At 41.1% G+C, this 288,358-nt stretch overlaps 1 protein-coding gene and 1 long non-coding RNA gene across 6 annotated transcripts; one reads left to right on the top strand and one right to left on the bottom strand.

Annotated features, from left to right (window-relative positions):
• Nucleotides 1-157,414: 157,414 nt before the first annotated feature.
• Nucleotides 157,415-272,362, bottom strand: ZSWIM6 (zinc finger SWIM-type containing 6). Of its 3 annotated transcripts, XM_065045263.1 has the most exons (15): nt 271,816-272,361; nt 270,847-270,928; nt 209,787-210,143; nt 199,581-199,729; nt 198,896-199,046; nt 184,229-184,408; nt 182,507-182,683; nt 182,071-182,217; nt 178,911-179,057; nt 176,474-176,734; nt 173,141-173,276; nt 168,127-168,284; nt 167,435-167,598; nt 162,171-162,252; nt 157,415-160,042 (listed from the first exon to the last, which is right to left on the bottom strand). In XM_065045263.1, exons 1-15 carry the CDS (start codon nt 272,266-272,268, stop codon nt 159,180-159,182), a joined length of 3,507 nt encoding a protein of 1,168 aa, XP_064901335.1. In that variant the 5' UTR covers nt 272,269-272,361; the 3' UTR covers nt 157,415-159,179. The 3 variants fall into 3 exon arrangements, with proteins under 3 accessions (XP_064901335.1, XP_064901337.1, XP_064901336.1); XM_065045265.1 differs by lacking the exon at nt 184,229-184,408 and having other exon boundaries at nt 271,816-272,362; XM_065045264.1 differs by lacking the exon at nt 270,847-270,928.
• A 243-nt stretch (nt 272,363-272,605) lies between these two features.
• LOC110357394 (uncharacterized) lies at nt 272,606-288,042 on the top strand. 3 transcript variants are annotated; one of them, XR_010468808.1, is made up of 3 exons: nt 272,606-272,993; nt 281,789-281,876; nt 284,193-288,042. It is a non-coding gene; the product is annotated as an uncharacterized LOC110357394 (long non-coding RNA). The 3 variants fall into 3 exon arrangements; XR_010468806.1 differs by having other exon boundaries at nt 272,609-272,873; XR_010468807.1 differs by lacking the exon at nt 272,606-272,993 and adding an exon at nt 273,008-273,231.
• Nucleotides 288,043-288,358: the final 316 nt, after the last annotated feature.

Genomic DNA, 288,358 nt, shown 5'->3' with positions numbered 1-288,358 from the left:
GTAAGTTGAAATAGATTATAAACTAAACCCAGAGATGTTTAGGACCGAAGGTCAGTGATGCAGGAGGAAATGGCAAGAGGGAAAGAGGGTATTTCTTGTGCAGCAGAAATATCCTGTTGATGATCTTACAGTTACATTATGAAAGTGTGGGTTTTTTAGGAACTCACTTTATGATTTGAAAGGCAGGCTTAAGAATCTTATGCACCAAGGAAGACTCCAAAAAGGGTATTAGCATCTCCTGTACCAACTCTCACCATTGTAAGTCTTGGCAAGGGAAAGAGGAAAGAGATGAAAAGTGATGGATCATTTATCAACCCAGAGTAGTAATTTCTGTAGAAAAGGTCTTTCTATCCTTTTTCTTTTCCTCAACTATCCCCCCATTCTATATTTTTTTTAACTCATTCCAGCTTCTCTGTGGGGTATGTAGACATAACTCGGTCTTTCACTGTCTGCATTGAGTGCCTCTGACATTCCCAACACCACTTGCTATTTGCCAAGCCCTGTGATGTTCCATCAGGTCAGTTCCGCAGCTCTCCTTCTCCTCTGCTACAGGACCTCGGTGAGTTGACTGCCTTCTATCGGCAGCAGCTGACAGGGCTCAGAGTCTGTGGGAGCCTGCCCACAGTGGCACAGCACTGCAAAAAGTACATCATTGTTGGGTCTTTCTGAACATGGCCTAAAAACCCATAAAAGTCTGTATTTTCTGAGAGGTTCCTTTGGGAGTGCTGACTAAATGGAAGCTCTAATATCCACATCCATCATGGCATGAGACTGTCACAGTGATATTTACCTGTTAGCTGTCATTTAAGAAGATAGAAGTGCTATCTTGCAAGATGGGATTTGCAGAAACACATTATTTAATAATTTATTTGTAGTGTGTTATTTACTGGAGTTTGATTCTCTCCCACTTTGCTCACAAACTTTAATTTACACCATCGATCTTAGCTTACTTATTTCACAGCATCAGTAAAGCTCTGAGTTTTCAAATTTGGAAATTAATGTACTAGAAATCATGATACCCGTGTAAAGCAGAAATCTGGGGTGCACAACTGCGCCCCAGCCTGAAGCTGGAATACACAGCTACACTGCCTTCAATCAGAGAGAACAGAAACCATAGTATCTCACACTAAATTACAAAGGACAGGACCATTACCAGTGAAGATAATAGGTCGGATTCGAGGCACTGTACAGAGGCATCAGTATGCTAATTTTCTAATTATCTCTGCCCTGCTGTAATGATCGTTTTATGCTACTTTTGGAGGTAGCTCAGACTTTCCTGGCTTAAGGCTTTCACCTGCACCTCCCTTGTGGACAACAGGTCCTCTGCCCTTCGAAATGGCACAGCATGGCCTGAGGGCCTGGGATGACTGTAAAAATGTTCTTTATACAATAATCAGATAACCACATCACTGTATGTAATGTTTGTGTGCATACATGTGTAACAGAGTGAACATTTCTCTAGGCCTCCAGCACCTTGTGCTCTCAGCCCCAGGGGTATATTTAAAGGGACTTCATCTTCAAGAATTTTTTAAAAAAAGATTGTCTTTGAAGTGTTTTTTTGGGAGCAAGCTGAAGTTCTGCTTCCTAGGACCCAAGAGCTGCCTCTGCATATAAGGGTTGCCTCTGCAAACCTCTCAGTACAAAGTCACTGCAGCTGTTAACCTAGCTGTTATTCCAAATGTAAGCCAATCTCATAGAATAATTTGGGTTTGAAGGGACCTTCAAAGCTCATCCAGCCCAAATCCCCTGCAATGAACAGGAACATCTTCAACTACATCAGGTTGCTCAGAGCCTGGTCCAGCCTGGCCTTAAATGTCTCCAGGGATGGGGCATCTACCACCTCCCTGTACAACCTGTGCCAGTGTCCCACCACCTTCATTGTAAAAGATTTCTTCCTCATCTCTAGCTTGAATTTCCCCTCCTTTAGATTAAAACCATTGCCCCTTGTCCTGTTGTATCAGGCCCTGCTGAAAAGTCTGTCCCCATCTTTCTTATAGGCTCCATTTAAGTTCTGAAAGGCCACAATAAGGTCTCACTGGAGCCTTCTCTTCTCCAGGCTGAACAACCCTAATTCTCTCAGCCTGTCCTCACAGCAGAGGTGTTCATGCCCTCTGGTCATCTTAGTGACCTCCTCTGGACCCTCCCCAACAGGTCCATGTCTTTTCTATACTGAGAGCTACAGAGCTGGATCCAGGTGGGGTCTCACCAGATTGGAGCAGAGCGGCAGAATCACCTCCCTCAGCCTGCTGGTCAAGGTCTGCATCAAAATCTCCTTTGGCTGATGATTTTTGAATTCAAGGCCATAGCAGGACAGAGAGTAAAGGTGGTTGAAAAGGTGGATTGGAATCGCCCTAAGTTGTTTGTCTCTGGTGTTCTAGATCATTTTAATCACTAGTTGATAGTCAGATCCCTTCGCTGCAGCAACCATATTTTTTGTGGTCCCTTGGCATTCCTGTAGTGTTCAAGGTATGGGATTCCAAAAAAAGACAAATGTCTGCTTTACCCTTATTAACAAGCTACCAGCCATCTGTTGGAATGGTTAGTTCCTGGAACATCATAATTTAATTAAATTTCAGTTGTTCTGAGGCTTAGATGTAAATTGTTTCCAGATCTTTTTTCACCATTGCAACTCCAAGCAGTGGACGATAGTGTTGGTGGGGTTTTGAGAATATCAATCCCATAAATACTGTTCATAAGTTTATAAAAGCGATAAAGTGCCTAAAACTGCATCTGCAGAAGCCCTTGACATTTAAGTAGTAACATTTTTTTGTTCTCTGGTGGTTAATATTGATTTTTGTCCAAACAATTCATTAGATTGACTTCATAGAATATTTAACTTAATATTCACTATTAATTGTTTGTTTTCTAGAGATTTACTGATGTTCCATATGATTAAATGATTATTTCAGAGCACAGTCATCTAAAAAATCAGTAGATGGTTTAAAAAAAATCCCAAACCAGCAGTTCAATCTCAGTTAGCTGCTGCTATTCATAAAGTTCCAAGACTGTTCTCATGGGCTACAATAACATGGAAACTGTTTGCTGGAAATGTCTCTTGTGATACAACATGGAAAAGCATGTTCTTCTGTACTTAGTAAGAGAAAATAGCAGGTACAGAGGATTTACAAAGTCATAAAAATCACTGAGGTGGAAACTCTGTGTGGACTTTTTGTATTAATACAAAGTATATGAGTCAAAATGCACAAGGGGAACAAAGATTTTAATTTTCATCCCAGTCATTTGGATTTTGACTTAATAAAATAGTCTGGAGTGTGTCAAGTGGTGTTAGATGTGCTGCTAAAGCTTTAGGATCACTGAGCACAAGATCCTAGGTTTTCTTCTTGTGCATGAGTGGAGAGAATCAGGTTACAAGAGACTGACCTAGTTGATTTTGGATTATGCAAACTAAAGAACGGATAATTGATCTAATTTTGTATGAATCAGCCTTGGCAGGATCTGTACAGCACTCTTTGATTTTGGCTCATCTCTAATTTGGAGAACTGTCTCTTGTTTAGAGTAGATAGCTTCTCAGTTTTGTTTCTAGATGATCATTGGAGCCTTAAATGGGAACTCCACACATTTTAAAATTATAATAACTGCATCTTTGAATCATTCTCATGTTCTGTTGGTGTATCCAAGGGAGAAGAGCTCAGCACTTTTGTCTCTACGTCTCCTCCTCAGGAAGCTGCACAGAGCAATGAGGTTGCCCCTCAGCCTCCTTTTCTCCAACCTAAACAAGCCCAGAATCCTCAGCCACTCCTCACAGGACATGAGTTCCAGCCCTTTCACCAGCTTTGTCACCCTTTTCTGGATGCATTCATATCATCACAGTGTCCCTGAACTGCAAGTGAACACAGGGCTATACACTGGCATAACATCAATTTAGCGCAAAGCAAGGCAGGGAGGCAGGAGGAGGAACTTGTCTTGCAGGGGTCAGTCTTCCATTTTCATCCCTTGTGGATGTAGACTGATGAAGTGAGAAAGTGAGGTCTATGTTGATGCCTATCCATGTTGATGCCATGATAAATGTTGAGGGTTAAATTCTGCCAACAGCTGCCAACATAATTTTTCCTCTGGGTGTGAAAAGAGCAACTGCCAGAGCAGGGGCTTAATGTTTCTGAACACCACCATATTTACAAGAAAGACCATGCAGAACTGATACACAACTCAAGCAGATGCTGGTGGACAGAAGTGAGTTTCAGTGACTGATGTCATTTGTGACAGGTAGCAGACATACGGGACAGGAACAAACCAGTGTGCTGCTGTGGTAAGGGCAATTGTGCAGCCACTGTCTGGAAGGAGCTTGCGGGAACCTGATTCTGTCACACATTCGAGGAAAATCTGGGGTGATTTCCATGCCTCTGATGGATTACCTCTTCACACTGCCTGCTAGAGGTGGCTTACTCCTACCTTTGCTTCAGAGGATGTCTGAAGTAATGTAGTATCTGTATAAAGGAAAACAAAATTATGAACTGGTGGCGGGGTTTCTTTAAGCTAAACCTCATATTAAGAACCTAATTGAGACTAAGCCCTTTCTGTAGCACCAGTGTGCCTAGACTTTTACGCAAGGACAACATCAAGTACTTTTGGCACTTCCTGCATTGACAAGGTCTATGGTCTGCTAGCATGACTCTGAGAAAATACCGGTACTTAGAAAGAAATGCACGTGAGTCGGTACCTTGGCTTTTCCCACTCCAGTGATGTCACAGCTAAGGGGCAGGACCTGAAGACTGCCCCTGTCATCTTGCTCCTGTATCTGAAGAGCCACTCTAGACCTCATGCTGACGTCCTACACAGAGTACTGGCTCACACTCCATTTGCTGCTTAAACAAGGTACTTAGGGTTAGGGTTAGGGTTTTTAGGGTTATTAGAGTTAGAGTTAGGGTTAGGCTTAGGATTATTAGGGTTAGGGTTAGGGTTGTTAGGTAGAGGGTTAGGGTTAGTGTTAGGGTTAGGGTTGTTAGGGTTATTGTTAGGGTTCTTGTTAGGGTTCTTAGGGTTAGGGTTAAAGTTAGGGTTAGGGTTAGGATTAAGGTAGGGTTAGGGTAAGGGTTATTAGGGTTAGGGTTAGAGTTAGGGTTATTAGGGTTAAGGGTTAGGGTTAGGTTTATTAGGGTTAGGGTTAGGTTTATTAGGGTTTGGGTTATTAGGGTCAGGGTTAGGGATAGGGATAGGGTTAGGGTTGTTAGGGTTAGGGTTAGGGTTAGGGTTAGGGTCATTAGGGTTAAGGTTAGGGTTAGGGCTATTAGGGTTAGGGTTATGGTTAGGGTTAGGGTTAGAGTTATTATGGTTCGGGTTAGGGTTAGGGCTTTTAGGGTTAGGGTTAGGTTCAGGGTTAAGGTTCTTTGGGTTAGGGTTAGGGTTATTTGGTTAAGGGTTAGGGTTATTTCAGTTAGGGTTATGGTTAAGGTTAGGGTTATTAGGGGTACAGTTAGGGTTATCAGGGTTAGGGCTAGGGTTAGGGTTAGGGTGAGGTTTATGGTAGGATTAGCGTTAGGGTTAGTGTTAGGTTTAGTGTTAGGTTTAGGGGTTAGGGTTAGGGTTATTAGGGTTAGGGTTTGGGTTAGGGTGTAGGGCTATTAGGGTTACGGTTAGGGTTCTTAGGGTTAGGGTTTGGTTTAGGGTGTAGGACTATTAGGGTTACGGTTAGGGTTCTTAGTGTTAGGGTTAGGGTTCTTAGGGTTAGGGTTAGGGTTTAGGGTTAGTGTTAGGGTTATTAGTGTTAGGTTTAGGGTTAGGGTTAGGTTTATGGTTAGGGTTACGGTTAGGGTTAGGGTTAGGGTCAGGTTTAGGGTTAGAGATAGGGTTAGGGTTAGGGGTAGGGTTAAGGATACGGTTGTTAGGGTTAGGGCTATTAGTGTTAGGGTTAGGGTTAGGATTTAGGTTTAGGGCTAGGGTTAGGTTTAGGGTTAGGTTTACAGTTAGGGTTAGGGTTAGGTTTAGGGTTAGGGATAAGGTTAGGGATAGGGTTAAGATTAGGGGTAGGGTTAGGGTTACGGTTGTTAGGATCAGGGTTATTAGTGTTAAGGTTAGAGTTATTAGTGTTAAGGTTAGGGTTAGGATTATGGTTAGGGTTAGGGATAGATTTAGGATTAGGGGTAGGGTTCGGGTTAGTGCTAGGTTTGGGGTGTAGGGCTATTAGGGTTACGGATAGGGTTTTTAGGGTTAGGGTTCTTAGTGTTAGGGTTAGGGTTTAGGGACAGGGTTAGGGTTAGGGTTATTAGTGTTAGGGTTAGGGTTAGGGTTACGGTTGTTAGGGTTAGGGTTAGGATTAGGGTTAGGGTTGTGAGAGTTAAGGTGAGGATTAGGGCTATCAGGGTTAGGGTTAGGGTTAGGGTTAGGCTTAGGCTTAGGTTTAGGCTTAGGGTTAGTTTTAGTGTTAGGTTTAGGGTTAGGGTTAGGGTACCTAACAAGGTACTTAGGATGAGGAGTGCTGCTAGTAGAGGCAGTGAAGAGACATCTGGGTGTGAAACTTATGCTTTCAGTCAGTGCATTGAGCAGACACAATCTGTGCAGCAGACTGTCAATGAAACTTCAGGAAACTCTTGTCCGGGCACCAAAAGTACTGAAGCCACGGGGATACACAGGTGTCTTTCCTTTGGGATATTCCCCATGTGAAGTGAACATAGCAGAACATTGTGTAACAGCTGAAATGATGTATGGTCCTGTGTCTGGAATACAGGGCAGTGAGTTTGTGGGCCAGCCCAGCAAATCTTAAGCCAAAAGACTGCTCTGAAGTGTAACAGGAAGATTCTCTTCTGATGGGGAGCCAGAGCAATGGGTCCTTCATCATGTCCCTATGGTCATCTATCTCCCTAGTGGTATGACAAGAAGAAATTTTTATACCCATCTCAGGCAGAGAAAGAAATGCAGAAGAGCTCCCTGTTCACACTGATCTTGGTGTTAGGAAGACATACAAGAGACTTATGCCTCAGGGAGTCCTGTCTTGCCATATCTGCTCACAACGGATTGATACTGCCATGTTTTTCCAATCCAGCCCAGCCCTGGTCAGTCACAGATCTTCCCAGAGGGTACTCCAGCTCTCAGCAACCCCAGATGGGTGCTTATGTTGGTTATCAGAGACGTTACCTGCTCAAACCGGACATGGTGCATGGCAGGAAACTGCACCTGGGGACAACTGAGTAGCTGGGAAGAAAGAGAGGTTCTGACAGTAAGTGCTGAGCCTGTGCAATGTTTGCAAGATCAGACCCTCAATTAGGGCAGCAAGGCCATGACCAGACTGGAAAAAACAGATGTAGTGCAGTAACTATTATAGTTAATAAGAAAACTTAGCTGTACAGGGACTACAATTATTAATTCCTCTTTTTGCTTTAGGGGCTGTGTTTCTTCACCTCCTGACCCTTGCTGTTTAGTACGCAGAGACACTTTGAAACTCACCTCTTTCCAGAGTCCCCTTGGGAGTCATCATTCTGTGGGGAGCAGCAGGGGAAACCGTTTCTCATAGCCCTTTGCCATAGTCCGTATCCCGTTAAGCTCCTCCAGTTCTTTTTTTAAGACTTGCTGACATCACGTATTACCTGTTGTCAGCCTAGAGCAGGGTTGTAACTGTGAATTTGCTCAGCAAGGTCAGGAACTTGTCACGCTTCCTTACCTTCAGCAGAATGCACATGGTATGTGAAACTAGTGTTTTAATTCCTGTTCTCGCACTCATGCGGTCTCCACATTTATATAATTTCCCTGCAGACTAACGTGCTTGTTCTGATCACTCCTCTGAGCAAAGCTTTGCAAAGACAAGATAGAAGAGTAGGAGTTCTGCTTAATGGGACTTCCACAAAGGTAGTCCTAATGAGAGCCCTTTGGCTGTGCAAGAGCATGGAAGAGACAACTTGTAGGAGAAACATCCTCTTTAAAGTCACAAACTCTTTGAAAAAGTCTTCTTCAATGGTTTAATTTTAACACCCATGTTTACCAAATCCTGGTTGCAGTTCAGGAATCAAGGGATACTGTTTGATGACTTCTCTGTTTTAAAAAGAAAAGTTCAGGGATAGGGATGCAATTAACTGTGACTTACAGAAGTCTGTATAGCAAAAGCAAATCTTTTGTGGAAGAAATTTAATTTCTCCCCAAAGGAGAGTGATTACATAGATGACTTACTCAAATGTGTAGATAAATTGCTTTGACATGTTTTGCAGGAAGGAACAGAGGCACATCAGTATCGAAATTGCTCAGGGTACCACAAATCTATTCACAGGTAATTGGATTACCTCATGTGTCTGCTACCAAAAAACGAGCTGAAAAAATGATCTCCAGATGACAGAATAGATTTATACTGAATTTGGTCTTTCCACGTTCGACAGCACTGTGCTGCATGAAAGAAACACTGTGTTCCCACAGGGAGGGGGCCAAGAGCAACAGGCATTGATGGGAGCTGCCTTTCTAGCCATGCCACAGCTTTCCTGCACTGTCCAGGCAATCCCACCATGCAGAAGCAAAGGAGACCATTCTCACTGAGGCTAGACTGAGAACAAACCTCCTAAAAGCTGCCCTGCTCTGCAGCAAGATGGCTTTAGTGTCCAAGTTTTGTACAGCTGACAGCTCTCATCCACCACCACAGCAGCTGTGGGATCCTGCAGTGAGTTCAGGTGTTATTTCCTATGGTGCAGGCTTGTGGAGATCCTGATGGATGCCAGGAGGCTGGAAACACACTGTGTGCATTCTCACTGTAGTCAGAACACTCATGGCTACCATTTCTAGTCACCAGTGTTTATCCCCACCTTGCTGCCTAAAGTCTGCCCTGGTATTTTCATCTACACTTTTCTATTTCATCTGGTCTACATCCACAGATTTGGGAGATCTGTCACTGCTGGGTGAGGAGCTGCCATGTCCAATCAGACTCAAGGCCCATCTAGGCTCAGATTCCATCTTTAATTATGGCTCATATGAGGTTTTTGGGGGAGACAGTAGGAATCTTTTACCTATGGGATCTGCATGTAAGGCAAGAGATGCTGCTCGCTAGCAGTCAGGCCTGGAAAGCGATGGAAAGTGTTGGTGGTTGTGGCCATTCTGGATAGCTAATATCTATATGCTACTCAGTTTCACTTTGAACAGTTTTTACTTCCTGATTCTGCTTTTCCTCTCTGTCACTGACACTGAAGTGTGCAAATAGTGGCCTTACTGTTTTCTTCATGTGCATTTTCCAGGACTGGTAGGGGCTGAAAATGTTCCCTGTGTTTCAGGACAGAGTCAGAAACAGCAAGTTTGTGTGTGTGAGTGTAAGAAGTTCAGCTCAAATTTTTAAGAATAATGAATGCCGTTCACATCAACAGGGACAGCTGATGGCTCACTCCACTGCTTGATGCAAGAGAAACAGAAGAGCAGCCCATGTTCCCTTCTGCTGCCAGCCCTGCACCTTCACCTGCTGACAGCAGCCAGCTCTTAGGTGAGGGAAACCTCTATGAACTCTCTACTAGTGGTGTGGAAAACCCCATTCAGACACTTTGTTGTTTGCTTTTATTGGCACAACTGGGGGAAGGCCTTGTGCTTCCAACCACCTCAGCCTTGCTTCTGAGCTGGGAAGAGCGAGGGAAGAAGAGGATGAAGATGGAGGGAGAAGGGAGCATGGGAAACAATTACATGTGTTCAGATGAAGCATAATATTTAGTCATCTTCCATTTGAGTGCTACAGTCCTGTTGTGCTGTTTCCTCCCCCTTTTCATTAATTGAGAGCTAAAGTCGAAACTATTCAAGCACCGTTCTTGCTGTTTCAGTGACAAAATCACCACCTTCCCTCACACATGACATGTGCCTGCTTTCTGTTGCTGCTCATTTTTCCCTGCCAGAGCTCCCTCTGCAGCAGATACTCTTGGGTCACAGGGAGGGAGAAGGCCTTGTTGGTGCTGCACCTGCTCATGTACCTGGGTATCACGCTGCACCTATTATTATTTAATAACTTTCAGTGGAAATCATCACTTATTCTGCTGCAAGTGCATGGCATGCCACACAGAAAATCAAATTGCTGAATGAGTGCCAGCTACAGGTGGCACTGTGATCCTTCCGCACCTAGGTATTCCCAGCCTGGGGGGGGGGGAAAAAAGGGAAAGAAACGTGCCATTCTCTGCAGACACAGTTTGGGCCAAGGGCAGCCATCTTATCTTGGTCTGTGTGTCTCAAGGCACTTTGAGCCTTATGTTCTGCTTGCAAAGTGAATTCACTCAGGCCTTGACTGACCTACTAGCCTCAACAATGAGTTATGGTTAAGACCTCCCACAGAGAGGTCCTTCCTGCTTCTTCTCATACCTTCTTGTACAAAGCCGAAACAGTTGCACTACTGCGTGTCACAGACCAGAAAAACAAACCTTTTGTGATTCAGAGTTCAAGGCAACTGTTCTGCAAAGTCCCTCACACCTTCACCTTCATCCTCACCGCACCCCTCTCAGCTGCCCTACAGCTCCCTCCTGAAGGTAGGGTGGGTGCACAAGGAAAGTACTGCCATCACTTTAGTCACAGAGTGCATTTAGATAGCTTGGTAAATGTTACAAGACTGGAAAGACAAAGTATTTTGGTACAGAGAAAGAGTGGGTGCAAGAAGTGGTTTAGTGGGCTGCCAAGTGCTGAAACACTGGACATATCTGCTAAAAGCAATGAGAGATCCCCTGCAGCCTGCGAGTGTCCTCCCACGTGCGCAAACACACACATCCACACACACAGATAAGCCCTGACACAGCCACCCCATGCCTGCTCACTGTGCCTCTCAGCCCACCACCAGCAGAGCTGGCAGTGTGAGAAGAGAGTGAAAAGCCAGGGATGTGATGGCTGTGTCTTTAGACCAAAGTCCAGAGTGGATTTCCTCTCTAAGACCAGAGTGGATTTCCTCTCTAAGACCATCCCAGAATATCATCTCTCAAAGCAAGTAAGCTCCATGCCACACACTGTGACAGCACCTTTAGGAAGAGACCTTTCTGCACTCTGCAATCTTCCCAGTGCACATGCCAGATGTTTGTCTTAGGGGAATTTATCCCTGTGTCCTTGTTCAAATGTCATTCCTCCACCAGCCATGTAGCACTCAGTGCAGTGTCAGCCGCTCTTCAAAGCCGAAGAGGTGGCATTTCAGCACTCTTTGACTGGCTTGCTTTTGTTTGACAGATGCCATGAAAAGGGATGCTGCTGTGATGATGGTGATGATAATAGATGTTAGCTTTGCATGGCAGGTATTTTAAAGTCATCGACACTCTGGGGCAGTTAGCAATTGCTAACTGCAATTTTTCAACAGAAGATGTGAGAAGGCATCAGACTGAAAGCTGCTAGATGGCTCGGTGCCTGTGGCAAAAGTCACAAAGATGCGTCTCCCCCAAGTACAAGACAAGACAGGATAGATGCTGGTCAGGTTCCTTCATGAATGACCAAAAGGTGCTCAGTGACTTTGCTGATGGCTGAGGCAGAAGAGACACTGCAGACCAGAGTCCTGATTGGTGCAGTCACAGGGGTGGATTAAATGGATGTTATATATAAATACATATAAAAATATATGTATGTATAAATAAATAAATAAGGGACTTTAATGTATTTAAAATAATCCTCCCAGATAAGTGAAAAGTCGATGAATGAGCTCAGACTTCACTCTGCTTTCCAATAACTGAGCTGTGCATAATTACAAGATTACCCTGGGGGGCTGCTCCTTTACTCAGGTGTGTTTGAAAAGCCAAAGCTTCATGACATGACATGATGACTCTTTCAGAGATGGAAGGTTTGGATCAACCCTGACTTGCTATTACCGCTACAGTCTGATCAAATGAGAATGTATGTGTTAGCAGGAGAAAGAGAGGACAGCAAGGACACTGTCAAGTCCTACTGGCTGCAATCAGGTTTGGAACTGTTCAGTTTCTGATAGTTCAGGTTTTGAAATATCTTCTATAAAGATGGCTATATGTAAAATACTGATATATTCATACTGAAAGAATGCATGGTAAGATAATTAAGGTCTCCAGAGAGCCCGAGATCATGATAAAAAGGCAGGGGAAGTCAGGAAAAATCCAAGAACGAGGTCTCAAACAGCAGAGGAAAGAATTTTATCAGTCGTCACCAGCTGTTAAGATAAAACACCTCCCCCTTCTTTCCTCCAGAAAGTTTATTCCACTCCCAGATGCTGAGATCTGCTGAGATAGCTATTCTTCTGGTCTTGATATGTCCTTGGTGTCCCTCCCACCGCGCTGTCCCGCCCGAGCAGTGGCCGCGCATTGCAGGCACCGCTCCCGCTGCGGCTTCTCTGCTGCTCGCTGGCTGGTGGTGCTGCAGGGGGCTGGAGGCAAAGGCCGCTCCCCCCGCCGTGGTTCGCCGGCCTCGCCAGCAGCACCTGCGCTTTCTGACGCTGATTTATTTCTGTAGCTGGAACCGTAAGTGAAGCCCGGATGTTCTGCCTGGTGTCGATAGACTCTGCTCTACCGAAAGCGCAGAGCGCTGCTCACGGAGGGACCTCCCGGGTCTGCCCGGAGCGGCACCGCCGGGGATCGCTGCCGGCGGCCTCGGGACGGGCCGGGGGGCGGGCGTGGGGCCCCGGTAGCAGCCTGGGTCCACCGGAGGGCACTCTTGTTCCACCGAAACGGTGCAGCGGGAGCATTCATCTTTCTTTTAAAAAGACAGTTTAGCTACGACAGGTAATTTGGCACATTTCTAGTTGAGATGTGCCAAATGATTTGGCGGATATTTCGCATACATCTGAAAATAGGAGCCCCTGCTGCTGGCCTACAGGGAGGCTGCGTGGGGGGGAGATTTTATTAGCTGCTAATTACAGGCCCTGTAACAAAACTTGCGTTGGATGTGCCCGCCCGCCCTGCGCGGGGCGGCCCAGAAGACGTGCAGAGCCACTCACATTAAAATCGGTTTCTCCAAGGCGCTGGCACCTTTTCAGGCATCATGGGCGACTCTGTCACCTTGTAGTAATGAGGAGCATGACTGATCCAGGTTGGCTGTCATAATGTGTGCATTTGCACAACTGAATCGTGATGTGGCTGATCCAATGCACTAGGGATAGAGGAAGTTAATGAGAACTTTACCTTGTGCTCTGGAACATCTCTTCCATTTCTATGGACCATGGAAGGTTCTGCTGAAGACAGAAGGATCCTAGGATCCTTTCACTAACAAAAGCTCCATTAAAATATGTATAAACAGAATATAAAGGAATTTAGGACAGGACTTAATTGTGAGCTTACCAGGCTTCTGTAATTAAAACACCTGATTTCCCAGGATTCATCTGAGGCAAAATTTTCACATTAGGAAAAGAACTAAACATGTTTTGGAGAGGTTGAAATAAGGAGTCATAACATGGCACATATGTAAAATATAAGTGAAAATTATGCATCAAAATCTCTTTCCAGTGCCCATTTTCCTGATCAAATAGTGTTTTTCATTTGAAAAATCAAGTAAAAGTAAGACAACTCAGACAGCAACCTAGCCTACATGTGAATAATCACTTTGACAACCGTAATTACATATATTGGCAGAAAACCGTACCAGTGTCAGGCCAAACCCAGAGTGGAATATGAGTGCAATAACAGTTGATGGAGCAAGGTAGGGTTTGCTTTTTTCTTCATGTCTACGAATCTACAGGACAGGCAAATGGCCAAAGCTCTATTATGTTTTTAAGCTAACTTAACTTTCACATTCCTTGCTCTGAGTCACAGCTTTAGTTCTGTCTTAGGATCCTACTAAATTCAAGAATGGTCTGGAGGTACATTTGTTTTTTTCATAGCACCTATCAATGTCACTTCCAACAAAGTCTAATATATATTTTTAATTATAAATACTTATTTAAAAACAAACAAACAAACAAACAAACAAGAGTCAGCTGAACAGAACACAGGGGAAAAGACAAGCAGCAAGACCAAGTGGTGAGGTTGTGACTATTTGTGACAAACTTTCAGTGCTCATGTATGGGGTCAGACGATGGACAGAGTTCCTGGGTGCAGCACACTGTGCAAGAGTCAAGATCCTGCAGTACCAAGCAGGAATGCTATTTGTGCCTGAAGATCAGATGGGATCACTTCCAATAGCATTCCTTGTATTTTCATGTCTCATCTGTTCTTTATAAATTACATGCTGACCCAAAATACCTCCATGAATGTCCACAGAAGAAATCTAAGAAAAATGAAGATTTCCATCAAAGCAAGCAAGCATGCAAAATAAAATGAACATGTTTGCTCATTTTAGACATTTTCCCATCCTTTGGCAATGACAAAGTCCTGTTTTGTCAAAGCATCTGGCACACATTAAGCTCTTGGCCCAGTATAGAGAGCATATTCAATTCTGGGGGCAGTAGGACTGCACTGGACACTTCTGGATGCTGTTGGTGTCCCTTGCAGTGCAGGAGCTAGCCCTGAGGGTGTCCTGCCATCCATAGGCATCAGTGACCTCCTTGGGGATGGGGCTGCACCAGGGATGGGATAAGCAGGCACAATAAAAGCTGTCACTGTACTGCTCATCCTGACAATGCCTGGTTGTTTTCTCTGGTAGTTCTCCCCCTCCACTCTGTCTTATACCCAGAAAGAACTGAAAATCTGGGCCTATAAATCATTCAAACTCTGTAGCAGGAAATCAGGTGCAATTTCAAGCTGTAACAATTTAAAATGGTTAATGCTGCTCATTAGAAACACTTTTTAGTAGTTTAGTAACTCTCTTTAAAAGTTCAAAAGGTTTAAAGTAAGGGACTCAATCATATCTGCATGGAAAGAGACATTTCTTTCATTACTTTGACAAGTGGATTTGGCATTCATTAAGTGTCAGGCCAGGTAAAGGACTTGAGCCAGACATAGAAGAGTTGAAGAGAAGTCCTGGCCATGGGGAGTGCTTCTCCAGTCTGTCCAAATGAAAGTCCCTCTTTTGCTGCGAAGGGGATGGTTGGAGGAGTACATTAAAATAAGTTCATTTTTAGTTCAATAATAGGCTGCTAAATAGTTGCCAACCATGTATATCCAGTTAGAGTCAGAATCACAGGCTTATTTCATACAGCAGATCAAAAGAAGCAGTCTGCAAGCAGCAAAAATTTCCCCTTTGTCTTTTGGTCGTCCACATCTGAGTTGGAGTTTTGAAGGGACAATACTCACTTCTGAAGCCCAAAGCATCAAAACCTGGATTTCTTGTTCAGTTTCATCTGGGGAGCAACCATGCAACAATTCTTCACAATATTCTTCTCCTCTAGGTAAGGTAGAAACTAACCTGCACTTACAATAGACAACATGTGGCAAGAAAATACAGAGATGAAGGCTGTACTGTAGCATGTAATAAGTGATGATTTGAATAACTATGTACTATGAGAATATAGTCCCAGTTTAAAAAAGATTGAGAGAGTGGGATGCAGAGCATAGGTCTACAGACAGAGGAGGAGCACCAGGTACCTGCCACCAACATAGCAGTTGCTGTCATACAGTATAATGCAATTCCTATTTCTCTCTTTATATTATGTGGGAGGAAATTATTGTTTTTACAGTCGTGGACCTGGAATAAACATGAACTGAATTATTGTTGATCTGACTTACTAGGAAAGGGATTTCAAGCCCTATTTTACAATGTTTTCAGTCTCTTCAACTAATTAATGTAAAAGAATGTTTCTTAATTTGATACCTCACCTAGCACTGAGGAGCTGGTGTTAGTGATCACACTACTGAGAAAGGAGGGGATGGCAGAGGTGCAATACGCTCACTCAGCTCTTTAATGATCATAGAATCACAGAATCATGGAATCATTTTGGTTGGAAAAGACCCTCAGGACCATTGTGTCCAACCATTAACCTAACACTGGCACTAAACCATGTCCCTAAGAACTACATGTATTTTAAAAACCTTCAGGGATCATGACTCAGCCACTTCCCTGGCCAGCCTGCTCTGGTGCTTCACAAGCTGTTCCATGAATAAATTTTTCCTAATATCCAGTCTGAACCTTCCCTGGTGCAACCTGAGGCCATTTCCTCTTGTCCTACCGATTATAATAATGTGGGTCTTCTCTGAAGTCTTCCAACCTGTTAACATATCCAGAGTGCCTACATCACCCACTAGGAAGCATTCAAAATTAATTCTCCTGTTAAACTTCAGCCATACCAATACAATTATTCCAAAACCCAGCAAATTTCCATCAGGACGTGAGGCAGTGCTACTCTATGAGTCTGAAAGAAAGTGGTACCCAGGGATTGGTGCCTGGCAGAGATCCCTCAGTGAGTGTGGGAAAATCCTCTGAGTTGCTTTGAACTTGCTTTCCACATGATGAACTTAGATTTGATCAAACACCCATAAAAATTCATAGAGGTTTTATTTAACAGGAATATGATTGAATTCCAGGACAACTCCACTGGTTTTGTCTTCCTTGTTATTTATGATAAAGTACACATCAGTTACTAGTACAATCTACTGCTCTTTGAATATATTTTATTTCTTTTGTTTTATTTTTATTTAAGCTTTCATATTGTACATAAGGTGTCAAACATTCCCGGGGAAGATGCAAGGCAGAACTCTAAATATTCCTACTGTTAATTTTTGAACAGTTGTTTTCACTGCACTTGGGAAACAGTAAATTAATTACAATTATATCTCTATAATTATAGCATCTAAACAGGATTTGAATTTAGGGTCTTGAGACAGTCACAAGGACTGTGTCATCTGCACCATTTTATTCTTTCCATCTGCATTCTCTCTCTAGAAAAATTATATATTTTTATTATTATTTTTGTTCTTGATAAAATCTCTAGACCAATAACGAAACAGCCAGAGAATATTGCCTGCTGGAGTTTCGTAACAATTTCAGTTTTCCTTCTTAGGATGCAGAGTGAAATGTAGCATTGAATTAATCTGTTCTTGAGAACATCTTAAAATTATAACGAGGACAAAGTGGTACAAAATATATTCATTCTCACGACTTCTTCATGATTGTAACCAGAATAGCAAATGCCAAAATGTATTATTTCTTATAATAAAAATATAATGAAGACAGAGCATGTTACAAGATGAATTAATTGTAATGGCAAACTTATAACTGCGAGGCATGGTCTTATTTGAATAACATACTGCAATTCTGTACAAAACAAGTACACAACAAAAACTGCTGCAGTGGTACTAGAAGGATACTGATCTGATCATGTTATTATAGTATAGTAACTCCTTTTTTAGAAATGAAGTGGATATCTGGTCCAATATTTAGTAATCCTAATACTTTGCAATCTCGCTAAAGCTGGAACTAGGAGAAGTCTGAAGAGGAAAGAAAGTCACAGTATCACAGTATCACAGTATGTTTGGGATTGGAAGGGACCTCAGAAGATCATCTAGTCCAATCCCCCTGCTGGAGCAGGAACGCCTAGGTGAGGTCGCACAGGAACATGTCCATGTGGGTTTTGAATGTCTCCAGAGAAGGAGACTCCACAACCTCCCTGGGCAGCCTGTTCCAGTGTTCTGTCACCCTCACTGAGAAGAAGTTTTTTCTCAAATTTAAGTGGAACCTCTTGTGTTCCAGCTTGATCCTATAAGTCCATAGTAATGAATGCCAATAAAGAAAACACAACCTGGGGAAGAGGCAGTAGGATGGGAAGGAGGGCCAGACTGACGCTGTGGGTACTGCTGGTTCCAGGAGCTACTCCAAATCAAGGCCAAAAATTCACCGTGGCTTGTGGCAGAGTGGAATAAGTCATCCATAACCCCCCTTTAACTGGGATAGGCTGCTAGGTGGATTTTGTACCCCACTGAAAGGTAGGGTTGTCCCAGGGGAAATGGTCAGCTTGGTCATGGGTTCACCAACTATTTTCCTAGTTGTCCAGTGGAAGAAACAGTTGCAGTCTCCAGTATCTTCTTTGCACCCTCACGGCATCCCCACTCACAGCAGCTCCAGGCAACAGTCTTCAAGGTCTTTCACAGCAAATACCCACCTCTGCTGTGTCACAGTCTGTCTGAAGGCAGCCACCTTCACACACAGTGCAGTGCCATGCCAGAGACCCCTGCCTTGTCCCTGCACATGCTGGGGTGTCTGTGTGGAAGGTGCAGAACCATGCAGGGCTGCTGTTGCTGCAGACCACAGAGCTACCTGGGAGACCACAGCATGGGGCTGTACAACCACTAATGAAAACTCATTCTTACTCCTTAACCCATGGTCAGTGTCATGCTGGGGAGCTTGTTCCAGTGCTCCACCACCCCCTGGGTGAATCTTTTCCTAATGTTCAACCTAAACCTTCCCTGGCACATCTTCCTGCCATTCCCTGGGGTTCTGTCCTTAGTCACTAACGAGAAGAGTTCAGCACCTGCCCCTCATTCTTCACTTGTGATGAAGCTGTAGCTGCGATGAGGTCTGCTCTCAGTCTCCATCTTTCTGGGCTGAACAAACCAAGTGACTTAAGCCACTCCTCAGATGACTTCCTCTCCAAACCCTTCACCAACTTTATACCCCTCTTCTGGACACTATCCAGTAGTTCTATATCTTTTTTTTCTCCTGTGACACCCAGAACTGCACACAGTGCTCCAGGTGAGGCCGCACCAGTGCAGAGCAGAGCGGGACAATCACCTCCCTCTCCTGGCTGCCAATGCTGTGCTTGATGCACCCCAGGATATGGTTGCCCTCTTGGCTGCCAGGCCACACTTTTGGCTCATGTTCAACCTGCCGTCATCCAGAACCCCCAGATCCCTCTCCACATGGCTGCTTTCCAGCCTCTCATTCCCCTGTCTGTATGTACAGCCAGGGTTGCTGTGTCCCAGCTGCAAAATCTGACACTTGCCCTTGTTAAACTTCATGTGGTTGGTGATTGCCCAGGTCTCCAGTTTGTCCTGATCCCTCTGCAGGGCCTCTCTGCCCTCCAGAGTGTCAACAGCTCCCCCCAATTTTGTGTCATCAGCAAACTTACTAAATAATCCCTCAAGTCCTGAATCTAAATCATTTATGAAGACATTGAAGAGTGTTGGCCATGTGGAACCCCACTGGTCACTGGTCGCCAGCCTGACATAACCTGATTTACTAGAACCCTTTGAGCCTGGCCTGTTAGCCAATTGCTCACCCACTGCACCGTGTGTTTATCCAGCTGTGTGATGGACATCTTGTCCAGGAGGATACTGTGAGAGACAGTATCAAAGGCTTTAGTGAAATCCAAAAAGATTGCATTGACAGGCTTCCCTTGGACAACTAGATGTGTAGTCTTGTTGTAGAATGAAATTAAGCTTGTTAAGCAGAGCTTTCTCCTCATGAACCCCTGCTGGCTGGGACTGATGACTGTGTTGTCTTTCAGGTATTTTTCAATAACTCTCAGAATAAGCTTCTCCATGATTTTACTGGGCACAGAAGTGAGGCTGATAGGCCTGTAGTTGCCAGGGTCATCCCTGTTGCCCTTCTTGCAGACTGGGACAACGTTTGCTGGCTTCCAGTCTTGCAGAACCTCACATGTACATGTACTCCCGGCCACAAGACATGGGAATGGCCAGGGCTGCGTGGCTTCACACCCTGCTGTGCAGTGACAGCTCTCAGCCAGAATAGTAATTCATAGATCTTCATTTCATCTGTCCATCATATTTGACAGAAGTGCAAGGGAAACATCACCATGGTAAGGAAAGTGGCAATGTGGAGACTAAGGCTTCTGCCATTTTCCTGGTGGAGCTGGGAGAAAGATCCTAGAACTGTAATGAGGACAGGGATGAATCCCACCAGGACCTATTTCCATGACAATTTATGAATCCATCACAGTCTTAAACACTGCACTGGTTGTACACAGCTATTATTCCATGAAGGGAAAGGGGTTAAAATTGTTGTTGGTGTCTCATTCTAAGAGTTTAGAAGACAAGAAGCACTTTTGACCCTGAACAGACCAAGCTGAGTTTATATGTGTGCTTATGCGTATCTATGCCATTTATAGTTGTTATTGGACAGTAATAACCATCTTATGGGAAAGGTAATGGTGTTCTTATAATCACTAAGTGGAAGACCAATTAAGTTGACTGTAAAAAACAAAATATTCCTGCTTTTAGTGCTGTTTTGAAGGAAATCCTTAGTATTCAGCCACTTAAAATGAAGCAGGTAACTTAGCTTTTAAAGACGGCTGTCACCATTTAATGCAGGGCGACAATAAACTGCGGCAGATGGCCTCTGTTAAGCCCCTCCTCCTCCCTCCAAGCCCTCTCCAATAGGGAAAGACAATAGAAGGAAAAGAGAGAGAGAGAGGGACTTAGAAGTTGGAAAAAGTTAAAAATGCTTTACTAATGCTACTAATAAAATAGAGAAAATAATACAAAATATACAAAACAAATCTTGAATATCCCAGTGTAGCTCAGTGATGGAGCTGGCACCAGTGTCTGTAGGGCAGGCACCCAGAACTCCTGGGTGAAACTACCCAGCAAACTGGAACTGGATTCAGGGATTCAGGGTCTGGAACCAGGTCTCAGATTGCAGGCACGACAGGCAGGGTCCTCTTCAGATGCCGGCCATGGTCAAAGAGACCGAGACCCTTGTGATCTCCCACTTTTAAACGGTGTATGATGCGTATGGGATGGAATAATCTGTTGGTCAGTTTCAGTCACCTATTCTGCTCGCTCCTCCTTACAAATACACCCCTCTCACTTACGGGATGTGCTTTTTTATCAGTAACCTTGCATTTCATTTACATTATCAGCTCTTGTCTGCAAAAACATGCAGCCAAATTCGGAAAAGTGCATTACTTAGAAGAACTCGGATGAAAGAAAAAATCACTAAAAGAAAAACTGGTCTTGTATTTAACAAAACCAGGACAATACCTTAAAGATAAAAGAGAGCTGGAAACTGGCTTACAGGCTCCCACTCTGCTGGTATTGTTATGATCACTTTTCAGAGAACTCGTCACCTCTACCATTCAGCTGTGCTGAAGGAATTCCAATTGTAATTAAACATCTTAAAAATACTTTTCATAGCTTAACTAGGGTGACAAATACTTCCTGTTCTGTGAACCTGTGAAAATAAAGGCAGCTCTTCTCCCAGATATTTTTTTCCAAACTACTGGTTTCGTTTTAATCAGTTAGAAGAACACTTGATTTTTGCAGAATTTTTTCAACCCCTTCCCATACATTTCCATCAAAAAGGGAAACCTCAGTGTAGGCACACATGCAGTGAAGGAAACCCTCACTCTACCTTCAGCCACGAATGAGAAGCATGCGTGGGTTCTTCATAGTGCGTGTTGAGGTGCACTATGGACTACATCAGACAGCGTCAAGGTGCTCCCCAAGATGCTGACCTGACCTGCTTTGCCAGAAAGACCAGGGTGTGTGGATTGACCATCTAACCTCACTACTTCACAGGACTGATTTTCTCAAAGCAGTTTTCCCAGGACAGTGCTTGTTGTTTGCCTCTGAAACATACTTTTATGGTGGTGATGAGTAAATAGTTGAGAGATTGGCATATCGTTCCTGCTAGACCTGCTGGACTTACATGTTGTATGACAAGCCCATGACCATAAAGACTGCTTTGCTTCTGCTCCACTATACACATGAAAGTTCCTGTGACAGTAGGTTTAAGCCCTCAGTCTTCATGCTTCAGAAAGAGATCTTTACTTCTTTAAGCTGAAGAAGTTTTTTAAGTTGTTAGAAGCTCTGTGTCTGTGACATATGCCCAGTTTGCCTGTCATCAACCAAGAGGTGAGCAGACCTGACCATTTTTTATAATGTTACTTGTTAATGAATTATTATTTTGGCCTTATTTCTCCATCGACCACCATCCAGTAAGTTTTCCCAGTCCGTGAAGTTCTTGTATTCTATGAACTGCGAGTTAATGAAATGGATCTGATGATATGGCTGTCTGTGATAGCATCAGGCTGTCCATGATGTCTGCATTGGTCTCTCCCATCTAGTGTTCTGAGGTTAGGGGAAAAAATTCAGCTGTTCTAATACAGGCCATTGAGAAATTTAATTTTGGAATCACCCAGGGCAATACCTTTTTTTAATTTTTTTTTTTTTTTTTTTTTTTTTCCAGAAAATGTCAGAATTGACATAAAGACTGTTAGGTGTGGACAAAAGTCAAAGTTTCAGAAATGAGGTTCCATACCTGTTAACACCATTGCCCTCAGAAACAACAAACATTAACTGGTACAATGCAACACCACATTTTTGAAGGCTCTTAAAAGCTAACAGAAAGTCATGAGGGATGTATAAAAATGAATACCGATGCAATCTTCTCACACAGTGGTTCTAGGATTGCCTGATGATTCTCCAAGTGATCACAGATTAAACTGTGAAGCAAGGTCTCAGGCACTCCACACCTGGGGTGCAGATCTGTGCTTGTTAGCATGTTTACAGAGTTCTCACATTTTTCTGAGATGGTTTAGCTCATCACAGTTGGTTTATAATCACCTGTGATACTTCATTTACAGTACCAGTGTTGCTATGAGAGAATTAATTTTCTCTCTGCAATAGTTGCTAGTGTAATTCATACCTTGCTTTTAATTGCTGGATCAAATTACTTAATGTATTATTTCATGTATCATCACATGACAGAGAAGTCCAGAAAGCTAGCTGTATGTCTAGCTTCTTCAAAAAAAATGATGACTTAAGTTAATTTACTAAATGAAATTTTCTTCTGTCCTCAAATGGTATTTTCACAGAATCACAGGGGCAGAGGAAAAAATAAATACAGTGTGTAGGTGAATGCAAATCTGGTAAAATGGAGATTATTGTACTTATTTATTGACAGGATGACTGGACATTTTGCCTCAGACAAATCTAGTGGTCCTGTCTTTTTTTAATCAACACTGTTGCTAACATCAAAAGGGAAAATGCTGAAGCATAATTAAGAGTTGGGATTTAGCTATCTTGCAGGACAGACAACAAAGGACAGGATCTGCCATCTCTTCTTGCCAGTATCTCCATGTTCTGCCAGTCCAGGTTCTCCCCCTCAGCCAGCAAGCACAAAGGTGAGCTCCAAGCTGCCTCCAAGCAAAGTTACATCCTACAAATGTCCTTGCGCTGCTGCCATCTCCCATCCAGGCTGAAAAGATCTGTCTTGCCCCGTACACTTGAGTGTCAGCCAGCCTCACTGCTGTTATCAGAGCTGCTGTGACACGTGAAAGTGGGAAGTCACTGGGTGAGAGGGAGATGAGTTTACAAAGGGAAAAGGAGTGTGGTGGAGGCAGAGAATAGCTGGATTCAGACTTTGCCATGGGAGACTCCTGGATATTCCTGTGCATTGCACATACTCTGGGGCTGAAGAACAGGACTACAAGAATTCACATGCAAGCAGAAGGTGAGAAGATGCCAGACAGCTGCTGGGCCTGTAGGAACAGCAGAGAGAGGGTGGGTGGAGCGTGGACAAAATATGTGCATGAAGCCTGTGTCTGTTTTCAGTCTATGAACAGTCTATGCAGGACCCAAACAGCAGAAAGGCTACGCTGCTTTCAGCTGGTCTAGCCAGGAGTTTGAATTTGAATGATGCTTAAAAATTGCTGTTAGTCTGCATAGTCTTTTGCAGCAGTAGCTCCACTGTTTGTAGAAGCCAGAGCAAAAAGGCAGGTTCCTCTCCTTACTACCAAACCCCTGAGCCCCTGCCCCAAAGAGCTGTGGCTGCTGCAGCTGCATCAGCCCCAACTCCAGACTCATCGCTTCCAGTTCCAGTTCCACAGCATGATTGTGTTTGTGGTGGTGAAGTGGGGTTCGTGGGCCGTATCCTGGGGTAGAGGTAACTCTCACGGAGCAGAACTCAGGCTGTGAATAGGTCTGTCCCTCTTTACACCTCTGCACCCCTGTCGTGGTCCCTACCTGGCCCCTGCACTGACCAGACCCCTCAGCCTGGGACTACAGCATGTTCTCCTGCCTGGGAGGATGCTTGCTGGGGTGGGTGGTCCAGGCAGCTCATAGCATGCTGCTGCCCAGGCTCCAAAGCACACATAGCCAAAAGCTGACGGTGCATGCCTGCATAACATTGCTCCTGCAGTGGCAATCTCTGTCCTTGGCCACTGAGGGCTGCACTTTCCTGCCATGTGGAGAGTTGTCCTGACCTGGCTCTTATACTGTTGAGATGAAGCAGACATGCTGCAGCAAGAGCAGTAAGAACCTGATCCTTCGTGACTGCCCCTTAGATAAATGCCTTATACCTAAGCAGTTAATTAATTTTAGAATAACCTATAAAGAACTATATAATGTGTTTCCATCACAGGTAAATGTCATCTCCTGTAAAAACAAAGGTATTGCAGCAAATAAAAATAGAGCTTGGGAAAGTGTATTTTTAAACTTCCATTGATGTTTATTTTTGAAGTCCTGAAACTGAAATTGAATTCAAGTGTTGAATAAATATCCTTCAGATATCTTTCACATCACAGAGAGTAATATGTTCTCTCTGTTCTTTTGCAACATCAAAAGTAATCATGGCCATTCCTTCAGATGCTGATGGCTGCATGTTTCCTTGTAGGACAAGGGGAGAGTGAAAACAGAAGAGGGAAAATGCATGTCACATCACAACTTCCAAGATGCATGTGTCTCCTGTCTGTTTCAACGTTGTAACCCATGGTGTTCAAAGCATGGGTTCATAAGGAAGAGGTGTTTGTCATTAATTGTTGCCATAATGTGATACCATAAGGTTTGCCAGGATTGGTGTTCTGTCAGTGGTAGTCGTAAAATACACCCCAATTCTGGCAAGTATAGGAACTCTACTTCTACAAGCAGTTAAGTGGTAGCTGCGTGAATATATAAAGATACTGTCTCTGATGCATTTGGGTAGCAATAAATAAAATGGTTCCCTTAATCATTCTGCTTTCTAGGTGAAAAATATGAAAACCCAGTACTCATAAGCAATGTTAAAAATGTCTGTGGCACCAAGAAGAAATGTAGCTTCACAGCAGGGATGTTTGCAAGAAGGGATAAAAAACCGAACTTACCAGCCACATCTTCAATGAGTCCAGTGAGGTCAATAGTGATGGCTGTTCATATTCCCCCCCCACCAGCCCAAGTTGTCTTATGGCCACCTCTACAGAACGCACTCCCAGACAAAAATGGAAGCTGAATTACAATGTGTGGACACCATATCATTCACCTTTAGAAGCAGGAGGCACCTTCAGTCTTTGCAGCCACAGCGCCACCAGCTAGTTTTGCTCAAAGCACTGCTGACAGGGTAGCTGGGGTAATGGAGGAGCCAGTATGGCTTGTGAGACCCATGCAGGAGATGAGGGAATAGCCATGGGATTAACCTGCATTGAGCTGCACCCATCCACAGCTGCCATGTTTGCAAAAATCAAGCTGTCTATTCTAAAGCCAGTTCAGGCCTGTCTGTACAAACCGCAAAACAGAAAAAGCCTGCAGGCAGCTTTACTTTAAGGTGCTTATCTGTTAGTGTTGTCCAGCTCATAATCATGTTGCAGAGTGAACAGCAAATCAGCTGGGTTGGCTAAATGGTCCTCCGCGTCACTCTTCCCCATTTCAGTGTATGTGCACTACTACTTAGTACTACTTCTTGTGGACCAACTTTGACATAGAAGACCACACAGGGGCACAAGCCTTTAATAGTTTCATTTAAAAGAGATAATGTATGTCTCTTGAATGGACAGGCAAAGCAGCCTAGTAACTTTTAATGTCTAAGGGAAAATAGTGTCAGTCTTCTTCTCAAGGCTCAAGTCGACCTCACAGAAGAGGGTAGGAGCAGAAGAGGAATAGGGAAATAGAGGTCTGCATTTGGTAAAACTAGCCACTTGTGGGGATGGTGAGGCTGTGCTGCTGATCTGCCATCTCAGCTATGGGTAAAGGGGTGAAATGTGGCCTCTTGAAGCCCAGGCATGAGAATGACCTAGTTTCTGTGATATTCAGTGTGTTCATCAATGGCCTAAGGAGACCTAGAAAGCACCTCCCCACCCCAGGAAATTTGCAGATGGCACCAAATAAGGAAGATTGACCTACACAGGGAACAGGAACACTTCAGTACAGAGGCACCTTGGGGTTCAGACAACTGAGGGTGTCGAAGTAGAAGACACTAGAGCGGGGGTGTCAAACTCATTATCACCGGTGGCACATCAGCCTCGTGGTTGCCTTCAAAGGGTCAAATATAATTTTTAGTACTGAAGGCAACCACGAGGCTGATGTGGCCCCCAGTGAAAAAGAGTTTGACACCCCAGCACTAGAGGATCAAACTAGCAGCTGCCCCATGAGGCTTAGCCAGGAGAAGTGCAGGGTTTGGCCACTGGGCAGGACAACCTGAAGCATGGCACAACCAGAGAGTGACAGGCTGGGTCACCACGCTGCTGAAGAGGTCCTAGAGACTTGCAGATTGAGCTGGTCAGGTACACTCATTGTGAACCAGGCCAGCTGCATGCTGAGCTGGATTAGGAGTGAAACCTTTGATCTAGGGGTGGGTTTGTTACTCTCTTCTGAGTGCTGCAGAGGTCTCAACCAAGACAGAGCCCAGCTCAGGAAGGATTTGGAAGTGTGGTCCATGGAAAGACTACCAGGATGGACATGACCACCAAGAAGAGGCTTTGTAGCTGGTGTTTAATTATATGAAAAGGAGGCAAAATAAAGATCTAATAAGCACCTACAACTACCCAAAGAGGACTTAAAAAGATAAAAATGCAGAACTCTTCTTAGAAGATGACACAGATAGTGGCAATTCCTACAAACCGCACCTTGGGAAGGTTAGAATGGACATTCAGAAAATTGCTTTACTGGGCAAAGAGGGCAACATGGGAGCAGGTTATCCAGGGAGACTGGAAATTCTCCTTGGAGGTTCTCTGACTGGAGTGGTTCAGATATAATGAGTAGTTAAAATCCCATAAAAGGCATGTCTACTGACCAAAAAAAAAAAAAAAAAAGCATAACATATTAGTGTTACTTCTTGCATTTAGATATGGAAAACAGCTGTATTGGAAACAATTTTGCATGGCTCTGGAAGCGCATAGCAGGGGTGCTATGATGCTATACTCTAAGAAAAGCATGTGTATGGTAAAGAGTGCCATGCTGAGCAAGGTGAGGCTCTGTCACAGGTCCTTGTGTTGAGCAAAAGTGAATTGCCAGCTCCTGCTGTCTCTTCTGCTTGTGCTCATGAGGAAGGGTAAACCTTCTCCCAGGGTTTGAGGAGCATCACTGAGAGATGTCTCAGCAAACCACAGAGGGCATTTCCTACTCCTAATTTCTGAAACCTCTTCTTGCATCCTGCTGTACAGTTTAAGATCTAAAGAGTAATCTTTGGGTGCAAGCTCATATCTTTAAGGGGGTCTCAATGCACAAGTACAGCATCCTACTGAAGCAAGGGGTGGAAGAAAGCACTGCATCCTACCTGGGCTGTGAACAAATCGAGGAGCTCAGTTTCCATTTGACAAATACACCCATTCACTGTTTTGTTTTTTTTTTTCTAACTGGGGGAGCAAATCACACATTATACTGTATTGTCCATGTCCCCAGACTCACATATATTTTCCAGCAGCCATCTTCAGCATTCCACATTATAAAATCAATCTCTGTTTAAGTAAGAGGGGGATAATTATTTCTTAATTTTTTAATAATGTATTTTGTGATTTGTTACACCTCTCAGTGTTGTATTATTTATTTATTGTGCCCATAGGGTGCCCTGCCACATGGTAATAGAGGAGCTACAGGAATTAGAGACCTAAGAAAAAGCAAGTTCAATAATTTTGCTACACTGTCGGACTCAGTCCAAAATTAACAAAGGAGTAAAACTGCAATGCAAGGACAATGATGTAATGGTTTTCCTATCAAGTTTTTACAAACACGATGGAAGTGAGCTAAAAGACCCAGAAAGATCAATCATCACTGAAAGCAAAAATTAGAACTGCATCTTAATATACTTCCCAAGGTGTTTCACAACTGGAGTATTTACTATGGAGTTCTTAAAAGATAACAGTAAATTTACACAGAGGCCTGGGTGAAAAATGTATTAGTGTTTTCTTTTCTTTCCTTCCTTTCTTGACTTCTCCCTGTGAAAATTATTCCCTTTCAAAATACACTCAGAAGTCTTTAGCTGAGAAAAAAGAATATTGATTTAGCTTGCAAAACATCTGCATGCATTAGGTGACATCTCAGCCCAGTTCAATAAATGGCAAAACTCTCACCATCTTCAGTAGGCTAAGGTTTACCTTAAGCAGCTAAGCTAATTTATCGCAGAAATCTGAAAGCCTGAAAAGCAGGAGTTGTGGGCCTTGCCTGTGCTGAGTGCTAACCCTCGGGAAGTCACAGTTGTACCTGCCGAGGCAGGATGGCTGCAGCACACCTGCATCCTCGGTTTTCTGCTGCAACAAACCCTGCTGGCAGCCCAGGGCCACAACCTCTGCTTTTCATGGGGATGGTGTCAGTGATCATGCTTTTGGGTGGTAGTGGGTGGAAGAAAGCCAGATGCAGTGTGTGTTTACTCACGACAACCATACAAATCCCCATCTGATCTCCTTCATGGTGCACAGGATCTAATATAGAGAGGAGCTGGAGCTGCCAGGAATCAGCAGCTTACTTGACTGTTTCCCATGAGAAATATTTGCCAAACTTAGCAAAGCTGATTCAGATGGAGCTGGTTCAAATTTCTCAATCTTTGATCACTCAGTTTACAAACTTCAATTCTTCTGGCATCTTTTTTGCAAAATATGTCCCTCATTCCTTCCTTTCAAGATCACAGCAGAGAAATTTTTTACTTAAGTGTTCTCTCCCAGTTGCTTCTTCCCCAATTCCACAAACACTCCTGGCTCCAGAGGTCCATCCTTTTTCAGGGCTGTTAGCATATTACTGTGACTTCTGTCACTCTCTGAGCAGTGTCCCAGCTGACAGGCCAGCTTTTGATAAGGGTCATACCATGGCACTTACCCCTTCAGCCTAACACTACGTTTCTGCCTGTTGGACTTGTCTAAAGGAGATTTCCCAGGAGATAACTTATCTTCTGACTATCAGGATATTTGGGGTTGTGGTGAGAAGGCTGGTATCTGCTGAAACAGCAGCAGAAGGGATCATGCTCAGCCTTTCCCTGCTTGCTGTAGCCCTCTGAGATGCTGTGCTGCTTCCCATACTAGAAAGAGATGACAAAACATTTGGTTTTGTTTCTGCTCATTGAAATTGATGAAATGGTAAATGACTAGGCAGGAATTACAGAATCTAGCTGTGAGAGACCCAGCAATCTCAAATCCTACTTGGAATAGCTACAGAGGGAAAAAATGTCATTTTATTGCCCAGCAGGAGAGGCTGCCCAAATCATACCTAAGAGGAGGTTCCAAGAAAGCAATCTGCAGATCACAGGTTTCACCATCCTTGACACACTAGGTAATTGTCATTGGCATTAGGACATGTTTTTATCTCACATGGAAAAAAACCTCACCAGTTTTAACTGAGTATGGCCCATAGACAAAGCAAAGAAATCGGAGTAATGCTCTTCATTTGGTTAACTCACTGGCTGATGTCAGGCTGCCAAGGGTGATTAGATCCAACCACAGCTGGTTCTGTTCTAGACAACCAAAAGCTTTTCAGCTCACAAAATTTGGAGCTGAATCTTTGATGGGTAAAGTTTGATCCTGGCTCCCTTCAGAGGGAACCGTGACTGTGTCTGGACCAGCCAAGCTCATTGTAAGGTGAAATGCATTCTCTGCCGGAACAGATTAGCACTGCCCTTTCTGCTCAGAGGCAGAAATCTGGGCTGGGAGCAAACATGCTTTGTGGTGGAGGTGTGGTGGGGGCTTCCCAGTAGAGCTGTGGGCTGGTGAGCTGCTCTGGACAAGGGCTCTGCCTATCCGTGGCAGGGCTCGCACTCCCTCCTCAGCCAGTGGGGCTTGCTTTCTAACACTGCTGTCCTCTCTGGTACTGCTACATTCCTCATCCAGATTTTGGTATCAAATGCTGTTGGTCTGACTGACTGAGGGGCTGTATCACACGTACCCAGCCGTAGCTGCTTCCTTCTTGCAAGTGGCTATTCTGCTGCTTCCTCACCTAACCTCCCTTGCAACACAATGCAAGGACATAAAGTCCTCCTGGCTCCAAGAGACAATTCGCTCCTCGCTATATTCTCTCTTTTGCAGAGCAAACATAGATGCTATGTTGGGGAAGTGTGTCAGCCTGGCTGTGACCTGCCCAGCCAACAGCTGTATCTGTGTGCACATTTCTATATCACCTCAGCAGCCAGAGCTATGGTGGTAGGTGCACCAGAGAGCATCTCCCTGCACATCTCCTTTAGCTCCTCTTTAAGGATCTGTTGTCCACTGATCTGACCAGTTTCGCATGGGGCCCACGTGCACTGTCCTCCTCTGTCACCTCTTGTAGCAACAAATTCTGCTGCTGACTGTGTAGAGGAATATTTTCTTTCCTCTGCTTTAAATGAATCTCTTTCTAGTGCTTCCTGCTTCTAGTGTTGTGGGATTTCATGAATAACAGTTCTGAAGTCACCTTATTACTGCCTGCACAGTTTTGCTTCTTTTCATGGCTGAAAAGTAAACATCCCGAAGCAATATTGGAGATTTCCATTCCCTTTGTTGCTTAGGGGAGCTAGAAGTCACAAACTGCACTGCTCTTTTAAGAGAGTAGCACCCAGCTTTTGATGACGAGTGGTATTTTCAGAAGGTTAGCTGCTACGCCTCTCACAGGTACTTTCCACAATTAACAGCTGTGCCTGAGGGATAGGAGTTAGCTACTTCCCCAGCTTATGTGCTTGTGACTATGCTGCCAGGTACAAACCTGTAATTTTTAGAGCCCAAGTGCCTTTGAAAAATCATAGGTCAGTTTTGAAATTTAACTATGGTTGCTTCAAGCTATGTAAATACTTCCTTCTAGTAACCAATGCTGTGGTTTTGAGTGAATCATTCAGAGGCTGTTCTCATTAGCTCACCCCTGTCATTTAGTCCTGAAATGTGTGGCACAATGTGCAGAAAATTACAAAGTGTTTTGATTATGATCTTCAGAAAGTCTGGCCTTGGATACAATGGCATCATCACTAACCAGTCTATACTAACACGCTCTAAAGCAGAGTGGAATCTCTAGCAATGTGCCCAAAAATCTGTGTACCAGTTTCTCCCTCTGGAGACCAGAGCCAATAAAGCAGGCTGACCTCAAAGGGACTGTATGCATATTAATTGGCCTGAGTTCATAAGGTGCTTGGAGTAACAAATGTTATGAGAACTCTGGGAATGAAACCAAAACATGATTCCCTGCTGGATTCTGGAGTATTTCTGTGTTGCTCTACCACAGGAATGATCTTTATATTCTCTTAAATCTGCTGGCTGCTTGTGTTGCTTTATTTCATCTTAGTTGTTGGAAAACAACTTGCTCAAGGCCTTGAGTCAGCAATAAATTACTTTTTTAAACAAAAAAGCATGGCACACCCAGTAGATCAACTAACATTTGACCCTGAATATAAAATAGAGAAGTGCATTATTATTATTTGCTTAGTTAGGCAACAAGCAGCTCTCTGGTCCTTCGCATCCTCATGTGATGCTGCTGGTGTTACTCTTGACTAAGCTGTGTTGCAGTGATCCAAACTCTAAATAACTTCTAGGTTTCTTCTCCTGAAACATGTTAATAGGTGAAGTTCATTTCACAATTGTTAATACTATATTATCTCAAAGGATGATTACATATTTATGTATTATTTATTATACAAATTTAGCATGATACATTATTTACAGCAGTATTAACAGTATTTATTATTTATCATGTTACCTTATTAATATACATTATTTCAAGCAAGACTGCTTCCAGCGGTGTTTGTTGATTCCAGTTATTGAACTTAGTATTCTGAAGGTTAGACAGTACTGTCCAGTGGGCTGAGGCTGATGAAATCTGATTACAGTGGCCAAGAAACACCACTCACTTTTGCCTTGGCAATACTGTAAGATTGTGACTAGCTCTATCAGGGTATAAACAAACAGAAAGAGGAATGTGTACTATCTGTTCTTTCCATCTACATGGGGTACTAGTGCAGAGTCCCATAGACCCAACTTTCTCGGCCTCTAAGGCTGAACAGATGCACAGACTACAATTGCTACACACACCAGGGTGATGTGAACATGGACATTACCTGCATTTTGCTCCCTCTGAGAGAAGCCAGAATCACGGCAAATGTATCGCACAAGCCTCAGTTGACATTAGACGCTGGCTGGTATCACCAAGTGGGCTAGGGAGGCGGTTTCTTGAAGTGACTTTGCTGTGGCAGCAAAAGCTCTTGCTTAGAGGTGGTTAGACCTTCTCAAAAAGGCCTTGCTGGAGTAAAGTATTTTGCTGGAGAACAGAACTACAGCAACAAAGGCACTTCCAGTTGTCTGTGGCTTAACTTCACTAATATACTTCTTCTCTTGGAGGAACAGAGTCTGAACAGTCTTTCTCTGAGAAGATCTGCTCTTGCATAGATGAGAAATTAACCCTTAGTGATTATGAAGGGCTGGAAGGAAACTTGCTGCAGAAATAGGCCTGTCTTCTGTTTGCATCATGCCAAATGCACTGCTAACCTATTTCTTCATAACTAAGACCATGCTCAGGGGGCTGGTTTGCTTACATCTATGTGGACTTCTTCAAGATATGAAGGACCCCCTACCCTCTCACCACCAGGCTGTAAGGGGCAACTCAGAAGATGGTGGAGAATGGGTACAGGTTACAGGTCAGGGCAGCAGGTGAACACATCCTCAGCCTGCCCCACCTTCCCAGGTGAATGTATACAACAGGTATGAGGCCTTGGAATTGGATGGGCAAGCAGCTGATGCTGTAGATGAAGACCCTTCTGGGAAGGAGGCATCCTCTAAGCAACCCATGCCCCACATGAAACCCAGCAAACACATTCAAACCTCACATGTAAAGAGAAAAAGAAGGGTAACAGTCATAGGTGACTCCCTTCTGAAGGGAACAGGGGCCCCGATATCCCGACTTGACCCAAATGACAGGGAAGTCTGCTGCCCCTCTGGGGCCAGGGTAAGAGATGTGGCTCAACAACTCCCCAGGCTGGTAAAGTCCTCTGACTATTACCCTCTATTGTTTTTTAATGTTGACAGGGAAGAGATAGGAAAAAGTAGTATTAAGCAAATCAGAAGGGATTTCAGAGCTTCGGGGCAGTTGGTCAATGACTCAGGTGCTCAAGTGATTTTTTCCTCCATCCTTTCAGTAGCAGGCAGGAATACAGAATGGAACAGGCAGGCCCAGCAAATCAATACATGGCTGTTACTTGTGTCATCGATGGAACTTCAGGTTTTTCAACCATGGGATAGTCAGTCCTTCACCAGGTCTCTTAACACCTGATGGAATACATCTCTCACAGAAGGAGAAAAAGGGTTTTTGCTCAGGAGCTACCAAGGCTGATTGATAGGGCTTTAAACTAGATTGGAAGAGGGAGGCAGGCGGTAACAGGCAGGTCAGTGACACCTCCTCAAAGGTGCTTGGCAGCTAGATTCCTCAGACTACACCACAAGGTGAAGGGCACAATCAACAACACTTGAAGTGCTTCTACACTAATACGTGCAGCATGAGGAACAAACAAGATGAACTAGAAGCCTTGGCGTTGTCCCAGGGATATGATATCATTGGCATTAGTGAAACCTGGTGGGATGAATTCTGTGACTGGTGAACCATGATGGACAGCTACAGGCTCTTCAGAAAGGATAGACAGGGCAGGAGATGCAGGGGGTGGCACTGCAGGTAGCAGAGGGGCTGGAGTGCATGGAGCTGGCAGTTGGCAATGGCAAAGCTGAGAGCCTCTGGGTAAGGATTAAGGGTCAGGCAAATAGAGCAGATGTCGTTGTGGGTGTCTATTACAGGCCACCCAGCCAGAATGATGACACTGATCAGTTATTCTTTAAGGAGCTAAGTGAAACCTCCAAATCATCTGCCCTGTCCTTATGGGGGACTTCAATTTGCCAGACGTCAACTGGGAATATCACACAGCTGGCACCTAGAGGTCCACTAGATTCCTGAAGCATCTGGACAATAACTTCTCGGTGAAGGTACTAAGGGAACTGACAAAAAAAGGTGCCTTCCTAGATTTGATTCTCACTAACAGAGAGTGTCTTGTGGGAGATGTGGTAACCGGGGGTTCCTTTGGCCACAACGACCACAAAGAAGTCAGGTTTAAAATCTTTGCTAATGGGAGGAAAACTTCCTAGTAACACTTTAACACTAGATGTAAGGAGACCAGACTTCAGACAACTCAGAGAAGTACTTAGTAAGATTCCCTGGTAAGAAGCGTTTGAAGGTGTTGGGGTCCATCAGTGTTGTTCATTTTTAAAGTACCACCTACTAAGAGCACAGAACCAGGCCATTCCAAAATGCTGAAGATCTAGCAGGCAAGACAAAAAGCCAGCTTGGTTGAGCAGGGATCTTCTTCTTGAAATACAATGAAAACATAAATTACATGGTCAGTGGAAGCAAGGTAAGGCAATATGGGAGGACTACAGACATGCTGCTCACCATCATAGGGAGGAAATTCATGTCAATAAGAATTGAAGCTGGCTAATACCATGAAGGACAACAAAAAAGACTTTTAAAATATATCATTGGCCCATTACTTGATAAGCGTGGTCACCTTGTTAAGAGGGACATAGACAAAGCTGAGACGTTTAATGCTTTCTTCACCTCAGTCTTCAACACCAATGGTGGACTTGGGGCACCCATAACCCTGGGCTGGAAAACCATGGCTGCAAGAATGATAAACTCCCAACCAATCTGCAAGTTGTACAGGATTTGCTACTCCAGCTAGATCCCTACAAGTCAATGGGGTCTGATAGGATTCACCCAAGGGTGTTTAAAGAGCTGGCTAATGTCATAGTGAGACATCTGTCTGTGATTTTTCAACACTCTTGGGAATCTGGAGAGGTCCTGGAAGACTGGAAGCCAGCAAACGTTGTCCCAGTCTACAAGAAGAGCAACAGGGATGACCCTGGCAAACACAGGCCTGTCAGCCTCACTTCTGTGCCCAGCAAAAGCATGGAGAAGTTTATTCTGAGAGTTATTGAAAAACACCTGAAAGACAACACAGTCATTGGTCCCAGCCAGCAGGGACTTGTGAGGGGAAAGTTTTGCTTAACAAACTTAATTTCTTTCTAAGACAAGATTACCCACCTAGTTGCCCAAGGGAAGCCTGTCAATGCGATCTTTTTGGATTTCACTAAAGCCTTTGATACTGTCTCTCACAGTATCCTCCTGGACAAGATGTCCAGCACACAGCTGGATAAACACACGGTGCAGTGGGTGAGCAATTGACTGATGGGCTGGGCTCAAAGGGATCTAGTAAATGGGGTTATGTCGGGCTGGCGACCAGTGGGGTTCTGCAGAGATCCATCTTAGGGCCAGTGCTCTTCAGTGTCTTCATAAATGACTTAGACTCAGGACTTGAGGGATTGCTTAGTAAGTTTGCTGACAACACAAAATTGGAGGGAGCTGTCAACACTCTGGAGGGCAGAGAAGCCCTGCAAAGGGATCTGGACAAACTGGAGACCTGGGCAATCACCAACTGCATGAAGTTCAACAAGAGCAAGTATCAGATTTTGCACCTGGGACATGGCAACCCTGGCTGTACAAACAGACTGGGGGATGAGCGGCTGGAAAGCAGCTCTGTGAAGAGGGATCTGGGGGTTCTGGTTGATGGCAAGTTGAACATGAGCCAACAGTGTGCCCTGGCAGCCAAGAGAGCAACCATGTCCTGGGTGCATCCAGCACAGCACTGGCAGCTGGGAGAGGGAGGTGATTGTCCGGCTCTGCTCTGCACTGGTGCAGCCTCACCTGGAGTACCATGTGCAGTTCTGGGCAACACAAGATAAAAAAGATATTAAGCCACTAGAAGGTATCCAGCAGAGGGCTGTAAAATTGATGAAGGGTTTAGGGGGGAAGCAGCACAAGGAGCGGCTGAAGACACTTGGTTTGTTCAGCCTGGAGAAGAGAAGACTGAGGAGAGACCTCATGGTGGCTACAGCTTCCTCACAAGGGGAGGAGGAGGGGCAGTCCCCAAACTCTTCTCTTTAGTGACCAATGACATAACTGGAGGAAATGTCAGGAAGATGTGCCAGTGGAGGTTTTGGTTTGACGTTAGGAAAAGGTTCTTCACCCAGAGGGTGGTGAAGCACTGGAACAGGCTCCCTAGGGATGTAGTAGTGGTTCCAAGCCTGTCAATATTCAAGAAGAGACTGGACATTGACCTCAGACACATGGCGTGAACTGTGTGGTTGTCACATGCAGGGACAGGAGTTGGACTCCAAGATCCTTGTGGGTCCTTTCCAACACAGGACATTCTATGATTCTAAGAATTATCTGACCTGCTGTATGCCTCTCTCTTTTCAGCTTCTCCACCCTGATGCCTGTATGTCCAGTCTTGCATGCTTGACTTGCACCTTCTTCATGGCTTCTCATTGAAAGAGGCTCTGGAGCTCACTCTGAGACCTACTTCACTCAGTGCTCACTACTCACTGTGCATTTCCCTCTTCTGATAAGTGCTGAGGGCGCATAAATCTTAAAGAGAGTAGGTTATGGGCTCCTCACACTAACTAATCTTTAATGGAAGCAGTGTCCATGGGAGGTTTCAGATATCATCTGAGGCTTTAGTGGCCTAAGCCAGTTTGCTATTGCTGTGTCAAACTTTTCTCTACTGCCCAGCTCCCTTCAGGTCTGTAAGGTGTTGTTCTTGTGTCCTACTCTCTCCAGCTACTCTTTCTTTTTGTCTTTGGTGCCCCATATTCTCCACAGTTGACTCTCTGTACCCAGACCTCTTTAACGTGCCAGATTGCCTCCCTTCTTCTGGTCTTCCCAGCGTTCCTGACTGTTTACTGTCTTTTGTTTTTGCTGCCTGTACCCAGTCCATTAGTGTTGCCTCACTTTACCTCTGTTGGAAAAGCCATTGTGCATCCTGGTTGATCTTCATATTTTCCTGACCCATTCCTAGTCACTGTGGTGGAAAAAAACAGCTGTTTATCTCAATTAAAATTTCATTTGTAATTAGGATCTACCTGTCACTATTATTCAGTTTCCTCCAGTATTCCCTCCAGCTATATTCTATGTTACTTTTTTTTCACCTGGTTTCCATGAGAACCATCTCACTATATCTCCATCCAGCCAGACCTGCCATATATTTGGTTTCTGTCAGGAAAGGGCAAATAAAGAGCTGTTTACTGTGAAGTAACATTTGAATTTGGGCCTTCAACTCTTCCAACTATGTTCAGAATATGGTGAGAGTCACCTCCTCCAAATATATCTGAGATCCTCTACAGGTCCATATCTTTCTGTGCCAAAATAAATGGAATTTTATCCCATAGAACACTGTCAGTCTGCATCCAGCCTCCCTAGCTGAACAAAAGCTTTACAGACATATCTCAAATCTCTGACTACAGTAGAGACCAAGGACAAAGAGAACGCTCCAGTATCCTTTTCCTTGGGACAACAGCTAGCTCCCTTGCAAATCCCACCAAACAGCATGTGTAGTGGACAGCTGGACTTCAGATGTGACTCCTTACTTATATTTTACAGACTGGGCTTGTGAGAGCTCCTACTGCAGGTTCACTTAGTCATTCATGTGTGGTTTTCCTGAAACAATGAGATGGAAGGGAAGGGGCTGCTCATCTCTGAGGGTGTATGTAGCTCTGTGGCATGGAGAAACAATGGGCCAGGCTTTGAAGAGGTCCCAGCTGGGGCAGTGGGGTGACTAGCAGCCCCTTAGGAGACAGGGCAGAAGCATGAATTGTCAAGGTTTTGAGTGGCAATAAAGCACAACACAGGGATCTCCCAGTACCCACAGGATTAAGAAGAAGGAACAGATGAAAGATGATGTAATTTTTGTGAAAGACAGTACAGAATAATGCCATTGTGCATACAGCCTCTGAGAAAAACAATACTAAAGGACTGTTCAATTCACAAAGCTGTCCCTCACGACCCAGCAAGAATACATTTAAATACCATTAACTAGGCTTGACGTACGTAGAAAGCTTCTAAACATTAATAGTTAAGATTTTGCCAATGCATGCATGAAGTCTTGTGCATGTACAACCTTACAACAATATCAGTAATAATGTCTTTAAAACAGGGTGGTTCAGCTGGTGGATTATCCCTATCTATGGAGGTGCTTGTTTCACTTCAGCACCTACTTCAGCTTAGGGATGTCGTCCTTACATTGTAGAGAAGTAACAAAAAGCTGGAGGGCAGTATTTAAAACTGAACCATTGCAGGTTTGTGAGAGTATATCCTAACTTCATCTTATGTTTAGCCTAAACAAGAGCACGTAATATGAGACACAGTGCCTGTGCAGAGGTTTGTGCCAGTCAGGTCAGTTCAGTGTAACCTCAGTAAACTTTGTTTAAGAAAAGTCTGAGATACAGTCATAAAGACTTTGACATGCTTAGTCAGACGTTTGTGTAGTGCTTCTTATTATTAGCAATCACATATACAAGAGCAGCGAAAAAAAGGAAGAGACAGACTCCAGTTCTTCAGTCATATAGTGGACAATAATTACCATGAATGCTAGACAAGATGAATATGAAGTACTTGAAAAGAAAAACAAAACAAAACAACAAACCATGAAGTATTGCTTATTTATAGCAAACTTTCCTAAGGAATTGAGTCTTCTGTCATCTGGGGGCCTGCTCTGAGTGTGTATGTTTCTCTCCTCCTTCTCAGTAACTTCCCAACCCATTGTCCATTTTTCACCTCATCTCACTGGAGGGAAAAGGCCTCAGAGATGAAGTCTCTAGACACTTCATGAAAATAAGCTACAGAATGGTCAGTGCTGTCTTCTCTTACCCTTTTTTTTTTTTCATCCAGGAATCACTTGTATGTGAGTATTCTGGGCATGAGCAGAGGTGGAGGAGTGGGTGAAATAGGAGAAGGTACTGAGAGGAGAAGGTCGTTATTAGCCAGGGCAGAGAGACATGGCCATTCTTAACAGCAAAGAGAGAAATATATTTTTTGCATAGTTAGAGCAGAGGAGGTTTAGGAGAGAATGGGTAATGAGGATGATTTAATGAACCTTAGAGCACTGACTCTTTCACACTGAATCACTGTCTCTTCAACCTGTTTTGGCTTGGATTTTGTTAACGCTTGGTGAGACTAGGTGAAGAAATGACAAGCCCCACAACCTACCCACTTTATCCAACTCCACCAGCTTGCTTAAGAAAAGATACTACTTCTCCCTTCAAAAGTGTTCATATTCCATCTTTGGACTGACCAAAGCACTGCTGTTAAATTGTTGGCATCTTCTGTTTCATATGCCATTTGCTACCTTGTGGTTTCATTGTGTTTTCAAATCCCATCAGCTAGTTGACCTGGGTTGAATTCAGCCTGTAATCTGAAGATAAGAAGGTCTGCCTCTCACATGTAGCCCATTAAACTGTCTAGAAAGGGTTCAGATACAAGTATTCAGTGGAGCAGGCTTAAATACCTGGGTACTCTGGACAGAGAACCATGACTCATAACTCAAATGGAGGGGATAATGCTTTTTACAAAATTTGGTGGTTTATTTCCAGATTGATACATTGCTGGATCTTCTTTAAAACTTCATTTCTTTGCTGTCTGCTCTTCCTTCATGAGACGTATTTGGCCCAGACACTCCTGGAGAGATGTAAATGCACATGCAGAGACTGGGCAGCTCTTAGAGGGACAAATTAGGGCTGTGAAGAAGACACTGCCACTCCAGGGAGCTCTTGCCTGGCACTAAGATGATCTTGTCAAATATATTCTGCTCCCAAACAAAGTTTGTTGATGCTCATGCTTGCTGTTGTGTTCATGAGGTCTGTAATTTTGAAGCTTAGATGTACACACTCACATCCATCACTGACTTTATTGTTATAATAGCTCTTGTCCAGATTGTTTGCAGATTAGGGGCAAGCTCCTGCCCAGGAAGGACATTGCCATCACCTTCAGTGAAACTTCACCTCAGATAAGTGACCATCAAAAATACATTGAAAGCCCTGAGAACCTTGTTAAAAATCCTAAATTACCATTATGTTTGTCAAGCGCAGTCAGGCCTGGTTAATCACACCTTGTTTGCAAACATCCAATTTTATCAGTTTAAAAATAAATATGTCAAATCTTGTTCACAAGTCCCGTTAAACTAGTTTCTGCTTTAATCTGTGGGATGCTGCGACAATGCCAATAAACCAAGCATGATTTAATCAGCTCTGACTGTTCTGATCTGACAAGCACCTTCATTTCCAGGCTGATTACTTGGCTATCCGTAGAATATTCATGGAACCTACAAGATATTCAGCTCTCCCTCTATACTTGCCAGAGATTTCTACCAGAATTGTAGGACTTGTTGCCTGACACATGTAGAAGAATAATGTTAGCCTTTCCAAATGCTTCTAGGAGTAATAAAGCAGAATAAATTATGTTCTATATTTAAAAATATTTTCAAAACTTACGATGACTGCTAGTTTTTTCTTCAAGAATGGCAGAGATTCCCTTTCTCCAAGGGATGGTTGCTAAAGAGCTGTATGTGTGACACAGCTCTAAATTTTCCTCTTGTATAGGATGCTCACTCACTGCTCAAAGGCATTTGTGGTTAACAAATTTAAATTTTGCACCTCTCTTTAATGTAAAGTCGAAGAGCCACTTGAATGCCAGTGGTGCCGATCAGTATTTTTCTGCTACTGCTTGTTGCTTGCTTGTGTATTTGATGACCTTACCTATCTCAGGTTTGCCCGGCTTGCGTATATTATTCAAATAACCTTTGAGTCTGCTTATGCAAGGAATGACAATTGAAGGGAAAAAATAATCACTTCAGTTTACAGAAGTATTAGCAAATGTGGGTCCCCACTTTAGCCTGGACCCGAGTTGCAAAATTTGATCATTTTGTGTTTGTTTGATATAGTGTAATTATAATCTTATCTATGTTGACTTTTCCTGATTCTTTCTAATCGTAGAGATTTTCACTACCAGCTGTACCAGCTGCTGCAATGCCTGCTGTAGCACTGACGGTTTTTAAATGTAACTGGGCCAACTTCTTTTATTGTCAGGTGTTAACTATGCATCAAAGCTGGTTCACTCAGTAGCCTCTAACTAGTTTGCATTAAAACCCCAGCACGAGGTGTGTGTGGTTGATGCTTTTGCAGAGATCCACAGCCCAGCTGGTGAGGCTCTGGACAGGCAGAGCAGGGGGCTGTGCTGGGTAGTCCTCACCAAAACTGTGCCCCTGCGAGCAGCTCTGCTGGCAAAAGCTGTGACACAGTCGCATCCAGCTGAGTTTCAGGCATAAGAGTGAACCCCTCTAAGTCACTGGGACCACTCATATATTTAAAGATACATGTGGCAGCAGAGTTACCTGGGGGTTGGGACTTCATGGTTTTAGTCTGATACTTGCTATAAGGGTCAACAGTGTCAATTAAAAGATCTTTGCTGCCTCCCACTTCACAAATATATTCAGGTGTGTGCTTTTCAGCCACTAGCAATTTTGATTAAAAATGGAGGAGTAACTTACTTTGTTTGTTTTTTCTTGAGAACTAGATCCTTAAAGGGTTAGCATTAGCAATTAAGTTTTTTCAGTGCAAATAATCAAAATGTTTATACACAGGATCTTTCTAATTCGTAAAACACACTTTTTTTTTTTTTTTTTTTTTTAAATTTCCTTACTCATGTCACTCCAGAGATCTTGAATTCAGGAAAATTAGGTTTTGCCCAGAACTTACTCTGTCAATTCTCTTTGACCAGGCTATACCATTACAGACAGAAGGGGAAATGACCACAAGATTACTTTCTACTGTTTTGAAATACTCTTTTTAAAATAGAGAAAATTCATTACATGAATATGGATATATCAGCAAGCAGCCTCCCATCTGTAAACTGTATGTCCTGCTTAGTTTTCTCAATATCTACAGAAGGTAAAATTACTAGGTTTTGTGTTCCAATGTTTTTCTTCCATTGAAAACAATAGAACAATCTTCCATTAATTTTGTGGGAGCATGACTTGGCCCCTACTGACTTTATTTATCTCTTTTCTCACCTCTTTCTTTTGCACAGCAGGCAGCATTATATCTTCCACACAAAGGATAAGGCCTGAAAAATAACACCTTTACTAAGTAAGGAGAACAATTTAAAAATTAATGGAGAAAACTGTTACTTTTCTGTACATACTGCATTGTACAACGCTCTGAAAATTATAGTTCCCATTATTTTAACACACCAAATCCTTACTTTTTTAAAAAGGTGTTACTTTCCAATTTCTGTTCTTGTTAATAATTTAACAGTTAAGAAAGATACTGTAAAAGTAGTTTATTTCACTGTGTCTGTTTCTTCACAATGAAACTCTTTCCAGGTTTGTCTTTTTGTTGTTGTGATTTTGGTTTTTTGGCTTGTTGGTTTGTTCGTTTGTTTCCCTAACTTCAAAGAGTGGAAAAATGAATGTGTCCTCTGGTCATGCAGATTTCCCATAGCATCTGTCTTAAGAATTTGTAGCTGAAAATACCAAAACACATCACTTATATGATGTAAGAAAAGGAAGGATCAGAGAACATCCCCCAGAAACCTGCTGCCTGAATTTCTTTGGCATTCCTGTGTGTCAACCTGGAGAGCCTGTAAGATGGGGAAAGGTTGTCCTGATCAACCAACACTCTGTTAAACTATCTCTGCATTTGCTGCTAATGCTCATTTCAAATGTGGTTATTTGACCTGAGGAGGAATCTGCTTGTAAAAAAGACCTTTTTTACCATAGTGCGGACATATACCCAAGTAGCCAACTGTGGTTGATCCTGCACTCTCCCCTGGGGCTGACTTTGACAAGTTTAGACAATCATCAGGTCCCTGCTTGGTCTCCATAGAGTTTTACATAGCGGTTTCTCTGTAAAATTTTACCATTTCTTGGAAAACTACATGATCTCTGTCTCTTTCAGCCACTACCCCATGTTTTTAAGGGACAGGTTCCTTTTTTCCTGCTGCCAAATCTCTCTTTTGCTGTCTTCTCTCTACTCTTCCCCTCTTTCTTCAGAGGTTTCTCCTCCTCCCATGTTGCACCCCATAACCTTCTATCTGCTTCCGAAGGTGCCACCCACTATTTTAATTCAGAAGTTAATAGCTTTGCAGATGCTTGCAATGTCGTAGCCTAACTCTACCTCACGTCCTCCCAGAGAGCTGGCCATGGGGTGCTGGAGCATTACGTCTCTCCATGTCACCGGTCCCCCTTGCAAAACTCAGAAATTAGGCTCCCATTTACACCGAACTTGCAGTTGCTTTCACTGCATCACTCAGTGTGAGGCTGCAAGTTTTCTTGCGTCGTGCCACCGCTGTTAATGCATTGGTTGAAAATGTGAAAACAGTGTATTCAGCCCAGATAGTATTGCAATGGCACAGGAAAAACCTCGTTCCAACAGACTGGCTAGCTCAGGTTGCATCTGAAATCAGGTCTTGTTCATCTGCACATTTTCTTTGCGTCTTCTTTCACTGTTCAATCTGAAAACACCTCTCTGCCTGTTCTTCTAGCTTTTCTTTCCCTCTGAGCATCATCCAGCCATGCATGCTGCCCAAAGAGGGCAACAGCCTCCTCCAGCAACATCACTGCCAGCTACTGTGTGGTTTTGGCACAGCTGCTCTGCAGGAAGGACCTTCACCTTTGTTGCTTGGCTGCAGTTGCAGTCCTGTCTGTGGCTATGGGAAAGCAAAAGCTTGGATGACAATGCCGACTTTTGGGATCATGGATAATACCGCCCCATGTCTGCAGCCCCATGGCGTGTAGCACTTGTCCCACATCGCAACCACACAGTTCCCTCCTGACGAGACACTCAGTGAGGGCAGAGACAAATTGCAGCAGCAAAGAACTATATGTGAAGTACTACCCACCCAGAGTTCAGTCCTGCACTCAGCAGAGCCAGCAATAAAACTACTGGTAATTGGGGCAGGCTGGCACTGGATTGTAAGAGATGGAAAGTGCATAACTATTATGCTACACTTTGGAAAACAAAATAAAAACAGTTTCTGACAATGACAGTTATTTTATGTCCTGGCTGGTAAAAAAAAAAAAAAAAAAAAAAAAAGTATTAAAAGTGCACAGAAAGAAATGAGGCTGTTGCTCCAAAAGTCTGACTCTCATAAAAGAAATGTGGATGAAGACTAACATTTTTTATGTAGAACAACATTTTTCATGTCATACCAGATAGATAGAAAATGTTATTTTGAAAGGTTGAGTCAACAGAGTTGTCAAAGGCCATTCTAGTACATACCGTGCTTCAGTCAAGAGGCCACCTAAAAACTTCCTGAATAAGTACAGCAAAAACTTCAAAATGTCTAATGAAATTTTGAAAACCATTTAAATATTAAGTTACTGGGTCCCATTTTCCTTTCAGCTCTGAAGGTTTGCATCAATGGCATTGCAAAGCTATAGTAGAGAAAGAATTTGAGTGGGTTTTTTTAAAATTACCTTACAATGGAATAGAAGCAGAATTAGTTAAACCACAGAGTTATAGGAAGACAAGATAAATTTGAGTCAGTTGGGTCAGTGCCAGTTAAAGTTAATGGGAATTTTTTGATCCGCCCAAAAGGTGTCTCATGTAAATGACTGCTGTCCTTCTCCACATCAGAAGAACTTGTGACTTATATCCATTTCCATTCTTAATCTCACACATATGTTTTAATAATTGGCTTCATAGTTTATAAATTGTTCCTAATATGAACCTATTTCATATGTTTTAAAACTGTTTCAACTCATACAAACTTTATACAAATCCCTTCACATGCTGCACAGAGTAAATAGAAGCTCAATTACTGTAATCCTCTATAGAAATCTGTGACTATAAAAAGTTCCTACATTTTATTCTTGGATGGGGTACTCCAAAATATCTGAGTTGTCAGGGAACACATGTTCCATTGATTCTGAAATAAAAATAGCAAACACATGGTAGAAAATTCCATTTCTTGCTGAGGAAACTTTGAAATGTCTGCCTAAAAGCGATCTCCATACCTGAACAAATACAACTCCAAATTTTTCTACTCTGACATCTGTAATTTAGCAGTGAAATTATATAAATTTCTTTCTTGCAGTAATGCTTTTAGAGTAAATATAGAAAATAAACATATTTGTTGCAGAGTAAACCCAGTAATTTGAAAAATAATGGTAAGAGGTTTTTTTGGGCTACAGGAAAAAAATGTTCATTTTATTAGCAAACATTTCAGTTCTGACAAAATGTTGATTTTTCATTTGTTTAAAATAGTAATTCTTCCTCTGTGTTTAAAATGTGGGGAGAGATGGACTGTTGGGGTTTTTTTGTTCTTTTACTTACCGGCACATGTTTATAACTAATATAAATACAAATGAGTAATATACCTATACCTATACCTATACCTATACCTATACCTATACCTATACCTATACCTATACCTATACCTATACCTATACCTATACATACTGGCTGATACCAGGTGGGCCAGAAAAAGAGATTGATATCTCAGCATTGACAAAGAACAGGAAAAAGGTGGTTCCAAGAAATACAGAAAAAAACATATAAGAAATGAGAACAAAATCTTGTCTACTGTTTTTCCTGCTGTGATTTCCATAGTGCCTGGGAAGCTGTGAGAGCCTACAGGGACCATTACAGTTCCCTGAGCATTATTTGCAATAATGCAGTAGAAAAAGGGACATGTTTTGATTAACATCTGTATGATATGCCAGTTCGTGCAGCAGACACTCAATGCTATTAATGTGCAAACAACTGGTGCAAGGTTTCATTTCCTTTCCAGTCTTTCCCACTGTAAGAGGCTGTTTGCAATAGGCACACACTAGCTTGTGCATCATAATTATGTATATGCAGAACGTGTTGATTGTAATACTGCTTGGTCAGGTGTGCAGGGTCACATCAGAACAAGTGAGTGCTGAGGAGCTAAAGGGAGCACATGGGAAGGTCTAGGGCCCGGGCTCTTCCTTCACATCTTCATGTTTGTCATGTAAGACACTGTTTCGGTATATCTGCATCTCTTCCCAGAAGTGACCGGGCATGATTCAGGAAGGATCCCACTGAAATTAACTTCCAAATCGTACTGACTTTGGTGGGACTCAAATTAGACCTGAAGTCAAATAGGTAGAAAAGCATGCAGCATTGATCTCTGATGTTTCTGCGAAGTGTTGAACCCAAAGCTTGGGGATCCCGGTACTTTGTGATGAGATGAAGACTCCCAGTTCCTGCTTCTAGTTTGCAGCTGGGAGGAGTGTCTCCAGAGCAGGTGCTCTCACACTAGTCAGTTACACCGGATCAAAATTTCAGTGTAGGCCCTGAAAAAAGATGTTCCAGGTCTTTTAGAACAATAGATGTATACAGAAATGCGAGATGGAAATGAAATCAGTTTGCGTGAAATCAGCCCCTGAAGAACCATACTGACAAGGCATTACTGGTTCCTGTGGATGGAACCAAAACAAATGGGGAAAGCCAGGGTCTGTTAGTGGAGATGGCTTTTTCCACAGGGTCCTTGTAACCCCGTTACAGGAGTAGTACCAGTTCATTTCCAGGGCTTTCTTTTTTCATTCTTGGAACTCCTTCACAGCACCTTTTGCATTCATGCACCAACATTGGTAAAAAAGAAGCATTGCAGTCTGTTGAGTGCATTGTATATTCTTAAGAATTATCTACTGTGTGTACACACTTGACCTGTGTGAATATAAAATAATAACTTTGGCTATGCTCTGGTGGATAAATAAACATCAACATTTCAATGTTTTTGAAAGCGACTTATTTTGGCCCTTTGCTAAATTTTATATTAGTTAAGAGGAATATTCCACCACAAGAAAAATCTTCAATATCTTTAAAGTATGAGCATGGATGACTTTTAAAAAGCTGTTACTGCCATTAAGCTAGGAAACTTTAAAATTATGTTGAAACTTGACTGTCTGAGCAAAATTCCAGGAGTTGGACTGCTCTAAAGTTTCTGGTTTTGGATGTGGACAGGATGATTTTGTGGTCCTTGGTCTTACCTGCCCCTAGTGCAATTGTACAGCAGCTGTGTAAGGTTGACCACTTTTTACCCAGGATAGCACATTTGGAGGAAAACTTTGGTAACTGGCTTTCCACTCAGTCAGCAGACTGATCTGACTCACTTATCAGCAATTTGATTGTGAAATCCTATGCAGGAAAGGCAGTGTAACACATGGTAACACATGTCAAAGGCAGGGAAGGCAAGAGGGACTGCCTTCTTCACTCACTACATGCATTTAGAACACCAGAGCACTTTTAAGGTGTCCTAATCTCTTGCTTTTAGATTTATCGCATTTGTTGGCAGGAGGAATAACTTTATTTTAATCAGCCGTGTAAAAGTCATGATAGCTCAAATCAATTCATATGAAATTCAAATAAAAGATTTTATTTCCTATTTCCAAAACCATGAACATGAGTTTAAAAAAGGTGTAGCTAGAGAAATAAAATAAAACTACTCCAAAGTTTGCATACCCCCAAGATCGAAGCTCAGAGGTCTCTCTAACTATTTGGGAGACAGTTAATACTCCTCCTGATGACAGTACTTAAAGCACCTTAGAACAAGGGGCAAATGTCACCTCAACACCGGTGATTCAACATCTGCATTTCACTATCATCTCTATTTATGTATTGAAACTTTAATTCAATATCAGTTTGTACACTACCAGCCTGACACAAACCTCTGTTTTTTCCACTCATTACTGGCTTTTGATCAAAGCCAGACATGAGGGTGACCAGTGGTTCTGTGCAATAATAGGTTTGTGGTGACTGAGATACAGCAGAAGGGAAATGGCAGATCTGGGTCTGAAACAGCCTGGGGTCAGCCAGACTGTGAGGGCTGCACAGAGACTCAAACAAGTGTGCTTTAGCAAGGCAAGCTCCTCTCTCCAGCTTGCCCTGCACACTGATGTTGGGGCGCATGATGAAGCTGAGAGGTGGTGTGTTTTGGGAAGCTGGCTCAGGGGACCTGTACTGGTTGGGCACCAGATTTTGCCTGTCTGTCCATCTAGATGCTGACAATTAACTAGTGCTGCTGCAAAAGGTCTCTGTGTGATGTCTGCAAGAGCCCTTTCCCTAGGTTTGCTTCCCACCAGCTTTCTCGTTGGAACTACACCTATTTCCAGCAGTTGTCACTTCACCTTTCTACATCTGACTAGAAATATGGGACCTCACAGCGAACCTTCTCAGCCCTGTTTTGTAGAAACCACTGAGGCAGTCAGTCAACCCCTCTAAAACCTCCTGAGTGTGGGCTTTGCTGCTTCAACACAGGCACTGCACCATGCAAAATGTTGGTCTGATTGATGTGAATGCTTCAAGCATCTAAAATGCATAAAATTACAATCTCACCTCGAGACAGTGGGCTATGTTTTGTCTGTCATCTCCTGCAGTTCAAGTCCTTAACTTCATGGATAGCCAAACGTCACACTTCCTTCTGTGCTTGTTGCAGATAAGGCATCATGCAAGAATAAAGCTTACATGTTTAAGGCACTGTGTAACCTCAGCAAAATTGTATTGGGTTGAAAGACAGAATTTCTAATAGTATCTCTTCCAAAGATGGTGCTAATATTTCCACAAGGCATCACTGTCATTATAGAGCTGAGTTTTACATTCTTCTGCCAGGAAAGAGAACTTCGGTCTCCAAAGTGATATACCAAGTCAATTCCCTCTGCATGCCGAATTGAAATTACCAGTTACGCAATCTGCAACCCCAACTATAATCCTTAGACTGAGAAAGTAACCAAGGTATCCTGACACCCAACATTACACACAGCTTCTTCACAGATGGTTTACCTCTAGGATGCACCATATGTTCTCTGGGTTTCTAAAGACTGATCTGTGTGCTGCATAACCATATAGGTGCTCCCCCGTGTGGTGTCTACAGTGTTTCTGAAGGTCTGAAGGTCTGAAGGTCCATAACTCCCAACAGATAGAGCAGAACGTCGTGGGCCTTGGAAATTAAGCTATTGCTTTTTTTACCCTGAGAATAGTCTTTAACTTGGAGTAAAACCTCTTCATTTCTGTAGTTAGACTGAGAACTTCATTCATTGGGATGTTACACCCAAATTCAGTGGGGATGTCTTTCACCCAAATCTAATTTTCCTGATGCATCTCCATGGCCAGTCTGCAGTCACTGGATGCTCACCAGTTTCTCCTGCAGCTTCTCAAGCTGAGGAGTGCTCAGCAGGGTTCATGTCTTTTAGCTATTCTGCAGCTGGCACCAGCTGTCTCCTAAAGCTGAACATTACCAAAAAAAAAAAAAAAAGTAAAAGCTGAGATAACTGTAGTGCAAATTTTCTGCAAATACATGACTCGGCTTCTTGAGTCACTTGCACCAGATAACACACACAGAGCAGCAGGAAGGCTGGCAGACCTCCCTTTGGATTTGTGGGGGAAGCAGGCAGCTGCTTGTTAAGGCCCCCACACCATAAGGCACTGATGGAAGGGCCTAAAGTTACATGTCCCCAGATCCTCAGTGATGTAGCAGTCTGATGTAAGTTAAATAGTGAGTGTTAGCTGAGAGACTCAGCTTTGGCAATAAATTTTCTTGCTTTCATGGATCTAAAGTAAATCAGACTTTACAATGTACCCCTTAATGTAACTTTAATGCAGTTTTTGCGCATTAGTTCCCTTCAGGTCTAGTCCTTGTCATTAATATTGTCTGTTGGCAAACAAAGAAGGATTTCCTAGAAGAGAACCTTGCCAGCTGAGGAAAATGTTCGATTTGCCTTGGTGTTGCCAAGCATTTTTGTTTGTATTTTTCAAGGACACTCGAACAAATGAAACAGTACCTCTGCAAATTTAATTTTATAGCCCGTGTCCCTGCTTGCACTCTTGCATTGTACCTGTTAATTTTGGTGTCTATAATTAAAAATTGCAGGGAATGTGTGCAGGATTAACAGCTCCCAGTTTTCATTGATGAGTTCTAAACACTAATCAGTAAAGGGTTCACAGAACTGGCTGTCTCTGTCCTTTGTTTTGTCTAGTGCCAGATATTGTCTAAGGACCTTGTTCAGCTTATCACATACATTGGTGTTTATAACAGATATATTGGCACAGACAAGATACAGGCAGAATTTCAGAGTCCTGTGTCTGTGCTGGTTCAGCGTAAAATACTTGTGCCTCTCACAAATTCACAGTCTGTGCTCCTGGGAGCTGATTACAGGAGGTTAAAAAAACTTGTCTTCCACACACTTGTTCAGAAACCATGGATGGCATCTGTAAGACTGAACCAGCACACATCAGCTCAGAAATGAGAAAAACATCACCCAAATAGAAGAGCACCATCATTGGTTACAAGGAAAAAACTTCGGAAATGCTACGTATGGCCACATTCACATATATGTATGTACATATGCACACACTCGTGCTTATACGTATGTATGCATGTGTGTTTATATATTTAGAGACACCTTTAAATATATGAAGTTGTATGTTTGAGAAAGACTTCATTGATACAGAAAAGTGAGGCACCTTCTTCGTTTTAGGCATCCAGGAGTGGGAAGAGGCACCTGACCCATGTATATCAGGTCATGGGGCAAGCAGGTTTTCCCAAAGAAGCTCAGCACCCTGGCAGCGTAAGAGGAGACAACAGTCATGAAGGTCTACGGGCAGAATGGGTGACACAGGTAGGAGGTGGGAAGGGAGGGAGAAAGCTAATGCCAAATCCTTCTCTGAAGGTTATGTGTTTTGTCCACTGGCTACATGAAATAAGTGAAGAGTAACAGAAGGAGGATGAGAATGAAGGGTGTTATTACAGACCTGGCCTTCCCTGTAAGTGCTCATTATGGTAATTTCTTCTCCTTAATCATTTTTACCAACAGGAACCTAAGCCGTGGTAGGTAAGACTCCTTCTCAAAAGAAAATGAATCCTCTGAGGCAGAAGTGGAAATTATATCTGGGCCTTGGGGAAAGAACTAATCACTCTGCTAAGACAGAGAAGATAACAGAGCAACTCCTTCCTCCAGCTGTTTTATGAAGTAGAAGCTGCCCTTGTGGGAAACCACTTCTATAGCTTTGGGTCAGCAGTTTGAGAACATCTACTGGATATTGTCCCTGGAGGTCACAGGGGCTGCTCAACTGCAAGGATCCTCTGGAAAACACCATGGCCTTGCTCAGAGCAGGGTCAACATCAAACTTAAATCCAACTAGCTAAGCCCTGTCACAGTAGAGATAGTTTTCTGCGGATGCAGAACTTGTAGCAGGATTTTAAGGTTAAAAAAATAAAAAGATAGGTTGGGACAATAATCACTGAGGTGAACCTGTAAGCATCTCCTCTTGAGCGAAAATATCTTTGTATTAGAAATGCATTATCATCATTCTTAAATTCAATCCACTTTAGAAACACTGGTCCAAATGCTGCTTATCTTGCTCAGGCATGTGAACTCTCACACATACACTTCATGACTTAAATGGTAATGTAGCCAGTAAAGCAGTTCCCACAGAGTTGCTGCTCTCTACCAAAGGGTTCAGTGTTGCTTTGGAGTTAGCTTTGTTCTGTCCAGCGAGTACAGGGTAGTGACCAGAGTCCAGAGGGGACATATGTGAAAGAGGCAAAGCTGAGTGCTCAGAGTGGGGGACATGGAGGCTGAAGGTAAGTAGTGGAGGAAGCAGACAAGACAACAAGGCTAAAAGTAGAAACTCCTCAGCACAGGTTGGCCAATTAGTAATTAACAGACACATGCTGGGGTATGTCACTTTTGTCTCTTGGTTCAAATAACTCCTGTTTCTCCATGACAAACAACTTCTGTAACTCTCCTCACAGTGAGGTGTCCCAGACGGATGGGATGACAGATGTGGGTGTGATGGAGGTTGAGCTGCAGTGGCCAGACATTTACTGGTTCTGGCACAAGGCACAGGAGTAGGTGCATGGGACAACATTTAGCTCTCCTCTCCTTGAATAACTCAACTGTCATGCTCCTGGGAAAGGATTCTGCTGCTGCAGGTCACACTTGGGACACCTATGTCCTCAGGTGTAGCCAGATGTCTGGAGGAGTGGTAAAAGAAGTCACCAAGTATCTGACTCTGATGATGAACAAGCTGAGCACCTATGACAAACAGCAACCAAGAAGCGAAAGACGACAGGATACTGGACCTGGAAGAAGGGAGCTTGGTTTGCAGATTTAATCAATTATTTCCCTATGTCACTTCACTGGCAGCAAGCTGGGCAAGAGAAATCCTGTCAGGGTCAGCAGATGGGCTGCTGGGGCAAAGAGTTCACAGGTTACAAGCTTCAGCAGCTGAAACAAATGTTAATCTGCATTATGTGTGTGCATGCAGGTAAACTGCACAGAGGGCAGTAAGGTCGGCTGGTCCCAGCACAAAGCACACATTGCCCAGTTCCGTGTGTGGCTGCAGACCCAGCACACACATCCACCCACATGCATACACATATCAAACACAGTTAACAGTGGATAATAGCAAAACTTAATGAGCTTTCCACCTCCTGAAAGAATTTGCTTTTATTTTTTTCAAGTCAACTTTCCATTTCTTTATGCAAAATTTTCAAAAGCTGTGTTCTTGTGTCAACCTCTAGGTTCCATGTAAGTACAAAGCAATGATTGAACTTAGTATGTCTACTAGCTGTGTTGTTGCAGTATCTACAGAGGAACATCGAAGGTCTGTGTTAGTTTGGGACTCACAAAAAGTAATTCATTATGCATAATGGTGATGTTGGCAGTGCATGCCAAATGGTTAAATCTAATGTAGCATACAGTTTCATCAAGGCACAACAAAATTAATCTATCCCTTCCCACCAGGAGGTTTAAACAAAAGCAATGGGGAAGGAGATGCATGTAAAAAGCAGCAATTCATTAATTAAATGAAGACATGTAAAATAATTAGGCTTATAACAATAGATTAGAGAACTAAATTAACCCTTTTATTTACTATGGAATATGTGCAAGCCAGAAACCTAGTGTTGAGTATTATTACATAAATGTAATCTTAAGTGTTTTCTGATTTCCTTCCTGGGAAGAGATGCATAAACAGATAAAAATGAAGCCACTAGTTCCTTTTAATAACTTTATTCTGGTTTGCAGAAACTGCCTATTGTGACTATCTGCATTCAAAGTCAGTGACTTGACTTCAGATCTCCAGTGGAAAATTACAAATGAACGAGTTAACTCAAAGAATCAGGGAAAAAGAGCTCCCACTAAGCTGGTGTAAAATAACTTGTGTAATTAATAATACTGAAACTAAGGGACCAATATAAATCAATGGAGGGATGGAGCTTTCTTGTGCCTGATTAGTAGTGATAGTTGAAAGGGACAATTGTCTTTCCTTAATAACTCCTGTGTCCCCAGTAACACAGCAGAATTTTTTAAACAACAGTGTGTCTAAGCAGTATAGATGTTGCTTGTTTAAATGTGCAAAGGAAAAAGCAGTGTTTAAAAACAGGCTATTTATTCAGGATAAGGAAACACCCAAATTCACAGATCTTTGAATTAACCAAGTAATCAAGAATTCCTTAGCCTTCTGTACTTTAATTTTCTAATTCAGCTGAACACAGCAGGAGCTTTCCCTACACTTTCTCTTTATGACTCTCAGCTCTGTCTCAGAAGCAAGAAATCTTCCTAAGCACCCAGCGGTGCTTAGGGGGTGAGGTGAAGTCAGGGCACAGAGAAGCCTTTGGAGAACTCTGCAATGACTTCAACTCCAGGCAGCACGGGACTCCCACCCTGAGGGCTTTCCCATGGACCACACCATACTACGGAGATGGAGTCTTCTCTGTGTGTCGCGTCGCCTGAATGTGAGTGATGAAGCATGGATGTCAGGTGCTAATGTTTTGTCCCACTGAGCACCCAAAGCTGGAATACTAGCATGCCTTGAAACTCACGTTAGAGTCCATAGGAACTAGCAAGTATACAAAGCAACATTGAAAGCTCCAACATGTATGTTGAGAACATAACATTTCTCTCCACTTTCCAAAATGTCTCTGCCAGCATCCAGCATAGGAAACAAGTTTTGCAGACAGCAGTAGTATCACAAGAGGAAGCCTTATAGGCAACATGAATTTATAGCCCAAGGAAAATATATTACCCCAAACTCAGCAGCAAATCCATAACCCAAAAAAGATGGGGGATTCAGAAGGCCTTGGGCAAGCAGCTGCAATGGTAGAGCAGGTGGCTGCACTCAGCACCCCATCATTGCAGACTAAAGCAACAGCATGGGACACGCTACAAATCAGGTGGGCATGGCTGATAAGCAATTGAAATGAGGCATTGCTCAAGAGGTTTTTCTATGAATTATTTCTGTTAGTCATGGCTGAAGAAAGAAGATGTGAGGAGCTGTACATTTAAGAGGCTTGGGCCTGAGACAGCTGGAGCTAATGATCTTGTTCAGGAGCCGCTTGTCCTGCACGCTAATCACTTCTAACTCTAATGCTCAGGCTGTGGCTCCAAGGGAATTTTGGGCATGGGAATAGCACAAATATGAGTAAAAGTAATGGACTTGGTCCAGACTGAGGTAAGCTGAAATCTTCATTTTGAATTGTTCTTTTTACACCAGGATTTCCCTTATGTTTACTACAACCTTAACCATTTTAAGGGGCTGATTCTCCTCAGTCCAGTGTCCTTGTGCCTTCATTGATTTCAAGGGAGACACATAACTTAAAGTGCCTAGACACTGATGCTTGATGTAGGGGGCAAGGACATATTGATTTTATTGGGACAGTGTTATCTTGGAAGGCAGTGACATACCTCCGCTGAAATCTCCAAGAGGAAAAGGGCAGTATAGCAGGTATCTTCATTATTTAATGGGTCTTACTTAGTGAAATTGGTGCATCTCTTTTTTTTCCTAGCCGTTCTTTTACCAAGTTGCCTGAGAGAAGTATACCCCTATACTTGATGAATTGGCTTTGGTAATATTGTTTCAGAGTTAGCTGACAAACATTAAAATGAATAGACTCCAGTGTAACTCCTTAGGTAGCCACTATGTTCATTGTTATTGATTAAGAGAGTATTTTAAAGATAAATGTGAAGAAAATATTTTTATTGTATTTTTTTCTTTTATTTAATGAGAGGTGGTGTCCTGTCACTGAATTGGCTCTGTGCCCTCTATATAACTCATTAAACTAAGTGGGCACTCCATAATTGGTGCCTTGAAAACTCCTGAACCAGGAGGTAGATGTTGCTAGTTCATGGCTGGCAGCCAGAAGTCCTCTTTGTCTGGAAAACTGAGATATATCTAAGCCATTCTTAATTTTTAAGGGTGCAACTCATCTTAAGCTCTTAACTGCAAATATTTGTCAAGATGTATCTGATATATCTTAGATAATGGTGACACTGGGATAAAGATACTCTATTTTAGAATAATACAGTCTTACAGAGATGAGCCACGGCCTTCTAAGGTAATAGGAGCCAAAAGAGGAACACTGGTGAAATAACTCAAAGGAATTAAGGTGTGTTCCTCTAAAAAGGTGATATGGTAAACAGCTCAGCTGAAGTACTTCTACACCAATGAACACAGCATGAACAACAAACAGGAGTCAGAATCTACGATGTTGCTAGAAAATTACAATCTAGTTGCCATTACTGAAACTTGGTAGGATGAATCCTGTGACTGGAATGCAGTGACCAATAGCCACAGACTGTTCACTGTACAAAGTTAAGAAACGGTCCCATATGAACTGCATGTGGTTCAACAAGGACGAGTGCAAGATCCTGCAACTGGGTTGAGGCAAACCCTGGTATCAGTAAGGGCTGGGGATCAAGGGATTAAGAGAAGCCCTGTGGAGAAGGACTTGTGGGTACTGGTTGCTGAAAGCTGGACATGAGCCAGCAATGTGTGCTCACAGCCCAGAAAGCCAACCATAGCCTGGGCTGCATCAAAAGAATTGTAGCCAGCAGGCTGAGGGAGGTGATTCTGCCCCTCTCTTTTGCTCTGGCAACGCCCACCTGGAGTCCTGTATCCAGCTCTGGAGCCCTCAATACAGGAAATACATGGACCTGTTGGAGACGGTAAAGAGGAAGCCACAAAAATGATCAGAGGGATGGAACACCTCTCCTGTGAGGACAGGTTGAGAGAGTTGGGGTGGTCTTTCAGTATTTAAGGGGGGCTTATAAGAAAGATGGGACAGACTTTTTAGTAGGGCCTGTTGCGATAGGACAAGGGGTGATGATTTTAAACAGAAAGAGAGAAGATTCAGACTAGACATAAGGTAGAAATTTTCCACAAGAGTGGTGAAACACTGGCCCAGGTTGCCCAGAGAGGTGGTAGAAGCCCCATCCCTGGAAACATTCAAGACAAGGCTGGGTGGGGCTCTGAGCAGCCTGATCTACTTGAAGATGTCCCTGCTCATTGCAGGGGGGGTGAACTGGATGGCCTTTGAAGGTTCCTTCCACCCCAAACTGTTCTATAATTCTAAGGTCCCACACAGTTGCAGTACTCCTGTTCCCCCCGTACAATCATGAACAGACCCTGTCCTTTTCTGCTACTACCATTTGTTGCTGCATGTCTCATATCCTACCACCAATGTCAGTTCATCTCAGCTGCCCATCCCAGCTGTCCCACTTTCCTCCCACTACTGCTCCTAGGACTGCAGTGGTTTGGCTGTTGGTTTCATCAGGAGTAGGACCAGGAGCAGCATCAGCCACAGCTCTGTCTTTCCGTGTTCATGTATCTACAAAGTCCTGATCCCTGATGCTAGTGAAGCCCAGTGAACAGTCAGCTTCTCAGTAAACTCCTGTGCTGGACTATGTCTCTTAATGAAGGAGAAATGTAAAATAAATAAGACAACATTTCTGGGGAAACTTTTGAATTTGCACTTTCACATGTCATTACAAAAACAAAGCAAAAAAGACCCCAGACTGGCTGTCAGATTCACTCAAGTCTTCAAGACCAGGACTGAGGAAAGACAGGTTTTATTTGTACATCATGCAAATCACATCTGGGAGCCAGTGGGACATGACAAACCTGTCAGCCAGGAACACTGTTCTCGGGGTGCCACTTTGGAATAAATCCTTGTGGGATTAGATCCCCAGCTAAACGAAGGTGATGCTTTGGGCAGACACAGAAGAACTCATTTTACTCTTTCCCCATGAATGGCCTTTCCTGGGGTGAAAGCAACATGATACAGTTTACAGCAGACTATGCACTTCCCTAAAAGATGTGTTTTGCCATGCTGACTGGGAGAACCGGTGTTGCCTTTCCATTGAAAGGTGAGGACAGGAGTAGGGACAATGATGGAGAACATCCAAGCCAGTATATGTGGGGGTCTTTGGAGGCTACTTTAGACTCTCTGGTTGCTCAGTAAAGCAGAGGAAGTAGAGCCTGAGACTGTGTCCCTAGATCTACTTCAAAATCATGAGTCACCAGCTGGCAGATGGTTATTGTATATGGCCTTTCTTCCATCAAACTAATGAAACTTTTGAAATTAATTAAAGGATCCTGAAAAATTCCCATAGCCTTGTTTTATTTTTAAATTAACACATTTTTCAGTGAGATCGGAGATACAGGCCTAAATGCTGCCCTCGGTTATACCCACATATCCTCTTTGAAGACAGCTGATTTCCCTACTAATTGATGGCAGAATATGACATGCAAAGATCTGCATGTTCCCTCTCAGCAAGATGGAAAACGTCTCCAAAAGTGGACATTTTTATCTCTTCATATAAGAGATGTGTGTGACTCATTTGTTTTCTCTTTAAACTATTTTATGTTTACTGTTCTATATAGTTATTCTGGGCATCAGTGTCCTCAAGAGTTACTTAAAAGCTGCACTAGAGAAGATCTGTCAATTATTGCTTCAGTCACAACTTGCACAGTCACCAAAACAGCATAGAAAGAAGACATTTTAAATTCATTTGGATGTCAGAATTTAGCAGTGGAAACCTACCTCTGGTGATATCAGTATCACATTTTTAAGCAATACTGTGTAAAAGTGGTTTGAAAGAAATCCTGAGTGAGCAGCATATTGGGCAAGGGAGGGTTGTGGCAGCTGTCGTCAAGGGAGTCCAGCTGATGGCGAGGAAAGGACATTGCAGACAAGTAGTCTTGGCACTAAGAAAAATGAGCTAGAAAAGCACATCACAAGTGGGTGTCTTGGCATGTGGGTGGCTAGACGGTGCAACTCAAAAAAGAACAACACATTGCTTATTTTGCAGTGCCTGATATAAGATATCTGTGTTGTTGGCAAACACCCAGAACCAATCACACAAGAAGAGGGGCACCTGGTCTTTGAGCACTTCAAGGAGTGATAAATCTGGCAAAGCCATCAGTCCAGACAGCAACAAGCAGCCAGCACCAAGGGTTGAAGGCTGATATGCACAGGTCCTTTTTTGTTCCAGCTGTGAACCTCAGGACCAGAAGCAGCCATTGTTGCCATCAAGGGATGTCATGACCAGCTGTTCAGCCCATGTGTGGAAGACTGTGCACTCCTGGAAATGGTACATATCCTAGAAAGCTGGCATCGGTGATGGATGGAGTCCAGCGGGGAGCTACAAAGATGACGAGGGGTCTGGAGCATCTTATTAAGAGAGACTGAGAGAGCTGGGTCTGTTCAGCCTGGAGAAAGAGGGCTGAGAGGGGATCACATTGGTGTTGATAAATATGTCAAGGGTGGGTGTCAGGAAGATGAGACCAGATTCCTTTTAGTGCTCCATGATAGAATGATGGGAAACAGGCACAGAGTGAAGCACAGGATGTTCCATCCGAATGTGAGGGAAAAATTCTTTACCCTGAGGGTGTCAGAGCACTGGAACAGGGGTTGTGGAGTCTCCTTCTCCGGAGACATTCAAAACCCCCCTGGACACATTCCTGTGTGATCTGCTCTAGGTGAACCTGCTTTAGTAGGTGGTTTGGACGAGATGACCTCCAGAGATCCCTTCCGACCCCAACCATTCTGTGATTCTGTGATGGGCTGCTGGTGGTGTAAATGAGGTCATAAACTGATCTCAAGGTGATGCCTCTTTTCTACATCAATATTTTTAAGTTTCTCAGTTAGCTTCTTATCCTGAAATTATAGGAAACTGCTTTTATACCATTGTGATTAGTTCCTCTCTCCTTACTTTTCTGTCATTTCAACCTCATGCACTTTTTGGTCTGTAGTACCTGCAGCTATTAGATTAGATAGGAGATAAATATAGATCACCTTACACAGATATGTGCCTCTGTGCTTACTAAGATGTTTACACATTTAAAAGTAGAAAAAATAGTCTAACTTTTAAAATGTCTATTTAAGGAAAAAAAAAAAAAAGCACCTTTCTAGAAGGACCCCTAACTGGTAACCAGGTGCAAAACAACATGTATGAAGAGACTGGCAGCCACCCACTATTTGGGTAGCAGCATGAAGTAATAAAACTCAACCTAGCAAAATAATCTGCAATCCTTTGTCTTTAAGGAAACAGTGCTATGGATGTGGACCAGGGAAATATTATAACATTTACCACTTTGAATTAATAAAATTCACAAATCTTACACCTGTAAGGCTCTTCACTCGTTTTCACTTTACATTGTAACACATCTTCTTTTATTATTTTCCTATTTTTATTGGCTGAAATGTTTCCAGAGAGAGGACATGAATGTTGATCAGAACAAGACAGGTAGCATTAACATTTTTTCTAGTGTAATATAAGGAATATGTCAATCTCCTCAATATATTCTTTTTTCTTAAATGGAAAACATATGGTTATTTTTTTCAAGTTAGAAAATAATCAAGACTTTTTCATTTTTCAAGGTTTATTTTTTTTTCCTGAGTCCAAGTGAACAGTTTCAGTAAACCCAAACATTTATTTTCTTGAATAACAACCTGTCCAGAAAAATTAAAAAGTCTTCCTGGAAAGATCTCGTTATGCTCAAACAAGTATATGATTCTATTAAATATTTTCCTGGATCAGCTCAAATAGTTCAATAACATTCAGGATTAAGGATCATGTCTTCTGATCAGCTCTGGGTTAGTACAGATGTTCAAGTATGTGAGGCATCTGGAAACAGAGATCAGCATTGCAGCTTTTTTAAAAAACAAACAAACAATAACAACAAAACAACACCTGCACGACAAGAGATAGTGTTGAAAACAATATTTCTAATTACCTTTGTAGGTCTGGCAAGCAGCAGGTAGTAAATGGGCAGTAGGCACACCTCATGCCCTCCAAGGCATTTGTGACCACCAAAATGATATTGAAGATACTTTTATCTACGAATAAGGCATCTCAGAAATTAACTTAATTTGAACTCCCTATTTGGAGTTTGGTCACTGCATAATTGCAGATAGAGATTACGGTTACTGCTGCTGGAAGGTATGTAGATGAATGCAGATTTGCTCAAAACCTTTTCTGCAAACCAAAATGGACAGGTCTGCTCAGAAGAGACTTCCCACTCCTGTCCCACCATATGCATTGCTGTGCAGGGACCCTGCAAGAGATGGTATCCAGGGTCAGATAAGTCCCTTGGCACCACTGGGCTATCTCACAGGCAGCAAGAGAAGACGAATCAACATAGACATCTTCTCATTATACCAGATCTCCTTGATTTAGTGGCAGATAATGCTTCCTGATTTCAGTGGAAAAAGGTCTTTACTAGAACTCATCTCAGAGAGGAGAGTGTTTTTTTAAATTATTTCAAAGACTTCTGTTTCATTTACTCTTAGCTAGCCCATCTCCTTAACTCTATAAGCTGTTGTTAAAATCACTGCAATTTTCCTACAAATTCAGTAGGGAGACCTGGGAGGGACAGCTGCAAATAGCAAGCTGACCCAGAGGTCATCTGACATGGGGCCAGACACTGAGCTTCACTTATGAAACTGTCAAAGGCTGCTGGTGCATCACCCAACAGGGCTCTGCTGCCTCACTTTGCCTCCTGGAGCTTGCTGACCATGCATGGCAGGAGCCTTTTGGGACCCCAAACACATGAGCTGGGAGGCAGAGGATCATTTTATTACCGATTCAGACATGTTGCCCCCCAAAACACAAAATGAACAAAAGCAGCTATGCAAAGCAACCTCAGCTGTAACCGCCTTGCTTTAGTCAAATCCTCCACTGAAGCCTCAAGTAGGAAGGGGAAGATGTATGCCCATTACCACTCTGTGGTAGTGTGACTCTACTGTGCTCTGCTATGGCTGCCCATGGAGCAGAACCATGGTGCAGAGCAGGGATGGAGTTACTCTTGCATTCAGCTGCAAGTCTGTGCAGGGATGTGCTCCACAGACTGCGGTTCTCTCCATCAGTTTCCTCTGGAATTATTAAAGCACAAAATGAAATCATTCATGTTATGTCAAATAATCCACCATGCTGTTGGATGGATGCAGTTCCAAAGATAGCATCCTCCAGTAATTAGAAAAATGACATGGCCACCCCATATTCTGGGGTATTTTTCCTTCTTCCAAAAGGCACAATATGTGATGTTACAGGCTGCTGCACAGAGATTTACTCCGGGTTGCACCCTAACATTGTTGTGGCTGAAATGTTTGTAAGACCATGGGAATACCTGTTTGTCTCTAGTAGAGAGTGTAGCAACAATCCAGCAGTAGACAGGATGCAAGAGGACTGAAACAGTAACAAATTCAAAATCCTAGGGTTTTGAGCCTAGGATTTTTTACCTGTTATAGTAAAATAACAATAGAAATAAGAATGAGATCATGTGGAACTCAAATCCGAGCAATTTACTAGAGACTGCTCCAGGGGGAGCATAAAGGACAAAGGCATCAGGGAGCTGGGCTTGCCTAATGTTAACACAAAGTTGCAGCTCTCAGTTGATTTTAAAATTTAGCTGGAAAGGGTTGATTGCTTTTTTCCCTTGTTCTCCCACCACCACCTTTTTGTCTCCCTTCCTTTATATTTGGACATACCTTCTACAGTTTCAGGCTCTACAAAGGTATACAGAAGTGACCCCCACTGCTTTCCTTGCAGTGCATCCTAAACAGATCTGTGACTCTGAGCTTTAAACCTGGAGGCATGCTTCACGAAATGTTAATGCCATTGTCAGGACACACATTTCGTGAGATCTTTTTCAGTTAGGATGAGTGTCCTGGTACAGCACGTGCTGCATTCCCCTGAGTCCTGTCCAAAAAGCAGCACAGTCCACGTGTAGCAGCATTTCCACCTCCATTCTCTTACTGTCTTGAGCTAAATTTTGGTACATACTGCACTAACTGCACAGTTGTTCTCTAATTCACTGGTGGTCTGCAGCCTTTCCAGATGAGCACAGGTGGATCTGCCATTCTCTGAAAAAAACAGGCAAAATTCTCAGCTTCTTTTGCAAAATCAGCTGGCCTCAATAATGTAGGTTCAGCCTTTAGCTTGTCCACTTTTTTTAAAAAAACTGCAATTTAAAGTGAAGCACAGCCTTCTGAGTGCGTGACACATAGACTGAAAATAGGTGGTACAAACCGTGAGCAGCTTAGAGAAATACATACACCTTTTCAACACTGAGAACGGATCTGGATCTTCCCAAAATTAAAGAAGTGCTGAGATTCAAAGGTTTGTTTCTTCATAATAACTAAAACCACATGCAAAGTAGGTATCTAGCCTTGGATTACCTTTCCACTCTGGTAGACTTCTGATTTGGCAGGGTTTTTCACTCCTAACATAAAACATTGAGAACTGACTTCTGTTTTTACTCAAGTATTTGTTAAATTTATGGTCTAGAAGAATAGTAATTACTAGCAGGATTGCCATATATGTATGTATGTATTTCAAAACACATCTAAGAAGCAGAATGGAAAAGACGAGTGAAGAATTCTGTCGTTTTTCCAAACAAGAGCTAGTTAGGAAGACCTAACTCAATATCTAGAAGTCTGGATGTAATGCATCAGAGACTGCAATGTTACTGAGAGAACTGAGAAAACAGGTAAAAGATTCATGGCAAAGATAACTTGTATAGAGCGAGGAATGCAAAATTTGATGTTGATGCTTGACAAAGTACCTTTAATTTTATCAAAAAGACAATTAAAAACTACGCATCGAACATGATGTAGAGATTTAGAGCAAATAACATCCCATTGCTGCTATTTGTGGAGTTGCAAAACAAGTGACTCTATGAGTTCGACTTTTGAATGCTGAATGAAAGGCTCATAGGTGAAGCCATTTCAGCATCCATTCAAACAACTGGGAAAAGTCATCAGCTGCTACAGATGTTCTTTAACTAACTATCAACAAAGTATTACTGGACAGAGACACAAATACTTGGCAATGTTTAAGAGAGGAGTTGACTTATTAGAACTGCAGTGTGTTCACACACAGGCGCCACTGGAAATGCTAAAATTGCACCCAACCTGGTGACAAGATCATGAACCTCAAGTCTACCTTTCCATGGAACACAAAGTGAGCACCAACACCCATTTTCAAGTGGCAGGAATCTTCCCTGCACACTCACCAGAAACCTCAGACATGGGCACCGTGGCAGTGCCTGAAATGGCTTGGTGCAAGTGGAAGTTGTAGAATCTTTTTCTGAAGATAAGGAAAAAGACAAAGAGAATTTTGTTTGCACCTTATTACAGAGATAACATGGAGGGCTGAAATTTGAAATCCCCTTCTCCCTCATGTAGGTTGCCCTCTGCACTCAGGGATGTGCAGCTGCCTGGCACTTCCAGCGAGATGCCTACCCTCCACAAGAAATATACCTATGATGGGAGTTTTTCCTCAGGATTTTCAGTGCTCCAGGTGCGTGGACAGTCACCAGTGCCAGGGTCAGAGCTGATCCGAACAGTAACTGTTTTTGTAGTCCTGGTTTGCCTTGTATTTTTAACTCAGTGGAAACACTGTTGACATGAGCTGTTAAATCTACTAGCCACAGCATGTCAAAAAAGTTGGGATACTTCCCCAGGACATCTGGAACAAGACCCCTTCCATCAATATCCCTTCTAACCAAAGGAGACAGACAGTTATTCTGAGTTCACTCCTACAGAGGATATATTTTAAAATCATTCACTTACAAATTATTTTTTTCTGACTGCAGCATTTGTCTCCCATGTTTGCAAGCAGAAGATCTGACAGCTAGAAACACATGTTAAAAATTATGTCTGGTTTTCACTCTTGAATGGTAGATGTCTGCTCTGTCACCCTCATGCAGAAGCAGTTGACTGACAACCAAAATGGAGGAAAATTAATACATGATGTGATCATGCACATCTTTGTGCTTTGAGCTTAGATGTCTAACTTCTAGAAAATTAGTTGAAACCTGTCTAGTTCTTAAGAAACTCTCTCTCAGACAAATATAGAATACTGGTTTATAAACAAACAAACCAAAAACCACAAACACCACAAGACTGTTACAGGCTTTAACATTCAAGCCACTTCATCTGGAGATGGATGGAGCTCTATGGAAGTATTTTCAAACCAAATGGCATATTCTTTCACAAGTACTTGTATCCCCCTTTTTTTTGCAAGTGTTTGTTGTAATGTCTGGCTAATCTCATATGAAGATGCTGGAGATTTATGAGTTGCTATTGTTGGTGTTGTCTGTGCTTTCCTAAGGCCATAACCTTTAGATCTCACTTGTCTAACATTCTTGCAGTATGCATTTCTGATATCCGTTTTGTTAAGGAATACTACATCATAACAAAAGCTTTGAAATAGTACCAAGAGACATTGCTCTTGCCTAACCTCACAGAATCCACATACTCTAATTCTGCTTAAGGAAAACTAATAATTTTGAGCATGTGAAAAAAAGAGTTGCATGCAGTTGGAGATGAAATGATCATTTGCATTGGAGATAAAAATGAAGGGCCATTAATTTTATAGCATTAAATGAGGAGAATTGTTAGACCTCCATAATTAGCTGCAATGAATACATTTGAAAGACATTTTCACAAATGAATGTAGGAACTGTGTATCTATATATACCGTCAAGAGAAAAATATTATATTCAATCCAACCCTATATACTGTATCTGCAAATGTAAATATATATACCTTTATAGATTTCTCATTCTTTAAAACTGTTTTAATTGCTCTGGCCTACTAATAGACTTCATTTCAAAATGGCAATTTAAAGATTTCATTGAGATTGTGAATCTCCAGTCATCTACAGTTTTCTGACAATAAGTTGCCATTTAAAACCCATGTGAATTCTTCGGTACTGGTCATATAATCCAGCTCTATAACAACTTATCAGCAACTTTGAAAGTACTTAAACCATTTTGTGTTAAAATTATATGCTTGTTTTTAGTTTCACAATTTGGGGTTTGTTCGGTAGTAGCAGTAGTAGTAGCAGTATTTCAGGTTTCTTTTATATTGGGAAAAATTTACCGCACTTGGGATCAGTCACTGCAGAGACTAGTTTGGTGGAGAGGTGCTCTAGGAAAACCGACTAAGGAAATCAAATACAAAAGAAATATGAAATAGTCTCCACCTTAAAAATAATTAACGGAATGTGACACTTTACCAGTTCTAACACTGGGAAAGGATGACAAAAATTCTCCATGGACTACGAGGAGTCAATGAAATATGGAAAACAACAAGGCCAAGAGCTCAAAATAAAGCCGAGTCACCCTGGGAACCCGTGGCTGCCATGGAGTGTCAAGCACAACTTCATTTCTCCTGTTACCTTTCCCCTGATGTAATAATGTCTATTTAGGTATAGTTACAATTCATATTGGATTGTGTCCCTTCCAAGCTATTTGCTGTTATTATTTTAAATGACTCTATTAACCAAGGAAATTCTTGATATCTCAGAAATACTGGTCCTTTTACTGTACTCAGAGGTTTCCTTAATCCCTTTTCCACCTTTACGCTAGTTGACTATGTCTTTTGTCTCCCTTTCCCCTGGTGGTTACAGAAAGCATGGCTGCTCTTATTTTCCCTCAGCAAACCAGTCACTGACCCCTGCACAGTGATCATGCCCCTTCTGAGTCTCCTTTCTCAGTTAAGAAAACCCAGGCTTTTTGGGTATCCCCACCACTAGAGATCTGCAGTCATCTTGAATGTACGCTACCAAAGCTGTCTGTTGTTTTCCAGTCTGTATTACCCAGTCAAGCCTCCCCCAAAATCCAGTTTGTTTGGGTCCCACTGAAATCCAAGACTCAGTGTGGATAGCAGAGATGTTACTGAGGATTCTTCTAACATGTATCGAACAGTAGTCAGGCAATAGATAAGGCAATACCTTGCAGGGACACTTTGTGTGTGTCCATTGCCTGATCTTTCTCTGTCATATTAGAACTTCCTCTCTTTCCTTGTCTCGGCTACAAAGACAGAGGTGTTTGACCTCTCCTCTGCCAGACCTGCCTGCTGCAATCATCTCTCTTTTTATTTTGATGCAAACAGCCAGGTATTGCTAGTCATTCTGTCCTTGCTGTTGTTGGGAAGAAACTGCACTTAAATATCCATTTTTCTCCTTGGTGTCTTGCCTCTCCCTTGTCATGACTTGCACTTGCTGAAGGTCACGATGTGAATGTCTGTTAAGACCCACTCCTGCTGGCCAGGTGTAAAGGTGTGGGGTGATGCTGGAGCTGAAACCTTCCTGCTGATGCCACACTTGGTTTGCACGTGTCCATCTCCTGTGAGGCACTGCGGTTGTGATGGCCCATAGTCCTCCTCCAGTCCAAGTCAGGGCTTGATCTGCCCTCAGTAGTGGTTCCTTTACATTTTCTTGCCTGACTGTCATCATCCACCATTTGTAGGGGGTTATATGTTTGGATTCAACGAGCATGAGGGGTACCTTTTCATTCTGTGCCAGTACAGAGCTAAGAACAAGTGGGCTCAACACCTGAGGTACGCTCTAAGCCTGACTGGGCTAATGTTGCCACAGCTAGAAACAGAAAAAAGGCATGATCCAAACAAAATCTTATGACAAATAAAACCAGGCAAGTTCCTCGTCGAAGATACATTTAGACCAGTGCAATCATACGAGGGACAAACATGATCTAGAGTGTGGCTGGCATGGGAAGGGAGGTCTCAGTAGCTCCCGGGGTCTGAGTCAGGCAGTACTGTCCAAATGCAAGAGACTTAGTGTGAGTGGCAATATGGAGACTGAGCAGCAGGAAATCTGGGCTGTATCTTAGGTCAGTGTCACCATTTATCTTTTATCACAGGGTGACAACAAACCGTGGCAGCTGGTCTCTCTTAACCCCTGTCCTCTCCACTAAGGAAAGGGAATAGGAGGAGAAGGGAGAGACTTACAAGTTGGAAAGTTAAAAATGCTTTACTAATAATACTACTACTAAGAGATAATAATGCAAAATACACAAACCAAATACTTGATTTCCTAGCCTGGTGAAGCTGCAACCTGTGGGGTGCTGAAATCACACCACACAGTGTATGATGTGGATGGCATGGAAGACCTTGCAGCTGAATTTTGGTCCTCTGTTCTGTCTGCCCTCCCTGTGAGTACGCTCCGCTCACTTATGCGACATACAAAATTTGTCAAGAACCTTGGCTGCCATAGCAATAAAAATAAACCTGGGCCTCTTCTGCATACCATTCCTACCATTATCAGCTACAGAGAGAGCACTGTCTGAAAAACAAGCAGCCAACTTCAGAAAAATGCGGTTACTTAGAAGAATTTAGCTGAAAGGAAAATTCACTAAAAGAGAATTGGCCTTGTTTTAAATAAAACCAGGACGGTGAGCCACTAACAAAACATGTCACCTTAAATGACACCTCTCATTTCTTACACCTTTATCTGACCTCCATGTAAACTCCTCCAGGCAAGGATTCACTCTTCAAACAACCCGTACAGCAATACACAAAACAGATGTTGGCTGCCCATGTTACCAAAGAACCCCCAAAGCTGTAGGTCACTCAGTTCTGTGCTATCTGATGGTCCTTTTGATGGACCTTTTCATGATTATTTCGATTTGTGATTTGAAATGTTGGTATGACACGAGAGTATAATAGGTAGTAATGCCTACCAAGGAGTTAATCAGGGACCAAACAAGTTTCAGATCCTGGGCAGCTGGGCAGGGTGGCAGGTGGATTAGGGGTCCATCAGCAGGACACATCACCCAGGGTGTCCCTCCCAGGGTGCACCACCACTCTAAAGGAAACAGGACCTGCTGATGGAGCCACAAATGCTCCCCAGTGCACTGGCACAAGAAGGCCCCAGGTGAGGGGCTATCAACCTTTCCTTTTGTTTTGAGGGAAACAAAACTCAGGAAGATCTCAGTTTGAAACTGAAAGACTGAAAACATTAAACAGAAATTACCCACACTGATCTACCAGCCACAATATGAAAAGCAACTAATACAGGACTAGGAATGGGTGACATTACAACATTTTTATACAAACTGTCTATATATCAGAAGTCTATTAAAAAAAAAAAGTGGTTGGGGGGGGTGGGGTGGGGCAGAACACTGTAACAAAGCCCTGAGTTCAGCAATCTGAGAAGACACTCCTGGGCATAGTTAACTAGTTTTGAATTAGTCATCCATATTTCTCTAGCTAGATGTAAATCAAGGGTCTCCAAACCGCCTGGCCTCATAAAAACACGGTGGAGGAAAACAGTAGAGAAATAATCCTTTCAACATGGTCTCAACACAGCATAACATAATCACACCTGGTGTGAATAATGGTCCTTCCTGCCAGCCCTGTCCCCTCACAACGCAGCGCTGCCTTGCTGCTTCACTCCATGTGAGGCAATTTCTAGAGGTTTTACTTTGCTCTAACTCGTCTCTGCTGAAAATCTAGAAAAAAAAAGAACTGCAGTTTTGTCTCCTTTTATATAATACTCCAGTTCACGAAGACTTTTCAGTTCCACAGAATTCTTTTTACTGTCTACTCAGAGATAAGTAACTATATATATATTTTCTCTTCCCAAAACTTTATATAGACTGCTGGCCACAGCAAGGTGAGGATTTTAAGGAAGTAATAGAGCTATGAGAGCAGAGTTACCAAGACACAGAGATCCTTTGCTATTTGAAGACAGTTTTGTCAGAAAAACCTTACTGCTAGGGTGACTTTTCAGTTTTCATTTCACTGCAGAGATGCCAGGTATGTCTACGTGGATATGATGTATAGCTCTTGAGCATATTTTTTTGCTTGCAGATATGCTAAATTTGTGTCCAGACCATATGGCTCTTTCCATGTTAAGCCCAAACACATAGCAAAAGAATTCTCTAGTGCCAAAAGCAATGTTGTAGGTTGTTGATGTGTGCAGTGCTGTACTAAAGCCTAATCAAGAGTCCCCACCAAGACAAAGAAAAGTGACTTTCTGTTATGTTCAATCAGTTTTCCTATCTGCTTCACGCAATTAATTTGGTCTAAACATGAAGGAATCCTTCCACATGACTTTTTATGATATGTTTCTGCTATTACAGCTCAGGGATACTGGAAAACATATATGCCTTGGCAGGCTCCCCGAGAAGAAAGGTTTCCCCGTTCCTCTTCACATGCCAATGCACTGAGACTGCACAAGAAGATGCTGTTTACTGTCAAGGTTTTCGTGCATCCCTTTGCATTTTTACATTATATTTTAAATGTGTAGCTGAGAAGAAAACACTTTTCAGTAGAGGTGAAGCTAGAGGTACACAGAACAAAGACAGCTCTGGAAGTCTGATTCATTTTTACAATGAGGGTGGTGAAACACTGGTACAGGTTGCTCAGAGAGGTGGTAGATGCCCCATCCCTGGAGGTATTCAATACCCTGATGGGGCTCTGAGCAACCTGATCTAGTTGAAAATGTCCCTGCACATTGCAAGGGTGTTGGACTAGATGACCTTTGAAGGGCCCTTACAACCCAAACAGTTCTATGATTCTATAACTCTATGGCTAGGAGAATGGCTCAGCTGTGGTCGGTAGTTTTTACTCATTTTAGGAGACACCCTCACACAACAGCAGCTCTTCCTTTTCTGGTTCTGGTACTGTTTGCAACCAGACTTCCAAATAACATTCTTTTTTCTCAAAAGAACATAGTTTCTTGGATGCCAAGTCATCTTTTTGGTTTGGTTTAGTTTCCCTTCCATTTTTCTTTTTCCTTTTTCTTTTTTTTTTTTTTTTTTTTTTTTAAATTTTTATTTCTTTTTGCACACTCACAGTTCTCCTGTGGAACTAAGATTACCTTTTAGCAATACAAACATTCTGTTTTTTTCAAGTTTTGTTGACTACAATATTAGTATAGGACAAGTTGTACTTCCTGGGTAACTTTCTATAATAGCAGCAGTAAATAGTAATGACAAAGAAATATAACTTGAATATTTTGGTACCTTTTTCCACCAAACCAAATGAAAGATAACAGGGACTAGTGATCATCTTGTCTAAACAAGGCTTCCTTGCTGGAAAGTCCTGCTCTACAAACATTAACAGCCTTTGTCAGACATTACAAAGTCAAGATTTCTATGCCTAGCAAAAATAGCTGTAATATGCATACTCACATCTCAGTTATATTGCCCTTTATGGTGGAAACAATCACCTGTGACATGCTTATGTTATATTTTTCCAAGACACATCTACAGTGACTCCACTTTTTACATCTCACCAACAGTCTGGTCTCATTTCCAGTTGTATCTCTGGGAGTCAGAATCCATAATTCATTTTAGATTTTTTTAAGCTGATTGATACCTGTATGAAATATTTTCTTGGATTTCATTCTGTTGCACTTGTCAAATGCTCTGCCAAGTGCTTTTACAATAGATCTATCTCTCCCAGGATTAAATTCAAACAGCGAATCATAAATCTTCAGAGAAAGTGAAATCCCCATAGTCTGGGATAGCATTCGTGAAGCTCATTTTGGTCATCATGATGAATGTTGTATGATCACTGTCCACTGACACTGGACTCTCAGAAATGAAGTTCTGAAGCCTTTTGCGTATTAGGGCTAAGCATCCTTGCACTTGTAAGCATACTGACTTCCAGTTTTTACTGATACCTACAGAATACACATTCAAACTCTTCAGATATGACCTTAAAGAAGAATGAGCACAGCACCAGCAGGGTTTTTAGAGGCACCTGTGAATAAGACAGACTTTAGCTCAGAGTGAGACCTCAACAATTATTAGTGTTGCAAAACACTTGCCTTCAAGACATTTTGATATCCTTGACCCAAAACCCCTTGTTCAGTAAAAAACCTCATCTGTAAGTTTTCAGTTATATTAGTCACCTTCGCTGTCTGTGCTTTCCTTGCTGTGCTCACATCACAGTTCCTATGTGGACACATGTTCCCATCCTATTATCATTGAATGAGCCATCTGAGATCAGCTTGACAAAGGCAGACAGTGCAGCCCTGGGCCAGGTTACTGGAAGATACTGGTGGTTCTCCATCCTTCTAGGTTTTCAAGGCTGCAGCAGAAAAACCCTTGGCAGACCTGATTTGGTTCTGGTAAAAGTCCTGCTTTGAGCAGAAGGCTGGACTAGCTGTCTCAACCAGCACTTCTGTATATGCACTATAAGTTAATGTTCCATTCACCTTGAACCATGATACTGGAGAATGCTTTGCAGATGATTTTTCTGTAATGATGCTGTTGTTCTTGTCTCTAAGTGGAGCACTATGCAAATTCCTGGAAATTTTTTTAAGCCATATAATTCATTGTACCATGCACTGGGGGGCACTGTCTTGACTGACTTATTTGTCATAGTGTGTTCAGCTCATACTAGTTACAGATTTGGTCCTCGAACCTTCGCTCTGTGAAGAGTTGTCAGGCCTTGCCTGAAAGTTTGCCTCCAGAGTTCTAAAACAAACTCTGGAGTGAACATTTAGCAGGAGAGAAAACATCTGAAAGTTTGCTCCATGAGCAGGTAGCACAACCCTGGAGAGAAGGTCAGCAGCATTCAGCTTGGCATATTTCCCCCATGCAGTAAATAATAGAGTGAACCTGCCACCGGACTCTTCTAAGTTGTACTTTTCTTTGATAAATCTAAACTTTATTCTGCAGTAAGCAGAACCCTAAATCACGCCCCCATTGACAGGATCCCCTGGTGCCCACAGTGTACAGTACTCTACTTTCCCCCAGCTTTAGGCAGAAGCAGCCGACTACATTTGCCTGGCAATTCTGACTGTCTTGTAAGGGGTGATTTCTTTGCTTGTTCCCTGGAATGATAGAATCGTAGAATAGTGTGGGTTGAAAGGGACCTTCAAAGGTCATCTAGTCCAATGTCCCTCAGTGAGCAGGGACACCTGCAACTAGATCAGGTTGCTCAGAGCCCCGTCCAGCCTGGCACTGAATGTCTCCAGGGATGGAGCATCTACCAACTCTCTGGGCAACCTGGGCCAGTGTTTCACCACCCTCATAATAAAAAATATCTTCCTTATATCTAGCCTGAATCTCTCTTCTTTTACTTTAAAATTAATTGCCCCTGTCCCATTGTAACATGCCCTGCTAAAACTCTGTCCCTATCTTTCTTATAGGTTCTTTTTAAGTACTGAAAGGCCACAGTAAGGTGTCCCTGGGGCTTTCTCAAGGCTGAACAACTGCAGGTCTCTCAACCTGTCCTTATAGGAGAGGTGTTCTATCCCTCTGATCATTTTTGTGGCCTCCTCTGAACCGTCTTCAACAGGTCCATGTCTTTCCTGTACCGAGGTCTCCAGAGCTGGACTCAGGACTCCAGGTGGGGTCTCACCAGAGCAGAGTAGAGGGGCAGAATCACCTCTCTCCACCTGCTGGCCACACTTCTTCTGATGCAGCCCAAGATACAATTGGCCTTCTAGGCTGCAAGTGCACATTGCTGGCTCATGTCCAGTCTTTCATCCAGGTGTACTCCAAGTCTTTCTCTGCAGGGCTGCTCTCAATCCTTTCATCCCCCAGCCTGTATGGATACCAGAGGTTGCCCCAACCCAGGTGCAGGACCTTGCACTTGGCCTTGTTGAACCTCATGAGGTTCACATGGGCCCACTTCACAAGCTTGTCCAGGTCTCTCTGGATGGCATCCTGTTCCTCAGGTGTGTCAACTGCACCACTGAGCTTGGTGTAATCTGTGAACTTGCTGAGGGTGCACTCGATCCCAGTGTCTGGTACAATGACTTCAACACTGCTCAGGAGTAGGGTTCAATCATTCATAAGACTTCTATTTTCCTCTTTCTTCCTCTTGTCTCTATTTAAAAACATATAAACCATATGCGGATGAATATTATGAAAGCAAATACATTTTTACAGGGTGCAGGATTCCTCAAATTTAGGTATGACGTAGTTAGCCCTCTTTGCGTTAATTAGCTGAAAGCTATCAAGAACATCAAAAGTCTCAGAAGCACTCATTCCCAGAAATAAAGCTGCTTTCTGATGATCTGCGCCCTTGTTGGTGGTTACAGCTTGCAGAGGCAGGGAGAAATCCTGTTAAAGCCATTTCCAGTTGTCCTTGCCACATCCAGCATTTTCATGTTCTTTACTGCTTCCTTCTGAGACTCAGGAATTTTTCTGAGGTTCATTTTATACATAGTGGCAGGTATTGTTCATCGTCTGTGGTGATTTAATCTTTGATTGTTGTTGTTAGAGGGTTTGGGATTTTTTTCCTATTTAGATGTTGGATGATGTTGTCATAATTAGGTCTGAAAATAACCTTGTGACCTTGTTTGACTTTTCTGGTAGAAATACCTTTTTGTAATGAAGTTTTAAGTACTTAATGCTATCCTTAATTCAATCAAGTATTTTTTAAATCCTTTTGGTCCTGGACTTTACTCTACAGATCTGATCTTGGTGTATCTCAGTTTCTCATTTTTTCCTTACTCGCATCACCATCTTTGCTAACAGTAGCATTTGTGCACGCTGCCCGGCAACCTCTGATGGCAGCGAGACTTTATAAAAACAGCATTATGACTTAGTGAAATGTGTCACCAAGAAAAGAAAATGAGCCCACAAGCAGTGAGACTGTAAAGTCCAGGGTTCCTCTGTTCTTTTTTGCTTGCACAAGAAAATAATTAATTTTGCCTAGTGGTGTATTTAAGTCCAGATCAATCTGCTACAGTTTTGAGCAAGCACACTTTCATTATTCCATCATCCATTTTTCTTCCAAAAATATTTTTTAAAGACTTAAAAGCATAAAATATCAAGCTGTTGAGATTCTATCTAGCAATAAAACAGATAGGCCTGATTCATTGCTGATGTCACAGAAATGATCTATGGAATTACATCAGAGATCATCTCGGGTCCTTATGTCATTATGGTGATTACATACTAATTTTAACAGAACTATAATAAAACTGGAAGCATAAACTATATTTTTATAAAACATAACTTCTTTACACATTTTTTATTAGACATGTTCTCTAGCTTGCAGTATACTGTAGAATAGTCATTTTATAGATGAGCAAGATGTTCTGCCCATGCTTGGCCATGTGCTATGTTAACATCCTTTTCTTAATGCTTGCCAACATACTTGCAGCTGTACCTAAGGCTCTTCATTAGAATAGGAAAAGGTTGTATATATATCAATGAATAATATAACTACTTCAAGGGTCATTTTATGTCTGAAGGCATACTTTAACTAGGAATGTGATAACAAGCACAATATGCGAAAACATATTGAGCTAGTACTTTACCACATGTATTTTAAGGAATGCAAGTAGTACTGGAATAGACAAAATGGCATATATGCATATTATGCATACATCATAGTGTCTGTGTATGTGTATATAACTACAATTAATTATTTAAATAAATTGTGGAAATAATTTCACTTTATGATATCATTAATTGGTTATTTTAGTTGATAGAGGTTTAAAACAGAACAATGCCCTCAAATAGTTCAACTTTAATCATGGAAGAAGTATTCCAAAATAATTTTCTTTTTTCAGTTGGTAAGGATTAAATAAAAAAGTCTGTATTCTTTATTGCTGATTTCTACTATTAAACCAACTACATATAAGCAGTGCTGATTGCAATATAAAGAATTATTCTCCTGGGTCCTACTTGTATTCATTCTCATTCTACACTTTAAAAACCCATTCATCAATTACTCTGCAGTGGCACCAGAGCTTATCATGTGCATATTATTTTTCACTCATATTACAGTGCAGTCTGCTGGAGAGGAAGAGAGAGACTGTGAGTATACGTAGCATGTCTGACTCCCTTGCCATACACACAGCACACGCAGATCTGTGTACACATTCACAGCACATCACACGTAATTGTCGAGAAGGCTTTCACAGGGGGTGGATGTAATAGCCTTCATTCCCCAGTCCCCAAAATCTCTTGTTATGTTTGGAGTCTTAAACCAAACCAATCTTGTAAATGGCTAGGTGAGCATCAGTGCCAGGAGTTTTTTGATATGCAGCATAAGTGAAATGCTGCATAATATAAAATGATGGCACTATTAATCCTATAGCACTGATGATTCCCAGCCCCCTCCACTATTGATACCAACACCATTGTCTCTGGCTTTAAACTTCATCAGTATGCAAACGGAGTGTCACTATGATGGGTGGTAACTTGGTTGGATGCACTTTCTACATTTCTGGCAAATGAGTATAATTATTTTCAGAGCTGCGGGCAACTCATGCATGTTTTATCCTCCATCTGGACCTGCATGGTACACAATAGTGATAAAAGATGATTTCCCCCCTTGGATGTTCATAGGCCATCATAGACACCGTCCTGATGAAATGGTCATGTATCCCCTAGCACTTCTATATCTGCCACAGCTTGACAACAAAATTATTTCCCTATAGTACTAAACCACTTCAAATATTCAAGCCCTCTGTGCATATATTTGTGTTTTGAAGCATTCAGCGTTAACGTAATGTGGCAATTTATAAACTGACAAATTAACTATGCAGAAATCTGAGCAGGGCCTTATGAGGTCTGCAAAGCAGCAGAAAAGAAAGCAAAAGCTTTTTGCGTTCTATAGTAATAATCTTATCAAGCTTTGGAGGCAGGCTTTAGTCTCCCATTGTTAGTGCTTTTCACTCCTGGGCTTAGTTACTGTATGCTGAAGCTGAGATGCTTTGAATCAAACTATTGTCATGATTGCAGCTCATGACAAACTGTATCGTCATCGCTTGAGCAAAAAGGGGAAATATGAACTTCCATCACTGGCCATTCAAAAGGGAAAAAGATGAAGGCAAAAAGGATAAAATAGGATTTACCAAAACTAAACATTTGTGTCCATGATAGAAAATAAAGTTCATCCAAGGAAGAAGAATCAATGTCTATGAAGCTGTGATTGCTCACGAAAAGTAAAAGATCAACTTCGTTTGTTTCTTTGTTATGAAATCATTTTAATGATTAAAATCCATCACTGTGATTGCACTCCTTAGTAAGCGCAGGTTGTCTTTTCAGGCTTGCCATTGATCCCTAAATAGCAGGACACTAGGATTTGCACCGCCTCTACCAACCGAGGCAAAGGATGCCCTTCTCGCTTTTACTGCAGGAGCCTGATTCCCCTCAAAATAAATTAAGGACTAATTTTGCTGGACCTCTGGGGGAGGACTCAGTGTCTTCTGCCACCCTGGCTGCCTGGCATGGCCAGGGTGCCCTTGTTGGGCGCAAGCGAGTCAGGGGGTCTGGGTGCTGCACCCCTCGGGGTGTCCCTGCGTTTGCCTGTGCCACCACCCTGCACGAGGCCACTGGCATCAGTGCTCCTCAGCGCGGCTGTGCCAGGGTCACCATGGCAACAGTGTAATAGATTTGCCCTTATTCAATCCCAGAGGCCACATTGAAGCGCTATGCAAAATTTGCTGGAGCCTGAATTCCTTTCAAGTCATGGCTCATGTGTCAGGAAACAAGTCAGTGCGCAGACAGCAGTAAACACAGGGATGGAAAGAAACCTTTACTCTCCTGTGCCGTGTGCTCACGGTGACATTCAGACACTGATACTTTTCCAGACCCCATTTCTGTCTCCTTTCCTGGTTATTTATTCACTTTTTAGATGGAGGAGGCAGTGGGATGTGGGCAGCTGTGGTGGGCAGAGGGCAGCCTGGCAGCCCCCAGTGACCACACTCTACCCCTGGCCTCCAGAATCACCATCCCCCAGAGGAAAGCAACCCCATCCCTAGGGCACAAAGCATCCCCTGAGGGGCCAGGGCTGCCTCAGCCGCACCCTTCGTGCTGTGCAGCATGGGCAAGAGCAGCTGGTAAGTGAAACGATCCCCTCTGCAAAGTTTGTTTTAGTCATTAGCTGAAGTGTAATGAGTTAGTTAGCATCTTGCTTTGCTGTGGTAACGAGAACGAAACATCCTGCAGTCCTAATGTCCACACGCCCTGGCCAGCTATGGGTTTTCTCTACACCATCAGTACAACTGCACTCTCTGTCACACCACAGTTATTTCTTTTATTTTGAAGTCTCATGCTAATACAGTTTGTAACACTTATACGGGCTTGTTCCTCTTTTTTTTTTCCCCACAGTTGCTCTGGAGTCAAGGAAGCCATCACCATGTGGGTGGAGGCCAGCCGACCCTGACTTGGAGTGTGGAGGTAAAGAGGCATCCTGGAACAAGAGCGGGTGCTGTTATTGTTGAGACACAAATACACATGTAAGAAACTTTCCAGTCCTACACCTAGATCTTGCTTTCTCATCTTCAGTGTCTTTCCAGACAGGTGCTCCAGATGCCTTCTGCACCTGCCCCTCAATCATGGGACACGCCCCAACAGAAACTTGCCTAGGAGGAAAGCTGAAGGCTGGCATGGTGGCAGAGCATCCCATGATGGTACGCCATGCTGTGTTCTCCGTAAACCAACAAGTGACCTGAACACAGTCTCATAGCCCTTCCTAGATGGCTTCTGTTGGGGCTGGACTGCTTGAGGCATTTGCTGGCAAATTGGCAGCCAGGATCTCTGCAGTGACACAGCGGAGCTGGAAGGGACAACCAACACCTTCCCTGTACTTCTTCCAAGACTGCTTGCTTTTTCTTAATTTTGATCAGCTCCTGGCATGCACGGCTATTCTGGAAGTCACGTCATTTGCAGGGTGAAGACCCTTTGGTGAAGGACTTACGATGTCTGGCTCACAGTCTGAGGTTGCCCTGCTGGCTGCCACATGTTTGCCGCACACTTCTCCTCTGGGGCACATTGGTCACCCTGCAGCAGCCCATCCTGGCCCTCCTCACTCCCTTCTGCCCACGGCCAGTGCCCTGAGGTGCAGCAGGCTGCTCCTCACCGATGGCTTCCCAGGAGGGCTTGCATGGAGCATGGAGAGACAGCGAGAGCTTCTGCAATGCAGATTATTCATTTTAAACATGTTTTTATTTCTTTGCCTGGAAAGATGGTTTCTTTTCTGTTTTATTTGTCACTTGCCTTCCCTAGCTTGTATGCTGAAATTGGCACTTCATTTTCACTTCAGTCCTAGCCTAATATTAATGCAGGCAGAGATGTAAGAATGTGAAAAAATAAATCCAACCCAGTCATGATGGATTAAACACGATGTATTTTTCCTTATATATTATGGAAATAGTTATTGCATGTCTGAAGACACACAGTATTGTCTAAAGCACCCTATTCAGACGTGCAAGCCAAGTTGCCTCTGCTGTACTCTGAGCAAACAGGATTGGGCTAATGGTGTTTTGCGTAAATGAGGCATGTGTTAGATTGAGTGTATTCAGGTCTGTTTATCTAGTTATGATTTTTCTTTGCAAGAGCCTTTCAGTCTCCAGTTTCCTTGTACAAACGTCCCTTGCACTTTGTATCTACGGGATGAATGAAGGTCTAAAGAATTTCAAGATTTAACAGCTGAATTGAATACTGAGGAAAATGGATACCAAGGTCAGTCTAAGAATAAAGAAATTGATTCCGAGTGCAGTGGCACAATGGGAAAGGCCTAGGCTCCAGCAAAGAATTTTCCTTAGCGTTGTTCTGGTATATAAAAAAAGTCAGTTGTAATAGAAGGTGTTATGGAAACTGAATATAGCAAAATTTTGTGGTGATTTATTGTGTATGTATTTTGAATGCTCCTATCCTACTGTTCAGCTTCTCTACACAAAACTGCACCATGACAGACCTTGGTAATGGATTCCTTGAAGCAGACCACTGCCAGTTCTGGTCATTGATCCAGACATATATGCTGGCTCAGGAGCAAGAGTCTGCATCTACATCCTGTCGTGTATATTTTCAGGAGTAAGCTATTTCACGCTTTAGTGTTATTACAATTTTGAATATGTGTATAATGCAGTACTGTATATCAAACACCCCCCCTACATAATACTGCAGATGTGACCCATTCTGTTTCATCTGTGGTACCAAGGAATGGGAGGATAGCAGCACAGAATTAAGAGGCTTTCTGTTGTGACTCCCCACTAATTATTACAATATTTTCAAGAGACTAACACAAAGTGCCACATGGAATGTATTTATATTCAGATAGATTTCATATTGTGTTAAAAACAGGCAGCTTCACTTAAATCACGTGGATATCTACTATATGCTCAAAAAGCTTCCGTATGCAGCAGTGAAGAAGAAATTATGTAATTTTTCTAATCCATAAGGAAAAACTGAAATAGATAAGTAGTAGTTTCAGGCATTTGTAGGACAGAAAGCACTGTCTAAATTTACACAAGGCATATACAGTCATTTGCAGGTCAGCTGATTTCACCTAAACAAACATGGGAACAATTTCAACTAGTTAAAAAGATATTAATGAAACAGAATGGCTTTTGTTTTTAAGGAACGGTTAGAGCTGCCCAGGCATCAGATAAAAGGTGAATCTAAAAGCAATGTCACTGAACTGGGCAAGGAACCTCCCAGCTGCTGATGGGTATGATTTTGCCAGAGCTTTTTTCTGCTTGGCTTTGAGTTGATTGCTTTAGCTGCACAGAACCACTGTGTTTTGATGGTTGTTTTCAAGTCATGCAAAAGATTTTTTTAAAAAAGCTCTTACAGAGAAGAGCAATGAGATGTGCTTAATAGGGGTGGAACCACAAAGCTTGTCTAGAAGTCACCCCAGAAAGCTAGAGAATGAGGTTTCATGGAGCAGACCTGAGCCAGCAGGAGTGGGGCAGCCTTGCCCGCTGCCAGGCATGGGCTGGGCTCGGTCATCATCCTGTCTCCCACCCCAGAGCCACCTAGAGAGGCCCATGCCCCAAGGTCTGTTGCCCACTCCTGACCACTGCAGTCGTGCTGGATCACAATTCTCTCCCCATTCTGCAGGGAAAACATCTGCAGCAAAAAACAAAGGCTTTAGGAGCCCTTCCTGCTGTCATGTGAGGGTTCTTCTGGGAGGAGGAGCTCATCCACAGAACCTGTGGGTGGGATGAATCCCTCTCCATGGATGTGTACCATCAAAACAGTTTCAGAAAGAAACTATCAATCTTTATTATTATCCACAGAGAAAACACTTATTGGGCTCAAATAAAGAAAATGTAACTTTATTATGTAATTAAAATTCTGTTTGCAGAATTCTTCAGATGGTATTGTTTTCTCAAGGGCCTTTCCTAAATTGATATAACAGTTATACATTTGGTATCATATTCTCTGTGAACTAGGTGTTTGCCACCATTTCCAGAATTCCGCAAAGTCCAAAGGCTTTCAGTACTGTCTAAAAACCCAAAACTCTGTCTTAAAGATAATTTTTCTGTCCAACCCTCATTACAGAAAGACTATACCCAAATGCAAGACTGTTTATAATTACAGAGCACTGCAGAAAACTATTTGTCACTTAGCACTGTATGTTCCTGCACTCTACCTCTACTCCTAATTCTGTTCTGAATTCTGCTAAATCTGGTTCAGTTCTGTATGGTGGAAGTGAGTTCTGTAATCTGCCTCATGTGCTGTGTGAAAAAAAAAAACAAAACACCACAATTATTTCATTCTAACATGACACCTTTATCTTAATTAAATACAGCTTTATTAATCCTTCATGCACCTTTTCTGTACCATTTAGTGTTTTATGTATTTTCATTGTGCCCCTTTCTTTTGGTGCTTTGTCTGCAGGATCAGCCTGTGCTGGGAAGCTCCAGCAAAGCTGTTTCCCAAGGCTGGAGCCACACATGTCCTTTGCACAGGCTCTCGTTCACACGTACCTCAGTGCTGGTGCTCACTTAGGGGACAGCCCTCAGCATCCTATCAACCTTGGGATGCTCCTTGCAGAACAAAACACAGACATGACTACTGCTGGTCTTTTCCAAACCTCACAGCACAAGAACTGTTCCAGCCCTGTAAACCTTTCTTGTCTCTGAAGTTGTCCCTGAGTTCATAGAATCATAGAATGTCCTGAGTTTGAAAGCACACACAAGGATCATTGAGTCCAACTCCTGTCCCTGCATATGACAGCTCCACAGTTCACACCATGTGTCTGAGGGCATTACCCAGATTCTTCTTGAACACTGTCAGGCTTGGGGCCATGACCACCTCCTTGGGGAGCTTGTTCCCGTGCTTCGCCACAATTTCTGTCACATCTCTGGGGTGGAGTGGTGAGAACTGAACACAGCCCTTCGGGTGAAAGCACACACTTGATATATGTAATTGCACTGTGGTCTCTCGTGTGTTGTTCTTCAAGTTCTTCGTGATGGATCCTTATGCCCTGGTAAGTTTGCTGTCTGTTGCAGATGCTAAGCTAAAGTCTTCATCCATTTGTCCACAGTGATGACTCCCAAGTGACTTTCACAAACTTTGGAAAATTATTCTTTGGCTCTGTTTTCTTACTATCTGCACCTAATTACTGATATCTCCACACAGCACTACTGGTGAGCACAGAGAATGAACTCTGTTGGGTACTGAATCTGGAAATTCATTGTGGATTTGCCCTGTAGACATGCCCTTAGCATCTGAAAAATAATGTGTGTGTACGATAGACTGTTCCTCCCCTACAGCTCAGGCAGCAGCAGTGAGTCTCACCTGCCAAACTGCTGCCCCGTGTTCATCTTGCTTTTCTCAGCATAGGGATTTCCTCTGAATCTCTTCAGTGTTTGATTAACATTAATTGTGGGTTATTGCAAGAGCTCTAACTCAGTTTCCCAGCTTCCTTCGTTTTATTTTAACAAACAGTTTAGGGAATGTTAATTGTACAGTGGGACATGATTCATCTTTTTTATTATTAAATGAAACAAAGCACCTTCCTAAACAAAATGTTGGTAGTTGGAAAACTTGTGCTCTTTTTATTATATTTTTAATTCTTGTCCAGAAGCAAAATTTCAGTTTCATGCTGAACAAATGTTCTAGGAAAGGATTTAGGAAAAGTGAGATTTTTTTCCTTTGTAATTATGATATGTTTTATTTCAACTTTACCCAAATATTTTTGCTTTAGCAATTTGACTTTTATAGTATATTGTAAGTACAAGCAAAATAGTTACCCAAATATTCATGTCATGAAATGAAATTCTAGTTATAATGAAACATTGCAATGTAATTAAAACTGTAAAGTTCAGATGACTCATTTTGACCTTTTCTATAGCAAATCTCATTGAAATTAACACGTTGCTATGAGGCAATGTGATTTAATTTTTTCTTTTTTTTTTAATTTCTAAGCACAAACTTCTTCTATAAAAAACATATTCAAAAGTTTCCAGTGTTAATTTTTGCCATTTCAACAATTTACAGCCTATTATTCTTTTGTGCCCCTCAGCCAGTTTCTGAAGCAGAAGAGGTTTTCCTATGTGTACTTGGGCACTTTGTTTCTCTTATAGCTTCTCTTAGTGAACTATACTAAAACTTATCAAAAGTCCAAATAATTTTAATCTCCTATTAATTTGTTATTGTATTCTAGGTGATTGGAGAGTCACTGTTTTCCTTTGAAGAAACTGTGCTAATTAGACTCCATTGTAATCTTTAATACTTTTTATTGTTTTAATTACAATTCAAACAATTCAAAAACTGGCACACCAGATTTTTCAGGTCACTCACCTTTGAAGGTAAATACAGCATTTTCCATGCATAAATTTTCTGATAAATTTTCCAGTTTCTGTTAGGTTGTATCAGCTCAGCCTTTAAGTCCCCTGAGCCAGGTGTGTTGCTCCTTTACAGTTTATCACTTTGCTTCAGTGCCAAGTTTTCTGGGACACCTCTACTACCAACAGCACCCCATTCTTAAAATAAAATACATTCTCTGAGCAAGAAAACCATGTGGGGTTTTTTTTGTAATTATTTTTGTAGAAGCTGGAAGAAAGAAAATTTGGTAGACCCATTTTACCCATGGAGATCTCAGATACCACCAGATTTCATACACAGAAAGATTGAGCCCTGCTGCCATCTTGTCAAGGACTGTTTTTTGTCATGGCGGGAACACTCATAGCAAATAAGCAGCCAGAGTTTTCCTGGAGAAACCATGGAAGAGGAGGGGTGAGTGAGATATAAAGATAATTATAATGTCTTGCAGAAGTTTACAGGTAGCTTCCTCAAAATGTTATGGAACAGCTGACAGTAAAATATATATTTTTGTATATATAAAACAACAAATAGAATGAATACCACAGGATTATATTTAGTTAAGATGGAAAATCATCTAGTCTAGTCACTTCCAAATTACTGCAGCAACCTGACATCTCTACTTTGCTGCTGTGTAACCACCTGGGCAGTCACAGAGGAATCACATGGGGAGGTGGCAGAAGCAATTGCACATACAGTCCAGATGTCATTTTTTATTAATTTCATTATTTTATAACTTAAAAAAATATGTGCATTCTTACCTATTTGTTAACAATTCTTTGAGATCAGAACTGAGCTTCATGGGAAGAAGCATCCTTTGATGAGAAGCAGAGGTTAGCTCAAAGAGGGAGCTAAGGTGGTAACACCTGGATGAAGACGAGCCATCACCTCTCTACCTGTTATAACCCAGGAACAAATTCAGCACTGGGTGTTGGGTATAAAGAAATTGCAGTCCCCTTGTGTCTGTCCCAATATGACATGGGGTGGGGTCCATCTGTGTTTGCATGGTTGGTTTGGAGCAGCAGTGTTCTTGAGAGATGAGCAATGCCCAGGCTGTCCCCACTTCAACGTAAAACCTATAAAATGCCTCTTGTTCTGATTCGGGGCACCAGTTGCTTTGATCTATTACCTTTCTGACTTTTTGTTTTGTTGACACAATCAGAAGTAGCTTGAACCCATCTTATTTCAAGGACTGGTCCAGTTTTGTAATCTCCACAGTGCCTGCATCCTGGAAAGCAATACAAGATTCAGGACTCTCTGCACACCTAGCCTCCTTCTGAATCACTGAGTGTTTAAAATAAGGTGCATGGACCGAAGTCCCATGTTTTGCAGGGCTGCATGAATGAACCATCTTTCTCCTCAGCATCAGCTGAGTCTAAAAGAATGTGCATAAGTTGAACATTTGCAGCAAAATATGACATACAAAGCCGTGATATAATGAAAGGAGTGGACTTGGAATCTAAAAGCAGGTATCTCAGAGAAAAGTATGAAGGTAAGCAAGAAAAGGCATTGTTTGAAATGTCTAATACCCATGTTGCTGCAACCCTCACAAGGCCTTCAAAGATAAGATCGCTGAATCACAGAATCACAGAGTGGTTGGGGTCGAAAGGGATCTCTGGAGGTCATCTCGTCCAAACCACCTACTAAAGCAGGTTCACCTAGAGCAGATCACACAGGAATGTGTCCAGGTGGGTTTTGAATGTCTCCAGAGAAGGAGACTCCACAACCCCTCTGGGCAGCCTGTTCCAGTGTTCTGGCAACTCTCAAGGTAAAGAATTTTCCCTCACATTCAGATGGAATATCCTGTGCTTCGCTCTGTGCCTGTTGTCCGTCATCCTATCATGGGGCACCACTGAAAGGAATCTGGTCTCATCTTCCTGACACCAACCCTTGACATATTTATAAACATCGATGAGATCCCCTCTCAGCCCTCTTTCTCCAGGATGAACAGACACAACTCCCTCAGTCTCTCCTCATAAGAAATGTCCTCTAGACCCATAAGAATCTTGGTACCCTGCCACTGGACTCCCTCCAGTAGTTCTTTGTGCTTCTTAAACTGGGAAACCCAGAACTGGATGCAGTACCCCAGATATGGCCTCACCACAGCAGAGCAGAGGGTGAGGATGACCTCCCCTGACCTGTTGGTCACACTCTTCTTAATTCACCCCAGGATACTGTTGGCCTTTTTGGCCACAAGGGCACATTGTTGACTCATGGTCAACCTGTTGTTGACCAGAACTCCCAAGTCTTTTTCTGCAGTGCTCCTTTCCAGCAGGTCCAAGCCTAACCTGTACTGGTGCCTGGGGTTATTCCTCCCCAGGTGCAGGACCCTACACTTGCCTGTGTTGAATTTCATGAGATTCTTCTCTGCCTACTCCTCCAGCCTCTCCAGGTCTCGTCAAATGGAAGCATATCCTTATGGTGTATCAATCACTCCTCCCATTGTGGTATCATCAGCAAACTTGCTGAGGGTGCACTCAGTCTCTTCATCCAGGTCATTGACAAATATGTTAAACAAGATTGGACCCAACACTGACACCTGGGGAACCCCACTAACTACAGGCCTCCAACCAGACTTTGCACTTTTGATCACAACCCTCTGAGCTCTGCCATCCAGTGAGTTCTTGATCCATCTCACTGTGTATTCATCCAACCCACACTTCCTGAGCTTGCCTGTGAGGAGGTTGTGAGAGATGGTATCAAAAGCCTTTCTGAAATCAAGGTAAACAACATCCACTGCTCTCCTCTTGTCTACCCAACCAGTCATGTCATCATAGAAGGCTATCGGGTTGGTCAAACACCATTTGTTTTTGGTGAACCCATGCTGACTACTCCTGATAATCTTGTTTTCCTTGAAATACTTGAGGATGACATCCATAATGAGCTGTTCCATTACATTTCCAGGGATGGAGGTGAGGCTGACTGGCCTGTAGTTTCCTGAGCTGTCCTTCTTGCCCTTTTTGAAGACTGGAGTGACACTGGCTTTCTTCCAGTCCTCAGGCACCTCTCATGTTCTCCAAGACCTTTCAAAGACAATGGAGAGTGGCTTTGCAATAACATTGCCAGCTCTCTCAGCACTCGTGGGTGTATCCCATTGGGGCCCATGGACTTGTGGATGTCCAGTTTGTGTAAACAATCTCTTATCTGATCTTTCTCAACCAATAGAAAGTCTTCCTTTTGCCAGACTTCCTTTTCTATCTCTAGGGTCTGGAATACCTGTGAGCTGGCTTTAGCAGTAAAGATGGAAATGAAGAAAGCATACAGTAACCGCCTTCTCTGTATCATCCGTCACCAAGGAACCCTCCTCATTCAACAGCCTGCTTGCATTTTCCTTAATCTTCCTTTTACTGCTGATGTACTTGAAGAAACCGTTCTTGTTGTCTTTGACATCCCTGGCCTGATTTGCTTCCAAGTAGAGCTTGACCTTCCTCACCACATCCCTGCATACGCTAATAGCCTCCTTATGGTCCTCCCAGGTGGTCTGTCCCTTTTCCCTCTTTACATAAACATCCTTCTTCCACCTGAGTTTTGACTGGAATTACTTACTCATCCTTGCTGTCTTTCTACTCCCCTTACTTGATTTCTTACTCATAGGGCTGCATCAATCTTGAAACAGCGGGAAGTGATCTTTGAATATTAGCCAGCTGTCTTGGACCCTCTTACCTCCTAGAGATCTATCCTATGTGATTCTTGCAAGCAGGACCTTGAAGAGGCCGAAGTTCCTCTGCTGAAGTCCATGGTCCAAGATGACCCACCAGTTAGGATCCTGATGTCAGGTGGAAAACATTTACATGGCTTTAATGGTAAATAAGACAGTACATGACGAGGGCAGGAGCAGACCCATGTTAATTGCCATGCCATGCAGGTGCAAATGAGGAACACTGGATCTGAGTTCTGGTAATCTCCTACCAGTGAAGGCAGACAGTGGCTCATGAGAAGACTGGAGAGCCGTCATGTTCTCCACGGTGGCAGAGAAATGTCATCCATTGTCACTCTGACTAAATGCTCCTTTGCCTTCTTCCAAAAAAGCTTTTTTTTTTTGTCTTCTTCTCCATCTACGCTGCTTTGCTAGGGCTCACAAATACTGAAACTATTGAATTAAAGGAAAGATGATGCTGAGTCTCATTCATTTTAGTGATAGGTCTTTCAGTTTTTCTAGCAGGTGGATTTTTCTGGGCACTGGCCATGTCACGGGGTAATTGCTTTGGTGGAAGAATAGATGAAATATCAAATAGGCCAGCAGATTTTGTAATCTGCACACTCTTTCCTTGAGGATTTGTTTCTGCCCATCCGTCCAGTCCACAGACTGAGGACCCTGAGAACAGGAGAAGAATGACTGAAGATTTGCATCCCTTGTGTTGTGATAATTGCTCCACAAATAAGCAATCTAAACACATTTAGCAGGAAAGGTTGTAAACCACAGTACTTCACAACATTAAAGGAATACTTCACAATATTAAATTAACTAAAATTCACAGATTACATATATCTGAGGTTATACCTGCCCGTTGTGCAGACAAAATCCTCTGGCTTTTATACAGCCATTGGTGAAACCATTCTTTGGTAATTCCAGGCATCAAGCCTATTTCTCTTGTCTTCACAGGGAATGTTTAGAGTTTATTTCAGTGTAACAAGAATTACTGAAGCACCCTTTATCTTGGTAAGAACTTGCCCAACTTAAAATCCTTCTGCATGCTCATTGCTATTAGAGAAAATATGAAATGGTAAATTAAGAAATATACCTTCAAATTAATCATGGACAGCTGTCAGTTATATAGCTTTTATTTATGTGAGAGATAACCAGAACAATTTCCAGTCTTTTTTCCATGTTAGCAGTGAACAATCCCTTCAGACGTGACTCAACAGCCAGTCAGTCACATACATTTATATGTTTATACCCATTTGTCATCAGCTAATGTCTGCCATTTCCTTAGTGTGCTAATCCATATACATGAAAAAAAGATTTTTAAAATGCTCTTTTATCAGCCAGTTTTGATGTTGGGATAAGCTTGTCTTTTAAATTTATTTTCCTAATGCTCTTATATGGTGTTGTCAGTCATAATTTACAATATAAGGTAAAATAAAAATAAAAATATCTTAAGTTCAGAAATGTGAGAGTGAGAAGAAAAACAGTAGTGAGGAAGAGATTTTTTTTTTTTTCTTTACTTTCAGCTATGCATTTGCCTAATAAGCCCCAAGACAATTAGGATCTGATGCTCTGGGGTGTTTTTGTAGGGCCTGACACAAAGCTTGCTGAAGCTGGTAGAAAGAGCTTCCCTTTCACTGCACAAATGGCTGGGAAGGTACCAGCCAGGGAAGTTACAGCTCCTCTCCTCCCAGATGGCTGCATTCACTGGAAAATCACAGGAAAGGTGGGAACACAGAGGAAACTTGGTCTCTTTTATTACCCTAGGGAACTGCAGAAGGCAGATATAGTTAGCTTTTCCGTACCTTAGGATGAATATGGACATGGGGATCTCTTCACCACAAAGTGCATTTTCCTTTTTAATAAATGGAGAGCTCTTGCAGAAAGAGAACAGCTCTTTCTTATCTCCCTTTTCCCTCCCTCCGCCTTTCCCTCCTTGCAGGAAAGCAATAGATGAAAGAAACTCTCCCTCTCTGCCCCTTTGTTACCCTCTTGCTTCTGTGATTGTCTAATAAACTGATTAGTGTGATGTTCTTTGTGGGATGTGCTGTAACACTCCACCACAAAAGAGTGATTTTATTATATGGAGGAAAATATTAATTTTTTTGCTTTGTGTGTTTAACGGTAATAATGATGATGATCTTACATTTCCGTGGTGTCTCACCTCTCAGAAGACCTCAGCTTGCTTTATAGACCTACACAGACACACCAACGCTATGCAGGGATGGCTTCCTCTCCTATCAAATCACAGTCATATTTGTGATTAAGGCAGCAGTGATGCAAAGCATCACACCCAGGTCTCTAGGACAGAAAATGCAGCCTGTCTGGTTCAGCTAGAAACAGCATCTGGGATGCAGGAGATGTGGAAGGTGAGTGTGGAGAAGACTTCTTGCTGTCAAGACAACCCAGGTGCAGTCACACAAACCAGCATCACTCTGCAAATAAATACGGTGTGAACCACCTCTGGAAGAGGACAAGGAAATCTGCCTTTACACCTAATTGTCTCTGTGTCTCCCACTATGGGATACTAGGTTTTTCTGGGATACATCACTAACCATGACAGGAATCACATGGGAAGGGGAAGAGAGGGAAGAGGAGTAGAAGGGAAGGGGAAGGGAGGGGAGAAGGGAGAGGAGGGGAGGGGAAAAAGCAGCAATGATCAGATAAATTATTCACCACCAAATATTTGCTCAGCTTTGATTTGGAAAGAAAAGCAGTTGTTTAATGTGGGACAGCATCTGAAACTGAAGAAGTTTAACCTTAATGTTCAGGGAAGGAGTGTTTTTTCCAGATGGGAAATTGCTGCTTTCTAGACGTCTGACAGAGGTAATACCAGCCCAGCTGTCACTGCACTGCTGAACATCAGCTAGGGGAACACAAGGAGGTAATACTGTTAACTGAATTTAGCAGAAATTTAGAAATTTAGAAATTTAGCAGATCACTTTTTGATGAGGAGGTTATTGTCACGGGGATCCTTCAACTCATGGGCAAATCCTTGGAACCTGGAGGACCGTGAGGTGATTAAGGGCTGCAGGAAATGGTTACAGTAGTAACCTTATTTTACATGTTTATTTTCTTTAGTTTTGCAGCAGATTTTTCCCTAGAGGCAAACATGGTGTGCTGTGGCTACAGTGAGTCCTGAACCTCTTATGTGTCCCAGCCACACCCAAGCTGTCTCTCAGCAAGCCCAGACAGGTAGTAGGAAAGTCAAGATGGGGCAGCATGAAGTTCAGCGTGGGATGCCAAACTAGTCCAGGCAGCAAGTCAAATTTCTGAACAATTAGCAGGCGCTGTGCTTCATGTTGCTGTGACTAGACTGCTGGCATGGCCTTCACTAGCCCCAGACAGGTAGCTGTGGCACAGCAATATAGTGTAGTGATGTACGTGCCACGTAGCAGCAAGTTGGTGCCGACACACTCTTGCTGGCAGAGAACATGGGTGTGATAAAAGGGAGAGAAGGACTTGGAAATTATAATTCTGCCCTTTTAACTCCTTCACATCACACCCCTTTCTCCTCTGCAGATAGTCCTGAGCCCCTGCATGGCTTTTTACCTGACTGAAAAAGGGTTAATTTTCTTCATGCAGTTAAAAACCCTTATTTTTCCTAGCTAACACGGTCATTATTTGGACTTAGTTTGAGAACAAGTAGATAAGACCCCATCACAGAGTTAATGTTTTTAATTGCTCTGGTCTGAGAGCACCTTTTTACCTGTCCACAGTCACCCTCTTCTCTCTGCACAGCACCCTGCTTGCACAGCTCATTGGGAGTAGGCAAATAACAGCAGGTGAAACAATATAGCTGACTTTGCTTTCACCTGCTTACACTTTTGATAATAGTAACTAAAATTACTTCAATCTTCTTTTCTCCAACCCACCTGCTAACTGTTTTGTGCCCTGTATGCCAGGATGTGGTTTCTTTTCTGTTTTTATTAGCCCTAAGTAAGATTTATTTTATCAAAGGCCATGAGCTTGGCTACTGCTATTTAGAGTCGATCAATAGCGGCATGTAACCCTCAGGAAAGTGTAATTCTGAAGTGCAGCTGAGGATAAAACTATACAGCCCAGCCTGTTGCCATTTCCCCTCCTACAAAGCTGTACAGCTGGGCTGGAGCAGATCCATATAGCCACAGAAAGAGACAAAAAAGTCAGATGCACTACGTCTTGTAGTGTCCTGGAGTCAGCACCTCATACAAGTCCAGTGTCCTGTACCCTGTTTAACTCCAGGGCCCCTGCTGTGCTCTCAGGCTGGAACCAGTAGACCTTCTGAAGCAGCCCAGGTATAACGCATGAGCTATAAGGAGCAAGAAAATAATCAGTGAAATAATCCAAACGCCACCCTGCAGCTCCCCAGTCGACCTTGGCTATGTCCTCTCTACCACACAGAGTGGGCAGAGAAAGGCTGTACAGCATCAAGGCCTGGGTCCCCAACATCTCTGCCACCAACCACCCTTTGCCTCTCCCAGGGACCAAATGAAAAGCCCAACTGGGGAGTGGAAGGAGAAAGGCCCAGAGCATTTGCAAGGAAAGCAGAATTTCTGTGGAAAAGAAAACACTGATCTGCTTCTGTAGTGTCAGAAAGGAGGTAACCCCTCCTCTCTCTTGGTGGGGTGGAGTAAGGTGATGACACAGAGAAGGGGAAAAATTTCTCCTTGTACTCTGGAAGTGGCTCCCTGGAGGTGCCGTGCATCTGTGGGCTTCAAAGATTATTCAAGATTATTGCAAAGACCTGGTTGGAAAAAGGCAGTATCTTCAAAGATTGGTCTTCACCTGCTGGCAACTGAGCATATGAAGGCAGCTGACAAAGCCGTTCCTCATGTCTCTGTGTTAGTTAAGAAGAATGGCACTTACCTGAAGTATCATCCTCCTGGTTACTTATAAAACAGCTCTTAAAAAAACAAAGGCTACAAGGGGAAAAGTTCGGAGTAAAAATCACTTAATTCTTTCAGCATGCAGCAGATCCACCTCCAGTCACACCCTAGTGGTCCTTCATGGAGGAGTGTTGTGGTTTAACCTGAGCTAGCAATACAACCATGACTGCCGCTCACTTGCCCCCCCCAACCCTCCACTCCCCCCAGTAGTGGAGAGAATCAAAAGGGAAGGGAGAAACTTGGATTGAGATAAACACAGTTTAATAAAATAACAAAATACTAATACACTACTAGTACATATTGTATATATATATACACATATATAATAGAAGTAAAAGATACACAGGGGAATTCCTCACGAGCTCTGTCAGTCAGTCCCAGGAAACTGCACCTGGTCCCAAAGCTGATCCCAGAGAGAGAAAAGAGAGGAATAAGGCAGAAAGGCTCAGATGCCTCTGCAAAATGGCAAAGGGCCAAACTAAATGTCGTGTGCCAAAAAACTTTCCCGTCTCCAACAAAAAAGAGTGAAAAAAAAAAAAAAGCGCGTGGAAGAGAAAGAGCCTAAAAGAGAGGAAGATCCCCCCTCCTCCTTAAATACAAAGCATGATGCTAATGGGATGGAACACTCTTACTGATCAGTCTGGATGTCAGTCAAGCTCTGCCCTATCTCTGCCCCACTTCCTCGATGCCTCACACCTGTGGGCAGAGAGCTCAGAGTGTCCTTGGCTCTCAAACCAGAGCAATTAAAAACATTAACTCTGTGCTGGGGTGTTATCTCTTGTTCTCAAACTAAGTTCAAATAATGACTGTGTTAGCTAGGAAAAATAAGGGTTTCTAACTGCGTGAAGAAAATTAACCCATTTTCAGTCAAACCAGCACTAGGAGGAAGCATAGAAATGCCAGATCAAACCATGGCAAAGCCATGAGAGGCTGAAAAGGCATACCTTTGCTATAAAGTATTAGGCAACCTCAGCTATACCAGTGCTTCAGTTCTTAGGGTGACATTGGGCTGAGGCACAGCCTCTGCTGTAAATTTTTTTCTCAGAAACCCTGAAAACTGGCTGTTGTTTGCAAGGTCCAGAGCTGAAAACTGATGTTACTTCATTGATAGATTTGTGTTTGGAGCTTCAGTTACTTTCAGATAAAGCAAGTAGTGTATATGACAGTGACTTCTGTCAAGTAGCAAAGAACTCTTAAGCCCAGAACAAAAAAAAAAAAAAAGCATATACTCTCTGTGTTATTTTTCCTGCTTTAAAGTTCTGTATTGATTTTATTAAGTTCTCCCTAGACAGACAATTGCAGCAAGCACAGAGGGTGCAGTCAGATACACAGGCATTTTACAGGGACATACCTACCACACTCCTTTCTTCTGCCCCACCTCTCTCGCCCTGTGTAGTCTCACATTTAACAGGTTTTGATGTTTCTTGTTTGTTTGGCACTGGCCAGTGGCAGCTCAGTGAGACAGGACACTCCAAAACTGCCACTGGTGATTGGACTGTGAAACTGAGCAGGCAGGAAAATAACTGTTTCCTAAAGCAAACAGAGCAGGCACTCATATTTCAAAATGAGTTGATCATTGATATTGGGAAGAAATTTTTTATTACATGAGATTGACACAGGTTTTGCAAATTACTAGGAACCTTGACAAGTGGCTATCTTGTATCTAATACATTTTAAATTAAAAATCCAATGTGAAAATGTGCCCTGAAATTAATGACCATTGTACGCCCTGCAGTTTATCTTACCATTTGTAATGCAATAAAGGAGGATCAGATAAACACAGGCACAACCTCTGCCACAACTGATAATGTAAAACGTCCCTTGTATCATTTGTGTTTCCTTTAGGCAGTATACAAAAGACATGAAAATGAACAATTCATGCCTAAACAAAGAGGAGCTTGAAAGCAGTGCATGTCAGATGTTTACTCTAGGTCATTATTAGGAGCTGAGTCGATTTGCCTATAAACACAGGTTACTTTGCAGGTAGGGAAATGTGAGAGATGAAGTGTTTTCAGAAAAAAAGACATCTATTTTAAAGGCACAGAGTTGCTTTTTCTAGCATGCACAGTAAGTTACAGATAATATTTTTTTTTTACGGGATATGAAATGCTGTATCATGAGCAGTGTAAAACATAATGTGCTGTAGAAAAAATCCTTTTTCTCTCCATTTTGTGCAAATACCATTTTTCATTACTCAGTGAATCTGAGCTTGCCTGAGATTGAAATGGGATCAGAAGTGCAACCTATGACAGATGGTTATGCAAACCTCTGATGTGTTAAAGAAAGATCTAGTTGAGACCACGGAGAGGTTTTCTTTTGGTAGCTTTCCCTTGAATCTAAGTTTGAAACATGGAATCTTTCAAGAATGTCACATCTTTTTATGTTATCCATTTTAACCATCCTTATTCATTGCTCAGTTTACACCCAGTCCAACCAGAAGAAGCAGAAGAAAAAGGACCTAAACAAACAGAAAGAGCCTGGGGATTTGGTAACGGGTACAGAGCGTGCATGCCGTAATCATTCTTTTGATTTGTGTTCAGATATGTTTTCTATTTGCCTTGCAAAGAATGCATGCTTTCCCTCTGGATTGCAAATAATGTGAACCTGGATAAAATCATTATAAAGTGCCCTTCAAAACACTGAGCCTGCATTTGAAATGAATATGTGATAGAAAAGCTGAGCATAAGGATTAAAAAAACTTTGGCTGAATGCAGAGGAGCTGGAGCATAGCAAACATCCTGCTGTGGATTTTCTTTATTCCATCCCTTTCCTGACTTTTCAGTGACTCCTTGAAAGTGAATCACCACCGTCTATGAGGACAAAGATGTGGTATCTGTCTAATTAACCAAACAAAGCCAACGCACGACAACACAACCCCTCCTGAGAGGAAACCTATTTCCTGGCAGCGCTTGGAGCTCACTCCCAGGGTCACAATGCCATGTCCTTCCCACACGGCAGTGCTTCCCAGGTCTTTCCAGGTGGCTTTTCCATTCTTCAAGTGGCTCATGTGACTTTTTGCTTGAATACCAAGCGAGTCATGTCATGCAGTCCTGTTGCTGTAAGTGTATAAGCAGACTCAAATGAGGTGATTAGCATGGTTGCTTGGCAAATATTCGTTACTTCTTGACAGGCATTCTTGCTTAGTGATCTTAGAGTGCATGTGAACATTCCAGTTAAAGGCAGGGGAGGCTGAAAGCAGAAACAGCACTGGTGGCTTCAACATCCTCAAGTGTTGCAGCAAGTGCAGGTTGGGTGCACCTCCAAATTGTGTGGGCAAACCTTTGACCACAGCTGTTGAATAAGACTTGGCAGTGGCACGTAACTAGCACTAGACAGCAAATAATTTTTTCCTTGTAAAATTTATTCATTTGGTCTATAAACAATAATTACAATTATGCTTGCCCTGCTAAAGCCTGTGGGAAGAGGGAGATTAGGCACCATGCTTGGAACAGACACCTCAGTGTCACGGTACCTCTGCAAACCCTCCTTCTGTTCAGCTTCCCAGTACAAACAGCAGAACCCAAGCCATGTTAGCCATCGTGGGAGCCCAGTGGATGGGATGCTCTGCACAGCTAGTCTCTGGGAACAGCACAATGAGCCTTCATCCTGAAAGCAGTCCCAGACTCTTCAGATGGCTGCAAAGCAGCGTCTCAAGTGTCCGCTGTGCAACAGCTGCTGCCAAGAAGTCCCAGGCTGAGGAAGGCTGGAGATGTTATTAAGCACACAGGAGGGAAGAGCAGGGTTAATGAGACAGTCCAGCTGGGAAATACAGATGAATGTGCAAGACACTGCACATGGGGTTTGACTTGTAAAGGACCCTACCAGCAACCATGGAAAATGTATAGGTTTTTGTCTGCTCCTACAACTGGATTTTTTTGCCCCAAGGACTCATAGGGAAAGCAGTTTATACAATGTAAAAAGTGTTTTATTAGTAGACTTTTTTCTATTGCTTTTGTGATTTAGACAGATATTTGGTCTAGAATAACAACTTTCTTTCTGAGTTCATTCTCCAGTAAAGTCATTAACCTGTGGCTGTAATATTCAGTCTACTGAATAATTAGTCTACTCAATATTACAGTTATGTCACAAATCCAACTTTACTCTTTCACAACAGGATGCAGTGAGAGCGGAAGATGGGATGAAAACAACAGAGGAGAGTGACACATAAAACATCTTAATCTTTTCTGCTAAGCCCTTTCTTATCTTTTGCTTTCCATGGCTCCAGCTTTCCCCGACCTGGGACTTCTTGACTCCTTTACTTGGCTCCTGCACCAAGGCTATCGTGTTTCTCTCTGTCATTTACTGAAGTACATCTCTTACTGTCCCTCAAGAGCCCACACTTTGGACTGTTTGTTCCTATGCTCACAGTTATCCCTCTGTTAACCAGAGATACACTTTTCTATGGATCAGATTATACCTATATGACTAATAAAACCTGGAGAAAAGGCCTAAACTCACCAGCTAGATGCCCTGCATCTTCCTGGTCCATTTTTACTTATAGTGACTCCCCACCCTCCCTCCTGTGGAAATCTCACTGGACAACGCCTTACTTGTGGCTTTCAAATATGATCTTCACCTTACCCAAAGGAAATCTGTCATTGCAGCTGAAATACACATTAAATAGTCTTGCTTTGGCTCCACTGCAAGTCTCTGAGGCAACCTGGTGGAGGTTGGTGGGAGTGGCAGACTCTCAGCTGAGTCTGTGCCAGGGTGGGGATTTATGGTATGCCAAATAAAGACTTCAGGATTTGATGCCTCATCCAGTTCTCATTAGCACACACTGGGAGTATCGTCACTTGCTCAGAGAGAAACTGGGCCAAATCTTACACCCTTTCAAAGTTATTTTAAGTCTTGTCGCCATCACCATCCATTTGCCATGCTTCTAAATGTCAGGATTTATAGTTGTTTTCCTCGATGTTATTCAGTAGCTTTCCATAATATATTCCGTTTCATACAATATTAAATTATGCTATTCTATAAGAATGTATATTCTATAGGAACCATTGTCATATTTCCTTCTAATGGAATCAAGGATAAAATTCAACAAGCTTTTAAAATTCTATCTGCTAAAAAAATGAGCTAGTAATATGAAATTCCTCCCACATACTCCCACTCTAATGTTTCTCTAAAGTCTATTTATCTTAGTCATGACCTTATGAGCATGAACAGAATGTGGCAAACATTTCTCAATGTGAGAATGTGTCTAAACTTTGGAAAAAGTTGTTATATCTGAAAAGGTATAATTTCCACATAGCATTCAGGTTTTATACTGTGATAAAAAATACAGATGCCTGAGAAGACATTACTTTGTGTTTTAACACTCTATTTGAAATTACTTCTCAGTGTTAGTTTTGATGGAGTACTGCAAGTTACTGAGTGTTCTCAGCCCCCAAGGACATTAGTGGAAGCAGAATGTCATCAGGTCTTGTTAGCAGACGTTCAGTAACTCACAGGACCAAGCCCTTTACAGAAATAAATAAATTCCAACTGACAAAACTGCTCACTTAGACCAGTTTTCTGCTGATATTGAAGCCAAGGGGAGTTTTTCATTATCTTCAAGGATAACAGGACAGCACCTTCAGAAAATAGTAGTAAACTAGGAAGGGACATAGAAAAGGAGTGTTCTTAAGTGGCATTTAATGAAAAATCTGAATAACAATGAATAGAAAGGATTAAGAACTACTCAAAACAAACGAGTTGGTTGAACACTGGCTGATTCTACATTCTTTATGTTTCTTAAGGGACAAACTGTCAACAATAAACACACTTAGATAATTATAGCCTTAAGGATTAATTTGCATCCAAAACAAAAGTTGAACTGCCCAAGGAAAAGAAAAAGACTGTCCACAGAAACATTGGACTGTCCCTGTCTATGTTTTGGGACAGATCCAAGAACAATACGTTCTGGAAACAAGATGATGTGCCAGACAAGTTCACCCCTGGTCAGGCATTCCCTAAACTCTAGAAACATGTAATATGAGACACCAAAAATATGTCACAGGCATGTTCAGTATTTATGGATGCCATTTAGCAAGCATGAGGTCAGAGGCAATGAACTTGCTACATAATGTTTTTCCATGTTACTGCATATGATAAAAATGAACAGAGTTTTTTCCACACTACATGGCAGTATTTATTAAACTATATACCAACACTGAACCGGGGAATGGTGCCTACTTCATTCACATTTCTAGTATTACTCTGGAAAGAGAGACAAGTTACCATGCTTCAAATTGGGAAACCTATCTAAAAGTGCACATCATTTTAATTTAGAATTGTCACTTTGAAGAGTGTTTCACAGTTGCACAGTCATATAGAAGGTAACGTAGTTGACACTCCATTGGGGAAGCAATATACTGCGAGAACACTAAAATCTTTTCCATTGACTTATGAGTCAGAGAAAGAAATGCAAGTCACGCACCTCTCACTTACCCAAAATCTGAAGCAGCATGACTCTGCTGAGTTCACTCCAAGATGTCTGTCCAGAGGAGAAGTGTTGGTTACAGAGAAGTGTTGGTTACAGATGAGCTGTGAAAGAGTATCTTGAGAGACTTTAGAAAGACTCTTCCTAGGACTGCAGGTGTCCCTCCAGACTGAACAATTTGTACTCGGAACTTTGTTTTTGCAGGATAGAAACCCAGAAGTTTACTTCAAAAGCAACCAAACAAGACTAATCCTTCCTCAGCAACATCCCAAAGTTTAGGTTTCCTTCAGCCATCCGTCATGTGGTACTTGTCATTCTTGTGTCAATATCTTTCTAGGGAAAAAAAAAAAAAAAAAAAAAAAAAAAGAAAGAAAAAAAAGTGTAAGGAAATAAATTGTGATCCCAAATTTTAAGTCACAGCTCAAGATGTTAAGTGGATGTTTCATCCAATAAAATTTTTACCTCTTCTCTGGGTATGGTTTTCAATAAAGTCTTTAAAAAAAAAAAAAATCAAATCCATTTCTGGATATAGTGTCCGATTTTTCACAGATTTTGTAAGTAGGCTAGACCTAGTGTTAGGAAAATCCATCAAGGTTGAGTAAGGCCAGGGTAGAAGAGAATATCATAAGTCTTAAAAGAAATTATGCTGGGTTTTTCTGTATGAAGTGGAGGCTGGCACTATGTGATGTCTTTCTTCTCTCTCTAAGCACACAAGTCCACCAGCCAGCAGCCCAGAGGGAGTGTGCAGGATGCACAGACATGCGCCCTTCTCAGGGTGACCTTTCTTATAGCTCAGTCTTTCAGTTCCAGTCCTTCACTAGCTTTCCCAGTGGCAGGCTTTTCCTAGTGTTTCACCTGAACTTAGATTGTTCCAGCTTAAGCCTATGTCTTGCCTTGGTCACCATGGATATGGAAAACAAATAATCACTTCCCATGATTTTGTGTTGCTAAGTTTGTTAGGGTTGATTCCTCCTTCTGTCCTCTGCACCATAGGCTAAAAAAAAACCCAGATGGTTTGTTCACTTCCTTTCTAGACTCCTGATCAGGTTTAGTGGTCTCCTCTGGACTTTCTACTGTTGATCTACATGTTTTTCAAAAGACATCACCCAACATGGGACTCAGTCCTGCAGATGTGCAGATGGTTCAGGCTCACTGGGGCTGAACAGAGTGGAAGGATTTCTCACATGTCTTAAGTTTCTGTTTATACTACTATAACTTTTGCTGGTTTTGCAAGTGTTTCCTCATCCTTAGCTCACGATTCACAATGGTGTCATGAATAACTTGTATTTTGCCAGCTGGTCTCTATCCTTCATTTATTTATTTACATTATTGACACTCTGCATTTTCAGACCGTCTTCCTCCGCTGTCATGATAATCTTTATTTTTAGCTTTATCTTCCAAATTACCCATGCTCAGTCCCGGTGAGATGCCATTTGAAAATTCAATAAGTGTACTTTTTTCCCCCCATATAGATTAATATTGAAAATATCAAGGGGAACCAGACAAGGACTGACTCCTATGGAACCTCATCACCTGCAATTGTTTTAGTAGTACATCCTGGTCACCCAGATAATATTGCCCTCATTGTAGAGGCTGCCCCTCCCCATCAAGGCCATTCTCACTTATGTTAGCAAAAAGTCATATGAATTAGCATGAAAATTTCCCTACAACCAAAATATTGGAACACTCCTCTTTCTCTCTCTGAAAGCTGCTTACCAAGTGGTGTTAAACTGACCGGCATTGCTTATTCTTGGCAAATTTATGCTTGCCTCTACTCACATTGTTTTCTCCTAGATGTTTAAAAATGGTTTGTGTTAATTATTTCAGCATTTTCCAGGAACTAAGAATAACCTGGGAGCTCCATAATTCTGAAATACTCTTTATTTTAACCTACTTCATAGATATAGGCACTCTGTTCTTTTCTGGTCTCTGACAAGTCACTTTTCCAGAACAGGCTGTTAACATACCACTAATAGTGCTGAGACTACATCCAATAGTCCTTGTATTACCCTGTGAATGAAGGTCACTGACCCCAGGAAGTGTGAAAATATCTGATTTTGCTGAAAAAGATAGCTGATTTACCTGCAGACTCCTTGAGCAATTCTTCATGGCAATTCTTCATAGGGTAAAACCTGATGGAGTTATATCAGCCAAGAAAAACACTGTCCTGTGACAATCAGCATGTGTTTGCTCCTGTGATTGACAAATTGTCCTGCACAGGCTCCCTGTAATACTAACATGGTCTGTAGTTTGATTATGATCAACAGATATTGTGATAGGTCCGTGAAAAGTGCTGTTTGATTACTTTTACATGAAGGCAGTACAAAAATGTCTCTTAATTCAAAGTATCAAAACATGAGCTGAGAAGCTGGCAGATAAATTAGTAGAATATGGTCTTTGCACTCATAAACTTTTGAACTTTCATTGAACTTGTATATTAAGAATAGACAGTTTTTCTAAGAGGAAAATTCAGTAGACAACCTACAGTTTTTCTTTCACACATTTAAGGAAAATGTTCTACCTGGTAAGGAAATAATAGTAATTTATGTCGTTGACAATTGAGAAGGATTATAGCTCTATACACGGAAAGAAGCAGCCATCACCTGCTCTCTGAGTCATAGTCCCATTAAAGAGGTAGATACCACCTTAGCTGGATGAAACAGCAGTACTTTGGATTAGGAAACCAACGAAGCTTCCATCTCCCTGTGCAATGAAAACTCACTATCAACCTCTTGCTGTCTCATTCCTGCCTTAAGATTTGGCACAAAATTATTAAAACCTCCTTTTTCCTCATGCCTTTTTCCTTAAAACAGTATAGTCATTTTCCCTTGTGCATACAGAAGCAGGCTCTAGCAACAGCTGTCTTAATAGTTACTAACCCACCACCTTCAGGTTGGGAAAATTTGCAATCCTCTGTCCAGGACCCTGTTCTAAACAAACTGGTATAAAGTTTTACATATAATTCATGATGCAGGTGAATTTTTAATTCATGGTGCAGGTGAATTTTTTACTACTGACTCTGCTGTGAAGGAAGACTGAATCCACTAAAAAGCATCATCTGCTATCAGTGCACAGGGCATAAACGGTAAGATTTTCTGACTGTGTTTGTTTCATCCTACTTAAATTACAGCTTATGGAAATCAAATAAGCAGGAGGACATACATGAAAGACTGATTTGCAGACAAACTACTGCATTCATCCACTCAGGGCATGGAGGTCATGCCACTTTGGCTCTCATGGAGCAAGCCTAATCCCTTAAAATCTGTAAGCCATGAGAACTGCAGTTGGGCAGTGATGTTCAGGTGGAAGTGTCACATACAGGAAGTGTGAGCATGGAGCACCTGTTCACTCCATGAAAAACAGCACAGATTCAGGAAAAATGGGCTACCAGGAGTACTGCTTTCCCCACTTCCCTGGGGTCCAGCTCACCTGCAAAACTCAGTGAGGCTAAAAATCTAAAACAAAGTGATTGCTAGCCACCACTGTCCAGACTTTCATTGGAATTTTTGGGGCAAGAAGGTGGTGAATGATCCCGCCAGCTCCCAGGCTGGCTACATCAAGACCTTCCCATCTCCACAGAAAGACCTCTGCTGCTGCAGCTTCCCCACTTGGTTCCCTCTGATCTGTTGCTTTCTCATGCTTCAAACATGAACCTCCTACACTGGATGGTCTGGTGCTCTGGAGCAGCCTTCCATGTATCTCTTTCTCATCAGAAACATATCCTTTTCCATCGTGACCTTTCTTTCTGTTATTCAGTTATTCCCACCTGTGACCTCAGTTCAGACCCTTTCAAAATTGAAATCTCCCACTAAGCTAAACATGCTTTGAATCAGTTCAGTGTTAACTACTTTTAGGATGATGAGCACTGCATTACTTAAAGATGGCCTGTGTGACAGCCATTCCCACTCCGCTTTCTCCTGCAGTCTGGAGAAACAGAGATACCTGCAGATGGATTAGCCATCCGAAGGACTCTTAGCAGAGAAAGGAGAGAAATTAGCACGAGTGCTCTGCCACTCCTTGAGAGCTTCTTGTGGAGATCATGTGGTGGAGCAAACTTGGCACACGAAGCCAACAGGTTGCTAACAGCCCACATCTTCCAGACCAAAAGCTCCAACCCACCAAAACTGTGTGGCTGCATGAAAGCCACTTGTGGGAACGGTCCCTGCAGAGTGCTTGGGGCCCGGGGCCCTGTCAGCTGCCCTGGGTTGGGGCTATCATCAGGACTTTGCTGTGCAGATGATGCTGTCCCAGTGCCTAGAAATTCTCCTGGGCACAGCTTGTTTTACCTCATCATCTGCAGTAATGTTTCTACTCTTTCTCAAAGCCTCATTATGAGTTCCTGCCAACTAATCCACCCTTTATCTCCCCAGAAGCAGCAGCTTTAGCAACTTAATGTCTTCTTTGCTGCTGGTCAGGAAACAAGTTGCAAGTTGCACTGAATATTCCCCAACAAATAATTTCCCTGCTGTTAGCTCCATGGGTAGGAGTCACACTGACAGTGCTTTTCCCATTGTTTTTCATGCCATTTGTTTTGCTTCTGGTAGTCTGTTTGCAAGGCTAATGGTTAAAATCACTCGTGCAAGCTGAGGTTTTCCTGTTACAGATAATGTCTTCCTCCTTCGTTCAGTCATGAGTTTTAACTTGGACATACATTTCCTGTCTAGCAAAGTTTGTTGAAAACATTTCCATAGGATAGTTTTTTTATTGGAAAATGTGAAGTAGTTGGAACCCAAGGCCTCAGCAAGGCCATGAGTGCATGAGCCACCTGAAAGACAACACAAGGGAGAAGCTAAACCCATATAGAAAACCCTCACTTCTTCAAAATGAAACAATTTCAGCCTTATCAAAATTAAATTATATACAATGAAGTTGAAATAAAATGTTCTTTCAATTTTTCTTAAATTTGATTTTTGAAGCCAAGTCAAACAAAAACATTTGAAATCCCAGCTTTTTCCCCTGGTTGCATCTCTGTCATGGTGCTCCCACTTCTTGGGCAGTGAAGAATGAATGTCTGGCTACTTCCTGCATGGCAGCTGATGTACAGAGATGCTCAGGACCAGCAGGGCAGCAATATCCTGGGCACAAGTGACATAAATTATTTTATCATCTTGTCTGTAAAGAGGTTTGAAGTGAGACAAGTATATTAGGTTTGATTTTTCCAATGTAAAAAATGTTACAGTAAGAGGGTTGTTCACATATGGTATCCACCTTGTGCAACAGCCCTCACCAAAGACACACTGCAGATACCCTCTATTACTTCCCTTGTTTTATATCAGAATTTCTATCTTCTTTCTCCCTCTCCCCCCTCTGTTTCACCTGAGGAAATCAGGATTCAGACATTTCTTTCTGCCTTCTTGAAAATATCCCAAAACCCCAGACCCAAAAGTCTTTTCCTTTCAGCAATATCAGTTACTCCAATTGCAATGTGTACTTTATGTGTAAATTTAAGTTATTAGGTTAAAATAAGTTTCTCCAGGAAGGTGAGGAGCAGTGATCTCTGAGACAAAAACAATTTGAAGTTGTTGAGGGTTTAGATTGCGGGGTGACAATAAAACCCTGGCAGATGTATTGTTAACCTCCTCTCCCCACCACTTCCCCCTTTTGCCCCTCCCTCTCCCCACTTCCCACTCAGGACAGGCGATCAGGAGGGAAAGAAGGACAGAGAGAAGAGAGTTAGAAAAAATTAAAGATGTTTTACTAATGCTACTAATAAGAATAGAGAAAATAATACAAAATATACAAAACCAATCTTGAAAGTCTCAGCAACTGCAGAGCTGGCAGCCAAAGTCCTGGATTGGACTCTGCAGCCAACCGGAGCTGGATTCAGTCTCTCACTAGGCCTCAGTTCGCAGGGACAACAAGCAAGGTCCTCTCCTAATATCGACCATAAGCAGAAGGGAAAAGGGAAAGAAGGGACGAGATCCTCGTGATCTTGCACTTTTATATGAAGTATTCACGTGAATGGAATGTTATACTCAGTTGGTCAATTTCTTGGTCACTTGTTTCTTGTCGCCCCTCTCGTGAGATGTCCATCCATGATTATCAATAAGTTAGCATTCCATTGCTATGTTTGCCAAAACATGTATCTGGTTCTCCAGGAAAATGCAGCTAATATGAAGTCTTTAGCTGATAGGCAAATTCACTAAAAGAGAAACTTGTTTTTAACAAAACCAGGACAGAAGTAGATTGATAGCACATGAGAAAGTATTATTAAATTGAGAACCTACTTTACTGTGTACACTAGCAAACTTATGCAGAGGAGTTTCAAGACAAGGGTATACTGGAGAGAGAGATAATAATGGGATAAAACCAGCATGTGAAACTCACAGCAAATTTTTAGTGGAAAATAAATTATAGAACTCAAGCCATTTGGTTCTGACTCAAACTGTGTAGTCACCAGGAGTTTCAGATCACAGCAGAGACTGTCATGGGTGGTTTCATTTCATAACAAAAAGCTAGTGAATCTCTAGCTCTTAGGAGCCAGCAAAGAAGAGACATGAAAGCAAAGATGTTCCTTTTTTTTTTTTTTTTTTTTTTCTCCAGAAGACAATTCTAGCTCACTTTTGCAAAACCATAAGCTGTGGCCAAAAATACAAGAGTTTCTGTTCTATCTTAGTTGAGATCAGTGTCTCCTGGAGATGCAAAAACACTAAATAAGACACCAACCACTGATGAGGTTTCCTTACATAATGCCAAACAAATCTAGGTGAATCAGGCACCAAGTTGGGAGGGTCTTTTTCATTCTCAGGTCTACCTGTAACTGGACTGAAGACTTTTTGACAAGTTCTCCAAGTCAGAAATTTCACCTGAAGGGAAGGGTGGCAAGGACCACTGTGTTTAAACACAGGGGCCAACAGTTAACATGTTTAGTTGTAAGTGATATTAACCTATGGCATCTGAGAAACACAGAGGACCTCTGAACGTTATATTGTTTATTCAGAAGTTTGAGCATGGATTCATACACCTATGTGGAAGTGTGTACCTCTATTTTCCTACCTGCAAAAGAAGCAGAACAAATGAAATAACCACCACTGTGCAGCATGCACAGTAGAAGAAAATACCTAATCTTTCTACTCAGCTAAAAACAAGCTATATAATATTGCTGCTTGAAATAATTGGTCTTGCTGGCCTTGGAGCCTTTCCCATTCCTTCATTCTTTAATCAGTCTGAACAGCCTGATGATGCTCACCAGAAAAATAGCACATTCCTTATCCTCTGGTTTGGGCAAGTCCTCATTCTTGCATGGTGCAGTGAATCAAGATGGGCACACATATGGAACCCAAATGACTGTGTCCCATTTCACATGCTCCACTGAAGCATATGGAAGATGTGGTACTACAACCCATGAGATGTAGCAAAATTACTCAAAATAAAGGGAAGAAAAAGATCTCCTTGGGACAGATTTATCCCACAGCTGAGAAATCCAGTTACAGTGAGAGTTTCTGAGAAATCTCCCTTACCCGCCATATGATTTGCTATTACATATTGCTGTGCATATGCAGAGATATATTTAGCTTAGTTTTTGTAGAATTAGCCTGTCTAGTGCCCTTTTTCCAGTATGGTTTAATGCAACCTGTACGGGGGACAGTAATTTTTCCCTTATTTAGGCAGTGACAGAAAAGGAGATATGGTATTCTCCAGAAGCCAGGCTGTAGGAAGTGAAATAGCTAGTATGAAAGATAAATCAGGAAAGCTCCAACAAAATATATTTTCATTAGAATGCAGGAGACACCTCGTGATCTGCTGACTTATGGGATCTCTAGCTGTCTGGCAGGTTCTTGTTCAAGGTCCTGCTCCAGTAAACTTTTTCTTATTTACAGGAATGCAATAGCTCCAACATGAGAGACTGAGAACAGTATTTGTGATACAGCTTCAGAGATCTGGGAAAACTTTACAAAAATAGTAGTTGTCAGGAGGTAAAGAGCACAAATGACACTAACAAGAAAAGAAGTAAAACATCTGTCTTGGGTAAGCTTAGAGAGTACAAGGAAAAGCTAAGCGTCTTCAGACCATATGGCATGGTGAACTCCTGCTCAGGGGATGGGCTGAGTCCTTACTGTTATCTCTGGGGACTCATGAGTGAAGGTCCAAAACGATGCGGGAAAAGGGGAGGAGAGGCAGGTCTGCTTGATTTCAGTGTCTGTGAAAAAGACTGTAATGCAACGTTTATAAAGACATAGCGGTGCTTCATTGAAGCTGGTTTTACATTGCATTAAAGAAGTTTTTTAATAGTTTCAAAAAGACTAGAACAGACCTTGACAGCAAAAACCTAAATGTGTCACAAACTTGTACATCAAGGAAAGCTGCTAATAATTCTGATGTGACTTGGTCATGGCTGCCTGGGTTTGTTTCCAACCACTCTGTGCTTTTTGTTGGGTCCATGCAGGGAAGCTGCTACACTGGATGACATGCTGGAGAGGAAATCCTTCAGAAAACTCCCTGAGTGCATCAGCATCAGCATGGGAACATACACGGGCATCACAGAGCTGTACCACACAGCATACACATTCAATCAAACCAACTCATATTTTGAGTGTTAAATATTTAAAACAAGTAACACAGGAATAAGTTGTACCTCATGAATTATTCACAGTAATTTGGTATTTTCAAAAGTGAATATTTGATAAACTGTGACTTGTTTGTGGACTATTTGTAATCAGAAAGAGATTGAAATCCTCGATACATTATTCATTACAAAGTATTTGTTCATTTCTAGTATCAGGGTATCTGAGCTGTTTACTCACTCCTGAAGCTTCTCTCCACAGTCCTCCCCAATGTCCTTCAGAGAGCTGCACACCTGAGAGAGCGCAGGGCCCGGTGAACCACAGAGCCATCCCATTTGGCCACCCCTCGCCCTTCCCAGCTGCACAAGAGATGCTTGGCACTGGCTGCTCCCTCTGCAAATAGACTCTCCTGGGGCCGGCAGGAGTTTGGGAGAAGAAGTAGAGTAACTGCACAGTGCAACTTGAGAAAGAGGGAATACGAGAGTAACTCCCTTCCTCACCCTCCCCTTGTCCTCCAAGGACAGAAAGCAGCCCCAGGCCACATCCAGGCTGAGAGGTGAAACAACTGACGCAGTAGTTTTGGGTAGTTCATGGGGTTAGACTCCCCTGCGAGCCAGTGTGTGACTGGTGGTGACACAGGCTGAAGCGGAGGGGCCCCAGTCCTGCTTGCAGCAGTGGAAGGGGTAATCAGGTTAGCAGGGTGGTGAAGGGGTCTGTTGCTTTTCCCATTTGGTTATTATCCATGATTACTCCTCACAGAACCTGATGGATTCAAAATAGCAAAATGGAAATTGATGCACTAATTTTCTGCAAAAATGTCTTGGCACTTTTTGACCAACCTATTACCTTGCCAAAGCAGGGCTCAGTGATCCCTACAGCACACCACACTATGTAGTGCTGTATACAAGACCTAAGGGATGGATGACAGTGTTTCTCTTTATAGAAGATGCAAAGAATAAAGATCTTGCAGAAGCTGCAAGTAAATATATCACATTTTTAAATGCGGAATACTCAAGCCATGCCTCTGCTTAGTGTTGCATTTCAGGAAGTATTTACTTGATATTCATCATTTTTTTCTCATTTAGAGCAAGCAGCGACAGAGTGGAAGGCCTTGGCATCTGACATTCACCAGGATCTAGAAAGCTGGTTGCTCGCAAAACCTTTCTGTAAATTTGGAGAGAGAACCCAGCTCTTTGTCCTTTGTATAATTCCATTGTAGGACATTCAATTCTGTAACTTTCTACTAGAGAAGCTGTACATCCTCGTGCCACGCATTACCTACTGTGTGATCAGTAGTGCTTTGTGTGAAATCCATTAATTAAGGCTGAATGAATGCACCTTAATCAAAGCTGTTCTCCATGAACTCCATGTTGGAGTTAGGCTCAACAGGCATAAAAGGCTGTAAAGACTGTACTTCTCCAAATACACACCTCTGTCTCATGGGCTTGTGGGAGAAGCAAACTTCACCACAACAAATTGGTGTGGGAGCCAGGACATTAACATGGCTACAGACAGAGTAAGTAGAGGTTTTGCTACAGGCCATCTAGTAATCTTTCATGCCTAATCTGCTGGGTTCCCTTGAAAGGGATACAATAGGGGCATTCAGGGTATTTGACCTGCAGGCATGGAGGAGTCATCAGTCAACCATCTGGGGGTTGTCTCCCACCTCCATATCTCCCACCTCTTCTTCCACAGCTGTGGTTGCAGTGGTAGGGGAAGAGCTGGGAACACAGCCGGAGAGGAGGAAAGTGGTCTACTCTCACACCTTTGCCTTCTGGAGGCTCTTACGCACTCGAAGTGCCCAGCACAACCCCAGTCCCAAGCATGCTCTTGAAGATTGCCTCAGCCATGGATTTCTTTTTAAGAAATGGGTGTTACATACAGAGATGTGCTCAGCAACAACTTAGAATAGTTAGGTGTGGTGTACAATACATGCAACATAATGAATTAAAAGAGCATGATAAATGCACCCATATTGAGAAGTATATGACAGTTTCAACCCCAAAGACCAATAGAAAAGAAAGATACCCATTCATAAATAATGGCACCGTAGCACTTCCCTTTCTGAATTAATATTCTCCATCAGAAGCTATACATACACTGCTCTACTTTTTTTGGTACCAGCATATACATCAAAGGAATGTGGTTGGTGATGAACAGTATTTGTCCTCAATACAGGATTTGAACAGGAATAGATGCAGAAAAGGATGTGAGACAGGCTGTATTCAGAGGATGACAACTGTGAATTTTGAAGACCAAATGTTAGAAAATACTTTATACAGAAAAAGGTAGATGTCTTAGACTTGGCAGGCATGCATGCATTTCTTTCCATACTAGTATTAACTAGAAGGATAGGGGACATATTTAAGAGCTGTCTTTGTCTTTGGCAAGGCACTCTCTGTTTTCTGTTTCTATCTCTTAGATCCTGTGAGGCAAAGAATAGCTTTGTCTGCTCAGCCCTCTGTCATCATTAAACAAACCGTATGAGGACAATACTAGTAACACACAGAAAGAGCTTTCATTTTAATGCAACCAGAACTGAAATTAAACCATTCATGTAAATAAACAAAATACCAGCTCTCTTCAAAATAAAAAACTTACGTATCAGGTCTGAAAATTACGAATGTTTCCAGACTTTCATGCTTTAAATATAAGTCCTTGTCTAGCACCTATGGTTGTTTGGGATCTGATACGGGCACCTGGCTAACAATGTCATGAGTTCCTTGGCTCTTCGCTGTCACTTCCTACTGAGCAGCACACCTTGGGCTGGCAGAAGGAAATGCTTGTCTAAATGCACTTTCTTTCAGCAGGTTGAGCAAACACAGAGGTACCCGCCCTGGAGCAGCCAAAGTAGGAGGTCACACTCTTTCCCACCCACTCTACTACTGAGAAGCTAACTTCCAGCAAGAAAGCCAAAAGGACAACTGTCTAGTAACTTTCTAGACTTCTGCAGCAGTATTTTCCAGACCTTGTCTTTCACAGTCATAATGCTGCAGATTAGTTTCCTAGGTGCATTTGTTAGAAGATAATGAACCATTATTTATGTCAAGATTATGTGATTTCAAAAGTCAAAGAGATCACCAGAAAACTGAAAAGGTTATATTTTATTTTCACAATTGGTATGATAAGAGAGTAAAATTATCATTTATTTGCCATTTCGATGAAAATATTTTTTGAATGTGGCATAGCATAACGATGAGTGTATATTTCATATAATCTGCCATGTAGCACAGAATGGCAGTCTCCTCTGGGGTGGATTTGAGCCAGCATTCTGCACAAGCAGTTTAGACAGAAATATTATGATTTGCCTAATGTTATCTAGTTATAACCACTTCTGACATCTCTTTTTGTATTAGTAATGCCATTGTGTGACATTTAAGCAAGGAAAAAGAATAAAATTAAGCTGAGCAGTTCTTACCGTGTTGAGCATGCAATGATATCTATGGTTTGACAGCAGGATAAATTATTTATTTATTTATACAGCAATGCGCTGAAGAGCCTATTGGATGCTCTGTTGGATAGCTCAACTTCTCATTTGTAGAGTAGCTGAAATTCATCTGGATATAAGTGTCTGCTTTAAAAGACTTGGAACAGAAGAAATGCAGGAGAGAGAATTTCCTCTTCAGGTTTGGAAGTGCAAGGATTAGAAAATCTAGGAACTCAAAGTTCAGGTTTAGCTGTAACTTACAAGGAAAATAAAAGTAAACAATGAAAAGTGGATTAGTCGTATAAATAACAAGTAAGAAAGAGTGGGAGAGTGGGCTTACCTTGCAGTCAGAGAAGGGAGAGACTAGGGAAGTATGACTTCAAATTTAAATATTTTGTTGTAGTTTCAACATAAAGATGTTAAGCAGAGGAATAAGGATGGCTAGTGAAAATAAAGACTTGGGCTTGAATCTCACCACAGCTGGAATTGAAATAAAACTTAAATCGTTTAATGTATGCAAGCCGGGGTGGTGTGGAGGTGGGGAGTCAATTGCCACACAAAGCAGTAACAGACCTGACATGTGAAACTGGAGGTCCAGGAGCAAAGATACTTTTTAAAAAAATCTTTTGAGTTTGAGTAATGTTGCATGACTGCAGAGTAGCATACATAGACTCTGTGTTTGAGGACAGAAGAAAAAGGACTTGAACAACAAGACTGTTAGGGTCATTTCAGTATTATGAAAGGCTTTAGACACAAGACAGTGCAACAGAAACTTTGCAAAGGTGAATCACAACAGGGCAAATAATTATCCTGTTTTTACTGAAGTATTAGATTTTTCTAAAAATAAGTTTGATTTAATCTAGACTCTATTTCAATAAAATGTATTATTTACCTATAATTTAATATTGTGCCACATGACAAACTAGTAGTTAGAATGGTGAAATTAGGAGTGAGTCAGATTTTAAGATATGCATTGAACTAACCAAAAGAGAGATAAAGCAACATATCTCTGTGGAAGAGAACTACAGTTGCAGAGATTTACCAGAGCAGTCTTTCATCAGTACATTTCAGAGCAGAATTAATTCACTCTCTTGTACGGCATAGAAAGATGGGTTGTGGAGTTAAGGTCAATCGGAGTATCACAGAGGAAAAAAATCTGAAGGAAACTGAGACTGAGACTACAGAACAGGATTAAATTTAACCACTCAAATGCAAGATCAGGAACTTGGAAATTACACAAATTTCTGCTAAAAACAGGGAGCTCATCAGATGGAAATGGTGTAACAGGAAAAAGATTAAGATACCCTTATCTCTCTGAGGATGACAATATGCTGCTACTGCTACAATGTGGTCCTGCAAGAAAAGCAAATACAAACCGAGGATGTATAAGAAGCAGCAATGCCATGAGATGAGGCCCTGGGGAGACAACATCCACACACAGCTCTGGCTGCTGTGTTTCAAGGAACGCAAAAACAGAAACAGATACAAAGAAAGACAACCAGCAGTGCTATGGGATGGGAGACTCTTTGGGGAGCAGAGGCAAATACAACTTGTCTAGCTTAGTAAATAAAGGCTAAAATGGACTAGAGCTGCCACTTATAAGTACTGGGAAAAGAGAGGTGCTATCTAAGCTAAATGATGTGCCAGAAGGAAAGCAAAGAATATCAAATCGCAACAAATACCCACAGGCTGAGAATCAGAGAAGGTGTCTGGCCATCCAGGAAGTGACCTTCTACAACAAACTTCCAGTAGCAATACTGGGAGCAAGAAATCTAACTGACTCTAGGATGGATCAGGATAAACTCACAAAAGTGGTGGTATGAAATATGTTTGTGAGGCCACAGAACTACATTCAGAGTCCCAGAATGTGTCACTCAACCTTCCATCTTCCGTTGTGAAGGAGAAGCAGAAGCAGAGCACAGAGTGAGGTCCTGTCAGATGTCCACGCTGTTAACTCCCCATGCACTGAGGCACCCACAGTCAGCAGATGGCAACTTCTAGCCTACAGACTACAAAATGTTAATACGAAGAATTTCCATTTTCCAGTTAAAATTAATTTTTTTGTGGAGTTACAGAGCATATTACAAAGGCTGATTGTCAGCAATATTTTTTCTGATTTATACCTTCCCAGATTCTTCGATGATGTTTCATGATCGTGTTTACACATCTGTGCATGCAAACCCACAAAAACTGTAATTTTCTGCGCTGGAAAAAGGGAACTGCTTCAACAAAATTACTGTTTGTTGTGGATACAAACTTTACTGCCATTGATACCGGTCCCTTGATACTTCCCTGTATAAAGTCCAGGGTATCCTGACCTGGCCCTCACCTCTGAGGTGTTCACCTGCTGTCAGCCAGCCTGGCTCCCCTTTGCTGTGCTGCAGCTCTGCTGCACATCCCTAGCACAAGGCTGTGTGTTTCTTCCAGTCCAGGATTGGGAAGGCAATGGCTTGGGAAACAGGCAAAGCCTCTTTCACAGTGCAAAGCACAGCTGGGGTTTGATGTGATATCTGCACAGAGTGACAACAAGCATGACAGTCCATGCATACTTAGAAGAAGCATCAACTGTCCCACCTTCGGTGACACATTAGCAGAGGTAGAGGATTAAACCGACGTGGAGACTGGACCACCAGTCTCCAGAAGTGTCCCAGATCACGGCTGAAGCAAATGCACTGAAGCTACACTTGCAGAGGTTGCCTAGCTCCTACTCTGCTGCAAACAGAATTATCTACAGCTATACATTCAGTGCCTTTCCTCAGTTCACTTAAATAATTAAACAACATGTTAGTGCACACAGCATGCAGTAAGACCAACTCCACCACCCCCTTTCTACATACACAAAACTTTCATTCCTCTCCTGACAGGGAAGTCTCTTGTCATCTAGTTTGATGTAGTTAAATTGACATATCTTGTTAAATCTTACCTAGCAGCTGATGATAAATTGGAATGTACTAAAGAGATAATAGCTAGCAATATTGTTTCCTTGATTCCCACAATGACTTATTTAAGAACAGAATAAATATTAACCAATTCTGCAAACCTGCAACTTCCAATTACCAGAGAATTTCTGTACTTTAATTCTTCAAAGAAAAAAATGATGCATAATGCTTCTGAGTGGGAGAAAAATACAGCTTCAATTTTCATATGTTGTAGCATTGTAGGGAAAAATCTCCTTTCTTGTCATGTCGTATCTTGTCCCAGAACCAATAAATATTTTAGGCATTTAATGCATTTATCAACTCTGCTGTATAAAAAGTACAGAAGAACCTATGCAGTGGTGTCAAAGGCAACTTGTGTATTAAGGGAGTCTGTGCAACCTCTTGGGTGCTTCTCCACCTTGAAATTTAACTTTTCATCTTATCCATCAACTGAGCAAGAAGTGACAACAATACCCTGCTCTCCAAGGTAACTGTGTGCTGGTTTTTCTGGTAGGAATGCAATTCTTTCAGCAGTTAGATGCTGCACATTTCCGTGCACTGTGAAACTTCACAGAGTACTCTTATCAAGAAAATAAAATTACTAATATTACTAAATTTACTAATTTACTAAAATTACTAATATTAGTCTTTACAAATACTGGCTTGCACTAATAAAGATAAAAGAAATTGCTCCAGTCATTTTCTTTTATTTTCTTCAAGTTTAAGATCTTTAAAAGAGTAAGAGAGTTAGACACCTCAGTATGACATTTCATAGGACCAAGCTATCTAATTTATGAACCCCACTGAAAAATCCCATTCTGGATTTGTACACTGGAAATTCTTGTATTGAAAAACAAACAAACAAACAAACAAAAACAAACAAACAAACAACAAAAAGACCGCTACTTATTATTTTTCTTTATATACCTGTACAAACAAGCATGTATACAAACTCACAGGCATGCACATACATGGACACACATGAAACAGAATTTAGTATTGTGTTAGATAAAAATCCACTAGTATCACTAAGATGGGAGGCATCATCAGTAGAGATGAGGATCACAACATCATCTCAGAAGCACTGGATTATCTTGGGGTGACCACAATACAATTAGCATTACATTTATAGGCAGAATTAAGGCAATCTGCTGAGATACCAGTGACAGGAACCTTGGCCAAAAAATAGAAGGTTACATTGACTGGGAAAAGCAAAAACAAAACAAAACACCAGCAAAAAAGTCCTTTGGTATCAGAAAAGCAGGGGCTGAATCTGAACCACCAGCAAGGTACATGCCTTTACGAAATGTGGCAGAAAAGAGCTCAGTTTCCTTAGCAGAGTAAATGAAGTCCAGGAGAGATTGTCATCCATGTTTACAAACAGAAGGATAAGGATTTTTGATTTAAGCAAAGGGACAATGCTGGGCAAGAACATATGTATTTATGATTGATAGGAATAGATGCAAGATGGAAATAAAACAGTCTTCCCCAGGGGTGCAAAGTCACTAAACAACCTTCTCATAAGGATAATGAGGACAAGTAACCAACTATTTAAAGATGGAGGTATTTTACAGAAAGATCAACCACACTACAATTCAGGAAAATTATGCAACATTGACAACTGCTATTCAAGAGAGGTCTGAGACTTGTATAATAAAGGTATTGTACATGAGGAATGAAGCCATAAAGATCTATGAGTAAATTAATAAGACTGTTTATTGTTCTAACCTGAAGATTACCTACAGATTTAATCATGAGTTTTAATTTGAAAAATCTATTTGGGACTTTCTCATAATTACATCCTCTTCTATTGAGCACCCTCTGTAATGTCTAGTGACATCTTTAAGGAGTTGGCTGTTTCATTAATAGCAATGTTTCACTTTTCCAGCTTCCAGTCAGTCTTCTGTCCAGATGGAACAGGAGAGCTAGGAACTGGAAATCAGCATCTAAGCTTTGTTATTTTTAGTTATTATTTTTAAGATTAACCTGTAAGTAGCTTTTCATAGTGTATGTATCAGTTATTAAAACCAGACCTCATTAATTTTAGTCCTTCATCTTTCCTGGTAGTCCATCTGATGACATTTCACTGTTAGGAACTGATTCCGTGACTTTGTATGTTCTAACTAGCTCAGACCCATTTTGTCCTTTTTTCCTCTCTTCTCTTTTATCTTGGATCTAGGATGACTTCCTTGTTACTTATAGCAATCTCTTTCCTCATACTGTCTAATTCAACATAAGTTCAAAATCCTTGAATTCTTCCATAGCCATATTTTTGTCCCTGAAGTTCCAGGTTTTGAATGGGAATCCAGATTGGTGAAGGTCCTTCAAGCTGCCCTTGCTGTCATAGCAACCCACAAACTTCACAGAGGGACTGAGTACAACACGAAAGGTCCCTGTGAGGACACATGAGCAGGATGGAGAAGTAACAGGATGGGAATTTTCCACTCTAGCATACAGAAGGAGAAGCTTACCCCACTGCCTGGTTTGCATAGGCACTGACATGCCCTCTTGTGCAGTCAGAGTTTGGCAAGCATTCCTTATGGTATAACAATCCTGTAAAGTGCTGCTTGCTTCTTCCTCACTCCTGTGGTTTTCTGTGCTTCTTTCTTCTCTGAGGAATAGTTTTGTTTGATTTATTTAACAGGAGGAATTCAGAAGAAATTTAACCTAGGCTTAGCCCAGACTCTGCGTTCATTACCAAACTCTTAAATGAACCTGGGCAAAGGTCTTTGGGTGCTGTGTCCTGTCAATCTTGACCTCTATCTGCGCAAGCAACTCACCATCACCCATCTTCAGTTTTCACAAAATGAAAACCCAGGAGTGGATAGTAAGAATAGGCAGAAGAAAAGTAAAAAGGAGGCCCTTACTGAGAATATGGTAAAGCTGACTTACTTCATAAGAAATGCAAGAACAGCACAGGGAGCTGAGTAGTTTCTACGGAGACTGCTGTCATTGTCTTTTAATTTTAACCTGCTGAATACTTTTGCTTTTCATGTCCCAAGGCTCTGCAGCTAGAAAGTGTCATTTTGCTCCAAATATTCAACAGAGATTGGTGAAAAGACCATCATACTAATTGGCTTTACTGGGTCACATTACGCAGTGAAACCCAGGTCACTGGGGGCAAAAAAACCCTGAAAGATTACCTTTATTTACCTGAGTAGTGTCTAACCTCATGGATGGTAGAATTAGTGTTTAATGTCCAATCTCAAAAGTTGTTTAGGAGTGCAGGACTGCATACAAAGGTATGCAGTCACTGGGAGTCTGTGATAACCTATTTTAGGTGATGGGGCCATGGTGCTTTTTTTGCCCCCTGAAGTATCACTTGATTTGTTTTCTCAGGTGCAACAGTGTCTTCTCTGCATCTCCTCAGCTCAGGAGCATATCTTTCCCTTCCTCACCATGTGCTCACTACTGCTTAGACTGCTCCTGTCAACTCTGCTCCCTGTTGGGGAATGCATAGGAATAAGGGGAAACTGGGCATTAAGGAGGGTTGGCCCTGCTTTCCCAATCAAATGACTACATTACTGTTATTTTTATATTATTTATACTTGTTTAAGGCACACATAGGTCGAATGACAGGGAGTTCCTTGTTGAAGGGAATTGGAATAATAATAAATAAAACATTATGAAAACAACCTGTGGAAAGAATGAAGCTGCAAGGAGCAAATGCACTGAACTGCTGCCTGCTTCACCCCTTCCTGTCTGTAGAAATCAAATACCAGAAGGGCTGCAGCTCAGAAACCCCTCCCTCCGCCGGGAGCCAGCAGCGTGCGCGCCGGGGAGGCTCCGGCGGCCGCCCCGTCCCTCGCAGCCCGGCAGCGGCTCCCGGCGCCGCCTCAGTAGCGGTAGCCTCATTGCCCGCAAACTCGGCGTTTCCATCTCTCCTTCGCTCCGCGGCAGGAAGGCTTTTTTTGCGGGATGCGAGACGTGGTCTCCGCTCCCCTCCCGGCAGGGACAGGAGGGAGGAAGGTGGGATTTGGGCTCCCCTGGGGACAGCGGGGTCCCGCCCGCACCGCTCCCTCCTCCGCCGGGCACAGCCGCTCCGTCCCCAGCGCCGCCTCCCAGCCCGCCCCGGCACCGTGAAGTTGCTTCATGCAAAGTCATCATAATCCCCAGGTAAACTCTGATTTCCTTTTCATCGAGTTTAGGCTGGAAAACAAAATAATTAATTAAAAAAGCAAAACGCAGGACCTAAACATTATTTATACCCCTAATTATCTCACTCTAGTGGGTATTTTAGTCCCTGTCTGGTCAGAACATTAATCATCTTCATAAAGACAGCAAAAGTTAAATAATAACCACCCAGAGGTACAGAAGCACAGCAATGATCAAGCTTAAATGAACATAAAAATTTTATTAATGGATGCTTTATACAACTCCATATATTACAAGTCAAACAAGCCCCTGTTTCCATCTTCTAAGTTTGCAATGAAAAAACTTTAACTTTATTCAGGATAATTTTTATTGAGTTTAAAACTCCTTCTTTTGCCATAATGAGACTGTTATGGGGATAATTTAATCTGTTTTGTCATGAGACACCGCGGCTTGTTAAATAAGTTAATAAATGACTGTGCATTAATCAAAGTGACAAAGCTATGAAGAGCTGAGGATGGGAGACAATTCTGGTGATAGTATTAATTTGTATTTAATTAGAAATTTAGGGGCCATAAATTAAAAAAAAAATAATAGGAGAGACACTTATGCAAATTGGTTTGAATGTGTGTTGAAGCTGTATTTGCTTCAGGAAAAATCCCTTTCCTACCTTCTCTTTTTAATTTTTTTCCATGCTGTACATAGCAGAGTTGCTGTGACATCACATAGATAGAAATGAGCTTTTATCACTTTTAATTTTTTCCCAATTAGGGGGCTCTGCACTTGAATAGTGTTTTTTCACTGTCTGGCTTGAATAGGAGGTGTTTTTTTGAGATGCCTGATTTCTAGATAAGCAAAGAGAAAGAAAAAACTAACAAACAAACAAACAACAAACAAACGAACAAAAAACAATGAAGAGAGAAAACGAAGGGGATTTCTATTTCTGCCATTTTACTCAAATGTGCGTCACCTTTCTCTAAGGAAGAATCGATGTCACAGTGCCCCTGTAATTCTCTCTTCACAGCAACCTCTTCTATTGATGGGCAGGAGCCTCATTCATTATCTCACATTACAGAACAGAAGTAGCGTTTATAATTATAGCCTTTTTGTTGTTTCTCCCCACAAGGTGCCCATTTTGAAACAGACAATTCCTGCTAGGACAAGAGATATTATATCCCTCTTTTACGTATGTCATGCTGTTTTCCCAAGGAGAAGACTGTATTTTTAGTTGCATTTATGCAAGAATGTTACCTGCAGTAAAACTGCTTTTTCTCTTCACCAGTCTATATCTGTCATGGTTCATTTACGTGTGAACATGACTGAATGAAGACAACATTATCCACAACTGACAAGTGCCAGACCTACAGTTCAATCAGCCCCTTCCTTAAGATAATGCCAAGGGCCAGCTGTTTGAAGTAGTGGAACAATAAAGTGCAGAGAGACAATCAGGGTCAAATTGATCCAATTCCCTGTGTATTAAAGGGATTCTGCCTGATAACACACAGCTCTTTTTGCTCTCCAAACACATTAGACCTCAAACAGGGACCTGGCCTTCAAGGAAATATGTGACTTACATGAAAATGCTGAACTTTTAAGGTGGTTTCTTTAGTCATTTTCTTCTAAGGCCTTTCATTAAGAGTATAGTGTAAAGCCAAGGTAAAATGCACCTGGTACCTGGGGTTTTTTGGTTATTTTTAGAGGGATGTTTAGACTGAAGAGACCAGTGATGACATAGAGTTCATTCTCCTTCTTCTTTTGTTTTATGTGTGCTTAACAAATAATTTGCATCTGTCAATAAAATTAAACCTGAAAAAAAAAATAAGAGGCAGCTCCTTTCAGTGATTCTCCCAATTCCCATTGCCAATATAGCAAACTGAGTTTGTGAATATGTTTCTTTATATTAAGTCTCCACAGAACGTAGCAGTCAACACAAATATTCCTTCAAAACTACCAGCTGCTTCTGCACTGCAATATGTATCAAGGCTGGAATTTAATACAATATTTTACTGAACTTCCAGAAGATAAAGAGCTGAGCAGTAGTCACTGCTGTGTGGACCACAAGCTGTATGTTGGTTTGTTCTGTGGTAACCATAGTATTTTAAAAAATTTCTGCTGAACCCAGTAATGAGGATAGCGTATTCAGCACTAACTTTTTTTTGCAGGTGCTGGTGTGCTTGGGGGTCTTGCAGCCCCGGCCAGTACCCACTGGGCAGTGTGTCCACAGAGCTTGGAGATCTGTAAGCACCTGCCATGACTCCCATCCACTTCAGTTCAATTCAGAAGAGCTGGGCTGTCTCAGCTCTTTTTTCAGGCTAGCCTTGGCACCCCTTCACACATTCCTAGCAAAACTCTGTTTTGTGTGCAGTGTGGCCAAACACAGGTTAATACATAGCGGGGAGTAGAAATTAGATCAAATGAGGATTTGGATGCAGTTCACTGAGCTTCAAATGCCCCAGAGGTGTTGGGCTACAACCAACAAGAGGAAGTGTGCTTTGGTGGTAGGGATTCTTAGCAGATATGGTGTTCTGGAAATTTCCCTCACTCTTTTATGTTTTTTCATGTAAGCTTGCATGCTCAATGAGGGTGCTTCCTCTAAAAGATATGTTGGTTTTGTGTGTTTCTCAGTGCACAGGGATTTAACCTCTGTCATATTCTTGCTCAGCTAATGAAAGGGCTTGTATGATGCAAGTAATCAACAGGAGGACTCAGGGCTTGGTCCTGTAGCTCTGCAGGTAGTGAGAAAATTTCTGTCCCCTGGGCTTAGTGTGAGTCTTTCCATCACAACAAACACCAGAGCATGCAGCCCTCCAGGAGGAAGCACACTGGTCGTGGTCACCACTGCTTGTTGAGTGGTCACAAAGACAGTGTGACTCTTTTTGGACACAGGAAGGCTCCTGGAGGAGGAGTCGGTGGGGGGAGAGGGGGTGGTTTATGCCAACAGGGAGCACAAATGCACTGCTCTGAACATCTGAAGAAAACCATTTCTCTCTGTTCATGAAGGAAGGAAACCTCAAGAACTCAGGCCAGCCCTTACAAATATCACCCAGTCTGGAATCTCTGGTGAAAAAGTTAAATAATAATTAGGATAAAAAATATATCCATGCAAGTGAAAAGGATTAACCATTGCAAACACCATCTAAAGTATTTTTAATGTCATATTAGTAGAGCCTGATACATTGGAAAATGTATTTGCACCACTTGTCTTGATAGTAAAGCACCTAAGCTTTTCTACAAAGCAGCATCAATTTCGAGGATTACACAGAGCACACCACATAAACACAATGCACTACTTACAACTTTTATCAGATTTGTTATCCAAAGACTGGCTCTATACATGTTGTTCATAATGCTCTCAGTCAGAGAGGTTCCACAATTTAGGACCTGTGCATGGGCACCACACTCTTAGGGAGTCTATATTTCTAAGCAGTAGATCTTCAGACTGCTCTTAGTAAGACTAATGTTTTCCCAGGCAGAATTTCATTGTATCATTAGTAGGAAGTAAGAATTAAATGCTTAACAAATCTAGCCCTATTTCATTTTTTGTGAAGCACTCATTATCAAATGGGGAGTCCACAGCCTATGTCTTTTCAGCAACACTGGGAAAAGAAGAAAAATGAAAACAGAGTGCTAAGCTATCTTTAGGATACTACTCAGGCAGTTTGCAGCAGTCATTATATTATACAGTTGCTTTCAAAAGTGGAGAACTGGACATGGTGGCACAGCAAGTACCTCCCAAACCTATGTGCTTCTGAATTTATGTTATCAAAACAGCTCTAATTATAATACTAGAAAAAATTATACAGACAAATAAATTATACCTTTCCTGAGCTTTATGTATTTGTGCTGACAGCTGGTAAAAAAATTCTAATTACTTCTCTAGTTCCAGAAAAATTTTCAGTATACACTGGATTTCATTGAGCTTCCATGGTGTACTGGAGAACACCATACTGGAGAACAAATGTCTCATGCCCAAGGCATGTAATTGCATATGAAATTGCATGCTCTTCCTTTTAATTTGTTAATGCCTGCTTTGATGTGTTAAAATTTCATTTTCATGAGCATGGGAGGATGGAAGCCAAACCTGGAATGCTGAAAAAAAAAAAAAAGCTAAAGCAAGAACCAAGGTAGTCTCTCAAGTCCTGTACTTTTTTCCAGGAAAGTGATGGAGTCATATCTGGATTAAAAAAAAAAAAAATCCAAACCTACTTTCCTGCAGACATCCTAAAGTTTAAGTTAACCAGGGCTCACTAATTTCACCAGGCAGAAGATCTGATACAGCGATCTCCAGGTCTTCAGAAGGAAGGTGGAAACATCACTGAGCATAGCGTTCACACCGTGGCTGCCACTTGGGCTGTTCATGTCAGGAGCCAACCTGAGGGGCATTTCAACATGGGCAGCCCTCTGTACTGTGATGCTGGGGAAACAGAAATGCTCAAAATTGAGTGTTCTAGTTCCTCTCATTAACATTTTTGCATTTTCTGGGTTTTAACCAGTGAATTCCCATAGCACTTCTTAGGAATGTGTAGAAAGCAAAGTTGGTACACTTGACTCCATGCAAGGAGGACACGCAGACAGCAGGCATGGAGGCAGCAAGACTTTGTCATATAACTAGAGGCTCTGTGTGCCAGGTTACGTGCCTGCTTACTCCTTTGCACATCCACATTTGTGTATATACGGCACAGCTCAGAAAAGTCAACCATTATCTCTCCCCTTCCAATTGTATACATACTCATGGGCTAAAGTGGCGTAACACCAGTCATTGCATTGAGCTACTGTGTGTGTTTAATGATTTTGCCTGGTCTGATTATTACTCATGCTGTGAACAAAGTGAACAGTGTTGTTTGAAGGTCAGACAAGAGCACAGAAAGAAGTAACAAAACCATAGAGTCACAAACTTCAGCTTGCTTTGATAGTCTGCTGATATTAAATATCTTCCCACTATCATGTCATATACACTTTTCCTTGCATCTTTTCAGTTTTATTGTTATATGACCCTTTTCTATACTCTTCTTGAACTTGCTCTCCTGTTCCCTGAGCATGCGCAGAGGTAGGAGGGGGAGTTTGCATCAGTTCACCAAGATGACTTTCAGGCTCCTGTTTCTTTCTGTATTTCTGTAAGTATGCAGCTTAATGTATTGCCAGTTAAGATAGAACGTAAAGGAAAACACTGAAAGGGACTGGTGACACCCTAGGTAAAAATACCTGCTTTGGAATAGAAGAACATCTGGAGGGGGTGTGAAAAAAAAACAGGGGGAAATGGGTAGGGGAGGTAGGTTCCAGAAATTACCCCAAATTGTCTTTTCTGGAGGCAGGAGAGCTCTTCAAGAGGTTGCCCTCTTGGATGCCAGTGCACACTGTTGGCTCATGTTCAACTTGCCATTGACCAGAATCCCCATATCCCTCCATGCAGAGCTGCTCTCCAGCCTCTCGTTCCCCAGTCTGTATGTACAGCCCAGGTTGCTGCATCCCAGGTGTCAAATACAGCACTTGCTCTTGTTGAACATCATACGTTTGGTGATTGCTCAGTTCTCCAATTTGTCCACATCCCTCTGCAGGACCTCTCTGCTCTCACGAGTGTCAACAGCTTCTCCCAGTTTTGTGTCATCAGTGATCTTATTTAGTATTCCCTCAAGTCCTGAGTCTAAGTCATTTATGAAGACATTGAAGAGCACTGGCCCTAAGATGGATCTCTGCAGAACCCCGCTGGTCACTGGTCGCCAGCCCAGCATAAACCCTATTTACTAGAACTCTTTGAGCCTGGCTCATCAGCCAACTGCTCACCCACTGCACCATGTGTTTATCCAGCTGTGTGCTGCACATCTTGTCCAGGAGGATACTGTGAGAGACAGTGTCAAAGGCTTTACTGAAATCCAAAAAGATCACATTGACAGGCTTCCCTTGGGCAACTAGATGGGTAGCCTTGTTGTAGAACGAAATTAAGCTTGTTAAGCAGGACTTTACCCTCACGAACCTGTGCCAGCTGGGACCAGTGACTGCGTTGTCATTCAAGTGTTTTTCAATAAGTCCCAGAACAATCTTCTCCATGATTTTGCCAGGCACGGAAGTGAGGCTGACAGGCCTGTGGTTGTCAGGGTCATCCCTGTTGCCCTTCTTGAAGACTGGAACAACGTTTGCCAGCTTCCAGTCAACTAGGACCTCCCCAGATTCCCAGGACCACTGAAAAATCATGGAGAGAGACCTCACTATGATATCAGCCAGCTCATTAAGTACCCTTGGATGAATCCCATCAGGCCCCATCAAATTGTAGGGATCTAGCTGGAGCAACAAATGCTGCACAAGTTCATGGTTGATTGGCAGTTTTTCATTCTCACAGCCATGGTTCTCAAGCCCAGGGTTCTGGGGGTCCCAGAGCCCATCTTCAGTGTTAAAGACCAGAGCAAAGAAAGCATTTAACATCTCTTCTCTGTGTGGTGGGTGCCTGCGGGGCTGGGGGGATGAGTGACCTCCCCGTGTTCCCCTGGGCAGCAAATGGGATGGGTTTGGAAATCCCAGAGAAACCTTGGAGGGCTTACCTCAACAAATAAAACTTTTTCTGGAGCAATTGTGATGCTTTTGAGGAGTGGCTCAACTATGAACTATTTTATTTGCCAGCACTGTGGGACACTGAGCTTACCACGATGCACATGATGGAGAAAGATATCTCTTCCATGTGTGATATTAAACATCACAACACAGCTACTTCCCCTCTCTTCCAAAGGAATGAGTGCAATAGGCAAAGCTTGTAACCATTTACAACAGCCTAGAGGGCAAGTCATTTCTAAATTTTCAGAAGAAATCACTGCTTCTTGCAGGACTCCATGTGCTGGATGGTATTTCATTTAAATACCATACATGTCTGTTGAGAAGACAGCCACACAAGTGCTACAGAAGAATATATTTTTTCAAAATCTTTCAGAATATTTTGTGCTGGTGAGAGAAATCACTTCACCGTCAAGAAAATGCAGGAGGTTTTTCAGTACATTGATGGTCCTGAGACCATCACCAAGACTTTGAAGGCTCTGGCAGAGTTTTAACACCACAGACAAGATAAGTAGGTTGAGACGTAAGTCCATTTCTCTTATAAGTATTCAAGAAGGCTCATGTTGCCAGGTCATTGTACTAAGGGTCTGAGTCAGGTTTGCATCAGTGACCCTGGAAAGCTGATGTACACAAAGGGAAAACTTCGGGAAGCACTCTTTGGAGCTGTAGGCTGTCTTGGTCACTGAGCCTGAGTTACAGGTGGGCCTTTCATAGACAATACCCAAATAATTCCTCTCTCTTTTGACTCATGGCTGTGTGCTAGCACACATGAGCTTTACCCAGCCAGGCAATGTACACCACTTTCTCCTGTGCAAGGTCAGTCTCGTACCTTTGCTATCACCACGGTAACCCTCTCTCACTGTCCTGAACAAGTGGTTCACCATGACAAGGGCTGCCACATCCAGACCACTAAGTGCTCTATATACAGCTCAGATGAAATACATTACCATGAAGTTACCTGCGGTACTCAGTCCACTGACGCCAGGGTCTGACAGTACCAAGAGGGGAGCTGTATGCAAACTCATAGCTGCACAAGACAATGAATTTTGGAGGCTTTTTTCTGCAAATGTTGATAAAAAAATATAGCTTTTCCCCTTTGATAAAATGCAATGGTTAATTATGCATTTGGTTTTAAGTTGGTGTTTTCTTTTAGCTGTAACTCTCTCTTTTTCCTCTTGACACCGTTCTGCTTCCCAGGCTATTTACGGAGAGTGGTCATGTCCCTCTCTCTGCCAGCAAAGGCAAGGAGCTGAGAACCCTTCGCCTAGGGCAGGCTCCATCGCCATGCCAGTCCTAGGAGCCTCCCTCTGCCTGACTGCCACCTAAGAACCCTCACTAAACACAGGAAACCAGACCTATACACAGATTTTCATATGGGATCTCTTCAGTGTTGCACGCCCCAGCATGTACGAAACCTTTTGCTAACTGTAATGATGCCACCTAAGTCTGCGTTTTTTTCACAGCTCCACTACATCTATAGCTACTTCATGTTCAGCAGTGGATCTCAGGAATTTCTTCTGTTGCTAGTCAACAACCTTATAGCAGAAATGTTTGTTCCCCAGTGTGTGAATGACCCTGTGTATGCTGCAGCAAATTCCATACCTCATCTGTTAGTTCTATTCACAATTTCACCTGGTTCTTCCTCTGAGATCCTCACATTCCCTTCATGCCAGCAGTGCTTCCTACACCTCCAGCAGCCAACACTAGGATCTTGCTTACCAAGGTTGGCATTTCTCACTCATCTCAGGTCAGTGGACAAACCTGCCTGCTCAGAGCAGAGTGGGAAGAGGCAGGGATGAAGCTCCTCACAGTGGTAAAGCAAAGGTGAAGGCAAGGAGGATCTACATCTGGAATCTTCTACAGATACTATAAAAATGACTCCAGGTTCAGCATGCTTAAGGCCTTCTTCTGCACATATGTTTGTTTGGTTGTTTTTTTTACAGTATTGTATCCTTCAAACAGCAACCTGTGAGGGACCAGGCAGAGCCCTGCCATGCTGGGAGGAGATGGCACTGTCAGCATCAGCTACACCATCTTGTATCAGCCCTACTTGCACCAACCAGGCTCTTGTAGTTATTGTTGTGCATGTCCTGCTTTTCATAACTATGTGATAGCCGGGTCAGTGGCAACCACAGTCATCAACAGCAGAGCAGAATACAGCAGGTCTGACACAAAAGGAATACAGTAATGAGATCTGTGCATTCAAGGTTTAATTGTTTAGCATTCTTTGTCCAGTCCACTAAAATGTATATAGTGTCTCCATATCCACATGTACACAGACACAACAAACGGCTTGACAAAAAGGACATGAAGTGCACTGTGTTTTCTATTACATGTCCACTGAAAATACTACAGGAAAATCTATTCCCATGGTACTGTGAGTGAAATGAAAGATAATGGCATGGAAAATAAAAATGAACAAAAAATGCCTGCTGAGATATACCAGAAGTAAGGGAATGATACAATCCAAAACAAAATTCTGAAAGTAAAAACTTACAGAAAAAATTAGACTAAACCTTTACCCCACTGATTTTAGCATGAAAACGTGAAGAAAAATGCACCGTTAAAAAAAAAGGGGGGGGGGCTGTTGTATAGCAAGGCCGACTAGAGGGCCTGTTGCTATCCTAACTGTGGAGTAGTTGTGTGCAAAATTACATTGAAAGGACATCCCTGTATCCCATATGCTCCACATATCCAAACTACTTCCCTGATTATAATTACAGTGCTTGGGAAAAAAAAAAAAAAGTTGCAGAAGGAAAGATGAAAAAAATGGTTTTCTCTGGATAATTTTCTCCTGTTGTGTGTGGTCCATTTGAATGATGATGTATTGTGGTTTGTAGCAGAGGATTTTGTGCCTGGAATAATGAATTGCCTCCTAGCATAATATACCTACGTTCACCTTCAGCTTTCATTGAGAAGAAGATGTTAAACACTGTAGTGATACACTGCAGCAGCAAAGAATTTCATATTAATCATATAAAGTGATGGCAAAGGCCCTGCTAGCATCATCTGTGACACTGCTGTAGAGCTACTGAGCTTTTCATTGTCAGTGTTGATAACTTTTACTGAATTCAGATGTAAGTACTACAAATAAATTCCAGATTAAAGTACGCCAGGAAATTCTCTCTCTTTTAGAAAAAAAGAAAGCTGATATTTAAGTCTTAAACAAGCTATTTTCTTCCTAAGATCTTTGTATACAGTACACAAACAGCTTACCACAGGCTAAACTGCGATGTGAACAAACAGGATGCTCTTGGCTGCTCTGGGTAACCACCTGTGGGGATGCACTTACTCCAGGGCAGAGGTACACCAGCATCTCTCTCCCCATTCAGGGAATTAGTTGCTCTGCATACACCATGGGCAAGAACATACTCATAGTCTGTAATCAAGAAACAGCTGATTTCGTCTATCACAAAATTACTTCACAAGAACTTTGTACTGAAACAGTATTTCAGGCAGAGATTTACCCTGGTGCCATGGGGGATTTAATTTCTGTTTTTTTTCCCTGTCTATTGCCCCTGCCCTCCCCCCTAGCAGTGTGCTGGTGTTTCCAGTATGAGACTGCACCTTCTTTCTAACTCTTCACTTTCAGATGCACATGGAAGGTGAGCCCAGTACTGGAGACATACAAGGCCCATGCTGTCTCAGGGGAGGAAGAGGCAGAAAGCAAAAGTACTAACACATCTTTCTGGCTGAAGATGTGTGCCACCTGCCCTTGCTCTCACATCATCCACCAGGCAAGGGCACCCCTAGTGTATCATTCAAAACAAGGTGTGCTTTCATCAACACATGTGGCTTCGCAATCTATTCTTATACAGAGTTACATTAACCCTGGTGTGTCAGTAAGTATCTAGTATACACAGCACAGATTTTTAAAAGCAGAGATGAAGATAAATCACATAGAGCAGTCACATTCTTCCCTAACGTTGCAGGGCTGCTCCTTACAGTTTGGAGCTGAAAAGCACCAAATTATGGGCTTCACACAGGTTCCTAGTGCACTGTTCTGTTTTCACAGACAGGAAATATTTTTCTGACCTTCATCTTAGTTTACTCAAGGTGCTGTTCCCACACTGCTGATAATAAATCTTTGGAAACTAGTACTCTGCAATGACTGCTTTGCAGACTGCTTTGGAGGGGAAACCTCCAAACTGCAGGCCTGGACTGTGATGATGGAAAGATCCTGCCTTAGAAGTGTGCCAGCACCTCAGGGAGGTCACTGTCACAATCAGTGCTGAGACCAGCTGCTCAGGCAGACATATGTGGGCAAGGCAGTTTGACAGTAGTTTGATGTGGGCATAGCCAGCAGGATGTTATAGCAACATGGAACTCAGCACAGCCAGAAAGCCTGCCTGAGAGCCTGGGTAAATGGTGAGGCTCACAGTTAACCTGGTTACAGCTCCTGGTTTTGGCAGTCATGCTTCTTGTTTCATCCAGTCTGATTTAAAGTGGCCAAAGCCAGCACAGATATATTCAAAGCTAGAGGTGTATTGAAGGAATGTCATTACAAAGGAGATGAGCCAATTCCAAATCTGACAGTGACATTTTTCTGGTGAGAAAAAGGATGATGCTGAGAAAAACTGAGGAAAAACAAAAAAAAAAAAAAAAAAAGTTTTGATTGTTTCAGTTTAAAAAAAGGCAATAAAACATTGCATTTTTTTTTTGAACTTTCATTCTTGTTTCCCTTCTTTCCAAGTTATCCTAGGTATACTGAACTAGAAGATAGAATACAGTTACAATTGGAGGAAAAATTTTCTTTGCAACTTTTGCCTTTTAGAAAACAGGTATTTCTCTGTTAATCACTGTGCTGGTTTGACTGAAAATGAGTTAATTTTCTTAATGCAGTTAGAAAACTTTCTTTTTCACAGCTAGCATGCTCATTATTTGGAGCTAGTTTGAGAACAAGCAGATAACATCCCAGCACAGAGTTAACGTTTTTAATTGCTCTGGTCTGAGAGCCAAGAACATTCCGAGTGCTCTGCCCACAGGTGTGAGGCATCAAGGAAGGGGGAAGGGATGGGGCAGAGCTTGACTGACATCTAGACTTATCAATAAGAGTATTCCATCCCATTAGTGTCATTCTTCATATCTAAGGAGAGCTGGCTTCTTCCAGTCTCTCTCTTGTGCACGCACATTCTTTCTTCGTTCTATTTGTCAGAGCCAGGGAAGTTCTGTTTGGGACATTTAATTAGACCTTTTGCCATTTTGCAGAGACATCTGAGCCTTTCTGCCTTTTTCCTTTTTTCTGTTGGGACCAGGTGCTGCTTCCTGGGACTGGCTCCTCATTGTGGATGGAGTTTGTGAGAAATCCTTGAGCATCTTTTATTTTATAGTCTATTTCTATTATATATATATATTTACTAGTAGTGTATTTGCATTTTGTTATTTTATTAAACTGCGTTTATCTCAATCCAAGTTTCTCCCTTCCCTTTTGATTCTCTCCCTTGTTGGGGAGGACCAGGGCAGGGGGTGAGTGAGCGGCTAGCGTGATTATATTGCTAGCTTGGGTTAAGCCACGACAATCATACACCTTGTTTAGATGTTTATTTAATTAAAAATGCTTTTTAAAACAAAATCAGACTATTGGAAGGTTGATATTAAGGATTCCCTACCAGGTGTCACAATCCCATGGTTGTAAACCCTGACAAAATGACCTTCGAAATTTCATTCAGCAAGCTGAAATGTGTATAAAATTCTGCTTAGCCTTGAGCTCTGCCAGTCTCTCTCTGTGTTGAAGGTACAAAGAAAGGATAGACTATGTCTTTGTAATTTTCCCTAAATAAACTGTTATAACTTTTGTTTTTCTTCTTTCCCTCAAGCTTCAAATTATTCATCTCTTCTTAAGAGGCACCTAATTCAGAGACTTTGCAAAAGAATACTTTTGGTTATGAAACCAGCTTTGGGGATAGAAGGATAAGACATTTTTCTGCACCTTTCTAGAGGACTCATGGGTCCTTTCTGGTTTTCTGTAGTGTTCTTAAAGATTGCTGTTGTAGCTCCATTCAGTCCCAGGCTGAGTTGTTCCAAGCAAGGACAACTGCAGAGCTGCTCAGTGTACCACATCTTCCAATAGGACCTGCTGTCCTCGGTTTTAGTGACAGAGCAGCTGAGACCTCTCCAGAGCTGGCCATGGGAGCTCTGGCCCAAATTCCTGGGACAACAACAACCTTAGAACCATATGACTGAAAGCAGAAGGTATAGGTTTTTCCAAAATCTGAAGCTGTTCACATCAGACCACTTCATCCCTCCCTAATAATCCGAACTCCCTTCCCACAGCTATAGCTCGTCAAATAACAATAATTAATATTGTTTTGTTAATATTAGTAATCATAATAATAAATACTGGCCAGAACTTTTTCACTACCAAATCCCAGAGGTGGAGGTCACACTTATTCTTTAATGCCAAATCAGAATACAATTAACAGACACAGCTGCTTCATCAAGCCACTTGGTGGTCAGTTCTTCATTTTGACATGCCTCTTACAGGCCTAAACATGAAAGATTGCACAGTGACTGCATGGCACTGCAGCCTGTGACAACACACATTCAGATAACACGCATGCTCTCTTGCAGCAGTAAAAAGTCAGAGGTTTGAGGAGGGAAGGTAAATTCAACCAGTCTTTCCCATACAAATTTGTAGTTCTGGTAAAAACACAACCTGATCCAGACTTCTAAAGTGTCTTGAATAAAACCTAGCAGCTACACAGCCACAGTACTTTGGAAGTCTGTAAGGTCTAAAGTAAAATAAAGTGTGGTTCATATTGCACCACAACATCCCAAAAGTTTGAGGGCTTGGACAAAGAGAACCCAAAGACTCCAGAACACTTATGAGTTCAGATCACCAAAACCTGAGAAAAACAGAATTTCATCAACCTGCCTCTTGTGTTTTTCCAAAAAAAAAAAAAATGAAAGAACATATCAATGTTAAATACCAGCAGATTTTGCAGGCTGAATAACTGAAAGGAAAGCTTTCAGTACAGACCTGGACTTCAGAGCTTTTTGGAAGCAGTAACTCAGCAGGGTAGTCAGTAAGACTTGTAAGTTCATTTACTGCATCTTTTAGACCAATTTCTTTATGATTTCTTCTACAACATTTAAAAGCCATTGAAGTCCAAGATATTATTCTCCTCTGGTGCCTTTAGAATAAACTACTGAATCATCAGAAAACACTGTGTATTTTAGCTTCACAGCCATGATGTGTGACTGCTATTTTAAGTGCTGTTAAAGCTAAAGAGCTGAACCTTGGAAATACAACAGTACACAGGTCTTTCATAAGTTCCTTCCTTTCTTTCCATACTATTAGTTTTGGCCTGCTTTCAAACAAGTGACTGATTCAATTTCTTGTTACTGTTCTTTCTCCCACTATCAAGACTTAATTGCAAGCCAGCAACACATTGGCTGTGTGGACAAAATTAAAAATGCAGTCAAAAATCAATAAAAGCATGTGCAACTTCTTACTACAATTTGCTTACCTGTGTTTGGTTTCATATCAAGTTATTGTTTGGCAAAACTTTTTTCCATAGTATAGTTTTTCCTGTTTAACTATAAATCTGGTGTTATTGCCTACTACCCCTCATTAACTTTCCTAGGGTTTTGCCTTGCATCCAGTAGGAACATTTTGAAAACAACAGGGAAATTTGACACAACAGCTATGAGGTTTAGCCCCTCTTCTCTAGATCATAATGTGAGAAATAAAATTCCAAGGTGTTAGTCGTGATTACTTTGGTGGGCATCTTAAGGGAAGAAAGAGTTACCATTCTACTCTACTTGAATGTGTGCTGCAGCTCAGAATAAAACCATTGAAAGTATGCAAAGCTGTAAAATCCCCAGACTGATATTAATAAGCACCTATCTTGCCCACAAGAAGTGATTCAGATGATAACTTGAGTCTTGCCACTACTTCAAAGCTAATCTACACCCAATGGTCTCAATGCATATGTAATGTGAGGTGGGGGGGTAGTCTGGAGTCTGAGTAACCCCAACAAAGCAGCCATGCTGTGAGTACCATGTGCTGCAAAGCCCAGATCGGTGCCATGGGGGTGCTGTCCAGCACTGCCTCTCAGTCAGCCACGGTCAGCCCCAGACAAGTCAACGTGGAAAATGAAAATGACTCAGAAGATAACTCTGCAGTGAAGCTGTAGCCTCTGGGTGAAGCTTAAGTACTCTGGCAACTGCTTCCTCACTTTGAATGATACCTACCACCCACTACAGATTGCTGGACTTGGATTTCTGCTGCTAGTGCACAGTAAATTCAGGTTACATGGACCCCCAGGTTTTCTGAACAGCTGCTGCTGTTCTTAACTAGAGTTGGGTCAGCTTCTCCTACTGAACAACGCATTTAGTTTGGTCCCTCTTATTATATCTACACATAGATTTCAGTGTTTTCATTATTTAGAATTATTCACTGAATAATGCATGGGAACATCTTGCAGACTGTGTACTTACTTGTGAATGCTGTGCCACGGTTATTGCTTGCTCACTAGTTGGAGTGTGTGATTGGTTGCTGAAGACAAACAGCATTTTTTCTCCCCAGATCAAGAAGCATTTTCAAGTTGTATATTTTAGAATAATAAGTCATGTGCACTTTTGCACCAATACCTCTAACATTTCCAATTCCTTTGCACATTCCTAAGAGTCAATAAAATGTGAAAAAAACATGTAAATGTAAATGAATAAATAAAGTCAGCTTTTAGCCTAGTGAGCAGAATGCTTACCTAGGAAATGGGAAATCTCTGTTCAGCTTCCTTCTCAGCCTGAAGGCATTCAGTCAGGTCCCTACAGGTCCCATGGGGCCATCCTTCCACAGCTGAATCCTGCAAGTAGAAACAACCCTCCCACTTCACTTTGAAATTTTCCCTTTTACTACTCAAAATGATGAGTGACCTAAAGCCAGGGGGAGGGGGTAAGACAAACAAAACAAACAAACAAACAAAATAAATAAAGCCAGCTCGATGAAACCTGATTTTATAACTTTGTAACCCAGCAGCTGATAGGAGAAGGTGGTCCTGATCAGAAGCCCTTTTCCAGAGAAACTCCCTGAACTGCAGCAAGAGCAATGGCAGAGGGTAGCACTGGCACAGTGAGAAACACCATCCAAGGAGAAAGGGCTGCTCCCCCAGCACCAAGGTGGTCGCTGTGCTCTGAGTCCTGAGGGAATGCTGAGCACTCAGGGTACAGCTGTGATTCAGCCATCAGGAGGAGCAGGAATGGAGAAGAACATCTGGCTTCATGTCTCCTTCTGACTGGCTCCAGATTGCTTCCTAAACAGTACCGGGAATTTTGGGGTTACCCTTTGTAGCTGTGTTATCTCTCCCATCAACTCCACGGGTCTTATTTTGAGGTCTGAACCACCCTGCTGGGTTTGGACACCTGAATTTTTCAAGAGTGTAAGGTCTACGTAGGAGGTTCTGAGCAGATGATCTGAACCTGGCCCCTTGTTTGTAAATTCATAGAATCGTGAAATCATACAACGGTTGAAAGAGGCCTTCAAAAGTCATCTAGTCCAAGACGGCTGCAATAAGCAGGGACATCTTCAACTAGATCAGGTTGCTCAGAGCCCCATCCAGCCTGGCCTGGAATGTCTCCAGGGGTGGCACATCTACCAACTCTCTGGGCAACCTGTTCCAGTATTTTACCACCCTCATTGTAAAAAGTTTCCTTCCTAATGTCTAGCCTGAATCTCTTCTCTTTTAGTTTAAAACCTTTACCTCTTGTCCTCTTGTAACGCACCCTTCTAAAAAGTCTATCACCGTCCTTCTTATAGGCATCTTTTAAGTACCGAAAGGCCACAATAAGGTCTCCCTGGACCCTTCTCTTCTCCAGGCTGAACAACCCCAGGTCTCTCAGCCTGTCCTCACAGCAGAGGTGTTCCGTTCCTCTGACCATTTTTGTGACCTCTGCTGGGCCCCCTCCAACAGGTCCATATCTTTCCTGTGCTGAGGGCTCCAGAGCTGGACACAGGACTCAGAGTGGGATCTCACCAGAGGAGAGCAGAGCAGAGGGGCAGAATCACCTCCCTTGACCTGCTGGCCACACTCCTTTTGATTCAGCCCAGGATATGCTTGGCTTTCTGGGCTGCAAATGGACATTGCCTGCTCATTCCAATCTCTCATCCACCAGTACTCCCAAGTCCTTCTCCACAGGGCTGTTCTCAATCCCTTCATCCCCCAGCATGTACTGATACTGGGGGTTGCCCCAACCCAGGTGCAGGACCTTGCACTTGGCCTTGGTGAACCTCATGAGGTTTGCATGGGCCCACTTCTCAAGCTTGTCTGGGTCCCTCTGGGTTGTGTCCTGTTCCTCAGGTGTGTCAACTGCATCACTCAGCTTGGTGTCACCCACAAACTTGCTAAGGGTGCACTCGATAATGTTCAATTATTTCTCTCCCACTGACCCTGGAAATTACTCTCACATGTCACTCCTCACTGCCAGACAGGAGGTGCTGTGCATTGCAACGTCTGTGGAAAAGATAACAGAAACTTTGCTTTCCTCCAGTTCTCTGTGTGCCATGGCCTTGAGAGAGCTGAAGGTACATGGGCAAGGAGGGAGGCCCTCCAGGGACAGGCCCAAGGAAAGGCATGAGATTGTCCTTCACATTTCCAATGAAAAAGCCAGGTTAACTTTTTGACAGATACCTTTTCAAAAGGAGGAGTAAGGTCTTCCAGGGCTGCCATAGAAACCAACATGTCAGAGGTGAGGAAAGGCCACAGAGAAGCTGTGAAGGTAGACGTTTTATAGAGAAGAAGGAGTATAAACAACATTTAATGGGTACATTTTTAATAAAAAGCAACAAACCACTGAAATAGGTCAAAAAAAGCCCTATGCAAGACCCTATATTTCTAATAATTATTGATTTTGTAGGTCCAGAGTTTTAGCCTCAAAAAGTTATGGTGGTTCCTGCTCTGTATCCTGTGCTTTGTTACCCAAAATATCCAGCTGTAAGAGACAGTAACATGGGAAGATAGAGACAGATTGAAAAATTTCCTTGCATTTTTTACACCTAGTGTGCCTGGCTCATTTGAACTATAAGATACAACAAGGTGTAAGATTTTTGTGCCTTGAACAACTGAACTCACACACACTTGCCATTGCCTGCCTTCACCTACGGTGTCCATTGAACAAGAAATATTGAACATGAGGATAACACTGTGCAGCAGAAGATGCTGCCAGAGGATTGGAGCTACACAGTGAACGGCACTTGCAGCAAATCCATCTCCCCAGAGATCTCATCTTGGTCTATCCCCCTCTGTCATTTGGTGTTTGTTTTCACAGTCACATCTTTGCTTTGTGGCAGTTACTCCTTCTTTCTGCCGCTCTGTCTTACTCTATCCTTTTTCCTGCTTCCTCTTGGTTTACATCCTTCCTTCTGCACTTCGGGTTTCTCTTCTCCTATTTTCCTTTAGAAGAAAGCAAAGTCTTGTGTAGGGAAAGGCTTGTTTTGTCTCATTTCCCCTTCAGAGGTGATGAGATGAGTCATCCCTTGACCATGCTGCCCTCCAGCACCCACTCCTCCCTTATCTCCCAAGAGCCAGGAGAATAAGTTGGGTTTCCTCAGATAAATAACACACTTAACAACATCATGCAGATGCTAGAAGCATTAACTGATATTTGTACAGCCCTAAAAGCGTTGTGTAAGGTGAGCACAGCAATAACTGATCCCCTTCTCCAGGGGTGCTGCCGTAGCCACTCCAGAGTGGCTGGCATAGCCGAGGACCCAGCCCAGGCAAGCACCTCAGCAAAACTGGAGAGCAAGGGGCACAAGAGACATCCTCAAATGCTCCTCATCTTACCACGGTAACAAAGGAAGAAATCCTTCCCACAGGGGCTGGGAACGGTAGGACAGCCACAACTTCTGCTGGTGAAGCTGGAGTGACCTACTACACATTTCAAGCGCTTTCTGTCAACATACAGGCTGGGTCCTCCTTCAGCTGAAGGAATCTCACTCAGGCACCTCCACCTTCCTAGGATGCTCAAATGCATTAGCCCCAGCATGTTCCTCCTGCTTTCCTGGCAACAAAACCTCTCATGTGTCAGCGTGAAGATGCAAGTGCCCATCAAGACAATTAAGCAGCTTAGATGCTCTCCCGCTCAGAGGGAGACATCAACGCTGAGGAGCTGCTGGAGCAGCACACTTTCCTGCCACATCTACTTTGTTTCACATCACTTAGGAAAGTCCTTGAACACAGCCCCTGTAAACAAAGTTGCAGATGCTTTTAAATTGCTGCCTGCGCTTGGTGGCACAACACAAACACGCATTGATGTTCTCAAGTTTGGCCCCTCAAGGCTTGCATTTGAAGACAGCTCCTTGTATGTGCCTATTTTCCATCTGTAGCACAAAAAACGCCAGCTATTGAGAAGCACAGCCAACAGCAATGTACACTGAAATTAACAGAACTTGGAAAGTAAAGCAGCAGGCTCCAGTCTAATAACTGAACACAACACTTGTCGAATGGCAGGCTGGGTTCAGATGCACTACCTTGGGCCATTTGCTCTGAGAATTAGAGTGGCTGGGAGCATCGCCAAGGTAATGATGGCCACCTCCAGGGAAGAGCACCACGCTCACAGCTTCCCTGCACCTGGGCAGCGAAATGGAGACTGCTGTGGCCAGCCTTATGGGTAGTGGTGTAAAGACACACTCTGGTACTGTTGTCTACACCTGGCCTGTGCCTAAGGACATCTTGTCACACTTTGTGCCCCTACCACGCATGGCTAGGCGCTTCAGGATGTCACCAGTCTGCAGCTGATTCAAGCGTCCTCCCTTTCTGAGGATCAGCCAAGTCAAGTGCAATATTAAGTCCATTTTCCAGCCCTTAACTCAAAGCAGGTCTTTTCCTTGAGCTGTGTGAATAATGGATTAATTTGGTTTGTTGGTGACACAGAGATTATGTGATTTATTATGAGTCAACCTACAGCAGTTTATCTGTTTTTTGGCAAGGGAGAATTCACTGTGGCCTATAATGTTTGACTCTAAAACAAGATGTTTAATTTCATTCTTTGGATGAGGGACGAGAACAGTGTCTTTTTCTCAAAATGAGGAAAAAATGCAGATGGTGAGTTAGGTAAGCTTAAGGTAGATGTCTTAACATGAAACAAACACAGTTGCTTTACAAATCATTTTCCTTCCCAAATTTAATGCAGGTCCCTATTCACTATGAAAAGAAAATGAGTCTTTCTGTGATTCATTCTCATATGAAATTCAAAGGGTTTAAAAATATTACTGATTCTGGAAAGTTTCCTATGTTGTTACACAGTTTTATAGCTCAGGTAAGGTGATTAGTGAGAAAGTCCAGCTCCAGTAAAGGCTTCTGACCATGGGCAGGGAGAGAAATCCCAGGGTGCAGGGTAATCTGGCACAGCATGGTTTGCAGCATCCAAATAGCATGTGCAATGCTGGATGGGAGTGAGGAGGTAGAAAGAGAAGGAAAGAGAATGGGGAAGTCTGAAGAAACACAGGATGTGAAAGAGGCACTGGAAGCATGAATCAGTACTGTTTTCCAGTAACCATGAAGTCACAGCAGGGGCCAAGGGGCAACATCCATATACAAACTCCAAACTGCTGAAACCTTCAGGCACAGGAGGGGTAGTGGGACTATGGTCACAGATGAACATTTGAAGAATCCATGAATTCCCTTCCTGCCCTGCTGTCTCAAGCATCCTTATATCTCACTTTTTAAGGAGAGATGTTCAACTATATGTGTATCTACACTTTACAAAAAGATGTGATTATGTTAAAAAAAATCAAAACTTGTTATAGCAAATTATTAACCATAATAATACACACACACACACACATACATACACATACATACACACAAGCAATGCATGAGTAGAGGGTGCATTCTTACTTGCCTCACTCCTGGATATGAGGTAAGAGCTGCAGCAGGGTTCACAGGCTTAGCCAAAACAACGAAGGTGCCTGAGACAGGCTTGAGGCCAGCTGGTCACCAAAGAGGGTGCACCACAGCTGTCTAGAATATACATGACACTGTAAACACAAGAATGAGATGTTAGAGAGGTGAGCACTTGGACAAAATTTCAGCAGGAGGTTTAATAGCGGCATCTAGAGAATGTTTCTATATTCCAGTCCCTCAAAAGCTGCTTTAGCAACTGTCCAGTCCCAACAGATGGGATGAGGGATGAGTTAACTCTGAACACGACACGCGCCCTGACTCAACAGATGAGATCAGGTGTGAGTTAGCTCCAGGTAATTCTGCGCAGCAATGCAAAGTGAATGACAGACAATCACTCTGGGGGTCCAATTATGAATATACTAAAAGCACACGGTGGTATACAAATTACAGCAATCAGTGACTTGGCAAAAGTACGTTATAGTACCACAAAACTTATCAACACATTGACAGAAAAAACCCTTCTAAAAATGGTGGATTGGCAACAATTAGTAAACTGTAATGCAAAACTTAACAAGACTTTAGCAGCAGAACTTAAAATGATATTACTTTATATGTTTAAGAAAAAGGAAGAGAGAGAAGAGGAAAACTAAGATATCAGAGAAAGGGAGAGAGAGAGACAGAGAGGGAGAGTAAGATATCACCACTCCACGGGTACATCAGTTCCGCGATGACCTCCGGAGGGGGGGACATGCTGAAGATTTACACGCCGCCAACCTGTATCATACGTGAGGTTGTTTTATAACCCAGTTCATTTACATGAGAGATAGGAGAAGGCGGTTCGTCTTGTCCCTCTGCTCGCTCTTCATGCTAATTAGGAAGACTCTTCTGGAAATGGGTCTGGGGTCTTCAAACTAGGGGAAAGTTCACAGCACTGACCAGAAGTGATTCGTCTTGCCTGTCAGGGGTAGCTGTTGGTTCCTGGTTTCTTCTGGTAGTTGGTTGTCTGACAGATGGTTCATCTCTATCATCCCAATTAGTCCATGAAGCCTTTCACAGCAACACTGTTAATTGTCCTTATCTTCCAAGGTGTCTGCCTTCATGGCCATAAAACTAAAGATAAGATGAGGTGTTATCTATCTCTTCCTCCCAAAGTAACAAAAACCAGACGTTTAAGGCATAACAAGGTCTTTGTTCTGCTAAGCATGGGGGGAGTGCTTCAAGGTTGCCACAGCAACACAATACAGTGGGAGAAGGCCACTCACTGACTAGAAAATAAATGTCCTCTGAGGAGGACACCCCTCACTGGGGTGAGGATCTGGCCTGGTGTAGCACCTCAAGCAAATTACAGGACAGAAATGAAGGATGGAGTTGGAACCGGGGATACAAATTAATAGAAACACGATAATGGCTAAAAGAGCTATAGTCAGACGTGTCCAGAGCTGGACAATTGTGATTCAGGCTGAGGGAGACTTTTACTGTTGGCACGGACCAGGAGTACAGCAGTTAGGTGGCTGAAACATGGTCACTCCTGTCCCTGAGCCTGCAGGGATATGAGCTGTTTCTCCAAAACAGGTTCCTAAATTCTGTCCTACCTCCTTGACCAAAGTCAAAACTGATTTCCTAAAGTCCTATTTGTATCACCCCCCATCAAGAGATTCCATGCACGACATCGTGATACAGATCTGTTGCCTTAAGTAAAGACTAGAGCAGACTCAGAATATTTGATGTTGCAGAGGAAAATATAAGTTATAGGTAATAAGAAATATTTCTTTATCCTAGATGTTGACAATTTTTCAGTAGAGTAAATAAGAAAGTAGCCTGTGAACTGAAGATTAGAAAACAAGCTGCCAAAAGCGGGTCCTTAAAAAATCATCATGTTACTAAATTAACTTTATTTCAAAGCTTAAGGGGGCAACTACATCATCCCTCTGCCTTTGTGTATAAATAGACCCTGTTGGAGATCAATGAACAGGCATGTGCAGCCAAGCTTCTGCCAACTGTCTGCAGGTTATTAATTTGGAAGTTCTTGGAAAATTTCAGATTGAGCCTGAACATTCACTCACATTGGACTTTAATGTAACAGCCTAAAGGAAGTGTTGCTCTAAATTTTAAATCACACTGAACTTGATGAAGGGCTTGACACAATCCACAGGAAAAGGTCAGAAAAGCTGTAAATGTTTATTTCAATCAGATTAAACCAATACTTTCAAGTTTGCTTTTGTACTTCCATCTATGCATTCACTTACAGTCTCTGCAGAACCTTTCTAGTGCATTTCTGTCCTAGGAAAACTTTAGTATACATGCACTGAAAGGCAATGTATATGGCATAGAGCCCTGTCAGGGACTGGGGTAGTGAATCTGCAGGCAGCTGCATCAAAATTACTAACTCCATCAGCTCATGGGTAGAAAAACCAACTGGGCAAGAAAGAGGAAGCTTGGGCTGATTCAGGAATATTAAGTACTTCAGCAGGAAGGCTAAGGGCTGGTTTGCTGATGGCAACACATATTGAAAGGTACCTCCACTGCTGAGAGACTACACAGCTTCACGTAGATCACGTAAGGGACTGTCCAAAGGGAATGTCCTGCTGGGAAGTTGTCACACTGCACTACGAGTACCTATCATTTGGGGAGGAAAAAAAATCAAAGGAGAAAATGAGACTAGACAAGACAGGCCAAATCATCGTACTCTTATCACAGAAAAGAGATGTCAGTACATGCTGAGGTACTTGTGAAGGGTGCCAGAGACTTCACTGGCAAGAGACAAAATAAAAACATTTTATCAACTGTTTGGGCCAGTCGGCTACACACATTGCACAACACAGATGTGTCTGCCCTGCAGCAGGATTAGGAGAAACTCACTAGGCATTCCTCATCTTCAGCTGTGTCTACTCCAGGCTATAAGCAGCATTGTCAAGCTGTGTTTGAACTTTGCTTAAATGGTTGATGATTTCTGTGGCCAAACTGCCAGAGCATGAACTCAGTGCCATGTAGGAATTTGGAACCAGCGTGTTTAAAGTCAGCTGAAGTGTGCACCTTCATTCTTGAAGCTGGCTGCTAAAATTATCTGGCATAGAGAAAAAAATGACAGAGGTCTGATGGTACGGTCTAATATTATTAACTATATGTTCTTGAACATACAAAAAATGAGGCATTTTAAAAACAAAGAAATTTTGTGTTCAAACAACAAGAAGATGCCACTTAAACTCAAAAAAGCTGAATTTAACCCTGGTCAGTTTGCCACAACCATCTTGCAACTGACTGGAGCTACTGACACTGACACGTGGTTCTTGCTCTCTTGCCTTAGGTGCCACTTATAGCACTATTCCTTATTATTTGCTGTGTGCACTTTCTTGGTGTTCAAATCACCAAACTGACTTGCACTTCCACTGCTAACTTAATCACCATTAGATTTTTCTCCTGCTTACCATGCACCAAGTCTGATCTGCTACCTTTTGTGTGTGTATTGATGATTATTTCCAAGATAAATTCATGTCTGTGATAATTTAGAGGAAAAGCACTGTCCAATGATAAAATACAAGAATTTAGATGAACTTTGGCGTTGTTACATAACAGACAGCCACAAACTAGCTCTCCAGCACCTCTTATTTTCATCTGAGCCTGACTATTTGCAGTGGCTTGAGGGCTGTTTAAAAGACCATAGCAAGCATACTTTGAGAGCATGTGCTCTCTGTTCCTTGTACCCATGACAGGCGATTTCTTGGTTTAGTTTTCTCTATACCCTCTTCTTATTTCCATCCATGTTCTAATGCATGGACTTCCTAGTCTACAAAGTAAAACAAAGTGAGTAACCTGCAATAAAACAGGAGGATGACACCATTGAGTGTTCACATGAGAAATGGCAGGTTCTGTAGGATCAAGTCCAAGCATAAGTAACTGCATATGTATCATTTGTTAAAGGAATACTGCCTCTCAGGAGTATTTGCTGATTTCCAGTTTAGAAAGTTACACTACTGCTCATTTAGGCTTGCATACAGAAATAAAGTTTACATGTATATTTTGTAAAATGGTTACTCAAGTTGGCTCATGACATTTCCATAATGACTACTACATTATATATAATAGTGACTTTTTAAAGCCATTGAATATTTTGTTCCATCCGACCACTTTCTACAGAATGGTTCAGTTTGTACTGGCTACTGAAAGTGAATGATGGCAATATTCTCCCAAGTCAAAGGCAAACCTCATGCAATGCCCATAGTGATCACTGTGAACTAATAGGGCTGTCCTGCTGCGACAAGAGGACCACAAAGCTGAGGTGCTGTAGGTAATGTCATTCATTGTCTGGGGTGTCTCCAGCAAAGAAAGGATGAGTGTAGGGTGAAAGAAAATTTGAATGATTTTAAAATAAAGGTAGCAGGTTTTAGTATTTTGATGCTGGACAAGAATGAAATCTCTCAGCTTCAAAGAATGAATAGTTTCGTATCTCAAGCATTTAAAGCCAAATGTTTGTCGGGATTTTTCTCTTAGTCCAAGTATTTACAGTGGCTCTAATGCTGTGTAAAGGACTATAGCAAGACATCCCCAGGGATTTATATTACCATTTGGCTTTATACTTCTTCCACCACTTTCAATAAATCATGAACTTCTTCATATGTTTCAAAGGGCATTCCATTTCCTCAACCGCAAATGACAAATGATGAATAATACACATTGCTGACTTTTTTCCCTCCTCAAATTCCTATCTAGCTCTTCAGTGACTCCAACTGTTTCATTTGGTCTGTTTTTGCAGATATATCCTACACAATGACTGTGATTCTCTCAGATTTCATGTATGAAGTTCATCCTCTTTCAGTACTACACATGTGTATGCATTGTATTATATTCAGCTGATTTACTCTAAGTGTGAATTTAGAGATTCTTCCTTCCCCGCTGAACATACAGAAATATGTGGAAATAAAGGAAATACTATATGGAAATAATTATTCATTGTTCTGTTGACTTTAGGCACCAAAGTAAACATGTGAGTAAGCATGTAGCAAGCCTACTTTGTGTAGTCTGTGCTGAAGAGCATGACCTGGCTCTGGCTCTCATAGCTAACTAAAGCTAGTATAAACATGCCTTTAAAAGCTGCAATCACAAATTCTAAAAATTACAACCTATGTTTGTCGTAGCTATAAACAAAATATTTTTGCTCACTCTCCATACTGAAAGAATGTCAGTGGAGGAGGTGCTTGCATTCGGGGGAGGACTGGCTGGAATAACAGGAGACACGTATGTCAACAGAGTCAAAGCAAGCACTCTCTTGCACACAACAATGGCTATTATTCAAAAATGAGCTTGAAGCCAGTGAGACTGTCCCAGTCCTAATAAAAGTTTCAGCAGCCTATGTTTGCTTTGGTCTTTCTGGGCACAGTTTACATCATCTGTGAATCAGTGTAACAAAACACACCTATATGTTCTTCCAGCCACACAGTCCCGGGTGCCTTGGGAGGTGGCTTTGTCAACTTCCTACTGTGGCATAAATCTCTTGGGTGAAATCAACGTCCTTTGCTTGCAAGACCCTGGGCTGCTATATCAGTATGGAGTGGTCACAACACCTGTGACTGACAGAGACACTCCTCTGTACCATCCTGGAAACTCTTATGAACCGAATGGCATACTGCTGGTTCTCTATTCTAAAATAGGTACTCCTAAAATATCACCTAAGAACTGAACACACTTCATCAAAGAATGCATGAAGTAACTCACAGGCATTCTGCAATCTGTCATTACCCGGTGCGGTACAAATCAGTACAGTCAACCTCTGCTTGCTGAGGAGAGACTTGTAGTACGACCCTTGTAGTGGTCTTTGGGGAAGAGTAGAGGTACCTGCGCTGACAACTCTTTGGAACAGTCTGCACATGGCTTTAACCAGAAAATGTTGTAATCAGAAATGACAATATGTGTTTCAGAATGATAGACTTTAAAAAAAATTTAACCATCAGACAATGTTCCTCAGCTCCCTTTAGCTTTCTTGTTTACAATGTCATATTTAGTGCTGAATATCACAGAATCACAGTATTACAGAATGTTAGGGATTGGAAGGTTACAGAGGAAGGAGCCCAAGCCGGTTTTGAATGTCTCCATAGAAGGAGATTCCACAACCTCCCTGGGCAGCCTGTTCCAGTGCTCTGTTACCCTCACTGAGAAGAAGTTTCTTCTCAAATTTAAGTGGAACCTACTGTGTTCCAGTTTGTACCCATTGCCACTTCTCCTATCATTGGTTGTCACCGAGAAGAGCCTGGCTCTATCCTCGTGACACTCACCCTTTACATATTTATAAACATTAATGAGGTCACCCCTCAGTCTCCTCTCCTCTAAGCTAAAGAGACCCAGCTCCCTCAGCCTTTCCTCATAAGGGAGATGCTCCACTCCCTTCATCATCTTCGTTGCCCTGTGCTGGGCTCTCTCCAGCAGTTCCCTGTCCTTCTTGAACTGAGGGGCCCAGAACTGGACACAATATTCCAGATGCGGTCTCACCAGGGTAGAGTAGAGGCGGAGGAGAACCTCTCTTGACCTACTAACCACCCACTTTGTAATACACCCCAGGATGCCACTGGCCTTCCTGGTCACAAGGGCACAGTGCTGGCTCATGGCCATCCTGCTGTCCACCAGGAGCCCCAGGTCCCTTTCCCTTACACTGCTCTCTAACAGGTCGTTCCCCAGCTTATACTGGAAACTGGAGTTGTTCTTGCCCAAATGCAAGACTCTGCACTTGCCCTTGTTATATTTCATTAAATTTCTCCCTGCCCACTCTCCAGCCTGTTCAGGTCTCACTGGATAGCAGCACAGCCTTCTGGCGTGTCAGCCACTCCTCCCAGCTTCGTGTCATCAGCAAACTTGCTGATAGTGCACTCTGTTCCCTCATCCAAGTAACTGATGAACATATTGAATAGTACTGGTCCCAGTACCGACCCTTGAGGCACTCCACTAGATACAGGCCTCCAACTAGACTCTGCCCCATTGACCATGACTCTCTGGCTTCTTTCCTTCAGGCAGTTCACAGTCCACCTCACTACCTGATTGTCCAGTCCACACTTACGCAGTTCAGCTGCAAGGACGCTGTGGGAGACCATGTCAAATCCCTCACTGAAATCAAGATAGACCACATCCAATGTTTTACCATCATCTATCCACCTTGTTATGTCCTCATGACATGAGGCTATGAGGTTGTTTAAGCATGACTTCCCCTGATGAAGCCATGCTGACTGTCCCTAATGACCCTTTTATCCTTGATATATCTTGAGATGGCATCAAGGATAAGTTGTTCCATCACTTTTCCAGGAATGGAGGTGAGGCTGACCGGTCTACAGTTACCCAGGTCCTGCTTCTTGCCCTTTTTGAAGTGTGGAGTAACAGAACCAGCTTTACTTGTGAGAAATCTGTCAGGAGAGCCTATGATGACAGAAAATTTCCTTTCCAGCCAGTCTGTTTAGCCCCCATGTCAAAGTGCTCTTCTAATATGTTGCAAACTTCCTGCTGCCTGGAAGGGACCTGTCAGCACTCAAGCCTGGACAGGTCACTGCCCTGGTCTACTGCCTTCTGCTGTGTCCTGGAGATTACAGAGGGCTACTCTGGAAAAACAAATTTAAAAATCCAACCTGATTACTTTTTGCTAATTAAGAAGTCCCTACCAAGCAAACCATAGCATTTGACTATCATCATTTGCAGAAAAGGCTGCTCAATAGCAGTTAATTCCCACAGTCAGTTCTGGTATAAGCCAAGAGAAGCATGCAATTTGCCATAGTTTAGAAAGACGAGATTCAGCTTGGTCTTTCTGGATACCAATGTTTTGTAGCTATATCCATCATTAGAGCAGTTTCTACGGAGCAGATAAGATAAAACAAAAGCTCATTGACCCTCTTGCAATTTAAAGATTCCATTATCTTTATTATAGAAATCCCTGAATGCAGCTTATTTCCCATTACATATTGAAATCCATGTTGCTTCTGACACTCTTTAATTCTCACAAGATCGGAAAGCACTCTTTCTCTATGGTTATTAGTTTTACATGGTATTTTTGAGACAAGTTAGTAATAGGATCCAACTCATCCACTGTCCCACTGTTGGGGAACCAAAATGCACAGATGAGAAATCTAGTGCTAATAGTGACACTATTCAGATAAAGCTGTTCATATCCAGCTGTGTCAGAAAGTTAAACAGCCTGCTGTTCCTGATCTCTCCAGATTTGTTCTGTGGAAGACAGTAAACAATCCCACAAGTATTAGCAACTTATGACTTAATTTTCCTTCCATCTACTACATAAATTATATTATTGCAATTTATATCTGAGGTTCACATGCTTCCACACTGATGCTATCTGCACAATGGAGACATAGGTGAATTAACCAAAATATACTGAACAGCAGCAACTGTTCTCCTTTCTTGTAAAGGTAGTAGGTTCAGGAAGGAAAGGGCGTGCCAGGGAAATGCCATGGAGTTTTGAATTGAAGGATTCTTTCTGTGCCAATTACCATGCCTGCACTGGAGGCACAGGTGATGCAAGGAGACAGAGGCCCACACTGATGTCTTTAGATACTAGCATAATACAAACTTTCACCCTTGCTTGACAAATTCAATTCAGGAATTATTAATTATCACAGGAAGTCACAAAGCCATGAGTGCAACAAGTGATGTATTCAGGTAACATAGCCACTGCTGTATTTGTGATTAGCCTAACACAAACAGTAGGTTTCTCATCATTATTTGTAGTTCTGTAGTTTACTGAAGTAAACTTCCACAATTCACAAAAGTACAGCCTTGTTTGAAGACTTCATTGCATAGGTTTTGATTTTTTTTGCCACCTGAGTCACACACTACAGGTTCCCCTTGGGGTAACATTTTGCTTAAGAACAGGATACATTCAGAGGGATCTGAACCAGCTAGATCATTGGACTGAGGCCAGTTGTATGAGGTTTAACAAGGCCAAGTGCTGGGTCCTGCACTTGGGTCACAACAACCCCAGGCAGCGCTACAGGCTCGAGGAAGAGTGGCTGGAAAGCTGCCTGGAGGAAAAGGACCTGGGGGCATTGATTGTTAGTTGGCTGAAGACAAGCCAGCAGTGTGCCCAGGTGGCCAAACAGTCCAACAGCATCTTGGCTTTTGACAGGAATAGTGTGGCCAGCAGGACTAGAAAAGTGATCATCCCACTGCACTCAACACTGGTGAGGCCCCACCTTGAATTCTGTGTTCAGTTTTAGGCCCCTCATCACAAGAAGGACATTGAGGTGCTGGAGAGAGTACAGAGGAGGTGATGAAGCTGTTGAGGGGTCTGGAGCACAAGTCTGATGAGGAGCAGCTGAGGGAACTGGGACTGTTCAGCCTGGAGGAAAAGAGGCTGAGGGGAGACCTTATCACTCTCTGCAACAACCTGAAAGGAGGTTGTAGCGTGGAGGGTGTTGGTTTCTTCTCTCAAGTAGCAAGTGATAGGACAAGAGGAAATGGCCTCAGGTTGTGCCAGGGGAGGTTTAGATTGGATATTAGGAAAAAGTTCTTCCTGTAAAGGGTTGTAAAGTATTGGAACAGGCTGCCCAGGGAAGTGGTGGAATCACCATCCGTGGAGGTGTTTAAAAGGTATTTAGACAAGGTTCTGAGGGACACAGTTTAGTGCTAGAGTTAAGTTAGGTTATGGTTGGACTCGGTGATCCTGAGGGTCTCTTCCAACTGAAACAATTCTATGATTCTAACCTGAGAAAGCCATCTCTCTCCAGGACAGATGCAGAAGACAGGCACGTTAGAGGGAAAACTGGATCTTTGGAGAAAAAATCTGATAAATAAGCTCATGAAGATTCAGGATCCTCAATTAAAAGCTGTGGTGCTCCTCTGAAGAAACCATATTAATTATGTGCACAAACTGCAGACTTCCAGGAAGCTGGTGCCTTTGTGGGCCTGTGTAGGTTACCTCAAAGACTGTGTGCTCCCACCTAACGTTTGCACCAAGGAACTCCTCATGTACATAGATGTGAAATCGTAACTGGAAATACTGCAGCTGAGCCCCTGCCTGGATTATTAAAAAGACAGACCTGTCAGTGTTGTGAGCTGAGGGCACCTGTGTACATCCCACCACATGTTTGTCCCATTGTATCAGCCTGCAGCTCACATCGCTGCCCAACGTTTTGAAGAAGGTTGCTTTGCTCCCCACTCCACCTGCCAGCTGACATGGCACCTACCTGCCGTGAACCTTCTGCTGCACACTGGAAACTAGGAAGCTTCTGGAAGATTTGTAGGAGGAATTTGCTCAAGATGCAAAAGGAATTTGTGTAATACTGCACCTCCAGTCAATCATCTGTTTCTATAAGACTGTTTTCTGCTGCCCCAGTTGTAATAACCACCGCTCACATCATGGCTCAGAATACACCCAGTGCAAGTCACCTCGTTTTTGCTGACACGGGAATTTTTCTTCCTGTCAGCACCAAGCTGAGCGTTTCACCCCAAGGCAACCTGGCCCCCTTCTCCCTTCCCTGTGAAAGCGTGGCCCCAGAGTCCAACAATACAACACTCCCCGCCTTGTCTTCAAGCGTCTTCAGACATACTGCACAATTTTTCACCCTATGGTCAACATAGTTTCATCCCACATGGTTCTCTCGGGACAGGAGGCTGCAGCAGGCTGCTGGCACGCACCAAGAGACTCTGCGCCAGGGTACATTTTGTTCTGTGGGGGACAATAAGGAATCACAACAACCACCACCAACCACAGAAAAAATGTGCTGTCACTAGACCTCATGCAAGAGAAAGGGAAGACTGTGGTAGTGAGCCCCAGGAAAGGCTCCAGCAATGTCCAACAGAACAGCAGCACTCCCATGTTTAACACCCCTGCTCCCTGCTTGGGCTGCTTTCCAGGGTGAGGATGATCTCCAGGACCACAGCTGAATTCCACACCGTGTCCCTGCACTTGGGCTGAAGATCCACTTTGCAGCAGGCAAGCAACCCCGAGCAACCCCGAGATGTTACACAGCTGTGCTGCACAGATGTGCTGCACAGCTGCCCCGGTCCAGCCCCAAGCTGGTTGCCTCCAGCTGGGAGAAGGGAAGGATCCTCTCCAAAAAGCACTCACAGGAGCTTGGGTGAAAGCTGTGAGCTGCAGCTAATGCTAAATGTTGCAGCATGCTTCTGTCTACTGTTTATAGGAAAGACAGAATTGTGTTAAAATCCATAAGAAAATGATTAAGCATAAAGTTAATGACAAGGTAGGTCTCTCCTGAGAGGAATTTTAACAGAAGCAGGAGTTTGGCGATTGCACCCAGTATACAAAAAACTAGAAATGTTGCTCCATATTGGGGTTTATTTCAGGAAAAAAAAACTAGGGAAGAAGCTGAAATGTCTTTATGGACTGTAACACACACATATCGGAAAAATTACATGTTCTGAAAAGGGCTGTGGTTCCTATATTGTAACTGGAAAAGCTTTTTGATATCAAACATGTTATTTTTCTACATACTGGCACCATCTGAAGCATTAGATATAATCCAGGGCTTCTTAGAAGCCATTGAAGATTCAAATGGTTTGAAGAAAAGAAATGACAAGGTTCACTTCCAGCAGAAGCCAGTATATCCTCCCAGAACTACAGATATATCTTTCAAAACCTCTATGGGATTTATTATGGTCGTGCCCATCAGCATCAACATATTCAAGGATGTCAGTGTTTCCATATAAAACACTTCAAAATAGGGGTTTATAAACTCAGTTGTGAACATGCAGCACTTTGCAGATACAGACACAATTCAACTGTTTCTATACCAAGACTTTAAGAAACTGTGCATGCAAATGTACACACGTATATAGGCAATTGTGGAATCTTAATCCTTAACACAGCTCTGTAGCTCAAAATGAACTAAACCAAGAGAATAATTTGTCTTCAGCCTCTGACACAGCTCTTTATTTTCACTGGTTTCCTGTTGTAGCCAGTTATAACTTGTTTTACAAACCTTAAAAGCAACTGCTGTTATACCATACACATTTCTCCTCAGGGTTATAATGTTAGCGTCATGGGAGTTCCAACTAAGGAGGGAGCCTCCCTCATCCTCCCCATGCACATTTTTGCAGCAGGCCTGTAATGAGCTATTTGGTAAACAAGCAGCAGTCTGAGAAGCTACTTTAGCAGCCACTTACAAAGGCTACCTTTAAATAGGATAATTTTTTTTAAACACGAAGCTGCAAAGAGCTTTGATACATTCACAAAACATCAGCGAATAAAACAGAGCTGCCAAGAAGCCATTTGTTTAAGTTTTATTTTGCACTTGTGTTCTGCTTTTTATTTTAAGCTGTTAAAAAAAAAAAAAAAAGGAAATTAAATGAAAAGCTCTTCCATTGCTTGGCTGTTCCTTCCCCAGCCTCCCTAGTGTACTCCCCCATGCCCATTTCTGAATCTCCAGGGAGTGCTGTTTCTCTCTAGGCAGAGCAGGACGGCCTCCTCCTGGGACCCACACGTGGAACTTCGCCGCAGGGGTGGAGGTGGGGAGTCACCCCAGCAGCTCTGGGCTGGTGCCCCAAAGGATGATGGACTTTGCAGAGACAGACCGGGTCCCGCCAGCTGCTGAAGGAGCAGGCTGAGCACAGCGCTGTGCTTCTGAGTCCCCTTTTCAGCAAAGTACTTTAAGGAACTGAGAAGCACCATTGACCTCATAGGGACTATTCACACACAGAAACTCAGCTGTTTGCTTCCTTATCTTGCTAATGCAGACCTAAATCAATAAGACTGTTCCAGACTTACATCTGGTCTTCATGTTAGGCATACCTGAGGTCTGCTGTGGGAACTGCTACTTGCCCAGTATATAGCATAAGATTTTGTGGGGGGAAAAAAAAGAAAACCAAACCAAACACTAAACAACACAACAACAGAGATATATCTAGTCTTTCAGAATTACAGCTTCCAAAAACCTATGTCTTGTATATGCTTTCTCTAGCATCAAGATGGCTCTGCAGTTGTGCTGCTGATCTGGAAATAAACACAGGAAGCTGAAAAACGCCCATTTGGAAAAGCCAGACTTCAAAGACCCACTGAAGACGCCAAGGAATAATCTTTTAGCAGAATTCCAGAGCTCTACCATTTCTGTATTTTATCACAAATCCATGGTGTGGCAGTTCAATAGGCAGATTAATTCTCCACAATCCTTACATACAGAAATTCACCAGAATCGCTGTAAGGCTGAAAGATCTGCAGAAAGCCAAGCACTGCACAAAAGAGTGTTCACTCAAACAAAGGTACAGCGGCTCACGGATGGGATCGGATACCCCAGTACAGGGAAGTTCTAAGGAAGATCTATGATCTCTCTCAGCCACATGCCTTAAACCAGACCAACTCTGCTGCCCTAATCCTCACCATCACGTGTCCAGTAGAGAAGCATTCAGCACCAGAGAAGGAAACAAAGCAATTTCTCCACGGCTACCTGTGCCCATGGTTTATCAAGCCATGTAGTTGTGGCCACAAACAAACATGTTGTTTTGTCCCCCTTGCTGTCCTCTGGCTCAGCCATAGAATGTTCTTGCAGGATGTCCATGGCGCTTGGAAAGACCAAAGCTACAGACATCAGCTACTGAGCCAGCTGGTTCCATGCACCGGTCCACAAATGTTTCACCCAGCTGCAATATCTGAAGAAAAACCTGTTCCTGTGGTTAATAGCCATGTTTGGGCTTGCACATCTCTGCTGTCCCCACACCACGAGGTCAGTCTTCATTTGCCCCCACTGAACACACTCACCTGCAAGCACACGCTTGAATAGCAACAAAGACAAAACCCCTGTGAAATTACTGGCAAGTTCAAGGCCCTGAACTCAGCAGTTGCTAAAGCTCAGCCTTCAGCTCTAGAGCTATCAGTGCAGCTGCGCTTCCCAAGCACCAGTCCAAAGACCAGAAATGTCTTTCACTTTATTTCCCATCAGTAGAAAACAAAGACTCAGGATTGCTGCTGGTAACAGATAACCTGGATGTATTGTTAGTAAAGCAGAGCGAGCAACGAGATAGCACAGGGAGATTGCCAACGTGGCAAGTGTGCCAGAAATTCACGTTATTCTCCAGTTCAGTAGGACAGACAGGTGCATAAACCAGCATTTTCACGCCAGGCTGAATAGAGTCACTGCCATTTTAGTGTATCAAATTAGATATCACCCACACACCCCCAAACTAAACAGACCATCTGGGTACTGAACAACAGGCAACTAAGAGACCAAATAATCCTGTCTGGTTTCTCTGAACTTTTCTGAGAGTGGAGAACTTGTGCCTTGGCAGCGTATACGCTTAGTGATGCGCTCCAAACTCTTGTCAGTAATTACTGTTTTGCTGGTTTGATTCTTTCTGTTGGAAGAGCAAATGTTGGAAAAATCTTTGCCTTTACCAAAAAAAAAAAAAGAAAAAAAAAGCCTGCAATTCCCAAGTAAGGAAGTCAATATGCTCACAAAATGAATGACACCAAACTCTCAGTAGCACTGTGTCCCTTCTAATGAGCCACAGCCAGTTCTTCCTCAACTGAGAGGCAGGAACTGACCCATGTAAGTTTCCAGACAAAACAAAACCAAACCCAAACTCTGATTGCCACATTAAGGTAATGCAGCCCAGCATTAGGAACATACTGTAATGCTGCATACACCTGCGCGTGGTAAAATGGAAAAGAGAATTGCTGATTTATAGAAGTCCTGTATTGTTGCAATGACAGCTAGGAAAATGCAGGCTGTGAGACCAAAGTCAGTGTGCTGGAGCAAGTTAATCTTTCTCATACGGGATAGCCTTCCCATAAAAGAATGAGAGGCTCAGAGCAGCTTGAAAACTCTGCAAGCACAGTCTCCCTCTACAATTATCTCTCCTTCAACCAATGCTGAATTTTCTTTTTCAGTATTTAGGTATCATCTCACACTAAAATTTCCCTACATGTCTCTTAGACTTCTTAGTTGCCCATTATATGATGTAGACAGTGTATGAAATACCTCCTAAATGACTAAGTATCAATCAAGCAATGCTGCTTACAACAGACTTTCAGAAGTCTTGTAGCGCTTAGTGTTTTTAATTTAGACCCTGGATTCTTGAGAATGGATGGAGAAGCTCAGCTTTCAGAACCAAAATACCCAGACCTCGCAGCATAACATGAGTGGAGATGGCCTCCTCAAGGAAGTAAAAAATGCAGTGTACCCAAGTATATGTTGGGTCAGACATTTGCACTAACACAGAGGGGTGGTGGAGCAAAGACACTGTGAGTAAGCGGGCAGAATTACTGCTACTGCTGCATTTATGCCACACACAGAAATCAGCCATCAGGTGGCTAGAGAAAAAAGGCTTTTAAACTCAGGAAGCAAAACACCTTCCAAAAATACGTCCTTACCCTCTCTCCCACCAAAACTAGCTGGAAAGGGGTGATGGTTGTCACCACACTGTCAGTAAGAACTGCCTTTTGCAGTTCCGTCTTCATGGTAAGGCAGGCAAAGCATGACTGAAGAAACTCTGTAACTACATTTGTTCCTTTCTGCAAGAAGTTAGCAGGACGATCATGTCTTCCAATTTGGTGGTTATTTGTGGATATTTTTAGTTACCATACTGATCTACTGAACATGCTTAAAGTGTTAATTACTGGCACAAAAGAAATAATATTTTCTTTGGAAACCATGATTTCCACTCACTTAAGTGAACAGCTGCTGTTAAGCATTATACAAATAGGATCTTGCCGGGAAAGCTTTTAATGCAATTTTCCCTGTAGCAACCTTAGGCTCCAAAATTGGTTTGCTCCTACTGCTAAATGTTCCCCTAACACGTAGGCAAGATGTCCCAAGTAAGGCCAACCTTTGTCGCAGCCCCCTTGTTTTCAGAGGAGACAGAGGGCTACAGTGATACCATTTGTGATGCCTCTGATAAGAGATGAGTTGCAGTCTGCTTGACTGTTTCCCTGTGCATTGGAAAAGCTAAACAATAAAGAAAGCATTACAAATGGTCATTGTGCTGTTTAAGGAGATTCAGGTCATCTGGAATCAGAGGCCACAAACCCCAAATGATTTTTCCTGCCCACTGAACAGGCAGAATTTGGCACTACTTCTCTCACCACTGTTGTTCTTATAACTAACAGGCTTCCCAAAAGTGTCTGCCAAGATTAGCCTTGATGTAATTCCAGCAACTCCACCAGAGGAATATTTAGCTCTGTCCTTAGTCACCCTCATCCATTTTTCGACTTTCCAAAATCCTTCTATGAACAGTTACTTTCCTTTGATGACTGGGACAACAGACTGAGACTCCTCTGTGGTCAGACAAGCAATTCCAAGGTCAGAGGGGTGGGAGGCGGGCAGTGGCAGGTCCTGCCTGCCAGCTGTGGCTGCTGCCTCAGGTCTCAGCTCACCAGCCTCTGCAGTAAGTGTGACTGAACAGCTCTCACTTCTCATTCACCGCTCCACAGATACTTCCACCACCACCGACCACAGTTACCAAGCAATAGCTCCACTGCTCGTTCTACATCATCAGACCACAAGTACATCATCTTCCACGTAAGCATTTTTTCGAAATAAAAAGCTCTTGAAATTACATACACAAAAAGATGAAGGCTAAAGAAGAACAAAAGGAAAGTTATAAAAATGAAAAGCTGTTGGTACAAAACTCAGTAAAAGCCGACTCACCGGCTGGCTCCTGGGCATTTCATGATTGTGGTACTTTCTAGTCGTAATTGCACTCTACAGCAACAGCTATAGAATTCTGTCAAGGCTAGTTCTCAAAACAACTACTGCTTTGTAGCCAGTACATTTTAATAGACATATCTGATCCTATGACCTTGCAGATGTCTGCAAATATAGCAGCTGATGCAATTTTCTTTGTAAGGCAGGTTCTTTTTCCTGGAACATAGGATGCTCTACTCTTACTAACTCTAGAGATACTGATACTACCTGCAAGGAAGGATCGCAAACATTTCGGCTGACAGCTAGGTGCTACTTGATGCTGACAGACCAAGGGGTTAGTGGAGGTAACATTCTTGTCTTCGCATGTGCAGTATTCACTGTACACTTCTACAGGGGAGGCAAATCCTAGAACGTCTTCTCTCAAGTAAAGCTACCTGACACCTTGTCTCTCCAAATAAGAATCTTACAAAGCTTTTCATCTCAACTCAGTGTAGTCTGTAACATCCCTACATCTCTACTACACATTGCATTCTCAGAAGGCAAGGGTTGGACATAACACTTCATGGTTTGTTCTTCTTCCTTCTCCACTTAACCTTGCAAAGAGTCTGCTTTCAAGGGGACAAGCACTTAAAAGGATGGGAAGATGTTTATCTATGAACACTTTATACTCTAGCCAAAATTACAAAGCAAGAGAATACTTCAGGGCATCATACTTCCCAAGTCTGTAAAGTTATCATCTATACTGCTATTTTTCCAAATTCTATGCTGCATTAAAAGCAGATGAATTACCAGGATTTTTGTTTATAAGCAGAAATAGAAAGCTGGATGATTTTTTGAGTACCAGCCTGTATTTTAATCAAATTGAAAGCATTTCAGTGAAATAAAATTTACTTCTAGCACAAATCCACTTTCTGAAATTACAAATCTAAATTGGGACAACTCAGAAAGCAAAATTTCCTTCCATGTAAGCAGCACCCCAGTTTTGATGCACTTACGTTACTTATATCCACTTACATGAAAAGCTTAATTGCTACTAGACAAACCTGAAAGAAAACAACTCTAACTAACTTGGCAGAACACTAAAGCATTGTTGAAAAGTGACTTTCACGGAGACATTTGAAAGCTTGCAGCATGAAACTTTGTATGGATATACAAAGACAATGATGGAAGATGATCGTTCTGTAGAAGGGAAACTTACTAATGCAAAGCACTCAACAGTATCTTCTAGCCTCAAAAATGCTAGAAAGCCAATTTTACTTTCTGCTAGTGAAAAAAAAGTCCTCCAGGATTTCATCTGTACTGCAAGAGCTGTCAACTGGTCATCCAAAGCACTGATAGCACCTATTAGCAGATGCATTGCCTTGAAGGAGCACCATCTGTTCTACTAGACAACCATGGTGAAATGCAGTCCCAGTGTTCTCGTTGCAGCTCTAGCCTCAGAGTATTATCTGCAATTAATCTCAAACAACCTAATAAATTCATTGCCATGTACATGCAATCTAGGTTTAACTCCACTGCCATAGTGTTAAAACGAAGATTTTGAAAATTAGACAAAGTTCTCTGAGAGATGTGGTTTTGGATTTCAGTTTGTTGTGGTTTAAGCCAAGTCAGCAACATAAGCACCAGAGACGCCCTCTCACTGCTCCCCTGCCCCCTACTCCTGAACAGGAGAGAGAATCGAAAGGGAGGGAGAAACTCATGGATTGAAATAAACACAGTTTAATAAAATATCACTACTAATAATAACAACATATATAAAATGAAAATAGAAAAGACACTCAATGCAATTCCTCCCATCCTGAAAACCCAGCCACAGAGAGAGAAGAGAGAAAAAGGCAGAAAGGCCCAGAGGCCTCTGCAAAACGGAGGGATGGCAAAAGGTCGAACCAAAGAAACTCCTCAGCAGAACTCCACCCAGCGAGTCTCCATTTCACTTTGAAAAACCTGGCTATAAGACCCAGACTCTCCTTAAATGTGAAGCCTGGTGCTAATGGCACAGAGTATTCCTTTTGATCCGTCTGGATGTCATTCAAGGCCTGTCCCATCTATGCCCTCCTTCCTCACGCCTGTGGGGGCAGAGCACTCAGAATGTCCTTGGCTCCCAGACAAGCACAATTAAAAACATTAACTCTGTCCTGTGGTGTTACCTTGTTCTTCTCAAACTAAATCCAAAACAAGGACTGTGCTAGCTACGGAAAGAAAGGTTTCTAACCGCGTGAAGAAAATCAGCTTTCACTCAAACCAGCACACAGTTGCACCTTCAAGTCTGGGTCCCCCATATATGCTTTTCTTTCTCTTTCTCATGCTAAGAAGTTGTGCAATTTTCTCTAATGGGAAAAGTGGATGTGGAAATGAATTAAGCACCAAAACATTAAAAAGTTAAATAAATGTAATGCCATTTGAGTAAGGAAAAACCGCCATCTTCTGTTCTGGCAGAATAAAGGCAATCTGAAAACAAACCTATGTGCAGAAGTCAGTTTCTTGGGCTGCAACACAATTTAAAAATACAGAAATAATATCACATCAACTCAGCAAATGAATGAAGATGCAATGGTAGCCTGTCATATGGAAGAGTCATGCTCAGTTCCCTTCACTACTGAATACAAATCCTGGATTTAAGAAAAGTTCTCATTTAAAGGATTTATGAAATCCGTGGAACACTTTGAGACAATGCCAGTGGTGTCCACGACTCTGAAGAGAAGGAATTTGAGATGTATGTTGATAAGGTTTCCTTATGCTTCAGAATTAATTACAATACATATTTTTAGAAGTTACAGAGATATTTGAACTACTTTCACCAAAAGAGTCCTCAGGCTTTTTCATGGAATCCCACTCCCAGGTTCTTCCTAGCTCCACAAATCATATCTAGTACATATCTAGATATATTTACTAGAGAAGTTGGTCAAGCCTCTGTTGGTCTGTGAGGGCTCTAACATGGTGTGAACTGCACTGCACAGCACCACTAAGGACACAAAAGAGATTTTAGTCATGAAAACAATTAAAATAAACTTCCATCTGAAGTTCTAAAAGAAGAGTAAGCCATTGTGCTCATCAAAATCAGGTAGCAACCATAAGGACTGCATTTAATTCTACAGCCTGGTCCTAAAATAGGATTCCATTTTGCAATCTACGTAATAACCACAAAATCCTTAATACTGAATTATTTGCTATAGGAAAAAAAACCAAAACCAACAACAAAAAACAACCAACACAAAACAAACCCACACAAAATAAACAAACGAAACCCCAAGCAAACACTATTACAGAATAGAGTATCTCTCTCTTTCCTTACTGTCTATAGCAGTATATTCATCTAGGACAAAGTAATGAAGGAAAAATGCAATGAGGATTGAATACTTGGAAGGGATAGAAGTAATAGAAGCTACAGCAAGTTAGTACTATTTAGTCAGGACAACTCAGCTCTTAGCAAGGTTTGGTAAAGACTCATATTTTACATGACAAGTTGTACAAAGGTTCTTTCCTCCTTAATCTTCCAGTGACACAACCCTCTGTGTCAGAATTCACAGGTACACTGGCGTCTGATAGTTTCTTGCTGCATACCAGTTCTCTTTTCCGCTGAAGATACTAAAAAGAAGAGAGTGAGGGTGTTCAGGTCATGTAGCCAAGGGTGACATCACATAACATTTCAAAGATGATAAAGATGTTGGTAAAGCAGAAGGCTCCTCTTCAGTTTTCAACCATGCTGTATACCATTCTTCACTGAGGGCTGGAAAACTCATGAAAGTCCAACTGAACAAGAACTCCAAAAAAACAGAAATGTTGGCTGTCACCTGGTGATCAAGAACTCCATGCTGGGTGGTGTGAGTTGCATGGCTCAAAATACACAAAATATTTCAGAAAGGCAATTCAAGAATAGCAAGAACTGTTCTTGTATATATTCGCAGCATATCTCAACTCTCATGGTCACCCAAAATAATGCACACAGTGGGAACATACTTCCACACACTCTACCGCCCCACCAAGGCAATATGTCAAAACTTAATTTTTGTTGTACAGACCACAGTCATAGGAAGCATTTGGTCCCTCCTCTGATGCACCATGTCTTCTTCCACCAGCAACTGTGAACGCTGCCATTCCTCAGATTTTTGAGGAACAAAGCATTTCTTCCCTGGGCCTGGTGGTCACAGTTCTAACCACCATAATGCATTGAAGTTCCACACTGGAATTTACAATCTATGAAATACATCTGCTCTATTCTGCTCTATTCTACTCCAGTAACAGACACCATAAAGGACACAGAATCAACTTTCAAAAAACTAATTTTAATCAAAACAAAAAATTGTTGATCATTAACAAGTTTATAAAACAGTGATTTAGTTACATAAATAAATTGATATCAGTGTATCAAATCTTAATTACTTTCAACTTCATGAGCATGTTTACATGGGTGATGAAGTACAACCTTTTTACCTATTATAATAAATAAAATGGAGAGCATGAAATAGTTTTTCTAAACAAAAATACCTACAAACATACCTCTAGCATGTTCTCTAATGAAGGGAACAAGAGACACTGGACAACTTTTGCACCAAAACATAAAAACTGCTTTAAAAAGCACAAGGATACAGAACCATCAGCTAAAGTAAAGACACTATACTGTAACCAAAGTTGGTATTTAATAATATAATGAACAGTTTGGTAGTTAGATCTCCAGTTTGGTTATTTTAAAGCATTAAGACAAGGCAAGATAGAAGGCTGCTTTTGTTTGAGTAATTCTAGAGAAAATAAAATATATTAAAAAAACAAACTGAAAAGTAGAACAGTCATACCTACACAACTTTCTGTCCTGCACAAAGTCAAAATACCTATGCAGAATATATATATATAATATATATATATGTTATTTGTGCACAAAGGTTAGCTTATTATTAGCTCACTGCAAAGGCGTAATGTATCATGTCAATCATTTTGGAAAACATTTTGCGTTTTGTGTCAAAAAGGATATTTCTTTAAGTCTTCTAGGCTAGGAGGCACAAACCCCAATTCTGGCATACTGTATTCTTAATGCTAAGGCTTGCTGCTCTGGCTGTGTATTTTTTTGTTGTCCCTCTTTACTATAGTGCCTGTTACAAGCATGTGTGTATGAGTGTATACATATATATGTATACACGAGTTGTATAAATATATATATATAAAATTTCCCCAATAGGTATCAGTCCAACCATGCAATCCAAAAGGTGGCTCTGCATAGATGCCCAGCATATAGTTCACCACCTGAGCCAACCCTGAAGCAAGGCGCACTTTAGTCCTTCTGATAGGTTTTCTTTTTTGTTTAAAACCAAGCTACTGCAGCTTCAAGTATTTTGCATTACATAGATTTTTTTTTTATAAATTAGTTAATGTTATATTTTTCAATATTCAGACATATACTATAATATATATACAGTACAATAAATGCTCTCATTCTTTTTTTTTTTTTTTTTGATAAATCCCTGAGAATGTATGTTGACAGTTGCTAAGTTTCCACATGCACAAGCATTGTGTGCCATGCTTCTGGATGAACAACACTGCAAAGCCACGTGGTCAGCCTTTTAACTATTAGTATTTCGTTTGTTGTTTTTTTTTTTTTTAAATATACTGAAATGTAAGGATGAGTTACAAAGGAGTAAAGCTGAATCCATTCGAGGTACTTATCACAGGATGGAGGTGTTTTGTTTGGTTTTTAAAGCCATTGCAATACATGTTTGTTTTTGAGGCTGTGAACGTATACAGAAAGAACAGGAGAGCAACGTGGGCTTTTGCCACTTGACAACATATACTCAGTGTAAACCAAACCTTTTTTAACCTCTCTCTCATACAAAACAGAAAAAAGCAAAAAAAAACCAACGAAAACAAAACACACAAACTTTCACAACATGACAGTTTAGTTTGCAAACTCAGTATAACTATACACATATAATACCGGTGTGGCTCTGTTTCTTTAAGTTAAAAAGGATACAAAGGCAGGCTCAAGTAAAAACAAACCGCCCCTCCCTCCTCCCACCCCCCCCCATTCACACATTTTCATCAACCAAACCGCTCACGAACCAGCATCATGAGTTTCTTTTTGCCTTTGTAGATTTGTTTTAGGTTGTCAATAAACTGTGTAAACTGGATGTGACCATCATGAGCCATTAAGAAGGTCTCTCGAGCCTTGCTGAGGAACTCTATAAACTCACTATAGTGTCGTGGGCTGATGTGAGTGAGACGTGAATGAGTTGTATTAATGTAGGCTCCGATCGTGGCATCCAAGAGTTGCCGCAAAGGGGCTTTGTCCAGTGACATGAGCTTACCAGAGTTCCTCCTTCCATGAAGTCCCACCATGCCAGGAGTGGTCAAAGTACACCTACGCAAAATGTCTGACAGTACTGTTGCACATTTGACACTTTTGACCACCAGAGGTATTATAGCTGCTAGCTCATTTTTCCCAAGGGAGTGGCTGAGCGCACATGCCCACAGAACGTCATTAATGGCAGGGTGTGTGTCCTGATTGTAAGTCAGGTTGAGATGCGTCATGGCCAAAGTGGCCAGCTTGTAGGCCCGCATGGGGTAACCACGGTGTTCCATGTATCGTGCTATAGTAAAAAGCTGCGAGTAGCTCATGCCGGTTGTAGCAGCATCTAGAACGATTTGGTAAGCAGTCTCAAAAGCTATGTGATCCTTTTCACATAAGGTCAGTGCAGAGAGGGCACAGTTTTGAGGATCCTTCATGGCACACTGTAGAGCAAGCGTCCTAGCACTGCCGGCCAACTTCTCCTGCTGATGGCAGTCCAGATGCAGACGGACAATGGTGCTGTTGGACATCACTGTAGTAGCAACAATACTAGTGGCTTCTGTTGGAGTGAAAAGTGTAAACCAGTTTTGCATGATACTATCCAGTGCATAAACACCTGGGGAGAGAAAGAAAAGATTAGTCACAATTGACAAGAACTAGCAGATACAGATGTTCCACAAGAGATCACATTTGCAAAGTCCTAAGAGACTGTCAGTACATCCAAGGGGATGCACTTCAGCAAGAATGGCTAAACCAGACAGCATTGGTGAAAATGGACATTAAAACAAGGGCTACGGTGCGAACTCTGTAGCAATCACCCAAATGCAGAGAAGAATATAAAAAAGCCTGTAAGATAAGCTTTAATCTCCTGGTGTGACAACGGAACTGTTTAACTTGTTGTTTAAGACAATTTGGCTCATTTGGTCTCAACACATCACTGAAGAGCAGCCCTCACCTTGAACACTTTCAAAAGGCAATTTTAACTTCTTTAATCACTGCACATTGCAAGGCACAGCACATGTACAAAGAAAAATGAAAGCATGGCAAGTGGCTTTCTTAATAGAACACCACAGTACACTTTAAAAAAAAAAAATCCTAATCCCTACCTCCCCCCAAACAAGCTTTATAGATACAACTTGTACCCAATTCACATGCACCTGAACAGCAAGATCCTCATTAGGGAAATACTGAGCAATATGAACTACTGGGATTTATCCAAAATAGGTATTTTCTTTAGGATCATTTTATTCCTGGCATGTGTGTTTGTTTGGTAGGGGGACAAAGGGGGAAACTGTGACTAATGGATTCTACAAATTGAACCTTATAGCCAACTGGAGTGCTTTATTATCACTAGAGGTAGTTTACACACATCTGTGAGTGCACCTAAACCACACCCAGAGGCCCTCATTTTCTCTGTAGGGCTCTGATGCTTCCCACACACCTCTTCACTCACGTGCAAAAACTCAGCATAGCCTGATAACACCAGATCTTAATTGAAATAAACAGATTCCTTGCTTTACCAACATGATTAAGTCTCAAGAGTACTTTGCATGACATTATAGGTTCTTTATGGGATACTTCTATCAGAATATGTAGACTAATTTAAAGCAGTATTTAACCCAGCATTTTAGTTGCCAATATGCAACTGCACAAAATAATACCCAGGCACTAATATCTGTAAGATAGCCTCAGTAATAATCATCTTAGCAAAGATAAAAAAGCAATAAAACAAAAGCATTGCACAAAAATTTGCAGACAAAACACTTTCTGGCTGAAGGCATACAAAGGCAAGCTGTATTTTCCTATGCTACTGACAATATTAGTTTCCGAGATAAGCATATGGGAAAAAATAAACTAATAGAATAAGCAGCAGTAATCCTCTGAAGTTCTGAAACTCAAGAAGCCTCTATGCGATACAATCCAAATCAGATGCATGAAAAAGAATGAAGTAGGGAAACATGCCTTCCAGAATTACCTTTAGTGACAATTAAAACTGATCCCTATTGTATGTACTTCTATTGTCCCTACTACCACAGCAGCTGTTTTTTTTTTTTTTTGGTTAGAAGTACAGTTTTCAACACATTGATCTTTACTTTCAGATTCTGTATCCTCATTGTGCAGATGTTAAAACTGAATACAGGAGCTAAGGGATGCCTCATCAAGACACACAAGAAATCCACGGCAAAGCCCAGAAACAAGCAGAATATCCTGCTGAGTGCACTATGCTCCCCCTCACATTCTACACTTGGACCCATCCAGGGGCTTCAATGAGAACCCCTTCATGAGATCCTGTCTGCCACACAGTAGGAGCATCCTCAGCATTTCATTAACCAGTGTTCTGGTTCCTCTTCCCATAGCTGACCAGACAGCTCTCTCACCTGCCTTTCAGAGCAAGCAAAATTTTAGCACGTGCAATAGCCCATAACCATTAGCCTTTTCTTTACAGCAGCCTCAAATTCAAATCCATCACGGAGGGGACCAGGGTTAATCTGTGGGTATTTCCCATGAGGTTATGCACACCCCTGCCTTGCAGGGGAAAGAAGTCACACTACACTACCCAATTATTGTCTTGCTTTGTCTGTGTCTTAAAAAAAACCAAACCAAAACAGACCTACATGTTACTGCCACAATGTCTTTTCACTAAAGGATGTATAGAAAGTGGGAGACATTGCAGAACCTGGGTGTTGACAAGCAAGATCAAGCCCTCTAAAATTAGCTAACAAGAGAAGCATCTCAGAACACACCTACTTCTGTTGCACATGTCACCAGCCACCTCACCATTTCCCGCCGTCGCCAATTCAGCGTTGAAAGCGTCATCCGCATCACCTATTAAAACAACACAAACAAAATAGTAATTAATCCTATTGCAAACCAAGGCAATATACCAACAATTATGGATTTTAAGTTACTCAAACACACTGAGGTTCAAAATGGCAGCCACTTGCCCTCTCCACTCTGTTACCTGTTTTTTAGCTGATATGTCAAAAGATTTGAAAAATATTCCTCAGCTCTCTTAGAATAGCATGCAGAGAGTAATTCTGACTACAGATCATTCAAGGCTAGAGAAAAGACTGTTTCATCCATGGGGGAAAAAGAAATAACAGAAAAGCACTCCCCAAAGCAACAAAAAAGCCTAACCAATTATAGAAATTAAATTATATCATGCCTCCTCCCTCTATGCAGAGTAGCCTTTAAAGTTCAAACATGTCAACTCTTGTTGGCCAAAATAACACCTTTACTTTTTACTGCCATCTGCATTTCTTTTCATTGACTTCAACAATAAAGACAGGACTTAGTACAGTGTTATTTGTCTGGCTGCTTATTTTGCAAAGATACATATAAAGTTCCAGACATATCCAGGTATTATTAAGAAGTCCACAGTGATGATTTCTCTCTGAACAATGAGTCTCTGCAAAGAAGTTCCATCGTAAAACCATCAGAATCCTAGAAAAAAGGACTATAAGCTTTGATATAAGCACTTGTGATTATTGTTTACATTGTTTCTCAAAACATGGGCAAAGATATTGATTCAGTAAAACAAACATTGGATGGAAATTGCATGTAAAGGCTTGCTTCAGCTACCTGGGCAGACCCACAGATATCTAGATGAAGAAGGCAAGTAGTGTTCCCCTTATAGTATCAGTGATCATACCATGATGTTAATATTCATAGCAATTAAATAAAGAGCATAATAGGTCAATCATAGAGCTCTCAGAGACAATCTTTACATATTAAACTCAATAAATGCACTTACAAAACAGCTTGGAGCCAGAAGCACTTGTAAGAGGGTTCTCAACCCATATCCCATACCCCATATCCAGTCCTGAGGTGACTTCAAAGTGACATGTAACCCTCTGTCAAATTTGTTACTCCTGCCACCTCCTTTACCTATGCTATAGATAAGATAATTAAGATGGAAAGGTGGATGAGAAGCACAAATGCAGATATGATCTTTAAGAAGTCTAGTTATAAGCAACTATGAGCAGTTTCAAGGTGGCCTCCAAACATTTCTACTTTGAGACTCTGGTGACCTATTGTACACCACCAGAAGTTACAGGATAAGGCCAGCTTTATTGGCCTCAGATATTGTGGTATCATTTTAACTAAACCATAAACTAAATGCTAGATTGGAGAACAGCATTCAAAGAAAGCAAACTGATCTGTAAGGAGCAACCCAACACATCCTAAAATATGGCTAAAGCAAATAATGGAACCAGCCTTTGCTTGAAATCTTTCTGGAAGAAAAACAGGCAGCCCAAGTCAAAATGCGCTGCAGTGCAATTATGTGTCCCATTCTGTCCATCAAAGGGAAGGAGTCTAGGTGACTTCCTGTGCTGATGCAGACACAAATCGAAGGCTAACACTCTTCCAATATCCATGGTCAACTTTCAGCTTCCCCCAGGCAGAGTGAATTCAAGAAAAAAATACAGGGTTATGACTGAATTCTGCTACTGGTCATGAAGGTAAGTAGAAAAAAAAAACCAACACAACAGTGTGAATGACAACTTCTCTGATGACTCCTCTCATTGTGGCAGTCTGTGTAAAAGGACTGGCAGCCCCAAGAGCCTTCAGCATATGCAGTGGGCATTAACAATAGCCCCAGTGTAGACAGTCCTAACTCAAGAACAAAAAACAACACCATATCTAGTTTCTTGACATGGAAAATTTTCTTGATTAACTATTCTGGAATTAGGTTACTTTCATTTGATTCAACTGACAAACTGAGAACAGCAAGAGAGAGGCCATTTACTGATGATAAAAACCCAACGATTTCAAATAAACCAAGAAAGAGCTGAAGATAATTTAAACTGTAGCACATGTAGTCAAAGAGCTATTTCACTTCTGCTCAATACATTCTCGAGCTACCTCTTCCTAAAAGTTCTACATCTGTCCAAGATTCATCCAAGATCTGTGCTATCAATTGAAGAGAGCTTCTCAACAAGCCAATAAGTCTGAAAATTATGAGAAGTTTCTGGAAATTACATAGTTTATCTGAAAGCCCAAGTCTCTTCCACACAGAATAATCTTGACTTTGTCTTGATTGACCTTTATATGAATTTCTTAGTTTAGAAGAACAGACGACCTCACCACCCATAAGTGATACAATAAATGTCCAACCACTAGCTCCTGCACTAAAGTAAAATCTTTTCATCATGCACACTGGAAGCAGTTTTATCATTCATTCATTCATACGTCTTGAGGGAAAGGAGACCACTTGCCAAATATGCCTTGAGTGATCACCTGCACTAACTTGCTCAGCAGTTCTGCCAGCAGTATCTGTTTGCATGTGTGCAGTAATACTCACTTGTGCTGATGTAGCATACAACAGGAAGACAGAGAAACAGAAGCCCCTCCTGTACATGCAGATCTTACAGCATCTGCACCAGTAAGGTTCTGAAGGACAGAATACACCTGAGATGCTCCATGCTCATTTGACCATACTGATGACCCCAGACAGTTTATGCTGAGTCACATAACACATGTTGCCATTGGAAATAGGGAGAAAGAACCCAGGAGTCCAAACATTACTGCTAAATCTAGAATAATGTAAGGGGCTTTTCTGTCATAGAGATGCCAGTGACAAGAGTTGCGAAACTGCTGATATCATAACCAGCAGGGGGATTGGACTAGATGATCTTTTGAGGTCCCTTCCAAACCCAATCATACTGTGATACTGTGATAACAGGCCAACTTGTCGTTGCTGTACCTGAGGTGGAACAGTGTACCTGTGAGGACACTGCTGTTCAGTTTACCACTGTGGCAGTTGCAAATCCCCCTATGAGATCCTCCAATAGGGCAGCTGATGGCTCTTTAGCACCTTTTGTGTCCACTGTGCCCATCCCCACTTACACACCTAGGCTGATATCAAGGTGCTGACAGTCATATCCTCTCCCACCCCAGTGCATGGTGAGTCCTCATGTTCACCTTCCCCTGGCTGATGGGGCAGGAGGGGTGGGACCCTTGGTCAACAGACAGAATGCTCAACAAAGGAGGTGGCCAAGAGAAGCTGAGAAGCTTCTAGACCATACTCATGATGACCACAGCCAGATCTGACCAGGCTATAAATCAGAGCCCCGGCCGAAGACCCCCTCTGAGTGGTCTCGGGACTGTGAACAGAGCTCTCCCCTTAAACTAAGACACCACTTAAATAGAATTCATGGGTTTGAGTGCCCTTGCCTCCTCTTTGGTGAGTGATTTTCCTTCTGGATATATCCTTGAGTGAGCCCTTGCTCCCCTCGGCCACCTGGCAAGTTATTATTCTTTGCAGGGTACCCTAGAGCAAAAGAGGCTCCTAGTTCTTTTTTTTTTGTGAGTGAATAGATGCACAGTGTGGGTTGTAATTATTCTTGTGTAGTCACACAACAATAATTTCCTCACCTGGTATGCAAACCTGTGTTTTATAGTGTTGCTGGAGTGCTATATAATTTGGCTAAAACCTGTTTCTAGTTTTTTTCTTGGCTAAACTGTTCTGGCTAGAAGAAAGTCTGTTTGGAGCTTGTTGCCTGCCTAATTTGACTTTTGGGGTGCTTCCATGACACCATGTGAGGGGAGAAAGTTTTCCAGGGCACACAAGTGTCATAGGTAGTCAGATACTAGATAGTGAATACAGACAATCTAATTGCCATTAAGTCGGGGAGTCAGGGAAGGGGGAAGCAGGAAAAGCATTACTGTATAAATCTACACAGCTGTGAGCTACTATGAGAAAAAGAGTATGCACCTTCCTTCTGGAAAGCAAACTGCCTTTAAGATTCTTAAAACAGGTTTGTAAGCTTGGGACAAAACAGTGGACAAGTTCTACACCAGTTTGTCCCAAACTCTGGGATTGATGAGAAAGTACAGTTTCATGATTTTTTTTTCCTGTATCTCAATGAAGACACTCTGACAACACTTTCAACCACATATGGATATCCATGAATATAGTGGTATTCAAAATATGCTGCTACCACTGAATGATACTTGGTGAATGCCTGAGGTGACACACAGGTCAATCATAAGGATCTTCCTCTCTCTCAAGTAAACAAACATTTAAGGCAGAATTATACCAAGATGTGAAGAAAAAAAAAAAGGCATTTTCCCACAGCAACCTTGTGAATATGAAAGTTTAAAAAAGCATACAGAATCTCAGCTTTCTGACTTAAGACTTCAGCTTCTAAATGTCTAGAATAGGTAAATAGTACCTTTCTTTGTCATGAGAAGCAACTGGGATAATATCCTTTCCCCACAAGTCTTTGGAGCCTTGTTTACTGATGCAAAGTAATAAATGGTTTTCTGATCTTTGCATGGTTTTTTGAAGAACTCCCTGAAGAGCGACGAAGAGATTTATTTTTGTTGAAATTAACTGTGTAAATTCAAAGATTCATCAGTGTAAGGCAATATTACTCCAGACACCTAAAACTTGGCTGTCTCCTTTTAGCTTGCAAAGTCTGATGTAAGAGCATGAAAACTGATCTGAGGTTCTTGTACACCTCAAGCCAAGTCTGATGCATCTGACCATCCCAGAGCTTGTGGAATGCAGGATTTTGATGAAGGAAGTGAGAGGGCTGCTCTTAGCCTAGTCTACCTTACAAACAGGTCATTATGGTTGACCTTGGCTTTCTCTAGTGATTCAACAAGCACCTACCCAATCTCATTTATGGGAAAGGGAGGGAAGGAATGGCAAGAAACTCCTCAAGTCCATGAAGAAGATATAGCGCATTACTGGCGAGGACAATAATTTTGCTTTCTAGCCAGTCCTGTGTATACTCCTGAACCCAGTTCACTGGTCCTGTCTCAGCCATGAACAGAAGAGTGCCTTTCAGCCAGTTGCTCCCAGCTCTCTCTTCCACCTGGATGGCATGAACAGGCTGCATAGACCCTTGGTCTGTGTTTACCACTCAGTTGTGCAGAATTGAAAAACTCCGGATGGATCCCAAAGAGTGTATGGTCCTCAGTGCTTGAAGTGCTATACCCACCAACATTGCATCCAATTCATTTCTTCTACTGTAATAATAAAGAACTAGGGAAATACCTGAAGGCCCAGCTCCAGAGAAACTTTCAGAAGAGTGATGTCTGGCAAGCTGTCCATAATTGTTGCTATTTTAAATGCATCCTGGGCAAGTTTGAAGATGTGTGATGAGGAGTGGATATTTTTCTGGATGGATTCTAACACTGTTTCCAGCCTGCGAACATCACCTGCAAGGTGCAAACACAATCACCAAAACAGAACACACTCCCAAAACATGTAGAGATGCATTATAATTGTGTCTGCCATTACCATGCAATGATACAATGTTTCAGTTATACACACTTTGTTTTTAGTATCCTTCCATAATTAAATCACATATGAAAGAAAGACAAAAGAGAGAACAAACTCCTCTAGTGCCTGATGGTGTTAGTGCAGTACATGGCCAAAAGTCATTCAGATTTGCGAATCTTACAACTGATTTGTCCACACCTGGATCTCAGTCTATGTTGTGTGTCAGAAGAACAAAAAGCTGTCTCATCAGCCACAAATCAAGCTAATCTGGCTATCACCTAGCTAGTTTAACTCCTTTGCTAGTAAATTAAGTGACAGGTTTAATCTGGTTCAGTTTGATGTACTCATTTCAAGCTCCTGTCAGACTGCAATTTGGATTCATAAATGCAAGCTTTATAACCTGTTTACTCCATGCAATATTAAAAGCATACATTTAGTTGAGTACCTAACTGACAGCAATGTACCTTTGGCTGCTGTTAGCATGGTTGATGCCAGCTCACACTGCTGAGATTCAATGTGACTTAGAGTGAACCAGCGGGGATACCGGTTTGGAACAACTGATGCAATGTGGTGCGGGCGGGACACGTCTCCTGAAGGAGCCGTAGATTCCAATACTAGCAACCTGAAATAAGGAAGAAACACTTATTAAATAATTACTACATTAGGCTACTCATGAGCAAAACTAAAGCTGCAAGAACACTTGACCCTGTTTATGAAATGCACCTCTTTGACTATAAAGATAAACCACCCATTTTCTTGGGGAATCTTAAAAGTTCATTTGCTAAACTTGTTGACATCAGTGGGCATTTGCAAGAATTCACAGGACAACTAAACCATCCACTAGCCAAGGCAACAGAGACTTTCTGCATTGTGGATGTGCATGTGCTCTTTTTCCCTGCCTTGTTTCAGTCTTCGAACCACAGGCCACAGGAAGAAAAGTGAAGTTGTTATCCACTGTACCAAGAACTTGTAAGTATTTTTTAACATTAGGAACATACTTTCTTCACTTAAAAATTCTTGAAGTAAGGTAGAGGAATATTCAACAAATAATTTGAATTTTGACCATGCAATAAATTCAGACATATCAAAGAGTACATTTTCTGCTCAAATACGACTACTTTTTAAAGTCCTTAAAAATTTTATCTACCAACATTTTTTATAATGTACCATAATCTGATGTTAGGGTCCCAAACAGGAGTGATAGAGGAAGTTTCCTTTAAAGTTATTTTTAAGACTCCATTTTCTAATCTTGAAGCAAAAATTTCTTTAAATAAGCAATCTAACAACAGTCTTATCCGTCAAGGAGAATTCATACTTCAAAAATTCAAGTTAATGTGTGTGTTGTTGACTACCACAACACAAGTGACAGCCCACAACAGAGACCCTGCTGATGGCCATTACAACACACTACACACAACCAATACACTAGATAATATATAAATGCCAATGCAAAAAGCAGGAGTGAACAAAAATCAGCATTTTTATTCAACACAATTAAGTATAGTTTCAGGACATGAACAGTTAATGAGACATCAAATGATAATAACAGACAATTTCCAGAAGAAAAGAGTTTCTGGTGCTTGCCTTTTTGATTAGGGTTAACATCTTAGTTCTGTTTCTACCAGCTTTCATATGCAAGTGATTTTTTAGCAGGAAGTCATCTGGGAGGACAAAGGAAATTGGATCTCTTTTGTCAATAAAACTGCAACTACTGAATATAGAAAAATCACATTGCATTGCATTTTCTATGATAGAATGTTTCTTATGGTACAAGCTCATTTAAACATAAGTCACAATTTCTTGCACTTAAATCCCTACATTCTTAAAGTAACTAAGTGCACAGCTTTTTCGCAGTAAGTTTTAAGATATCTACTGCAGTTCAATCAGTATTGTGTGGGTTCTCAAGCATACGAGAGTATCTTTAAGAATTCCCTGAGAAAGGTGATTTTGAATATAAGGAAGGGTATCTAGCAGACACATCAACACATGTAATAAATATAAGCAGGTTATACTAACATTTTCAGACACATGCGTGTGCATCATAATATATAAAAAGAGAGACTTCTCTTTTGTATCAAAAGTCAAATCTCTTCCACTGAGACACCTCTTTATATAGCTTTATATACATACAAATAAAATACATGTAAACTCCTCAGCTTTGTTTTGTTGGTTGTTTTTTTTTGTTGTTGTTGTTTTTTTTCTGAACCACAGAAGCTGGGGGAGAGATGCCTTAGATGGTTTCAATAAACAGTGAAAATCCCAACTACCTAACGCAAAAAGGCATTATTAGGTTATGACTAACAGTAGATAGACAAAGAGCATAAAAGAAAGAGGCCGTGTTGGGAAAATATTTTGTCACTTTGAATTTCACTACCAGCTTCTATGTTCCTTTGTTCTGAAAAGAAATGCTGCTGTGAATTGGTGGCTTTCATGCAATTTTGGCAAGACTAGAGAACATCAGAACAAGCACAAGAAGATTTAGCATTCTTCACTTTTTTCCCCCCTTTCAAACATCATTTATTTAGCCAGGTTTTAGCAAAGCTACCTTGTGATTAAACATCACCATTAAAGTCTGGCTCCCAAAGCCTGTGTGAAATTGAGGCTTAATAAGGGATCAGCCAAACTAAGCCAAACATTCAAGTTCAGATTCCAAGTGAGCAGTCAACTAGGTCACTGCAGATCCACGTTCTCCAAAGCTCCACTCCGTATGTTTCAATGCTGGAAGCAGAGAACTGCAGACAGAAGTGACCATCAAGAATAGCACAATCCCATCCTTGTAGACCTGAGGCGAATGCATTAAAGGTTTTATGGTCTCAGCTTCCATTGATTCCATATTGAGTATTCCACACACGAAAACAGGATTCAAAAAATTAAACAGCAACAGCTGATTTTGATGACAGAGAGACAAACTATTCCAGAGCTGCCATCACGGGTCATCGACTCATGTAGACTGACTCCAATCAGCTGTCTGGAGAGCAACAGGCTGGGGTCTTGGGAAGTTAACTTGTTTAATAAATGTTGAAGTGAAGAAATACATTCCACTTCCAAAATAATGAGCAATCACACAGATTTCTATGCAACACCTCTACTAATTTCCACATGAAATCTTTGTCTTTGCCACGGCCGTTTCCCCTCTTTCATGGAAGAAAAGATGCTCCAAGTTTTTCCTCTTCTGATCAATTCAACTTCACAAGTATGAGACAGACATTCAATTTTCACATTTACCTTCTTCTTTCCCACTCAAGGCAGTATTAAGTTAGTTTTTCCATTTGCTTTGTATTGGGAATCCTTTATACACTGAACTACAACTTTGGTGCGAATGCAAAGAGTAACCTTCTTCAAAAGAATGTGGGAAGCGCTGAGGAATGTAGACAGACATGGTACAGGAAGTGTCTAAATCTGCCATCACCACAATCTGAGGTAGTAGTCCACATTTCTGAAGAGTGCCAAATATCAAAATACAGAAAGACTGATTATTGTTTAGAACTGAACTCTCATCTTCCTTATGAAGTGATGACAAAAGGGCTATGGGAACAGCCCTGATTATGCTGACGCCTCCTGCGATTTTACCAGTTGCAAACAAACAGGTAACTCTTTCTTACACTGGTCTGTTTGAGAAGTAACTTTGGCTAAGACGACAGCTTCATGCCAAAAGACGGTTGGAGATCCCCATAACTAAACTGAGATGTCACCATGTGGATTTTTCATTGTCTTGCTTGTTTTTCCAGTTGAGAAAGGAAACTTGCAGAAAATAAGTTTTCAGTTATGACTGGTTTCTGGGGAAGGCCCAAATCCTTGTTCAAAAGGAACGGCATGCTGCCGTCATGTTCACTGAAGTGTTCAGTGCACTGTGCAAAGCTGATGATGGATGTCTATTCCAGCCTTTCAACATGGTTTCAGTAGTTTAGTTTCAGGAAGAAAACACCACACAATCAATCTCTGAGAGACACTTTAAGGGTAGTGACTGAAAATAAATACAAGGACACAAGTCTACTTTATAAAATTGACCGTTTTTTCCTTGAAAAAAAAAGCAGCCCCCAAAAAACAACCAACCAAGCAAACTCACCCACCACATTTTGTGCTGTCCTGCTGATCTGATATGACCAGGATTATTGATGCATGTAACTTGCAACAAAAGGAGTGTACTTACATGGCCCAGATACCTTTCTGGTCATACATTTTAATGTTCTCAATAGTTCATCAGTAATGCCCTTTTGTGTTCTCAATCTGTTTCCTAAAATGCTAATTATGAGCAGCAAGTATGCAAGGTCATTCTTCCTACTTCTTGGATGCCTTCTTTAACATCCAGTACTAAACACTCTTGAAGGCAAATAAACAGGCTAAGCAGACCTTTGGCCTGACCTGATAGTAGCTATGTTTTGTTTTTGTGCATGCTGTCCTGTTTAGTCTTTTAAACATAGAACTATTTTCTCCCAATTTAGCTTTTTGGTGAAACTAGCTCCAGAACACACACCTCCAAAACACTAAGACACAACCTGTCTGATGAAGCTAAATACTACTTACATGGATAGTGTGCCCTCCAATCACTGTGCAATCATTCTTGATAATAATTAATCTGGGACTTGATTGCTCTTAGTATTCAGTTGTGGCTGTTCTTTGTCAACCATCAACTACAAGGTTCCTGACACCAACTAGGCAATCCAGATGGGACCAGTTTTTTCCCTGCATTGTATGTGGACAATAGATTTATCACTGATCATTCAGATCCTTGAAACTTCCTTCAGAAGGCTTTTTTTAACTGCCATTACCAATCTGGACTGCTCTGAGATAAAGCTAGCACACACCATGCACTTCCTGAGAAACATCTTTTTCATGATTACTGAAGACAAATGGGATGCCAGTCAGACTTTTTTTCCCTGATATGACATACTCCATTTAAATCCCAATACTCACCCAGAAGTGGGCAAGACTGCTTCATTATGAAGCACAAGAAAAAAGTACTGGCTCAAACCACACCATATGTTTGAAAATCTATCATTGAGAGTTAATTTATAAAGAAAGCCAGTGAAACAAACAGTCCTACCAAACAGGCTAAACAGCAGATGATCCCTAGACTGCTGGTGAGATGCCCCTTTCCTCACTCCCTTCCCTCTATCATCACACATACACACAACCACATGAGTGAGAGAATGCAGGTGCTAAAGCCGTCGATATCTAACAAAACCACATGCCTGAAGAGTGGGACTGTATAACAGAAAGACTTGTAACAGAGAATGCTGGTTTACAGTCACAGATAAACAGTAACTGAACATTCATAAATTATTATATTGTAGTTACTACGGACACCAATTGCTTTTAGAGACAACAGAACCTAAATAACTTTTTCTTAAAGGGAAGGATGCTTCCTTAAGGGAAAAACAAAACAAAACAAAAAAACCCTAGATCTTGAATGCCAAGCTTTTTCCCCTTTTTGCAGCTGCTACATGTGATTTTTCTGGACAACTCATGAATACGTACCGCATGGCTCTCAGTGCAGTTTTGTATGCCAATTCAGCATCATGAGGTAGGAGAGAGGTAAAGAGATACTTGGCAAATGTGTGCATTGGAACGCTCTCTCGATGGATGACTTCACCTAAACCACTATATGGTCCAGCTGCAGAAAAGAGAAAGAGAATTTCAGCCTTTGCACACTACTAAAACCCAATTTCTGACCTTTAAAAACACTGACTATACCTTCAAGTAGAATTGGTATTAAAAGACAGAATTTGCTGTACAAAAGGTAAAGTTATATTGCTCTTTTCTGTGAAATATATTACAAACATATCACATATGTATTACATACCACAATGAACTACAAGCATATTAAATAACATTTATTGAGACAAGTAGACTGAAAATTGTATAGTACTAAGTGAACTACCCATGCACATACAAAGGAATGAATGGTTCCAGTGCTCCATAGGGCTCATTCAGCAAGCCTATACGTTATGCAAAAGTAGAAAGCAATAATCCTAGCTTTACCTCCATGTAGTTATATTGTGCACACGAATGCCTATGCAGCTTGCTGCTGTGTGACTGCTTTATCACAAATCCACCAGGAAAAAAGAAGAGTGGTTACAGTGGAAAAATGCATATCTTAAATTGAAGTTACATAACCAATCACTATAGCAGCAGATGAACCCTATCAACATCTCACCTGACATTAGGCATTTAAATAACCCTTTGGTCTGGACTTGGTCTCCAGAGAAGACTAGGTCAGATCTTGCAACAAAGCTGGTTTTGTTAGTCCATTATAGCCACAGGGTCCTAAAAGTCGTATTTGTTCTGGGAAAATAATTTCCATTGTTGGGGCAATGGATTTTGTTTGCACTCAGTGCAGCCAGTTCAACTTCATAAAAGCAGTGTCAAGAAGTTAAATGCAACTATTTCCTTGCTGAGTTCTGAATGTTCACCGTGAATACGAATCCCATTTTTACATTTTTCCTGCAACCTTAAGAGTATCATTCCTGTTAAATGGAAAACTGTGTCAAACAGTTTTTTACTTCAGTGACTAGAGGTTCTGGCATTAAATGTTGCATTAAATGTTGCAAGACACAGAATAAGGATCTTACATTAAGTATTACTGCACTACTATTGCACAGATAGCAGACAGCAGTCCTAGAAGTTACTATTACTTCTTCTACTAGATACTCCAACCCCACAACGCTTGGATGAATGATCGCATGAGCACACTTCTTTGCTGCAGTTACACGTCATTCAAACAGCTTCCAGCAGTGGTTCAAACTAACATGGCAAACTCTACACTGAAGCAGACAAGGAGAGCAGGCAAGGAGAAACAGACAGGCTTTTTCAGCCACGTTTTCCTTACTGGTGGCTTCGCACAACATGCAAAGATAAAAATCACTAGGCATGAAAAAAATCTGAGCTCTATAGGTGGGCATTTCTGAAGACGGGGCCTGATTACAAAGGAAATGTCAATGAAGATTTAGTAGTTGACAGTGTGTCTCAGAATAATTTAAAATGAAGTTGAAAGCCATTCAAAACTGCCTGGCATTGCTTCAATGAAAGAAGCCATTTCATGTATGTTTGCCAGTTGGTGGTCCAGTCAGAAACTCAGTTAGGACACAAAGAATACACAACAAAGCATTGATATGAAAATATATTCTGCTGTTAACTTTGCAGTGAGGCAAAAAAATTACAACAGTTCTTGCAAAACAGTCTTAGGTTTCACTTTCCCACACACTCAAATGGTAGCTACATGCAGCATGCATTAATCTGCACTAACAGTATGGAAATCAGCTTAATATTGGATTAAGCTTTCTTTATTATACCTACAGGACTTTAACTATAAAAACACAATTGATATGATTAGCATCTTAAATCACTGCACAGTTTTTCTTCCATGTGAGCCATCAGTTTCTGCCTAACCTACAGTGAACTGAAGCTATCGCAGGAAGGAAATTTCTCATCACACAGTAATGCAAGACCATTGCTGCACACCGCTCACCACAGGAATTTTGTACGCAGCTCTATTAGCAGATTTCCTGCTATGATAACTTGCTTGCTACTTTAAGAAAACATCGAGACAATTTCAGTGATCAATTAGTAAACTAGAATTTTCAGAGAACACTTGAGAGAAATCCTGTCTTCTCCACATAAAATGTTCTTACCAGTAAACAGATGCAGCAAATTGATTTTATAATCCATAGGATGCCTGTATAGTGGTTAATAGCTGGATCCAGCAAGCAACTGTTCTTGTCCAAAGGCCATAAAGCAGCAGTATAGCCACACTATAATGGAAACTCTCCCCATGATGTGGCTTGTCTGCAGTTTCAAATGGCACCATCAGTAGGTATCAAAGTCTTTAGGGATCTGGGCAAAAATAGTGACTCAAAGCTGAGAACCCTAAACAAGATATTGCATCTCTTCCGCTAAAGAGGAAGTTTTAAATAAATGTCTTCCAGAAAGAAAGCAAAACCTGACTGCTGTGTAACAGCCTTTACAACCTATCTAGAGAAGCAACCATACTCCCCACCATCCCGTGGGCAAGCACTCAAAACCTGGACCATGCCTTTGGCTAACCAGTTCAATCAAATTTATTTCATTTCAAAAAACAAAAACCAGAAGGAGCCATGAGAACCCATGAGAATACTCTCTGAACATGAAGCTTAAGTGCTACATGTTATGCCTTTTTAAAAGCTAGGGCAAAAATATGTGCTTTTTAATAAAGATTTTATTGCAGCCCACCAGCCAATTCCCAAAGACAAATTGTCTTAGTCAAAATTTAGTCACAAAATCAGGCCTTAAGCCTCAATATTTGACTGCTTATTTCTATTTTCACATATAGTACAAAATTCAGAGGCAAGTCATTTTCTTAACTGCTACAAATAAAATGTTACATTTCTGTCCCACCAATTCTAAGTGGATTTTCTGAGCTCTTAACTTGGGAACAGAGGTAAATATCTTCATGTGTTTACAAAGCTGGCAGTCTCTTTTTCAGTTTACAAGGAACACTTAGAATTTTGCTACCTGCGAACTGTTGATGATAACTGATGTCTATATAATTGAATTGTGAGCCTAGGTTGTATAATAAGGATAGGGGGACTACAACAAGCAACAAATCTGAAGAACAAAATGTAATAAAAATTACAACAAAAAGCTTACAGGTTAATAGATGCTTTATCTCTAAAGTCACACGGTATCTGAAGTATGTTTGATTTTTGTAAGAGATGGGAGTTCTACATCAAAAAAACACTGGAAGTATGTAAGGCAGTTTCCACTGGAATACTAATTGTGTGTGCCTGTGTAAATGAAGACAGTTTAAAGCAGTTAGTATCTATATTGAGCTACCTTCTAATAGGAAGACTGCTTGTTTTCGAAAAATCTTCACCAGAGTATCATCCAATTCAATTTCCTGTAGCTTAGAAATGAGCTGCTCCTCATTTCGACAAACCTTCTCTTGTGCATACAAGCCATCTGGCATTATTCGTTGCTGTCCCAGCCCTATCAACGCTACTTCCACAGCCAGTGTTAAATAAGATTCCCCCTCTTCTAAGAACTTGTGTGCAGGCAGGTGCTGGTACTCCAGGGATTTGCATTGCCCCATGTTCTCTGTAAGGGGTGACAAAAAGATAACAGATCAGCAAAACATTCTAACCCATAATATGCCTATAATTCCACATTCACAAATACAACCTCTGTCAGTATTTATTTTTTAAAACAGTTTAAATTACTACTGTAGTGTCAAGATCCAATGATCCAATCTAAAATTCCACGTGACAGAAATCCATTCAATTCCACATGGCAGAAATACACAAAACAATTAGGTTTTAGATAATCCACTCAAGTAAGAGTTTTCATTTTTAAACTGCACGATTTAGAGAAAGGCAGTTTCTCCAGCTTTGTGTTAATAAGGCTAAAATTGGAAGATCCATTTCAATTTTTTTTTCCCCCACCCATTTCTGCACCTCCTTAAAGCCTTGATATGTAAGAGGAAAGAAAAGGTGCTAATACACCTGCATAGATTTTTGTCGAAGCTATTAGGACTGTGCAAATACAACAGGCCTGGCAACTCAACAACTTTAAGGCATCCTCTGTTTGCTAGCACTCTTTTCACGTTTTTTATTGTTACAGTTAAATTTATGATAAAATATATACTATTAACACTAGAAGTCTTTTAGTAAAGATTACATGTAAATTTCACACAGACCAAGCCATAGATTCTCTAAAGAGTACTACCAATTCATTTGGCACTTCACAGACACACCACATAACAAACCTCTATGCAAACCTGTAGCACTTTACGGTCTAATTTGGGAATAAAAAGTTATCATTAACAGATGTAAGCAGATGGACAACTACAACAAATGAGAAGGCTGAATGCATTTGGTCAATTGCATATGCGTGTATAGGAGGAAGTTATTTTTCAACATGTACTGGTTTCATTTCATGGGGTTGTCGTGGTTTTTTCTGTTTTGTTTGGGTTTTTGTGTGTGTGTTGGTTTTTTTTTGTTTGTTTTTGTAATTGCAAAGAATCTGATTTCCAATTTCTTTTAATTAAAAGTTCTTCTAGAAGTGGTGGATGTGGGATTAGAAATTTATTGAAGAAAATCTAATTGAGTAATTAGAGTTTTGAAGCAAAACCCCAAGAAGATTGCAGATATTCATATGAAAGAGCTGCAAGCAGAGGGATGAATCCAGTTTCTGTCTACACAGGTGGTGATGAGAAGCTATCACAGAGGTAGAAAGAGTCTGAGCATAAGGAATTAATCAGTTAAACTCCTGGGAAGCAAATACTGAAATTAAAATGGGCGTACACATCCTATCCTAAACCACGCTACTTTAGAAATCATATAATTTACCAACTACGTATGCCACCAATTTGAAGTACTATGTACACTTGCAGCTAAGAAGTCTAATAACATCCTGGGCTGCACCAGAAGTGCTGCCAGCAGGTCAAGGGAGGTGACTCTTTTCCTCTGCTCAGCACTGGTGAGCCCACACCTGGAGTGCTGTGTCCAGCTGTGGGATCCCCAGTACACAGACATACTGGAGCAGATCCAGTGCGGGGCCACAAAGGTGATCAAAGGATCGCAGCATCTCTCATATAATGAGAGCAAGACAGGTAGGGTTATTTAGCCTGGAAAAGAGAAGGCTCAGGAGGATCTTACCAAAATGTATAAATATCTGATGGGAGATTGTAAAGAAGACAGTGCCAGACTCTTCTCAGTGGTATCCTGTGACAGGACAAGAGGTAACGGGCACAAACTGAAATACAGGAAATTCGATCTGAGCATAAGAAAATACCGTTTTATTGTGAGAGTGGTTGAACGCTACAAGAGGTTGCCCAGAGAGGTTGTAGAATGTTCATTCTTGGAGTTATTCAAAACCCAACTGGACACAGTCCTGGGCAACCAGGTGACCCTGCTCTGAGCAAATCAGCTGGACTAGGTGATCTCTATATGTGCCTTCCAACCTCAAACGTTGCGTGATTCTCTGCGACTTCTCAGAAAGAGGATATGTGGAAAGGCCTGCTGCTATAAAGTCTTGTTTGGTTTTAAGTGTGAAATATGGAATTGCGTTCAAGAATGAGTAACTGGTTAATTTTTAAGTGCTGTAACATTTTACCTTAAACATCTTCTCTCCCTTGTGTTTTCTTAAGGAAAGCTAATATGAGGTCTTACACCTTAAGAACATTGGCTTTGAAGCTGATTCATGAAGACAAGATAGAAAAGTGCCTCCAGTGAATGAAGACGTATAGAAGATTGCTCCCTTTGCTTGGCCTTACCCATGAAGTCTGAGAATCCATGTAAGCTCTCATCATCCACCCTGCAGGCTTCCATCAGGCTACTGAAGAGAGTGCCAATGGGGTCCAAAGGGTGTCCCACCCAACCTTCAAGATTTGTTATTGAGGTTACTCCTCTGTGGAGAAGTTCTGTGACAGAAAAGAGGGAGGGAGAGTGAGCACATTAGCTCCTCAAAACAACTATAAAAGTAGAACTGATTAAAATGCTCTCAGTACAAAATTCAGAGTATTTCCAGTAACTTCTGCTTAAAAGGAAAAAATAGTACCTTTCAGGGTAAATTAATTGTCCTTTGAAAATATGTTGAAAGAGAAAAAAAAAGAAAAAGAACAAAGGCCAAACAGCATTTTAAGCACCAGCAAATATTATGGGTCAAAAATTCCAACCATAGTGTCTTCTGAAATCTCTTACTTGATACAAATAACTCTTCTAAAAATGTCTGCTGAAAAATTACAGCAAAGAATTTTTGTAAAATATTCACAAATGTTTTCTCACTCAACAAGATGTAGTACCATTTTTACATTTTAAGTTTAGCTGATGGCTTTGAAATAACTGAAAATATTCTAAAATTTGTTCTGTTTTTATAAATAAAGTATAAGCTTATCTTGCATCTAAATGTTTATTGAAGTAATAAACTCACAATGACAGCTCCTTTAAAAAAGTAATATGTTTAAATGACGTATATGAGAAAAATTAGTCATTTAAGTGGAGCAAGTAGGGTTTTTTTGCCATTCTAAAATGTCAGTCAACAAATACCTTCATGAATACACTGTTTTGTAGCCCCCACCCATCATTCAGTTAGAACATGGAATAATTGTTTAGCACAGTGAATTGAAGAAATTGTTGTGGTAACATGTTAAGAGATTCCCCAGATAACCTTTTTTTACTAAGAGTCTTATTGCAACAGCTCCCAACTCCTAACTTTTTTCCTCCTAGACACATACACACAACTGAACTATGAGATGTCAGATACATTATGGGTGAGACCATCTAAAAACTTTATACAAGCCATTATGGATGCTTTCTTTCTCTGCCTCTTACACACTAACTTGAACGTGCTTCTGCTCTCTCTTGTCCAAAAAGTGCCATCGTTCTGATTAACCATATGTATTACAACAGAGCTCTAAAATCCTGCTTCTTGCCTAATTAAATGTGTAGAGATACAAAATGAAAACACAGCCACACAGCTGAACTTTGTTTGGTTGGTTTTGTTTGGTTGGTTTGTTTTTTGTTGGTTTTGTTTGTTTGTTTGTTTTAAAGAATCCAATGATACGCAATACGAAAAACAAACAAGTAAATCATTGTCTTACTAACAAACGGCACGTGCTAAAGACAACGGGCAGAAGTAAGTGATATTACCAAAAAGGATTTATCACAGTGACTTATTACTGACTCTTTCTTGTTTAATTTATTGTGCCTACTGATAAGCTTCACTCATATCATGCCAAAAAAAGGCTTCAATCCTCCAGTCATGTAGACATTTAACTTTAAATCATGCAAGTGGTTACACAGATGTCAGATCAGTCACATGAATAAAAGCTAAGTAGAAGCATGTGGTGTTTGCTGAACTAAAGCCTAAAGCTGAGCTGTAGCTGCAGAATTCATCTGCTCATAGACAAGACCAACACACCTTGTGGTATTAAACAAGTATTCTTTTAAAATTCCACACGTAAGAGGAAAAAAATGGAAAAAAGCAGTGAGTGACAACACAGAAACAACAAACTTATTTGTTTCAGGGCAGGCTGGATCGCATTTCATACACTCCATTCTTTATTTATAATAGTAGAATATTAGTTGACAGCTACAGAAACTACTCACAGGAAAAGGAACTTATCAGAAGTATTGAGTGTCTAGATACTGCATTAGCAGCTGGGAATGAAAAGGAGCAGTACTGTGGCCAGCAGACTTGCAGCAGACCCTTCGCACCTGCCAGGGGCACCTACACACACACACACAATGAATGACACAGGTCTCTCCCTTCTTGACCCCCCCAGTCTGAGAAGCTAAAAAAGCTGCACAGGCTTAAGGGAATGCTTGTTAAGAACAGATACATTACATGATAAAAAGCCCTAGCAAATTCTCTTAAGCAGTCATACAAAGTGCTCTTATGTTTTTTTGAGCACTGTTGTGGATCCAAGATTCTGACAAAATCTTTTCTGGGTATCATGAAAAAAAAATAAAAATGGAGGCACACAGGAACTACCAGCTAATTTTTTTTTTTCCAGTCAGGCATCTACCTTATCTTCTAAATGCTTATTTCCAGAAAAACATCTGCACACATACAAATTAAGAATTTGCACATATAACTTCACATTGGTATTTTTGCCTACAATGCATGAGAATGCACATGGTTAAGAGTAGCAATGAAGATTTAAAATAAAATTTGAATTAAGGAATTCCTGTAGCAGCTAAGAAAGCAATTCCAGTTTTTCCCATGTGCATTCTTCAAACACATAAGCCATCCCCTTCTTCTACTGCCTCCTCAAACCAAGGACAAAGTTCAGTGTGGGATTATTTTGGGTAGCAAGGATCACATGGCATAGAAACTGTATCTAAAGAAAAATGTTCCTTCAAAAACACAGGGGTAGTGCTCAGAGGAACACCATGGAACGTTTTATTAAAACACATGTTTCAAAAACACACAAAAAAGCAATTCACCTCTATTCAGAAACACTAAAATGTTAAGCATTGTAAGAGACTAATTTGGAACAAACTGCCCAATTTGATGAATTCCCATAGCGCAGACCTTGCCTCATTGTTACCCTCATTGTCAACCTCAGGTTTCCGCCTGAGAAATACACAGTTCAGCTAAATTATAAGTCAGAGAAAAATATTATTTTAAACACCTGACATGCCAAATGCAAAGCTCGGTTTAAAAGCCTGTAAGTTACATGGGGTGAATATTTTTACCGTGTAACCAAAAACTCTGATTGGGATGAAGGCTCCACCATGCCAGACATATTGCAGAAGGCAGAAAGCCTCTGACATCTAGAATGTGACATCACCACTGTGATTGTTTGGACCAAAGAATTAAAGTCACCTCTTTTGCTTTAGTTTCAAAACCGGTTTTCTCATGCAAAGTTCCAGTCCGGTGTTACTATGACCTCTGCACATCCTTTACCCTTCTGTCTTCCCCACATTTACCTTTCTTCTGAGCCCGGAACATTTCCAGCTGTTTCTGCTGCTGCCTTCTTAGGGTATTAACAATAGCTATTGCTAGCCTCAGTGCTTCTCGTGGGTATCCATGAGATCGTAACGCATCCACCCTTGCACAGGCTGTAGGAACATGTTCTAAAACGGAGAAAATAATTGAGGAATCACAATGCTTCCATGTCTGGAATGGTCTGTTTTGCTAGGTTACTCAAAAGGGCTTTTTTTGTTTGGCTGGTTGGTTTGTTTTTGTTTTTAAAAGTATGCAAGAGAGACTTAAAGGACTACTTCTGAGCCAGCATTTCAAGGGAGCCTCTGTTCTTTTTGCCAGGCTTTTCATTCATCTCCCCACCATCCCCCAAAAAATAATGCCATAGAAAATTAACAAAGCAGCAAGTCATGGAAATGTCTTTCCGGTTTAGCCACTTACCATGCCAGAGGGGCCACCCGTGAGAGTCAAAGAGTGAGTTTTCAGTGTCGTCATGGTAACAGTAGTTGGTGTATAGGTCACTGCTGATAATGTGCTGTAAGTGGCTGTCCTGCCAGTGCAGATCGCATGCCTCAATGGCTCGAGTGAACACTGTCCGATGCGGCCTGTTCGATGAATCTATCATTTTCACAAGTTCAGAAAGCTACATCAGATTTTACTCATTCATATGTGAATCAGTTATTCACAGCATTCTTGCCTTCTGCCTATTCACCAACCCCCAGCTGAGGGCAGCCCGCCTTGCGCCCCTCTGCACCGAGCAGCCGGCAGATGACATTCTGCATCCTATTGCTACCCAACAGCTTGGATGAAGTGTGCGCCGTTCACTTTGGATTCAGAGAGATCTACAAACCAGCACAGCTGATGCTAAACAGGACTTTGCAGAGAGACAGCTAGAGATGAAGGACATTCAACAGGACATACAGAACTCCCCTAAAAACAATCTAGAAAGTATGGCACGCAGCTACTCAAGCATCCTCAGCTTCTCCTCAGACCCAGAGCTGCCAGGATGAGGGATGGATAAACATCGCATGAAAGATTTTTAGTATTTCTCTTTGAGAAGTAATATTAACTTTGAACAATTGTATAATTTGTCAAACATATACAAATACAGTAAAGAAAGTGAGGTACTGAGGCCATGGGACTGACACAATCCTTACTGGACATCTTCCTATGGCAAAATCACTCTGACACAGCACTGTCTATGATTGTTGAGATACCATGTCAGAGTTACCACTAGCCTGCCCAGGTTGGGCTGAACGTCACAAGATACAGAAAGCAAACCACCTCTGTAAGGAGTTACATGCTGAACGAACTTCTCTCCCCAGCTAGCTGTGAGATATGTAATCCTCCCAGGAAAGAAACAAGGAAAAGCCCATCTAAGTCCAAATCTGCCACCTCCCATGCCACCTCCCAAGCATTTAACTTTATTATAATTACATTAAATACATATCAAAATACTGGAGGTTTTGAGAATTAAGTGTTTTTTCCCAGAAAAATATCCCACATCTTCTCCAGTTATTAGCAAAGTAGCCATCTTTGCTTGAAGGGGACTGAATAAGGCTTCTGTCAGATTTGATAATGGCATTTCAGATTAGAAAGCATGACATGAGTAAGAAGTGACACCTCCTCCAAGACAGCAGTGTTGCTTCTGCTTCTCCCCCACACCTAGCGCAATGCAGACTGCACATACAGAGCACATCTCACAGATAGCTGCTTTAGTTTCTCACACACAAGTTTAATGTAGTTGCAAGATATCTCTCTTTAAACAGGTATCAAAGGCTTTGTAACTGCAAAAAAAACCCGAACAAAAACCCAGCAGCAGAAGGAATACAAGATCACAGCCAAGCAAAGAAACAATAGGCTTTTACGTTACATATTTCAGCACACCCAGTTTTCATTCAACACATATTTAGAAGGACCAAGTGAAACGTTAGAAGTCCTAACTAAACACAAATACTTGAACACATTGTGGCCCCAGCACAAAAAGCCCACCTATTCATCCTTTCTGCAAGGATAATATTAGTAGTAAAAATAAGTTTGGCTGGTCAATCCTCAACAAGAAAGTTACTTGTCCCAGAAAAGAATGCTGAATTCTGCAGGCTAGAGTATATAAGATAGAGGTTATAATACATGTTGCAAGTCAGTGCGTATGTTTAGGCTCACCTTGGTTAGCATTTGCACCCTGAGGCAAAGCATTGGTTAAATTGGGCAGCTCGTTTCCATGGTTTCCATCTTCCCAGGGACAAACATCCACACTGTTCCATTTTTTCAGCTGTTTTAGCCAACTGGCCTTCTGCTCCAACTTGCAGTGGGGATTTAAGACTATACACATCCACAGAGCACCTGATTTTAAAAAAATCGCTAAATTACGTTTTCTATTAAAAAAGCAGCAGCCAATGACTAATTGCAAAGTTCTATACTGTAACACTTTTTCTGCCCTCAAAAGCTACACTGCTTGCTTCCCAGCTACACCTAATACCAGGCAGACTGAGCTGTGGACACAAGATCTTTGACTTGGCGTAGCCCATCTGAAGCAGCTGAAAGATGGTACCAAGCCAACCTTCTCAATTAAAAGGCATTAAGTATATTAGAAAATCCAGAGTTCACAATGTGTGATAGACAGAAACATCAGTCAAAAGCAAACAGGAATTCACATAAAGTTACAGCAAGAAATGACCCAAGTTTTTATTCTAATTTTTGTACCAGAACCAAATGTTTTCTATGAACAAGAACTATGTATTTTCCAGTATCACATTACAGAAACAAAAGTAGTGCATTAGTATGACATGTGTTATGTAAACATATACTTCTACACTTGGAATCCAGTTAACTTACGTAACTCATTCCCAAACACATCTGGGTCTCAGAGATCTAGTAAACACTGGTTTTATACAGTCCAATGGGAATAAAATATTTTTACTGAAATTACTTCTGTAATTTGGTTACACTGAAAACTTGTTTTACATTGTTTACGGAGCTTGAAGAAAAACTAATTTGTGCTGACATTTGACACACACCATCACTTTGGAACCTGCTCCCTGAGACTATAGAGCAGGGCAGACAAATACATCAGGGTCTCTAGCAACAACTTTCAAATGGAAACGTTTTTCTCTAAATCAGCAGTCTCTTCATCAGTGTGAACTTCAACAGAAGCATGAAGGCATCTGAAAGTACTGTTTAGCAACAGTTCATCTGCTCATTAAGAACATGCCTTGTATATTACAAGACATACAGAATACAGGCTTGAACTATGCAATCTTCATGACAAGCTGAAAAAAATGCAGCTGATTCTTCTAGAATAATAAAATTCTCACATTCAAGTGTTCTTTTGCTAACTAAGAATGCAAAATGGATATGCAGAGCACAGGCCATCACATTACATTCATTCCTAAAGTAACTTGGTCTGTCAATATCCCACAACACAGGAGCCAGTGAAAACACAGCTTGATCCTTAAGGCTGCAAATCCCCTGCTATTCAGATCAATATAGAGTAGTGAAGTAATATTAAAGAAATCTAAAAACTACAGTATATGATGTGGCACACCGCAAAACACCAGAGAGAGACACTACTCTACTGCAGATTATTACTGCACAGTAGTTAAATCCTGTACAGCGGTGTTTTTTGTTTTGGTTTGGTGCTCTGAAGCTTACAATAGGAGTGAATAGTGACAACAATACTATTTTAAGAAACTTATTTTAAAATCAAATCAGATTACATTCTTTAGACACACTCATCAACACACTTCACTCCCAGAACAGAGTCAAATTATAACTGGTTCTTCTTATTGAGCATTAATGCATTCAGTACTGCCCAAGACAGAATGACTTGCAATCTGCAGAACAAAACAGAAGATGAGGCATATTGGAAAGCCTTGGAGAATAGTTAACTTGGGCTTGCTTATTTATTTTCAAAATTAAGTATCATTTGAGGGCACTACGGAGACACCATACCCCTCAGCATCTTAAAAAAAAAAAAAAGACAATTTAATACTTTGTGAACCAGATTCCCAGTGTTTTCAGACTCAAACCAAATCAGAGTGGAACACCTTAACCACAATTGGTAAGTAACTCAATCATTCAGCAAGGCAGAAGACACACTACTGATTATACCATGGCCCTACAAAATGAGTGGCCTTTTCTTTTTCCACATCTCAGAAACAACACTAGAGGCAAAGGAATTCAATTGCCTCTTCAGAAGCTCCTCTTTACATGTGGTACATCTAAGAGGCAGGAGAGGCAAGAGATACCCTGAAGTACCAAAATCCTTTAAAAACTTTTGTTTAAAGAGGGAAACTATGTCAAGCATAACTACATTGTTAGCAGTGCAGTCTCAGAAACCCAGGCTATTTTTATGCAAACAAAGACAACGGGAAAGAGTATTTCTAATAAACCCCACACAAGACACTTAAAATTTCAATAAAACCCAACTGCACCCTTCTCCTACTGACTTCAGGGCAACCTGCATGCACATCTGAGATCTCCCTCTGCTTTCATGGCTGCCTGGCTCCTTGCAGGAGGAGTGAGAGACAAAACTCCCCCACCAGAAAAGAAGGGAACAGAAAGAGCCTCAGGCTCAGCTCCTCTAGCACTACAAAGGCCACCATGTGGGAGAAGGATGCATAATGCCAGTGACCCCACACTCTTCAGCCTATTTGGGTTTCTAGGTTTTTCAACTGGGTTTTTATTTCCCACCTGCCCCCTTCCCACCCATGTTTGTGCATTTGCCTGTACTCATATTTCTTCCTCCTCCTGCTCCCTAAGCGCCTTCCCCCTCCCCTGACATCTGCTCCATACTGGCTCTTTCAATTCACTGGTTCCTGCCCCGCTCCTAGAACTGACAAGACTAAGGAAAATGTTCACTTGTGCCCAGATTTTTACCATGTGCCACCTGGAAGGAGCCTGGAGGGCACTCTTTCTATTTCACTCTGATGCTTCTCAGTATAAGGGCGCCTGAGCTGGCCCTTAAATGTCACCATCAGACTGAAGGCTTACATTGGCCACAAAGAAGATTCTCTATTTTCTGTCCAATGGCTCCTATACAGGGAAAGTGCTGGTGCTTACCCCTTACTACAGATATGGCTCATGAAAAAAAGAAGGGCAGCTACCCACAATTTGTAGGGAAAGCATCTGAATCCACAGTGACTTCAGCCTGGAAACTGCTGTTGGCAACAGTCTATACTCAAAAGAAGTTACCCCAAATACATTCCTGGCATTCTCAAATTTACCTGTTTGACTAGATTTTATGATGTCACCATTACCACCTGCAAAATAAGCAAATGCCTCATTAAATAACAAACACATAACAACAGCAAAGCAGGTAATGTGTTTGTGTTTCCATGCTCTATTTGTCTCTCTAATACATCGCTCTCTTCTTCCTGTCTCCTGTTCCCCAGGCACCAGATGTCTTTTCATACAGGTTTTCCGCAGGCTGACACATCTTTCCCCCTGAACTACAGGCTACTAAACCAAACCTAAAGTTCTGATTTGCATCCCTTGATTGTGACCTACAGCTTTCCAATACAAAACTCCTCACAGCACAGCAGCAAAACGATCACAATCCAATACACAAATAATTTTTCCCCAGAAGATAATTGGAAAATAAGACATGCTGCAACTCCAATTTGATATTAACTTCACAAGGGAATGCATATTAGAACTGTCACATCGCAGTGAAGAATTGCCTATTTTGGTTCAACACTAATCCTCCTGACCTGGAAAAAGACAGCTTTACTAAAGCAGACCTTCAATTCAGACAGCCCTCCTTTTGAAAATGTATGGCTGGTACTTTTCTGTTTCTCAGTAGATATCCACACCCTTGAGTTCACAGGGAGAAAGGGACAGCATGCCTTCACACTGATTAGGATTTATACATGCCAAATGAAAAACATGAAGAAGTACTCAGTCACTGTAGAAGTAGGTGTTGTAATAATTACACAACCGCTGTATGCATGTATTCATGAAGCCAAAAGAGGTGCAAGGAACATACAAAGATTCTCCCAAGAGATTAATCACTTTCATAAATCCCATTATATTTTTCTCTTGTCCCAGTAAATGAGAAGGTGGTGATGGAAAGAGTTTTACTGGGGGGCTAGGACACTGACCATGACTGAAAAGCCAGTGAACAATTCTGCTTGACTGATTAGTCTTCCTAAGAAATCTGCTTCTTCTAAAAATATTATGCTACTCTGTTAGGGCTGCTGTATAGCTAAGCTCGGGTCCGCATTTCCACGTTTACAATACCTGTGTAATCAATGGCTATGACTTAGCCTTTGCTTTTTTTAACTATACTTAGGATCAATCTATTCATTTGCAAAATTAAAATATGCAAGAAATAGAAGCTTCTTTGCTCTTCCCCTTAATGAGCACCTCTTTCTTAAAAAATAAACCACCATAAGCTACCAGGTAAGTAGCACTTGATCATTTCAAAGAAAATGGAGTCAGGTACTCAAGATTATTCCCTTTATGCAACAGACAAATCAGTTTCAGCACTTGCTGCATACTTGCTGCATATTGTGCCTCATTTGAGCATAATCAATTCTTTTACAAAAGCATCGTTTTCCAGCATGTGAAGTGCCAGAAAATAAACAATACTACTTTACAGGTTTCTGTCTCCGAGAAGTATCAACAAAAGATGTTGGAGTGGTTTACATCTGGTTTTTAAACACACATGCACTTATACTGGGACATCCACTAGGAAACCTCAAAGAAGGTAGTGTATGGTATTTATTGCTTCTCAAAGAGAAAGACAAGTGCCTTCAGACTGACTGGCAAAGCCACCTCCTTCCTCCAGGCACAGAGAGATCTCCATCAGAACAAAGCATAATCAGAAGTCCCACTGGAGAATGCTCCAATTAAAGAGTTGCTTTTATGGAACAGTGAAGATAGGCAAAGCACTTCAGTGTTGTTCTTGATAAGAACCCCAAGGAAAAGTACTCTCAGCACTCAGTTGGATCCAAGCTGCAATTTTATTCATAAAAACAATTCCTTAATGCATTATGGTTTCTCTGTGCAGCCTTCAGAAAAAAACGGGATTTCTATAGGTGCTGTGTTGGAGAACAGAATGCTTCATTTTGCTCTAATTCATTCTATTACTGAATTAAACTTTGATGTATTAGTCTTGACAAGTGCTTCATGCTGATTGTATTGTGTATGATAGTATAATCACTCCCTATGCATTTCACACTAGCTGGCTGATTAATGCAATAGATTACCTGCAGCATTGATGGCAAGAGGGAATCATTGCCCTTCTGCACACTAAACTCCAAACATGCATTAGGGGAGTGGAGATGTAACCCAGGAACAAAAAAATGCCTAATCCTTTCTCTCTTGCTGCATACTGCAGCTCCATGGCTTAAAGGCACATGTGTATTTGGCTGAAAGGGAATAGGTATTTAAACATTGAGATTCTATTCTAAGCTATCATCAATTACACTCTCTGATCTCTGTGTCAAGTAAAACACTCCTGCTCTCCTCTTCCTACATTTTCAACTTCTAGCACAACAGAAAAAGAAACCAAGCAAGCACTCTGTCATTTTGCAGGCAGCCGTTGTTCTGGGTTACGCCTTTTTGAGTTTGTTTTAAAAACTGCTGCATCTTTACAGACACTCTACCATTTGACCAAAGGGTTTAATACAACAACAGAAATCTGTTTGAAAGGAGCAGTTTACAATATCATAGCCCAAGTCTACAATCCAAGAGAGCACTTAGGATTTGTCACATGTCCATTAGATGCCCCTCTATGCACCTATCGCAAGAAGACATGAGCTATTAGTCTACAAAGCTAGAGAAAAGTATAAAGCAGCTGCTAATGAATCTCACAGATGAACTTCCCTAATATTCACAAAACCATTCATTTGTTAAGAAAGAATAAATTGAAGGTAAAAGCATTGCTAATACTAGCACAAATAGTGCAAAATCACTCCAAGTATCTTTATACGTTTCTTCACAATTTTCACTAGTTGCTGAGATTTACAGCTAGGCGGTGAACAAAAGGTATGCTCCTCCTCAAAAGAGGGATCAGATATTCTATCAAATATTTTAACTGGTTATACACTCGCAACAGTAACAATCTATTTTCAGAGACTTTGATTTTCAGAAGAAAAGTTAATGTGACTACTAACTGTAAACACACTAACATACCTCTGTTTTAATTTATCACTGAGATGAATGAATTCCTCTCACGGTTAACTTTTTTAGGAAGATGCAAAACCAGAAAGTTTGATAAGTTCTTCAAACAAACAAGATATTAATGAAGGGATGAAAATGCCTCTCAGTTTTTAAAAAAGTGAAGCAAGTGCAAACACTTCGTTGCATAGTAGAAGTTCATTAAAAAGTACTATTACCACAAATATGCTCACAGGATGTAAATAATCCACTGTAACTGGCCAGAGGAACACATTCTGATTTTTTAGTTGTAACTCTTTCCTACTCAGATTTCCTGAGTTACTTTAGTCTTCCAGTCCAAAAGTGATTGTTGAGTTTTTACAAAACCAGCATACTTCAATATCAGCACAGCTCCTGGTTAGCTGGTCTACTGCCTGGCTACGACAACTCAAAATGTTAAGCTTATTTCTAGTTTTCTAGTTACATTTGTCTGGATCCAATTACAATTTTCAGCTAACTTTTGTTTGTTTGGCAGAAGTGTCTTCCCTATCCTTTTTTAAGTCTACATAGGTATCTTAAATTATGCAGGCTTTCCTTCATCTTATTTTGATAGACAAGCAGACTGACACCTCTCACTTTAAATTACTTTTCCAATTTCAGCTATTTTTCCAGTATCTATTCAAGACATAAAACTGGAAAATATCACAAGGCCATATGTTGGACCATAGTAAAATTCCAAGAAACCAGTGAAGATTCAGCAATTCCTCTCCATAAATATGTTATTTCTCTCTAGCCTTGGTATTTAGTAGAAGTGATATTGAAAAATTAATGGCTGCTTAACATTACTGAATTATTAAAAATAAAGAGAGAAAGGAAAAAAAATTGCTAAGTATCAGCTTGGGCTCTTAGTAAACCTCTGCCCTTGATCTTGGCAGTCACAATTAAACAATTAGGGCCATAATGAGTTTTGTAACAGTTCCAATACAGAACATTTTTTAGGACATTTATAAGTAAATCAGTTCAACAACTTAAGAGTAAAAACTTCAAAACTGTTTGAATGTGGGTATTTCAATAAATTTGGCTTGTGTGTAAAAGTACTTTCAATCCAAGTGAACTAAATGGAAGCCCAGACTTTCTGTACAGCATTAAAAATAAGACCTTCAAGCTATGCTTATAAACTAAACTTAATTACTTTCACTATTATTCCTCAAATCTGATAAATGCAATTTAATCACAGGAAAGAATAATCTATTTGAAAATAGCTCCCACTTACTGTTATACTCTAGCCTCATATGCCCTCATTTCAAATATCATTATGGCACATGTCAATAATGAAGAAGGAAGGAAATCATCCTCAGAAGACGGACAGAACCCATCTTCACAGAACTGCAGCCTGGCTTCATTCACCGGGGAAATGAGAATGACAGCAACAACTGAGACACTCTGGGCCATGACAGCAATTTATTTAAGTTGTCATCCATAACTCAGGCTTTAAACCAGCAAATCTGGCTTGTGATGCTAACTGAGAGGTACTGTTAATTTAGTGACTCCAACAACACAAACCATTCCAATACACTGACATACATCAACAGCTTATTCTGTGAAACAGCAGATGTAACTTTAAGTGCATGAACTGAAAGCACATGTGTTTATCAATTAAGCAAAGACAGTCTACTGGATATGACACAGTTGAAGACACAAATGTGTAAGGCATCACTCTACTCAGAAGTCCCATGATGAAAGACCAAGGGAAATGGTGCAAAGCATGATGCATCCCACTTTGAAACATGCGTCTTCCTACAGCTTTCACTTCAAGGCCAACATTGTAATATGTGCAAGTTACTTAACTTAGAAATTAGAAGTTAACTTTACTTTTTACAGGAGCAGGGCATTGGCACTCTCCTTAGCTTTAAAGCAGAACATGATGCAGCTAGAACCTGGGGCACTGAAAGAAATAATGAAAATACAGACATAAGCTTAGCACTCAAATTCAAAACCTAGAGCCTTGCTTACCATTTTCAAAGCACCATAAAATACGGGCGAAAATGATTTTTTCTGCTGCACAGCTGATCCTAAAAAGACATTACACAAAGTATGCAGCTCCAGAAAAATGGCATTGGAGAACAAAAATTGTAATGAATGCTTAACTTCAGTGATTCTTTTTCATGGCAGCCTTGAAGTAGTCATCAAGTCTGGCAGCAGGAAGGAATTTCTCTAGGGGTGTATTGGCAACAACCTCAGCTGCTTTTGTCCCTTTTCCCCTCCACTTATGGACTAAGCAGAGATAATCTGTTTACAACAGCTGGCATGACCCATTCATGTAAGTTTGTCTCTCTAAATACAAATGGAAGGAATGCCTGAGATAGAAATATACATGGAGAATAGCTTCATTTAGTTAAATTTGCAAGAGTCTAACTTTGTATTTTCTAGAGATGAATATACACTTTTATCAGAAAAATTTAGAGTGGTTTCCAGACCAGAAAAGCATTATTTAACACTGAATCATTAGTTTGCTCACAGCAATAGAATAAATCTCTCTTGATTAATCTATAATGATTCCTTGCCTAAACTCAACATTTAGAATTAAGTTTTAGATGAGGAGCAAAGTGTTACTAATAAAAATTTAGGCAAGATCCTTCAGAAAATGCATTGTACTATTTCGCTACAATACATGACCTTGTAAAATGATACATTAGTTTTAAATTAAGACAAAAATATATCGCTCTAATGGGGAACATGGCCAAAATACAGGCAAATGCGAACTCTGTGTAGACCATCAGGCCTCTCCAACATTTAAAAAGCAACACAGGGCAAAGTGCTAGTGAAACACTACCAAGACTAAGGCTACTACAACTAGTAAGGCAAAGACATGCTATTCTGCTCAGGAAATACCTTTATGACAACAACCCATTTACTATGCGTAACAGAAAAGACTCTGAGGATATCACTCAGGAAAGCTCTATACCATGAGTAAGTGTCAAGGCAATACCGTGACAGGCTCCTACACTTAAAACCTTTAGGTACCAACAAGGAGTTGAGGTAGACAGGAGAAGTATACGCACTAAAAATGGAGGGACTGCCCAGCTACCTTTTAAGTTCTCCACAACGCTGTAAAATAACAGGACCTACAGAGACAAGGATAAGCACGATGCAAACCCAGAACACATTCACCAATTTTCTCCGCTGCAATGCCTTGAAAGAGCTCTTTGGGCAAACCCTCTTCCCCATGGCATAGCCATCTTATTTTTGTTCCACAAGAAACTAATCCTTGACTTAAGAAAACCATATATATCAAAATGGAGGAAATCTACCGGAAAAGTTTGTTTCGAAACATGCAAATTATGTGAAGTTTCTACATCAGGAAGGCAAGCAAGAGCATATAAATACAATGAAAATGCTAGTTTACAAAAAAAAAAAAAAAAAAAAAAAAATTTGATCCTGTAATCTACATGTTGACAAGCTGTTGGGCTCCATCATTCTACCAAGCAGTAGATACTTGAGATTCTTCTACTTGACTGCTTTCATCAGATTAAGCATCTGGGATTTAATTTAACAGTTTCAGCTTTATTAAGCTGTCACAAGAGCAGCCCCGCTTTGATAACAGTAGCTGCTCCAATTATGGCTTGGTTTAGGGTTGACAAGTATAATGATTCATTCGCGGCACATGAGAAGCAATAAAAGGTTGTTTTGCATTACAGCTTTAAAAATGTGGGCACCTTTTTCATTTAATTTGTCACTTAGATTTTGCTAAGAGGACATTTAAATTGCAGTAAAAGGCAAATGGGGCTTTTAGTTTAAATGTAATCCCCATATTTAAATTATCTGTAATGGCGCCGTGTTCGAGTGGGAACAGTATTGTTTCACAGTGGGCCCTGATAGTGACATGTGACATTTGTATTCAGGTCCTGTATCATCCATGTGGCTAAAGGGCTCCCAATTTCATTTCACAGCCAGAAGCCTACAGAAAACACCAATTAACTTGCAGATCCCATTCGCTGACAAAACTCAGCCTCTTCTCGATGTCTGGCATCTGGCAGCGCCCAACATTTAATTCCAAAGTAGAACCTCACAAACATCATGATCCCTGGCCTGGGGCACAAAGTCAAATTTTCCCCTTTTTTTAAGGAAATATTTTCAATTCTGTAGATAACAAGCAATTTTTACTTAATTTTTAATGGATGAATTATTGCTGTAGTAAGATTGTATGGTCCAAATTTCCCTCTAGACTACAAAGGAGGCTAAGTGACCTTTTCTTCAAATCAGAGATCTCAGCTCAACGGGCATCAGCAGATATATACTGTGCATTTCCATAACCCCCCATTTTACCAATGTAATTTAATTAAAAAGGCAAACCAAGGGGCTTCAGATAATTAATTAATCATTCTGATACACTGAAGTCTTCAACCATGCTCACCAACAGAAGATCAGCATGTGAAATGTGCCTAGTGAGACACCATTTAAACAACACCACGTGAAGACTTCTAACTCTGCTCTAAACTCTGGAAAGCACGTTCATGCATTATTGTGGCTAGTTGGAAGTGTTCACCAGCGTGTCACTGAAGTTCCTTCTAAATTCTTCTAGTACAAGAAGTATATTAGCAAGCCTTATAGCTTTGACCTGTAACCTTGATGCTTCCAATACTACACCGCTGGAGTTCTATAAGTAGCATTCAGCTCAACCCATTCTTTGAAGTACAACAGGGGAATCTCCTAAGTGAAATTATTATATTCTTCTTCCTGATCTAAAGGCTTAAAAAACCTACTAGCTAGTTATGTGTAAGGCTTTTTGTTAACTTGAGGCTTTTGAATCATAATATTGCTTATAGAATTAGGACTTTGTATTAGAAAATTGCTAGGTTCATACTTAGATGTGAAGTATTTATGTTTTTCAGTGGTGGTGGTTTTTTGTTTTGTGTTTGTTTTGTGGGATTTAGTTAGTTTGTTTTGTTTTAAAATCAGCTCCTTCAAACACTCAAACCCAATCTGGCTTCTTTTGAAGTCAACAATATACCACAAACTTAACAGGAATTCTGATCAGAGCCCAGTGTGTCCCTCCAGTACCCTTCCCAATGCCAGGCAGGAAGCATCAGTTAAGTTCTAATGAAAGGCTCAAGTGACCCAGCCAAAGACCAAAGCTTAAGTTTTTTAAGTAACTTAAAAGCCTGTGCCAAGATGGAACTGACAAAGCGGCCATATGCCTAGCAGTTGGCAGACAGCATACCAGGATAAGCAAGCAAGCCTTTGCTAAGCAGAGTCTGTATTTACATACTTTTTTGTGTCCTAAAATTCTCCATAATGACAATGTTAAATTGCTACCTACCTGTGAAATAAATTAGATCATAGATAAAATTGCTTTTAAACACATACATGTATGCCATTCCCAGATGACTCTGACCAGATTATTAAAAAAATTAAATATGCAAAAGCCTGTCTCACTCCCTTTACTGATATTTAATTTCTCTGACAACCTAGAAGATGGCAAGACAGGAAGCCAACATTATTTTAACATAATGATAACATCGCCCCCCTAAACACAATGTCTGAGTTATCTCTGCCACTACTGGCACAGATTGTATGTTGCCAGGAACATTCTGCTATTCCTTCTGCAGCTTGCTATTGTAACTCCGGTCTCCATTAAAATCTCCTTGAACTTTTGCATGGTCACATTTTTTAAAGATGCACGTTTCATCTGGAAAAAGTTTTGTGTTCCAGTGAAACTCAAGGTGAAATCCAAGCAAACACATGGCATCAGCTTGTAACTTTCACACAGGCTAAGTGTCAAGCTAGAGAGATTGATCTAATTAACAGCAATTTTGAGGGAACTTTCTAAGCACCAGTGGAAGGAACCCTACTGGTTTGGGGAAGAAATAGACATTTCGCAACATAAACATGAGCTGGAGGTGGAAGAAACAAGTTAAGTTCTACCCTTATCCTACTACACACCTGAAGTGACTGAGAAGTGTTTGCAATTGAAACCATGGTACACAATATATTTTGAGACTGTCAGAGGTGGCAGAGTTCAGGACTGAAACAACATGGTCAGCCTCAGATTGCAAAAACAGCAGCTGAAGTGGTGAGACTAGAGGTTGCACTGTGGTTTTTGGGGATCAGCATCTATAATTCTGATTAAACAAGGTAAACAAATAAATTCAGTTAATCTAAAATATTGCTTATTTGATGTCGCAGGCAGAGAGATTCCACCTCCTCTACCTTCAGACAACTGCTGACAAGAAAATGATGTTAATACGAAACTGATGAAACAAGAAAATTTAACAAAACCTTTCAGGTTTATTGACAGCATGTGGCAAAACTGCTACAGGTAACAGATGGAGAACGCATTTCTGCCTCTGCCACCACCTACCAGCTCAACCCACATAAGCAATGAAGCGTGAGACCCTCCAGTTTTCAGTACGGTGGGATACAATTTTAATGCATACATGTCCAGCTAAGCACATGCCCCGCTTGGCAAAAACTGCTATTCCCCAAAAAGACAAGGCATCATAAAAATGGCATACTAAAACAGTTGTTACACTTGAAGACAAAGCAGTTATATCCACGCTTTCTTTAACAGAGATTTGCCTGCTCTGATATTAAGGCTTTCCACCACAGAAGTCTATATCTCAACAGCTAGTGCTTTATTAGCCCAATGCTTCATTTACAGTGAACATAACATATGATAAACAGGTTTATACCCAGTCTTAGCCCCACGAGTCAACACACAATCAATCATGGTCATCTTTAACCTTTAACAGTGGAAAACTTAAGTTTTGCTTTTGGTGTTTCCTTTCTAAATGAAGAATATTATTCTTGCTTAATTTGATGTACTTTGATTTTGGACCTCTAGAATATATCACAAGTTTTATGGTCTTTGATTCTCTTTTCTGCAGTGTTTACAAAATGTCCCATAGGTCATCATCTGTTAGGCTTTTTTGTTTGCTATTTAATATTTCTGTGTTCCATGCCATGTAAGTCAGTGTCCTGGTTTTGTGAAAACACAAGTTTCTCGTTTAGTGAATTTGCCCGTCAGCTAAAGCCTTCATATTAGCTGCATTTTCCTGGAGAACCAGATACATGTTTTGTTAAAACTAGCAATGGAATGCGAAGTTATTGATAAGCACGGATGGACATCTTGCTAGAGGGACAATGAGAAACAAGTGACCAAGAAACTGACCAATTGTGTATAACATTCCATTCACGTGAATACTTCATATAAAAGTGGGAGACCACAAGGATCTCGTCCCTTTTTTCCTCATGGCCAACATTAGGAGAGGACCTTGCTAGTAGTCCCTGTGAACTGAGGCCTAGTGAGACTGAATCCAGCTCCGATTGGCTGCAGAGTCCAATCCAGGACTTCAGGTGCCGGCTCTGCAGTTGCTGAGACTTTCAAGATTGGTTTTGTATATTTTGTATTATTTTCTCTATTCTTACTAGTAGCATTAGTAAAACATTTTTAATTTTCCCAACTCTCTTCTCTTTGTCCTTCTTTTCCTCCCAATCACCTGTTCTGAGTGGGAAGTGGGGAGAGGGAAGGGCAAGAAGGAGGAAGTGGAGGGGAGAGGAGGTTAACAATACATCTGCCAGGGTTTTACTGTCACCCCGCAATATTAACCCGTGACAGTCAGACATAACAATATTGATCAGAACGCATCTCAAGACAGACTCCTTTTCAGTCTACACTTGACATGTCTTTCCAGATTGAGTGACAGCAGAGGTAACCACTCCAAATTCCATGAACCAAAGTGATTCCATTTAGGCTGTGTGTCTTCACCTTGCTTTGAGAAAGCTGCGACAGCATCCAAAACCTCACTACAGCTAAGACATGCACATTAATCCCTTCACTCATATGCACAACAAATTATCTTTTAGAAAACAAAATTAGATTTGTCACTGTATTTTAAATAATTCAGGTTGTCTTTTACAACCTTTATCTTCTACACACACACACCAATTGGTTTGTTCCAGTACCTTACACCTAGGAAAGCAATGCTTGTTGTTACTTAATATTCTTTCTACTCAACTACCCACCTTTAAAATACTGGTGACATTTACATTCAAGTTGTTTTGAATTTCCTCTCTCTACCATAAACTCCTTTAGATTTTGAGAACTTCTGAAGCAGTAGTTCTAAAGCATGTCAGCAAGTTTCCAGAACACTGTAGAGCAAGTGCCCTCAGACCTTAACAATTTAAATATTCCTCTCCCATTTCAGTCTCTATTCCTCCCTCTGTTGTACAACTTATCTGGTCACAACTGACCTTTCCTGTAAAGGAAAGTGTTTATTGTTTTAGCCCTCTGTTATTTGACTTCCTTCCCTGCTCAGTAATGGACTTTTTCTTTGTTGGTATCTTCTTATACAGTTAATTAAAATTGTCTTTTTGTTTTCTGTTTCTCTCTAGTTTCTTTCTTAGCCTTTCCACTAGTGGCTTATATACTTACCCTCAGTTGTGTAGCTACATTTCTGCTTTTATTCAATTTGCTTTAGATCCTCAGCCACTTACAACGTGTTGCAATTGTACTTGTTTCATACAATGCTTCCTCTCCTGATTGTCTGATGCTGTAGATCAGAAATTCCATTTCACCCAACACTAACTAAAGAAGTGAAACTGCAGAAAACTCTAACCTGCTTTATCTAGTACCACAATAAACTTTTTCTCCACCCCAAACATGTAATTGTTTCTTCATTATTATACATATGAACACCTAGGTGATTTTGAAGTCTGTGCATTTACCCAGTTCATCCCAGAGCTGTCTATACTTGTCAGTCATTGTAGTTCCTTGTTGTCTCCAAAGCAACAGACGAGGGTCAGCCATGAACTGTTCTGTTATCAACGTCAACATGCGAGCTCCATTTGAATCTCTCATCTTTAGCATCTCTCGCACCTAGGAAACAAGTCTTTTAAAACAAACTTGAAAAAAAGAAAGAAATCACAATACAGATAGTATGCTGAAGAATTAAACATTCCACCTCTGTTAAACAAGAATATGTAACTTATAGATCTGATGTGAAATTTTCAAGTAGAAAAAAAAAAACAGTCTGTCTTCCTAATTTTAACAGTTTTTGGCTTCAGTATCCCATTGCAATTCTTCAAAGACACGTCTTCAACAAATAATCCAAGGTTCTAACATGCAACCTGCTGCAAGATTAATTTCTACAGGTTTCTCCAACATCTTGGGGATGGGAAAGAAAAGAACAGCAAATCTGCAGACAGTTGAAATGTTCCTTCATATCCTTATACTGATCTCAAGACACATCAGATTGTATTCCATTGCTGTACAATTCATTATTACATTGCCACTCTGTTCCCAAGACTTTGTCTTGTTTTAGAACAAGTCTTCAAGTAAGACTCGAAGAAGTACAGACTGGCTTGGGGATGGGGAGAGATAAAAGAGGAAGGTTTAGAATACTCAACAAACCTTCGCAAAGAGCAAATTGAGCTGCTTCCCTGATCCGTGGTATCCGCCTTGGGAGAGGAAGATTTTAACCTGTTCTTGGACCTGTTCCTCATCCAAATGCCAGCAGTTTTCATCATCTATGCTAGCACCTGCTGTTGGGTCAGGAGCACCTGTAAACAGCAAGAAAAGAAAATAATCATGTTTCGTACAAAGAAGAGAGGTTCAAGAGGCCAGGGGAAAGAAGTACTGCAGAGGTTTTTGTATGTGTTTTGTCCTGTTTTGGATGTCTTGGCTTTAATCTAAACATTTTTTTTAAAAATACTTGATTTTCTCTTCAGTAGTCATAAGCACTTAGAAGTTACAGCCTATGAAGAGGTATTTAACTAAAAATATTGTATAATAAAACATTAAAATAAAGGTGAGTTTTTTTCCTCCCATCTCAGCTGCTATGTTAGAATGCTTCTACAAGGAAAATGAGACTTTCTATAGTATTTCTACAACTTTGATGTTAAAAACGCTCTCTCCAAAACACCTGCGTAATTCCTATAACTTTGGCAATCTCGCTCAGGTTTAAATGACTGCTAGTGAGTGCTTCTATTGATGAACATTAGGAAGATCATCACCTTGTTGCCTCTGAGCTGTGATGGATGGTTCTTTAAAGCTAAACAAATAAAAAAAACCCCAAACAAATCCAAAGTCTTAAAGCACTAAAGGCATTTCCGTCACAAATAAAATTCACCACCCTGTGAGACTGTGGTGCTTCTAAAGGAGCATTTTTACATAGGCAATGTCAGCACACAGACAATTCAGATCAAGTCTACCTGAATTAGCCTAGTGTGGACTGGAGTGGCTAGATTTACATCAGGCAGTGCTTTGGTCACAGGTTGCACTAATTCAAATTTTGCAGTGAGATCAGTGATTTTCCACTGGTGGCCTCTTGTAAAGGTTGACGAAATTAGCTAAAGCATGTTCTTGCACCATCTACCCATCTCTGTTTTTCTGAAGAAGACTGCACCTCCACTGGGTATTTTTTTAAGACATACTCCAACTGAAAAGGCTGAAAAGCATTTATCTAGACAGTCAGGGAAACAACTCAAGTAGTGCACCATCATACCAGATGCAAGGTATTTTAAGCACGGCCAAGACTCAAGTTAACATTTTGATTTGGGGCTTGTCACAACTGTGTAATCAGGAATAGTGTGGCCAGCAGGACTAGGGAAGTGATCATCCCCCTGTACTCAGCACTGGTGAGGCCCCACTTTGAATCCTGTGTTCAGTTTTGGGCCCCTCACTACAGGAAAGACATTAAGGTGCTGGAGAGAGTGCAGAGAAAGACAACAAAGCTGGTGAGGGGTCTGGAGCACAAGTCTGATGAGGAGCAGCTGAGGGAGCTTGGACTGTTTAGCCTGGGGAAAAGGAGGCTGAGGGGAGACCTTATCGCCGTCTACAACTACCTGAAAGGAGGTTGTAGCATGGAGTGTGTCGGTCTTTTCTGCCAAGTATCAAGTGATAGGACAAGAGGAAATGATCTCAAGTTCTGCTATTAGGAAACATCTCTTCACAGAAAGGGTTGTCAGGCATTGGAACAGGCTGCCCAGGGAAGTGGTGGAGTCACCAGCCCTGGAGGTGTTTAAGAGATGTGTAGGTGAGGTTCTTAGGGACATGGTTTAGAGGTGGACATGCCAGTGCTAGGTTAATAGTTAGACTCAATCTTGAAGAACTTTTTCAACCACAATGATTCTATCAATCTACCTTTAAGTTTTGAGCAGATGTTAGATATTTAACCACATTACACAATCTATCACTTAAATTGTAGGCCCCATTACCTCTGTAGACCAAAAAAAACCAAAACAAACAACCACAAAACAACCCAAGACAAAACGCCACCACCACAAACACTCCCCCCCCCCCCCCCCAAAAAAAAACCACCAAACTCAAATGAACCCAAAACAACAAAACAAAAACCACACAACAGGAAAGGAAAATTACAGAGTCAGGCTTGTAAAAACTCACTTTTTCAAAGGAGTACTGAGACCTTGTAAAATAAAGATAGCTACAACTCTACAGATGTGTAGGAAGTAAACATTGATTCAAGCCTTACTTTCACAACTTCAACTCTACCATGTTGGTGAAGTTTTTAAGCAGTCACAGGGAATGCTGGAATCTTTATTCAATGAAAATACAACCAGAGGTTTTAAAGGGTCAGAGGGATGTCTTGTCTACTAGTTGCTGAGTAAAATACAAAAATAATCTTCCATCTCAGCAGCTTCCTAAACTGCCTCCAACTTCAGAGCCTACAGATGAGAACACGGCACTGCTGTATATTTAACATAGATATATACACACATATACATATTTAGATTAATAGGAAACTGTGTCTTCGAAGATGCAAATGAACTCTTCTGCCTTCCACAGGAACCAGCACCATTTCTCAGAAGACAGGAATCAAGCCCAAGACAGTATCAAAATCAAGGAATGAAAAACCTCTTCTTCTGTGTGGTCTTCCATGTTAGCTTTAAGAAGCTTTCATATCAGTCACATGAAACACATACCGGTAAGTCTTCAGTTGCAAAGAAGAAGATAAAAAGGAAAATCAAGCCACATGAGAACAAGCAGTGCAGCTGTTGCACAGACCCAAGTTTGCAGTATCACCTTGCAATTAGTTTAAATATTTCATTGCTCTAAAACACAGATAAAAGACCTGTGAAAGGAAACCATATAAAAGCAACAACTTACAAAATTCACTTATATTTATCTCTCACTTCAATGGAGAGTTATGTTTAAATAATCTTGGTATGGCTACTTTTAGGTTGAATTAAAAATAGCCCAAGATTCCCCAGCTAAGCTTCCCTATTTAGGAAAAACACAGAATTCATTCCGTAACTGTTTACGTTTTATCAAAAGCTCATCGGTCAGTTTGTGCTAGAAGGTTAAATTTCAACATAGCTACTACAGATTCTTTAACAACAGGGCTCCTTAACACAAACAAGGGGTGCCTGCTGCCCTGGCCAGCAGAACTGCCCCCATTAAGGCCTCTTCTCCCAGCACGATCCCAAATACACCTTCCCCAGAGGCTCAGCATTGCCATACTTACACCAGCATTATTTTCAAGGCAGTAGGCTGGAACACTGTAAAAGCTGGAGATATCAAGCTGAGGGTCTGAGCTCTACAATGCTCTTCAGCACAGTACTACAGATACATTTGACCCAGAGGGATTTTTCCTTACAAGACCTTATATGCAGGCTACACACAGGATGATAAAAATTATTAATCAGAATGTATAAAGAAGTTTCAGTATACATGTCACTGGCACCAACTACAGTTGTAATTCACTGATCCTTCAACACTATTGTCACTCTTCATCAATAGCATGGACTAAAACAGCACAGAGATGGCATGCCAGATCAGGCATGAGTACAAACCCCTTCCCCACTATGGCAGCAACCAGGGATCCTAGTGGTGGTGCTAGGGAAGCCTCAGCGTCCACCGCCCATGTCACTCTTGTTTTAGTGTTGAGACATGACCATCTCCATGTCTCTCAACCAGGCACTTCTCAAGATCACTACATTCACTTACAGTCAGGAGGACACTGATCTAGCCTGTTTCCACTCTCACTCAAACACAGACTACACTTGGGCAACAGACAGGACTTCTACACTGCCACTTCTGAAAATGTGGGAAGGTGCAGCCCTGTCAATAGCCACAGGAAGGCTCATGTTCAACCCCAGGCAGAGCTACAGGTCCCACACCAAGGTGGTGGCTTCCGTCGGGGTGCAGCACAGCCCCAGATGAGCACCACGGGGCTGTGGCATGGCATATGGTTGGTTTTGTTTGCCTGACAAGAGGAACAGGGGCAGCCCAGAATTTCTCTGCAGTGCTGTTTGGAACCAAGACCAAGTCTGATTCCCCACTTGTAAACTGGGGATAAGCATTGCTCAAGTCCTTTACAGGGGGGTGTCATGAAGATAAATTAGTTCACATTAAAACCATGAAAGTGAAAAGCACTGTATAATTATATTAAATATTAAAACCTGTAATTAAACAGTGCTAGTCTGGAGACACTAACATATTAATCTCCCTCCTTCCAGCCTCTGACATTTTAAACTTCTGTTACGACTGGTCTTTGAAATAGTTTTCAAGTTACGTACTTAAAATTAATTACAATAAATAAAGTATTTATACTCAGTGTATAGATACAGCCATACATACTTACACATGCTCTTTTACTAACATTACTAAATTGCAGTCTTTGCAATCAAAGGAGGAATACTGTACACAACTGTTTGTAACACTGAACACCCAAATAAAATTTGAAAGCAGGGTAACAGCCTTTTATATTTATGGTCACAGCAGGTTGTATGTTAAATATAATCAACTCCAAAGTTCTAAGAAGCAGAACCATTTAAAAAAAAAAAATAAGCACTTTGATCATTTATATAGCAATTTTAAGCACAGCAGCTTTCAAAATAAGCAACCACATTCAGTAAATGGTGTTGTATATGCAGAATTTAACCTTGAATAGTAAGTGAAGCAAGGAGCATTGACCAAAATAGCAAAAGGACTGTCTACATTGCACACTACTCCCTTGCAGATCAACAGTGAAATGTGGTTAAAACAACGGAAAGAAATCTTAAACGGAAACTGCTTCCCTGATCCTTATTTCAGAAGGATCCCAAGAGTTGTTTTAATCTTCACATGAAACCACGCCATAGCCATATAAAAACTTTTTTGAACTTCATTTTATAAAAATCTTAAAGTATAAAATGAACTGTAAATCAGTAAATTTTATTAAATGTCATCCCATGACAGCATTTTGGGTAAAGATATAGAAAAATTATTACAAATAAAAAGCATGACTTACTGAGTACTATGCAAAGATTGAATGGTCCCAGGTAGAAACCAATACTGCTGTATGCTGATTCACAACAGAATAGTGACTGCTTTTATAAATGTTACTGTGCTCAGAATTATTCTAAACAATAATTACATAAACCAAATGATCATAAAGTTAATAATTCAAAAATATTTGTCTTTTATTCCCCAAATGATTCAAAGTTTAGACACAAGTCACTTCATCTTGCACTTAATTTCAGAACTCCTGGGTGGCATGTAACACCTGTTCAGCAGCACACAGCATCAAAGAAAAACACAAATTGGTAACATCAAATATAAAGACAGGACAGGTTATGTCAAGTTGCTGAGGAAAGCTGTTGAACTCCCAACGAGGTTGCCCCAAAAAATTATTTCCTTTCCATGTGCAAACATAGTAAAAAGCCAAAACTTGTTTTCTGACAATATCTAACCTTCTCCTGCTAAAATCTAGTTCCCACAAACATTATATTGCAATGAGTTTCAATGTCTACTTGCATGTGGCAGATAAATAACTTCTTTATCAGTATTAACTAGCATGCATTATTTTGATTTTTACTTTTTGTGTTTCAAAACTGAATCTCACTGTTTATTTTACATATAGTAAGTTTTATTTTAATGTTCCATGTGTCTTAAAAACCCTTTCCTAAAGAATATGAACTTGATGAATTTTTTTTCCCATGCTATTTTGCAGCTATCAATCTTTCAATCTCACATTCTACTACTTATTTACTTCTACTTGTGTTTCTGAAATTTCTCTAGTTCTGGCTAGTCTCGTTACTTCCTTTCAAAATCTGGTTCAGCAAACAACTCTCATACTAAGTGTTGGAGCATTTCACTTCCATCCTTCTTGAAAGGAAACTCAGCTGCCATTTCCTACATTATTCTTCTGCATCTAGTCTCTCAACCAATATTGCCAGTTCAAGCATGGCTGTATGAAAGATTCAATTTTTTTTTTTAATAATGCATCTTCTTTAACATTAAACGTTCCCTTTTCTAATAGATTGGCAATACATTGTATTCTGTTGTTCAGGCCTATCCCACCCTACAATTTTCCACTAAAATCATCATTTCAGTCAAATACTCTAAGTTCATATCAACACATATTCATCTGTACCTCTGGGTTGCCCTTTGGAATTTACAACGTATAGGAACACCACTAGATATCCTGAAATCTTCTTTTAAAGCAATTTTTTTGATAGATGTTTCCTTCTCTAATACCTCCCCCATCATTCCCAATAAACGTCACAGATTAACATCTGCAGAGGATGTGCCTGGATCTGGGTAGACAAACACAGAAGCAACTACTCAGGTACCTCTGCTTCTGGGAAGACAAACGTCCTTAAACTGCTTTCTCCTAGGTCCTCCCTCTTATATTTGAGTTCGTCTGCATGTGGTTTTGTACTGGCAAGTGACTTGTATTGTGAGTCAGAAAATGACAAGGTCTGGAGGAATCCATACAGTTCCTCCCAGAATAGAGATTTCAACAGCAGTACTAAACATCCAGGAAAGAAACAGTGCAGATTAAAAGGGAAAAATTAAATTGGTTTGCTAGGCTGTCCTTTTACCCATAAAAAGCAGACACTTTTTCACCATGCACATAATAACAACTCAATGCTAATATGAGATTAATATGTAAACGGACCTTCCCTCCTCTCTCTCCTGCATCTTGCAATTACCTCCCTATTTCCACTTAAATTCTCAGAAACATAGCTTGATCTTCCAAAAAACTTGAGTAGAAGTTTCATACCCAAGAGAAACTAGATCCAAGATGACAAACTCAGATTCTAATCTCTCATTCTGACCATTCTCTCCCTAGATTTACACATCTGCCAGCTTCCTCTGCTACAATGGTAAAAAATTAATAGGGAAGAAAAAAGCCTTAGCTAAGCAGGATCCTAATCTACATCCAGGATGCTAAAATCAAAACAGTGCAGATGTCAGGATATCAGTATGAACATGTACAGCTGTCTTCAGTACAGAAGATCAGACCCCACAGATATCCAGTTTTGAAATCACCAGGAGTATGTACAGCTGTAGCAGTGTCAAATGAGAAAACCAGAACACAACTCATCTTCTCAAATTTAGGAGGTGCTTTTGTGTTCTAAACCCATGCAAATCTCTCTTGTAATATAATCACGACCAAGAAGAAATTTGCATGGCAAATAAAGAAGAGGGTTCCCAATAAGTCATTCAGCTCTCCTGAAGAAGTTAGTGAATAGACAAAATATTGCTGTACTTCTAACAGCATCCTCTTTTTTTTTCCTGCACTAAGGCTGACTTATGAAGCAAGAAAGGATATTGCTCTGTTCATATCCACCAAGGAACTCAAAGGGATTTGTCATTTTAAATCTTATGTCACCAGTGCAGCCACTTCACTAGTTCCCCCAGTAAACTCCTTCTCAAGGAAGGTGGCCAAAGCCAGTTATCCAATGATGCATAAGACAATTTCAAGCAAACGAACAATTATCCAATTCACCTTTTGTGAAAGGAAAGTACTACAGAGTTGTTCCATCTCCCTAGCCAAGTCAACAAGACTGCTGCGGTCCAAGCTCTTCAAAGTCCCAGATAATTCTTATGTACAAATAAAGAGCGTTCAAGAGCTGATTTATTCTGCCTGTTGCAGGAAATATACGGAAACTAGAACCAGTACAGCCACAATGAGAGAAAAAATGTTTTATACAAAATAACTCTGAAATTAAAACACCTCTAGGTAACATTGAAAATAATTTCCTCATCCAGCTCCAGATTCAGGACTTCTCTTTGATCAAAGCTGTTTATGGTGTTTCTGTGACAGGTCTTCTCTTACTTTTATAAGCAAGATTTTTAAGTTTTTCCTCTTACTTACCCTGTGCCATTAAGCAGTGCTCAATATAATTCCTCTTCAAACACTAATTTAGTGAGGTTAAGCTGTTCAAAGCAAGACAGATCTACAACTCAGTTTTGTATTACAAACTCAATATATGCAGCACAAAAGATATGATGGAGTGAATGGTGATCTCATATTCACCAGCCTATGATATTAGAACCAGAGACAGATTTTTTTTCATAGAATGTCCTCAGATGGAAGGGACTTACAAGGATCACTGAGTCCAAGTCCTGCCCTTGCACATCACAACTCCATAGTTCACACCATGTGTCTGAGGGCATTGACCAGTCTCTCCTTGAAAACTGTCAGGGTTGAGGTTACCTTTATTATTTTTAGGGAATTGGATTAAAGATCAAGATAATAGAACTACAACATGGATCTCAGAAGAACACTTGCTACATAAGAGAAACTTACTTTTCCCTTTAAAGAATATTGTAATTGTTTATCATTATAAACATTAAAAAAAAAAAACAGACCATAGTTTCACCGGAGTCTGAGAGGAAAAGCAGGAGACCACAGTTCCTCTTTTGAAACCCATGTCTTTGGTAACAGCTGTTTATTTTCTTTTGCTGGCTCGACTTTCTGCTTCAGTTTTTGGTATTTTATTAAGAAATACGAACAGTCAATAAAGACATACTGCAATCTAATTTACTAGGAAAACAGCAACATGTGTAAGAAACAATTTAGTTTTGTGGATATTTTTAAACTATCCTACTCAAATTCATTGTGACATTTCATAATTGATCATCAGCTTAGCTTTTTGTTTCCTATTCTTTCTGCTATTTGGGCTGTGATATAAACATCAAATATCTCCCTAAAAATACTTTAAATACTAATGAGTAATGAGATATTTTGACAATAAGGAAATAGCTGAGAAAGACCAACATGCCTCTGATTAGTATAATTACAGACTTAATGTTGATCAAGTTTAAGCATCCTCTGAAACAGCTTGTCATTTCTCTTACATAATATGGCTAATACAGCCATACATAGTCATCATCTATCTCTCCTTTCCCACCCCTGCCTTCCCCTTTCCTAATCACCCTTGACTGTTTAAATGTTCTGTGCCACGCTCATACTCACCATCATTCTTCCTTCCCCTTAATTCCTTATGTTCAGGCTATTACCAGTTCTCATGCAATACATGCCTTCGGCTTACGACATCTGAGCATCTTCCTCTATTGTTTAATGTCCCGCATCTGCTTTAGCTTCCCTTTCTTTCCACCATCACCAGGCAGCTCTGTCAATCAATCACCCTCTCACTATATTCTGTGACAACCAGAGCAACCATCATGCCTCTGGCCACAACCCCATAGCCACCAAAGCCAAAGAAGAGCACTGCTCCCAAAATTCACCTTCTTGTAGCACCACCTGCCTGGGCCTACCAGGGTCACCGCACCCTTAGGAGAGGAACTAGGCTGCAGATGAGTCCTGTTATTGGAGAGACTCCCTTGTTTTGTTCTGCCCACACTGTATTTAACAAACACATGTTTTTCCTTCTCTAATATTAAGCAGCTTGATGGTGTTTGTAGTGTAAATTCTTCAGAATAGTGGTCATCCCTCTTAAATATTTAACCCAGAAGAATTGTTCCTGTCAATGACCAAACAAGATATTTTTAGATATTTAGATAACTTATTCTTCCCCTCTAAGGTGCCATTATGCTTACAGCTCTGCTCACCTTAGAGGACATTTCTACCAGGTGACCTTACAGGAACACAGGTCTCTCTTAAACCAGCTGGGGCACCTCAAACCCACAATTACCCTCTTGCAGTCCAGCAAGGTCCACAGAAAAGCCACCTCAGAAGCCTCAAGTCACATCCAGCACCCTCAAAGACAAGATATTCAGTACAAGAAACTGAGAGCCATTAAAACCATGTGCAGCAGAAAGAGCAGGAAAGATCAAGACCTTTGCTGATGTTGTCAGCTGCTGTAGCACTAACAGGAAAAAGGCATTGAAATACACAGGTTTCATGTTTCTCCTCACTTCATACAGAAACCAAAGCCCAAAAGATAACTGAAGTATATCTAATGAATGAAATTAACACCTACTTGCTTTCAAGCTTTGCCATTAAAACAAAAGTACACAACCACAATGTCAGAAGATTAGGTCAAAAATAACAAAATTATAAAAATATGCCATTGGTAAGCTGGCAAGGTAGTTCCTTTAAGCAATGTGGCTGTACAAAGAACACCACTACTTAGTTTTTCATAGCTGGAAAATAAAAGCGAGAAGCTAATCAGGCCATATACTACCAGTGCTGGAGAGATACAGCTAATTGCTTATGAATTCTTTTCTCTTTCCTGAAACTACTGCTTTCCAAACATCTTAAAGCAAAGGTTCGGTAATACAATCCTCTTTATTAAACGCCACAGAATCACCGAATAATTCAGGTTGAAAGAGACCTCAGCAGGTCACACTCCCAAACGTCACAAAAAAGCACAAAACCAGAGGGAATGAAGCAAAAGGAAGAACAAGTCTCAGACTCACCATGGACTTGATTGATTTCTGAATTCTGAGAAAGAATTTCATCTGCTAATTTTTGAGCAGTTGGCAAAACTTCTGTGTGGTGCACTGTGATCAAATACTGTACAAATTTTTGTAGTTGGTCTCTGTTCATTTGAAAGAGTGTCTCTGAAATGGGAAGATGCAGTTTGACCTGATCTGGCTTGCGGATCCGGTATAAAGAGAGTGCCACAACATGGGCACAATAAAATATGTCCTTGTTTCCACAGCTACAGGTCACTGAGGTAATCTTGCAACGATCAAAGCTGATAGCTACATTGCAAACAGTTTCTGGCTCCGATTGCATTGCAGGCTCTGTCACTGTGCCACTCAAGTGGAAACCTGTGGGGGGGGAAAAAAGAGAACTTATTATATAAAATACTATATCTCATTATCAGTAACCTTTCACTAATAAAGCCAAGTCATCATCTATTTCTGAGAAGCAATGTATCTTTACTGGCTTTAATGACAAATATGATTAATCTCTTTTTTCATACATATCCTTCCCATCTACAATAAAAAGGTGAGTAAAAAGCTAGTTTACAAACCCTCTTTGCTATTCCACCACAACATTCATAAGAGTTTGATGGTAAGGAAAACATTTATTTGGTAAATGGTAGCTGCAGAAGCCAAGCTGCATCTGATTAAGACCAATGTGAAACTCCCAGTAGCTCACCAAGTGGGTATCAATTTTCCAAAGCACACAGCAGAGAGCCTGCAGCACCTATCAGGACATTTAACCATTACCTCAATAGGTAAGAGGAAAGTACTGCACTCTAGTGGCATGAACCCAGGTCCTAGTCTCAACTCTGCCACTGGCTCACTGAGACAAGTCAATCTTTGGTTTCAATCTCCCACCGCTCAGCTCATGTTAAAGCCCACCTTCACCCAAGCAATCCAGTAGCATGGCTACGTTTCTGTAGCTCTTTGGAGACAAACTGCTGAAGTTACCTATACACAGGATATCAGATTTGTCATACTGAACGAGACATATGTGCACAGTTTCAGAAGCCTGCATTATTGTCTTGTTTTCCATTTGGTGTGATAAAGTACACGGCAAAACAGCAAGATTTTCTTGTCTACCACAAGAAAGAGGTTCACTTCAGCAAAGATGCCAGTATTTGACACAGCACCCTGTTGGACCAAGGTCTACAACTCTGAAGATCATACCTAAACCCATCTCTGACCAACATGAAGGCCCAGCTTTTGCCCTCAGTGTCACTGAATGGGTGTTTCTTTGGATTTTACTTAAGCTTGATATTGATTTTAGCTCAAGCATTAGGTCAGAGGCACAGATAGAGGGCAATACAAGTAAATATCATACACTGTACCAGTATTAAACTTGAATCAACAGTGCATATAAAATCTGGGATGGACACTGTAAGATGTTACACATTAACTATTTATAATGGAAATAATAAAAACTCACACTCTCCCAAGGTTCAAAACTGATTTAGTGTTCCTGAAATTCCAGAAAAGTTTACTGCAGGAAGCAGTACAACACAGAAGTTAGGTGGAAAAAAGGAAATATATACATAGCTCTAGTTCAAAATATTGTATCTCATCATTTTAAAAAAGCTCTTTGAGTTATAGGAAACAAAGAGGAAAATCTGTCATTTTTTCCATTTGTTTACACTGTGCATTTCATGGCAGGTTGTACAGTCAGCATCACTCTTTTGGTTGCATTCAACTGCAGTACTCTGATACTCTGACTTGAAGGTCATATGCACACACTAACCTCAACTTTGCAAGAGGATATCTACCAGTTCAAGTAGCTAAGAGCCAGAGCTGAAGAGTCAGTAAGCTGAAAAGTGTACAGAGAGGAAGGGGTGTGGCATTCTTGGTTTTGTCTCCACTCAACACTTGCATAGAAGAGGAGGGGAATTGCCCACCACATCTTGAGCTCCTCCCTCTGCCTTTCCCTTTGGCTTTCAAGTAGTCTTGGCATGCTCCTGTAAGTGCCTTCTCTCAAAAAGAGAGGTTTGATAAAACTTAACCTGAAATAAATTGAGCTGGCTAAGTCCCAGTAAGTGAAAGCTGGATTGGTGGTCCCAAAGAAACCACATGGGAGATTTTTCTTTTTAATATCAGTTTCCTATAAATCATACATATGCACTGAGGAAAAGCCTAACACTTGAACACTGAAAGGGCCTGATCTCACCCCCTCCTACTCTCAGTAAGTACCTGAACTCTTATTAATTCAAACAGAAACCCAACCAGCTACTGCAACAATATTACCACTTTTGTGAGTATATAATTCAGGCATTCAGAAAGTTAAATTCTTCCTGGAAAGATGAATGTCTCCAGAAATATTTAGAGTTAAGAGCAGGCCTGCCTTTAAGTTCCTTCACTGTTCAGATGAAAACACAGCTCATGGCTCCCCCTCCGCATACTGCGAATTTTTGAAAATTCATTTTACAAGCACTACCGTTTATAAACATGGATCCTGGTCTAAACAATGTCAGCACTAATACATGCAAGTTATCTAACCTACTCTTCTTAAATTACAGAGAGTTTAAACAACATCAGCTGCCCTTGCAGGCTAAAATGTGTAAGCTCTGTATTAACTATGCCACAATGATGTACTATGCCTGGTATTTATGAAACAGTTTTCCTCCTCTTTTTCTGTTTGTGTTTTTAAAGAATGAAACTCTTGTTAGTAAATATGACCTCTAAAAAGGTTTCTACACACCAATTAAGGAAATTCAGAATATTTCAGCTCAGAAGCCCTGGTAGGGCTGTAATAATGTAACCTACCAGACATCAAATGCCACCTTCTCCACTGCCCACAACAGTGTAGAGCACTCAACAGTGAGGGCTGTATCTCTCCTGCAGACATAGCCTCAATCTTTTTTGACCTAACCATATAACGCTCTCCAGATAAAGCACAAAAAGTTAGTAGCAGGTAAAGAAATGCATGCACTGTGCTTTGCTAGATAGCTTTCACTGGCAGTAATTTATAGCCTCCCAAGGAGACGGTACACGCTCGCAGAAGGCAGCAACCCCCATGGCAAGGACTTGAGAATAATGACTAACAGATCCAAAAGAGCAGAAAAAGTCCCTTCAGCTAAAAGTTGCATGCCCTCTCTCCAAACAGGTAGTTCCCTTCAAAGAGAAAATTCTTCTTTTACTCAAAGTTAAAAATGTTTTCTGGAAATATTTATCCATTCAAAAAAACATCAAGAACACTAATGTTTCACTTTTAAACTAAAAAACTTGTTTGTTATTATGTAAAGACAAAAGAGTTGCAGGCAGAAAAGCCTGTGTTCATGACAGAAGCTATTTATAGAGCAGGCATGTTTCACCTTTTCCCTTCAGCTGCTGCGGTTTGAAATGTTTTACTGTTTTCAAACCAGCACGTGATCAGTAATTCAAGCTCTGCTGACATTTTCAATGTGCAGAGGCTTTGCATTCTGAAAAAAACGTGTTTAAAAAAGCAGTTGGAGCACTAAGGCAATGGATCAAATGAAACTCTTTACCAAGTGATTTTGCTTCTGTTTAACACGCACCTCAAACACACCACAGAAACTATTTAACAGCCAAAAAAAAAATGTTCAGCTGCCATTCTTTTGGAAGGGGACTGTGCCAAAGTGCCATCAGGAGGAAAGCATTAAGTAGTCACTGAATTTTACAAAGTAGTTTTTGCCAAAATCTGTTTGACAGCATCCAGTCCATTAACTGAAAACATTCTGGGACTGTAAAACTGCCTGATAAATGAAAATTCACATTACTACAACGTAGTATTGCCAGCACAAGTATACACACTTGTCAAAAAAAATAAATACTTTAGAATGAAACAAAAGAAACTTCAAACTGTAAGGCACTAAAGAGGAGAAATGATGCTGGCATGATGAGAAGCAGCAGCAGCTTGGCTTTTAGTTACTTAAGTCAAAAACAAATTCTGAAATAGTGACTTCCACTAATCCAATGGGATAAGCAGTAAAGTTACTGTACTATATAAGCATCCTCAATGACATGTCACAAGATTAATTCATTTCTACTGTCACACGCTGTTACAAAGCACCTTCCTTCATATGCCCAAGTTCAAAGATTCGTTTTAAAAATATACAGACCAAAATGAACAAAAATCATCAGAACAACAAATGCTGGGGGGCATGAATTACCCTGAAATTACATAGTGGTGTGGTTCAAGGACATAAAACAAGAGTACAACACAATTTAAGTTTACTATAAACAGTCACTCAACCCAACATTTAGACTGTTTCTTTTCTCTCTGCAATTTGTAACATCAAATTCTAAGATGCTCCTGTAAAAAATAAAAGAAATTAAGAATAAACCTCTCGTTTAAGGGGTGTTTAACAATTTGTGATTCAGTCAACAATACAGCAAACTGTTATTGAGTGAACTATATCTGAAAAAAATAATTCTCTTAAACTTCTTAACCGCCTATTCAAAAATACCAGTAATATAACATCAAAACAAACACACCAGGTTAAAAATAGGAAGGTGTTCTTATGAAGATACAATAATAGCACTTTAACAAAATGTGTTAAATGTAAACCTGCACTGCATATATGAAAATTATATCTCTGCTGTCAAGAATTCCAATGGTTACAAAAAAAAAAAAAAAAAAAAAATCATCACTCTATATGCACAGTTTCAATTGAAAGCTTTGATTGAAATGCAACCATATATCGCCACTGGGTATTGTTTATCCTTTACCAAAAAAAATATAAAAATGTCATAACTGGATTACAGTAATACCCTAAAGCTTTGAATAGCTTTCTGCCACATATCCTTTAAGAACACCATGCATGGTTCATTCACTATGCACAAATTATACCAAAATTAGGAAATACGCTACACATTTTATTTGGAGAATGGATGTGTTCCTTAATATTGATCCACTACTTTTGTCAAGTAGTTTACAAGAGTTGTAAATATACTCCTAGTCAGCAAAACACACGAGCTGTTTTACATTCAAAGGAAACCAGCAGGTGAGGAAAAAGAATGGAAGAGTTTGTTCTGGGAGTTGAGAAGTCTTCAGCATGGAAGACCTATGTGGGTAACCTCCCCCTACATAACTTTACTTTGGTAACCAGAGTCATAACCTCTACCTTTAACTGTCATTCAAATTAACTTGCACGCCTACCAGCTAAGATTTATTCAGAATCCTACATAACCTGGCAAAAATGTGATCACTAATTAAAGTGAAAAACACTTCTGCTTCATCTTGCCTACCAAACAACAGCTATAAGTGCTTATGGAAAGTAGTTTCCAAATATGCCCATTAGCTATTTTTTCATAACTTAGACCAGTGGTTGCATTTTTTCCCAACACAAACAAATGTCTAAACCATGTTGTCCTCATTCAAATCTTGTCTTTTAAGAAGTGGTTTTCCTTGAAGATAAAGTAGTGTCCTACCTTCAGTTTTGTGTGAACTTTGGAACACTCTAAAACCAGACCAACACCACACTTTGAAATTATTTTAAGTCAAAACTTTGCATGCCACCACTCAGCCTGAAGCTAATGTTAACAGTCAATTTATAAACCAGAGAAAACATTGATTTAAAATGGAAAATACTTACCAAGTATGTTAAACATGCTGGTACAAAGGTAATGAGGAGTAGGGGAAAAAAAAAGATTAATTAACACAAGCACCACATAAGATATTTACTGTATGCGATGAATGCACAGGGTATAGATAAGCCTGTGCTTTGAGAGCACTACCACCTAGAATAAAATTGATATTACCACTGCACCCAAACACTAACAGAGGAACCGCCACAACCACCCACCCAGGTTTCGTCACTCCCTTTCATAAAGGCAATAGTCAGGATTTGATATTTCAGGAGTTTCACAGTAAGAGAGAGAGTGGAAATAGCATTAAATAAGTCCATGCAAACACTCCAGCGACAAGTCCAAAGTTCACTACTGCAGGCACACATCCAAGAATAAGCACACTGTAAGAGTGCCAGCACTAGTGACTTCAACAGCAAGATATATTTGTCCCAACAGCGTGAATTCAACAGTTTCACTTTTTAAAAAAATCCAGGACTTCTTTTAGCAGTCCAGACCTTCAAATCTGAGAATGGTTCAACTAAGTATTAATACATTCATTAGACAAAGGCTTCTACTATCCCTTCAAGCCAAACTGATCACAAAAAGCAGCCACTTAACACTGTGGTCCAAGCAGGGTCATGGATAACTGTAGATGGGATACATACATCCAGACTACTCTTCCCTAAGAGATAGAAAGGCTGTTCAAACAGCAAATAACACAGCAAAATGCCTTCCCCTGCCCAACCGCCATGTAAGATCTGGACTGTTTTAAGACAGATGCAGACTGCAGCAGCTCATGCTGTCTGGAGGTGGAGGCATTGAACAAAACATGCACCCCATGAGCACAGCTTCAAGGATCCCTCAAGGTTTCACTGCTGTCCCTGTGGTTAAACAACTTGAAAATCACTCCACAAAAACCCCATACAAACTACAGAATGTTCTCATCAGCACTGCTCACAGCCTTGGATCAGATCTCTGCAAAACCTGGAAGTTGTCTGCATTCCAACTAATTTAATATGGATATAATCAGCCCCATTTTAGGTGTTTGTAGCATAAGCTTTGTGAGCAAAGCAAAAGCAGCAAAATCTTGGTGTAAACAAGAGATGTTAAAAAATATGCCTTCTGGATAGCAGTAACATAGAACTCTACCTCTAGCACAGTGGTACTTGAATTGTAATCTAGGATGCTATGGCAAGTGATGCTTATGGCTCAAAAAAGAGAAAGAGACAAGTCTCTTCAATTAAAGGCTTAACATTCACTAGCAGTGTGAACACTGACTGACTCCTGTCAGGGCAAGAAGGCCAGCAATCCATGACTGCAGGCCACCATTCATCAGGTGTACAACCCAAGCCTTTTTGTTGCTGCTGAGTGGCTTTTTCTTGTTGTTGCTGGTTTTGTTTAGTTTTTAAAAAAGAACATCAGTGTAAAACAGACTTTGCTCCTCTATGTTAAGAGTTTAACTGTTCCTCAGTACAACGTATCATAACAGCAGCAGTAAACAAAATAAAAAAAATCTCAGTGTGAGGCTGGAAACCCTCAAGTTGATAGGTAGAAAAGTACAGCTTGCTTTGAGACACCAGCAGACAGGGGATTTATTTGTATATGTGACAACTTTTCTAATAATATACCCCACAGAGATCATATGACAGCTATTAGAAAAAAAAATAATCAAGACCCCTGAAGAAACCTTAAGCTTTGCAGAATGTAGGTAAATTAATGGAACAGAGTAAGCCTCAAACTTTTGAGGTAGACTTAATAGGCTATCTGAGCTGAGGGAAAGGGACCTGGGGGTGCTGGTGGACAGCAGGATGACCATGAGCCAGCACTGTGCCCTTGTGGCCAGGAAGGCCAATGGCATCCTGGGGTGTATTAGAAGGGGGGTGGTCAGCAGGTCCAGAGAGGTTCTCCTCCCCCTCTACTCTGCCCTGGTGAGACCACATCTTGAATATTGTGTCCAGTTCTGGGTCCCTCATCAGTTCAAGAAGGACAGGGAACTGCTGGAGAGAGTCCAGCTCAGGGCAACAAAGATGATGGAAGGGAGTGGAACATCTCCCTCATGAGGAAAGGATGAGGGAGCTGGGTCTCTTTAGCTTGGAGAAGAAGAGACTGAGGGGTGACCTCATTAATGTTTATACATATATAACAGGTGAGTGTCACGAGGATGGAGCCAGGCTCTTCTCAGTGACAACCAATGATAAGACAAGGGGCAATGGGTACAAACCGGAACACAGGAGGTTCCATTTACATTTGAGGAAAAACTTCTTCATGGTGAGGGTGACAGGACACTAGAACAGGCTGTCCGGGAAGGTTGTGGAGTCTCCTTCTCTAGAGACATTCAAAACCTGCCTGGATACATTCCTCTAGGTGTTCCTACGCTGGCAGGCGGATTGGACTAGATGATCTTTTGAGGTCCCTTCCAATCCCTAACGTTCTGTGAAATGGGCTATAGCCATTACACAGCAGCTCACTGCAGCAAAAGTCTGAATTGGGAGGCATTAAAACCACTCTGGTGCTGAAGAGAAACTGGAAGTAAATTCAAAACAAAGAGTAAAGGGAGAGGGGGGGAAAGGGTAATTAATACCCAAGAAAGTGGCTAGAAGTGGAGCTACTAAAAAATAATTGAGCTTTTAACTAACCACACTGCCCAGACCATCCAGTTAATGTACACTAAAATGTCTATACATGAACTGTAATGGAATATAAATGTAGGCCAGCATGAGGCTCAAGTTTACATACACCCATAACAAAGGCTGGAAACATGACAGATTACTAACCTACATTTACATTTTGGTAAACAATCCTTCACCCTGCTGGTAAACTTGTCCTTGTTTTTTGCAAGGGGAATGGACTGAGACATCAGGGTGTGCAGTCTGCAAGGATGTGCATTCTGGGAATAGACTAAGAGTAACCAAGAGCAAGGATTAATTACAACCTGTCTTCAGAGGATCAGTGCAATGACATTTGTCAGTAGCTTTTGAGGAGGAATTTGCTCTTCTCTGGTGAGCAAAAGCTGGCATGGCTCCTGGAAGAACCAAGCAGGAAAGATTCATCACATAGCCCAGGGTATCTATCTCGCAAGGTAACTTTTCAGTTTCTACTGCTACTTAGTTTTTGCATCACAACATTTGCAAGAAGAAATTATGCTTACTTACTACAGCAGAAGTAAATTTCATGAATGTGAAAGTTACTGCAAGGGAGGAAGAGCAACAAAACCAAGCAAATTCAAAATTAAACCTCCTGCTTTCAATAAAATAACATTAAGGCAATACAACAAGAAATAGGCTGATCTTTCATTTATGAAAGTAAATAGAGACCATTGGTCTGGAAGGCAGGAGGGCTCTGCAGAGGGATCTGGATAGACTGGAAAAATGGGCTGATTCCAATGGGATGAAGTTCAATAAGGCCAAGTGCCGGGTGCTGCACTTTGGTCACAACAACCCCCTGCAGCGCTACAGGCTGGGCGCAGAGTGGCTGCAGAGCAGTCAGACAGAAAGGGACCTGGGGGTACTAATTGACAGGAAGCTCAACATGAGCCAACAGTGTGCCCAGGTGGCCAAGAAGGCCAACGGTATCCTGTCCTGTATCAAAAATAGCGTGGTCAGCAGGACAAGGGAAGTGATCCTTCCCCTGTACTCTGCATTGGTGAGGCCACACCTGGGGTATTGTGTTCAGTTCTGGGCCCCTCAGTTCAGGAAAGACATTGAAGTGCTGGAGCGGGTCCAGAGAAGAGCAACACGACTGGTGAAGGGACTCGAACATAAGACCTATGGGGAGAGGCTGAGGGAGCTGGGGTTGTTTAGTCTGGAGAAGAGGAGGCTTAGAGGTGACCTCATCACTCTCTATAACTACCTGAAAGGAATGTATAGCCAGGTGGGGATTGGTCTCTTCTCCCAGGCAGTTAGCAATAGGACAAGGGGGTATGGGCTTAAACTCTGCCAGGGGAAATTTAGGCTGGATATTAGAAAGAAATTCTTTACAGAGAGAGTGGTCAGGCATTGGAATGGCCTGCCCAGGGAGGTGGTGGACTCGCCATCCCTGGAGGTTTTTAAACTGAGATTGGACATGACACCTAGTGCCATGATCTAGTAAATGGACTAGAGTTGGACCAAGGGTTGGACTCGATGATCTCTGAGGTCTTTTCCAACCCAGTCGATTCTGTGATTCTGTGGTTGTTTTAAGAAACAGAAGACGCCTTGCCTGTCAAACATCTATAATAAGGTCATTTTTTAGAGTTACTATTTACATTCTTATTGCTAAGAGAAAAAAATTCCACACTACATGTCCACAGCTAAAGATTTAACTCCAACTAAGAATCATCTGCCTCCATGAAAAGGAAGGAGCAGAAATCAAATCATCGGAGACTGAAGAAAACCACCAGCAAGATCTGATCATTTTTAACAGAGAAAAAGGAAAGAAGAACCCAATCCAACCATTTCAGGGTTGGCTGGTTTGTTTGTTTTTGTTTTGTTCTGGCCTTTTTAAAGTTGCCCTCCACCAGCCCAACCACATCTCTGGTCTTCTCACACTCTTTATTGCAGCTACCACGTCCTTTGCTTATGTCACACAGGTTGTATCAGCTTCACTTTATCATTTTAAATCAGGATTCAACTTCAGCTTAGTTTGTACAGTGCCTCTGTAAGGCTCCAACATTGCTCTGCTTTTACAAATAAAGTGTGATTAACAGTGGTTGTCTATGTGGCTTTTTGAGGACAAACTGAATTAAACTATTATAACATAGGCCACAGAACAGAGCTTCATCAGAGGATGGGTGAAAGCAAGAAGCAAAAACCTTTAAAAACTATATCCTGCTTAACTTATAACACTGTTTTATCACCAGGAAAAACTGCTTTCTTGTCCTCTTGATAAGTGCTTGATCAAACTCCCACTGTATTTTTAATGGGAAGCGGATAAAATCCTAAAAAGGAAGACAACAACAATCACTGACAAACTTGGGAAAATATTTTCAAAATATCGGAAATCTACTCCTTCCTGAAAAGGATGTCTGGATTACCACAGCCGTACTTAGAGTTTGGGAAAACCCATCACAGGTGTCTGAAGCACAGCTATCCTGCAGTAAGAGGTTCTAGGTCCTTCCAACAACACAAAACATTTAACTGATTGAGTAATTTAAGACTGCACTCGAACCGGTTAAGATAATAAAATTTTGAAACTAAACTGCCTTTCCATCAGGAAATGGTATACTTGGCCTAGAAGAGGAAATGGCCACTCCCATTTCCACTACTAGTTGTGGAATAAATCATTTTCTTTTGTTTAAAAAGGGAAGAAAAAAAAGAAGAGATCAAGGATGCACTTGTGCCAGATGAAAAATGGCATTAAAACTCTGAGAAAGTAAGGGAGACCCTTTCATTACGCCCATGATGCTGTTCTTTCACTTGTATACTAAATATTCAAAAATACCTAATTCTTGGCATTTACAAAAATGTGTTATTGCTTTAATTTTTTAATACTTGTTTATTACTGCAAGAGTCATGATGTTCACTGAATTCCTGTTCTACTCATAATCAAAGTGGAACTGAAGAGAAAACGGTTCAAGTGTAGAAACAACAGTTACTACAGAGGACATAGGGAGTGGCTCAGTTCATTTTGGACTGTAAATTTTGCAAGATGAATGTTTTCAGCCGCTTCCTCTGATCACCATCACACTATAAGGGATTCCAGCAAAAATAATGAGGTACAACGTAGTATTTCCTGACAAAGCAGCAGAGAAAAAGCCACTGAAACCATAATGTTGAAAGAGTTCCAGGATGAAAGTCTGAAAAACCACCAAGATCACAAGTGAGTCACCCTTGCATCACTGAAGCCAACATCAGCGGAAGCACCTTTTTTCCAGCTGTTCAGGGCCAACTGCAATGGAGCCCCAAATGCAGAATGGAATCCCTAGGAACTATTGTAATAACAATACAAGCATTTAAAAAAAGGGTCATGCAAAGGTCACTTACATTATACATCAGAATATCCTTGATAACACTGGCACACAGCCTAAACCCACACAATGAGCAGACACACTGTAAGAAATGAGGTTCTTGTGGTTCAGCTTTTCATACAGTTTCTAGGCAATATCCTAATTCACTTCTTGCTTTTCCAATTATTAGTCAACTAAATCCAATCAATATACAGAGGTAGTGGTTAGTGCACCTCATCATCAAATCTGGCTGATAAGACTTGCCATACTCCTCCATATAGACAGGCACCACGTCTTTCCGGAGATGGGATGCAGAATGAATTGTAAGATAAGCAGTTCCAAAGGCACAATTCTGAGTATAAGTTGCTCACATATCTTTTTATATTTATAAAATATAAACACCTGTTACTACAAATAAAAACAAACCCTCATGTTCCCATGCCCTGATTTGTTGGCATGTCTGATTTCTGGGAGCTGTGTGCACAGCAAGCACTTGGAATAAGTAAGAGTAGGTTGATACATGTGGGCAAACCTGGTGTATGTCCTTCTACTGCTTAAACCAATGCCAGCACATTCAGAGCACTCAGCTGTTCCTCAAACAATACAGGTAAGATTATTTTCTGATTTTCTCAAAGAGGTAATTTAGGAGCCCACCCCCTCCTCTAAAGCCATATGCTAATTCTCCTTGATTCTAGACAGTATTTTAGTACATAACATGGTATCTAAGCCTCTATGAACATGCACTGAGGTGAACAATAAAATGCAAAAATTATATTTTTCTTTTTTTAAAATTCATGCCTCAGACTCTCGAAAATCAAAACTTTGCAGAAAACAACACAGATGGAAGTAGTGAAAACTTTGGAAAGGGAGGGGAAGGAAGGGAAAAAACAAAGCCAAACAACTAAGGAAGCAAAACTTCCACGGTAAATTAAAGAAAACATCTAATGAAGGAGGACAAATTGTAAAACTAAACACAAGCTAATTTGTCATTTAGATTTATTAAGCAAGTTAGCGGAATTCAGCATGCTTGTGGTTTGGCCTCCAAACCAGATTTTACGGTACATAAGCTATTAGACTGAAGACCCCAACAAAAAGCACTTCTGTTAACATATAACATTTCTAGCTTTCACTGACAAGCCAAAGAACACCTTACAACTATCCTTTGACAGAAGAAAAGGAAACAATTGCAAAACCACCATCATTTATTTCACTTTTACAGTGCACGGTGGGGGAACACAAAACAAGGAGACAGAGACAAAAACCTCAAGGATGGCAAGTCTCTGTCTACCAGTGAGCCAAGAAACAAATGCTTTGAAGAAATTATAAAGTAACTTTCTCCCTTCCTGCATTCTCTCGCCATTTTTTTGGGGCTTCAGCTTCTGCCAACCTATCTACACTACAACTATTAGCATTTGTGACAAGCTTGTGGAAGTGTGGTTAATGCCTCATTTTGTTAGCTTTTCTTGTTTACTAAAATAGTCAAGGGTTAGGCTTGCTGACAAACATGAAACACAACCCACAAGACTAAGCACATTGCTGTCTAATTTTGTGACTTAAGGTTGTTTGCCAATGCTGCTTCTTTGAAAACTAAATGGTACTAAATCTCCTTTTTAATGCAGGTCTCACACCTATTGGTCTTCTTTTTGCAATAAGAAGGTTCTTTGCCTATGCTCCTAACTTTTATTGCAACCTACATAACTGGGAGGAAAAAAAAAAAAAGAGACCATTCCAAGTTCTTGAAGAAAAAGCAGATGTTTATACAATCTTTGAAGCAGATGCAGGTAAAGATGAAAAATGCCCTTTGCTGGACAAAAAGCTGAACAGAAATCATGCCTCTTAATATCAGGGTTGTTGATATTATTACCAATTGTTAAAAATTGTTTTCTGGCTTAAATTCAGTGACACATTGAATTATTACATCATACCACTGTCACCTGACTAAGACTGTGTCATCACAGTGCACTTAAATAGCAAGACAGAGACAAGATTACACATGAATTAGCTTTCAGTATTGCCCATGACACTCAGATCTGCTAGTATTTGAAGGAGATCTCTAGATCACAATATAAAAAGACAGACCAGAGTTCAGTTCTGCATCTAGCCTCTGTTACAATGATGAAAATCCATAAACTGAGACCTGGGCCTTTCAACACTGTCAATATACCAGGTCTCATCAAAGTAAAGGCCCCTTGCATAGAAGGCCATTGATGTTTTTCTTTATACTTTGAACAGTTCAAGAGAATCTCAAAGTATCTAGAAAAAATCCTCTCAGTCTTGTCCCCTTGTGCTGGTTTGACTGAAAATGAGTTAGTTTTCCTTCATGCAGTTAGAAATATTTCTTTTTTGTAGCTAGCATGGTCATTGTCAGGATTTTGTCTGAGAAGACGACAACACCCTGGAACAGATTTAATGTTTAAAATTGTGGTTGTCTGGGAGCCACGGCCAAGGTTGTTATATTGCTAGCTCAGGCTAAATTGCAACATCCCTGCAACAACATCCCCTTCCACAAATCTCCTCCACTCCATCTCAGCAAACTAACTTGAAGGAAGCAGCTGGGTACAAGGCCAGAGTCACCCACTTATTTAAATCAAAATGACTCCCTTAAAAAGATCTATCCATACCCTCTCCAGTTGAATGGGAAGAGAAAGAACTGTTTAACTAGAATCACACTTCCAGAAGGCTGACTATGACTTAGGTTATTTTTCTTTATTGAGAAAGGGTTTAAATGAATCATTCATGATACCAAGGAGAATCAGGCTATGTAGCAAGGATTACTATTCCCTACATGTGTTTTTTCCTGTTTATTTAGTCAAACAGGAGGCTTCTTCCTCTGATAGGAGTCAGAGGGATCCTGGAATTGCAAACATTATCAGCCGTTTCCTTAGAAATCTGCCTTTTGTCTCCGCGGTCTGAATCTCTGGATAAGAGTCTGACAGATGTCCATATGATACCTCTTGCCCTTCTTTAAATTCTCCAAGAAAGTCTGAGAAGTTCAGATTCACAGACTTAGTCTAGTCCTACCAAGCAATGATGATGTTTGAAGGTTAAATGGGGCCACTTTTCTATGTAAATAGACAACTATTTTCAAAATACTTTCAAAACACAGAATAATATCAGTAACGAACATGGAATACCCAAAGCTTGTCAGACACTGCTTACTCAGCAAAATAAAAAAAGTTTCTCAACAAGAAGACTCCTAACTCTCACCCTTTACAAGACAACGCCCATTAGAGGAGCAAGTGCCAGATTCAGTTGCTAGCTGAATCTTTCAATCTGTGACATACATTAACAGAATCAAGCAGTGTCCTCACATTTTCTGAAAGATGGATGAGCAAAAACATTGTTCACCCTTTCAGCACCAGTTCTCATGTATGTTTTTGCTCCTTATTTCATCTGTTGGTTGCACCCCCCCAAAAAAAGTGAAAGAGACACATACCACCTCAGAAGAGGCACCAAAGCCTATCACCATCTCATCCCTGCAATCTGCATTTCACATGCCGGCTTGCCTGTTTGTAGCACTAATTCCTTAGTTTGAATATGAAGTAACAGATGAGCATCTCTCTTTACCAAACCACTCCCAAGAGCTCAGAATTGCTGCTCCGTTAACAGCATATCTCAGCACATCCTGCTGGTTTTGGTTGCTGGAACACTCTACCCCTCCCTGATCCCCTCCAGTCTCTGGTGGACTATAGAGCTGGAATTAGCTATTCATTACATGTGAAGGAGTCTCACATAGAGCAGCACCCTGCTGCTAAAGGCTGCTACTTCACATGGCAATTTCAGAACTACAGCATCTGCTACCTTACTAATATGTATATTTAATGCCGTTGCATAATGTGTAGAATTATATGCTGTTCATTGCCTGTTTGTTCAGATATTATGTGCTTGTAAGTAGCATTACTCCTTTGAAAAACACTGTACTTTTTATTAGACTTTCTCCTTGGTGTTCTTTGTAATAGAGCCCCAAATGCACAGTTCATAGATTATTCTAGACCAAAAAACCCCACGGCTCAAGGTAAGATAACCAAACATGACAAGCTCCTGGCCTGCCACTATTAATATAATTTAGTTTATTTCCTGTATCTCACCCCCCAGTCTATAGTTTTACATTGTTTTGATACAAAGGAAGGCAATAGCATCTCAATAGCTGGTGGGAAAAATATTCCAGCCTACTCTTGCCCCTGGAAATGTTAATATTTCTATGAAGAGCAGTGGCCTTTCCAATAGATTTTACTCTTTCTGCTACAGGACACTAGAAGCAGTAACATTAAGATTCATTACATAAAATTATTAATAATTTTGTTCACAATATCAAACTACTAGGAAAGAAATCAAAGCTTTAAACTAGAGAAATATGGCTTTTGGAATCAAGTATTGGATCAACACACTTAAGATGATTCATGTCCTTCAGGGAAGACTTCAATATTCTCCTATGTCAAATGTCTTCTTAAGGCAGTGTCACCAATCCTCCCTATGTCTAACTCAGGGAAAAGTGATTATCAACATGGTCATTCAAGGTGACAAAATGATTGGTCATCTACCCTGGAAAGCAGCGAGCACCAGCACGTGTGGTTCCCAGCTCAGATTTCAACTTGAATTATGTATGTCCAAAGCAGCCCAAGTAAAGCTAAGGAATGTACTCTGCATTACTGAAGTGATACTCTCTGGGAAAGTGATAATCTGTTTTCTGTTGGAGGGTACACGTAATGCAAGGCAAAGGAGATTCCAGTATACTTCACTAAAAACTTTACCTCAACTAGACACTCAGGATTATGCAGGAAGACATTTGCTCTAGAATTAGTTTTCAGATCATTTTGACATTAGGAGGATTTGGGGACTATGAAAACACTGAAGTACCCCTTCAGGCTGCCTTAGGATGTTAGGAACAAAATCCCAACTGCTTGTTGCAAGCTACAAAAAGATCTACAGAGTAGAAAGAAACAGCAGAGACTGCCTTTGTTGGCCAAACAGAGCCTCAATCCAGTCTCTTATCTGCTGTGATCATGTGATAGTCAAATAACCCATTGTTTTGACATGAAAGGATGCCCAAGGGTTTCCTATCCCTCCTTTCTTTCTATGCAGTACACAAGCCTCATTCCAAGGACCAAAGGACTCCAGTGGACTGGGCCTTTCTGCTCACCCAACACATACACAGGCTGCTCTGATGCTCAACCCAAGCACCACCCTGTGAATTTTGTAAAGCAGAGCATCACTGCACTGTCTGACAGCTTAGAGAAATCACAGGGCTGAAGCAGGCTGCTGCCTGCTATGCATCACTGATCAGAGCATGGACTGCAGATGCTGAGAAGACCACACCAAGGAAAGACCAACATCTCCTCCTGTCACATGCACACAGAGTTTGTAAGCAATCAAAACAACAAGAAAATTGTCAATTTATCTTCTCTGTTTTGGATCTGCTTTAAACATTCTATAAAGCAACAAGAAGAATATTTTCTTTTTTTTCCTGTGCTATTATGGGAATATACAAAGTTTATCTTTTTAACGCAGCAAGCCCTTCAAACACCACAACAATATCTCTCAAGATGAGGCAACGGTGACCCTCTCAGTGGGGAAGGACAGGCACAACTATTAAATCTATAAAGCATAGGAGGGCAAACAGAGTCACTTCTCAAATGAATTATGCCAGACTCAGAAAAAAAACAAAACACACACCACACAATGAAAACGTTCACTATTTCTACCACCACAAGCATATTTAACAACTACAACCCTCCTGTAGTACACTGGGAAATAAATAACCTGAATACCAAAATCCTGAAGTAGAGCAACAATTTTTCTTAAAAAGGATAACATATAATTCTTTTTTACTCATCTGCATAAAATTCAGGAGTAAAATACAGAACTGTTATATTTTGGTTTTTCAAATTTAACATGCTTTTGAAGTATTCTTGCCAGAGATAAAACTGGCTAGAAAAAATAGCTTATTTTCTTTTTAAGGATAAGCATGTCACAGTCCACACTTTGTTTTGAAAGGTTATGTTTGCTTTTTGCATGAGAGGGCATGCAAATTCCAAACCTTATAGACCATGAAAAACAAAGGACAGCTGAGGAAACCACCTTTTCAAGCAGGATAATACTTAATTTCTGGAAAAAGCTAAGCAGAAGAAATAAATTGTCTGGTTGTCTGGGATACTAAGAGAAGCAACCTTCATATTCTCTCTTCTGTTTGTCTTCTAAATAGGCGAACACAGGAACAGTCACAAGCATTCTATTTCAGTTGAGTTTCAGGAATTACTGTTTTCAATCTAGCTGTCCCTGCAACCTTACTGTTTACCACATTTAGATGGGGAATTTTTATAGGAAGTAATTTTTATAGTCAAACAAAAGACGTCTGAGGACATTTGTAGGATCTATTCCTAAAATGAAATGGTCATTTAGTAAAGGAAGAAATAATAACCTTAAAGATTTTCCACAATCCAAACAGCCCAAAATGAATACTACTTGGCATTATTCTTTCAAAGTTAATATTGAAATCAGGAGTAAAACTGACTGAAAACAAACTACTTAAGCTTTTTTTTTTTCCCCCTTGCTTAATTACCTGTTACGCAAGAAAAGATGCCTTAACAACAAGAGAACATTTGTTTAGATTCAAATGTCCTGGCCTGGAGTTACCCAGTAGGAAAACACTTTTCTTGAAAGTAGAGAGGCTTCCCTTCTTACCGTTCTTTAAGGGTAATGAGGAGAGAGAAAACTACTGTAATCTCAGTAAGTACCCATGCCTCCAAGGATCTAGTGAAGTTTGTTTTGCTTTGTTTTCCCCAGGACTCCAAAGGCCCTGCTGTAAGAAAGACACTCACTCACTCCTACATTTGGATGCTGCACACCACTGACCACCACTTCAAAGGGCAGAGAAAAAGCTTCCAACACACCAGAAGCAGTTTGCTAATGTTTGCAGTACTACAGTATTATTTATATTCATAATTCACAAAAAGCATCTGCATTGGTGTGTGGGGGATCTGTTTCTCCTCTTATCCTGTATTGCACAGAGTCACATTGAGAAAAAGCAGTGAAGGCACAAGTGCAATGGCAAGAGTGGGCTAAGGCACAGCAAGGCTGACTGCTAACCTAAAGAACGTATGCGCAACACCCAACCTCTCCCAGCCCCACAGCAAAGTCAGGCTGCAGTTGCCAAAACCTGCATCCTATTTACAGCAGTCTGAGAAGCACAAGTTTGTGAAATGCTTGCAGGGTAAACTGACACCCCTCAGATGAGAAGGATGTGTAACACCAGCAGAAGGTGAATTCCAAATGGAGGAAGGAACAGAGCCCATGCTGCTGCTCACAGAGGAGGGAGAAACACAACCTGTGAGTAATGTCTGCTCTGAGGAAGCGCAGTGCATGAGAAACAGGCAGTCTAGACAGGATGGGGGGTAGGGGGAGTGTCCGACTTGTTTGCTTCAGCTGTTTCACAATGCAGACTTTTGCCACATCAAAAGCGGGGAGGGAGGGGAAGAGGCAGGCACCCTTGCAGGAAGACCTACCCCATTTTTTTAATAAGGAGATATGTCTGTCACCATTTATTGATGATACTTACTACCTGTCTTAGAAAATATTACTTTGCCACTTAATAGCTCAAAGATCTTATTTTCCCATAGCTGTGTCACCAAAATCTGGATTCTATTAATTATCTCCCAATAAATTTGATGGTGGCTAGCCAAGTTGATGCTAAGAATCTTCCAGCCTAGTCCATAGCCGAGTATTAGAAACTAGGCGAAAATGCTAAACTGACTATTTTTATGCACCATGTTAAACAATTACGCAAGAGATTAAAAATATTACAAGAACAGCAGAGTACTTTGGGCATCCATGCTCTGCAAGAAAACTATTCTTCCTTCAACAGCAGTTCTCTTGTCATACAGCAGCTAGCCAGATGTACTATGGTTGAACCTTTCAAGCAGGAGGATGGAATGGAGTATGAGTGAGAAAAGGACCTGTTAGAAAAATTAAGCCTTCATGAAACTAGAAGTTATTTGACACATAGTATTTAACAGTTGTTTAAAATATGCATAACTAGGTTTGGAATAGTTATCTTGATTTATAGCAGGAGCACATCTGTTTGTGTGTAAGTAAATACTGTCTGACAGAAATTTGGATCATCTATCAGAAAGAATCAACTGCAAGTTTAATAAGCATTATTTGTATACTGCATAATAGTCTATTTGTTCTTTCAAGCCACTGCAGTGATAACAGATTTAAAGTCTTCCACTGTGTGCTAAACCTAAGGTACCTAGGCAAAGCACAGCATATTCCAGTTGGACGCTTCCCAAACCATATCGGTCAACTTTTTAAATATTACGGCCACCTGGCTACTAGGCTTTGTTTACTAGAACAGTAGCCCTGCACACGTTTATACAGCAGCTGTAGTAAAAAAAAAAAAAAAAAGTAATGCCATTTGATTTAGTTACAATTAACATTACAAAAACAGAGAACTATTTTATCAAGCCAGTTACCATTTTACCTAGAAAAAATAAATATATATAGTTTTGTGTTTTGTTTTCTTTCCAATTTCAGTGCTTTAATGTTCTTCACTGACTCACTTCCCATCTACACTGATACAAGAACAGTGACCAAAGAATATGTCAAGAGCAAAATAAGTAGTCTTGCCTGTATTATCTGTAATTACCTTCTGGATAAGCACTGATGCTACTAAAGTATGACACAGAAATGCTGTTAGTACTAGTACCTCAGGTTGTTCTTGGGGTACAGAGCAAATCCTACAAGCCTCTCAAAGAGGCCCCAAAAAATCAAGCTGTTCAGAGGCTGGAAGCTCTGATTAATTCCAGGGACTCTTCCCAGTGTCTTGGCCACACTAAACAAAATAAATATTTCAATTATGACTCATCTGAAAAAATGCACAATGAAAGCTGGGTAAGTTTGGGAAGCAGTGGGAATATTTAAATTGGAAAAGATCCTGTAGGGGTTTTTCCTATTCCTAATTACAGTACACTGTATTAATCAGGTCTGGAAACCACAAGCCCAAGGCTCTTTGTGACTGAGTTGTCATGACAGCACAAAACACCCTCAAGGCCGGGCAGGTGAAAAAGCATTTCTAGCAGATTACTGTGTGGATATCTTAGGGGTGTACGTCATATAGAGGAATTCCTATAGTTCAAAAAAGGCCGTGGCCTCAGAGAGCAGATAAACCTTGGCTGGATAAGTGTCAGTGATAGTGTAATTACAGCAGAGGATTTTTTTAAGTTCTGCTGTGCTTAACACCTTGCTAAATGCCCATCCAGATATTTACTCATTTAGTACTCAAATAAGCAGACATGAAAGAATCTATCAGTTGCTTAAAATATGCACAACTAGAATTGTAATAATTGTACCAATTTAAAGCAAAAGCACATGTGTGTTTGTGTGCAAGAAAATACAATCCGACAGCAATTTGGATCAACTACCAGAATCAACTGCAAACTTAAACTATGGGATAATTAACAAGCGTTGTTCGTACATATGTCAGTATGTTGAGCTATGTGCTGTTGGCCCAAGTTCTCTACCAGGAACTCTGTACGAGTTTGGTACACACATATGCATTCCTCACGGCAGCCACAGCTTGTTCCTAGATCTGAATTAAGACTGCAAACTGATGAAGCATTTTACAGTACAAAACAGCTCTGCGGGCTGATTTTGCAGACACTACAGTTGAAAGTAGCTGTCTGTTCTCATCCAGAGAGCAGAATTCTGCATCCTACAGTTTTTCACATATCAATGTTTTAGAAAGAATCCAGATTTTTTTAAAGCAATTATGAGGCTTTTACTTTTGTTTCTCCTCTCTGGAGTCAGATAACGCTAACCCTTGTAAGAAGTGATATGTTCCAATCCACTGTGCCTGACACAGCTACAGCATCTGGCCAAGTTTTAGCCTGAACTGACTTGAGTGCTTTATATAAGATTTCAGGCCATAAAAACAGCTTCCTCTTGCTAGGGATGGATATATATATCTCTATATAGCTATATATAAAAAAAACAAAACATACATACATATGACTCATAAGCAATCAAAAAACCCAACACCACACAACTATTAGAGAAGATCATGTGACAACACCATGGAAACCAGGGAGTGTCATCGTAAAGTACCTTCATGAATGGATCCTGAAGTGTCAGGAAAGTTACCATTAGGGTTTATATATGAAGCATTACTAGGCCAAAAAGAGAAACCACAAAGGGATTTTTCTTCCTGTTTAATACAAAACAGCTTTGAGATGATCATCTAAAAAGGAAAGCTGAAGGAACCACATTAGCTTTCCTCACATATTTTTATAACATGCTGCATTTTTCATCCCTAAGATAAAATAAAACCTAACAAAAAATTAACTAATTATTAATGAACACTAATAACATGATCCTGAAATTTTATGATACTGTGCAACTGCTGAGCATTTGAAAACTACCAGTGCCTGTCTGCATCCTCTGATCAAGCTGGGAAACCTATGGCAGGTTTGTGCTTTATATAAATAAAACCAATATAGGTTATAGAGCAGAACATTCCAGGTAAATCACTCAGCAGACAAGTAATAGAAACATTACAGGACATCTTTCCATTTCTAAAGCTTGAGCTAATTCAAGAATCACATATTCCTTCTCTGGATGCAGGTCAGTGAGTGAGCAGAGATAAAACACAGAAAAGACAAAATTGTAAGATACAAGAACTGCAACACCCGATTACTACTCTAACTGTACTTAGGTCCTAGACAAAAAGTTTACTAATGTGGTGCTTGCTTCAGAAACATGTCACTTCTCCAAGAGATCAATTGCTGAAACTACAGGCACAGCTAGCAGGGAAGAACAGCACTTTAGCTTCTTTTTGGAAAGAGGTAGAAAAAACACATTACCTTGTATAAAGCCATTCATTTTCGATATTGCCTTATATCTTCCACCCTGACCTTTTATGTGTTTATCTGGTAAATCTGATAATGACAAAGAGTTCACACTGATGCATTAAGTGTTTTGTCCTGTTTGTGTAGTATATACTTACACACAGTTCCAGTCTCAATAAAATCCTTAGGAGCTAGAAAAATACTTACATTTACTTTTAAAATCTGACCTCCAAGGTGGATACAGCAATCTAAACACTTAAATGCAAGGTTCAAGAAGTGGTGGTGGTGGTTTTATTTCTCTCCTCCCCACTCTTCAGTTTTGCGCCAACAAGGAATCTCCTTTTAATCCTCCCCTCAGCTTCTGATCCACACCTAACTGCTTTTCCAATGCTAATACCAGCTGGGGTAGCTATGGATAAAAGCATTATTCGCTTGCCATGGGATTCAGGAGCTGAGGTCCACAGTTCAGTTTGCACAGGTTGTCTAGATCCCATCACCATCTACTCCCACGATGCATGCACATCTAAATTCAAATACAGCACAGGCCAAAGTTTAAATTAATGTTGTTGAGAAGAAGGAGGCAGAATTGTTTTGAAATTCTCCACGAAAAGCAGCCTGTTAGAACGAAGCAGTTTGTTTCTATCATTCCTTTGTTTGACAAGTTTGGGCTGGTTAGAAAGGTCATTTATGCCTCAAAGCATCAAATTAACATTTGAGGACGTGAATTTTAAAAATGGCTACTTGCTTCTCTCTGAACTGCAAATGATTTTTTTTCCTTAGGAGAAGAAAGACAGACATAGCCAGACCCCAAAAGGAAAAGGAGCCTTTTCCTCTAGCAAACTATGCATTGATTTTATGTTTATATCAGCACAAGCCGACTGCATCTGAATTAAACCTCACAAATTAAGCAGGTAGTTTAAATGGTATTAAACAAGAATATTGTTTAATTACTGAAGAAATACTTTTTGGCATATCATACACAACCTTCTCCCTCCCCTACACATATACAAGCTCCAATACTCACAACATGAAATCCCCAATAACAGCAAGAGCTTCCAAGCATGCTTTGCACTGACTTGCAATTTTTAACACAATACTGATCATCTTGCTAGTCCTGATTTTAGTAAACTATGTCTCTACTCTAACACAAATACAATTATTTATAAGTGTTGGCATCTTTTAAATGATTAAACAAAGCCAATGTGCTTTTAAACTAGTTAACCGTAAGTATTTGGGACCTGGTTCTCTAATTTTAGGCCTTCCACTCCCTAGCTCTGAAAGCACCTGTGGTTTTCATTAACCCTTCACAACTAGCATCAGTCTAAGAATTGTCTTTCTGTTAAAAAGCTGATGAACTTACAGGATGTTCACAAAACCACAGATGTTCTTCAAAAACAATTATTCCAAACATGTACAGTTTGAGCAAAAGCTCACACCTCCAGCTCTCTGACATCTGGTCATCTGTGTTGCATTCATCTTCCCCCACTAGTAGACAGAAGCAGGAAAGCAAAAATGCAGATAATGTTCCCCACCACATGGAGGTCTGCTGGCTAAAGACACTCTAGTTTTAGGCAGCAATTCCCAAACAATAGCACCAACAGGTCAACTCCAGCAGCCTGTGCAACAGCAGCTGGCAAAGCCAGTGCCAACTATAGTAAGTTGCTTCAAAGAGGTGGGGCATCAGGAGGCGCCCAAAGTAGCACACAGGTTGTTTATATTGGCAACCTCCCTGGGAAACTTCCCCACTTGCCAAAAAGAATAACTTAGAATTCACTGGGGGCTGTTTTTTAATGCTCCATTCAATGGGAAATTTGTATTTACAGAAAACAAGACACATTCACTATAAAAACTTTTAAGAATTGTTCAAAACCTTTCAGGCAAAAAGAAGAATCTCCTTTCTGCTCTTGCAGAGGCAGAACCATTTCAGACTCAGCATCCCTGACAGCTGAAGTTATTACAAAATACAACAGTTAACTTCCAGCCAGGGCAAGACTCATACAAACTCAAGACACTTCACTGTATCTTCAACAGATACTGCTTACCTAAAAATCAACTGGATAGCATACAGTCTGGCAGAGTAATCCATAGCAGCAAAAGTATTGCCTATATGTTGCTAGGCACTAGTTCATAGTAAATACAATTGTAAATCGCTAGTACAAAAACAGCTGTTGTTTTGAAGGCAGCAAAAAAATTCAGACAACACACCCTTACACAAGACAGTGAAGTCAAAATTTTCTTCATGTTTCTACTTGTTGATGTGCAAAGTATCCCACTGCTTTATGCCAAAACAAAGAAAAGATCAATGAGCAAAGAAAAAACCAACCTGCATAAATCTGCTTATAAAAATGCTGCTTTGTCACTTTCCTGTAATTGTTATTTGTGTTATTTTTTGAAACAGAAAAGAAGGAGTATTAGTACAAAGTTGCACACAGAAATTACTTCCCAGCTCAGGGGAATTATTCTTTCAGAGTTTGAATTTATCAGCATGAAAAGCCAAATACTGTACTTTTACATTACAAATTTTGCAGCTAGCAAATTCTTAAAGAAACTCTTATTCAAACCACCACATTATTCCAGACAGGGAAGAGCAACTATGTAAAAACTTGTGAATCCTTTCTCTTATTATTTTTAATTTCAGTTAGATTTACATCAATATGTCGATTATAAGGGTCCATGCAGCAACTGTTGCTTCAAAGAGCATACTTCGAAATAACCTCAAGAGGAAAAGTTTCCAAAATTTCATGAGGTCAGCCAAAACAAAGTCTCTACTCTTGCACTCTGTTCCTACAGATACAACAAATCTCAAAGCACTGGAGAAATGCAGATGATTCTGTATCTCAATGTACTATTACAGTATCTCTGTGACATAAATACTACACTGTGTTACAAGAATTTGTCAGCTAGTACAGAAAAGCCCTGTATGTTTCAAGGCTAGAACAAGGTTATATCATGTTTTATGGAACATAATGATCCATACTTGAGCCATAAGAAGCAGTTAACAAAGAATGAAAAATCTCTTCAACCAAATCCTAACTGAGCAGGATCCAGTTTTTCCTAGCTATGGGCCTCCTACTAGCGTGGGCCAGACACATCCAAGCCATGTCAACTGGTGTCTTGCTTTTGGTATGCAGACAACAGATACACTCAGCACAATGAGCTGTGCCATTTCCACCCTAAAGTTAAGAAAAGACGGTTTAAATTTTGCAGAATAATGTGAGAGCAGAAGGTGGTCAAATCAAAATTCAAAAAGACACAGGAATTCAAAGTTAACACATTTTACAGGGACTGAAAAGACATTTTAACAAAACTTTAAGAAAAGGCTCCATTCATATATTTAGCTACAGTCCGCTGTGAATACAGTTATTTTACTGTTATTAGAAGCATTAAGACAAACATGTAAATAATTGTTATTGGTCAAGCCAGCCAGCCAGCCACAGTCAAGCCCACTCTGTGTAGAAGAGCATTTGGTGTGGGGTTCCCAGAGACATGAACATTCAAAGCCTCCTTGTTGCTGCTCAGCTGAAGCACCTGCAGCCCCCCAGGACCTCTGGACAAAAGGCACGAACTACATTGTCACTATGGCTCACATCCTGGTGTAGGGCCAACACGGGATGCTGGACAGACAGACCTGAAGTGAAAGCTGCCAAGTGTCTGGGGAAGCAGAGACGAAAAAGGAAGTGATGTGCAGCAAATGGGATAGGACAGAAAGGTTGTTTGTCATTTCTACCATGTCCAATTTCCACGAAGGCAAGCATGAAGCAAGGTTTTCATTCTCCCAATTCATCAAACCAGAGGGGAGAGGGAAAACAACCAACCAACCAACAACAAACCAACAATAAAAAAAACACCTCAGCCTTTTAAAACTAGATGAGCACTTCCATCTCCACCCCATGACAGCTTTCACATTCACCTTCTGTAAAGAGTTCTACTCAGAATCACTAGACCTGCCTTGTGCTGCACTTAAAAACCAACTATTTTTCACTAGTCATAATACTCAGGAAACTAGTTCTGTTGAGTGTTATTTTCCTACCTAATCAAATAGCTGCCTAACTTATTATTCCTAATATATCCACCAGCTGTAAGAGGACTGTGCTCACAGCTCTCTGGCTACAGGAGTTCACCAGAAGAGCAGTCCTCAAAGACAAACCTAGTGGGGGAAAGGAAGGAAAGAAAAAATGGTGTTTTAATCGCAGTCCTTCCTAAAGTACTCTACTGTAGAAACTCCACGTGACATTGCCTTTTAGTTAATGCATCTAGAAAAGAAGTAAGGCATAGACATGTTGCATTTCAAGTTTCTTTCATTATTAAAACTCAATGCAAGGAAGCAAATTTAGCCCAAGTACCCCTTTGTCCAAATAGCCAGTACAAAAAAAAAAAAGCCCTTAATACCCTGCCATGGAAAGGAGGATCACCCAGTGAAAGCAGCTAGTACACAGCATTTATTAGAAGTTTGATCTCTGACTACTACTCTTCGCCCATTAGCAGAAGGACACAACTTCTATAATTGAAAAGGAGTTGTTATTACACTCTTTTAGCTTCTGTAGAAGCATTTTGGTATTACATTAACATTGCACTGAACTGCTAACACTGCATCAGTATAGATGGACAAGATCTGTGTGAGACCTGACCATCAGCTAGTGCAGCACAAAGGTAAAACAATGTGCCACTTAGGTACAGGTACTGCAGCACTGCTCTATATCTCCATTGATTTCAAAATTACAGTAAATGCCACAGGATTTCTTAGGGGATACATTACTGGGTATGTCACCCTTCAGTTTACAGGGGAAGGGCCTCTCTACTTGAACTGCTGCTAGGTTTCTTTCATCACAAATCATGATGATGAGAGACTTTGAAGTACAAGAGCAAGGAGAACTGCACCTTGACAAAACAGGCTCCAAAAAAGAGAAGTGAAACAGCATATACAATGAACGCTATCAACCGTAGCACCAATGAAAACCAACCACACAACCAAGATTGCCTCTACCATGCTAATTCATATATTTAATCAAAAAAAGAAAAATGCACACTTAGATATTTTAGTAAATACCGAATCTTAAAGTTTAATCCATCTCCACATATCACATAAAATCTCTGACAGTGAGTTTCAGAAGCAAGCCATATGTTAACCTTTATGTGGTGTCTATTCCTTGCAGAAATGCAGAACTTTGAGTCTCTCATGGCTCAAACCCAGTATACCAAATTTCTGTTCAATACGCAGCAATATTTAGGAAGCCTGGAAGCTCCAAACTCCTTTTTTATATGGTCTATGCTGCATTTAACTAGACTTAGTCATTTTATAGCAAAAGAGGTAATCCCAGAATGTGCTCACTAGAATTAGAGGTGTAAAACTAGTCTGATTCACAGAGGGAACCCAGAGGCTTCCTTGTAGTCATGCTACTGTAATAATACTGCCCAGATGCCCCAGACAGAACTTGAGGCACCACTGCAGTATGCACTGTCCAGCAGCAGACGTGAAATTTAATAATAATCTCCAACAGGCAAGACAGGAAAAGGACAGTGGAGAAAGCAATACACACAAGCAGACTGACTCACCCAGAGTCAGGCAGCACCTCAGTAATACAGAACAAATTCACTTCTGACTCCTAAAGCCCCAACCACTGACTAGGTTATGTCTCAATTTAAGAGGTGGTTTCCATACTAGTACATCCGGTGTTTTTGGCTCCACTTCAGACCTGGCCCCAGTACCATCTGAGAATGAATTTCATTAACTAGTCCTGTCTTGCACAAACAAGTTCTTTTTAACAGTTTAAAAGTTGTTATCTCTAGCCTGCTGACTGTTCTCTTATTTGTCTTCTTTATTATTACAAAGAGATAACTATACTGATGCCACCTCCATCTGCAATATCATTCACGGGAAATGAAGTGAGAGAACAAGGAGAAAAGGGCTTCTCTTAAGATTCTTGGCCACCTCCCCTCTCCTTCATAGGACTATCAGCTTCATTTAATCATGTGTTTATATTTAAACTCCAAATGGAGTTCTGCAGCCTCTATCACCAATTTACAATAAGATTAGCTGGTTTTATACAAGACTTAGTGACAAGTGCACATTGAGTAGAGACCTGTGACAAGGAACACTACTAGTAAATCTGCAAAACTTCTGGGGCAAAGACTAGAAGCAACAGGAGGAAAGGTAACCCCCAAAAATGAACTAAAAAAGCCAAGGACGCAGCTTCAAAGAAGTTGACTGGACCTGCTTAGCAAGTATCCAGGCAGCCTAGAACCCTCTGAAACCAACAGCTCTCCCCAAATCCTTTAAAAAAGGAGACCTTTAAATAATGCTCCATTTACCTACACTGCCAGTAAGGCTGATATTGGAACATGTTTTCTGTCACTCTTCTGCAGCCTGCATATTTTCCAGATACGCTCATTTTTTTGGTATTTGTTTCGTAACAATCCAGAACCAGAGATTTGCACTGAATATGGTTATAGAGCTGAAAAGAGCATCACCCAGAAGGCAATCAAAGCCCAAACCAGGTTAATTTTATTAATTTTTATCTGAAAAGCTAACACCTTGCCACCCTGAAAATACTTTTCCACAGAATTTTTCCGCTAGTTTAAGAAATTGGCGGGGCGGGGGGAGGGGACGGGGCAAAGTTGTTTCTTTTTTTTTTTTCCAGTTAAACGGCAACTTCGCCTTTATGGAGCGCGACAAGGGGCTGTAAGCGGCGGGGGGGCCGCAGGACCGCGGGGAGGACACCCGTGAGGGAGCAGGGCGGCGCAGAGCCGGCCCGCGGCCCCCGCCCGCCCGCCTGGCCCGCAGCTGAACCGCCCGCCCTGACGTCAGCTGGCGGCGGCGGCCGCATTCCTCAACAGTTCAGACGAGCCCGCTGGTGGGAAGCTTAGAAAGCCCTCAGCTGTAGCGAAGAAAGCAAAGACTTGGCCGGGAGCCAGACTACTGAGCTCAGCATTTTGTAATGCACTTCCTTTTCACTTAACAGCTTGCATAATGCCTCGGCCCCTTCCACCTTTAACCCCTTATTCACCCGCACCCCAAAATCGGGTTTACAGCTGCAGCACTTCATCACCAGAACAACTCCTCTCCCTCAGAAACAATGGAAACAAGCAGAGTTTGCCACGACCAGGGAGTTATGTCACGTTTATTCCTCAAAACTTCGTGCTTGAAAAAGAGGAACTCAACCCAAGTACCCCGAAGCAGATGCAAACAGGGCAGTAACATTCACAGCCACTTCACCTTAATTTCCTCTGGTTCTATCCAAACACGGGAGCTGACAGTCAGAGATTGTACTTGAAACAGCTCAGATTTTAATACGCGACACTTGTACACAAATCCCGAAAGTGCCACTCGTTACACAGATAGACCCCTGCAAGCAGAGGCAGGGGCTGGCTGCTGAGCACAGAGCACGCAAAGGTGCAGCCCCTGTCAACACCCAGCTGGCCCCCCCAAGTTCAGACTCCAAACAAGCAGATATAAAACCAGAGGTGGCAAGGAGACCAAGAACAGCTGTGTTAACAGCCTGCTACATATGCTATGCAAATCATTTCCAATAATCTCTACAAATGTGAAAAAAAAAAAAAGGAGGAAGCTTTCTGAAGGTCACATAACCTTAGTTTCCACTTTTCATTCACATAGCGCTACTACTTGTGAGACCGCACTGTTCCAATTCTAAAGCTGTGAGGACAGCACAGTGTAGTAAATGCCTTCCCACCACCCGACCCACACTGTTTTGTGACTCTCTGAAGACAACAACCTGTTTTTAGATTGCTGTACCCAGACTACAGCTCCATTACAGCCATGAGACTACCACTGCTTCCCCTCCAAACATACACCAGTTGTTTTGCAATTAATACCAAGAAAAACGACAAAGAAAGCTTCACTATCCCTGAACCTTTTAAAAAAAAAGTTCAAGAGTGAAGTTAAACCAAGAGCTCAATCTAGTTAAACACAGTCAAGTTCAAGTGCCAAGAACAGCATGGAACAAATTCCCAGATAAAGCGCACTCACAGCCTGCCATTTTGTAATGTTCCTTCAAAGATCCCTACTCTACACCATCAGGTTTAGCTTTGGTTTTCTTAGCATGTGCCAGACAAAAGATGCTCTCCTAGATCATAAGAGTTTTTGCATGTTTAGGTGAACACCCAGTACATGCTGCCTCATCCAGCAAGGGGCACTCATTTTAAAACAGTGATCACCTTCAGAAATATGTGTATGGAATTCTTTGATTTTGACTGTCAGTATCACCACAGTACCATAGCATTACAGATACTGCAAACCTGAATCAAATCATCTGGTAATTGTCATAGTAAAGTTAGAGATAGTTTTTAATTCAGCTGTCAGGTATATTGCTGGTAATGTGCAACTGCCACACGGAAAATTCTTTACAAAAAGCAGGTGAGCATTTTACAGACATCTAGTTTTGATCAGCTGTTTCCAGATCACCACTACCATTTGCAACATAAGTAATCATATTCTTATAGACATGTCCGATGACCAAGTCCAAAGAAGAAAATATCTACTGCCTGAAGAGGGGCAAGTACTATGTTGGCAAGAACTCATACATTCAGTTACCTTTTTGTTAAATGACAAACTAGATTTCCTAAAATGGATGCTCATGTTTTTAATCAGAAAAACAAGTTCTGATTTCTAAAGTTCCACACGTGAAAACAAAACAAAATGATAGCCATCTCATCTAGCATTCCTCAGAAGATTGCTCAGGGACAGGTGAAAGTAAAACAAAAGGTTTGACTTCTGAATGATAATTTTTTCACAATACATTTTTATTTGAAAGATAGATCATAGTTTCAACCTGTGCTCCTAAATTGAATGAGTGGGTAGGATGGGAGAAAAAGGGTGCCTCTTCCCTCACATTCCCTCCATGCCACCTATGCAGTCTAAAGCATGGTTTCAAGAAAAGTCCCTTTTTCAGCCTTCTATAACCACCAGCATTAGAAGTATAGAAGGTCCAGTTGTCAAGGCTCCAGAGCTGATGCTTTACAATGTTATAACACTGCAACACATGTGGCACAGACAATTTTAACAAAGAGCATATAGGATTTCAAATACTAACAAATACCTAACCTTTCTACAATTCCTTTAATATTAAGTTTTATAAATCTTGCACAGATTGCATTGTGGTGGCAAACTGGACAAATTGAAAAGTTAACTACAATATGTAAAACCATTTTATCTGAATGCGTAAGCAACACCAGTATATAAATGCATGGAACAAATCAGTTCAACACCTTCAAAGCATCAGGGTGCTTATTTGAATAAAAGTTCCCCATAGCTACTATAACCACTACAACATACATATTTTAAGGCAAGATTTAATCTGCATATACAGCAAAAAACTCAAGTGCACTAGGGGATGATTTAATACTTGCTGTGGGGACCATAACTTTCCTTTTTCTTGATGTTTACAAATTTGGTCTCTGCTTCAAACATGCGAGCGCTGTATTTCTTTGACATTTTATAGATAACTGAGTTGGAAAAGATCTGTTGCTATATGTAATCTAGTGGATCATTGCAGTGTACGATTCTCATAAAGACATAAATCTCCCTGAAATACTCTTAACAATGCCAGTTCCACAAACTGACTAAAATGTTCCACTGCGTAACTGACAGCAGTGTTAAAGGGATTTCAGTTATTTAGCTTCCTCCTTCCTAGTTTTAGTTTTTCATTTGTGGTACCTTGTGTGAAATATTAAAACTAGATCTCCATGAGCCTCACCTGTTTCTTCTTCTGTTCCAGTAACGGCCCTAAATCACCTTTGTTGATAGAACACAAGCTAAGAAACATTTAGTACAGCTCTGTTTTAGACACTACAAAGTGTTACAAAATTAACAATTACTTTCACAGGTAGAAGCAGACAGACATTCTGAATTTAGATTTAACTTTCCACCATGTTTCTAACACTTCCTCAGGGTGATTCCAGGTAGCTCTCATTGAAAACCATGTCCTTTGGGTGGTTTTTATTGTATCATAATCGCAATTATCTCGGTAGTCCTCAAAAGAAAATGTATCCTCAGCACAAAAGCCAATCACATAATGTGCTGCTGCTCGCTCCTCTTAGCAATTCGAAAACAGGAAAGTGACTGATGGTCTACATGTTGTTACGATCTCAAAAGCATTTAATATCACCAGGTTTATGTTTCACTAGTAGCCTAGCATTTGAAAAAGCCGAACATCTCAATACAAGCATGGGCAGCTGCTGCTACCTTCAAAAGTCTTCCTAGAATAACATAAATCTTAAATTTCTCAGGGCTTTCTACTTGCCACTGGGCTTCTCTCATTTAAAACAGTAAAGTTTCATTTGTGTCTGCATTTTAGCCTTAGGATTATTTCTAGGCTTGTCTTTTCAGTAGCAGAGAACAGTTTGAAAACTGCAAACCCCCAAGCCTGACAAGAGGCCAATAACTATGGAATTTCAAAATTATCTCCTAGGGTTTTTATTATTTTTAAGCGTTTTATTTCAGAAGTTGTTAATCATGATTTTTGAACACTTCACTTGACAATTACACAACACTGTAATTATGTACCTATTTAGCTTGTGAAACCACACGTTCACGTCTTTGTTCTCACTCACTCTTCCCCTTCCCTTTTTTTTTTTTTGCTACACCCTTTTGCATCATAATTTAAGAATGAACTTTTCAGAGCTATGACTGACTGGTAATGTGAGTTTATACAGGATCTAACACAAAGATGACAAAATAGAAACACCATAGAGTAGGATATAGGTGAGTAAGAGCAGAGGTGATGGGGAAGAACTGGAGCAGTAGCATACACAAGCTCTGAAGAAATCCTTCTGTCATCTAAGGACATCTCTACTAAATCAACCAAAGATCATACTGTATAAACTCTAAACAAATCACTCACTCTTTGTAAGGTTGATGAGAATTATTATAAAAAGCTTCTAAACCTTAACAATACAAAAGAGAAAATCCAGAGAGCAAAAATTTCTATACCACAGGAACAAGAAAGTAAAGGGAAGCAAAAGGACAACTTAGCCTAAAGATCATACAGGTAAAATTTCTATTTCAAGAGAAAAGCTAAGGTGGATCTTATACCCAACATGCAACTTTATTTTTATTGCAGATAAATATAAATTACTAGCTTTGCAACTATTTTTAAAAACAAACTCCAGAGTTAAACTGCACCCTTTTTGAAGTTGGCAACTCTTCACAAGTTCTATTTAAGAGCAAACTGAACTCTTGTGTTTTATTTATGCAGACTAAGACATGGTTTTCTCCTGTAAGCTCTTTGCTTTAAAAAGATCGCATTCTTTGTCATCTATACAAACCCATATTGCATTCATAAAAGGCCTGGAAAAAGGGAGTTTCAAATGACCTTACCTTGTCCCTTACCTATCTTTACCATTTGTACTACAATGGATAGTGAAGTGCACAGATAGAAAGCAATTTCTAGCAGTTGTTACTACCTTGCACTCTGTGTCAGCACAGCTTTGAGCATCAGGCTATTTCACGAACTCCACAGCAAAGACCTAAGGAACAACAGATGCTGCAGAGGGAACAACTCTCCTTCCATTTTCTCAGCCAACCTGGACATATTTCAGGAAGCAGGGTAGCATACATTCCTTTCTTTCAATCAGCAAAGACAGAAGTAGGAAGAAGGCTTGCCCACTGAGGCTGTTACACAGCCTTTTTTACATGTAGAGCTACATCAGAAAAAGCAAACCCTTGAAAGAGTCACCTGGGGGAAAGGGACCGCTCACTGTCAGGTATTTTTCTTCCTTAGTTTTAGGTGCAGGGGATGGCTATCCTTTCCTCCTTCCATCCTGTTTTTTAGAAAAACTTCTTCAGCAGACAGCCCAGATGTAATTTAACAACTGACTAGGAGAACCTAGAAAAGCCAGATACAAAGGGGACTCTGCTACTCCTTGGACAAAGATTTCCTCCCTTAGCATAAGCACAGATCAGAAGAAAGAAGGTAATAGAAGTATTCCACTGATGGCCTATGGTTAGGACTGGGAAATCCATAGCACCTTAGGCTAACATACCTACAGCCATGACCTCCTCTGTGTCACTTTCAGCATTAGGGAAGCGACAGAAGCTGCAGAAGACTGCAACAGACAATGACACTCATTTTGGCCCTCTACTCAGTCCTCTGAAGTTCCACCAAAACTCCTCTTGGTGTTCTTATGACCTGAAGTGAATCAAGGAACAGACCCAGCCAGGACAAAAAAAAAAAAAAAAAAAAAAAAAAATTAATAAACCATCTTTCACTGGTTAAGTTTCATGACCCACATCAGCACACCAGGCCACACACAAAACAAAACCCCCACTGCTGCTGGCACAAGTAAAGGAATATGGTAAAGACAGAAAGAAGCAGCTGAGAGCAACTCCAGATCATACTGGCACTGCAAGACGTGTATGTGAATCCACAACCTAAATCACTTAAGTGTGCATTGAGTTTCCCCACTGGCCACAGCACATGGCAAAACATACTTGCAAATATTTAACCCATTTTAGGAATTATTTAAGAGGTCTTTAAGCTAGTAAAGTGTAAATTTCAAAATAAAACTGGCTAAACCAAAAACACAAAACAAACAGCAAACAGCTTCCATGCAAAGCCAGTAGGTAAAAACATACACCAGTAATACTTGTTCCCTCACCACTGCACCTTCAAATTGTAAAATCCCCACAACATATACATCAGTTTTGCAAACCTGACATAAAACCAGCACTACTTTAGCTTACAAGACACCACAGCATGAACACTGATGAAGCAGTATGAAACTTTCACAAGCACCCTGAATACACAAAACTGGACCGCACACCAATTTCAAGTAAAAAACACTAAGTTCTGACATTTGTGTTTCATTACGAGATGGTTCAGGGTATATACTGCTAGTTACTCCCTTTCAGAATAGTTTTGCAAACCACTAGCAAGGTTTAAACCTGTTTTCTTTAAATGTCAAGCTTCTACAAGATAAAGCATGAATACTGCTTATACAACATCCTGGAGTTCCACAGAGAGATGTTCTAGTTCAAACTACAAACTTTCCTGTACTTTCTGCCTACAATATAGGATTTATGATAAGATGCAATAATCTGCCAGGAAGCATCATCAGCTAATTAGAAACACAATTCTAGCAAATGAAGGAGTGTCATCACAGGATTAAAAAAATAAAATAAAATACAACAGCAGTTTAATAGGATGCTCCAGCATTAACAGTCCTTACAATCATATACTGGACAACAGAAATCATTATACAAAGAAGGAACCTCAGATACCTAAACATAGATCATAAGCTGCTGGTCAATTATCTGTTCAAAACAGGCTCTTCCGAAGAATTACTCATTCTTATTGACATTTTAATGGATCAGAAACAATTGGAAACATTCCTGCCATGCATCAACACAGCAAAGCCAATTGTTAATACCATTGTATTGCTGAGACAAAACATAAAATGAAACGAACAAACAGGATTGCCAAGTGCATTGAAGCATAGCAGTATAACTGTTATGGGGCCAACTTAAGAGGCAATAGTGACTCAAAGCCACACCAACAAATGCCAAAAAAAAGAAAAAAAAAAAAAAAATATCATCGGTAATATCACATCTACTACGCAAGAAAAGCAACCATTATAAAAAAATATAATAATAAAGACCTTAGTAAAAATGCCAAACTTGAAGGATGTTTAAACATCATAGCAATAACACCGCCTACAGCAGTAATGTTCACAATTAGTAACAAAGCCTCCAGGCCCTAATTCTATTTACAGAATGCTTGGTGGGAGAGGAGAGAGTAATTTTTAGTGTATCAGGATACAAGATTTTGCCTCCAGGTTAAAGATAGGACAAAAAAAATCAAAACACTTAAGAAGGACTGTCCTAGCTAATCACAACAGTACTGAGGCCCCAAGAAGTTTGATCCAGACTGCCTTTGTAAAGGGAGAGTCTCTCAGAGAAGATGAGGGTGAAAGTTAAAACAGATTAGCAGACTCCTAACCTCTTAGTAGGCTCCTGGAAACTTGCCAACAGACAAAGCAGAAATTGGCCTTGCAAAACTGAGATATAGCTGACTAAGCCATCTTCTCCAAAGATTTTTGTGGAAGAAAACAGTTCCGAGGGAGTACGCGTTTTCTCAAAACGGTAACTTTGTTGGAGAAGTCTCCTGATTTTAATACAAAGAATTTAGCAACAACATAATACAAACACACAGTTTCCTTCTTGTTGCTCCTAAATAAAATTCTCTACTTGAAACCCTTTTATTTAATTGCTGTTCCTTCAGGGAATGTAACTTTTAAAAATTATCTTTACAAAGAACAGCCTTTCAAGTATTTTAATTAGGTAGTGGTGGTTACCTCAGATTTTATCTGAAAACCTGATACCATACTTAGTCACCATGCAAGGGCATAAATTATAACACGTAGGCCAAAGCTATGCCAAAACTCCTACTGAGAATTCACTGCATGTCTCATGTTCCAAGGAAGCTGGCTTTTGATGGAAGGGACAACCTTATTATAATAATTATGGCAGAAGGTGAAGACACGTATGGTTTACAGGTAAAACCAAAGTATTTAACTAACTACTGTCACAGATTTGATTGCAGCAACATCTACTTCTGAGCTAGAAAGTTACATTATCTTCTCCCTCCAGTATGGTGCTGGTCAGAAAAAGTGTCACTTCCCTGTTTCGTCAAACAAAATGAGCTCGGTAGAATCTACTGATGTACTTGCAAGCCACTTTCTCCTGTTGCTTTGCAAGGAATGAGAGACTGAGGAGGAAATATGGCATCAGCCTACTTGCCTCACAAGACATGGCCTAATCTCTGGACAAAATAACTTCTTAACCTAAAGACACAGAAGAAAGAACAGGGTCTCTGTGCCAGCAAAACAGAAGCACACCTGCTCACCAAAGCCTGAACCTCACAAAGCTCTATTTTGTGTTCCCAAAATTTTAGGCAAACCAAAGTTTAGCCAAATCTGCCATCTTAATTACCAAGAGAAGGATCTGAAGCACAAACAGCCAGAGCCAGACTGCGGTTTGCCTGCTTACAATCTCTGCTGATGAAAATTCTTCTGTCACTGTCATCTTGACAAAACAGATCAGAAGACTAAATAAGGTGTGTGGAATTCCTAAAGAGGATCCCAAACATGCCAGTGTCATTTCAGTCATACAGCTCTCCAGTGACAGTGAACTGTGGTGTCAGAGGACCTGAACAGAAGGAGCCAAGATTAGTTTTATTAGTTCCCAGTTTCTGTGTCAGTAAAAAATAAAACTCAAACAAAAACCCTACCCACATATTTGCACAAACAGCCCTGCCAAATCAAGCTGCTTAGACCCAAATAACTTTGCCTTTTGGACTGAAAGAATCTATTTGCCTCATTTGGTTAGGTATTTGAATTCAAACCCATCAACATGCTCTTTGGTCTGTAATTTCCATTCCTATGTCACTTCACTGTGGATTTGTAAAACCCTGAATTCTCCCTAATTAAATCTTACTTGGAAGAATCTAATTTACTTTAGCTCCCTTGCACTCAGACATTTTCTTAACAATTTCAGCGACTAGATTACAATAATTTTAAACAAGGTGCAAGACAAAATTTTAGTAGGGATAGCATGGGTGAAATGAATACTTCACTAGACATGTTCATGGCATGGAGGGAATGTGAATGAGCAAAGCTCACTTGTCACTGATGTCATCATTATGAGTCCTCTGGCTGTACTTGAGATACCTTCCCATGTCTGGCATGACCCTAAACATTTTATATTTTTACCCAGCCACACATCTTCAATGATCCATTACACAGTATGTCAACTTGTCTTTAATTACCATGAAATCTTCTGTATCATATTCAAGGCCAATTCCATGTCTTTTTCTATAACTTATTTTTTAACATCATCTTATAAGCAACAGTAGTATTTCTGCAATGTATTCTAAACAAAGCACTTTGAGTCAACCATATTATTTGTACCATGACCTCTTCCTGCATGTTTATCTCCACCTGCTGCAAGATGTCCTCAAAAGTATATAGGAAGGCTAGAGCTTTACAGATTATAAATCAGCTTAGGTCCACCTAAATGAATACACACAACACGAATAGAGTATTTGACAATTAGGCTGTGGCTATGACTTCATTCTTACACATCCAGAGGTAAAGGCTGAAAATGCTTCAGGTTTTACACCAAGTGTTCAAAGACATAAGCAGATCCTCACTATCGGGGGAAAAAAAAATAAAGGAAGGAGGAGGAAATTTTTCCTAAATACTCCTAAGAAATATCACTTTAGAACACAAGAATTTGCAAAGGAAAAAATGTATTAGAATTCTACTAAGCAGCAGTCAAGTACATAAAGTGGAGTTAAAAGCCAAAGATTATTTCCCACTTGTTTCCAGAACATTTTCTTGCTTCCTTAAACATCAATAAAGCTGTATCTTTAACTGCACTTCATATTTTCCTGAGGGCTAAAATTTTGCATGGTGGTGTCTGTATCTTCATCTATTCTATTGCTTACTTTCCAGTCTTCCATCCATACACCAGCTTGCTATCCAAACCGTAGCCTACCTGTATTTCTCAAGTGTAATCAAAAAAACAAGAACAATATAATGACAACACCACCACAGTCTTACTGGTTTTATTGTAATTTTGTTTGTCTGGATTTCTTTGGGGTGTTTTTTAAAAATTATTTTTATTCTTTTCCTGTGTGTGTTTTTGTTGTTTTATTCTGGCTTGGTTTTTTAAGTCCCTCCTGCACTACTTATCTTCTGTAAATAGAAGTGACTTCTCAAACAGCATCAAAGAGGGAGCAGAGGGGAATATGGATCAGTTGTCTACCACTCCATTTTTAAATGAGCTTTTGAGTTAAATTGCAAACAGAAAACCTCACTTTTCTTAAGGGAAGGTAAAAAAAGCCATCAGTACACACTTGCTACTTAGTTACCCCTTCACCTGCATGAAAATACTTATTTGGTAAGTCTTACTGTACACAGAAAAGTCACATAGACTGTGGAAACAGAGTCTCTGATAACTTCTGGGAAAAGATTTTTTCTTAAAAGAACATTAAATAATGTCACTTCTCAAGTGTAATTTTTCAGCTATTTTCCTTGCCTGTCATTTTCTCTAACTGTAATAAACTGAACCTATAAAAATATAGCACTGGTTAAGGACAACTAATCATTGTCTTGAAAACTACTTCACTTTCACAGCATTACCTGCTCCACATTAAAACATCTTTGCCACTTCACCAGAAAGTAGCCACTCAGATGTATTTTGCAATTACAATTTTTAAGTATCACCTAGTAACAGCAGACTCATCATAAGTTTTATTTACATTCTGAAAGAGTCAGAAAGAGCTACCTTGACATTTGTTGGTGGGAGGGAGACCAGGAGGGAAAAGAAAGGGCAAAGAACAGATCCTGACAGATCACTACCTCCACCTACACTACCGTTTCCATTTCAGCTGAGGCTAGTAATAAAACCAGAAGGTTACACTACTGCAGAGATCACTGATTACCTCCTATTAAAAGCACTTATTAAAAGTTGCAGCAGTTTTCTATCGCATGCAGAACAGAAGATAAAATAATCAAAATTTCTGCAGGAGATATCCCAAATTCCTCTTTACCCAATGTCTTGCTCTATTCAGGATGACCTGGCAGAACTGGAAAAGGAGGGAAAGAGTGGCAATGCAGGTAAACATTACATTAGCACCCTCATGCCCCAAGAGACCTGAGAACCAAAGCATCGGCAGGTCACCTGAAACAAAATTCTGTTAAGCAGAAAACAAATCAAATCATAGAAACAGCTGTAACAAACTAACACTGGTTAGCAAACAATATGGTAACAGAGAAGAAAATATGTAATTCATTAAATAATTCTGTAGCTCTTCCTAAATAAAAGCTGCACCATTTCCAATCCCTGTCCACTAATTGGCATTAATGCTGGTGATAAAACTTCAAGCTTGAACTATGAGTTACGAATGAAATTGTTCCAATTGCATAGGCAGGGCAAATGAGTTGTGATGGCTTTGTAAGCAAATGGTTTTATTTCACTGCTGTTTGGGCTTAAGGGTAGTTTGAAGCTCTGAAAAAGTTAGAACACAAACAGACCAAGTTCCAATGCACTACCTGCCATGCAAGACTCTGGTCACTGACATTCAGAGCTCTGCAGTAATGCAAGCTCTATCTGTACTGCTGCACAGAAAATGCAACATTATCTTCCATCAACAGCCAGAAAAAAAATCTTGTTTATGTGGCCAGGTATCTGTATTGTGTAATCTATTGTGCTGTGGGCCAACCAACTGGAAAGCAGCTTCGCAGAAGAGAACCTGGGGGTCTTCGCAAACACCAAATTCAACAAGAGCCCTTGCAGCAAAGGTGGCTAGTGGCACCCTGGGCTGCTGAAAGAGGAGTACTGCCAGGAGGCTGAGGGAGGTGGTCCTCCCCCTTGCTCAGCACATGGCTGTCAATATTCTTTAATCATGACTGAGAGGCAAAAATCCCAGAAACAGAATTAGTTTTCTCTTTATATTAACTCTGCCAAAAATCCAGACTAAAGAGTTTCGGTTCTCAGCTAGCCACTCAAAAAAAAACACCCCGAAACACACACACCAAGTAGACAGTAGGACTAAGCTATATTGATAACTGTCCAAAAGTTCTAAGGCTTAAATTCAGCTGCTAGAAAACACAGAATTTGAAGTGTTTAATGCCTGCTGAAAGATTTGAAAAGCTCAAGAGAAAACGGGCAGTGTTGTAGTGTTGTTTCTGTTTAAGAATCTCTTCTTAAAGCTCATTCTTCATGGAGCAGTTATTGCTTCAAAGAAACCAGGGAGGACCTAGTTTGTTGTTTTGTTTTGTTTTTTAAAGACAGTGCCAACAAATACAAACATGTACTAAGTGATCAGTTGTGTAACTACTGTTGAGCTACACGCTTTTCTACAGACTTGGGTATAAAATACTCTACAAATCCAACTCCAGCCATTTCTGTTTCCATCGAAAATTAGGTTTAAGTTCTGCCATCACTTTATCAGCTTTCAATAGGTTCCACATTAGCAGTATATGCCTCACAGCACATGTAATTCACGTGAGCTCAATTTAAGGGTCACCAGCACTCGGAGTAGATGTTCTTCAACTGCACATTAGCACCAGGAATGTCCAATGACACTGAAGATACATGTCATAGTATAACGTACCCCCATTTTTCTACAGAGGCAATGAAGTTTTTAAACAGCAGGCAAAAATTAAACTATTAACTTTCAATTCGCGTTATGGCATACAGCTCTTTACAGGATGAACCACATTTCTAGAACTGCAGATGCTCTTGAAAATGGTTTAAGACTCTTTACACAAATTTTCAAAAACAAAACCCACAATAAATTCAGTAAGAAAAATAACAGATCTAAGCATCATACTACAAAAGAAACCAATCAAGCTTTCAAATTACCTGAGATAAGAAGCTATAACAGTGAGGGTCTTAGACAAGAGACTCATCCCACTATTCATTTTCAACAGATGAAGAACACAGTACAAAAATATTTTGAGAGGGGGCCAGGAGAACAGGAAAAGGAACATCTTGATACCAGTATTTGGGCAAAGGGAACCCAATGATTTCTTGAGCTCCAGTAATTCTGCTCTCCATAACCCAAAAGGTGCCTTCAATAGCTGACAACGAGCTTGCCACAAATGAGATTTTAAAAAAGTGTCAATTCTACAATACAGAGGAGTAATTTTGGCTTGGTGGGACAGAGTGATTGCCATCCACAATCCTTCTATGCCAGAGTCACCTCAGCTTTATCTCTAATACAGGATAAAATTTTGAATAGCATAATTCACTATATCATTTAGTGCTGAGAGTGCTGTGTTTTGATAACCCTATACATAGTAAGCCAGTGAACTGTTCTAACTCAATGGTTTTCAAATATGCATGATGCCCTTTTAAAAAAAGAACCATAAAGTCTGACAATCTCTTGATTTTTACAGACAATATAGTCTAATAATTGCAAAGCACCGTAAAGAGCTTAGAAAAAATGGTGGCTGTAACCAGTTTTAAATTGTTTTCTATTGTTCAATGAACATACTGCATTTTATCCTCTGTAAGCTCTTAAGTCTGCTGTGACTAAGATCAACACCTACTACATGCAAGACATGGAACTTAGAATCAGTGATGTTCTTAAGATTTTATGACTGGCACAGAACTCAAAAAGATTAAAAATGTACTTCAACTAACATAGTATAATAACTTATTCTAATTAGTGAATTTAAGTGTTTTCATTTTCAATATTCAGTATCAGTTAAAGGTCCCAAAGAAATGCTGAACATGAAAATGTTATTTCATTTGCGATCATCTAACTCTTAGATTCAAGCCTCTTTCCTTCAGGAAGCCTCCCAAAGTGTTCAATAGCACACAGTTTTAAAATAGGTAGCGTGCTGCATTAGAAATGGTCTTGAAATTAAAGAAGTAGTTTCTGTTCTGGGTTTTAGACTGGTAGATTCATAAGAGTTTATAAACTGAAGTACAAAAACATCTGTTTGCCAATTATGAAGGCTGTAAAAGCCTTTTTTTGTTTTGCTCTTCAAGGCAAAGAAATTTACTCTCAGCAAATGAATAAGATTAATTGGGTAACATTGCCTTGCTCCATTCGTGCAAGAGCTTACTTATGTCATTTGGCCTGTATATTGCAACTGTGCTGCTTTCTTGTTACCATGCTGTTGCACTCAAGTTCCTCTTCTTTGTGGCTGGAGAACCTTGATTTGATTTCTGCCAGCACAGCCCTCCCCCAACCCAGTCACACATATTAGTAGCCACTACCCTTCAAAGCAGAACATGCATTTCTCCCTAAGAAAGTTCCCTCTGAGCATTGCCATTGATCTAGTGTTACACAGCAGAATAAACAAATCAGCAGAATAAACAACTCAAGAGCTAAAGCAGCTACAGAGCTAGATCAAGGGTTTGTGGTGATGATTTAGATATAAAGAAAAAATAAGAGGAAGATGAGTAGCATTCCTTTAAGGTTATCTAAGTAATAACACATATGCAAATTAAGAGTTACTATGGCTGTGGAAAGAGCATTACAAAAGCAAGCACATCAAGATACTGGTTTAGAACATCAGGAACTGCTTATTTTGAATTAGTATTTCCATAACACTCCATGATAATGCTGAATTCAGGAAAACCCAAGAGCTGCATGACCTACCGGGCTTATTTATTTAATCTGCTTTAACCCTAGTGACCCCCTCATTCCTCACAAGACAAATCGCACCACTTTTGCAAGCACTTCCTTCCCTCTATTTTAACAGAATTATTCTTTGTGCATTACAGCATTTTTCACAATCCAAAAATCAGCATACAAAAGCATACAGTTTTATTTGCTAAATACTAACATCTTTAAAGACAATAAGACAAAAATAAATCTTTGCTCTTCACTAACACCACAATCGGGGGAATTAAGTTTCCAGATATGTTTCTGATTTGCACTCATGTGCCAGCTGCCTTTACATTTGTGCTTCTGCAGAAAAAAAAAGCCTTTCCTCCCCTACTAAAGGTCTTTGTTCTAACCAGAGGGCATTACACCTTAACCCTGAAAGCCTGAGTTTTCATCAGCTGTTCACACAATAAACAGCTGTGGATGTATGGAAAACCTATCACCACTGGAAGAAAAGGAAAGCTGGCAAGTAGTTTGCGATTAAAATGGAAGAAAATCTCCAAAATACATAAGTATTTAAATATATTCCAAGAGGTTTGGGTTTTTTTCCCTCCTCCTCACAGCTACTTTGTATGAGCCTGTGTAATTAGTCTGTGTATACAGCATGATAAACATAATCAAACCTCAGTGTGGCAAAAATAGGCTATCCCCCCGCTAAGTGCTAATGTGAAAGCATTAGCAAGAGGAGCAGCACACAGGGTTAAAGTTTTCCTACAGGTCCTGTTCTTGCTTTAAGTGAAACACCAGGTGGTCTGACATAAATCTAATAGCATAGATGTAGATCAATTCTGAATACTGTCAAAGAAAAAAAAAAACTACCTTTCCAGGTACGCTCAAGAATTTCATGACTTCCAGTGAACTAGTTAAAAGCTACAGATTCCCTTCACCTGCTATGTTTTTCCTGTCTAAAACAACCTGCAAATTACGGTACAGTTCCCAGTTTGAAGTTTATGCCTGAAATAAAATATCAAATTATGGCAAAGACATCGCACATGCATACTTTATCCCGTCTTCTAAGGAAATAATTTATATTTCTTCCTAAATGACCAACTTGAGTGAAGCTATTCCAACTGTCAGCCGAGATTTCTCTTTTGCGTTCTGTTCACTCTCTTTATATTCACCAAATTAAAGTAGGCTTAATCAAGATGTGCCAAATTGTGTACAGAATAACCAGAACGCAGAAAAATACTAAAAAGTTCACAATCGTCAGGACTGTTCTTCAGGTTTTTAGCACTTAGGAGTTGAAGGATTTCAAAAGGTTCACAACCATTGCATCTAATGAGGTCAGTGTCACATTCTGCTTACAAACAGGTGGTCTGAGTCTCAACTGTTTCTTTATGACACCCAGTATGGGGTTCTCATCACTACAACATGACAGGGGGAGGAAGGAAAGGAAATGAACTGAAACCATCCTGAAGCTCAATGAGAATCACACTGTAGACCTGTCTATTCACCAAAATTCATCATTCAGTGTAGATTCTTCCTTGCTTTAAGCAGGCTAGTAATTCCAAAACTGACACACTGCTTTTAATTTCTCTGTTTGCTAAGAATTCACAATGGTCTAAGTCAGGAATAGCCACACTTACGTAAAAGCAAGTTTCACACACTTGATTTGAGTGAACAATGTTCTGAGGCCTCCCAATAGCCAAGGTTCCAACCATGATACACAAAACTTATTCTATTTGCTTTATTTCCTGGTATTTCTTTCTTTGGAAGATAATTATTAAAGGGCATCTTTTAAAGATTCAGACTAGTCATTTTTGCGCCTGTTGTTTCTGCCCAAGTGTTCTGAGCTAAAACAGATCCAGCACTTGCATCCAGAATCTGTACCAGATTCAACTTGATGGAAGCCTATCAAACTGTAGTCATTACCACTTAAAAGAATGAATCCTTTTGGCAATTGCTAACCTAAAGATATGTAAATCTTTCAGTTTTAGGCCAGTCCATTCCTCTAACAAAGATAAGAGTGACTTGTAAAATACCAAATCAGAAACTACAGAGACTACTGGCCTTGAAGCTTTAGACATTCTGACGTCTGCACAATTAGTTGAGTCTTGTTTTAACACTTATCTCAAGGCTGTTGGATAAAGTGTTCTTTAGCTGAATGTTACATATTATATGCTAAAATGATTACATACCCAATATGCAAATATATAACCAATTGGCTCTTTAGTACAACCCTGAGAATGAGAATGTGGTGACAAGGTTTTGTATTTGATGGCTGTTACTTTTCTTTCTGTGTGTGCTGGCTTTATTCCAGCATCCAGACTTGTTCAACTCTGTAATAAACAATATCTCAACTCTGTGTACTGAATTTGGCTCATTTACATGCACAGTGGGGAAAAGAACCTTGGTTTTGGGACAACAACAAACAAACAAAAAAAAATCACTGTGCACATTCTAGATGCATTTAGCACAACTTCTGTGATAAAAGTCATTTCATGAGTTACAGCTTATAGTTCGCACACAATTTTATCTTTAAAGACAGTACTGGTTGAACTAAACCTGCCATCTGCACAACATAACTGAAGGGAACTCTGGTCCAAATTCAAATAGCACCAGACTGGATAAAACCACACAATTTCAGTAGTAGTAGTAGTTAACCTGAATCCAGTATGACGACTTCCTCATATCTTCAAAACTTAAAATCCAAGAGTTGCCTTAGATTTCTCTATTAGGTCAAACAACATGCATAACTTCACACCTACTGCAGCAACAAAAACTACATAAAGGCATAGCTGGTGGCACATTCATCGCTCCATGGAAATTGCCCTGTGGACAGTCTCCCAACAGTGACTGGAAAGCAACCCACAGGACTTTATCCCTTGGTGGAAAGTTGTCAGCTGTCTTTCATGAAGGTGCAAGATAAAGGTCTCAAGAGAGGAAATTACAGTGAGCAGCTGACGTGCAGCAGCTTCTGGCCATGCAACCACAGCAGCATCCTCACCTCCAACTGGTGTAAAGATATTTACATAATGCTTCTGGAGGGTTTTGGCAAGGATGGCAAGAGCAAGTCAGGATTCTTGAACCAGTTTTTCAAAATTCTGAACCTGTGAACAAATCTGTATGCAAAGAGCTAAGTACATTCTTCTGATTTTTGGTGGCAGACTGTGTTTCAGTCAACCCCGGAGCTGTGATGATAACATTCACTCTGAGCTCTCTGTTCCGTTAAGAAACATCAATCACAACAAGTTTTAAGTTGGGCAGGTTTCCGGAGGCTCACTTAACTGTAGTGCACAAAAATCCCAGGTTTTTAACCCTCTTTTAATTGTCTTTCCAATAAAATAATGCTTATTCACTGAGGAAAGAAAAAGGTTTCCCCAGATTAAAGACAAACCATACTCAGTTATAAATAAAACGTGAGCTAAAATACTTTTTCTAGACTAGCGTGAATCTCTGTCACAATCTCAGATTTGTGCAAATACAGTAATTAAAGTACACCCATCCACCCATAGCAGATTAAATAACTTAAGAATTTTATGAAGGTAAAGCAAGCCTACAAGCACCGCTCCTTTCCTTTTCCCCCCACTCAGGTCCTGTAAGCCTTGATCCTTCCTGGGATAGTTCTTACCCTGAATATAACTTAGCCAAGCTTCAAAACTGAACACTTATGTTTTATTTGTCTGTGTTTAAAGAACCTCTTGCATTACTCATGGGCATTGTTCTTTCTTCTATGTTAGCTTCATGTGAGCAACAGTACTGCATGTAGCTCAATACTGTGTTCTGAAGAGCCAGTTTCCCCTGATTGTACTTGTCTTCAAAATAGCAAAGAGGAAATAGGGGGAGAGGTAAAGGGGCTAAAAGGAAGACAGCCAGGAAACCACAGTAATTGGTATAAAATTGAAGGACTAATATACCTGCTCTTCACTATACTACATGGACAAGAGTTCAAGCTGGTACTTCTTTAACAAACCTGGCTTGCAGAAAACATTCAGCTTACAAAAGTATCACATTAAACACCTGTGATCAGCCTAAAATATGATTTGGCAGAAAGGAGGCATCTAATTTTATAAAACTATCAGCAGTACAGCAATGGAGTAGGGAAGAAGCCATACTAAGTTAACTTGACTCTCTCAAATAAGAAATACTCAGTTTAGGAGCCTGGATAATACAATAAACAGCACCTGCAAAGATTATGAAGGAAATTAAATGCTTCAATTGGGGTTGGAGGTCATGCAGGCTCCCTTCCAGCAGGAGACAACCAAGAAAGGTAAAGTACCCTTCTTAAGCTCTGTACAACGTAAAGACCCGGTCTCTTGCTCCATGCATGCCTTAAAGAGTCTGACAGCCACAATTATCCAGGCAGACCTGTACAGAGGCTCTAGGAAGCGAGCAACCCAGATCAATGCCTCCTCAAAGCGGGCTTCTGTTGAAAAAAAGCTAGTAATAAGCTTTAATCAAACCCAGTGCAAGCACTTGAGAAAGTCAAAGCATCTTCTCCCAGACAGGCCTCCACAAAGTCCTACAAAATCTCTTTTTGGTAAAGGGAAGTAATTTCTGCCCTGAAAATGGACTCATCTGCACTGTGAAGTGTGAAACAGGGCTTCCAATGCATTTCTTCCCTCCACCAGTTATGGGCAAGCTTAGTTCTGCAATAGTTCAGTTCATGTGGAATAGATCACACACTTGCCTTTGAGCTCTGGAAACAGGTAGTTTCACTAAATATGCCTCACTTACTGGAGCAGCTGTCTGTCATTTAGCTTCCACATTAAGCAAGTTACACAAAAGCACCAGCATTCTACTCAATTGCTGTTCTCCTTGGAGAAGCAGTAATGACACTGGAACTCCACAAAACTATCTGAGACTCTCAGTGCAGTCCATATCAAAAGTACTCAGTTTACAAGCAACAGGGGTTCTTCCCCCTGCTATGTGCCAGCCCTACAAACTCAGACTGAGATCTCCAAGTCATGCTCCACCATTTCTTTCTCAGGCATTACTACCAGTAATAAAGACCATGCAAAACAACTGAAGTCTCTGCTACACCACCATGACCATGCAGCCTCCAGTGAGACTGCTGAGTGGCAACATGTCAAAGTTCAAGAAGCAAAGAGGAGACTTCAGCTCATTCTTAGCTTTGTTCATTCAGGAGGCCTAACTAGACAAAAAGCTGTGAGTGCTTACATTAGCAATGGAAGTCAACACTATGAATGAAAATAAACACAGAACACGTTATTTGGCCACCAAATATAATAAGCAGAAAAATTGCCTCCAATATCTGCCTTATGAATAGGTATGCTGAAGCTCAGCACCATCCCAGAAGAAGAGGAATGATATGAACTTTGAAGGCAAAAAGCACCTTTTGTAATAGCTGTGCAGATATAGAGAGAAGTAAACATGTACAACTGGAGTAAATAGTTAGGTATTTCCCCTTTCTTGTACTTTTGAAGTAAATATTTGTCCTTCTTTTAACCACTGGTTGAGTGTGGGAGGAGTACTTGTCACTTGGCCAAGGTTTTGTAACACATAAAAATACAGTGGATGGAGAGATGTGAAAGACCACTCACTCACACAGGCCCAACACACAACCTAGGCTCAGGAAAGGCCCATGCTGCTGTCTCTGGAACAAACAGGCCACCTTTGGCCACAGGTGAATTCCCAAGCACAGCAGCCATCTCCTTTTCCCAGGCATCAGTCAGGGCTTCATGATCATTTTAAGCCAGTTTAAGCATGAATGACAGAGAGAAAAGCCCTGCCCTTTTCAGGGGCCTCCTCTTGCAATCTCATCTCCCTTCAATCAACAGTAGCATTTTCTTGGCCAATAAACCAGGTAAAACTCACCCAGTGAGATCTGAATTAATAAATCAGGCCAGTCCTCTGGCTCACCATGCAGCTCTACAAGCCCTGGCATAAGCTGCAACCTTGAGGAGAACTGCAGTGTCCCTTTGACAGCAGTCAGCATTTAAGCCAGCCTAAAGCAACCACGTAACTTCACGGTGGAAGTTACAGTGGTCTCCACAGTGGGTCAAGTTTTCAAATGACAAACAAAAAACCTTTCCAAAATACAAGCTATAAGCACAGCAACGTGCATTTTGTGTTTTAAGAGTTACACAATGAGGCACAGAGTAGTAAATGAGTCACAACACAGCAAATGAGTCAGTTATTTCATTTACCATATTCATGACTAGAGTGTTTCACAATGGAAAACATTTCTTCTCATAGGCTTCTTTCATAGTCCATGCTTGGAGGAGTTCATTAAGTGACAAGAGGGAGCAATTCTGCTGGAATGGGCTTTTGGAGAAGGACTCCTGCACTCACAACCATGCAGTGCTGCTGCACCAGCAGCTTCCTACAGGACAGCAGTTTTGGTCAATCAGGAATGTCCCCACTCCCTAGAAAAAGGGAGTGGCAAGAGTGATAACACTGCTAAATTGTAACTGAAAATACAGTTTCAGCTTCTCTCAGAGTAAAGTTTATGGCCTTTTGTCAGGCAGCTTAAGGTTACCTGCCTTAAATAGATATCAGGCTGTTATTTTAGCTTTAAACCTGTATTTACAAGGACCGTACACTACTGGTCTCGGCTTTTGATCAGCACGCCACCTTTATGACACAAGCTGGATTTTGTAGGCCAGTACAAGAGCCTCTGAAGAGCTGACAGGCAAAGCTCAAGCTATTGGTCGTCCTGTACTGCTGCACCAGTATGCCCATGTCAGGGCTAGCGAGCCGTAACCACCACACTGGGAATTGCTATTAGGGACCTACAGCACACGTTGCTAACAAACCTCACAACAGCTCCCTGCTCCCAAACACATTCAGTCCCTGCAGAAAACCAAACCGACTAAAGGCCCTACGAAGGCCTGTGGAAAAGGAGCTGCTTGTTACCAAAGCAGGGTGTGAGGGCACCAAGCTCTGCAGGAGATGAGCCCAAAGGTCCCTCCAGCCTGTGCAGAACATGCTGCTGGTGAATTACACTACTTGTAACCAGCTACTGATGGAAGATTAAACTGCAGGCTACCTCTGCAGCAGTCCTGCCTCCAGCCTACCCTACAAACATACCCTTCCCACTCTACTTCTGGCACTTCAAACCAGCATCAGCTGCAATATGGGTGGATCTGCTATGATTTTCTGTCTTACTTGCCCACACCACACTCCTCCACCTCCAGGCTCAGGACATTCACTTCCTCATCAAGGCTGAACTGTCCCTCCCAGGCTGCCTGGTCCAACACACAGCTACAGATAACCCCACCATGCCTACTAGTCAAACTACACATGTGCTAGGCTAATATACAAACTGCATTCTGCTGCTGATTCCCCTACCTCTTTCACCCATTAATTTTTGCCTGAGGTGCTTATGTTATATCGCAACATCACCTGTCCCACATCACCATCTTCTTGCTCCCACAGCCAAGTCATTGAGTATGCCAAGGCCCTTGCCTGGAACGTGGCTCTGCCATTGGAGATCTCTTCTGGATGCGTTTCAGGACTCCTTAACCTTTCAGTGCTTCTATAAGTTGATGATTCCTCTCCCAGAACATTTGACCTTTATTGGCTTTTGTGGTTCTCCTTTTCCTTCCTAAAATCACAGCCTAGTGTATCATTGCACAGTCATCCTCCTTGGCTTCCTCCTTTCAGTAGATGTTTCTCAACACTTTATCTCTACTTCTCAACTTCCTTTTGTTATTCAAGGAGGGAGGGGAAGATGGACCTCATAACAGGCAGGATTCACTGAAGTGCATGCCCATGATTCACATCTCTTTCCATTGATTCAGTCTAACATTGCACTAGCTATCGTTTCACACTTTGCATAATCAGGAAGTAGTAGCTTTGATCTTAGTGCCATCTCGCTCCTTTCAAGCTTGCTCTTCATGCTGGGAGTACTCAGTTTTCTGACCACATCAGCACCCTTCCTTGTCCCCCTGTACGTACACAAGTTCTTCCTTTTAAACCAGCAAAACTTTGGATCTCTTAGCTACTGAGATTACAATGCTCACATTTGTTCTACATTTCCACTCTTTTATCTTTTAACCCTACCAACATCAGGTTTGTTTTCCACATGGCCACTAACCCACAGAAAAAACTCCTCCAATCGTTCTGATCACCACTGTAGCAGTTCAGACAGTTCTCTTCCGCTTCCACCTCCCTACTTCCTACCTTTGTCTAAAGAAGTGCCTAATAACGCTGTGCATTACTCTACAGCAAATTCCTCTCTTTCCTCACTGCACCCCCCATCCTTATTCCTAGGTCAGCACAATATACAGCCCTGGGGAAAAAACAAAACAAAACAAAACTGTTGCTCACAAGTCTGGATACCATAATTATTCACTACTGTGGGAAAAACAAGATAAGAAAACATGTCTTCTCATTTTGCAATAAACATTGCTTTCAAATTAAGCCATTTATTGTCTGTTGAGGAGAATTAAACCATAACTTTACCATGGCTTATAGTAAAATAAATTCAGCCATATTCTGTGATCTTATCAATGCATATTTAACTCTATGAATACATCTGTTTCAAACAGCTGTACAGAAATGAAGTGGGTTTGTTTTACCACTGTAATGGTGGAGCCTTCAGCATGACTCAATAGAAATAGCTTCTGCTTCTGATAAAGTACAGTCCAACACAGATCCTTCAAACAATGTTAGCACTTTCTGAAAAGCAGTTTCCTTTGTGCATAAGATACATCTTAATTATAAAATGGAAACTGGGATGTAAGATTAGAAAAAGAGTTGAGAGAACACACACTTCATAACTTAAATATATTTCACAGTTTTAAAAACTGGAGGAAGGCTAAGTTAGTTTGCCAACCTGCTTTCCATTTTGAAAGCTTTGTTTCATTTTGTAGGAAAGACTCAACAGCTTCTATGCCTTCACTAATAGCCCTTTAAAGTAGACCATATAAAGGAAACAGTCATTTGGACTATATTCTCCTTAAATATACCTCTTCAGGGATCTGCTGAGGTCTTTGACTTTTGCTTTATCTCAGGCATCACCACTTCCCTACATCTCTTCCTAGTCTCTCATCTATAAAGGTCAATTCAGCATTTTACTACCTCTTCTCTTCAAGTACATCTTATTCAATGAGACGAACTCTTGTTTACTCCTAAACACTTCTCCACTGCTACCAAACAGCCACTTATATTTATCATCTACATAACTACCTAGAAATCAAGCCTGTAAATTATTGCCAGGACACATGACAATGTACTTTGCTCACTGAAAACTGCCAGTAAAACTACCTGCTATGCTGCTTCTAAAACTTTTAAGTAGGACTAATCAAGTTGTTCTCAGCTTCCTTATCCCATGAGACTGCCACGGTATCTGTTACATCAAGTTCAGTTCCTAGTCACTGCCTACAATTCATGCATTGGTAGCACATTTAGCTGAAGGTACCTCAATTAATGCATTTAGATTTGACCAGGAAAGCCATGGGATGTCTCTCTCATGTACCATGGCTTGCAACAAAAGCTAAAAAACAGCTACACATTCTATGTCATCCTCAACCTCCTGCTCTAGAAGCAGCAAAATTGAAGTTCCATGCCTCTGTGCAATAAAGCTACACTAAATCCAGACACAGATATGGAATATAATGGACTTGATATTTTATCCCCAAGACACTAATTGTAGTCAGTTTGCACGGTTTCAGTTTACAACCTAAATCAATGGAGCAACTGACACTCATTTCACATATACAACAGCAGCAGCAGCACAGCCAGTTGTCCCAGTTGTCACTGCTCATAACACAGTATTTCTGAATAAAAGTGTTCAAGATCTCCTCCCTTTAGCTAATGCGTTAAACAATTCATTTGGACTATCGATTTTTTCCTGTTCTTGAACCTAATATCAACAAACACAGCAGTATTGTCTTGAAGAAGCACAAGCCATGCTTGACGTGGTCACTGAAGCAAGCTTTGTATATATGCAAACACATACTTTACTAAGACTACTTTTTACCCTTCCAAAGCAGAGCATTGTATTCCAACACACAGGAGAAGCAGAATAAGTACTTCACTGAGTCAACTGCTGTGCAAGTAATCAACAGCTCACTGTAAGGTTCTCTGCTCAACTTTGCTGATTTGCTTACGTTTTCCAGAAGATTCCAGGAAGATTACCCAGAGACATACTGGTTAACGAATTCTTAATATAGACATTTTATCTGCTGTACTTTCATAGGAAAAGCTGCAGATGAGTAGCAAAACCATCAAGCATATGAAACCCTGAAGACCACACTACCTGTATTCATTTATACTTTCCATAAATGTACAATGAATCCTATCATGAATCACTCAATATGGAATGGTGCTCTATAACCTTTAAGCCAGACAAAACCAAAGCTGAATGCAGAAATAAATACTGATAACAAAGCTCACCAGCTGCTCTTGACAAGGGTAAGCTAGGAGCTGATGTGCCAAAGAGAGTTTGTGCTGCCACTATGCTTTGTGCACTTAGAACACTACTATGCAGAGAGAAGGCAGGCCACTAGTATAAAATAAGAAAGAGTCAAACTTTAAGCATAAGGAAACAAATACAAGAGAAGCAGTGCTGCTAAAAGTCTTCAACACAAAACTTTTCTTCTAGCACAAGTTTAAAAATACAAAAATAATTAGAATACATGCAAACTTGATCCCCTACTACAGATTGTAAATTTGTCTCACACTTTATAAAACAGTCTATCCAGTTGTAAGTGCCTCAATGTTCTAATGTTCTTTATTTCATTAGTCAATATAAATTAAACATTGCAGTCAGCTGCACACTCCCTGCACTGTATCTGCATTACTACTGGCTGTCAGTAACCAGTTAGCAGTTAAACTTGGCATGCATACAACAAAGTATCTCATTTCTTAGAAGTCATACAGCTATGCAACATTTGATTTTCCCAGCCTTTAAAATGATCATTTGAATACAACTAACTTTTGACAAAAAAGGCACAATTAAGATACATATTAATACCTACTTCCGTGAAATTTCTTCCTATTATGACATTTTTCGCTCACTTATTTTTCCAACAATCCCACAACGTATTGAAGGTCTGACACCAATTAACAATGAAAGATGGCTTACGTAAACAGGCAGATTGTTAAATACAGCAGGACAAAACGTAAGTCACCTGAATTTTTAGCACATTAATTCATCAAATGATCTTCCGATGTATCTGATCAGCTAGCTGTACTGGTGTAGATTTAAACTTACTGACAGGTTTTACTACATCCTACCAATTAATGTCAGACTTTCTCAGCCATTGCCCATGCACTCCCAAAGCAAATGTTTCCAGATATTTCAAGGCTGTCAAATGCACTCACTTGCAGCAAGGAAGACAGAGTTAGAGTAAAAAATAATGAAAAAAATTAAGCTTTCCTTTTTAAAGTAGGTGACAGTGCACATCACAATTACCTTAAAATACACTTAAAACACTGTTAAAGAGTCCCCTTTCACAATTTGTTTTTCATTCTTCAGGAGGGTTTAATAAGTGTTGGTAAAAAGCACGCAGTAGGAGACACTTCAGCCTATACTGAATTGTGTCAAAACAGAACAAAAGTATTTTGCGCAACTGCTCAGCTCCTACAGCAGGCCTTTAATCAGTTCTGATTTAATCACAAGGGAATTCTCTATACTGTGGTTACTATTAGAAGGCTACACTCCTCTGGTCTGTTTGCACATTTGCAAAATGATGTCAGAAAATAACATTTTAAGACAGTGACTTAAATCACAAGTTTTCTAGATATCAAATCCTTCAATACAAAGGCAGCGGCAACAAACACTGGATGCACATTGCTGCTTTGTCAGAGGACAGCATGGCAACGCTCCGTAAGGGCATCACATAAATCATGGTAATTGGCTTGTAGCTAGAAGGATGCAAACCAGCATACAGTACCAGCCGACATCGCTGGTGATCCAGGTCAGAGAATGTTATGAAGCTGTAACAAAAGCTGCACACAACTCCAGCTGAGAGAAGCTTTTTACATAGGTAGCCTTAGATAGTAAACTGAGAGGAGAAACTGGAAGTTCAAGGAGACAGATCTCCCAGAACAAGTGAGGTTGTTGGACAGTACTCAAGTATTCACATGCTGTCAGGCTGACTGCATTCCAGGCAATCAGAATTCACATTGAATCTGTACCCTTGTTGCACATAAAAGATTTTTAAAATTTCAAATTAGTTCCTGTCACAGACAGCATATTCATACATTAGGACAGTTTTTGTCTGTTAAAATAACGTCATATTTTTGTTGTTTTGTTTGTTTTTAAAGATGCAGTAAATTCTCCCATCTAATCCCCAAAGAAAACCAGCTGCAAAGAAAGCAAGCTAAGGGATGTCAGCTGCATTGCTATACTACCATAGCTTTGTATTCATATTTTGCTACACGGCTACAAAACTACACAATTTGTCTTGACACAACAACTAGATTACCTAGATAGCAGGTAACACTAAAATTGAAGCCATGCAGGGATATCTTAGAGCATGACATCTAATATATTTTATCCTTCACCAGTAAAGAGTGCTGCATGTGATAATATACTTCTTTTCACTCTAGTAGGTTATATATTTTAATTAGAACTTTACCAGAGTCTTATGCAAGGGTTCAATTTTAGCAGGTTCATTTAAAAAAGCAAACGATAAGGCAAAATGCAGCAACTAGCAATTGATTTTTAAGGAAACTCGTTTGTCCTGTGCTGACTCCTAAATAGTTCCAGCCTATGCTCACACACAGATTTTGCTTTTAATTAATTGTTCATCTCTGAAAGTTAAAGTACAGGCAGAGAGAGAGAAAACAGGCATCAACTGCTGGCATGACAACTGGCTCAAATTCAAGAATTGCTACATACCAAAACATCTGATCAGATACAGAGATTGAATCACTTTCTAAAACAGAAAGCTAGCTTTGAAAATGAAAACTATTCTCTTGGAAGTGAGGAAAGCCTTGAAATTAAGGAAAAGTGAAATATGAAAACTGACCTAAAACAGACAATGAAAAATTTTGTTAGGTCAACCCAATATAAAGCTCTTCTATAAAGGAAGATTCATTGTTTTTAAAACTGTGATGAGAACTGATTTATATTCATTTTATCCTTAAAAAAATAAACCACAGGGCAGTATTGACATTGTCCTATTACATTTATCTTTATCCCACTACTCATAATTACATCAATAGTACAGACTTCCATTTTCATATCTTGAAATCACTCTAGAATGTTTACTTTCTCTTGAAATCCAGACTAATTGCTTTTAGAAAGACTGAAAAAAGGTATGAGCCAGTTTACCAAATTTTCCACATTTAGTGATGTGGTCCTGAAGGAAAATTTTTCTTCCTCCTTTTCTCTTTTTTTTTGGGGGGGTTTCCAATGAAATTATTCAAGGTCAAGGATAGTACATCTGAGCACACATGCACACACAATCAAAATAGCTTCTGCATTCCCTAATTAATGCATTGCATTCCAAATCTAACAAGGCAATTGGAATACATTCACACATTTCGCCTTCTGGGAAAAAATATTTAAAAACAAGTTTACTTGTTTCTGTTGTGAAACTTGGAAATATTGGTAGTTATTTTTTCAAGCAAACTGAACCTGGAATCAAGGAAGATATTTTCAGCAATCTTGGAACTAAGTCAAAAGAAGTCCAGCAAAAAGTCAGACATCGTTTGTTCACCCACATTATCTTATTAACAAATTCTGCATAACTTGTTTTAGTCACACTTTCCTAACCAAAACCCAACATCAGGCTGACTGTGGAAGAAACCACGCTTGCTGCTTCAGTATGCCAGCAGATAAACTTATCCTCCTCAAACAGACAGAATTTAACACAACCTTTTCCCCTTGGAAAAAGGTCACTGCATGTACCAGGACAATTTGGTATCACAGGATACCAAGATGTTAATGCAAAACACTGTGTGTGCATCTCCAAAAATGACAGCCCTCATTTTGTCACACAATTTAGTATTACTTGCTTTAAATAAACATTTTCTTACTAAATACATGTGTCCTACAGGTTTCATCAACAATTTGCTATATGTCACATGCAACAGTGAAGATCATCGTATCTGCTAAAAGACACATTCCAACTTGCAGCACAAAAATGTTTGTCAGTTTTGCTAATAAAATACTTGGTGTGATATTATCAACAGAAAGGTGTCTCACATTATACTGTTGGCACTAAAACAACTAAACCTTGGAAGAAACTGTATTTGTTTTACTTGCTCCACAATTTCACATTATTTCAACTAAAGATGGCTAGAAAGAACAAAAAAATATTAACTAGAATAACTGTCTACTAAAAAGATCTGAAATTTGCTGAATACAACACATACTACACCAGAATTACATTCAGCAGTTACCATAGCTCTTCCTGGTTTTGAAAGCAATCACCAGCTTTTAGCTCATATTTTAAATAAATAAATAAATAAATAAATAAATAAATAAATAAATAAATAAATAAATAAATAAATAAATAAATGGGGGGGAATAATCAGCGGTAACAATAGATGATAAAAGTACCTCTGAGTCAGAAGATAAATATTGCTCATTAGAAGAAAAATTGTGGGGAAAAAAAAAGTCTTTAACTTCATTTAAGAATCAATGACAGAAACACCTAGGGAGCTCCAACTATTATGTCACATTTGAGAAATCTGACTTAGTTTTTCTGTAAAGGTATTTTGGTTACATCCCTCTGATCACATATCATGGAAAGGCTTCAGAAAAACAAGTCTGTGACTCCACACTGATGATGCTGTTCAGCTGAGCCCTCTTCCACAGACAAGGCAGTTTTCTAGCTCACAATATTAATATTAAATTCTAGACCTGTGGTAAGTGCCAGTCAATTAATTCTTTACATTATTTTCCTTCCCTAGGAGTTTCTTCCCTCCAACTCACTCCCTTGCCATTCATACCTAAGAGGCACAACTACTGTGATTACAAACCCTTATGCTGCCCTGGAAAGGACTGTCACACCTTAAAGGAAGTCCTGTATGAGCAAGCAGGGTCTACACAACAAAGACAAACCAACCTCAAATTACAGACAGACAAGGATAGTCTAGGAGTACTTATATAACTTATCAAAAAAAACCCACCACCATTTCAAGTACTTAGAGCATAGACAAAGGTACAGTAGGAAAGCCAAGCTTTGTAATACTACAGCAAAGACAGCCTCCATCTTTCCCCAAGCAAGAAGAGCTACACCAGCAGAGGCAAGGGTTTTTTTAATTCTCCTAGAATAGCTGCATTAAGGGCTCTCTTCAGGTCAGCTGTGCTATTGAGGGATCACACCTCTTTCTAACCTTGACAGCCAGAGCTGTGACGAAAATACAGTACTGTATACTAATTCAGGACTAACCTCAGAAACCAAACAGTCACTTCACCGTCTAAATCTGTCTGCTGGCTCCTGGCATCTTCACAAATTTGGCCAAAAGAAACAGTCAATTTCTAATTTTCCTTCCAGATTGTTGTATTTACTCAGAAAGCGTTTTCATGTTTAGAATGTAATTTTTTACTAAAAATAGTTGGTTTGAAATAAATGAAAAGCATGTATGGTAGAAAAGCTCTGTTTTACACAGTTAAAAAAGGTTTGCTTTAGGAGACCACACTCTGTATTTTTTTTTTTTTTAAATAGGCTGAAAAGAAAATCCTTCTCATTCAACTGAAACATATCAAAAAGCTACAAAAACACCAATAATTTAGATGCAAATGGAATTCTGAAGCAAACTTCTCTGGTGAAAAATCTTTCAAAATTAAGTGATGCTAATTATTATGCTGGGACAGTATCATCCCATTTCAAAATAGGTTAGCAGAAACTTTACTGTTTGATTATTATGAACATTTTTAGTGTATATCACGAATGTGTCATCTTCCTTTTATTTAGAATTCTCTTTTCGTTACACTCATGAGATAAAGCTGAGGTTCTACAAAGCAGGATGACATGAGGATTTTTAGCAGAGCACCGACACAAGGTTTTTGAAATTCTCCTGTTTGAAATGTGTTACGATGACAAAGCTGTCTGACTGTTTATTCACAGCCAGACTGAAGAAAAAAAGCAAAATCCAGAAGCAAGTGGTTCCATTTAAATACCACTGAACTGAAATATGTGTGTCTCCCTCAGAAATCAAATTCTGCATTCCCTGTTTATAGTAATACTTACTGTTACAAGTAAGGCTGTTGGAACTGATATGTAATAAAATGTACTTTGTCCAATAACTGCACTTTTCCATAGTACAACAGTAAACATTTACAGAGTTTCCATTACTCATACAGCAAAGAACATAAGTCCACATTTATATGGCCACTAAACACGCACTTACATACACTCAACATTAAGTTTTCCTCAATGCTACATATTCAGTCATATTATATGGAACCAATTTCATTCTCCACCCAATATAACTCACTCCAGTTGAATTGGCTTTAACAGTTGCACCTTTCTGCTTCACAAGGAATATCTAAACAGCAAGAGCAAGCCCTAATGACACAGCTACCTACCCAAATTACACAAGAACTTTCCTACAGCAGGACCCGGCTTAACCAAGTGCTCCACAACACCCTTGCCAGACAAGCCAAAAGCCTCTGTCAGAACAACTGACATGTTTCATATCACCAGTTTCCACTACTATTTTTGCACAGCCTTCCAAAGGAGGCTCACATAAGGTTGGAGAAAAAAAAAAAAGCCACAAACAAAAATGTATTTTCAGCAGTAGGTATAGCACTTGTTTGGAATGCATTTGAGAGCTCCAGAAGCAGCAGTCAACACTTCAGTTGTATTTATGCATATTTTCTTTCTTCACATTGACCCTTGCCAACATTACTGAGTGCCCATCCTCCCCCTTTCGAAGCCATACAAAAGTTACTTTTTTTCTTTCACAACTACTCACTGAGGCCTATTCCACTGCTGAAAGCAAGTGAACCAAAGCCCACGCTGGGTGTCTGTCTCCTAGAGAAGATTGCATCTTTTATTTATCACCCCTTGGCTTTATTTTCACAGTGAATTCCTGGCTTAAATGTAATCAGCCAAGAAACCCTCCCTATGTGCACTCCTGTCATTCCTCATCGCTTGCAAGCAGAATCAAGTGCAAGAATAAAAAAAAAAAAAAAAATCTTAACGTTGCCAACCAAACTAAAAAAGCCCTACTTCTGGTTTTGCCAGTCCTGAGGAACCCCAGATCTCCCTCAGACCTTTGGAAAGAGAAAGCCAGAAAATGAAACTAATTAGAAAGTTAATTATATTAAAAAAAAAAAAAAAAAAAAGGACAAAAAAAAGATTGAACTGCCCCTAGGCAGAAGGGCAGGGCACTGAGCCTAGGAGCAGGGACACGGCTTCCCTTCAGGGAGAAAAACTGATGGCACGTTTGCAAGCTGCCCAAGTCAAACCCACAGCGGGCAGGGCCCAGTGTTTTTGAAGGGGGAGTGGGGAGAATTCCGGCGTCTCCCCCAACCCCGAGCCGCCGACGCTAACAAAAGGCAAGCAGCAGCCTCTTTTGTCTGGCTTCCCCTTTTCAGGGGAGGAGAAGGGGAAGCGACAGAAAACAGGGGGGAAAAAAAATAAAAGACACAAACACGAAAACGAGAACAAAGTGGCCGGGTCGCACAAAGAGCATCACCCACCGGCAAGGAGGGCTGTCTGACAGGGAGAATCTCTCCCCCATTCACGGGGGAGCCTCTCCCGGGCAAACAGTCCCCCCAAAAGTGGGGGGGTACCCACCTCTGCAGCCCTTTAAACGCAGGCAGGGAGGAGTTAACCAGGGGCGCCCGCAGCGGGTGAAGAGCAGCGGCAGGCGGCAGGGCTGGGGGGGAGGAAGAGGAGGGGGGGGTATTGTTCCAGGAGGAGGAAGCGCACCGCACCGCTCCCCCCCCTCCCCCGCCCTATCACGAAGCGGCTCATCCCAAAGCAAACCCCCGCCATACCCCCCAGGCGGGGCGGATCGCGCCCCCTCCCTCCGGCTCGCCGTCGCTGCCCTAGAAATGCCTTTGTTCACAGATCCTCCCATCCTCCCCCCCGCGCCCCGCACACCCGCTGCCGGGGTCTCGCACCGCTTTTATGTCTTTATTTTGGACGGCGGCGCATCCCGCCCGCTCCCCCCCCCAGCCCGCCCCCGCTCCTTCCCCCGCCGGCCGCCCTTCTGCTGATTCATTTCCACCGGCGGTCCCCCCGGGATGGGGGGGCGGCATCTCCTCGCTATTGTGGCTCAGGGTAAGGCGATGACCCGGATTACCGGGGGTGGGCGCTGGGAGGGGGCAGAGCCAAACGGGATTACACGGACTGAATTACCGGGAGCGGGCACGGCGCAGTGCCGGCGGAGGCGGGGGGGAGTTAAAGGGACAGGCGGGGGGGCGGCCGTGTCACGGAGCGAGGGAGTTACTCCGTGTCCCTGCTGCCAAGGGGAGGAGACCGGCGGAAGAAGTTGCCGGCCGCATTACAGCTAAGGAGCGAAAGGCTCGTACGGGCCGGGCCGTAGGGGGCAGCTCCCCCGCCCGTGCTGCCGGACCCCCACAGGAGCTGCCGGGGGAGCCTCCGGCTGCCGGAGCCGCGGAGGGAGGGCCGGCGGGAGGCGGCTCCCCGGATGGCAGGCGTGTGACACGCAGGGGGAGCCCCGCGGAGGGGGAGGCCTGCGGCGCCCTGCCCCGGTGGCGGCGGCCCGGCTTCGGAGCGCGGCCCCGGTCGGTGACTCACCGACTTGTAGGACGTTATCGACGCAGCCGCCGTCGAGCAGAGCGATGCCCCTGCGGAAGGGCAGGCGGTTCTCGTCGGCGGCAGCGGCGGCGTCCGCGGCCCCGCCGGGCGCCGTGGCGGCCCCCCCGGGGGCGGCGGTGGGGTCCTCGGCGCCGGTGTTGAAGGAGGAGTACATGCAGATCTCCCTCTCGCTGCGGGGAAAGGACCAGTAGACGATCCTGCGCTGCACCGGCTCCGGAATCCGCTCGAACCGTTCCTCCACCCGCTGGAAGGGCCACTTCTCCGCCACCTTCCGAGCCGCGATGTCCAGCAGGGACTCGGGGCTCTGAGTCTTGCCGAGTGGCAGCAGCCCCAGAGCGGCAGCGGCAGCTGCGGAGGAGGGTCCGGCGCAGAGCGCCCCGCTGCCGGGTCCGGCGCCGCCCGCCCGCTGGCCCGGCCTGCAGCCCGAGCCATAGCCGGGTCTGCAGCAGAGGCGCTTGGCGGCGGGAGGGAGCTGACCGCGCTCCGCCATGATCGCGCCGCTTCTAAGCAGACAGCGGAAGTGGCTGTACCCTATAAACGGCTCCAGGAAGGCAACGGACGGCCGCGAGCCCCCGCGGGACACGCCCCCTCTACCCTAATATGGCGGCGGGGGGCGGTGTCGGACGCGGGGCCAACGGCGGGGGCGGTGCTCTATGCAAATCAGCGCCACGAACGTAAATAGAAAGGCCCGAGGAAGGCTCGTTCCGCACGCCGGCGGGGGGGCGGGGGGAGGGGCGGGGGGGCGGGCTGGCTGGCTGGCTGGCTGGCTGGCTGGCGCGCGCCTGCCCCCCCCCCCCCCCCCCGCTGATGTCACGCGCAAACCCGGGCGCACCTCTCGCGCGTGGTGGGAAAAGAGGGCGTGGCCGGCGGCGCCCCTCTCTGCCTCCATATAGGGAATGGAATGCGGGGGCGGGGCCGCCGCGGCCCCAAGCCGGTCACCTCTGCTGGGAAAGCCGGCGGGCGGGGGGAGCCGCGCCTCACAGCCCGAAAATATGGTAACGGCGGAACCGGAAAGAGGGAGGAGTTTCGGCGGGCAGGTAAGAAGCGTCCACACGGGGAAAAAGGCCCAGACTCCTGCCTCGGAGGGATGCTGAAAGGGGACAACCTCCTCTGGAGCAGGAGACGGAGTGAGTGCCCCCACGCAGCAAGCCCTTGAGGTACCTCAGCGAGGCGCGCCCCAAATTTATTTTCTCCCCCCCATCTATTAGTGGCATTACGGTAGCCGGGGCCGCGGGTGGCCCGGCGCGTGCAGGCCCCGCGGGTGGCGCGCGCGCGCGCGGCGGGCGGGTTCGCAGCCTCGTGCGAGGTCCCGGCGGCCGGTTCGCTCCGCGGATGCCCCGGTCGGGAACCGCTCCGGCCGCCCGAGGGGAAGGGGCTCGGCGCCACCGTCTCGCGGTGAGTCAGTTGGGCGCAATTAGCGCGTTGTGTTTGCCTTGGTGTCGGCGAAAATGCAGCTTTGGCCGCCTGTCCCAGTTGGTCTTCAGCGAGCGGTGCGGTTGCGGGAGAGCGCAAAGCCGGAAGGATTATGTTTATTTTTCTGTATTCATATAAAAAGCATACCATTACGGGGCCGTACCGACTCCTCAAGTTAAACGGCCTTCGTAAAAATAAAAAAGAGAAAATGAACGACAGCGTGAAGCTGAGGATGTCGAGCTCCTGCACAGCCCTGGGTAAATACCCAACAAATACCAAACGCTGCCTCTGCTTCTAGCAGGGAGTTCTGACCCTAATTACAACTACGCTGTGAATGTGAAATATTACGAAATAATCAGAGCTAGCAAATAAAGCCAATACTATCTTTCCAGTGGAGAGAGACTTTGATGTATCGTTTTAGAACAATAAACATTTTTTGCTATTAAATCTTCTGGAACTTTGGCTTGCAAATGGCATTTTTTGGCGACTCACAGTGGGAAACAGTACTTGTTCACCTGGCTCGGATTTAGCAATGAGCAGCGCTCGCTCACATGCGGTACAGAAGCCATAATTTGGGTGCCCGGTGGGCTCGTTGGCGCGGGCTGTTCACCCAGGCTGGTTCACCCAGCTGTACTGCATTTTCCGTGGTGCAATGCAGGTCTTGGGCTGGAAGGTCTGCAGGCGGGAGGTGGTTTTGTCAGGGAATGCAGCGAAAGAATGGCAAGGGTGCTAGGCATAAGGTCTGAGAATTGCAAATAACATCACGTTGTCTTGAAACTTCACATCTGCTTTTTCTTTCAACCGTGATCCCAAACTAGAACAATAGTATATTTTCTGAACAGGGGGTTGAAGAGCTTTGCATAAACAGCATTTTTCTAGTAAAAATGGATGGGAAATTAATTGCATCAGAGTAGCTGTCTTTAATTTTTAAGAAAGGTCAGCAGAAACCTAAAGATAGTTTAGAATATGCATGTACTGACCTCTTTATATGCTAGTAAATGAAGACAGTAGCACTGATGTGAAATTTCATTGAGAATTTTTTTATGTCCAGGTATATAATTTTTTCTTTTTGTGCTTTCACTAGTTTATACTAAGAAAGTGGCTGATGTTTTTTTAACCAAGTTTAAACTGCAGGCTACAAACAGGGCCTGAACTATATTCTGCATAGCTTATTTTTTTCATATACTATAAATTGTTTCTTTTTTGGGATTGTAAAAGCTACCCTCTGGGTAAGAAATTAGTTTAAACTGGTGCCTGTTCTTCTGAGTGTAGACCACACAAAACCATTACTCTTGAGGTGCCGGTTTCCTAAATCCGCAAATACCCTGCTGGCATATTAACTGCCTTCCTCCTTATTTTAGGCATGTATTGTACATGTGATCTACTGGATTTATAAACTTAACTGCAACTAAATTTTGTAGGTGTCTCAAAAGCAATCTCAAAGCAATTTTTCTTCTCTGTTTTTCTAGTGCTATTTCTGTTTTAAACAAGTGTCGAGCAAGTCAGTAAAAATGCTCTTCTAAATTGGGTAATGGCTGTTCTTTACCAGGTCTTAGCCACCTGCTGCAATAAAAATAACACACTAATGCCACCAGAATTCTTCCCATCATAGTAAAGAAGCTTTACAGTAAAAACTGAGAAACAAGAAGAGTGTCAGGAAAGCCAATGAACAATAAAACATCCATAATAAGCAGAAGTAGCCCACGTGACAGTTATCTCAACTTAGTCGTTCTTCTCCCTTTTCAGATCTGGCAGGAATTATTAAATTTCCTTAAGAAATCCCAGAGAAAAGCAGGTGGAAAATCCCATAGATCCACCTCTTACATGCATCCACCACTCAGCAGAAATAGCTACTTCCCATTAAGTCTATGCATATTAATAGCTACACTGGATGCTGGTGAAGCCTTTTTATTTCTGAGCTAGGGAGCACACAAAGAGGTAATGGCATCTTTGCTCTTGACTTTCTGCCATGAGCACCAGGGATGCTTCTCCTTGGGCTCCCTCTGTGCTGGTGTGGCACCACAACAGCTTGCAAATTATCATTTGAGGCCAAAGTTCCTTTGTCCTGCCAGTCTTACTCCTTGAGTTCCTTTAATGTTCTGAAGGGAGGTGGGAAGGTGAGTTAACTCCAGGGAAGAAAGTAAAATGAATTAAAGCCATACCTGAGCTCTGTTGTATTTTCTAGTTAGTTTTTATTTCAGTGGATATTCTTCTTGTGGAAAGACCTTGCTAGGCTGAGCTTTCATTTCCTCTTTTTCTGCCTCACAGTTTTGGGAGGTCCAGAGCTATGCAGAGAGGAAGGAATGGCTGCAGAACAGCAACCTTAACTTGATTAACTTCCTGATGTAATCAAAGGCTCTTCTATAAGCTACTTGGAAAAAAACCTGTTGCCACCACTGAGTGAAATTCCTTCTTAGCAATGTTTCAAAGCATTAGGCCACTCAGAGTCATTCTTATAGATTACAGTAAAACATACAGGGCTTGAGCATTCTACCAGTTGTGCTAATTTAAAAGAAAGATCACATACAACTGCACAGTTGTCTTTGTAAGAAGCAAACAATCATCTAAATGTAGAAAAATGGACAGCAGGCAACCTAATGCTGGCTAACAGAAGTTGCACTGGTGGTTAAAACTTATGTGGAAAGATGATACTCGGCATTCCTGTATTGAAACTGAACAAGAATCTGGATTTATGTGCTGCATAAAATATTTCTAAACACTGGGAGGGCAGAGGGTCAAAGAAGAAGAGGAGGAAACTTGGCAAGGGAAGGTAGAGGGTTCTCAGAGCTAGAGCTATAAGAAAAAGAAAAGATTGCTTGAGGTGACAGCACTAAAATAATCAAATACAAGAAAGACTAATGAGCCTACTGAAACAGCTGAATTTACAATGCTAAACCAATTCTTTCTTATCCTGTTTCTCTAGGCGTTTTTATATAGCTAGGTACTTTAGTTCTTATAAGAAAGCCAGAGGTTTTACAGATGCCAAATGCATTCTAACACATCATTTGAAAACATGAAAAACAGTGCTCTGAAAGGTAGTGAACAAGTGTAGTAACTCTGGAAATTCAAATACGGGAAAAAATAGACAGTAGTCATGAGTGTTGGTGAAGTTATCTTAACATTGGTCAATGAAGAAGATAGTGTTATCGGCCAATATCTTCAGTTTTACAATGTTTTCTTAAAATAGTTTCCTTCATTTTGTTTAGAAACTATCTTTAAGGAGTTAAAAAAAAGAACATGCCTTTTACTATCCTTTTAAATAAAATACTCTAGAATAAATATTGCCAGCTCTTTAGAGTCTCTCTTCTAAAGTGAAAATAAACCAACAGCACTGAATGAGCCTTTTCAAAGTGTAGGTTTTTATTCTATTTAAATTCCATGATGATGATTCCAAAACTAGAGTGAGAGACTAGAAGCTAAAAGCGTTTAGAAAAATGTACTTAAAAGACGAAGCATGCTTTACCAGTATTCTGAAATAATGAAAAGAGACAAACATCTTAATTTGTGCTAAATTCTCTTTACATTAATTTCTGTGTCCTGTGCCTTTTTGTGGCTTGATACTTGACGTATGAAGTCATTCTGAGATGGACTGAAGGGGAGGGCATTGTGTGCACCAGAGTCCCAGAGCTGTGTGAATTAATGCTGCTCTGTATTTCCTCAAGGAATGAGCACATTCAGTTTACATTTATTCAGAATAGACCCTGGGAATAAATTATTTCTTCCTTATAAGGAGCCTTGTGTTGGGATGTCTGTTGGGACAGTTTAGCTCACTGCAAAGTTACTGGGGATAAAAGCATCACTGTTACAAGTAAAATGATAGTGTGCAAGTGACTTCTTAAAATTAAGCATGTTGAACTGATTTAGAGGGTTCAGAATTTCAAAGTCTTAGAATAGAGGAGTAAGAGTGTCTCACCTTTCTTCAGAGTTTTAATTTATTCTCTAACCATTTACAAAAACTCAAAAGCAGAAAATCCTGTCTGTGAGAGGACTCCAGATTTAACACCACTGTGGGTTTGTTGTGACCTTCTATAGATATGTTGTAGAATTCATGAACATTCAAAGTAAAACCAGTGTTATTCCTGTTACAAGTGTTCGTAAACTTTATTTTTTTTGATGTCAGAATAAAAGTAAACTTGATGAAAACTTCAGGTTTTATAATTACTTTCTTGTAGGTATTTTCTCTCTTTGCTGCAAGTACATACACTTAATTGAGGTAAAGTGGTTAAAAAAAAGAATAAATAAAAGATTCCTCTAAGCTTTATCATCTTCTGATCCGACGTCCTCTACCAAAAAAGTGATAGGGCAAAATGCCAGCAATCACACTACCAGCATGTATAGAAACACTTCAGCACAAGTAAGGTACAGAAAGTGAAGCGGACTGATGGTCTAAAAGGAAACATGATGCTATTGCCTTCTTGAGCATAAGCACCCTGCACTAACAAACCTCCTTTTTATCTACTTGGGCTTCCTTGCTTTGAACTGCACTTTCCTTTATGCTTCCCTGCATTTCACCAAATAACTACCTTGCTGCAGCAGCCAATATAATAATTCGTGGGCAGAAACTCTGCATGGAGAAGGGCATGCAGACCTCTACCAGCTAATGTCAGGAACAAAAGGCATTGCTTATCCAGATTTTCACCTGTGGCAAAGAAAGAGAAACAGCATATACTAAAATTCTCAGAAGTGCATTTTTCAGAATGCTTAGTGCTGATAGGATGGCTTTAAAGGAAGGAGAAATTAAAAAAAAATAATTTAAAAAAAAATAAAAAAAAAAGAACGACAACAAAAAAACCCAACCAAGTGAAAAAAACAAACATTTCAAGAAGTCTGAGTCTGGATTTGTTCATGATGGCAGGAGAGTTGTACTTGCAAGACAACAGGCTAAATATTCCAAAAACTGAAGCTCTTGCTCGTCTGCTATAGAGGTGTGGTGCCTATCAGTAGGACTCTTGCTGTGCTGGTGCCTCCTTGTCCCCACCAGCACAGCCAAGAGAGCAGGGCAAGGAAAAGGCAAGTATAGCTAAGCGACTGGCAATTGTTTCAGATATTTCCCAGTCTTCTGTGAAGTTCACTGCTGAAGACCCACAGAAAGTATGGAGGCAGAGAAAAGGCAGAGATAGCTAAGCAACACTTAAACGGTTTTAATTTAAGTAACTAGCATTCTTTCGAAGAGGTTGAGTACAATGTCTGCTTCTCCTAACTTGGTCACTGGTGATTACATTTCGCATGCTGGGGAAACTGAGCTGGACTGTAAGATTTTTTTATTATTATTATTAACAGCCTATTTAAAATTTGATTCTTACTGTACTTAAATTCTTAGTTTATGAGTATTTGAACAATATCGTAAACCTGCTTCTAGCTTTTCGGGGACTGAAACCCCTAGTCGGGACTTAGGGACAACTCTTTTCTTAGGTTGTATCAGAGACAAACTTATAAGGTAGTGCTTTAAATACGAGGTCTTCTGTATAGTTTGGACACCCTATGAAATTAGAGACAGAGATTTTTATGTATGGCAGAAAATTTATGCTGTGCGATCTGGTTAAGCTTCAATTGGTCAAAGAGGACTGTACACTGAGGAATAATTAGTAAAGAACCCGTGCAAGAGTATAACATTTTGGGGAGTTGTTTTCACTTTTTTGTTTTTCCACACAGATTTTATCTTCTATTTATATCTGTATAGCAGTATTTGGTGTCAACTCCATCCTTAAGCAAAGTGCCATTTAGGTACTTTTGCAGGTTGGGTTCAACTAATTAAAACTTAGGCATTTGTCCCAGAGCTTTAGAAAGTATTTGAAATTTTGTAGCCTAAGTGCTAATTAGACTGATGTGTACGTGTTTTACCAACTTATCACTACAACGCTGGGTGACTGAGCTGTGGAATACTGCATCTGTTTTGAGCAGTCAGCTTTTAAATTTAAACATAGCTTATTGATTTATATCTTGGGTGATGTTGATATACTTTCACCTCTATTTCATACCTCAACTGTAAGTATTTTCATTGTCTGTTTGCCTGTTTCTGTCCCTTCTTTCTCGTTCCCATCTTCCTTTGACCATACTTTGGTGCTGCCCATTCACTGTGCACTATACTGTTCTATCCCATAAACTTTGCATTCACTTACCTCCCTTTTTCCTGTCCTTCATGTATTGCAGTCTTGGAAATTGTACCAGAGCTAGTATCTCAAGCTAAGCCTTGTAATCAAATTGAGAAGCTAGAGATCAGCGATGGTTAGAGCTCTGTAGTAAATTTTTTTGGAGAAACCAATACTTCTGTTTCAGTAGCTTCAAAGGTCTCACTGGAATCCCTATCTTGGAGCAGGGATTTATTTATTTTTTCTACTGGTCCGTCACTAAACAACATAAAACTTTTGAAGTTGCTCTGAATAGAAAGGGAAGACATTCTTCTTTTTCTTCTTTTGTGCTCCAGGGATTAAGATGAGCAGAGAGATATGCCCCTGTTGCACTTCGACAGTTGGAATTATAGTGGCACAATATACTCGTATATTTCCAGCCTCTTGCAGGAGGAGTATTAGGAGTTGCAAGAATTTGGCAGTTTTACTGCTGAAAAGAAAGGGACACCTTAATACGTATCCATGCTGCTTTGCTTCAGTAAATTAGGCAGGACTCATGGGGCAGCTGTCCTATGGCTAGACACTGTCCTCTGCTGGGCTGTACAGGGGTCCTCCAGAAGGAGCAGATACAGGCACTGTGTATGGTGGGGTTCCAATGCTGCAGAGATACTGTGTCAGATACTGTGACTGAGAGCTTAGGCAGATGTCACCATCAGTCATCCTGCGGATGATGTGATCCATGAGCGGGAGGGGTAGAAGTCTATTCTGGTGTGTTCATGTAAAATACATTTTTTAGCGCTTTCAAAAAATGGAGCCTCTGAGTGAGGACAGGTGTCTATGGAGCCTCTGAATTCATCCAGTTGTAGTGAATGTCCGACGCTCTTGTTGGACCAAGATGGAAGCAAGTGGAAGAATCTCTCCAGTACCCCAACTCAGAACTGCTTCCCAGTTACTTCTTTTAGTATGTGCTTCTCAGAGCTTTGTTACAGACAGCACAAAATCAGCTTGTTCTTCCATGGTTTCAATGCTTCTGAGCAGCAGCAAAGCCTGAGCACAGTTTTTACTGTGCCCGGGCCAGCAGTGCAGGCACCAAGGCTCCCCATATAGACACTTGGACAACCAGTACTGAGTCAGTTTGCATTCTACTTTGACCTTTCAATTTATCTCTGCAAACATAGAAGCTTTGATTCTTGTTTTTTAAAACAAAAGATTACTGGCTGCAGTTGTATGGCTGCTTTTGAAGTTCCTTAGAAAATATGAAATCACTAGGGTATGATTCAGGAATGGAAGAACTGAGGAACAGAAGGGCAGAACTAATGCGAGTAAGATTTGAAGGATGAATGTGTAAATGAGTCCCTTGCCAACTCCACCCTTTAAATGGCATTTACTGCCTGGGAAATTGGATCCACCCTGAACCCGTTCAAGCGTCAGGAAAATCCTCCTAAAATAGCTCTGGGCCCTGCAAAAGTTACCGTTTCCTCTCCCAATAATTGATGCTGTGGTGACAATCTCCATCAGGTACTCATGAGTCGCAGTCACCACATCTGCTAAGGGGGGGAAGGCAACTTTTTCCGTTTGCTCAGAATCTCTTACCTTGTCTGCAATGATGACCCAAGGAGTGAAAAATCACTTGCTAAGTTTGAACACTTCTTAAAAGGGATGGTGTAAACCGCAGTCTCTGCTTACTCAGATTTTAAGCGTAAATGAAGAGGAATCACTTTAAAAGTACCTGGGGATTGGTCTAAGTTGCACTATTGCTGTCAACTGTGTGTTTATTTTATACTGTTTACTAAATGGAGAGTATAACCATGGCAACATTCGTTACATGCTCCTTATGGATCTGCCAACACGAGCCTGAAATTAGCATGCAGGAGACAAGTGTTTGAAAGTAGCTTGAGAACTGAAAAGTCGTATTTCAGACTACAGTCCAATTGAGAGTACACGTCAGTGTCTGCAGAGTGAACATTATGCAACATTTACTACTTTGGCTTTTGCTGATCTCAGCAAGAATACTTGTGGTATCTTTTGTATGGATCTCACCTTGATGAGTGAAAGCATAATGGTATAAATATAATAGTTAGTGGTAATTGTGACTAGTCCCATAACAGCCTCAATTTTATAGAAAGTATACTTAAAAATACAAATACTACTAGCCTTTTATGCTCAACTGCAGTGCAAAGATAGTTAAAATATTTTTGCGAGTTTACTTGCAAAAAAATAAATAATGATCATTCATAGACAAGATGGACGTTCTGCTGTCTGTATATAAATAAGAAAGGTGAGGCATCAATAGGAATAAGGAGAGTATCCTTTGTTGTTCCAGGTATAAACTGTTGATACACTTGATCTAATACATACTTTTATTGTTGCATGTTATGATGTTCTTGCAGAAATCTTTTATATGAGAAGTCATGGTCTGACAGAATTAAGGTGAATTTAATAATACCTTGCTGCTTCATGTCTCTCCACAGGTCACTTCTTTCTGAAAGGATTAGTGTGAACATAACTACACCTTTCTCATCAAGTCATACCAGCTGTTGCAAGTAATGCTGAACAAAAGTAATTCCCGGGTTACTCTTTTCTTTTATGTGTGGTTACTTACCTTCACGGTTTTTGTTTAAGTCAGTTTCTTCTTTTTTGTGCATCTGTCACATAGCAGGAAGGACATGATTATGTAAGCAAGCTTCCCAAGTCATTTGGGAGATGTGGAGGAAAATATAGAACTGCTTTTAACTAACTTTTGAAGGCTGCCTAGATTTTAAGCTGATTCTGCCCTTTCAACAGATGCACAGAACAGTGACTGCTCTTTATTGCCTCAACACACCATCTTGGGATAACACATCAGCCAGTCTGATGGAATATTTTATGTAGAATTACTACTTCCCATGAGTCAGTGCTGTAAATGGCAATTACATCTGCAAAGAACACAACATCATTCATGTCCCTTGCTGCCCTCATCACTGGAGCTGGTACAATCTGGGATCACAGAATCACAGTATATTTGGGATTGGAAGGGACGTCAAAAGATCATCTAGTCCAATCCCCCTGCCACAGCAGGAACACCTTCATGAGGTTACACAGGAACGTGTCCAGGTGGGTTTTGAATGTCTCCAGAGAAGGAGACTGCACAACCCCCCTGGTCGGCCTGTTCCAGTGCTCTGTCACCCTCACTGAGAAGAAGTTTCTTCTCAAATTTAAGTGAAACCTCCTGTGTTACAGTTTGTACCCATTGTCCCTTGTCCTGTCATTGGTTGTCATGAAGAAGATCCCTAAAGCAATGGTTATGTTAGTCCTAAGAATCATATGGAACTATAGAAAGGTTGGAGGTGTTGCTAGTAAAACACAAAAGACTGAATAATTTATTTTTTTTTCTACGTTTGAAGCATGCAGGTAAACCCTAAACTTTTATCATTTTGCAAGGTGAGAAAACACATCCTATTCCAAGCAGTCACTCAGGAATGTATTAGCCATCAAAGCGATGTTTAAAGAGACACATTCAGACAACTTTAATTCAGTGTTCATATTTAAACTGACCAAACAGCTATCTGTATTGCTACTAGTTGTTTTCAATAAATTCGAAACTGAGAGAGACAATCCAGAGGATTTGATGAAGTTAAAAGGACTGGAAGTAAAAAGGGTAAATAGGACAATTGGGATTATTATTGGCTAGCATCCATGTAGGCAAAAAATGTATAACTGATATGTAAGCTATTAAAGGAAATCAGTAGAACTAACGTTGGTCAATACAAGTATACGAAAAACAGATCTGACCACAGTTTTATTAAATAACACACTTGATTAAAAGTATGACGTTTACACAACAATAATGTTTATGTAATATCTAGACTTCTTCTAAACATTTTGACTTACCACTGCATGACACTTTTTATATGTCATGCTAATTTAATCAATGTGACCCGTTAATTAATAGAATATTGGTTAACTGGCAGTCAAAACCAAAATAGTAAATGGAGGATTCTGACTGAGCCAGTATATTAATATTTCGGAATTGCTTCTGGCCATGTGTTATTTAATGTTTGTTTTAAATGGCACAAAAAATTGTGTAAAATCATTGATACTCATAGATGACCCCCATAGACTGGGGATGTAGTAAGTAGCAAAGATAAGTCATTGATGCATTCCTGATAACTTTGTTTGATAAGTTGGGTGCAAGCAGTGTTTTCTGGCTAGCTATTAAGTAATACATCTGTGAAAAGTGAAAGCAGACTGTTGTTTTCACTTGTACATTTGGTCTGCACACCAAATACCAGACCTCAAGAACAGACAAAACGCTCAAATGTGGGGCCATTGAAGGTCAGTTCAGCAAGGTGTTCTCTGAAAAAAAAAAATTCCCATGCTGTAGATCGACTCTGCTTTTGAACCTTCAGCCAGTCTTTTAAAATGTGTTATATCATTGACGCATCATGACGGCTACCGTTTCTCTGCCTTGCATGGCCTTTTCACATGTATTTGTAATTGTGGTCATCCAAGACTACGCTATCATCTAATCATCAAGCAAGTTTGCAGACTGTGTTTTTCTCCTGTGAAGACAATCCCCATGACTGATGATCTTTTAGCTCTCTAACTGACCCAACTTATGCAGGGCAGCCTTACCTGGTGGGGCTCAACAAAAACATATGTCTTATTCTTTCTGTGCACTCATTCTTTGTCTCTCCCAGCTTCACTGCTATCAAGAGGTACATCTTACAAAATTGCTCCTAATCATTTCTGAACAAGCCCATTGGCACAGCTGTAACAAAAAAGGGAATAAAATCATGTCTGCAGATAATTCCCGTAGTCTTAATATTCAGTCACATTATGGCAAAGTTAATGCTGCTGTTGCCTTTTTCATCTTCAGAAATTTGTGTTTTGCAGGACCTAAGAAGAACTGAAAATGCTGGTTGGAATTTTTATTCTGTTAATGAGTTTTTATTTGAGGATGTGGAGAAAGAATGAAGAAGTGCAGAGAGATTTGTCAAGGAAGGTAACAATGAGTGAACTCTCTAATACGGTGTTTTGGTCAAAATACCTCATGTAATTCTTGGCTATACAAAGAGAAATCTCTGGTGACTACAAAGGCAATACTGGCTCTGTGTTTGGCACTGAAACAATTTTTGCTGGAACTTGCTTTGTCCAGTTTAGGATTCAAGAAGACTGTTGGTGGACAGAAAAGCTTGAGTGAAGAGCCAGAAAACTCATTAATTGAAGCGGTGTGATACAGAGAAGTTTTTCTGTTTGGTTTATTAAACAGAAAGATGTATCGACTGGAGTCCAAAAGTACCTGCAATGAAACAGAAACTTAATACCTGCCTTTTCCATCTAGCTGACAGATGCATAACAGGATCCAATCACTGGACGTTGAAGTCCAAAAAATCAGACTAGAACCAAGCGGTACAATTTTCCCTAAATAATGAGCACGTATCCATTGGAACTGTTTGATGAAAATTATAATGGGTTTTCCATCTCTAGGAGTTTTAACCTCAAGGGAGATCTTTCTTAAGAGACATATTCTAGCTGAACCAGCAGTAGTTCAGGAATGGTCAGGAACTTCTACGACAAAAAAGATCAGCCCAGATGGTCATAGTGGATGTTCTGGCCTTATCACTGATGGAGACAAGATGGCTTTGATTCTTCCTTCAGCTCTGCTGTGGGCTTACTTCATGATCCAGTTTTTTGTCTATGGGTGCTAACATTTGTACTGGAGCTTCAGTGCATCTGCAGTCTTTTAAGAAAGGGCATAATCATCTGTAAATAGTATGGTGTGGTAAGGGATCCAGACTGCATAAAAACCTGTTCTAAAGATGTCCGCAGATGATAGGCAGCCACATGTGGAATTTTAGCACTTCTTTTCCTTGTTTATACTGGTTTCTGAGCCACAGTCTAGTGAATTAACAGTATACCTGGTGATTCTCTGCTACTATATGAAGGTAGAATACTGGTTTGGATTAACAGTTTTAGCTGATGTATTATCTCTTACATGATTTTAAATGCGCCAGGAATATGCCCATTTTGACACTTGATTTTTTAGCTTGTCCAAAACTTGCAACTTGTATTTAGGCTCTTGCCTGTAAAGTGATGCTTAGTCCTTCAAGTAAAAAGTGCAGAAGTAATCAGTAACATTAGCTTATTGTTACATACAGCATACCAATTCCCTCTTTGTGCATAGAAAACTAAAATTACATCCTTGCTTGGCTGAAAACCTCCTTTCTGCAAGCGATAAAAAATGCAAATATCCCTTACAGTGGCTACTTCAGCCTGCTTGCAGCTTGGGGCAATACCACATTGGCAGAAGGACAACGTATTGTCTCTGATGGCTATGAAACCTCTCTGAACTCAACCTGAATATGAACTTATACAAAAGGGATCTCTGTGCAGTGAGAAGAACTCGAAAACAGAGCATCATTATGTAAGAAATTTAAAATAAGCTAGAGAGCATGTTTCAATGAGATCAGCATTCCAAGTAGTCCTTAACAACTGGATATTTCTATCTCTGTTGCCACTATTTTTTCTTTATGACTGATATGAATTTTTCTGTTAAATGTCCTCCAAGCTGGAAACTTTTACCTGATAGCAATCCTTCTAAACAGCCTTTTGGTGCAAAGATGACCTATGCAAGTCTCCCAGCTTCTTCAGTTACTTTGATACTGGTGAGGAAGGGATGTGTTTAATTTTTTTTTTTAACAAAGCCTCACAAAGTACCCTGTATTTTCCTGTCCTGTATTGAAGAAGCTAATAAATTGCATGATCTCAAGAAATCAGGACAGAGAAGAGACACAGTAGTGTCATGAAAGTAGTAGGTAACTCTGGTCTCCTCCTCATTGCAGCACTGACCAGGAAGGAGCTGTGCTATTATTGTAATAATTGCTGCCCTTGGGATCGGTAGCTCCAGGGCTTAGCCTCTATTCAGATGAAGTCAATTTCTCACTAAGCTTCTAAACAGTATTTTACTGCTGAGGAGATTCTTTATTATCTTTTAGGGTAGCTTTTATCTTTTACATTCTCATTGGACTGCCTTGCGTGTTCTTTGTGGTTTCACTGGTCACCGCTCATTGAGGAGTACATGTGATGTGTCACTCCTTCCTCATCCATCCTTGGATCAGATAGCTGTTTGATTGTACTTGAAGTACTCTGGAAATCCACAGGTAACAAAAGCATCACATTTCTAAGTAGGCCTTGTGTCACATACCTGAACCTCTCAGGTGCCTCTTGGCAATTCCAGTTTCCTATTGAGTGCTTCTAAGAATCATGTTTAACTGTGGATCTTCTTGTGTCCCCTCCATGGTAAAGACTCTGCCCAGCAACTCTCACTGAGACAGGAGGTTCTGAAGTACAACTGTCATGAAACCATGGCTTAGTCCCTCAGACCTCCACAGTTAATTTTTGCCTTCTCCTGGTGGAGTCTTGTGTCTCAGGTGCTGTTGTTTGTATTGCAATGAAGTCACAAGGAGAGAACCTGGAAAGCAGCACAGCATTTGCTGGTCTACACACACTTGACTATCATTTCCCCCTTTCTCATGGGCATCCGAAGAAATAAGTTTTGATCCATGGCTGTGGGGAAAGGAGGATGGAGAAGGTTTTGCCTCCTTTCCCCAGTTTTTCTTTCTGTCTTTGCAGTGAAGGAGGTTTCTCTTCTGAAAGAGCCTAAGTCTTTTAGACTTCTAGTGAGATTTTCTGGGGATACACACCAGGCTGACATCAAAGTGCTGTGATAGCAGTCAGTTGTTTGTAGTGGCAATGTAATTGCTCTTCCAGGCTGAAAGTACACTTGACTGAGGTACTCTTGAAGGCTGTTTCGGCTCCATAGATATAAGCTTGTCTCTGCTACAAAATGGTGAGTCTAATCTGCACTTTAAATTTCAGTGAAATCGTATCCACAAACTGGCAGGCATTCCCCAGACTATCACCCTTTGCTTTTAATGTATGAGCTGACTGACACAGCGAGATCAAATGATTTTCCAGACTTTTTGCTCTATCCACTAGGCAGCATTTTTCATTTCAGTTTCCTGTAGTGAGACTGTATCTCCAATGATAGCTTAGATTCTCATCTGGTGTAAATTATCAAAGTTCCAGCCAACTTCAAGGGATTTGATAATTTATGCCATCTGAAGTTTTACATCTGAAAACTCTAATAAAAAGCAGCTGCTACTTTCTTTAACTAATCTGAAAAATGGTAAGTGCTTAGTATGTGTCTGAGTCTAGCTATCTTAATACCTGTTAATCAGCTGCCAGCAGACCACTGCATAGTGGAGAATTGAAGTCCTTTGTCCTGAATCTGAGTAACTGATATTGTGTCCTGTATTTTATCAAAAATGAAAGTTGAACAGAGACTCACCTAATCCTTGACAGCAACTTTCCTGGGATACCTAAAAGCCAACACTCCCTTGGCAAAGCCTTTGAGTTTGGCTCTGCCAGAAGCTAGTGAAATCTTTATACTGACCAGGAACATTATGTGTATTATGCATATGCAATATTTTAGAGCAGTTACTTAGGTTTGTCAATTCAGTGTGGTTTAGTTTTGATTTCTGTATTCAGCTTCAAGCCATATGAGCACTACTTGATTTGTGGTATCAATTTGAACTTGTAAAGAATGAGTTGCACAGATACAAAATTTATGTCAAGAATATGGGAGGAACTTGTGAAGAGTTTCAGAGAAAACATGGTCTCTGACCTATTGCAGAGTGCAATACTGGAAATAAAGTACCTATCACGATATGTTCAAAGAAAATGTGTCTTCTTTATTTACAGTTCTTGATTTAACTCTTCACACGGAACAAATCATCATTTTTATATGACTAGAGTATGTTATGCAATTTTGCCTGTAAATAACTATTTTTGCCATAAAGCATAAAATTTCCCCTATTACTTCAAGATTTATATACAATTGTGCTCTTTCTTTTGGTAATGACAGGGAGTAGCTACAAACACCACCATGTTTATAAATCAGATGCAGTCCTGGCTCAAGCATAGTCCGTGGCTGCTACCCAGTGTGGACACTCTTAGTGAATGACAGAAGTTTCTGTCCATGCTCAAAAAAAGCACCC

This window comes from Columba livia, chromosome Z (genome assembly GCF_036013475.1).
Source record: "Columba livia isolate bColLiv1 breed racing homer chromosome Z, bColLiv1.pat.W.v2, whole genome shotgun sequence".
NCBI lineage: Eukaryota > Metazoa > Chordata > Aves > Columbiformes > Columbidae > Columba > Columba livia.
Note: the sequence above shows the minus strand (reverse complement) of the source record. Positions and strands in the feature narration are given on the sequence as shown.

What these genes read in the sequence shown, in the direction of transcription:
- ZSWIM6 (XM_065045263.1), bottom strand. Translation starts at nt 272,268, where the DNA reads ATGGCTCGGGCTGCAGGCCGGGCCAGCGGGCGGGCGGCGCCGGACCCG. An exon ending in GCGTTTAAAGGGCTGCAGAG is followed by an intron (nt 210,144 to 270,846) that starts GTGGGTACCCCC and finishes CCCCCCCCACAG; the next exon opens with GTTTCCACTTGAGTGGCACA. An exon ending in GACATGTGCAACAGAAGTAG is followed by an intron (nt 160,043 to 162,170) that starts GTGTGTTCTGAG and finishes TTCTCTCCCCAG; the next exon opens with GTGTTTATGCACTGGATAGT.